Source organism: Anser cygnoides, chromosome Z (genome assembly GCF_040182565.1).
Source record: "Anser cygnoides isolate HZ-2024a breed goose chromosome Z, Taihu_goose_T2T_genome, whole genome shotgun sequence".
NCBI lineage: Eukaryota > Metazoa > Chordata > Aves > Anseriformes > Anatidae > Anser > Anser cygnoides.
The window spans coordinates 23,494,226-23,736,623 of NC_089912.1; the positions used below are offsets into that span (position 1 = coordinate 23,494,226).

The following is a 242,398-nucleotide window of genomic DNA, read 5'->3' on the forward strand; positions in this document are numbered from 1 at the left end:
AGAGCCTGCTTTTTCACCGCAATAGAGCTGTAGCATGCTCCCTCTGTTCTCTGGTCTGTGAGGAGCAGCACACTCTTCCCTTCAGAAACGGGCATGTGGATCTGTGGGTTAGAATAATTAATATATGGGATTTAACAGTCCTGAGTTTTGGTTGGTCGTCAGTGAGAGTTTGACATGTGTTTTGTTATGATTAATCTCAGTAAATCATCATGAATTTCAAAGTCACAAATTCAAGTCTGCTGTATGTTGTTTCCATTCAAGAGATACTAAGAAAAGAGTAGCAGAATAAGCCCAAGAAACATGGGGTGAAAAATCAAACAGCATGTAGGAGAACAAACAAGCAGACCATGACTAACAAGCCAAAGGGATTCTTGAGAAAAATTGTGATGAACATATACATTTGGAATGTGTTGTGTGTGTGTATATGTGTATATTGTGTACTTTATATATCTATTACATGTGTAGTGCCTCTTCAATATTGCCATACAAGCAGAAGGGCCTAATGCCATGTGAATGCTGCCACTGTTTTCACTTCTGTAGTTTTTATCTCCATGTAGACAAGGAGAAATTGTAATTGCAAAGCGCAGTTTTGACGGCTTCTCTTTTCCCTTTAGGAGTGCTCTGTTATTTCAACATACTTGCTTCTCCGTGAATAACTACTCACTGTGTAACGTGGTCTAAGACATAGGTCCATTATATTTGTCTTGTCTCATATTTTTGAGAAAGAATCTTTACAGAAAGTTCTGTGTCTGTGAGCAAAGGAAATGCTCATCTGCATTCAGGCAGCTCTTCACCCAGTTTGGTACTCTAGCACAAGCTCAGGCCAATATTAAATGTAGAAGTATAACAGGAAAATACAACAGATCATTCTGAAAAAAATACATCTAAAACAGTTTTGGACTTTGGTTCAGTCTACATTCTTTTATATGGTAGTTCATGTATATGAACTTATACCTCTTAATAAAAACTACTAGCTATAGATCTTCTTATTAAAGTTAATAACTTGTAAGACTTCTTAAAACCCCTTTTCAGGGTTGGCCTCAGAAATACCTTCTGGCTAAGGCTGACACCAAGCAAATATTCCTCAAATGAGAATTATTTCCTTCTATCACCATATGTCCAAATGCCTACATATTTTTTAATGAGAATCATTAAGAGGCAGCAGAGCTTAATGCTAAAATACACCTGCATATTCAAATACAATTATGCATTCTTATCTTGCCCTCTTCAGAGGTACTTTTACTACGTAGCTGTATTTGCTGTCTTGTTTTTTACTTTGCGGAATATCCTCTCTCTATTGAATTATGAAAAAAATATATCCTTTATGCACTAACTTTGTAAGTGTATTGTGTCAGAGTTGATTACAAAATAGTTACAGTCGTTCTGTGATTTTTTAAAAAGATTTTAGTGGTTAATGTTTTAAGATTTACTTATCTCTTCAAATGTGATGCAAGAATCACTGATGATCTAGCACTAACATACAAGCTCAGGTTACTGAAAGAGCAAAGGATTTATATTTTTCAGTCTCTTTATTAGAAAAATGACATAGTGATACATTTTTGTTTTAGGTATCATAGCGAATTTGTAACCTGATAGGTATTGGCTGTGGTTATTAACAGTCATATTAAAATGAGTTATGTACTTATAAATATTTAAGGCAGTAAGTCTAGTGTGAAATTAGAAATGTTTATTTAAGAAATGACATGGTGAAAATGGTCCTTTGTTGCTTTACTGCACAAAATGGTATACACTCGTAATTCCCTAGAATTTCTACTGCTGATGTGACTTATAGATACATGATTGCCTCCTCCACATTTAAGTTACTGTATTGAGTTTACATGGCAAGGTTGTGGTAGCCTGGAGGGGCTGCAAGGGTGGCCTCTGTGAGCAAGTCCCACCAGCTGCTCCATGTCAGATCAGAGCCAGCTCTAGCTGCTCCAAGAGGGACCAGCCATGGGCCAGAGCCAAGCCAGGGAGTGACGCTGGTTAGGCCCTTGGGAGAGCAGAGTTAAGGAAGGGAAAGAAGTGCTGGGCAACAGCAGCTGGGAGAGGGGGGTGAGACAATGTGAGAGAAGCAGCCCTGCAACCCCCCAGGTGAGTGCAGTAGGAGGGCAGGAGGTGCTCCAGGCAGGCAGCAGCAGTTCCCCTGCGGCCTGTGCAGGGAGAGGCCCCTGGTGGAGCAGGCTGTCCCCCTGCAGCCCATGGGTCCCACACGGAGCAGATCTCCACGCTGCAGCCCCCCCGTGGAGGAGCCCCCGGTGGAGCAGGTGGATGTGGCCTGGAGGAGGCTGTGGCCCATGGAGAGCCCCCGCAGGAGCAGGCCCCGGGCCGGAGCTGCAGCCCGTGGAGAGGAGCCCACGCAGGAGCAGGGGGTCTGGGGGGAGCTGCCGCCCATGGGGGACCCATGCTGGAGCAGTTTGCTCCTGGGGGATGGATGGACCCCGTGGTACGGAGCCATGTGGGAGCAGTGCTTGGCAGGAATTGAAGCCCATGGGAAGGACCCATACTGGAGACTTTTGGGAAGTACAGCATCCCATGGTGGGGACCCCACACTGGAGCAGGGGAAGAGCGTGAGGAGGAAGGAGCAGCAGAGAGAAAGCTTTAGAGACTGACTGCAACACCCATTCCCCTGCACCTCTTGGGCCAGGAGAAGGTAGAAGAAGTGAGAATGAAACTGAAGGTGAGCCTAGGAAGAAGGTGGTAAGGAGAAAGGATTTCTAGTTTGCTTTTAGCTCGTGCTGCCTTATTCTGCTATTAATTGGCAACAAATTAAACTCATCTTCCCCAAGTTGAGTCTTCTTTGCCCATGACAGTACCTGGTGAGTGAGCTCTCCGTCCTTATCACAACCTATGAGTTCTCACATCCTATTTTCTTCCCCCTTCCTTTTGGGAGTAAGAGAGCAGCATGCTGGGCACCTAGTAGCCAGCCGAGGTCAACCCACCACACTTACCCCTTTTACAATGTATAGATACATTTCTCATTCATCTGTCTTTTCTAGTGCCCTTATTCACTTTAAGTTTTTTATTATTATTATTTATTAATTTATTTTTAAATGTAAGGGGAAAAGTCTATTAATCAATTTAATAAATGGTCTATCATTGTGTGTGCAAATAAATATTTACGTGTGCTTCTGTCTGCTCGCAGTCCCTCCTGAAGTAATGTTTGTACCTCCTCACCAGTTTAAACCAGAATTGAAGGAGGGGGTGAAAGTCTCACATTACGAATTCCATAAAGTTTTATGAAGATAGGCAGCAGAGTAAGAGATAGATATCCTATTCATATTCAGCTGAATAGAAAGGATGCATCATGAGCTCAGTCCCTACTAGATAATGGAAGGACTTTCAAAATGTATCAGGTCCAGGAGAAATTTTACTTGGAGTTCATATCTAGTAGACTCTAGAAAATCTAATTAATCACACACCTCTGCTATGGATTCATGGAACCAACTCTTTTATTCATTGCTGCTCTTTTACAGGTTACACTATTTTTTGCTATGCACTCATTCACTGCCAAAATATATCTTTACAAAGGGTTTTAGGACAAGGGTTGTAGGAAACTTCAGAGGCAAGGTAATGTCATTTGGTGACATATAAGTTTGTTGGCCATAGTGTAAAGAAAAAGGCGATGAGCCTTCTGCAGTTTTTGTCCTTGAAAGACACTCCTGCAGCTACTTAAATTTGAGTCTGTAATAGTATGGAATGATTTAGTTCACCTTCTACAAGCACCAAAAGTGTACCTCCATGTCCAAACCACACTGTTGATCTGTACCAAGACCTGGGGACCACAGGAGTTCCAGGAACCCCATCTTTACATGCTCCTTGCTCATCTCTTCTTTCTGAATCATTTGGCTTCAATTATGTTTCATTTAATTTAGGTTACAAGACAGGAATTTGTTTTGGTATATTTTCTGAATAACAGAACAATATGAAAGCAGAAGGTAAAGTTCCACTTTTCTATTGAGTGGAGAGAACTGCTGAGAGCAGGAGTTAACATTGACCTCAGCTGTTACAACTACACAATATGGGAAGCATAGCAAAAAGTTATTATCTTATCACAGAAAGCAGTAGAGTTGCATTACTATGATATCACACTTGAACCATCTCAGGCCATAATGAGATTCAAGGCCATAGTGACACAGTTTATGCTTCCAGAGCCAACGCTCAGTTCCTGTCAGTCAGATTTTTACACACTGAGGGTATACATGGCTCCAGGGCAAAAAAAAAAAAAAAAAAAGGAAACCTTCAGAAACCATCAGAGTCTTTCCACATAGGGAAACAAAGAAAAGGTATACTGATTATGCAATTTGTTTTTAAAATCCTAAGCAAACCACTCTGAACTGTAAGTTACTTCCGTGAGCTTGCAGCAGGCTCTTCTCTCCAGTGAATATGCTGAGCTGTTCATCACTGTTCCAGTTTACAAAGAAACCATATTTTGGAGAGAGGAAATTTCTAAGTTTTTTTTTTTTTTTTTTTCAAATATATTTGTTGTTGCTTGGGAAAAGAGTTGTAAGACTTTGTCACCTGGCAGAGTTCCCCATGTCTTCTGTGACAAGATCAAGTTTGTTGAACAGATTTCACTGCATGAAATGTAATATAGGGCATGGACTTTTCCTTGGATCTTAATCAGTTTTACTTGCTTATTTTGTGCTTCATGAGTCCATTTCAGTATTGTTTCCATTTCATATAATTTCCATTGTCAAATAAGGTACCTGTTAGTACAAAATATAACTCAAGTAACATTCATCACTGATGGGTTTTTTGATGGTGTCTCCTTCAAGAACAGTGCTTAGAAACCAACCTGTAAACCTATTCAGGTGTCATTATTTTTGATTATAAATAGTCTTTCTATAGTAGTGTTGTTGTTTAACTCTGCTGAGCACCACAGAGCCACTCACTCACTCTCCCCAGGTGGGATGGGGGAGAGAATCAGACAGGCAAAAGTGGGAGAACACAGGGGTTGAGATAAAGGCAGTCCACAAGGTAAAGCAAAAGCTGCACACGGAAGTGAAGCAAAGCAAGGAATCCATTCGCTGCTTCCCATCGGCAGGCAGGTGTTCAGCCACTCCCAGGAAAGCAGGGCTCAGCATGCGGAACGATTTCTCAATAGACAAACACCATCGCTCTGAATGTCCGCCCTCTTTCTCCTTCCTTATCCCAGCTTTTATTGCTGACCACAGAACCGCATGGTACGGGACATCCCTCTGGCCAGCCTGGGCCAGCCTGTGCCAGCTGTCCTGGCTGTGTCCCCTCCCAGCTCCTTGTGCACCCCCAGTCTCCTTGCTGGCAGGGCAGCACCAGAAACTGAAATGTCCCTGGCTCTGTGTGAGCACTGCTCTGCAACAACTGACACATCCGTGTGTTATCAGCATTATTTTAATCACAAATCCAAAACACAGCATTGTGTGAGCCTCTGTGGAGAAAAATAACTCCATTCTAACCAAGACCGTGACAATATCCACCCCTTATTCCATATCACTTTCATCATGCTCAGGTCCCACACCTTCCAACACATTCTCATTACCAACAAACAACTTTAAACTCTTCAAAAAAGAAATATTTTACAAGGTGGTTGAGCATTATAAAGGCAAAGATCGAGTAGGAGGCTTCTCAAAAATGGCAGAGAGGCTTCTCAAAAATGACATTGATATCACATCTAAATGAAACTAATTTCACTTATAGATAAAATATCTCAATTTTACTCATCATATTCTGGAGCAAAAGAAAACAACCATAAAAAATTCTCATCAAAATGTTATTTTCCTTTGAAAATTTCCTTTGAATGTTATTTGTCCTTTGAACAAGTTCTGATGAATTTGTTATCCAGCTCTGCTTGATAACACCCCACAGTAAAGGCTGCATGAGGGTAGCATTTCTAGCAGAGGGAAGTCCAATGTCTGTGATGTGAGATGGATCTAAATGAAGTAATGTGAGAAGGGTAATACACTGACTGTAGACATTGAGCTCTTGGTGACAATTTAACTGGCAATTTCTTTGCTAAGCCACGGCTCTGTTGGTGCCAAAAGCACTTTGCTGTATACATGGTTGTTTTAAATAATATTTGTTTAAAAATAATACTTATTTAAATTCACATTATATGTCTGCTCCTTTCAATTTCATTAATGTGAAAACTGATAAACAAAGATAGTCTTTATCTGAAGCCTACTGAAATCAAGGATAATCTCTCCTTTGATACCACCAGGCATTTGTTTCAATTCTTGTCTGTGTCAAAAACTTTCTTCTGAATACCTAAGCAGTTGCAGCAATTCGAACAGCTAAATCCTGGATCTACATAACAGCAGCAAGAGAGATATGCATTTTGAAGTTGACAGAAAAAATGGTTTCTATTAACGTTCCCTAATTAAAATAACTTTTACTTAGGAAAAGAACATTTATTTAGCTGTTATGTAGGTCATTGATAAGCACAGATTTTGCTAAGGTGCATAACTGTGGGCATGCCATCCACATCTTATTAGTGGTATACATGTGCAGAGTCATTTGATGTGGAAGTGACTGGTGACTGCATAACGCACTGTACACGTTGCAGAGACACCTAAACACCTGTACATCAGATTAACAGCCTCCAAATATCATTTTACTGAGTCCGTTTGATGAGGTTACGTCAGAGCCCTGAGGACACGGACAGCCCTGTGTGTCCCTGCCCAGTCCCCCTGGGCCACCCCCCTCCGCAGGCCCGTGCCACCACGTCACCCTGGGGCTCTGAGCCCCTGCCCCAGCAAGGCCTGGGCTCCAGCTCCTCACAGCCCTGCCCAGCCACGGCCCTGCCCAGCCAGGCCGACACCCAGACCTGTGTCCAGGCCTGGCCTTGGCCCAGGTAGTTGCCCTTCATTAATTGCTTTAAAACTGTTTTCTATAATATTTGTAATGTGTTCCTAACACATTACTTTAACCGCTCTCTTGGAGCCTTTTCTTCAGCTGTAAAAAAAAAAACAAAAACAAACAAAAAAAAAAAACCAGCTGTAGCTAAACTTCGAGACGTATACAATGATTTTATTTCTCTGTTGTTCAGTACTTAACCCAAGATAGCCGTGACTTTCAGATAACACAGAAAACTAAAACTCCTGTTGATTTGGTGCAAGTCTTATGAGTCCAGCACGTCTTGAAATCAGGTAGCCCATGCTATTTAAAGATCTCAGACTTTGTGTACAGAAGTATTGTATAATGCAACCAGTACTGGTGCAACCTTCTTACTACTTTTTGCAATGACTGTCAGGTATATTTTTGCATTTGAGTTTGGAAATCAGGGCATTATGGAAAGTTGATTGTAGAAAATAACCTAATATTGAAAAGCTATGGATTCATTTAACTTAAATGAAAAGAAAAACAGAAAAAAAAAAGAAAAAAAAAAAAGACTGACAGATAAGATCCTCTATTTCAAAAAGAGAATCTGCAAACTCTCTTGAGAAATATTGAGCCTATTTTCCAAGAGGGGATAGGGAGCAGTATGGAGGTCTTACTCCTTGCATCCTTCTTTGTTCTCTGTTCATAACTTCCTGAACACCACTCACCCTTTCCACCAGGAACAGTGAGGATCCACTTTAGGAAGAATCCTACCATCTACTACAGATCATGTTCCCTGTTTTAAGCATGGGTTTTGCCATGTGAAATTCACATTCTTGACTGCAGGAGTGGACTGACACATAACTCACAGCAGGCATCAGAAGTCTGGGAGAGGAGGAGCTACAGCTTGGCATGCTGCTTCCCAGCTGATTTAATATGTCTTCCTTTTAAAAGCTAGATTTGGACCATGATACAAACCAGTAAGCTCAGCTGGCTTTACTGTCTTATGTGGCATACCACAGCTATGATAACAGCTGTTCCTATCAGCCAGGAGGAACTGGTGTTACTGACTTTTTGTATGGAAAAACTACTGTACTAGGTTGTCCTGGGGCTTACCTTGAAAATACAAACATTAACTGCAACTTTGACCCCCAGAATGGGAAAAGCTGGCAGAAAAAAACTCAATGGATAAATAACAAAATCAAAAAGGTCATTAGCAGGGAGCAAGAGAGAATATAAGGAATGGATGAATTCCTGACGAGCAAAGAAGGCTACTGCATGAAACACATGGATAAAATAAAACCAAAAGATATAGTGCCAAGTGGGAAATCTGGCTATGTTAGAGAAAATGGGTGGATTAGTTTGAAGAAAGAAAATGGTAATGACTGCATAACTGTAAGGCCTGGCAGATTATCTACTGCTCAAACAGGTAGCGATAGGACAAGGGGGAATGGTTTTAAACTAAAAGAGGGGAGATTAAGACCAGATGTAAGGAGGAAATTCCTCACTCAGAGGGTGGTGAGGCACTGGCACAGGCTGCCCAGAGAAGCTGTGGATGCCCCATCCCTGGAGGTGTTCAAGGCCAGGCTGGATGGGGCCCTGGGCAACCTGATCTAGTGGGTGGCATCCCTGCCTATGGCAGGGGGGTTGGAACTGGATGCTCTTTAAGGTCCCTTCCCACCCAAACCATTCTATGATTCTACAATGGCATCAGTATGGAGGGAGGTCACTGATGGAGATTCTTATTGCTGTGGTTTGGATCTGATCTTGTGTCATTGGTATTGGTGGCTTTGTCAGGAAACACTGTTTCCGGCGTCTAAATGGTTAGGAATTTTAATTCTTATCAGAAGTCTATGCTGTATTTTTAGAATGTGTGCAAGAATTCTTGCTAGTGGGATCTGGCTGAAGAAAATGGTCTTATGACTGCCCAGCCCATGCAATCCTCAATGTAAATCATACAGCTGCAATAAGCAACCAGTCTAACATATAAACAACATCCTACATACGACTGAGAAAGAGCACCTGCTAGGACCAAGAGTGAGATCATTGTAGGTCAGAAGATGGAACAAGACATAAATCTTCAAAGACTGCACCCTACAGTCTGAAGGAATGAGGATACTTGCAATATTCCCTGCTTCCATTCTCCATATGGAAAAGTATGGAAATGTGTTGGACAGAAGCTTGGTCCGGTGCTCTGGTCATCCCGGAAACCCCATGTGGGCAAGAAAAACTGGAAAACTGAAGAGAATGAGAAGATGACAGTGAGTGCATGCATGTTTGTACTTGCAAGTAGTATTAGCTAATAAAAACACCACAGAGACTCTTTGACTTGTAATGGCTTAGTTAAAATACAATAAATAGTAACAATGGAACAACTGCCATCAGCTGTTATACTTGAATGCAGCTGTATAACACAAAGAGTCTGATAACTTTGCTGGCTTTACATATTCACCAGACATTGTCAATGTTATGTGGGAAGAAATGTCTGTCTTCAAAGACTGAAGTAAGAAGAGTAACATATGACAGTGTAGAAAAAAGGTATGCCCTTAAAAACAATTGTTTTTCCATATGCAGAGTAGGAGAAGATTTATCTGACCTAATTGGTAACACAGGATGATGAAGTGAGAAATGTAATGCTACTGTGAAGCAGGCAGATGCTGTTCTGGGCTGTTTCAAAATTTTATTTTCAACAGGGATAAATGATAACATTACTACTGTGTGTGCTGATGGTGCATGGGTTCTTTTCACACCAGTAAGAAAAAAAGGACTGATTAAAACTTAATCAGGCATTGAAAAGGATACTAAAGGAAATGAGGGAATATTAAAGGAAATATTAAATGAATGAATGAATGAATACTAATGAATACTAAATGACAGATTCTAAGGGAAACGCCAAGGATGCTAAAGGAAATGAAGAAGCTATTTTGTATGTGTGAGATTATTATTTTTTTTCTAATTTAGCAACATGACTTCTGTAGAGAAAAAGACTTTAAGTGCAAAGGACGCAGAAAGACAGAGGCAAAAGCAAGGAGTAAGTTTGGAAAATAGGTGTTTTTTAAGAAGCTATGTGATGGTGTGAAGAGCCAACGACCTGCGTTCCCGGTAAGATCTGGTGAGGGGAAAGGGTTTAGCTGTGCCAAAAAGCGCCGGCACGCTCCCACCTGTTCAGCACCCCACCGAAAGCGCTGCGCGTTGCCGCAGCTCGCCTGGCCTCCGCATTTACGGGCCATCCAAAGCCAGCCGAGGCTGGGCCCGCCGCACCCAGCAGCAGGCGAGCAGCAGCGGCCCGCCCGAGCCCTGCCCCGGCCCCTGCCCGCCGCCCGGGCCCGGTGCTGGGGGCGTTGCTGCGGCGCCCCGCTCCCCGCCGCGGGCACGCGCCTGGGCTCGGCGGGGCCGGGGGCGCGCCGCGGGGACGCGCCGCGGGGCTCCCCGCCCCCGTGCCGGCTTTGTGCTGCCGCCCGCCCGGCCGCGGTTGGCAGGCGCGGCGGGGACCGGCGGACCCAGCCGCCCGCGGCTGCCTCCCCTCCTCCTCCTCCTCCTCCTCCTCCTCCTCCTCCTCCTGCTGCTGCTCCTGCTCCGGAGCCGGGCGCATGATGGCGGCAGCCGCCGTAGCGGAGGCGAGCAGCGGCGGGAGTAGCAGTAGCGACACGTCCAGCACGGGCGAGGAGGAGCGGATGAGGCGCCTCTTCCAGACCTGCGACGGCGACGGGGACGGCTTCATCAGCAGGTACCGGCGGCGGACGGCGGCGGGCGCCGCAACTTCTCCCAAGTTTTTGCCGGCAGCGGGGCGGCCGTGCCCCCACCGGGCCGGACCCTCCGCCCCGCTCCGCTCCGCCCGCCGCTGCCGCCCTGACGGCGCCGTGACGGCCGGGGCGGGGCGGGGCGGGGCGGGCGCTCCCCGCGGGACGGCCGTTGGCCCCTGAAGCGAGGCCTGGGGAAGCGCCGGCTGCCCGCGGGGGTCGCCTCGCCTCGAGCCCGTGCGCGTCCTGCGGCCCGGGGCTCCTCGCCAGGAGGCGAACCGGCCGGGGGGCTCGAGGAGGACGTCCCCTCCAGTGGACGTGTTGGGCACAAACCTCGCCGTGCCCGCTCCTGTCAGTCTGGAGAGGTAGGGCTGGCTGCAGTGCTCGCCCTGCTTACATCCAAAGTAGATACAGAGCCTGAAGTATTACAATGTAAGGCAAAACACACAGCGGTCTCCCAGATCACCTGATTTCCTCTCATGTTTTTACCAATATCCATGTTTTACCACCTCATCTAAGTCCCCATACCGCTCCCAAGTTAGTTTCTTGATCATGACCCAAACTGGTAAATTTCTCGGTAAGTGATGAACTTGTACAGTTGCGGTAGTTTGAAGTAACCCACAATGAAGTGTTATGTTGTCTGGAGTTACCAGCAGCGTGTTTTGCTCAGGATTGGGTTTAGTTGGAAGGATATTTCGGGGACTAGTGCTATGGTCTCACACCGAAAGTGTAAAAATATTGAGCTTCTGAACATTAGATTTGTAAGAGATGATGGGAACTAGCATTTTCAAAATCTTCTGTTAGTTGCGGTTAGTGAGTGCCTCTGGAGAGCCAGGTCAGAGTGAGGGAATTTCCAAGTTTGTCACTAACCTGAAACCTGAGAGTATGACCCTGCAGGAAGGCTAAGTAAACTTCAGCCTTCTCTGTCCTCTCTTTGGAACCAGGAAGTTCTTGAAAATCTCTAACAGCTGGCAGTCCCTTAAAAATAAAACTTAGGGGTCATGGTATTTCTTATCTAAACAGCTCCCCAAACACCTTTTTTTTCCCAATCTGGTCATTATTTTGACAATTGTGGTTCTGAAAGGTAAACTTTGAAAATCTATGCTTTTTAACCAGCATGTTAAGATCACTTAGCTTTCCATTTGTTTACTGTTCTCATGGAAATTATTTTGATGTCTGAAAACTTTGTACGTTCGCTTAAAGTGTGCACTGCCTCCTCTGAGCACACTCTCTGATCTGCACTGTGATGCTTTCCTGTAATGTAAACTCTACTGAGTTTTGTATATTTGTATTTTAAAGCACTTACTGAGAGAATGTTGATGCCGTTGTGCTTCGTACAGACAGCTGAGAGATGCTACCGTGACATAAACCACTCACACTTCTGACTGACTTTTCTTACCTTTCCTAAGTTTCATTCCAGCTAGTATTATGTGTATTTCAGAACACGTGTTTCTGAATGCTGCTTGAGCTACCCTGCTGAAAGCTTTGAGGACTAAAGGACATGTCTGAGAAGGGATACTGGATTTCAGTAGCAAACAGAAATACAGCCCAGAGGATAGTTGAATGCCCTTCTGGAGGCAGTGAGTCTGTTGTTCAGAGCTGTTAATACCTTGTTTCATAAGGGAGTTGTGCCTTCAAGGTGAAATTGGTATGGCCTTGGTCAGAACATTGTGTCATAAATTACTGTCTTGCCTTAAATTTCCATATTTGCAAGAAAGTAATGAATGAATATTTAACAAATGATTTTTGACATGAGAGGGAGTAATTTCTTCTTGACTTCATTAGCAAGCCTAGGTAGTCAGTCTTGTAAATGCAATGCGTTCCTTACTTTATGTAGTGTCTCAGTTTCTCTCATGATCTATTTTATGGCAATGGCTTATGCACAAGCAGACTGACTCAGTGTTTTTAAAATATATTTGTAGCATGTGCCACCACAGTCTTGAAGACAGTTCCTTCAGGTTCGGGGGCATGCAGCATCCCTATGGCATAGTGACTTTTTGTCATTGTTTACAGTCTTAGTGTTTGGGTAATTGCATCTTTTTAATGTAGTAAATTAAAATAAAGACAAGAAATGAAATCTACTTTTGCGGGAAACTTAATCTTGCCATTCTGTGCCTACTTTTTGTCTTGCTACTTCTTTTTCTTCTCTGTACAGGCCAATTAATTGATTTTCCTGTTCCCTTTTGCCCTGTTTCCATGGTCTTCCCTTTACTGGTGGAAACACAGGTGTTTCCCATCTTTGAGGGCAATGATACCTTTGTTGCTTTCCATGTAGCCCAGCAGAGATGGTAAGCTGACTTCTGCATGTTACTTGTGCTTTTACAGCAGGTTGAATGTTGCAATAAAAGCCTGGGCATCTGTAGGAGGAGCTGAGAACAAGAAGCTGGCACTGCAAAATTGTGTGCTTCCTTGTGGACTGGAACTGTTTTACAATCTCTTAGTAGTTTGAGCCTCTTCAGAACTTAATTATTTTCAACGCAGTGGGATCAAATTTTGCGGTTTTGCAGCTGTTACTCAACATAAGTTGTCGTATCTTTCAAAATGAGTATCCCTTCTATTCTGCTTACAGGGCTGAAGCTTACTCAGTCATTTGTTTGCACAATGAATGCAGCGGTTTGTTTATAAGGTATCTTTCTCTCCTATTCTAGAGTTGCTATGGGAGGGATTTTTATTCTTGAAGCAAAGGCAGGCATTTTGTATGTGTGTTTATTTAGTTCATATTGCACGAGGAGAAGAGCTGTTTGCATTGCTAATGAAGTTTCATGGTGTCTCAGCTGTGGAAATGCTTTGTTGTGCATCAAACTGTAAACCTTTTAAAATAATAGCAGGGAAATAGAGGCACACAGATAGAGAGGAGGAGCACGTCCTGTGATACTGATTAATTTTCCTGCTCTTACCTGAGATACTGATTATGTCCGAGGTTCTAAATAGTTAGGGTGATATGGAAATGAGAGTGTGATTGTTATGTGTGTATTGGTTGTTGGTGTTCATAACCAAGAACAAGCTGAATGATGGGGCATGAAATGCTTGGCCTGTGTCAGTCTCTGCATGTTGCATTTGACATATGAACATTGAAATTTTGCGACATCTAGCTACAAAAAAGTATTATTAAAACACCAAAGCTCTAACTTGTTGGTTTGTAGTCAAATGTTTTTTGCTCCTTTTGGGAGAAATAGTAATTACTTAATTATTTTAATATCTCGCAAGTGCTTGGTATCTTTCTGATGCCTTAGCAAGAGGTAACTTTACTACTAAAAATACATGCAAAACAGTCCATGATTAAGACTGGATTTTGAACACTTGTTATCAACTGAGTCAGCCTTGCTTGGAGCAGAAGGCGGCCTTCAACTCTTTAGAGCAAAACTTAATTTTTGCAGCCATAGGTGGATTGTGTTGTTATTAACAAAGAGCTGTTAACTGAAAAAACTGTAATTGTATTCGTTGAGCTTCTGTTTACTTTGAGGAGCTTTGGACTCTGATGCTATGGTTATTTAGCTTCAGGGGGTTGGTGCCTTGGGGAGGACATAGGGTGGCGTGGAGTGGAATAGAATATGTGCTGCCATTTTAAAAAAAAGTAACTTTTATTTTAATATTAGCGTATGTGGTCTTGGTGGTTGTCAGTAAGGAAAGTGAGAGCTTGCTCAGTTTTTGCAGGTGTTGGGCTAGGTAAATGCCTTTTTTAGAAACTTAAATGCCTTTATTATATATGAAGGGTACTAAACATCCATTTAGAATAATAAATTTCACCTTTATGGCAGAAGTCACTAACTGAGTTTCCAGGTTATTCTATTGCAACACTGCATGGTGTAAAATTAAGGTAACTTTAAACAGAAGTATTTCCTGCATATTCAAAAAATTGCAGCTATGAGCTATGGAGATAATGAGTGAAGAAAAAAATTAATTTCATAATTAAGTTACAAATATATGCTAATTTTCTGATTCTAACTTTTAAATGCAGAATAATAATTTATAGGGTTATGCAGCAGAAAGGCAAAGCTAGTGTTTAATTCAGAAAGAGAAATTTCATTTTTATATTAAGAATAACAAGGTTCTACTTGTACAGTTTGACAATATTTTAATCTGCATAATTTTTTTATGTTGTGCTCAGTGTCTTAATGAAAATCTCTGGTAAAAGTGGAGTGAGATGTTTAAAAAAAAACCCATAAACCTGCAGACTTATTTTTGAGCTTGTGCAGCCCATTAAAAGCACTTGCTGAAAGAGTGCCTCCTTTGACAGTCCTTTTCAGAAGTAGTTAAAAGAAACTTGTTGGATTTGATCTATTACGTGAATGGTTTTAGTGGTACATAGCTTTGGGAACTAACAAGCTTTCCAGTAACAACCTGATGCTTCCCTTTCTAGTAGGTGCAATTGTTGGGGCATTCCCAATTTTCTTGTTCTCTGAGTATATTTTGTTAACCACTTCAGTCTTTTTCTGCTTCTAGTGGCCACACGCTGTTAGAAACAAACAAACAAAAAGTCTTTTCAGTAAGACTTAGGTTGCCCTCTACTGCCTCAGAGTAGGCTGAGCTTTTTACTGGTTATAGTGTAGTAGCAGAAAATCTGTCCTGTTGAGCTTGTCTTGGTGGGTCTTCAGGAGAGAACATATATAAAATAGAACTATAAAGTAGCAAAGCTGTCAGTGATTTCTTTGTTTAAAAGTAGTATGAAAGTTACTTTTTTTTCCCTGAAACAATCTTCCCCTTTTTACTCTCCACTTTAAAAATAAGTAATTATTGCAAAGTGTTTAGAATGAACATAGATAACGTTTTTCAGGCTTGTACTCTGACTTTACTTATTGCAGCTTATTGAAGGGAATACATCCTACTTTAGGCTATTGCTCCACATGAAGCCACAAATTGCATTCATGCAGAGCATTGTCAGAGATCTTGACAAAGCATCATTTGTTTTAAAATTCATATATAAATTGGAGGGAGTGATCTGAACGTCACAGAATATGAATAAATGGTGAGTTCAGAACTCCACTGCACACCATTATGATAGGGGGAAAAAAAAAAAAAAGAAGCACCTACTGATGTAGGGTAAATCATGACGAACTTCTGAAAGGTCCTGTAAATAACACAGGTAAATGAAATAAGTGTGAAGTATTTAACACCGGTATTTAATGAGAACTAAATGGATAAATGCAGAGTTCCAAATTCTCAGTAGGTTAACTGCTACTGTTTTACTAGAGGTGAAGAAAACTGAGGTTTGGCTTTGTGTTATTGCTGGCACCTCTCTGTTGCTTCTACTTAGTGGACAGAGGTGCACTGTGTTAACAATGTTAAGGTAAAACATGTATTGCTTCCAGGAGAGCTAACTGCAGCATATCAAGGTTATAAGGTACATAAGGAAGGTACATACCTTCTGCATGGCCAGAAAGTTTCCAGACTCCTACTTCCTGCTGTGTATTTCTGATTACAAGATTACCAGTGTTGGTGAGAGTTCTCAAGTACACAGTTCTGTTGACAAGAAAAAAAGTCCTTTTTTCCTCAAAGGTTGTACTTACTAAAGCAGTTTTTACAGTGGTAGTGACCAGAAACCATACAGTAAAGAAAACATAAGCAGACCCTTCCTGTCATTATATTTTCTTTCTTTAACTTCTGGTAATGCTCTCACGTGATTGAACTGTTTTCCCTTCATAGAAGACCTCGGGCAAAGGTGAGCAGAGGCACTTGTATGGTTATAGTAACAGGGACTTGGAGTATAATGTTGAAGTGATGCATCTTCTGAAGCTAGCCTAATATACAGACTTCGTAAAAAGATCTGAACAAAGAGCTGTTTTGTCATTTGCTACATATATACGCAAGTCACTTGTTGGAGACTTAATTTGCAAACGGGTTTGTCAAACATTTTTATCAACTTCTTTTGTTGTTCAGGGCATAATGTTTTATGTATTCTACATGCAGTTCTTCAGCCCCGTGGTCGTAAAACATGATTTTTACCTGTAAGATGATTGTTTCTGAGTCCATGCAAATATAGTCAGTGAGGATCTCTCAAAACTTAATTTGGACATGAGTTAATGCTTTGCATGTAGGTGCTTTCTAGCACCTAGGGAGCAATACAGCCGTCCGTCCTGCAAGCAAGGGGTTTAAAAATAACTCTGTAACTGAAATTACAAAAAAAAAAAAGACTTGTGAGAAAAGGTAATATTACTCTGCTAGTTTAGCCACCTCCATCCGTCTGATTAAAAAGGCAGTATCACGTAGAAACACTCTGCAGATATCATCAGGGACAACGCATTTAGTCCTTGCATTCTTTCTGGCTCTTCTGCATATTGTTGGGTCATTCTTACCATCATGAAGTTTGTAATGTTGTTATACCCCAGTTCAAGATGTTCTTCTCACTTGAGATCTGGACTATTTGCTCTGTGCTTTCTTGAACCACAACATTCTAGGAATTCCCACAAAAATTGCCTGAGCCTTTTTGAAATTTACTTTGCTCTTGCCATGTTATTTTATTTTGTTTTTCCCTGTGTGTCTTGAAAATAGTTTCAGCTCCCAGGTACTGTTCCTAGACTTAATATTATTTTTCATCTATCTCCATTAGGAAGGTGCTGCAGGGACTGTAAAGCAGAGCAGGGGATGGAAGGAGTGCTTTTATACAGTTACAGCACAATACTGTATGTCAAATAAGATGGTGAGTTGGAAGCACTGTGCTGTTTCTTACATAGTTGTACTCTGTTTCTTTTGTAGCTCGCCTTAGTCAGTGATTCCACAGTTATATAGAATTCTGTGGGTTTTTATTCAAAGTTTGTCCTCCATAGCTTCTCTTAGAGCATCATAACTGAAAAAAGGAGTGAGTTATGGGGGAAATCTGAGGGACGGGCATAGACAAAAAGCCAGAGGAACACCCTGCATGCTTAGTTCGGGCTGAAGAAAAATTATCCCTGTGTTAAATATTATGTCTAGCAACCATACCAAGAATTAACGTTCACTAAAGGCTTACACATTTCAAAGTCTGTATTTGTTACCATTAATAAACAGTCAGAGGAATATATTCAAACTTGAGTTTTCTGAACCTTTCATATTTTAGCATTAGTTAGCTGTCCGGTTTTTATGTAAACATCAGACTCATGAAGAAGGGGTATAGTAAGACAATTTAGCTGGAGCTACTCAAGTTTTAAAATTAGTGTGTTTTACACAACTTAATCCATTTTTCTTTCTCATTGGCATTAGTAACTTGCGAAAAGTGACATAAGTATAAATCTCAGGCTTTTTGTTAAGTGGTTTTACTGTATTCTTTTTCTTTGAAGCTTCATGTCCAGGTAGATTGTAATGTTGAAAAACTGAGCAATATGCTCAGTTTGTTGAACTTTTTGATGTCTTTGAATGAATGTTACCATTAAGTTAACTTAAAAGTGCTGAAGCTAGTTCTTACTTTATTCATTTTAATGAGTTTCTTGCTAATACTGTGTTATTGGGGTTATTACCATAACAGAATTGAACCTCTCTTTGAAGTCAATTATTTGTGCCTTTTGTGGCCCTGGAGGGAAAAAAGAAAAAAAAGTAGTAGTTGAGCAACTGTCATCTTTTTATTGTGCTTTGCTGGGTTTCTTGATGGCCATTCTGAAATATGAAAACTTTGCTAATATACTTGTGACTGGTACCCCTCAGCTCCTGACCTCAGTAATATGGTTAGACACACTACACTACACACTATTTTATAAGGGAAATGGCTATTCTCTGTGACCGAGCTGGTCGTGTATCATTCGCCTTTCCCTTCCTCATCAGACCTTGAAGGTCCTTGCACACTTGGCAAACTTCTCCCTCTCCATACCAGCCTCAAGGTTCCTGGGCGCCGGGCTGACTTCCTCAGTTCTTAACCAGCCTTGAAGGTCCCAGGCACATGGCCAGCCAGGTTCTGATGACCCCGTCAGACAACAGGGAAACATAACAGCATACAGAGCACCGTCTATAAAATCAAGCAGCTACAAGTTGTAGGCAGGACTTGGACCAGATCTCCTGCAGGACGGCAAAACCAGTGATCCTCCAGTGTCTGGGGACGTCCCACTGTCGTCTGCTTCCTCAGAGCGTTGAGTGAGTGACTTGTATTCTTTTGTGGGTTTCAAGTCCAGAATATGATTGTTATATTGTGTGCCAGGAGATTTGACCCAATCTGCAGAGGGCCTGGGTGATTAGAACAAACACACTGAGAGACCATAAGCTAAGTTGTGCTATGAATTTTTTGTGGTATGCTACTTGTAAAATTCTGGAATAGAATTGTTTGGTTGGAAGGGACCAACAAAAGATCATCAAGTACAACTGCAAAAATCTGTGCTAGGCTTATTGTGATCATAAAATCCTCTGCTTTGCTGATCAGAAAATTCTGGTAAATAATAAAGCTCTAATTGTAACTACAACTTAGTGCTGTTGTCATTCTGCCCAGGAACCCCAAAACAACTTGTCTGTCCTTACAGCATCGGGTACAATACTCTTCTCTAGGCTCATAGCAAGCAGGTAGCCTTACAAGATGTTTTGGTACCTAGTCCTTCTAGCAAATCCATAGCCCTATGGTTATAGCACAGAGATGAGTGGTGGCTATTTCAGCAGTAGTATTGGGACTTCAGTAAATACTTGAATCGGTCCTATTGATGATTGCATCTTCCTCTGCTCGTGACAGACAGGGTAGTTGGCATCCTTCTTAGCCAGTGTTGATTAGCTCATGCTTCTGTACAAGAAGCGACTTTCTAGATGATTTGAGTGTTAGGTTGCCAAAACCTGTAGTTGAAAAGTAATGGATAAGTCAACTGTTTTGGGAAGCAATTGGATGAGAGAAGACTTCTGCTACTGAGTGGTTGACTCCATTTATTTCTTTATCTCCCGTTTTTGGTGCAGTTTGAGGATACCGTGCACAAATATTTTGCAGGCTATTGTGGATGGATTCTAAAACAACTAAAAAGTCTTTGTCTTGGATTTCTGGGGTAGGGTAATTAGTATCTGAAATTTATTCAAACAGCAGGTTATGCATGTTTTGGCAGGGAGCACGGAGCCTCACAGGATACTTAGGCACAGGGCCTTTTTTGCAAATACATAGCCCTGAGCTAGGTGCTTGCATTCCTTATGAAATCAGTTGCGAGAAGTGGAGGTGTTTTTTTTTTGTATTGTTTTTGTTTTGTTTGTTTGTTTTTTAAGTAAATCTAAGGGCAGGATGCTGCTGAAGGAGTTGTTCCACTGTGTGCAGTCCTGAAGTTTCACTTCTGTCTGCACTAGAATTTGTTCAGTGAGCGAGAGTGAAGAACTGCTCTGGCTGAAGACTAGCCCCATAAAAAAATATTTATTTCTGGGCCAGGTAGTTCGTGGTTGTGGCTTGTCATATGGCTGTGTTGGTATAGGAGAGGGGCCAGAAACACTGGGGTTAGGGTTTAGTTGTGATCCTTCTGGCAATGTCTGCTTGATTGGATTGAACAGTGTTGAAAACAAATACTCTCAACTAAGAAACATCTCTAAAAGTTAATTCATGTCCAGAAAAATGACATGGTTTTAAAAACCACAAAACAGAGCAGAGGTTTTAATTGTAGTCTTGTCACGTCAGCTTGTAAATGAAAGAGATTAACTAGGCTAGTGCTCTGCCTAATTGTATTTTTGGAAGGACGGGCTTGGAATGGCACCTGGAGAAAAACAGTTAAGCTGTGGATTCACAGCTTCAGAAACCCACCTAATTTTTACTGTGAACACTCATGCATCTCTAGAATAAATAGTACTTATGTGGAGTATGTCCTGGCAGAGTGACTATTCCCACATATGAGCTTGTATATTAATTAACTGTAATGATTAGCTGTAATCAGTACATTTAATTTCTTCTTTCTTCTGAGAGTTTTTGTTTTTGCAGCACTACTTTCTGAAATTTAATGGAACAGTATTTATGTAGCACTAGCAGTAATTTATTCAGTGAAATCCCTTACGCTATTTGTATGGGTAGGTAAGGTAACAAAGACCAGACTGCCGGTGAATGAAATCTATGCTCCTGGTAGTTCTTACCCTGTGGTAGAGTCTGTAGGCTGAATTGATACTGTGTTTGTGCAAAATTTGAAACTAGTGAGCAGCACAAAGGAAAGCATAGAGTGGCAGAGGTTCTATTGACAGACTCTGCCTCTGTCGATAAATGGACCCTTGTTTGCCTGCAACAATTCCCTCTTCAGAGGTGACAGCCTTAGCTGAAAATGGACATATTGCTCTCACAGGTTGCAAGATGCAGTTTGTGGTAACAGTTTGAAGTGACTGTTCAGAGTACACCACTTATTTCTAATAAATAGAATGTGCATTTGTTGTTCCTGCTACAAACCAAACATTTCATTTCTGGAACTTCCTGCGAGAGATGGTTGGTCTTGTCCGCATCTAGTCTGAAGTGTAGCAGGGACCATGAAGCGACATACTGACTGTTGGAGAAAGCTTCCCCCTGTAGGAGAAGGAGCGCTGTCATAGGCTGTGCAACGGTGGTGTAGGCTCTGTGGCCAGAATAGTACTGTGAGAGGTTGCCAAGCCAGGGCATAGCTGTGAAGTAAACCTTAGCTGGTTGAGTTATGAATAAAGCTTAAGTAGTTCAGGGGCTGGTTGGCAGTTACCCCTTCCTTCTTCCTGCTACTGCTCAGCATGCTGGAACCGGGTCAGGTTGTTGAGTTTAATTGTGAACTTGTAGAACATACAGTGGAATATGCAAGGCAGAAAACAAAGCTAGCAAGGAGTTTCAAGAGTAACAAAAATTATTCCAGAATATGTAAACAATAAGAGGAAAACCAAGGAAAAGGCGCTCAGGAAAGGGAGGTAGTAAGCTGTTGGTGGCTGATGCTGAAGGGTGTAAGAAATTGTTTTGTTTGTTTCTGACACTGAAAATACTAAATATAGTGAGATGGTTCCTGTAAATAGGACTGATAACTACTACCTTGAAAGGCTAGGGGAATAAAAGTTTGAGGTATTTGGATTTATGTTTTAATTAGCCTTACTTGAAAAAGTCGGTTAAAGTTAAGGTTCTTAAAGACAGCTTCAGAACTATTTTGAGTGTTTTCTTTTTTTCATTCTTGAGATCTTTCAGAAGATAGAAGTAACAGAAAATTGGGAAAGATAAAATATGCTTCTTTTCTTTAAAATCATGTTGAGATGGAGATCAGTCTGTAAACAGTGTTTAACTGGCAGAATATGGAATTGTTAAGAATTGTATCAAACCCATATGATGTATCAGAAATCTATTAGAAGAAGTTAGTGGTAGAAGTGAAACAAGAGATGCCTTCTGTCTTGTGCTTACCAACGCTTTTGATGTTTTATGACACTACTAGCAGAGACAGTTTTTTTTTTTTTTTTTTTAAACCTTTACTTAGATCATTAGATACCAGTAGTTTATTTTACTAGAAGATTGTATCAAATTGAAATTGTAATGGCCCAGGCCAGGTCAGTACTGTTAAGGATTAATGATCTGGATGACATGATAACGAGTAAGCTTAATTAAATTTAGCATGGCACCAAGATAAGATTGCAGATTTGCTGGAGGAGAGGACTGGAATCTAAATTGGTGTTGAGAAAATAGAGATACATCTTGAAAAAAAATCAGGTGAGATGAAGTAAGGATAAGTGCACAATAACACATTTGGTGGTAAAAATACAGGATGTGTAATTGAAGAGACTCTGAGATTTATAGTAGGTTTCAAGTTAAATCTGAATGAGTAAGTGTTGTGGTTTAACCCGGCTGGCAGCTAAACACCACACAGCCGTTCGCTCACCCTCCCCCCTCCCTCTCTGGGATGGGGGAGAGAAACGGGAAAGTGAAGCCTGTGAGTTGAGATAAAGACAGTTTATTAAGACAGGAAAATAATAATAACAATAATAATAATAATAGTGATAATGGTAATAGTATTAACAATAATAATGTGTAAGAAAACAAGTGATGCACAATGCAATTGCTCACCACCCGCTGACCGATGCCCAGCCTATCCCCGAGCAGCCGGCCCCCCACCCCGGCCAGCCACCCCTATATATTGTTTAGCATGACGTCAGATGGTATGGAATACCCCTTTGGCCAGTTTGGGTCAGCTGTCCTGGGTCTGTCCCCTCCCAGCTCCTGCTGCACCCCCAGCCTGCTCGCTGGCAGGACAGAGCGAGAAGCCGAAAAGTCCTTGGCCTGGTGTAAACACTGCTTTGCAACAATTAAAACATCAGCATGTTATCAGCGCTCTTCTCATCCTAATCCAAAACATAGCACCCTACCAGCTACTATGAGCTACTTAACTCTGTTACTTAACTCTGTTTATAGTAGGTTTCAAGTTAAATCTGAATGAGTAAGATAGGAATTCTGCTTTCAGCTTTTCTGCTCATTTTAGTGTGTGCCTTAAGACGATCTCTAGTTTTACATGCCATCATCCATCAAGTTGGTGGATCAGCTAGAGATCAGAGCAGCTCACTGAATATGATCAGAGACACAGAAACTTCTTCATTTCTTTACTCAAGAGAAGATGGGACATCAGGCAATGGGTTTTAAATATATAATGACAGTTTTACCTTAGTTACTGTGATTATAGAAAACAAATTGTTAAAGTCCTTTCTGAAATAATGCTCTAAATTGCAGTTAGGAAGTTTTAGCTTACACAACTTGTAGGAGAGGACATGGAAGCACTAGGACAGGTCATGTATAGAGCTTGTGGAAGCCTTAAGAGCAGGGTAAAAAAACATCTGTCAGGGATGGCATGGGTTTATTTATTCCTATCATTGGTCCAGGGCTGGATAATTTTTCTTTGCAGCCCTTCCCATGGCCTCATCATGTGCTGTATTTCTGTAGGGTGACACTTGAATAACGTAAGGTGTGTTCTGTTGACCTTTACACACCTGAGAGTGGAGTTCTGCACTGTTTCTCTTCATATTTAAAACATCAGCAAAATGTCCTTGCACTCGAAGCTTTTCCTTCATTTCTTCATGCTGTTTCCCAGAATAGAGTCCTGCCTGTTTCCTTCCCTCCAAGCTCTTATGTCTCCTTTTTGTTTGTTTGTTTTCTGAAGCTTCTCTGACTCATATTTTTCCCTTAATTCCGTAAGAGCAGCTACATATCCTGGTACCCTGCTGTCAGCCCAGACTAGGAGAGTAGGTCATGTTTGAGAAAATAGGAGTGGTGGTTCTTTAAAACAGTTTGAAGCAGTATTGTGTTCCTCGTGCATAGGTTAATAAATTCCGTCTTCAAAAAATGCTGGCATGATTTGGTCAGTGCTGTGCTCCTCTGTTCCCTCCTTCCTTGTACAGGCTATTTACTCCCTGCAGATAAGGCAGCGTAGCTTACTTCTGCAGTACTTTTCTTGCCTTCTTTTTTGGCTTTCTTTTTTATCTTTTTCTTTGAGACGTGTTTTCTGCACAATAAGAGCTTCATTGCTTGCCTTCTGCAGTTTATTTGCTGAGTTCTGCAATTTGGCTCTTGTATTTACAGGATAATCCAGCGAATATGTAAGAACCCATATAGTGCCATATAGACTCTAGATAGTGGCACAGAACCCAGTGGCTGTGGAATAAAAGCTTCTTTGCAGTACTGTGGTCTGTTTTGATGATTTTTTTTTTCATTTGCTTTCAACTTTATGTTTATATTTTGCTTTCATCCCGTGAGATTTTGGAAAAAAAAATCCTCTAACCAGCAAATGTAAAACAACAATTTTATGTCTTCCCCAAGTTTTCATGTAGCCTGGAAAAGCATTATCATGAATTCCCTTCCTGCTCACAATGAGATGAAAATGCAAACTTAGGCTTCAGCTTTAACAAGTCCCAGCATCAATGGTATTGCTGCTCGGCATTTTAACAAGTGTGTCCAGCTAATGCCCCAGGTAACATGAGCCTGACTTGTGGTATTTATGACTCACTACAAATGTCAGTTTAGTTGAAAATGTCTCCTTTACAATCTTCCAGCTTGTTCTGATGTAGATTTGATACACTGAAAGGAGAGAGTATTGAGACAGTATAAAGTAAGTGGAACTTGACATCGAAAATGAACAATATGCGTTACTGCATGACATTTATACAATAGTAGAACTGCTCAGGTTGGAAAGGACCTTGAATGATCACCAGGTCCAACCTTTTGTGGGGAAAAAAGGAGCCTAGATGAGATTATCTAGCACCCTGTCCAGTTGCACCTTGAAAACCTCCAGTGACAGGGATTCTATCATATCCCTGGAGAGGTCATTCCATTACTGTAAAGAAATTTCTTTCTTATGTGAAGACAAAACCACTACCAGTGCAGCTGGTACCCATCACCCCTTGTCTCCTTTGTCTTCCTCATGGCCTGCCTTTGGACCCTCTACATTCTGTCCTTGTCACTGTATGGATTGTGGGGACCAGAACTGGACACAATACTTTAGGTGTGGCCTGCGGAGCTCTGAGTGGAGGGATGTGATCACATCTCTATCTCTGTTGGTAATGCGCCTGTGGGTGGAGGCCAGGGTTTGATTTGTCTTGGTTGCTGTAGCAGGACACTGCTGACTCCTGCTCAGCTTGTTGTCTGCCAGGACCCCCAGGTCCCTTTCAGCAAGGCTGATCCACAGTCACACAGATCCTAGCCTGTACTGGGATCTTTGGTTATCTTGTCCTTGCACTTGTCTTTGCTGAGATTCAGATGGTTCTTGTTTGCCTGCTTTTCCAGCCTGTCCAGGTCTCTCTGTGATGTACCTCTCCATTCTGACATGTCCATCTCACCGCCTAGTTTGGTGTCATCAGCAGACTTTGTGTGGGTGCTTTCAATCCCCTTGTCTTAGATCATTTATGAAGGTGCTGAACAGCATAGGGCCCAGGATTGATCCCTGGTGGCCCTCACTTCACAGAATCATGGAATCACAGAATTGTCTAGGTTTGAAGAGACCTCCAAGATCACAAAGTCCAACCTCCAACTTCTGCAGGCTGCCAGCCCAAGTAAAAACCATTGATCTCTGTCCTCTGAGTGACCGCTTGCAGGCCAATTGGTGGAACTGACAGAGTTCAAGAAGTGTTTGGACAATGATCTCAGACATAGGGTCTGGTTTTTGGGTGGTCCTGTGTGGAGCCAGGGGGTGGACTCAGTGATTCTTGTGGGTCCCTTCCAACTCAGGATATTCTGTAATTCTAAGTTTTCAGCTGCTAAAAAGGTTTTATGGTAATTTTTCAAGAAAACATCTGATCTTTGCCTATGCAACCTGCAGTCTAGGTGTACAAATGACGTTGAAGAAGAAAAGTCAAAATTAAAGACAATCCCAAGTTTCCTAGATGCAGACACCACGTGTTTCTAAGCACTGGGTCCAACCTTTCCTTGAACACCCCCAGGGACGGTGACTCCACCACCTCCCTGGGCAACCCATCCCAATGCCTGACTGCTCTTTCTGAGAAGAAATGTCTCCTCATTTCCAACCTGAACCTCTCTTGGCCCAACTTGAGGCCATTCCCTCTAGTCCTATCACTAGTCACCTGTGAGAAGAGGCCGACCCCCATCTCCCCACACCTTCCTTTCAGGTAGTTGTAGAGAGCAATAAGGTCTCCCCTGACCCTCCTCTTCTCCAGACTAAACAACCCCAGTGCCCTCAGCCGCTCCTCACAAGACTTGTGTTCCTGGCCCTGCACCAGCCTCATAGCCCTGCTCTGGACACGTTCCAGGGCCTCGATGTCCTTCTTGTACTCAGGGGCCCAATACTGAACTATGAAGTGTTCAGTAACATCCCCAGGAAATGAAGCAATAAGAAGCGGTCAATATAAAATACATAGTGGAATCACTGCAGTTAGACTACTTTTATATGTGGTAGCAGTGTGTTTAATTTATTTCTCTGGTGTAGACATCAATTTTCAGAGCATCTTTTGCGGGATGTTTACCAGACTGCTGTGTTTCTGGGCCTCACGGAGTGGCCCATCTGTTCTGACTCCCTGTTCATTCAGAGCAAGTCCAATCCCTGACTCATTAAATCATGGAATTACACTGACTCCCTGGTACTGACTTTTCTGTGAGCAAGCACACAACCCTGGAGAAAACTGTTTGTGGGTGGAGATTAGGAAAGCTCTTACCAACTTTCTTCATATTGGTTGTTACACTGGAGGTCAGTGGAAGTTATTTTCTGTAGTGCTAGTAGCCCTCGGTTATTTTAGTAGTTTTTTTATTTAATGTTCTTTGTAATTCATTGCATCTTTTCTAGCGCTTCTATAGGTTGCTTCAGGCAGTGCCTTCAAACTGTAGATGCTATGAATGATACTTAGTTAAGGTTTATATAACAGGAGAGAAAGCTTAGCACCTTTTGACTGTCAGGAGCCAAACATCAATTTGGAGGTGTCCTTTGTGGGCTGTAGTGAGACATGAGTGATGGAGACTTACAGTTGTTGCACAAAGGCACTGTGTAAGGCACTCCCACAGAAGTGTGAGAAAATGCCTTTTCGGAGACTAAGGCAGCTTTGTCCATGAACCCCCTGACAAAGTCTCTCTACACTTCATTTCCTAGTAATAATTTCAAAGATTAGTTCTCCTCTGGGGAGTCTGTCTATCTGCGGTACTGTATCTTGTCACACATGGTGTTAAGTGCACGAGTAGTTCCTTTGTAAATTGCTTTTCGTAATTTTGTTGCTATAGTTGAAGTGGTACCTAAAGTAGTTGCTGTCAATGCCACCGCAGCACTTCTGTTGTTAAAGGCGGGGGATAATTCAGGTTTAACTGTTGGCATCTGAATTCAGGTTAGCTCTGCTTTATATTGTTAATGTAGACATAATTTAGTTGTTTCCCTCATGAAAACTTGAATGTTTTGTCATACTTATTTATTTATTGGCCAGATGAAATGCAAAGAGCAAAACTGACCAAAATTTTAACTGCAAGTATCAATCACTTTAGGGTTGGCACATGTAATTTAATTCTCTTATCTCCGATTAGGTCAAGAAATTATTGTATACATGATAAAATACATGGTAATTATTTATAATAATTATTATTATTATTACACTTCACTCTCACTATTAGAATCTCTGCTAAGAAGTCCATTGTTCTAGAACTTCTGTGTGAAACACTTACCAAGCTCCACCTAGCATACAGCTTTTTTTCTCTAGAATGGATAGACAGGTAGACATGGATTGTGGTACTAAATGCCTTTAGTGAAACACTTTATGCAAGAGCTTCAGATACTTCACTTGACCTTGTAGACACCTTAGAAACCTTCGGAACAATGTTCAGGTATTTGTATTGAAATAATAATACTAAATATGCTATAATTCACATAGTAGTAATTTTATTACACGTTTCCTTTGCCTTCTTCCTATGGAAAGGTCTGCACAACATAAAAATGAGCAGCATTTAAAATAAGCCGTGAAATACTCATACTATTTGTGGTGTGAGTCAGTGTGGTAGTATTAAGCAATCCAAACCAAAAGTTTGAGAAAATTATGGAGGGAAAGAAATAATAAAGGGTAAGACTGCTGAAGTAGCGATAATTTTTTTAACCTTTGAAATTTGAGAGAATGATGCACCAAGAAGATCTTGATAGTGTAGAGCAGCTTTTGATTCAGATCTGAATTGTCACCCACATGTTATTTAAAATATGATTAGTTGTCATTTGACAAATACGTATCTGTCTTCCTTCAGTTGCTGGAAAGGTTGTGTCAAGATTTTGTTTCCTTCTCTTTCTCAATGCCTCTTCATTTCTTTAAGTGAGATAGGGCCAGATTGGAGGGGAATAGCAAGAAAAAAAGTATGAAATAGGGTCTTTTGCTGTCACTTCTTTTGGTGGCTGAGTCTGTCTTTAAGCAGTAGCAGCTTATCAAATTTGTCTCCTGCTGTTTGTGAAAAATGAGCATATGGAAAGGAACAGAGGTGCTGTGTCTGTATGGTCAGGAAGATTATTCATTCTTGGTTTGCAGAGCTGTGTTTGCACAAGAAAGCAGTGGTATTTTTAGTGGGTAACGTTTTGGAAAAAGTCAGTATGACAATCTCTTCAAAAAGAACCTTCCTTTCCTGAGGGTCATTGTTGAAGAATGTCAGATGTTTGTCTAATAGTCCACTTAATCACCATTATTTAGTAATCAACTTCTGATTCATGGTGCATTTTATACAACTGTTGCTGAATTTTTTCAAAAAATGTAATCTTACTACAATTTTAATAAAGGAAAAAGACATTGGGAATAGTGGGGAACAAATGTCTTGAAACGCATTCTGCTGAGAATAATGTCATACCTCAAATTAAGCTGAAGGTGTGTTCCTGAAGTTCTTTTCTTCTTCACACAAAATAGGAAAATAGCATTGGTCATAGTTTTGCTGACTGTTCTTTTTTTTTTCTTTTTTTTTTCCCCTTGGCAGTATATTTACATTTTTTTGCATGCATTTATCCTAAGGTAAATCCACCGTATAAATTTTAAGTGTATCATATGATTTAAGTATCTTCCATGTTGACTTGGTTGCAGCTGTCTTATAGCCACTCACACACAGTGCCAGAGTATTTTTCGTAGTATTGCCCTCCTCACAACTTTGTGAGTTTCATTAAACAGCTGGACCAGTCGAGTTTCTAAAGAGGATTTTGTAGTCACAACGTTTGGAGAAAGGTTTCCAAATGCTGTTTCTCTTTTCTGCTGTTTTCTTTGTCCTTCATATTTGTCCTCTTTAACTTAACTGCTTTTCAGTGGCAGAAGTCCCAAGTGTGGCCTGTCGCAAGTAAAATGGAAATTTAAGTTGCCATTGATCTCATTGGAGCATTAATAGTTTAAATTCTTACTATGTCACTTCTTCAGAAGATACTATGGAGATCAGCAGCAAGATTCAGCTCCCACTTGTGTCTGTCTCCGGTTGTAGAAATGTGGGTAATAGCATGAAAATAGAGGTTAACAAAGAAAAATGTTTCCTGCTTTTCCATGGTCTGTGTTGTAATTTCTTGCCAACATCATGGTTTCTTTGTTGGATTGACAAAAAAAGCAATAGTTGGCTTATTGAGTTTAAATCTATGCATTAATTCATTTCCAGATTAGACAGTCAGTATTTCTTCTAAACTAAATTGTTGTTTTTTCTTCTCCATTCCCATTTCTCCAATCTTTCTTCCACTTTCATCCCTCCCCTGCCCCCATTTTCCCTGTAAAAATATCCTTAGGAATGACTTGCTGATGGTGTGCCGCCAGCTGAATATGGAGGAGTCTGTCGCCGAGATCATGCACCAGCTGGGAGCAGATGAAAATGGAAAAATTTCCTTCCAGGATTTTAGTCAGTGCCGCATGGAACTGGTGCGAGAAATCAGAAAGGAGGAAGTGGAGCTTTCTGTGAAATCGGATGACTCTTGTAAAAAGAAAAAGTTAAGGGATAGAATAGCTTCCTGGCCGACTAGCAGCAATAACAGTTTAGGTAGGTATGACTTTTAAATGTCCTGCTGATGTGGTTTAACAGACAATAAACTCTGGGGTTTTTGTTACCAATTTTTCTGGCATCAGGATTTTCCGTAAAGGGTTTTGTGAATATGCTTTCGCATAATTTTGTCATATATTAGAATGCTGTTAAAACTGATGCAGCCTTTTCGTCTGGTGTGTTAACAAGTATCTGTTGCAGAACATCCTCTTCAAGAAATCCTAGTTAGCCAAGCCAACAAGCTTTCTTGAAAGGACAGGAGCTGTGGAGCTCAGCTGATAACTGTGATAGAGTGAGCGTTTGTTGTCCAGAAAGCCCACAAAGGCAGGTAGTTAGGTAGGAATATAAACAATTAGGAAAGAAATAATCTTTGTATTGCAGATATAGGATACTCTAGGAATGTGGATGTTTCTTGGCTGCTTTAAAAATTGATCCACTTAGTTGGGGATCTGAGTGCTGCATGTGCCAATTGAGAGGATACAGTAATTCTGCTTTCCTTTTGCCCTCACTCTACCCTCTAAAAAAAAAACACAAGGGTAAAAAAAACGTATAATCTCATCTGCAGGAAGACAGGATGTAGGAACAGAAGATTGTCTGTGTCATTGAGTCCAGTCTTCCTTAGCATTTTGATCAATTGGCATCAAATCAGAAATATTTACAACTACAAAATGCTTCCTTTCACCCTATAACAGATACAAGAGATCAGAAGACAGCTGCTGGTCTTTAGACAATAGCATGTGGTCAAAAACCCACCAATGCAAGCTACTGTGGAAACTGCTGAGGAGACTGTTGGCGCTCTAGCTTCCTAGCTTCCTGCAGTAGCTGCATGCTAGCTAAATAAGACTGCTGGGCCATGGTCTGGGTACACCCATGCTTCAGAAGAAATCTCTGATTGTATTTAGTGAGAGATAGATCCCCATACCTTTTGTTTAGACTGTATGACCCTAGATTTTTTTTAAATGCTTTTATAATAAGAGGTCTTCCATTAGCCATCCCAATAGTCTTCCCTTGTATGTGTCCTAATTAAGTTAGGAATGTATTTTTATTTTTACTCTTAGATATATTTCATGCTTCTTCCTGAACAGTTTGCTTGTCTCTGTTCTGATTCCTCATGTTACTGACCTGTCATTCCTTTTCAGTAGTCAGTCTCCTAGAACGTAAAACATGGTGTGTGTTGTTTCTGTTTTTCGTTTGTTTAGCGGGGTTCCTGTTTTTTTGTCTTACAGTAACTCTGTCTGCGTGTATTCTTGGCTTGTCTCAGACATTCAAGTGTTGCTGGCTTGCCTTGGATCCTTGGTGAATTTCCTGTCTTCTTGCTTTTTAGACTGACTGTACTTCTCTCTCACCACCCCATCATCTGATGCTCATTTGCATTTTTCTTGTTGTCTTCTCAACATAGCGAATCTGTTTCACAGTGCTCTTTGTTTTCTGTCTGATCTCTTTTACTATTCTTTATAGTCATACTTTGTTGTAGTTAATATTTCCTCTGTTTATCTTTCTTTGATATATATGCTTGAGGTAAAAGTTGATTAACTGTTTAGTTTTTGTGTCCATTCTCCATCACTGGTTACACTGAATCTTCATAATCCCTGGGCTCAATTGCATTTCCAGACCATGAATCACCTTCAGGAGCTGTATCAGACAACACTTCAAAACCAAGATGACTCCTGAATATCTTCTATATTGGATTAAGAATGGTGTATATTCTGTAGCTCATATGTTCAGTTATCTTCACTGCCTTTGTTATATTGGTTGTTGTTTCAATGCTGCTATTGTTCCATTTTCCTGGAAAATAGAAAACCTCTTCTGCCCTCACACTTCCCTAAAGTTTCCATGTTTGCCGTCCACTATGTGGCTGCTAGAGATTTCTGGCAACTTGGGCTTTAAAATGTTTTTCTTGGACAAATCTGCTTAATAATTATGGTTTATAGTAATTAAAAGAGAGGGCCTAAACTTTACTGGAGAAAGGTCTACATTACAGTCTCAAAATGCATCCCACAAAGAAATCTTGTTAATTGCTGCCCAGAAGTGGTCAGGTGGCAGAACTGTGGTCAAGTGTCATGTACCTATTCAGTCTCTACCTTTTTTTTCCTGTTTTTTAATGTCTGTATTTCTAATGGCTGTATGAGAATAAGGTTATTACAATAGATTTACCCAACAAATGTTTCTACTCCTGTATTTCCAGGCGGCATGCCAGTAAGCTAAAATGGATGACAGTTTTAGTCAAGATACAGGATTCAGGTTTAGTAATACTCAGTCATGAGCATATGAGTATATATGTTCAGCAAGCCAAACCTGCATGTGTCTACTAGCTTGAAATTCAGTAAAGAGAGTAAGATGTAACAGTTTAATCTTTTATTCAAATGCATGAAAAAGGACGCTTTTCAAGTTCCAAGAATGACATTTTTAGCTGCTTGGATATCAGCAAATCAAGGCTATTACAATGTATTCTAGTTCTCACACTGTTAAAGTTAACAGGATCTTTAGTTTGCAAGTACTATTTAGTGCTTTTTCTGTAGATGAAACTGAATGTGAATTTTGTTACTTTAATGTTCTTCTGACATTCTTTAAAATGTATTAAGTATGAATAACTTCTGAAAGTGTTGCTGGAGACTTGCAATGACAGTATGCTAACCTGACTCTTTAGTATATCACTTCGGTAGGATATACGGGAAGAATGTCAGTTGCTGATCAGATCTGTGGGCACTGCTCCAGTTATGGAGACTGAGAACCATGATGGGTATATTAAATCTGTGTGAATGGTGTATCCAGTGATGGAAGTGGATTCCTTGGCAAATGAGCCCTTACAGTACAGAAGAACTACGCTTCTAATGATTTAAGGCAGGAAATGATCTGAACAGCTGTGGCTTCTGTCAGGTTTTTCAGTGCTAATTGTTTTACATGTTCTATGTAAAAGCTAGAATTAGAAGCATTTATATTTTAGGTTCTATAGATTTGTGTGCACTTTCCAGGTAATTAGTAAATTGCTGTTTTTTGTTTTGTGATAAAGATAGCCTGTTTCTAGTACCTGTTGTTTTGTGGATGAATAAGAAATGACGTTTATTAGTGAATTCATTCATTAGACCAAGTGAAGGATTTCCTATCCCACTGAGAGCTGCTTGTACTTACTGGTCTGATTTCATATTCTAGATAAACAGTTATGAATACCGGAGTCCATAAGCGATCTTTAGCTGTCAATTTGTGATAAGTAATCAGTTCATAGCCAACTCCCCTGTTCTCTTTAATGAAAATAAGTCCCATGAAAATTTCATATGCTAATGTATTTACATTATGGATCAAGCATGAGAATAAATCAGAGGAATGATAGAAATTAAGCCTGAAATTTAGCTTATGGGTAAACATGAGAGGCTGGCTGGTTGGAGCTGAAAAATCATTACTTTTACTTTGCATGAATTCCATGTTTGATCTTATTACAAATAAATTGCCCTCAAGAAACTGATGCAGTGACTACATTTATTTATGCTACATTTGATTAAAAGCTTCGGAGCTAACATGATCTCAAAGGTGCACTACAGATTCTTCTTGAGATTTATGAGCAGAATTTCACCCTAGATCTGTTTGACTGAAACAGCCATGACTATGTGTTAGGCTAAACTTAACTACATATGAATTTACATTAACTGTAAATGATTCAGTTTATTATTTTTAAATACTCCTTTGATACTGCTGTCTTTGTGCAGAGCAGCAGACTATATGTAACCTTTTTTTCCCTAGAAACTTAGAGTGCTAAATTCTATGAGTAGCAGAATAAATGAACCTGTTTTTCTGTGGGATTTGTATTTGACAGCTGACTAATCTTATTAAAACTGCAATATATATGTTGTATTTTAAACACCAGCAAATCTAGAAAGGAAGGTATTATATAGAATGGGTGCTCTCATCTTTGATAGGGCACATATGTGTATAAAGGTTTCCTGTGGTTAAAATATGTGTAGAAATTTAAGAACAGCTAAACTGCTTTAGTCTAGAGATTATTCTGAAATTGTATCCTGTCTCTTAGAGCTGTGAGAAGGAAATTCTTAGAGAAGATAATAGGAATAGGGTGAGTATGTAATGATCTTTTCCTATTAAATTTCAGTTCAGGGACATAGAACTAGAGATAATTGCATACATGCCTGTGCACTTGCTCCCTCCCTCTGTGATGGAGTCTTTGAACCTATGCTGGTCTTCAGCATTTGTCATGTCCTGCAGCCAGGAGTTGCACAGCTTAATCAAGGGTGAGCATTGCATCACATTGCATTATTTTTCTCAGCAGGAGTACTGTAGTTCTCATTCTTCTCAGTGCCTTCAGGAATTTAGTATATTTGAGACTGTGACACCACTATCAAATGTCTTTGGAATTATCAAATAGCTTTAAAAGTTGGTGGGAATGGGGAAGAAGGACAAGACTGGTGGGTAGAGTATGCCTATGGTGGAAATACAAGAAGTAAAATACTAGATTCGAGAATGAATTTCTCCCAGAAGCTGTGAGCTGTGTCCAGTGCACATATGAATTATGTTATGTATTAAGTGTCTTAAATGAATGTCTTTAATTAACTAAATGTCACTGCTACCTCATGGAAAATAGCAATCAGACTTCGGATCTCTGCTGTTGAAGACACAAAGGTGAGGTGTAACTGTGTGACCTAGAGACCAGTTGTGCTTGTAGTATCCTTCATTGTCAATTGTCTTTATGTTTGCCATTCAAAAGCCAGACTTATTTGAGAAGCCGATGCAGGGTAATCTTACAATATCACACATTTCCTGATATTATGGATCCTTCAGTGCCCTACCATTTTGGTGGATTGTCTCTTGTACTTTGTGAGCAAAGATGAAATCACAGAATGCCAGGTCCATCAGCATAGTCTGGTAAAGCTATCTTTTATCAAACTAAAAAGCATGTTTGTATGGATAGACTTATAGTCATGAATTATAGTCACCCACTTCTCTGTTGCAGTATGCAAGGCTTCTGCACAGAATGTTAATTGTTAGAAGATGATATGTCATTTACATTCAGATTAGCACAATGAAATGATGCCAGCACCAGAACATGGCCCTCTGTGACATTACCTTTGCAGGAGGTATGGCATCATACCTAATGGATCCCCACTTTCTGATTACTACTGTAAGAGCAAGAGTTGTATGTCAAATGCAACATACATCCTGAATGAATTACCAGCTATAACTGAATTCACAGTTTTGACAACTCCAGAATTTCTCTGCTGAGCTGAGACACCAAAGGTGAATGAGTGAGGAGGACAGCATGTTAGCAGCTGGAGTTTCAGAATCTGTTATATTGGTCAAATTTAGAGATCAGAAATAAATTACTAGAAATACTGAAAATGCCTTTCTCTCTAACAGTCATGCCTCCTTTCATTTTTAGAATGTGTATTTTATACCAGGAGTGCAGACTTGAACATTTAAGAAAACTTGGGTTAAACGTACAGTCACAGTACTGTCATTACAAAACAAACAAACAAAAAAACAAACCAACAATAGTTCCATTTGTGACTGACAGGTGTTTTCTGCGTTGCCTCAGTGTTTTAATGCAATAGCACATAGTGAAGTCTATAAAGGCCACTTGGTTCTTCAACAATGCTGGTATTGTTAATTCAATGAATATGAGAGCTTTTTTGCAGGACAATGTCTTTTAAGTAATAGAAATTGACAGTGCACATACTCTGTTGAATATGTGCCATACTTAGTTCTGTAAAAGCAGGTGTGATACAGCCTGCTGTCAATTTTGTGGCTGTCCCTGTGGAGACAGAATTGTATCCAGTATTCTTGTCTACTCTGGGAGAGGACAGAACTGGTTCTCCATCTCCCCTTGTCTCCTGAGACATCTCTGCTGCTTCAATTCTGTTGGTTGCAGATTTTTCTGCTATACTGTATATTGTAGCCACAAGAGGGCAGAGATGCATAACACTGTACTTAGTAGTCAGTACCCTACACAGGATGTAATATATTTATGCTTTGGATGTTAAACAGCTGGTAGTGGTATCTCAGTTCAACTGTGCTGGACAGGTTGCAGCATGCAGCTAGATTATTCACGGTTGATGCATACTTTTGGTGTAGAAGTAATTTAATTAATCTTTAATAGTTACCTGTATGTGTAATATGAATCATGTTAGTTATGTTAGTATAAAATATAATTCTTTTGTTGTTATTTCTACTTAAATGCTTAAAAACTAGTGTGTTCTCTTTACAGTAAGCCAGGGAAACCATCTCTGGGTTTCTTAAGAGGATTTATCAGGTATAGCTGCTTTACAGGGCTGTTAGGTTGTTGATCTAATGATACAGATTAGTTACTACCTTGTTTCCCTTCTGGATGGTTTTTCATTTGCATGTTTGCCGATTTAACTTTCTTGGGGGAGGGAGTGGGAAGGCACTCTACTAATAGCTCATTATATAGTTTGTTCTTTCTCCCTGGCATTTTACTTAATAAGTGATAAACACTGATTAGTGAACACTCACTTGGAATGCTTATAGTGTTCAGAGAGAGAAATAGCCATAAAGGAAAAACTTTTGAGCCATCATGATGGCATTATAGACAATTACTTACGTTTTGCTGATGGCATGGTGGATATAGATCTTTGCTATAGTTTGCAAATCTAGATTCTGTTCTTTTAACTTAGAATGGGTGTTTGGACAAGTCACTTAATTGTTTTCAGTCTTCATTGTGCTACATATGAAAAACTACAGTGCTGCCCAGGGTTATTAAATAATCTATGGAATATTTTGCCATGCAAAATTTTTAAGCCTAAAATATAAAAAGATTTAAAAAGGATTTAGACTATTGTATATAAAGCAGAAATCCCCAGGGATTAAATAGTTCCTGATAAAATAAGAAAACTGCTTAAAATTTGGTTTAGGGTTTAAACCTGTCTCTGACTGTAAGAAATTGGAAGGATTATGCAAGGAGAAACAGCAACCCTATCTTCCTGCTACAAAAATTTTCCCTGAAGCATTCATTGTCTCTAGCTACATGATTGTAGTGTTGCAATGATTTTTTAATGAAATACCTTGTGACTGATGTTTCTTTGAAACTTGAACTGTAACAGGCAATTCTGAGATAATGAGAAAGTGTTGCTAACATAAAAATGTCATAAACTGTACACCTAGAGAATTCGTATGTTGTGTTGTTACTCACTAAACAAAAAGTTAAGAATTATGGTTTTCCTATTCTGTTCTTTGATTAATGCTGTTTTTTAATCTGACATAGTTACTGACACTTTTTCATTCCATGGTTCTGGTTCATAACTAGTGTAAATTAAACTAGTTATTTTATATCCTTTAGTAAATAATGTATGCAAATGCTCTTCATTTTTTCTTCTGGATCTTGTGATTTGGTAAATGTTCTGTGCATTGAAAATGTTACTACTTCTTTTCTTTCTTTCTGGTATTGTCAGCATATGCAAGATGGGGTATAACAATGGTGGAGCTGTTTGCTTTTTATCGTTCTGGAAAGGCAAGCTGGCTTGTTTCTGTGTTGTTTATACATAGCCCATATTAGAGTGGTTTTCCGTTTCTGCATTTTAGGTGCCTTATCAGGAGCCAGGGAAAGCTGGGAGTATGATTCAGGAGCAAGAGACCTTCAGAGTCCAGACCTCCAGAGTCACTTTACACTACAGAAGGTGTTGGAGAATGGTGGAAGCAGTGGGACTCAGCAGGCTGCTCTGCAGAAGCTTCTGTCTCAGGCCTCGAATTTTAGCAGCTCAGCTGGAGGAAGTTACTTGGAACTTGCCAACACTGTAAGTGCGTTTTGCCTCTGCTTTTAAGTTCTGTAGATTTTTTTTTTGTGTTTTTCTCTGAAGAAGTATATTAATCCATCCTTTGAGCTGTCATGGAAACAATGCCAGGCTGCTGTTGCCTTTCATTTGCAAGGAAGCTAATGTGATTTTAGCAGTTGAAAGGTGCATAATATTTCTAAAGCTTGTATAATTGAGTTCTACCAGAAAGGATAGGAGTTGCTGAGGAACCAAGTTCAAGTTCTTAATTTATACAGTTTAACAAAAGACAAGGTACACGTGAAAACTTCCTATCAAATATTTATTTATTTATTTTTTTAAATCAAGGCATCAAATTGTTTAGAAGTATTGTGCAGAAAAGTTCTTCCAGTGTTATTTCTGTACTAGCCACTAAATTTTTGATATTTGCTTTAAACCCTCTGTTGCAACATTGTGCTCTTTATTTCTGTAATAACTATTCTCCATTGTATAAAAAGTGCAACTGTTGAAGGTATAAGGCATTATTTTTGGCTTCCCCATCAATGTATTGGGATCAAGTTTGTGTTTTAGTTTTAAGTGAGGTTTTAAGTCTGTTTTGTAGCATGTTTCTTATTATGCTGCACAGGGTTTTAAGTGGAGAAATAAAAGATGATAAAATGAAAGTGAAAAGTTTTTTGATTTTTAAAATGATTGCTTATTGTCACATTTGACTTTGAAATTGATACAGGATAATTCTAGCTGTAGGGGTAATTCTAGCTGTAAGGGAGCCTTAGGAGGTTGTCTAGTTCAGCCTCTTGCTCAAGACTTAATGTCTAATGGAAGTGGTTACTGGCAATAGAGTAAAATCAACTTCTTTAAGGTACATTACTCAAAAAGAAAATACCCTGAAAGTGTTTTTAAAAGACTTCTTCTAATATATATATGTTTTAAATTCATGAACAAAATCTGATGTAGGACCGAAGTTTCCAGGTGCAAACTAAAAATATGTAGATATTAAAACATGTTTTATCTAAAGGACAAAAGACCTCAAGGAAGTTGACAGTTCCGTAATCAAACTGTGTCCTCATTTTTTCTAGAAAGCATAGTAAGAATTAACTGTCGTAAATTTTGAGCTCTGATCTTTAAGACTGGACAGAAACATTTGAAAACTGTAAAGAGCAGAAGTGCCAGCACACACATAAAGAAGGCAAGATGGAAAACCTGGGTAATTATAAAACAGTTAGCAGCATTACTTATATCTCCCAGTATTTTTCTGGAGATGTGTGCAATTTTGACTAAGAGAGGACATCTAGATTTATATAAGAACAATCATGTCCAGCCAATCTAAAACCTGTTTTTACAGAACATTAGACTTTGGGTATAGTGGAAGGATAGCAGATGATGTGTGTCTCTGGTAAGGCATTTGACCCTGACTTGAATAACGTTGTCATAATCAAATGCAGAATAGGCTCTAAACTACTAATTAGGTGAATTTGTAATTGATTTTAAAATTGTGAGGTGCTGTGTTTTTAATATCTTTCTGAGCTCTTTTCTGCCCTATTCTCTGGTTTGCATGAAAACACTACCAAACTCAAATCAAACTCTACTGGTAAAATCAGTGCTTATCCACACTGAAAACTGCAGTTGTGGTCATCCATTAAAAAGGTGCAAGTCTAAGTCTAAGGAACATAGTGAATCAGTGTTCAGCTGTACATATTTCCATGACTTTGATTGGTTTGCTTAAAAAAGTATGGATTTGGAAAAATGTGAGCAACTTATTTTAAAGGATGTAGGATGATGCTTAACAGAAGTTTAAGTGGAGCTGTTTAAGACCAATTTAGCTGTGCAAAAAGAGTGGAGTGAATATTTTTATTTCTGGGTTAGGAACTGAGTTGCTGTGTCCTTTTTGACTGGAGTTCATTCTGGTTTCAAGGTGGGTGTGTACTAATACATCGTCTTTCTGTGCTCCTCCTGACTTATGGTGGTTCAGAAGCGGTGGGCTTTAGAAGCTGTTGTACGTTTGCAAATAAGAAGACACAGGTCTGCAGTGTTATTCAAGAATGCATGGTGTGAAAGCTGCTGCGTCGCTCTAATATGTAGATGTCTTAAAAATAAAAATGCTGAAGGCTCATATGAAATAAGATCTCCAGGTATAATGGCTTTCTTTATTTCCATCTCTAAATTCCTTTTATGCTTACTGTTTTGAAAGACACCTGATCTTTGTTTTAACAAGCATCTATCATACTTCTATTTTTAAATATTCAGCGCTCTTTCAAACCATAGGTACAATCAATAGTCTCTCATTTATATGTAGATGAATATAATAGCATCTCCATTTGACTCCTACTTAAGCACTGGTGTCATGAGTCATACACAAATTTTTGCTTTGGCTTTCTTACAATGGAAAGAAGGGGTGAGAGAAAATGGAGAGAGAAATTTACTTTGTTTTTCACTATTTGCATTTATTCCTTTTACACTGTTAATACTGAGGAATGTGCTGTCTAAATTTAGACTTCTAAAGAGACAGGCTTAGAGCTGTGAGTTACTATGGTACTTTATTCTCTTTCTCAAATTGTTTTACCGAACTATATTTGCCACAATGATGAGACTACATGCTCCCTCGTGTTCATTTTCAAAAATCCCAGATCGCTTTCACACTTTTGTGGGCTGAATCCACGGAACTTTGCCATTTGTACACAAGGAGCTGGGCAGACTCCCTTGCACTGTAACTAGGGTTACTTTTAAAAAACAAACAAAACCAAAACAACAACAACAAAGAAACCCCAAAAAACTGATGGATCTTTAATAACTGCATTTCTGCCCTTTTAGAGTAGATTGTTTCTTTTTGTAAAATTGTGTGATAGAAGAGCAAAAATTTTAAAACAAACCATGTGTGGACATTTCCTTCTGGTACATAAATGCTCCTGAAGTTAGCCAGAGTTTTAATCTTCTTCAGAATGATTACGAAAAAGTAGACCAGAGCCCTTCTATGTCATCCTGCTCTTATGAACGGTTCTTGACAGTTGAACATCTCCCATATATATCTATATAGGCCATATGTGGGCATATTCTTGAAAGTAATGTTTTTTACATTTCTTTGTAGGTGTTTAGACTTCAGACTCAGAGCTCTGAAAAAGTATCTATTGTATGGGTGAACATGTGTAACCTGGGTGATTTCTGGTTAGAAGTTGATTCTTTTCTCTCTGAACATATGACTATGCAGTCAGGCTAAAGACATCCCAGTGGGGATTATGTACGACGTATCCTACAGCATAGATTATATTTCTCAGTCGATACAGAGGGTCTTCATGATGCTTTTAAATATTTAAGTACTCAGGAGCATTATCCCTGTTCCTTCAAAAGAGTGATGAAATTAAAAAAAAAAAAAAAACCTGTTTGAAATTTAGCCATGCATGTTCATTGCATGTGTTTCTAGCTTTTCATTTCTTTTCATTTTGCAATATTTTTGTTTATTAGCACATGTTCACATTCAGCTTTTGTTTTACCTGAATAATATATTCTGTAGTCTTTCTATGAGGTATAACTCTTTCAGTGTTTTTCAGATTCATCACTATTACCTACAAATGGTAAGAACACATTTTTCTTTATAGCTTCTCACATTGGTACCAGTATTTATGAGTAACATATTAACCTTTAATGTGACCTGTCACCACTTACTGATGATGTACCTGTTTGTGTCAGTAGGTTATATACTACTACAAATACCTCTGACAGGAACTGTCAATTATGTTCCAAATGTAGTCAGTCTGAGTTCTTCTTTTTTTTTTTTTTTTGTTTAATTGCATTCAGATCTAAACAACTTAAATATGTTTCATGGATAGCAAAGATTTCAACCATTTCAAATGATTTCTGTCAGGAGTGTGCCCGTCTGGCAATTTGCTTTGTATTTGTTCTTGAGTCTGCAAAGATGGATGAGAATCGCTAGTCTGGGTAGTTGTATAACTGTGGAGAAATAACTGATTCATGTAGTGTCGCATCTGCTTGCTTCCCAGGAGGCCATGCAATCTTGATTTGTTCCTGTGGTGCTATCAGGAGGAATTGCACTCTTGTAGAAAATGAAGTGTTGTTGTTCTCTGAAAACTTGACACAAGGCAGCATTTTGATACGATATGCACCTTTCACACTGGAATTCCAGTGAAATTCAAAAAACTGAAGGAATGGGGTTTACATATGTTTAATTTTCTTTTCATACTCTCCTTGCACATGATTGAAATGGAGTAGGTAAACTTGATACTTTATTGAGTAGAACATGTACATATAAATGCTCATGCATGTTTTTGTGCTTACTGTTGGTTTCTGTTGCCTTATTTCGGTGTTGGTAAGATTAATGTATTTGTTGTCACAAGCAGCTATATTTACATAAGTAAAACCAACTGGGATGGTTTGATGATATGTTGATATGATTTCATACCTCTGTTCTGTCAGCTGGAAATAGCTCTGTTTTGTTCAGAAAGTTCCTGCACAAAGATCTTACATTTAAAAACTGTAGCTCAAAGTATGCTGATGTATATTTTTTAACTAGCCAGTCTCTGGACTGCTGTGATCTGGAATCCTTTAATCTCTGATTTTTTCCTTCTAAAGACACTATAACTGTGAATACACCTTCCTTGCTGTAGCTATTCTTGTTGAAAACATTTAGGAAATATTTGATAGCGGTATGGTTGACTTGCAGAGGAGAAAAGTACAGCTTTATTTTTGTGAATAGTCTGTGGTAGGATTCCTTCATGACCACTTGCTTCTAGAAGCCCATGTTGCTGTTTCCTCTTCAAAGCAGTTGTGCAAGTGCCACAGATTTGCATGTTCTTATTAACTTAGAGAGAAGGGCAAATTTACAGCGTTACCTTCATTGCTTCCTTCAGCATCTCATTGTTCTGGCCACTGACTAAGCAGGCATAATCCTATTTTATGTTGAGCAGAGCTGTCAGTGCAAGATGAATGTGTCCAGAGCACTGGTGCAGATTGCTCCACCTGCCAAATCTGCACTCATTTCTCATCTTAAAGGGTGCTGGTTTTGGAGCATCTCCATCAAGAATAAAACAGAAAGCTAATGCAACAAGATTCTTAATGCATTGTCTTGTAACTTCTCTGGAGTATGCTCTGGAGTATGCTCTTCCTCAGCTAATCCTGTTTGGTTTGTATGTATGTGTACCTCATTTGGAGGTATTAGAGACTTTATTGAGTTTGGGACTGGATTGTTTTGATCATGCGGCTCTGTGTGACAGGATGTACGTACAACTGTACGGTGCAATTAAGGTGACTAAAACAGATTTAGTTCTGACTGTGGATCATCTGTGCCAAGTGTAGTTACCATCTCTGCAGGACACACAATTCAAAAGTTTGTGAAGAACAAAGGCATACTGTAAGATTCATAGCAAAGCCATGTAGTAGTTGTATTGACATAAGCTTCTCACCATGATCACTAGCAGATGAGAACCTGATGTGTTTGTTTTAGGGAAGTATCATGTTCTCTGAAAACAGATATTACTGCAGTACCTCTTTGTCAGACTCAGTGGATGTTTGCATTGCTAATTTTTCCTTCTTAAGAGTGTTGAGCTGCAAGTTATGACAGACAGAACCATTGCTTTCGGAAAGCTATTCCTTTTAGTTTTTACTGAGTGATAATACTTCAGAAGTCACAATTTTTTTCAGGGGTAGGTGGCTTTTCCTTTGCCACCTAGAAGATCTGTGCCGTAATCAGGCAAAAATCCTTTGCTATGTGACTAGCAGAAGATGTTTTTGTGTAACTAAAAGTCTTTTCTTATAAAGACTGATACAATCAGATTATCACAGGTAACAGGAGTCTGCTTGTTAGTCTTATAAATAAGTTTTTATTTGGCATAACTCAATGTAGAGTGTTGAGGGAGTAAAAATGACGGTACTGAAAAGCCCATAGCACTCTCCCTCACCCCCCTAAAGCTGTAAACCTTTGTATATGTACTGTAATTTTGTTAAGCTACATTATTGGCACATTTAAACTGAGCTGGTGAACGCAGGTTTTTAGATTGACTCCTTAAGTACAGGAAAGGTTGTCTGGTTGCCAAAGAAAGCAAAAATGCTTTTGTAGGGGAGAGGGAAAACAGGACTTCACAGAGATTTGTGACTGCTGTCAAGAGACTTTTTTATTCAGTCAAGGTATACTCTTAACAGCTATCCTAAGTATGAAACATTTTTTCTGTTGTCTAATTTGTAGCAATCAGCAGTAAATTAAGCATGAATTTTATTGCAATTTCACAGGTATTTCTTTGGGTAAATGTTCTTTTAAATAAAAGTGTCAAGGAAGTTGAAGACAGAACTGCACTTTGAAAGGTAATTCCAGAGCCAGTTTGTAGGTTACTTTTGTTTTGTGTCACAGTTAATGAGACCGTACTGTTAGGCTTCTCATTTCTTTTCTAAAGTTTTTACAGTTCGACAGCTCAGTAAGATGTCCTTTCCTGGTGCCCATTTTTGTTCTTTACCTTCTCTCCAAATTTTCTATTTTTAAATTCAGCCTGCTTGTTCCTCAGTTTGGGAAACTTCACTCCTTCAGCTTCCCCATCCCTTCTCTTAGATGCAGGGAAATTTGGACCCCAGAGCATCAGGTATCCCATGCTCTCATGGAACATTTTTTTGAATGGGAGAGAATAATGCATTTCTAGTCCATTTGCATGAGACTAGTGTTGATAAGAAAACACATGTGTTTCAGGGAATTTACTCAGTGCTATGTCCACACTGTAGGTTAAACCAGAATGCACAGAGTGATTTTTCCCAGGTTATTTTGTTAGGGAATCTGTTCCGTATTCAGCATCTAGTGCATACTATCACAGTAAATCACAGGAGCTGGGTCTCTTCCCTTCCTCCCCTTATCCCCACTTGTTTTCAGTCCTACATGCAACTGTTACTACAATTTCTTTTTATGCCAATAAAAGCTGTTAGCATAAAAATGTAGGCTAATGATTCATTCAGCTGAAACCCTCCTAGGTAGGAAAGGTTGAAGCTTAAGAAGAATTCAGTGGTGTGGACAATGGAGCCAGCATTTCATAAAATATTTGTGCCTAAGATAATCGTGCCTTTTGTGTCTTTTCTTCCAAGCTGGACATATTTCCATTCAACCAGGCTTAAAATAAGATCTGAGAATACCATTGAAGTGAAAACTGATTATGGGAATTCAGGATTCAGGAGGCTTGGCTTGTCAGAAAGCAGTCACAAAAACAGTTTTGTTTGATGGACATTTTTTATGTTTTAACATTATGTTGGAAGCTGTTTGTCGTTGATTTCAAGCCAGCATTGTAATGGCGTTAGTTTGTTGACATCGGCATCGTGTGTAATAGGATAACGCAATGTGTTCATACAATCCTGGCTTCTGTGTCCCTCTACTAATGCTCAGTTACTCATTTTTCTCTTTAAAGTTAAAAATGGAGATTATGGATTAGATCTTCCTGGAATCATCTATGCTATGTAGTTATTGGATCATAACAGACATAGCTGAGCAAAAGGCAGATTATAAATTTTCTTGAAAATTTCTTCTGCTTGCATATTAGCACCATTTTTTCTCCATATTAGATGATAAAGTTATAGTCCCTTTCTAAGGACTCTACGCTGAGGTTCCTTTTTTGTTTTGTTTGAATCCTGTTACTACCTCCATCTGCAGATGATCACAGCCCAATGTGATGGGTTTCAGCACAGGGCACGTTTATTCAGGCAGCCTTTTAATAAATCCTTTTGAAATAGGCTTTTAATTGGATCTTTTATGTGACAGTGGAACAATATCCTGTACAACCACGTAAAGAAGGTAAAGCACACAGAATGATGGTTTTTAACCCAGTTGTAATTGTGTAATTGGAACTGGTACGTGGCAATCAGATACTACAGGAAAAGGAGCTCTTAACCAGTCTGTCTAAATAGATGGTTTGAAGGCCTAGGGACTGTGTTTCAAAACTTCAAATTTAGCTTAGTTGCAAGGACTTTGTACCCTGCACTTCCCCAACTTCTGTACTACAGAGAAACTGTTTATGCATTTCATTTTGTCCACTGTCGTTCATAGAGCTCTGGGTATGATGCACATACTCAGGTCTTTTCATTTTTCCCATTTTTTTTCCCAATTGTCTGCAATGAAGAGCAATTCACGTTGTATACTGGGCTAGCACCAGTGGTGCAGTGGTAAGCTGAGCCTGAGACCTAGGGTTAGTCATCTGAACAACTTTACGTCCTGCATTCCAGTGTGCCAGAAAGATTACCATGTAGCTCTAGTCACGGGAACTTCTGTCTTATCAGATTTTCTACTTGTTTTCTGTTGGCTTGTTGCAGTTGTAGTTGGCTGAGCTTCTATGAACCCTCATTTATTAAACAGTTGAGAAGACTTTTCCTTCTCCCCTTTTATACATATGCTAGACCCTTATGTTTTGATTACATGATATATAGGTATTTTGAAAATGAAGTGAAAATCTTTCCACAGTTTGAAAGTTTGCACAATTGAAAATGGACTCTAAGTGCTTTTCCAGTTCAATGCTAGTTCAGATCAAATGGAGTAATAACCATTGTAATGTCAACCGTGCAAGACAAGGCAGGGTATCCACAGAATTCTATCAGTGTCATGATTAAATTCATCAGGATGTTTCTGCTCTCTGGAATCATTTCTCTGTCACTGGTCAGGTTTGGGATACTGACCTGAGGCAGTGCAAGCTAGTGGCACCATTCAAATTCCCTGATTTTCTTTGTTGTGTTTTTGTAATGAGTGTACAGTTGTCAGCATAGCTGTTCTGGGGAACTATTTTGGTGCCACTGCAGAGAAAATGGGAAGTGAGTACTTCTTCACGTAAATTCTCTAGCACTTACTCTTTCTACATTTTGTGAAGATAGTTTTCAGTATGATTGCTTCATTTTGGGCTACAAAACCATATTGTCACTTCTCAGCTGGGAGACAGATTATGATAATACCTGTTTTGTACTACACTGGTGAACTCCACTTTTCATCATGGGAGAAAGTAATCAAAATAAACTATTTGAATTTCAGGGAGGGTGGTGTCTGTTATATGAAGAGTTGATAATGAAATGAGAACCCTGCTGATGTGCCCAAGCGAGGTTTGTACCCTTAAGCTAAATAGCCATCTCTAATTTTCTACACAGAATTTCCTATTGCTTTACCTACTTGAATTCATAATTTTAGTGAATTGACTGGAGAAAAAGATGTTGAATCTTTCTACCTTATGCATATTTAAAGAGATAGTAAGTGCCTATTATTGGTTAAATCTAATTTTTTGCCTGAGTGTTGATTGTCTGGTATGTATTATAGAAAAGAATGAAAAAAGTTTTTGTTTCTGATAACCCCCCACAAGGATGCCAGGTGTTTCTTTATAATGATAAAATGTCTTGCGCTAGATTTCTAAATCATAATGGCAGAACAAACAAGACTTTTCTAAGGTGGAGTTGTGTATTTGCTGTGGTTTCATTGGTTTAAAGACCATTGTCTGGGTGAGTAAACACTAGAAATATTTAGCAAGACATTTCTGAAATTAATGAAGTAAGGGACTATCTAGGTGTGGCATAAAAGTAAAGAAGATTTTAGCTTTGTAACCATGTTCATAAAAGGTATTTTCATGAACATGAAGAAGTGTAACTGGCTTCAGGAAAGTGTAAACAGGTCTTGGGTTGTAGAACCAAACAGCCTATAAAAAAAAGTCAAAGATAACGTAAATGCTAAAGCAAGATTGCGCCCTGTCCCTCCCAGTGTAAAATTAAACTGTCAGGTACAAAGGGTGAAGCAGCAATGAGGCAGCAGTAAGGCAGTCATGAAGATTATGTTGAGAAACATAAATGTAGAAGCATGTATAGGAAAAAAAGTCACTGGAGAAATTCAAAAGTTAAAAGGCAAAGCAGTTAGAAGAGCAGAAAACTGCGTTTTGTAGACTAGACAGGCAGTTAGAATAGAGAGCTTGGATTTTATGTTTAGCTGTCTGGAGAGAGGAAAAAATAGACCTTTTAGGAAAAACAAAGAAGATTCATATTTAGTAGATCCTGAATGGTAGGGAGTTGAGAAATGATCTGAAGACTAAATTCTTGATCTTCATGAGCAGTCATTAAACTGTGTAGCCAAGGAAGACAGCCAGTAAAATAAACTTCAGATAAGAGCTATAGGAATTCAACTGCAACTGTCTTATATTTGCTGGTGGTAAAATGTATCTGGTTGAAAACTAGGGGTTTTAATTCACCAGAAATTTATATGCATCATTTCAGCTCCAATGATTGTTGAAGTAATTTTTGCTACAATTTCTGCCAGACTGAAAGCTCCCAAGACTTTGCAAGCATTCAGTGAAGTTAATGCTTGTTATTTAAGTGCTCATGAGCACAAAAAAAGTCCCGTAGGCCTTCAAGTTGGCATCTGTCAGATGCTTGCCTTGCATGTTCAGAATTCATCTGATTGAGAATGTTTCAAATGAAAAATTTCAGTCTTGATGAGCCCAAACTTTGTAGTACTTAGACATCTCTATATACGTACATTTATATAGAGGTGTGTGTATACACACACACACATATATATAACTGCATGGGTATGTATATGTATAGTTGTTTATATTATAATATATATAAACATCACACATTGCACATGCATATACATATGTATATATACATGTAGTCATAAAATCTCCAGCAGTTAATCCGTTAAGCAATCTGAAGAGATACTAACCATACATACAGAAATGAGATGTTTGGCTAGGTGGGGAATGAAGACTCAAAGTACAGCTCTGATGTAAACTGATCTCTCAGTCTTTTTGTGTCACTATGAGCACTTACATGATCACAGATCCAGTCCAGGAAGTTGTTTGTTTAATATGCCAGTGGTAGTAGAAGTCAGTGGAAAGAATTGTTACTATGAGAAAAGGTAATTGCAGACTGACCACACGTGGATGTCTTGGAAGAGTTCATGAGTAAAAGAGGTGGCCAGCTAATGAGTTGGAGTACTGAATGTTTACAGATGAGAACGTGGCTGGGGAGTGGGGACTGGAACTGGAAGTAAGAGTGTTTGAAGGAAAAGATACAAATCTCAGAGAGTATAGGAATAAGAGGAGAATGTACATTAGGAATTCTCACTATCAGATGTAGGAAAAAATAGGAGAGGCTTAGAAGCGGGGTCCTGGTAAGCCTTTATAATGTAATTGAGATTTTTTTGAAAGAGATATAGTTGACAGCTTATATACATGAGGGACTGCAAGTTTTGTTAAAGTGGAAGAGGAAATATCTTAAAGGTAGGATTAAGCCATATGCATATTACTTAGAATGGTCTTAGAACAATAAGTATGCAGAACTAACAAGCTATTTCAAGGGAATTTAAATCAGAATGGCTACCAAGCTTATAGACACTAGAAATGAATTGAGTGAAATTACCCTGTACTTATCACAGAATGACAGAATGGTAAAGGTTGGCAGGAGAATCTGGAGGTCGCTGGGTCCAACTCCCTGCTCAGGGAGGGACACCCAGAGCAGGCTGCCCAGGACTACGTCCTCAGAAGATGTCTGAGGAGGGAGACTCCACAACCTCTCTGGGCAGACTGTGCCAGTTGTGCTCAGGCACAAGTAAAGAAGTGCTTTGTGCTATAGAGATGGAGCCTCTTGTGTTTCAGTCTGTGCTCGTTGCCTCTTGTCCTGGCACGTGGACAGGAGGAATGCATGACTGAACTGAGGGAATGCTGGATGATGAAAGGAAGCTCATCAGAAATAAGATGATGTGAATTGTACTTTACAGAATGGCCTCATTTTAAGCAAGGCGCAGATGAATAGTGATGATAATTAGGTGGCTGCAAGATAAAAGCAGTGTAGAAATTGCTGCCATCTTTCCCTGTTGTCCTCTCAGACAAGTCTCAAACATGAATAACAGGCACACATTGATTCCCTGGTCCTTTTACTGTCCTGACCTGATGTTTAAGGCTCAGTGGGGTCAGATGGAATCAAAATGAATGTGATGGCTTTGGATAAAATGACAGCAAATGAGAGCGGCTGGTTGACAAGTTGGTGAGAATCTGCGTGGCGTGAAATACTGGAGAATAGAAAAAGGGATCAAATGTAAACTCCCATGGAGACTTGCCAGGTCAAGGACATGGCTTTTTAAGTGGATTAAGTATTTGGAGAAGGGTGAAGGGGTGAGAGCAGCTGATTGAAGTGCTATTTGGAAATTACATTATTCTAGATGTTTTAGACTAATTGAGATGGTGTGATTGAAGGAAAGAAGATAAGTTTGCCTGTGTTTTTCAGAGAGAGTGCTTCATTCCTGGGTGTAAGGTTACTTGCAATTGTTTCAGATGAATTGGATTTTTTAGATGCATACACTTCACTGACAGTAATGGGAACAGTTTGCATCAAGAAGAACCTACACCCCTTTCAGCCTCTCACTTTTAAATCATAGTGCATTAATGCTATTGAACAAAGGATTGTCTGGAAACATTATCCAAATATTATTCTGAATTTCCACTTTGTCCATTGAAATTCAGACCTTGGTATTGCACCTGTGTGTTTCAAGCCAAAGTGAGAACAAGAACATGTACTCAAGTTGTGTGCAGTTGATTTACAATATATGAAGGTGTAATTTTTTGTGTAAGGATTATATGGAGTACTGCTCTAATTGTAGAGAAGATGTTGAAACAAATTAGCTAAATGCGTAGTGAATTTCAGTTAGTATCATTTTGATTGCAGAGCTAATTAAATGAAACAAACTAAGCTGATCACAATTCTGGGACATATGGTATCAAACCTTCTAGTTATGCATGTTGTGTGCAGAATTAAATTGTTTATCAGAGAATGGTACACTGTGCTGAAAAATGTGATACATGCATATTTAATAGATAGCTGCTTTTATGCTGTTGCTTTCTGACTGCAAGTGTCAAGGATGGAAAATTCATGTGTGGCAATTGTCACACCTGCTCCAATTAATTAAGTTAAGAAACTGAGAGAGATTGTGTGGGAAAGACCTTGTAAAATAACTGCAGTGCTAAGTTTTTCCATATTCTGTGGGATTTTCAAAAGTAAAGGTGAGAAGGGCAGGACTTATCTTGCTCCATAGAATCCTATTACAGATCGTGTAAATCTTGTTAAATGATTATTCAGATACAACAGTAGGCTCCTGAGTAAATCTCTGATACTTATAAATGATTGTTTTAACAAAGGTTTAAAACAGTAACAAATGGAATAGAGTGACCATAGGACTGTTAGATCAACAATCAGCAAACTTGCCACACTAATGGCTGTAACTGGATAATTCTGAAATTATCTTGGGAAGAATCTGTCAGTGCAAATGCACTTACCTACAAGCAGCGTGCATCATGAATGCTTTAGAGGTACAGAAAGCAGTAATTGATCCGAATGCGCTGAGACTGAGTGGAAGGCCAGACCAGTATCTCTTTCTTGACAGAACACTTTTGGTGGAGGCTTTTTCAGTCATCCTCAGTGACAGTTGAGTTTACCCAGCTTATTGTTACCTCCTTCTTGTTTGTGTCATGGTAGCACACACTGAAACATCTGGTACATCATGTGTTCTTGGGCTAAGAAACGTGCATCTACATATTAGGAGATTCTTCTTCCTGTGCTCCCTGCATGTGCATCCATGCATGCACAAGCACACCCTAGCAAGTGTAGATGCTAAAAACGAAGGCAGATTGTGGGCAACAGGGGAACATTGTTATCCTAGGTGAGGAACAGAGACGGGGGAGAGAGAATGAACAGTCAAATGCAGAGGGACTGAATCCCTAGGCACCTCTATCATGCTGGATCACCAGGTGCTCTGTTCACTTTCTGGTAGCATAAAATTTGCATTCTTGAGATTTTCCTTTGTTTTCTTTGAACCCTGCCTGTGGCACAAGTCAATGGGAAAAATACATTTGTTTCAATATTGTTAGTGCCCTGCTGTTGCATTAGATCACTTGCATGTATTTGAAAACAGTGAAACTGTCTGAAGAAAAGTCAGATCTATCTGGGAAATTAATTTTGTGATGTAATGGTTTCATTGAGTTAGTAAATGGACTGACAGAAATGCTAGATAATGTGAAATTTCAGGGGAACAAGTTCTAAATCTTCGGTGTTCAGAAGATGTTCTAGATGTTGTTGAGTATTTAAAAGTTGTGGTATAATTAGTTTAGAAGAATTACTGCATTTGATCTTAGCTAACCCTCCACAATAAAGGAAAGCCTGAACAGTTTGTAGAAGACTTCAAAAGACATTGAAACAGGCAGTGGAGGTACATATGGGTTAGTAAAAGGTAATGATTGATGCTTTTTAACTCAGCAGTGTGTAATCCTGTACCACTCAGTGCAAGCATGCACTGATTGCAGTGGGAGTCCTCTGGAATTAAAGCAAAATCATTTTTTCATCAGTTTGGTTTAACTGTTTCATTAGTTTGCACAAGTTAATTTTAATTTTTCATTTAAAAATGAGTATTGTTCTGAAAGTATCTGCATGTATCTCCTGTGTTCTGGTGTACATCTGAAACTGTAAATTCTGCTGTCACTTCTCAGTCAACGTCTCTATCTCCTTCCGTCGTGTTACTATATGGATTTGGAAAGAGGCAGAAAAAAGTCCCATGGAGCGTACAGGTGCGGTATGATGTGGTGCTAGCTCAGATCCTCACCCTTACGGTTGGGATGCTTCTGTAGTGTCATGTGCTCTCATCTGTTGGATCACTGCTCTGCCAGGAATGGACAGCAATGGTGAGTGGAGAAAGTAAATCGGGACTTTTAATTTCTAAGTGCCTGTTTTTAGTCAGCAAGGAAATATTTTGCATATAGGGAGGTAATGTGGGAAATGCAGTATATTGGAGCCCTAATAAATGTGATCTTACTTTAGTGAAGGAAAACTGTAGAATTTTATTTTTGGATAATCCTGGGGCCATCCCTTTGTTGGTGAACCTTTGATACAGGTGCCAAAATTGGACAAAGATAAGATCAGAAGAGATTCTAAGCATTTGAGAGAAAATATAGAAGTTGTTAGGATACTGATACAAAGTACAAAAAAGTTTGTTACCCTCCCATTTGGGAAGCCATAACTTGGAAAAAATAAAATGTTTTAAAATGTACTGTCAGCTGCAGAAGGTTTTGAACTCAAGTGTTTTTTACTCTTGTATGTGAAATGAGGTAGGACACCTGTTTCTCGATATAAAACACTGTTAATCACATTTTAATGCGCAGGAAATCAGTGCACAAAACTACTCTGGATACACTGTTTCATACTGCAGTCTGGAGGACCCTGCATCTTCCTGGCAGCCTACCCACTGGAGGTGGAATGTGCTGTTTGCCCGATGTCGCACTGTGCTGTGCGTCTCTTGTGGCTGAGACAGCAGCAATCTGCCAGCAGAGAGCAGTGCAGCCCGTTTGTCACTGCTTGAGTGAAGATAAATGGAAACATATGTCAGGAACAAAGCACATAAATAAGGGATACAGAGAAGCACTAAATGCACAGTTAGAACTGAACATAAAGGTGAGGCAGGAAAGATGCTCTCAAGGAGTAAAATAGTGAAGAATGAAGGCAACACTTGGTGAACATAAAAAAAAAAAAAAGAAGGTAAATGTAAAAACAGATTACTAGAAAGCAAACTGGAGAATAAGAAAAATACAGAAAAGAGAAGGAAAGACCTTGAAAACAGACACAGAGATTAAAAGTAAAAATGTAAAGAGAATGAGACATTCCTCTTTACCTTCTGAGCCAAAGTTGCAGTTCCTGATCCTGGGCACTGGGGAAGGATAGGGATACAGAAAATGCTAGTCCATTTTAGTATCACGGATCAATATGTATGTGTTTATCTTGGCCCTACTTCTTAATGCACTTTCGGTATTGTCATTTGGATGAATTATCTGTATGTATGCATGCTGGTATTCATCTGTGATTAATAGAGGATAAAATAAAACTAAAGTCCCAGGCTGACTTTCAAAATCTTACTTTTGGAGAGCATCATTTTACAAGTAAATGTTTTTGCAAAGGTGCAAAGGTTGTACCACAGCTTTTATAGAATTTGTTCCTGTTTCTCATAAATTTTTTTGAACTCTTCTCAGGAATTGACACTGTTATAATACATTGTATTAAGCTGATATGTAAATTTCAGCTGCGGAGTGTGGCATTCCCCAGTTCTAACTCAGAAATGCATCATAATCCAGCATCACAAATTGTGTGGGACTGCCAGTAGATTTTAGGGGACGGAAGGAAGGGGAACCGGAGGTCTTCTGTTCTTGCAATGAGTAGAGCATGTCTTCAAATCCAATTTCTTAAGGATTTTTCTAGGTTATTTGTTGCATGTTGAAAGCAAGTATTTTTTTCCCACCTTCTTCCCATAGTATCTCCCCAAAGTCTTTGTGAAATGTCAGTGTGTTCTGTAAAACCTGCAGCTTTCTAATGGTGCTTTTGGTTTTACTGTGACCTTTTGAGATCATTACAACCCCCATCCCCAGAATCCCCTGGCTTTCCTTACTTAATTGCACATGGGAATGGGGAAATAGGATTCCAACTTGATTGTTATCCAGGTGGCGTTTCCTGTTACTTGCCTAGCTTTATAGTTTTTGGTACAGTAATTAGTATACAGAAAGCTGGAAAGATGCCTGTAATTCCAAAATGAACTCTCTATAGCTCTCTCCCTCCCACTTGCACTCTCCTTTTAGTACCGCCCCTTCCATGCACCCTTTAGCCAGCAGCAAGACAGCTGTGTTTGATCATAAACCACTTAAACTACAGGCTCACTGGAAGGGGAAACTTTAGCGTGAAGTGCAGGATTGGTTTGTCTTGGGGAGGGGAGCTTTCTTTTCTTTTCTTTTCCCTTCTCTCTCCCTGAACATTGAAGACCGTAGCAGCGCTCTCCTTTTATTTTCTCTGTGAACTTGCATGAAGCTTACCAAATCATTACATTAAGCGGCTTTGTGAGATGCTCTTAAACAGAGTTGTGGAAAAGAGCAGCAGAAAACGGACAGCGGAGGTGAAGCACGACTTGCAGATGGACTGAGACAGCCCTGGGATCTGGGCAAGCAGTTCCTTCCCTGCGTTCTCTGAGCACTCCACAGTATCAAAAAATCGCTAACAGCAATGGATTATATGTGAAGTGAAAACCAGTTTGGCTCTTTTAGATTATCTTACGTCATTAATTTTAACTATGAATGTGGAGTAAAAATGGCTGTCTAGAGCAAAATATGCAATACGGGGAAAAATTGCAGAAGAAAGTATTGAATCAGTTAAACAAAGCTTCGAAGCATTAAAATCTGCAGAAATCATCAAGCCCTGAGAAGTCTCATCATGAATTCTGGAGTTGCTTTGAAATATGGAAATGACTCTCCTGCAGAGCTGAGTGAGGTAAGCAGTTTCAGTGCCCTTCTTTATGCTTTAAAAAGAAACGCTCCCCGTTTGGGTTTTCACTCTGCAAGCAATGCAATTAAAAATTAATAGAATGTGTATCTTGCTATAACTTGCTGTGCCAGTGAGGAAATGACCTGAACTTTCTTGCTGCTTTAGACTGGTGAAAAGCAAATGATTGTAATCGTGTAGAGATGCTTTTTCCTGTTTCCCTGCAGCAGAAATTCCCTTACCTCCCAAGAGCTGTGTTTATACCCAAGGTTCATCTTTGCAGTAGGTGAAATATGGAGATCTCAGCTGAGATTAACCAGATGGTGACTAATTTAGGAGGGAGGTGGGGTGAGCAGAAGATGACAAATATTTATTGGTGTGACAACAACATTGGCAAAGTTGTATTTGATTGTATTTTTCCAAGGTGATGTTGTTCCTTTAGGTTAGGTGAATGTTATTTTCCTTGCCTAAAAGATATCAAGCCATGGGAAACTTTCTGCTTTTCCCTTGCAAACCCTACTACGCTGTTATTTCTTAAAGTTGTGGGTATGTCTGTTTTTTGTACAACATGTTTGTGTATGTTTTTAATAAATTAGAAATTAAAGCCATATCAGATGTTATGCAAATACTTAATAAATATTTCAGAAGTGGTGTATTTCTGGCAGTTGCTGAAATGTTTTGGATGCATCATCTTTATGTGTTTACTTGTCCTGAGAACTGCTAATTTGAGTTATGTTCTGAAATCCCAAGCATTTTATTGAGGTCATTTTGTAGAAAATTGAATCTGCATTCCCGGTTTAACTGATATGCTCCTCTTTCTTCTTTGCCTATTTCTTTGATACACCTTACATTGTAACATGTTATTTATTTTATATTTTATTAGAAATAATAGGACGTGTTTAGCAGAATGAGAGAGTTCACGATTTGAGGAGTTAATTGTACAGAGATAGGAGACAATGAGGTATAGCATGGAAAGTTAATCAGAATCAGTAGGTTTGTGAGAGGGGCAGCAGTGTAGGGGAAAGCAAAGTAAATATGAGAGACCTAAGCCAGTGCAGTATCTTGCCATGCAAGATGAGTGGTAGGTTTGTGGCTGGGGAGTTCTACTAAAAGAAATTCTGTATATATTCCTCCTTTAACTACAAAATAGTTCAATTAAATTAACTCTTATGTTACTTTTTCAAATGATTGTTTAGAAATTGTGTACCGGCAACACAGCATAGATTGAGTTCATAACCTCAGTATAAAAGCCTGGGTTATTTTTGTAAAGAGTCTGTCATGGGGTTCCTGGCTACACTTTTCTTGTTGGTCTGTTGTTCACTGCTTTCTATTCCTTCAACGTTTGATTTTCAAGGCTCCAGGGTCACACACAATGTGGAGTGTCACAAAAATCTGATACTTGCTTAGCTATTTGGAGCAGGCAGTGACACTTCTACCTTGAAACATTACCTGTTCAAGTTTACTTTACCCATCACAAAATAAGACTTTTGTTGTAAGTATGTTCTGCATCCAATGTTTTAACATGAGAAATATCAAAAGAAGTCTGTGTCCATGCACCATGGAACGTTTTGTTTGTTTGTTTATTCCAATGAGCTTACTTTAATACTTGATTTACATCTGTAGTCTGGTGCCACAGATGAGTTAGAAGTAGGCCCCTTTCTGACTGCAAACATACCAGTGAAGATGTTACGCTCCTGAGTTTCCCCAGCTGCTAATCATCGTTTCTTTGCTGCTGGTTATCATCTCTGTGATTTGAGCTGCTTGTGTAAGCATGCTTTAGTCTGTTTCACTCAAAGGGCCAGGTCAGCCTCAGTATTGGTCTTCAAATAAAAAAGCACGTTCTGAATGAAACATGGAGGGCTTACAGAAATAAGCCCTACATGGGAGAATACGCATAAGTACTCAGAGATGCAGTTAGTTACTTGCTTACCTTTAATTATTCAGCCAACTGTTTTCTCCATGTAATTTGCATGCTTCCATTATGCCTTTTCCTACTGTTGATTTGAACTGCTGTATTTGTTGTTATTGAAGACAGGAAGCCTTTGGGAAAGTCTTTCTGTGTTTCTCACATCTTTGTCATGCGTTTCCCTTTTCCTTCCTTTCTGATTATACCTTCTGTATGCCATATTTATTTTTGATCAATCGAAGACAGAGGCACTGTGTTCAATGGGAGAAGTTGAAACTGTCTACAAGAGGAAATTAGTGCAGTCCTACTCTGTTTTCACTTGAAACTCTGACTCTACTGTCAGCTCATATTTTCCTGTTGCAGTGGTTGTTACCACTGTGTATGTCTACATGGCAAAAGAATGACAGACCAAGAAAGTCTACAATGCACAGTGGATTTTATTGTAGGTGCGTGCTTTTGTCTCTTTGTTTTAGTATGTGAAGTTCTAGGCATGAAACTACTATTATTAAAATAAATAGGAAAACTACAAAGCCCTGGAGGTATAGTAAATGTGTTCTTGAATGGATGCATTAGACAAAATAGAAAATGAAATTATTGCAACTCATTCCATTTGTATTGAAACTTTCTTTGCTTGAGATTTAGATCTCTCTTTGGGAAATGGGCAAAATATAAGCTACATAATTTTTTCAAGACACAGCTGTAATTGTAGAAATTTTTGTGTGGTTGATGTTTGCTCTTCCTATACTCTTGTCCAGGTAAACAGAAATCTTGATAGTCTTTATTTGCTTCTCCCTGTTCCATTCCAAAGGTCATGCAGAAATTAAATAAAAATAGAAAATAATCAGATTTCTATCACAGGTCAGTCTGACTTGTACAAAACTCATACTTTGTGGTTTCTAGCTTTAGAGTTCAAACTGTTGCTTATTGATCCGTATATCAGTATGTTACCTTATTTTCTCTGCTTTTCTTCCCCTTCAATCTTATTTTCGTTCTGTTCAAAGAAAGATTGGCCAATGTGCTGTTTGCATGGGAGATTCAGTGTGTTGTAACTAAATACAGTGGTAGAAAAAACATTGTTCTTGTGTTGCAAGGCTTTCTGTGGTGGTGCTAGTGTTTGTTTTTGTTTGTTTGTTTTCAGTAAGTGATACATTAAGAGAGGCAAATTTAAAAAAAAAAAATCTGAATTTTGCAGATGACTCTTTCTGTACTCCATGGGAATGCAGTACAGGCTTTGATACCTTTTAAGTAAATAGTGATATCCAACTATGTGGGCTTTCACCTGCCAATCAATATTATGCCTTTAACATTATTTGTGGAGTTTGCTTTTTAAGGCTTCATTAAGTATGGATGTGATGTGTATACAATACATAACACACAAATTAGGCATGTGCTCTTTGGATTCCTTCTTTTTTTTTTTTAGTCATGCAGTACTGTAAACCTTAAGAGTACACTATGTGATTATACTTAAAGCCAGCATCATGAGTGTCTCTGAAAACATGTACAAGTCAGTAGTTCAGTGCACAGAAAATGCAATTATACTGTTTCTGTGTTGTTTTTTTTTTAAATGTAGTTAAAATGAAACTGTATCAGAATTCATATGCTTTGTATATATTCACTTGGTAATTTTGCAGAAAGAGGTGTTTGTACGGAAGAAGCTGGATGGTCTAACCTGTACTTTCTTCTTCCAAATTCAAAGACTCTACCTCAGGAAGTCCGTGAACTTCAGTTTGCTAAAGCTGAAGTAGCCTTCCAGGGAGGTGCTACTACATGCTAGGCTTGTTCTTGTACCCTTCCCTAGCTATCCACTGATACGGGTGTGCTGAGGTAGGGAGATCTGTGGTCTGACCTAGTACAGCTGTCACGCTAAATAAGGTCAGCAGTCATGCACATGCCTAATCTGAGACAGTTCAAATGAGTAATGTAGGAACATTAAGGGAATAAATTGCTGAGCTTTGTGATGTCCTTCTCAGTTGTATACTTAAGGGCTAAATTATATCCTTGGATCAAGAGCCAAATTACATCCTTGGATACAATTTTCACTAGAGGGAGGCTAGTGAACTTGGTGCTGCTAAGACAACGTCAAAGAGATTTTGTTGTGGGCTAAGTGTTGGTGTTATAGTATTGCAATATATTCAGCAGTTTAGATGCAAATGTTTTGTTTAATGTTACCGTTTATGTTCTTTTTATCATTCAGTATATAAGCTGATGGTATGTAATTTCTAAAAAAAGGATATATTTTCTGCACAGCAAAATTAAAAGGTACTGTGCTGATTTAGGTGCATACTTTATACCTTCTGCTTCTTTCTTTGTGCTTGGGAGTTAGGTTTTTGCAAGCCAAAATGTTCACTTCCTAGCCTTAGACAGAGAGCAAGTGAGTCTGAGAGGAGTTGCGGGATGAGGTGCAGGACACTGGGCTGAGCCCCTCTGGGAAGGGGAAAGTTCAGCAGCAGCAGTCCCCACCCTGAGGTACTTTCCCATGTGTTTCTCTGCTCTTCTAGAACAAGCATCAGCTTGTGCTCATACCGTACATGCATGTGAGGAAATAGCACTGATGGAATAGGGAACAGGTTTTGTATGCATTGAAGGCTGGGATTAAATCTCAAACACTTGTTCTGTCTTCTGGGTTTGGCAGTCCTATTAAGACAGTCAGTGAGCAAATGTCACGCCGCATCTGCTTCCTGAATGGTCTTTGGCTGTGCAACAGGCCTGCAAGTGCACTCTCAGTACTTCTTGTGAACAGATTAGCACCATCTCCCATTGGAAGCCTGTTTCTGCTGCTGGACGTGGCTTTGGCCTTCAGTGTGAAAGGTGTATGGAACCTGTAATAAAAAAGCATGTACAGCATCTGCCCACCAGAGAGGGTGTATGTTTTTCGCCAAGCAGATGATGATGTTCTGGGAGTTGTGGTATTGTCACAATCCTTTGAAACATTGCGGTCTTGCAACAGAGCTGAGTGAAATGTGATTATCCAATACTAAACATGGCATCTTTTTAAATTACTTGATTTCAGTAGATAAACTGAAAAGGTGAACAGTGTTTGTGAACTGCTGAGCAACGGCTGACACTACACATAAGTCTTGGAAGAATGAACAAAGCAACCCAGTATGCTTAAATCAAAGTGTCATAAGGAGAAACTTTCTTAAATGGATTCCAGTGGAGATCTGGATAAAACTCTACTGGTAGCAATATCTGTAGTCTTAGAAGGGTGTTCTTGGTTTCATTGCTACAGAGGTGGTGAGGGACAGTTTGCTGTACCTTTTTAAAAGTCTTTTTTAGGTGAACTCTGCCCATTGCTTGTCCTTTTTCTTGATTTGAATGGCATATGTGACAACTTCAGAAATATGACATTTTAACATATTGTTGTCTTGAGGGGTGTTGAGATAGTGAATGTGAAATATAATTAAAAAATTTAAAGAGTTGCTGTGCATTTCAGTTACACTGATGTAGCTATCTAATTTACAGAAGAGACTTTAATGGGAAACTTTATTGATTGTGTTCCAGGATAGTAACTATAGAGTCTGAATGCAGGTTCTAGATTGCATTCACTGCTCTTCTGTTCCACAAATCTATGGATTATTCATCTCTTTGAAAAATCTAATTTATTTTTATAGCTTATTTTGAAACTTTAAAAACTTATTTTTGAAACTTTTGAAACTATATTGTATAGGTGGAACCATTCTTTGAAAGGGGAAAGCCAGCTTTTCCTGCATCATTTGGACATACATCCACAGTTTATTAACAGACAAGTTTGCTCTTATGTTATCAGTGAACTGTGCTGCTGATTTTAGAAACATGGGTTGAAACATGAGATTGAATCCATAGTCTAGCTGCGGGGGTTCTATTTCTGGCATGATCAACGTATGTAATTTACGGTGTGACTGATGCCTGGTATTTCCGGTGTAAAAAATACAGTGACTTCAAAGAATGTTTACCTTCTGGATTTGTATGAGCTGCTTATCAGGCACAGAGTGTGTTCCAAGCTTGGATGTTATTAAATTGAAGCACTATAAAAAGATTACTCAAAATGCCCAGACACTGTCAGCACAGATAATGCTCTTCTGCAGCCTTCTAATGAAAAAAAGACAGATTATGTAACTTATCTGCCTGATATTTTAATATTCCTTGATCCTAGAAAAACGTATTTGAAAAATGCCTTACAGGCTGAGAAATTAATAAAGACAAATGTGTGCTGTGAAAGTAACGTTACCAATGTATTGGGTCCTCTAAATGTTTATAGAGACTTCCTGTTTTTATTCTTACATTAAAAAGCCAAAATTCACTCCCAGGAGATTTTTGGAGATAAAGGTCAACTCGACCTTCCTTTTCTATTCTTACAATCTGTGTTGGAGAATAAAAACGTGTTTTTGCCTATGTACAGTCTTGGACGTACCAAGACTTGACCACGTGTGGGAACAGTTGTGAGACTCCTTCTTGTTTTGCAAGGGTTTTTGGGTTTGTCTTACTCTGCCATCTATGGATCTGCAGTCTGTAAAGGAACACATAAATGAAACTTTCTGCAGGAAGAATCCATAGATTGCAGAATCACTGTTTCCAAAGGCAAAAGTGACTATGCTGTATGTATGTGTGGAGAGAGAGCACAGGGAAAGGCTTTGTAGTGAAACTGGGCAGCTGTGGTAGGATATAATGAGATATTTTGTACTGGAGCCCTTAGTAGCTTGATACAAGATTGAAAAGGAAATGTGTTGTTGCCACTCCTTTTTTCTTTTTTTCTTTTTTTTTCCCTCATGTTTAGGTTTTATAGTCTTTTTGACTTGCATAGTGTTTAAAGTTGCAGATTTTACTTCTGCTTCTAGAACGCATGGAAAAGCCTCCTTAAATTATTCTGTTGCATGTAGTAGTAATATATCGGCCAATGTACTCTGCAGGGAAATGTGGTGATCTCTGAATTCAAAGATTTTTTGTGATGAAACAAGGTGTGGGGAGTGTGATCTGGTGCTGGTAATAAGAATTTTTTGATGCTGTTGGTAGTCTGCATTAGTGCTGTGTCAGAATTTGCTATATAAATGAACCTTCTGTGTGAATGATATATATTTTCAGAAGATCTAGATTTCTGCCATCTATAATGAACAGAGATATTCATTAAAACTCTGGAAATTGGGTTCTGTATTCTAACTAAGTCGATGTAATCATACATGTAAATTTATAACTTAAATGAAACTATTAATTAACATCTTTTCAGTCCCACCAAATTTAAAAAGATAATGCATAAATAATAATGATTAGGGTCACTTAAAGATCCCAAGATACTTGTAATAAAAAGTGAGTCGTTAACAAAGAGTTGTGACAGAATTCAAAATCTGACATTACAGTTGAGTTTTGAGAGCTTGGAAGCAATCAGGGTAACAGGTAAAGGTTTCCACGGTGTCATTAAGTCATCGACAGAGTAATTCTCCCTTTCATGTTCTGAAGTTTTGCTTGGAGTGCTCTGTGCTGTTGACTGCTGCTTTGACATGCACATTGAAAAGCTAATTCTCTCAATGCAAGCTGATATTACACAAAATGTTTAAAAACAGTATTTATGTAAATATTTAGACTTAGGAGGTGAACCTGAAATTGAAGCTTGTGGTATTTAAATTTGTATTTACTTTTAAACATGACTTAACTATGTTCAAATGTTTCTTTCTCTAGTATCCAGATGTCTCTGTCTTAACTATTTCTAAATGCAGATAAAAATGTGATCAATGAAGAATTTCTGGCTTTACTTAATATCTTAAGAACTTTTTAGTTTGTGTTATTTCTGATTTCTGCTTTTGTTGCTCTGTTATTCTCAGCTAAATGCAAAGGTATTGACAAGAATAGTGAGTTTTATTAGTGGCTACTACTGTAACAACACAATTCTTGTTATTAAAGTATAGAACATTGAAAAAGTAAGGCAGGAAGAGACTGCCCCTTTTAAAATACTAAGTTTGTATGTTAAATATTTATAGTAATTAGAGAAATTCTAAAATTTTGGTCAGCCTTGCCTTTATAATATAGCTCTTTTTAAAATTGGAATTGTAATGCAATGAAAGAGTTAATATCTTTAGGTGGGACTGATAATGCCATGGTTAAGGCTGCTTCCTAATGTAAACTCCTGTTACATTCTAGCTTTGCAAAAAGTTGACTGTTCAAATTGAAGTCCATCCCTAAGTTGAATTTATTGGGAAAATTATTAAACAATGTTACATTTGTTTCCACAAATAAAGCCAGTGAAGCAGGTAAAACTTTCTCCTGTTAGAAATACAAGAACTTCTGCTGATTCTGCTGTCACCAGGGTTTGAAACAGAACTTGAAATTTGCTAGGGCGTTACCATTTACATATCTTTTCCTTTAACTGACCTTGTGAAGGTAATCAGGGAGGGGGAAGGGCAAGAATGTTTGCAAGTGACTAGTTTAAGACTTGTCTAGATCATTGCAGTTAAAGTTTCTGCAGTGAAGATCTAACTAAATTTGCTTAATTTCAGAGGTTGGTGGAAATCTTCCACTGTTGTATCGCTGAGCTTTGGGTTATGCTGGAGTCACTGTGACATGGTGTGAAGATGTCAGCTCCTTTCTGGCCTCAGACAATTCCCAACTTTACCCATCCAGTCAAGTCTTACCACTTGCTGAGGATCTTGTTTTCTGATTAAAAGTTAAGGACAAGAGCTGGGCTTGGAAATCAGGAAAAGGCACAAAGGAGGGGTAGGCTCTCACTGGCAGGTGCAAAGGAGGCTGGAAACAGAAACTAGGACTTGAAGTAATGAGTTGACATAGAAGGATGGGGCAGTGGAGGTCACCAGGAATACTGCTTCGACAGCAAGCTGGATATGTTGCAAGACGTCTTTGCTGGAAGGTGAGAATGGGGACCTGTGAAGCGGGGGGGAGAAGTCAGCTGCGAAGGGTATGGATGAGACCTGGATACGGGCTCTGTAACAAATAGTTGGAGACAGAGTAATCTGGAAAAGAAGCCCATAAAGGAGAGACTAGAGCTGAATATGTGTGGGTACAGGATACATATTCAAGTTTCCCATCTGTGCAGCAGAAAAACATTATGCGGTTGTAGTATCCATTTTAATACATTAGTGTAAAGTCTTTGAATTATGTTTACATTAGCATTTCAAGTCAGGCACTTTCAAGTTCCAGCTGCTGGATTTTGAACCATTATAGTGCTTCTTTTTTAAAATACTTGTTGGTTGTGTTATTATTGATTGCAGGCTAAACTTTGTAGATTACAATTACTAGCCATTGTAGAATTTTGGAAATGTTTCAGTGGATGCTTGCTGGATTTTTTTTACCAGGATTTTTTACCAGGATTTCACTAGGATATGGTACATCACAAAGTAGAAATTTCCATCAGGCTTATGGAAAATGGCCATCTGATGATAACTGAAGTGAGATAGTGTTCTTAAGATAGGCCATTTACATGCTAAAAAATGTGAGGATGTTTCAGTGTTCACTACAGACACAACAGTACCTCAGTACTGTTGCAACTTTTTGAAATATGTCCAGAAGACTAAATTATATGGTTGCAATGTTGACAATCAGAATTCCACAATAGAACGATGATATATGATTGTGATGACATAGAAATATAAGATCATTACTGTGCACTATGGTAAGGCCAAAATTATTTCATTGACAGCTCAGTGCCCTTCTGAACCATGTTTCCAAAGGTGTGGATGAAGCTGATGTTCCCACAAAACTGAGCATGGGTGACGGTCTTAGTAAGTCTATCTTTTGCAACCTGCAAGTCCCAGTGTATCATTTGTTTGCAAAGGCCTTAAATTAACTGATATTTGCTTGCAATAGGCTATGATGACTCTACCCTGAACTGCTTATACTTGAGATCTGTTTTGTAGCCAGTGTCCAGGTACCCATTTATGAACAGTGTGCTGAGGACTGTCCTTTGCTGCTGCTAAATCTGCATGAGATAATTTCATCTTTCTGCTCCTTCTTCTCTTTCCCTTTTTGCTTGTATAATATATTAAAGTGTATGTTTTGCTGGTTATGGATGTTGCTGTTGTTTGATTTGCAGACTTACTTGGTTCTTTTTATTTAAATTTAAGATGGTCTACCTGTTTATCAGCTGGTTCTTTCTCTTTATGTATGGCAGTCTGATTCCTATAGGAACAAATGATTCTCCTGTGATGCTTGGTATACCAGAAGCCAGTGCTCAGACAGGTATAACTAACACAGTAGAAGGATTGGCCTGTGCTAAGTAAATATACTGTTCTTTTTAGTAAGATCAGTAAATCAGTTTTGTGGAAAAATATATCTCTGCTATAGCATGATACGTCACTTAAATGCTGTGAATGGTACCAGTATGACAGCAATATCACGGTGACTGCTGTATGTAAAGGACGAAATTTGTTATGATACTTCCTTTCTTTTGAAAGGAATGACTTTTCTTATGTCTTATGAGAAGCTGGTATTAAGAACAGATAGAATCTCTTCATTTCATCTGCTCTGCTGAGAGATGCCTTCCCTGTGGTGCAAAGATTTCTTTTTTAAAAAAAAAAGTGTGTTGACTCATAACAGTTAAACACTGTCTGGCATAGAGATCTGTATGGATTTAGTTACTCTGATATATCTCTGCAAAACAAGAACTTTTTTCATGCTTTTAAAAATGTACAGATTCTCTCATGTCCTGCAGGGCTGAATACTTCTGTATACCCATAATTATCTTTCTTTGTGAAAGTCAACGCAGTTGAATTTCAATACCTACCCCTTCTGCAATATGCTAATTTAATGGATGAGGTTTTCTTCTTTCCTGTGAACATTTCTTTAACTTCCTGTATTTCCATGTTATGTGTATTATGCTGAATCTCTTTTTATGTGTCATTTAAACATTTTAGAACCTAATAATTGATTCCAATTAGGTATAGGTAGCTGCCATATCTCATTTGGAATGTTATATAATAATATTCTGCAGTAATAAGATTTCAGTTTCCATCACAGAGTGACGGAGTAGTTGAGGTCGGAAGTAAACTTTGGAGATCGTCTGGTCCAGGAATGCTGTTTAAGCAGGGCCACAAAGTGTAGGTTGCCCATGATCAGATAGCTTTTGATTAACTCCAAAGGTAAATACTCCACAACCACCATGAGCAACCTATGCCAGTGCTTAGTAACACTCACAGGGAAAAAGTGTCTTGTGATGTTCAGAGGGAACATGCTGCGTCTCAGTTGTGCCCATTGCCTCTTGTCCTGTCACTGGGCACCACTGAAAAGAGGCTGGCCCCATCCTCTTTGCCTTCTCCCTTCAGGTGTTTATATACACTGATGAGATTCCCCCTGAACTTCCTCTTCTCCTGGCTGAACAGTCCCAGATATCTCAGCTGTTCCTCACAGAAGGAACAAGTTTCTTCATCATCTTCATGGCCCTTCATTGGATTCTCTCCAGCAGCTCCATGTCTGTCTTGTACTGGGGAGCCAGGAACTGGACCCAGTACTCCCGGCATGGCCTCACCAGTGCCAAGAAAAGGGGAAAGAAAGATCACCAGGCTGGTGACACTCCTCCTAATGCAGCCCAGGATATTGTTAGTCCTAGTTGCAAGGGCAGATTTCTGTCTGACGTTCGATTTGGTGCCCACCAGGACCCCCAGCACCTTTTCTGCAGAGCTGCTTTCCAGCTGGGTGGCCCCAGCACATCCTGGTGCCTGGGGCTGTTCCTCCCCAGGTGCAGGACTTTGCCCTTCCCCTTGCTGATCTGCATGAGGCTCTTATTGACCCAGCCTGTTGAGGTCCCTCTGAATGGCAGCACAACATCCTGGTGTATCCACCACTACCCCCACTTCTGTTTCATCTGTAAGCTTGCTGAAGGCACACTGCCCCGTCATCCAGCTCATTAATGAAGATGTGAAACAGGATCAAATCCAGTACTGACGCATGGTATACCACTAATTATTAGCCTCCAACTAGACTTTGTGCCTCTGATCACCACGCTCTGGGCCCAGCTGTTCAGCCATTTTTCTGTCCAGCTTGCCATCTGTTTATCCAGCCTATGCTTCAACAACGTTTCTGTAAGGATCATATAGGAAACAGTGTCAAAGGTCTTACTGAAGTACAGGTAGACAGTACTGACTGCTCTCCCCTCATCTACCAAACCACTCATTTCATTGCAGAGGTTTCTCAAGCTTGTCAAGTGTGTCTTCAACCTGATGAATCCATGCTGACTACTCCTAATCATTTTCTTGTCCTTTGTATGCTTTGAAATGGTTTCCATATTTAGGTGCTCCATCACCTTTGCAGGGATCGAGGTGAGGCTGCCCAGCCTGTAGTTCTGTGGGCCCTCCTTCTTGCCCTTCTATAAGATTACAGTGTCGTTTGCTTTCCTCCAGTCCTCAGGCATTTCTCCCAAATGCCTTGATCCTTCAAAGATTATCAAGAGTGGGCTTGCAATGCTCTCTGCCAGCTTCCTCAGCACTTGTGAGTGCATTGGCTTGCATATATCCAGTATACGTAAGTATTCCCTGACCTGATCCCCTTCTACCAAAGTTGTATCATCCTTGCTCTAGTATTTCCCAGGTCTCTGGGACCTGGGATTCCTGCTGACTAGTCTTGCTTGTGAAGACTGGCAAAGAAGGCATCCAGTACCTCATTTTTTCCATGCCCTATGTCATCAGATTCCCCACCCCTTTCTGCAGTGGGCCCACATTTTCCTTAAGTCATCCTTTTGTCACTTGTGTGCTCACAGAAGCCCTTTTTGCCTTTTACATCCCTTGCCAGGTTCAATTCCAGCTGGGCTTTGGCATTCCTAACTTCAGTCCTGCATGCTCAGATGATGTCTCTGTGTTCCCCCCAGGTTACCCACTCTCTGTTTGCTTCCTTTTTGTGCTTGAGTTTTGGCAGGAGCGTTCATGTAGTAGCAAGGGATGCTTTAAAAACAAAAACCTTTCTGCTATTCCTCTTTGTGCCCTCTCTGCTAATCTTTATAGTAAGTTGCAGTGGCTTTTTATGGAAGAAGTTTTCCCTCAAAGAGATCAAAGGAAGATTTTTGCAGTTTTAGTTCTTACTGGATGTTGAAAGCACGTATGTTCTACCACATGCATTGCTAAGAATCTCAGAAAAACAGTACTATATATATTACAGTAGGGAAGTTTAAATTTAGGTTTTGTTTCTGAAATGCAGCCATTTGGGGTTTTCTAGTGATAGCGCATTCTCTGTTGATCCAGAATGTAATAGATTAGATATTAGAAAGAAATTCTTCACCATGAGGGTGGTGAGGCACTGGCACAGGCTGCCCAGAGAAGCTGTGGATGCCCCATCCCTGGAGGTGTTCAAGGCCAGGCTGGATGGGGCTTTGGGCAACCAGGTCTGGTGGGAGGTGTCCCTGCCCATGGCAGGGGGTTGGAACTGGGTGGTCTTGAAGGTCCCTTCCAACCTAACCCATGCTATGATTCCTTGATTCTGGACACTGCAGTGTGGGGAAAAAAAGAACAGGAATTAGCATTCACTGGGTGAGGGGAAGGAAGGAGAGGAAAGAAGATGGCTGGAAGAAATAAATCTCAAATTTATTGTAGAAAACTAAATTAATTTAACTTTTGTGAACATTTTCCACTATTGCTGATTCATGACACCTTTTAAGGGGTGTCAGAACACTGTTCTGACAACTGAGTTAGTGTTCGTGTTACAAATGTAACAGTAGAGAACTTTTTTCCTACCTGTTGACTGTTTAAATGAGATGTGTGCTCTTACATTCATTTTTCTTTTTCATATGTCATGAGCTTAATGGCTCTTAATGTTAAAAAAAATAATAATTGCAAATGCATAATTTAATAAAACTTGGCAAGCAATATCTTTGGGATATTAAGTTACTGCAGAACAATGCCATATGTATGGTAAAACATTATATATATATATATATATAAGAAATCATGATAATATAAAATATATAAACTTTAAAAATTCCTATTTAGCAGAAATGTAGATAAAGGCATAGAGGACACTGAAGAATTCTAGAACTGTTTTTTAAAATTTTTCTTTAGCTATTTTTTGCGTGTTTTTATTTTTCAACTGAAAATACATGATCAAAAACATTTGCAATTGGGATACTGAAAAATTCATGTGATTAATTTTAGTGGTCTTTTGGACTCGATGAAGTCATTCACAGTCCTGTTATAGTTCCATTTTTCACTGCTTTCTAGATTGTTTTCTTCCCATCCAGCTGGGCTAGGACTAAAGCTGCACTTTTTGTTTGGCTGAATAGGAATTGTGATCAGTTGGTAACACTAAATTTTCTGACTTAGTATCCTAGAATAGTTAAAGGACCAAGTTGCCATGGTTTACTGGGTATTGTTTATAGGCCAGAGTATAAGTAATGTAAGTAAAGATCCTTTCCTTTGTTCAGAACATATTAATAGGACAACTGATAGAGAGTAAACCTTGTGTTAAATTTGAAATGCCAGTAATGTCCAGTAGCACTGCAGCGATACTTTGTACTTCATAGCGCATTTCATTTGAGGAGCTGAAATAAGCTGTAAACCATTATTGATGCAATTCTGTCATTGTGTATGAGAACTTATGTTTCAATTTGTTAATTACATTATGTTACATGCTTTATCAGAAATCTTATTAGTCAAACTGATAACTCAATTCTTGTTGCCTGGCTTGGTCTTGCAGAGAGGAGTGTGTCTTATCGCGGCATGGTTATGAAATTATACTTAAAAAGACCATTTTACAGAAAAGGATTTTAGAGGATTTTAATGGTAGGTTGAGTTGGGACAATTCTACCCTTTTAAGAATGACATTGTTGCAGACTTTAAGTAGATTTGATGGCATTGCATGAGGAGATATTGTAATTTAGTAATTTCGAGAGAATAGATTAAAAAAAAATAAGGTAACCATGACACACAGGATTTTTAAGTCACGATGCCTCCTATTTGTACGCTTAAAGATGAATTGTTAGCAAAACCATTGGCAATCTTCTACCACCACGTAGTAGTTGTATTTAAACCCTAGAGGCTCAATCAGCAGATGTTTATTGAATTTTATGGGTTGCCTTTGGGGAGGCTTTTCTGCTTCTCAGTTGTCTGTGTCTGCTGTTCATTCTCTTGTGTCTTTTCTCACAGCTTTACTGGATGCTGTGTGTACTCTCAGCTTTCATTAGCCCTTCATTTAGGTCCTCTTGCAGTTGGTAATTTATTGTTACTGCCCTTTATCCCTTTGCTTTTGTATGTGCCCAGCCCCTTCTTCTCTGTCTTTTTATTTATGTTTTGCTCCACAGTTCTGCACAGTGCTTCAGAGTTCATTCTAATAGCCTTCATTAAAGGACAAGGGAATTATACCTCTTACAGAGTTGACCGTATGAGGCTGCAAGTGCTTTGAGCAGGGGGCCAGTTCTGTTGCGGTGAAGGCATGTACCTGCCATGTGATTAATTAGCATGATGTACAAAATGAACGGTCACAGTTAAATCAGCGTAAAAGAGGTTAGCATGTCTTGGTCAGGGTGATCTGTGGTGTCAGTCCAGCTGTAATGCAGGGCTTTGCTTTGATGGGAAACCATTCCTTGTTTTGTAACCACAGATTTAGAGTTCTCGGGGATTGTGCAGTACTTCAAATCCTAATCTTAAAAGTAAGGTTTCTGGAGAACTTACGGTTAAGAGAGAGCTCTCCTGTAGTCTCCTGAAATACCCTCATCTTCAGTAACTTTTTACTGTTGAGGCATTTTAGAGTTGTCTGAAGGTAGTTCTTGGCACTCTGAGCTGGATTCTCAGTAGTAATATGCAGCTGCCTTAGGTCTGGTAGATCCCTGTCCCCAGTGCCACTACTCTTTCTTGTCCTTGCCCACAGCCATGGTCTTAGGGAAGCTTAAAAGGGAAAACAAAGTAATGTAAACAGTGAAAAAGCCTTATCTTTATCTTTGATGTTATTCTAGAAAATACCTTTTTCTTTATAAGAGAATAAAATGGATTTAAGGTTTAACTTTGTTCTCTTTAGCTTTCTACTGACTTATCTTTGGCATATTAATAGAAATTATGGAAAACGATTGACCCAGACAAACTGAGACCTTTGTGACCAGAGTGAAGTCACTGACATTTTGGCACTGCTACACTCATTAGTGGTACTAACCCAAGTGTTTTGCTTTCAGCACTGCTGCATTTCATGCATAAAATTTTATACGCAGGAAGATAAAGACCTTACAACCTCCTAATTAGCAAATCTAATAAGCAGTACACAATTTATGGTTATGCACCAGCTACATTGATTATGATTATGAAGTCATTGCAATATAGTAATGTAATTTGTCAATATAAATCACAATCCTTCTCATTTAGTCAAAATTTTAGAAGCCACAGGAAAACGTTGTTTCTCGTAGGCTAAAATAAAATGAATGCTGAAGTAAAAACAGAATAAAAAGGACAGAGAGTACAGTTCTTTTGTAGGCTAGATTCCAAAATGTATTTTTGCAAGCCTGGCAATATGTTCAATTTTTAATTTATAATTTGGCAAACATGAAAATAATATCCTCTTTTTTTATTCACTTTTTTGGTGAATCTATTTTTGTCAAAGTGCTTTAAAAAAAAAAAAAGTGCCATCCTGAAAAAATGTGCAGTTTCCATATTACTGCTAAGATAGTTCTGTTTGGTTTTGGACAGAATACTTTATCCAAGACTGGGTCACATGAAAAAAGTAATTTGTTGATGTTGTTACATGATCAATAATTGCTGGTTAAAAAAAAATATATTGACTTAGTAGAAGATTAATAAAGATCACATGATTTTACGTCACTTACTAGATGGGGATTTATGTTTTTTCTCCTGAAACAATTTTTTCTTTGCTTCTTTATTATTCCCTTTCCTTTGAATTCTTAAGCTTTTTCTGTCTTCATGTGTGTATGCTCGAAAAGCTATTTCTTGTTTATCTGTGCCTTAGTCTTAAACCTGTGTTTTTGTAACCAAACAAGACACTGTAGAGACCGGCATTTTTTAAGTTGTCATACTAATGTAGCCTGCAAAGTAAGTTTTCAGAGCCACCAGAACAATAACACTTATGGTGTTTCTAGTTTGTTGGTAAACACTGTGCACTTGCAAAGCTGCTATAGCAATTAGGCTCCCTAAGAGGAAATGGCTGAATTTGAGTATTGCAGTGCATATTTAGATGGGTCTTAGATTCAACATGTCACCGAACTGCAGTCCTAGGAGGTAAGAAGCCCTATAGCAGAGCACAGAGAGGAAGGGATAAAGGACTCAGAAAATGGAGGGAGAAAAAGAGGGAAAGGAAGGAAAAGGAAGGAAAAAGTTGCACTCACTGTTTGGAGTTGTTCAAAATATTTTGACACGTTACCTTCTTAACAGCAGGCTTCATGGCAGGTCAGGTATTGCCTGCCTGAAGTACGTTACTTTTACACCTGATTATCTGTTGTCTGTCCTCCAATAGCCAGCATAAAGGTACAAGCTGGTATAAATGCTGTTATAATTACTTCTGAATTATTCAGTAGAAATACAGACATGTGGCTTTGCCCCATACAGATGGAATTTGTTTTGCTATGAGGTCTGGCAGTGTTGAGATATGATATCAATAATCGTGGAACTACAGTCTAAGTAAGTAGTAGCTTTCAGACATTTATGAGGTACAAAGATAGAAAGAGGCATAGAGATGCTTGAGCTCAGTAATCATTTTCCACTGTTGTGCTGCTGTCAAGGCAAAGCATGGAGGGAGATGAAAATCAGAGTAGGAGGAGTTCTACCTGCTAATAAAATGGAAGAAGGTTTTGTTATTCTTTCACAAGAGACTGAAGGGTAGAACTAGATGAAGAAGGGTAGAACTAGATGCTGAAGGCAAACTTCAAAGAGAAGTAATAACAAACAGTAGTTTTTTGTTTAAAAAAAAAAAACTGGGACATGTTAAAATAGTAAAATGCTAAGGCACACTGAAATCTGAGGGCATTATTAATCTTGCACCTGATCTGTGTTTGTTGAGGTAGGCCTACATATGATCTTAGTGAGTATTTACATGAAAGATGAAGTTACCGGTATGAAAGTAATCCCTGTTTATGTAGAAAAAAAGTTCAATGCATGTTTTAGTACAGTGTTTTCTAAGTGTTCTGTGTCTGAATGGGAACTGGATTGGTGTCCTGTGATTCTATCAAAAAGTTTTTATGTGGGTGTTGGGAAACACTGTAGAGTCATAGTGTGTATCCAATCTTTTTAACTGTTCCAGAACACAGATTTTGTTTATAATTTGGGGAAAAAAAAAGGGCCATTTTTCACTTCTTTAAAGCTTGTGATTCCACTGGCAATGGGTGGAATTCATACACAGGGAAAAAAAGCTATGTATATTTTGAATTTCTTCAGGAAGAAGCAAATTAGTTTATTGCAGCTAAACACAAATGAAAGATAAAGTCCTTTCCTTTTGGATCCCAGATGACAATGTAGGTTATCTATTACAGAGCTTTATGGTGGGGTAGCTGCAGGTCATGAGCAAATACACGTAAGTATTTAATATCCTTGACCTGTCTAAAGCTGCAATCCAGTCAAGGGCTGTTTATGGCATATAGCTTTCACAAAGTACAGCAGGATTATTTGGACTTTTTTAGTGTGTAAGATTCTTGGCATGGTTTCCAGTCTAGGTGGAGCAGAAAGCCATTAGAGACAGCACAGATTCCAAATGTCTAATTGTTTTAAAAGGAAGAGTAGTAAGTGCATGTACAGTTTTTGTCCCAGGGCAAGGGGAAACTTAGTGATCCCTCCCTTCCCATGCTTTATTTAATCAGAAAAGAAATTACTCTTATTTTTATCTATTTATCTACAATTAGAGGGTTGTTCTGAACATTAGTTAGTATTTGTATAGTGTTTTGAAAACATGAAATACTGTGTATCTATGATATATTATTTGTGCCCCTTTAAAATATCAGTTATATCAGAAAAAGATGGCTTTTTAAAATTTAATTTAGGACAAGGTCCTCTGTGGGAAAAGGATTTGCTGATGGAAAAAAAGACGACATTGTTTGGAATTATATTTTTTAAGCTAAATTACTTGCAGAATCATGTCTTGGGAGATGAGACTGACACTTTCTGCTTTGCAAATATCTGGATTTCATTTTTTTTCCTTCTTTGCACAGTTGATTTGAACCTCACAAGAGGCTGGCCATTTGTTTTCTCTTGAACTGGGGGGTCAGTAGTATTCTAGCTTTGTCCTCACCTTGTTGTCGTCTAAATGGACTGCTGTACCATTTTTTGGCTCTTGGAAAATTTTATTTTAGGGCATTATCAGCCTCCTTAAAATGTTGCCTTCCCACCACTACCTACTGTTTCAAATCTATGAAAAATCCAAGCTTTTTGAGAAATGGCATGCACTTTTTCTGTTGCTGTTGAACTGATATATTTTCCTTTGTTAACAGGGTGATATGAAATATGCTTTTTTCCCATGTTTTCCTTCATGTTTTCCTATTCCTTTGAGCCGTGCTTTCTCTGGCAGTGTTCCAGAGCAAAGGATGTTGTTTCCCCGAAGGATTACTTAATATATGTATATAATTTAAAACCCGACAATCTCAAGGTCTTTTTCTTTTTATCAAAATACTGGTCTCTGGTAGACCTGAGGACATGAGAGAGCATGTCTGAGAGAACGTCTGAAGTCTCACAGTCACCATTAAAGTAGGTAGGATCAATTTCTTTAAAAATACTGCTCTTTGCTTTCTACCACTTCTTATCGTGACTAGTTTTGGGTCCTTTTTAAAGACATATCATTTGATTTATTAAATGAATATGCTGTTTTACTGTAGTAGTAGTATTAATCCAAAAACAATTACCTGTGCAGCTGTCTGAAAGACTCTGGTATTTTGAAAACCATATCTGCTATGAATCACAGAGCAGACTTAGCTGTTATTGAAAATCCAGACTGCCCAGTGTTCCAAAGTAATGTTCTGTCTGACATTTACTGAATAGGGCATAGTTATCAAAGAAACTGGAGAGATTGCAGTAATTACACTGAATCTTTATCTCTGCTCTGATATGTAGCTGACAATAAAGGATGTGGAAAATAAATGTATTCATTTTAATGCATCCATTTATGCAGTGTTTCTTAAGAGCAGGTGGCAGTACAGGAGAGTTTTCACATCTTAGATAGCAGTTTTAAAGAATTAGCTCTTTCATAAACTCAGTGCTTCCACGTTTCTCTGTGATTTAAACTATATCATTTGATAATCATATACATCTGTGACTTTGGCTGAGGTTCTTGGGAGGAGAGGGTACTTGTCTAACATTTCTCCTTCACACTTGTTTCTCTTGAAAAAGTTTGTTATATGAATGCCTGTTTAATCTCAATAAATTAAGAATTTGTTTTTGTATTGAATTTTGTCGACATATCCATATATCATGGTTAGATCATGCTTTCCTGACTACAGCAAGTTTGCTATCTTGATGTATCAATGTTTTAAGAGAGCTACTCTCACTTGGTGACTCATCTCCTAAAGACTAACAAAAGGGCTTGACATGGGAATAAATTATTCTTCAACAGAGAGTGTTTGGTCTTGTTGGAGATGAAAATACTAGATGAAATAAAACAAGAATGTCAAGATCATTTCATAAGAACTATCCTGGTATAATCATCAAGGTTTTCAAGAGTCATAGCAATTTGTACAAACCATGTCTTTTTTGTCTTAGTGACTGTGTTTTGTCTTTAGAGCCATAGTTATGCAATGTAATTAACCATCAAGGGAATTCGGGTTTTTGCTAAATATTGCCATTCCAACAGATGCCTGTGTTTTAACTCAGGCGTAAAGCCTGGCTGCTTTTAGCTTAAATGCTCCTTCATTAGAAATATTGCCCTTCCTTGAGCAACAAGTGAAATTCAGGTAGGATATCCAGAAGTGTTTGGACTCACCACTGTTGGGAATGCTTGTTCTGCTGTTAAATGTCTGAGAAATGAGTTTCCTATGGCAATGTGATTTCCTTATTGACAATGTTATGATTTCTGTTCGTGTGTATATCTGGTCTGGCTCGTCTATCTTAAACTCCCAGCTGACTCTTAGACTCTTGTTCTTTCCAAAGTGATTTTCAGGTTGTATGTCATCCGTGTTCTCTTTTCTTACAGATTGGCAGATAGGCTATAACCCATGCTTCTGCTCTCCTTTACTTTTTTTCTTCTTTCCAGCCCAGTATGCATCCTCCAATATCTGCGTTCAGCTCATTGTTTTCCTTTAGTGCCTGGTAGCCATATATGCTATGGATGCATGAATGTACAGACGCACTGGTTGTTCCCATTGATCTGCTCTAAGCCCTGGCTGTGTTTGGCAGACACAACTCAGCTGCTGTGAGCTGTTGCCAGGCTGCACAATGCACTCTTCATTTGGAAAGTGTAGCCACTGATGTGTAAGTTAGCGGCTGCCTGAGGCCAGAGGCTGACTCTTGTGTTCTTTGTTTTAAAGAACAGGATCCTACCACTGTAACTGCTCTGAGCCTGGGAGCAAGCTGTCCCTGCAGGATGGAACAAACTTTCACTAACATTTTCTAAGCATCACTACTGCAGTTGATATTGATGAGAAATTGATTGAATAAAAGACGTTATCATAAATATATCTGCTATATTACTCAGTACCTGTGAAAGCACTTTAAATATGTCTTCGTAAAAGAAAAGAAAAAATCCCAGAAACAATCTCTGGATTTTTTGAAGACATACATTTTGAATATTTGTATGTGTTTCTGTGTCTGTAAGTGTATTTGTAAATAGTTGCAGCTGAGACATTAAACAGTACTTCTGTGTATTGTTTGATTATTGTTTCGATGATTGGATCTTGCAGTATTCCTAAGAACTGTATTGTGTAGGTATTTCTTGTTGTGAACTTGTGTCATGAGAAATATCTGTTTCTTTCCTCTGCTAAGTACCTATTTGATGAGCTGTTCTAATAGTAATTTTCCAGGGGTCAGTGGTATAATGGTGATTTAGTCTGGCAGTCAGAGATAGGGCAGCTGAACACTGTCCAAATTTAGAGGAATCGTAGCATCCATATCTGTTTACTGGTCACAGTTTGTGTGTTGCTCCAAGGCTCCACAAGCTGTTCCACAGACTTTTGTAACCATACGAAAATAAAATGTTCTGTTCTGTCAGCTATTGGTGGTTTTGGCAAGACAAGATGTTACAAATTTACTCGAATACACTTACAGATGTGATAATCTGAAAGTGAAATCATATTTGTATTTCCTACTTACTGTACTAATGTACTGATCTGATACTTCCAGGACGTGGCATTGTGACAAATATTGCCAGCATTTTCTGAAGTTAAAGTTTACCTTAAGTCTTGGTGTTTTGATCAGTCCATCATCTCCTGCCTGCTGTAATGAGATGAATATGTGCTAACAACACTTTAGAATAAAACCTATCAATGGCGTTGAGTACAGATAAACAGGAGGTTGTGTAAGGCACCGTGCTTTGTCAGGAAGCCACTGAGCAGTGTCTTCTGCTGCCTCTGCTGTAAGAATGGCAACTTGTGGCCAGGGAGACAGCTGGAGAGCAGTACCTTTGTAAATTGCTTCCATGACACTTGCTAAATCTTGCTTTAGTGCTATGAAGTTCAACACTAATGTCTGTCGTCAGTTGTGTTGCTCATAATTGTGTAAATGCCATGCTGAGGGACTGGATATGTGGTTTATGTGTGGGGATACCGTAGTTAGTGACACAAGTGAAGTGCTTTCAGGTAAAGTTTTCTATCTTTTACTTCTGTTATTAAAAGCTTGATCCTAATAGGCATGCATCCTTTTCTTGGATCTCTGTGTATTTAAATGTAATTGCTGACTTTGATTGAGTGTGCTATCCATACCAGGTATCCAGAATAATTATTCTTTGCCTTCTTGCCAATATAACTGACGCTACATTAAATTTTTTGTCAGCTCAGTAAGAATAGCTGAAGTCATGTATTCTTTTTGTTGTTGGCTAGTGTAGGTGTGCTATCAAAACTCTAGAAGTGTAGATCAGATGCAGAATTCCTGGTTTTTTTCTATGGGGAACTGCCCTACCTGAGTGTGGAATGCAAAGTTTTGCTTTGACTATATTTTATTTGACAGTGCAGACAAACTACACAAGTAATATTCATACCAGATGAAGAACCCTCTCATAGAAGCATCAATCACTTTCTGCCACAAAATTACTTTTTTTTAAATTATTATTATTATTTTTTCTTCCTCTCTTCTCACCCCTTCCCTCCCCATGTAAATTGTGCTGGGTTTTCTGGAACTAGTTTCATGTGGAGATTGGATATTCTGTGAAAGTTTAGTCTGTGCCAAATTCAGATTTATTTTTGCTTTTTGAAGTTTTATGTTTACAGTACCTCTCAGCACCTAGAAAGGTATGTGAAGGAAGCTTGATAATATGATTGAGGAGGTTGATTGCAAACAGACTACTAAAATAGCAAAGGCTTAGGTGCTTTTTACCTCTGTCTTTCATACATACTGGCATACGCAGTACCTTAGCATGAGAACAGAAATCTTTCTTTAAATGATGAAAGATTATGATACCTTAGGGAGAGTTATGAAAAATGCCTAAAAAAAAACCACAAACTGAGTGTGCATAAAGGAAAAGTTCTTACAGAAAATTTGAATTGATACCTTAGGTAAAGAAGTAACTACAGTAATTTAGAGCCTGGTAAATAAAAATGTAATTTTGCCCTGCAGGGTAGCATCCCTGGTATACTGGCAACTTTTAGTACGTTGCTTTTTTTTTCTTTTTTTTCCCCTATGTGACTTTGTCACTTGTTTTAGAATTCAGCTGAATTCTAGAATACATGTGACATGAATTCTTTTATTACAGTTTCCATAAATCAGAATAGAAACTTTTCTGGTTCACTTCAATTGGTATTTTTCCAGCCAACATCTCTGGATAGCAGAAGAAACAGCAGTGTAGTTTTCACTGCGTTTTGAGAGTCCATCTGAGAACCACATCCCTTGTACCAAAAGGCATCCATGCAGCACCAGGTGGAGAGAGACTGTGAATGAGACTATGCATCAGACCAGATAGCATATGAGTCATGGTATTCATACTCTGAAAAATAAAACCCTCTTCAGATCTTTCTGTGCAGAGTTAAGTGTTGACCCAGCATCATGATTTCAAATGTACTTAATCGTTCAGTGCAAGCAAGCTCTATTTCAGATGTAAATCCTCAAACTCATCTCTGGGATCTTTCAACCAGGTAGATCTTTTGCCTCCATGTTATCTTATGGCTTTTTTCTTGTACCATTTTACCCTTGCCAGAAATGTCTTAGATCTATTTAAATAACATAGAAAAATTATCAAGCTTACATTATTAAATAAAATAGGTAATAGAGCACCCAAAATTATTGTAGAGAAACACACGAACCCATCTGCTTTAAATAAGCTGTTTTCTACATGGGATAGCTTCATTATACCAACATTTAATAAATCATGATGTTGTACTTCTTTCAACACAGCAGTGGTTTCAGTTATTTAGTTATATTTCAGCTGAAGTTAAGTCTATAGCTTTTATTTCATACTTTTAAAAGTCCAGACATTCCCTTTGAAAGTATGCAGCATTACTGAAAATAAGTTCTTCTAGACTCCAACAGACTTACTTCAGACTACTCTGATGTGGTTATAACATCTGCCAGTCAGAAGCGGGGTGCTTATTGCTCTAAACTAATCCCTGTCTACAACAGATTCCTGAGGCTTAGATGTTAATGGAATGAATAACTTAATTCTTTTCAGGGTAGCGTTAATATTTTAGCTTTCTAAAGGTAGCAGGGACATTGATAACTCATTGCAGTGAAACATTATTTTGAGACTGTTATACTCTATGACATTATTCTGTAGCTTGCCCTTTTGGAAACAATGTTAGATATATATGTTTGGGGGTGGGGGGGGGAGTGTGTTTTTTCTCTCAGTTGTTTTGCCACAAAATCATGGTGAAGGTCATGAGATTTTCTGAAGGATTCTAGTCACCTTGGAAATATCCTCATAAGAGTTCAATACTATCCTGTTCGTACACTTAGGGTACCCTGCCCAATATAGTCATGTCACCTACTTTTGGGCACTTCTCTGAGTCATTTCTTCCTTAAATTAACTTCTAAATGTTTCCAGTTATTGTACAGATTCAAATATATGTGTAATTGTTTATTCTTGTATAGCAATTTCCAGCTGTCCCACTTTACAGTTCAGTTAAAAGATGGCTACAATGTGCATGTTTCAATAGTTGCTGCCCTGAGTTGATAATAAGGTCTGGGATTGTACAGTGCACTGCACATAGGAACAGTCTTAATTTTCCTCTGTTTTAAGGAGTTTGTAATACAAAAAGGAAACCAAAAGTGCAACAGAAACACATGATAAAAATAGTACTGTCAACATATTTACCCATTTGCATTTTAATTTTAAAATAAATATTAGGACTTAATGCCTTGCCTTAGAGGGGTGGGAGTTGAAGTTGCATATTTATATCCCTAAAGTGATTTGTTTAGTCTTAGAACTAATTTATCTAAATAAAAACAACACTATTTTATGCATCATAAAATCTAATTTTACAAACTATGAGTATGTATTTCAGTCTTGGATAAAGCCTGAGGAATTTACCTGTTTTGCAAATACTGAAACTGGGCTATAAGATGTCAAATATAAAACTGTTCTTACTCCTTCTAATTTTTGCTACTGTGAAGTTAAACACTGCTGCCAGTGATACGCCATTGCCTAGTTCTTACCACAGTGTTGCCATTGATTCTGTAAATAGTTTTAGTCAAATTGCTTAATTTTTGCTGCTGAATTCTCTCTTTTTTCATAGACATAGTATTTATGACAGTTGGTATTTTTCAGGAGATGCTTACTGTTTATGTTTAAGTGCAAGCATCCAGGTGTGATTTTAAAGACAAACAAACAAAAAAACCCACCTTGACTTAAAAAGCCAGAGCAGGGCACATCTTAGAAACAGTGAAGTATAGAATTAATATTAAAATATTCCCTGCATTTAAGTATGTGCTGTTCTCTGTTTTTGTTTTGTTTTCCTACAAGTAAAATGTTATGGAATATACAGAGTGGATGTGGATATAGGAGAAGACACCACCACAAACTCCCAATTGTGAATGAGAATGTACCTCATGTTTACAACACACAAGCGTAACAACAATGGGGAAAAGGCGTTCCCATTAAAAGTGTGCTCATAGAAGGCACGCTGACAAAACCTACAATGACAAAACCGTACAGCCTCATCTACAGAGCATATCCTTGCATTGGCTGTTCCTGTACATCATACTTTATTACTTGGGCTTGGACAAGAGCTATGCTGCGTGTCAAGCTTTCTTACTTCTAATGCATGGTTCTGCTACCCCTGCCATGTAGATTTCAGTTACAAAATCAGGCAGACACACAGACACCCTCACTTTTGTCTCTGCACCACTCTTACCCCACCCCCATCACTCACCTTCATACCCCTTCTAAAGAGCTCCCACCATCACATCAGTGCTGGTTTGCTACTGTGGCTCTCAGATATGGTCATGGCATTCATTGTGAATCCCTTGGGAATACCTGTACCTCATCTGTAAACTCTGCTTCACATGCCAAGAAGCACTGGCAGGGGTTATCCAGAAAGGAGTCTTTGGATGCTGTAGTAGCCCCTATTGTCATAAGAAATAAACATGGTGTTCCTTTGAAAGACTACATCTGAGTTTTTGAAATGACTCCATGGAAGCCGAATACCTAAATCCCAGGGAAATAAGTTTGGACTCTGAAATTCTTTGACTGCTTTGAAAACTCTGAGCTACATTTCTGGATGCAGATTCCAAGGTTCTCTCTCTAATATATGCAAGACTGTAATCTTAGTTCAAATGAGCTTTCTACATCCATATCTTTTCAATTCAGAAAAGTTTGCTAAGTTTCCTTGAGATATTTAAGGAAAGTACTAATACAGTCCAATATTAGCTTCCATAGATAAACAACGGGGAAATGTATTGGTGAGTGTTTGATCTACTTTTCTTCATGTAGCAATTTATATCTACTGCTACATAAATAGCTATGGTGCTAGTCTGGAGGCCTAAAATCTCTAAAGTTAGTTGGATAAATACTCTTCTAATGTATGCCTTTCAATAAAGTCACTAAAGACAGTAAATCAAGTCAGCTTCCCTCCTTTTCTTTATTTACCTCTCCAAAAAACAGCCTATCCCAGCAGTCAGCAGGGGAGGTGTTTATGTTGGGTTTCCATATTCTTTCATGAATTATTCAGTTCACAAATCTGTTTTAACGTGTGAGGTTTTGATGGTTCAAAATGGTGCTGTTTCACATCTGAGGTGACCATCCTTACATTGGTCCAAGTTTTCATCTTCTTACAGAAGCAGTAGTGGTAGATGTAACCAAGTGTTGGAAGTTTTTTTTTTTTTAAACCTCCTGTAGATTCCCTCAACATTGCATTTCCCTTTTTTTCATAGCCTCTCATGTATGCATCAAGTTCACTGGTTACCTGTTGTGTGACATCCCAGACACCTGGGAGAGCTGGGAATGTTCCAGAAGCAGCAGCAGCAATTTCAGTTCTGTTTAGTGCCAGGTCATTATTTTTTTTTTTTAAATGATCCTTCCAGATGATTTAGGTGAGCAACAACTTCAATAATATTTCCAGGCAAGACACATCCTGCCCTAAGCTAAGGGGATAGCTATTATATTGTGGAACTCCTAAAGACAGTAATTTTTGGAGGAGAGCTTAAGAAAACAGTCCAATCTGAAAAAAAAAAGGTGAGGTTTAATGTTCATATGAAAAGAATACATGTTCTATTATCTAGAGTATTGTAATTAATTAACACTGTTGTAATGAAAGGAAGTAGTTATTCCCACATTATACACGAGCAAACAGTAAGGGCTTGTCTACACAGGGATGTTTTGCAGTTGTGCTGTTAGCCAGTGCACTACTATATTTAAACAGCTGTAATTATGGTGGTAGAATTCCCTGAGTGAGACTCTACTTTGACTAAAAGCATGCCCTTTTCTGGCTTAAGGTATATTACTTTGGAAGCAATTTGAAATGAGCCAAAAAAAGGAAAACAAAATAAAAAAAGCTTTTGGTTCAATATAAAATAAGAGCAAATACACAGTAAGTTATACTATCCTATATCGCTTTCCTGGCTAGACAAGCCCTGGAAGGTCAGTAATGTATGTGCTTGTGTCACCATTCAACCTGCGTATTAATACAATATTACTCTCCTTGTATCTGCTCTCTTCTTCCTGTATCATAACTATTTATTGTCTCCATAACTGTAAGTCTCGTGCTTAGTCTAGAGGGGTGCTTTTGCAGAATAGTTCATATGTACAACAGTAATGCGAAAGGAGTAGAGAAGAGATTAGATCTCAGGACGGTATTCTGAGCTGTATTATTTTTATGACAGGATGGATAATATTTATTTGTATTAATGTTGGTTGTTAAATATATTCCTATTAGCGTTTAGTTGAAATGAAAGATACGTATGAGGAAAGCTCTGCAGCTCAAAGTCCAACCTGTTAGATCATACACATTCTCAGGAAGCTCTAAAGTCCACTGCAGACTAAGCTATTTTTTCTGATCAATTAGAACTGTAGAAAAAGTATAGGAAAAAAGACAATTAAATGAAGTGGGAATTGCCTTTGGGTATTTTGGTCATAAGGGTAGATGAAGTAATTTCAAGTGTTCTTTTCAAACTGTATATATGACTTTTTTATTGTTTTGTTTAGAAGATGCAGATAATTTTTGATGTTGTATTGATGATATTTGAAATTATGTCAACTGAAAATCTATACAAGTCACAGAAAATCAATACAAGTTACAGATAGAAAGGTCCATGAAATTGTGTACTCCGTATCTGTGTCAACGTAAGAATGCTTCCCAAAGTGTATTTGTTATCCAGTGTATGTTTTCTTCCCAAGCTGTATGCTTCCCAAGTCAAGGGATATTTAACACTTCCATTGGGAAACCATTATATAACTCTTCTAAATTTTATTTTCAGGAACCCCTGTTTGGAAAGTATGTGTAGATGTTCTTAGTTTCACTCCTCACATCTACCATTCCAGCTGCATTTTTTTATTTTTAAGTTCACTTTCTACGTTTCTGTATTTTCATGTGCGTAAGAGATTTGTGATTTTTCTCACTCAACAGACTGTGGCGAATGTGAGTGTACTAGACAAGTTTTCAAGTTAATGATGGTCAGCTTCCAAGTCGTTCCTCCTGGACAACGATTCATTCACAGACTTTAAACTATTTTGTTCCTTTCTTTCTTTCTTTTCTTCTTTCCACCCTTGATATGTTTAAATTGCATGATTGCTTACATAGGTTCATACACCCAGTAACACCTCATAATAGTTGATTAGTGTTAATTCAAATACTGTTCAGCGAAGTAACCTTTGTATCTCAAAATCATAATTGTTTTCTTGTACTTCAGTAAGATTTCCCATTGTTCATATATGTTCATGGCCATAGGATCACAGAATCATAGCATGATTTGGGTTGGAAGAGACCTTCAAGACCACCCAGTTCCAACCCCCTGCCATGGGCAGGGACACCTCCCATCAGACCAGGTTGCCCAAAGCCCCATCCAGCCTGGCCTTGAACACCTCCAGGGATGAGGCATCCACAGCTTCTCTGGGCAACCTGTGCCAGTGCCTCACCACCCTCTGAGTGAAGAATTTCCTCCTTACATCTAATCTAAACCTACCCTCTTTTAGTTTAAAGCCATTCCCCCTTGTCCTATCACCACACCCCCTGACTAGGAGTCCCTCCCCAGCTTTCCTGTACACCCCCTTTAGGTACTGGAAGGCCACTGTAAGGTCTCCCTGGAGCCTTCTCTTCTGCAGGCTGAACAACCCCAGCTCTCCCAGTCTGTCTTCATATGTCATATTTTTATTCATTTGCATGTTCCTACACATCATAAATGAATTAGCACAAGCCCCTAACTCACAGAAAAATGAACAAAGTAGTCCCTTCTCCTGGTGAAAGGAGGAAAGTAGAAGTTACTTCTTTCAACTCTTAGGAAAGACGTACCTCGTAGATTTAAACTTCATAGGGAAAGGAAGGCCAATGTAAATGATGCCATTGCCTCCAAAGAGGCCAAAGGATTCGAAGAAAGAAAAGGAACTGGACACAGGGATTCTTTTTGAGGATCTCCTGAATCCTCAAAATTTCTTTCACAAAATAAATCCTGGGTTTTTATGTCATTATGTGTCCATCAGCTATTTTTTCTCTTTCACACGGCAAAACAAGTGATCTTTTTTCCTTTATCTGCATGTGGCTCTGTAAATCTTCAGGTTTACATCTGAATGCTGTTGGAGAACTCTTCAGTAGCCTTGCAGTCACGCTGTAAGAAGGTAAGAGAAGTCATTAGACCAGAAGTCTTTCTTACAAACATAACTTACAACTGTTGAATTACATAGAGTGTAATTTCACAGGGGCAGAGTTGTTCCAGTATACAGGCCTGAGAGTATATCATCTTTTGCTATTTATTCTGTATTTCAGTTCCCTTTTTTTTTTTTAATTTGGAATGTTGTCTAGTGCCTGTCTTATCCTGGACGTACTAATTGGTACAAACTTTCGCTTGTGATCATTTTCGTGCGGCATTTTTTACCCCGTTGTGTGAAAAAGGTGTTGGCATGTTGAAAGGAGAGAGGATAGAAAGATATATGTGGGGAAATCTGCTTGTTAACTTGTGGTTAGAAGAGTCAGGATTTTTGTGTGTGTGTTTCATTCAGTTTTGTTTTATTTTTCAAAAGCAGTGAAATAAAATCTGCATTAGCAGCCAGCACTTGTCTTGTTACTACTTTGCCAGTTTCTTGGCTCGTGTTTCTGGCCCATTGGTGAATATTTCCAGCCTCAGACTGGACAGAGTAGTTGAATATTGCTGGACCTTTCAAGAAAAGTTTTCACCACCACTGCAGATACAAGAGAAAAGATGCCAAATCTTTGTTGGAGAATTGCCTAAGCAAGCAGTTCTCATTGGAAAAAGCATTTGGGTATCTTCTCATCTCACCACACCAGTTACACCCCATAATCCCACCCTGACCCAGATGGGACTTTCAGACTAAAGATTAGGGCAGCAGGGTTGTCTGGTAGGTTGCACTTTCATCAGTGTTTGTGTAATCTTCCAATTATGTGAAAGTGCAAACACTTTAATTTTTGAAACTCATTAGTGGGTAGCGCTTGTTTGAAGTGTTGCTTGTTTGAAGGATAGAACTGTTCGCTAAATGGTTGATAACTGATAACATTAACTTTGTAAATCAAACTACAGTTTCTTCACAATGTTGTTGAGAACAGTGACTGAAATACATTTTTGATTTGTTTACATTTGTTTGAGGGAGGTCTTTAACCAAGTTGATTATAGTTCATCTTCCAATTTTAACTTTCAAATACTTCACATTCTATTACAAAGCATAATGTATGGGAGAAAAGGAGGAACGTTCAATTTCAAGCACTTGACGTGCATAAAATTAGATTTAGTCCTAATGTGATGAGCATTGGTACATATCATTAATTTTGCTTATTTAATTTTGTAGATGCTAATTTCATGTTTCAAAAGTGAGGGTATTTTCTTATTTTTGCTCTCATGTCCAAGTTCTGACCTTTTAGACGAAGCTGAACCTTTCATTATCATTAATTTCTACTGTGCCTACTACTCCTTTAAAAAGCTCTGCTAGAGAGTCATAACACTGGAGCTGAAGACACTCATTCTGAGAAAATTTTCTGGAATGAGAGAACGTAAGCTACTACTACTACCTGTGGGTAAACTACCTTTGTTTGAGATAGCATAGTTTACTTTATCTCTTCTTTATTTTTTATGTCATTGTTAAAATGCAAAATTCTGGATGTCATTAATATAATGAACAATTTTTGTGTTTGGTTCTCATCTCTCAGGGAGCACAGACACATATGTTGCCTTGACTCAAGTAATCCTATGCAGTGATTTCAACAGAACTTTTCTTTCTTGAAGTCTGATATTAATCAAGCCAGAAATAGTTCAATGCTGATTATAGTCAAAAGGAAGAACAGGAAATACTGGAAGAAACTTTTATTAGTTCATTTGATTTTGATGCTGGTGCTGAGGAACGTAATTCACACAATTATTTCAGAACCGCAGGACAACTGCAATAAGATTTCCATTTCATTTAACATGGTCAGAATTTTTCAGGTTTTTCTTTACCCCCAGACAAATGTGGCACTTGCCATATATATATATATATTTTTTTTTCTGCTTCCATCTGTATCTTTTCTTTTGTTTGCCTAAATCAACTAAATAAACTTCATGAGAAGGGAGAGGGCAGGGAGAGAAAATCATGGTTTTCTTAAATTACATATTGCTCACATGTGGCTGTGTTTGTATATATACATGTTGTATTTTGGACATAGGAATCTTTGTGCTGTTGCTCTGTCTCAATGACAGGTCTGTATCTATATCGTTTTATTCAATTTCTGATTCCTATTTGAGATTGTAGTCCTGAGTGATATAAATCTAATGCTGCCATATATATATAGATCTTAAAATCAGTTTGTTCTTTTCCATTAACCCAGGGACCTAAAGGCATTTCACTATGACAGAGATCCTATTCTTTCCTCTCCTTTTGTTCTGGCTTTCTTGAGTGAAGCATAGAAACTCTCCTTTTCTGAAAGACAAAAAAAAAAAAATCTACCACAACCCATTTTAATTGTTTTACAACAGTGGGAGCAGTAAATAAAACTTACTCTGGCAACCCATAAATGTTGGGGGCTGTGTAATAAAATCTATCTATGCAAATACGACTATTGAAAAGCATTTCTCAAGGGTTAGTTCAGCTGTTCACAGTGATAAAATATATTATGCTTGGCAGAAGATAATGCTTGGCAGTTAAACAGCTGCAGAGTAAGTGACAAATGCTCTTCTAGAATTTTGTGAAGATGCAACATCAGCCACCACCAGTAGTGGGTCAGATGTGTGGTAGGAAGAGAAGCTGCACACGCATGGAACTGCTCGGGACTTGGTCCACTGGCACGGTTTCCCTGAGACCTGTATAGCGATCTGTTGCGGCCCAACCAACTCCAGCAAATAACTGGGCCAAGGATGCACCAGTGCCTCTGTATGGGAACCAGAATACAGATAATTGGGACTGCGAGAGTACTGGCCTTGTGCTCAGGCCATGTTCAGATTTCAGTCTGCAGTGTTTTCAGCTGTGGCCTCTGCTTGAGGTTTCATAGGCGATCACGAATCCAGCCTGAGCTGAGGTTGGAAGTGGCTTCTGTTTATCCCACTCTTCCAAACAGGACAAAACAAAAAAAAATCACTGTTCTTTTCCACTCCTCTGCATGACTCAGGATTTTAGTTCTTCATTGAACAATGAAGAGATAAGTGGATATTTTCAGTTTTTGTTCTACAACTGGGACAGTGTTCCCTTTCTTTAGAGGGAACTGCTATAGTGGCTATGCTGTTTTCATTGTAGGTAAACAAGGGTCAAAAAGCAAAATTCTTTGAAGTCAAGTAAATGATGATAAACCTTTTAAGGTTATAGATACAAACTAATTTTAATGGTGTTTTAACACTGAGCCTGTGATAACTGGCGTTTTTTCTCCAACTAAATTCTGCTATGTTTGCTTTCATAGAGCAGAAATTTGGTTTCAGAATTCAAGCTGGAGTGACCTCAGGATAACTGTAAACCAACCTCTTTCCCACAGCACAGTAAACACTGAATTCAGACCAGTCTACTCAAAGCTTTATTCAGTCAGGTCTGGAAGCCTATAAGGATGGAGACTGCACAGCATCTCTGGGCAGCCCTTTCTTCTGCTTCATTGTCAGTTGAAAGGTTGTTCTACACATCCAGTTGGAACTTGCTTTTTTTCCCGTTTATTTCCATTCTCTCTTTTACTCCTGTGGTGTACCTCAGTAGTGAGCCTGTCTCTGTCTTATTGATAACCTCTTCACACCTACTGTCAGGCTGGTATTCAGCAAACATACCTCTTAAAATTGAGCAGAGGACATAATACTTGACGTTGTATACTGTAGTGGGTGAGCCTTGCTTGGCAGCCCAGGGTCACCCCAGCTGCTCACTCGCTCGCTCTGCCCTCAGTGTGGAAGAGTAGGAATGGGACAGCTAATGAGTCAAGGTAGAGACAGGGAGATTGTTTAACAGTTGCTGTGCTGGGTAAAACAGGCTCAATTTGGGAAAATGAAACTGAAAACACATGAGGAAAGCACCTTTACCGCTCCCTTTCCCAGGCTGAGGTCTGCTCCAGACTTCTTTCTCCAAGCCTTGCCGCAGGCTGCACTCCATCCCCTCAGCACAGTGACCGGCTGCCCAAGGCAGCGGCGGGTGGGCTGGGCAGTGCGCTGTGGTTCCTCCCTGCTCCTCCTCTCTCCACACACTTTTCCTCTGCTCTATCACAGGTTCTCCACAGGCTGTGGTTCCTTCAGGGAAGTTCTGCTCCAGAGAGAGCTCTCCACAGGCTGTGGTGGATATCTGCTCCCCCATGAAGCACCTTTTCCACGACCTCATCCTCCTCCAACCTCAGTGTTTCTTGTGCTGTTTCTGACTCTTTTTTCCTCCCCCTCTCTGTGGTGGTGTTCTTTTGTGCTTTCTTAGATACGTTTTCCCAGAGGTGCCATGACCTTGGTAGTGGTGTGTGTTATGTTGGGACTGCTGGAGTCAGCTGGCATGGGACAGCCACTGGCCTCTTCACACAGAGGCTTCCTCACTCCTGCAGTCCTCACTGCTAGCACCTTGACAAGGACACCCAATACCACGTGTGGAATTTGAGTAGTGACTGGGTTTTGGTTCCCTTCAAACAACCTTTAATAGCTACAAGTGACACGTTTAGTCATGTAGCTTAGAAAGAAAATAGGTCAAGAATGGATGAACTAGAGAATCTTCAAGCGAGCTGCCTGTTAAAATCCCTTGGAGGTTGGTTTGTTTGTTTTTTATTTCTATCTGTTTTGGGACCTGCCATTTTAATCCTTGCTGCTAAGAGAAGATGTGGTTTGGCTGAAGTACGTAGGTACTTAATCATTGTCAGATAGCTTCTATGTTATCGCTGAACATTTCTTGCTGTTGGCTTCTGTCAGTGACTTGTTCTGTTTTTAACCTTCAGTTAATATACGTAAAGTGTACTGCTGTGTAGGAGGAATTTAGTGGGGGGTTCCTAAACTATTCATGGAATGGGCTGGAAGATAAGCTTAGTTTAAACTCCAAATATTGTATGTATTTATGTGTATATCTGTCACCAAAGCTTTACTTAATGTCTGCTTTCCTCGTCTGAAAAAGGAGTTCACAAAATGTAATGAGAAACTGAGAGAAGAAGAAAGAATGAAAAAAATCTTTGATGGGCTTCATAAAGCTTCTAGAGAAATGTCCCTTATTGGTACTAAATGCCAAACTATATTGTCAGGGATACAGGACTTAGTTACAAAGTACCGTGAAGTGTATTTTCAGGCCACTTCTGTGGAGTCAAAGATCTGATAACCTTTATAGATAATGGGAAATATTTCTGGGAATACTTATTCTAAAAAGGAGCCAGTTGTGCTGAAGAAAACCTGTGATTAAAATAATAATAATAAAAAAATAAAAAAAATCTTTTATGCATGTAGCCTGGATGTTTATAAAGATTTCTAAGGAAAAAAAAAAAAGTATACTTATATGAAAACCTTGTTACGAGTAAAGTACTGAAGGTATTGTTCAAGTATAGTTTCAAATAATTCCAAAAAGTAAAGAAATGCTGTGAAGATAAAAGTTGGTAATTGTGCTCAGTGAGTGCCTGAGTTATATCAAAGTTACCGATACATATTTAAGCAGGGGGAGGTGGTTAGGAGCCCTTTGTTGTTGCTGGTAATTCAGAAGGGCTTTTAAAAATCTTTGATTTTATTCATCTTTTTAATGTAAAACTTACTTCCTCTTCTTATGTGGTACATACCCCTTCCACATTTTACATTGTTGTATTTTGCTCATTTTTGTGATCCCTTCTGTGAAACTCACAGGAGCTGAGTTCTCTCATGCAGGGAATGAGTTGCTGGTGCGGTGGGGTTCAGTTTTGTATAGAGTCCAGAGGTGTGTTGTATGATTTTTTTTGTTACCTTCTGTAATGAATCTTTTTCATTCCTGATTAAATTCCAGTAAAACTTTTGATTTCATTATAAGTTCTCATTTTGACATCATAGCATAGCATTAATTGGTTGTATGGCACACTGCCTTGATTAATTGGCTTTACAATGGCTTGCTTAGCTCTTATTTAAGTTTTCACTCCTATAGAAATATGACTGTGGGAATTAGCAAGTTAATGCCTCAGTGGAAAGTACTGTATAAATTGTAAATGTTGTATAGTTGGCTGCTCTTAATAAATAATAAAGAATGTTTTATTCAAATGGGAAGGGAATCTTTTGGTTTGGGGAATTTCCAGTGAAACAGAAAACTGCTTTTACTGGAACTGCTGTCTTAACTTTCTTGGTCTTTGGTGACCACTCTAAATCGGTCATGGTACAGTACCTATTTTCCAGATACTATTTTTAACTTTGATTGGAAGGTGCAGAGTGCAGAAATTATTTTCAGAAAGTGGTACATGAAATGCCTTTTGCAGAATAAAACGGCTTGGGTCAACTGAATTTACCAAATTAAACCTGAAATGATACTTAAAGATTTTGCCCAAATAAATAAATCATTCCAGCTTTTCTGAGACGCACTATTTTATGCTTTTGAGTAGGTTGATTATAGAAGTATTAATGAATACATAGGGAACAACTAAATTAAAAAAACCACCTGATGGCAGGAGTTGGATACATGATCCAATTAAAAACCGTGTTGTTGGTGTTTTTTTGTTTTTTTTTAATATCAAGAAAAGAAATACTAAAATTGAACCTCACTGAAAAGAAAGGCTACTTGGGTGTTGTTTGAAACAGGATGATTGGATGTTTTAGCACTATTGCAATTCAAGCAATGCTAATTTTATCTCTGATTAGGAACTGATTTTGAAACTCTTCTAGTCATCTGGAATTTGCCAGAGTAATCGAATAATTGGATGCAGTATTTGTTGATGTGAAGGAGAACATGGCAGAATGCTGAAGTTTGGCTGTATCTTTTCAAGTCTAGATGCCTTTTAAAGTTTTGTCAGTTTTAGAGGACATAGTAAGATTTTTCTCTGTGATCTATATGTCAGAAGAGGAGGAAGGGTTTTGTTTTCTGAAGAATGCAGGATGCTGAAAATTGCATGTGGTTTCTGATCCTAACAGTGAATATAAAACATCCAGACAACTCTATCTTCTTAAGCCACTGAACATGAATAAAGAGATCACCTCTTTAAGTTTCAAGTTTGTACCAGCTTTGCAAAATATAATACCAGTTAATAAGTGGGTCATCACAGAAAAGACTGAACATTAGCGCAGATAGAGTTGACCTGTATCGCAGTCAGTTGTAGCTTGAACATTTTTAAGGTATGCTGAACAGGTTAAATAATCTCAAAGCAAATTTAAAACGTATACTAAGACGTGCCTGATTACTAATAAAACTCTACTTCAAAATCACAACCTCTCAATCCATTCCTTTCAGAGTTACTGACAAGTTGGCAAGAATAGACTGTGCTATACTGTTAAAAGTTTCACAGCTGTCAAGAAAATTTGCCTGAATTTGAATAGGATTTCCTTCTGGAAATCAGACTAACAAGGAAGTAGCAAAAGTGGTTAAATGATGTTTCATAACAGATTTAGCTGCACAGAAGGAATGTAACAGGTAAAAGGTCATATCCTGTAAATGAAGCTCTCATTTCTCACTTGCCAGTAATTTATGAATTGTAACCAGATACAGCGTGTGATGTGGTTGAGTTTGGGATTTCAAGAGAAGATTTCAGTGGATTAATTGAATTCTGTAATGCTTACACAAAAACATTTAGGAGTCTTGGACTAGAGTAGGGAGGAAGGAAGACTTCATCTCATAATTAGAAAAAGAGTGCTTGCCTTGATTATAGCACATAGTTTAAGTATAAACATGGGCAGATCTATTTTTTGTTTCTTAAACTGTCAGAAAATAAGGTTGGAAATAAGCCAATATTAGAACTGAATTTTAAAAGAGGAAATACTTTACTGGTGGACGCTTTCATATCCTGAATACATCCAGATGGATGCATCTAATACAAATTTGCACAGCGTAGAGAATAAACCTTTTTATTTTTTAACTTATTCTTTTCTCATAACATGGAGATACTGTGGAACCCTATGGCATTTAGTTCTATGTGTTTGTGTCACTGCTGACAAACGGCATAGGCAATGGAAAAAAGTCAGCCTGCTTATTTGTTAGTTCCCCATAGTCCCTCAGACCACAGTCAGGCTGAATGCTTGAAATCTCCCGTGGTTAGAAGACCCAGCCAAGCCCCTGTCTCCCAGGAAGGAAGAGGTGACTGGCTGCCCTGACCTTTGTGAGTGCTAGCAGTTGCTACGCTGATGCCTTTTCATTGGATGGGGGATTTCAGGGGACTGCTGGATAGACTAGTTTCTGTGAAATGAAGTCTCTTTGCCTATAAAAATCCTGCACGTAAAATCTAAAGGATTATAAAGCAAACAGCAACCGTCTCTAAGGAAAGCAGGGTTTATGAAGGAAGAAGTATGCTTTTGGATTAAAAATGTGTTTTATGTTTTTTTGAGAATCCTTCTGTTGTCACTTAATATTTGTAGTCTGTATACATATGTTTCTGTTACCATTGTTGGTTTTTTTTCTTCTCTTGGCTCTTGTGAGAAAGTTGTTTCAGAAATTATTTAAAATTGAGTAGGATTCTTTGGACTAGAACTGAAGCAAGCTATGGAGGCCATCCTCTTGCGGGCATGGTCTTGAATACACTCACCAGAACAATATTGCTCATCAGTAACACAAGAACAGAATAAGATATCAATACGCTTCTAAATGAGACCCACAGAATAAGCTTTCTAAAATAAACATCTCCAAAAAGAGAATTTTCTTAAGCAAAATGGGTAAGTGTGCTCCCTTGGGTCACTTTATGCTCCATCCATTTCAGTGAAACTTTAAAAAAAAAAAAAAAAAAGGTAAAACAGAAATGGACTCCTTCCATTTCAAAACGAGAATAAAAATAAAAGCCATTGTCTGATACTGCTTGCTTTCTGCTGCACTGGTCAACTGGCATCCCAAGTGTACCAGGAAGACTGCTTATCATCCCCAATTAAATAAGCAATGCAGGAGTTAATGATTCACACTGTACAATTACTACTGTCGCTAGCACCTAAGCTGCTTCCTGTCAGAGATCAGTTGTTCATATCTTGAAAACTTGATCTTGTCAGTCTCCAGACTTGCCTCTTCATCACGTTCCCATCACGTTTTGCAGTTTTCACTGTGATAGTGACAGCTGAAGACCAGTTATTATTTCTTAAATTTGCAATGTAGAGGAGAAAAAGCAGCTTTGCAAAGGGGCTGATATCGCATTGGAGCTCACCATACCAGTTTTTGAGTGTTCATTCTCCTTTGCAGGAGTAACATCTCAAAGTTGTATTTCCTGGGTAGAGGTTGAGTGAAAGATCAGAGTCCCTAAGATAGCAGGTTTATTTCCAAACCTCCCATACTGATAGAATTGCAATTTAGACATTACTTAATGTGTTACCTACTGTAGAGGAAGTACTAGTGAAGGTGTCAGTTGCTACACTACGGAACTGGTAAGGCGAAGGCACAGAGAGTACGAGCTGATACCAGTGGGCTGTGAATCTTTTTGTAACAGGTTAAATAGATAGGGTTCAGAATAGCACAGAAGGAAAGACAGAAGTGAGCTGAAGAATGGAAAACGGGGACTAGCCTTCCTTTGCACTCTCTCAACACAGTGTGAAATGTTTTTGCTATTCAAAGTCCAGGAAAACACTCACCAGGAAAAGACGGGTGGATATATGCTCATTTTAGAAAAGAGCCAATTGCACACATAGAGCACTGCATCTGTTAAACACCGACAGGAGAACCTTACAAATTACCCCATGTGTATGTGCATGAATGCAAATGAGACTCCTCAGAGAACACTTCGTTATCATAGAGGTGTGGCAGACTTCAGATTTGAATTTACTAACGGAACGATACTAATGGCATCCTCTTTTGAGTCACCACCCCTGGAAGTCTTCAAGGAACATGTAGATTTAGAAATTAGTAGCATGGTTTAGTGGCGGATTTTGTGCTAGGTTCGGGGTTGGACTAGATGGTCTTGGAGGTCCTTTCCAACCTGAATGTTTCTCTGGTTTTAGTTGGGACTTTTTTTTTTTAAAAAATATACTGCTAGTACATCTCTTAACAATAAAGACTATACAAACAGAAGGAATATCTCTATCAAAAACATGGCAATGCCCTTCAAATACATGCACAACCAACCCTCTCTCCTAATGTTAGCCAAATTCACATAGGTGCTGTTTCCACAGAATGTTTCAGTGCTGGGATAGGGGCAGAAATTAGTACTGAAAATCATTCTTCTGTTGCTCAGTATGTTCTGTGATCTGCATGTGAACTGCCCCCTCCTTGTGAGTGACTGAAATGTAGACCTCCCGGTCACTGAACAACTGTACGTCTCGGTGTTGATGAGGAGAGGTGTTACAGGCCTTAGGGAATTTTTGGGTGAGTTACCCCCACCAGAATGGGAGTCTTGCTTTGCTACCAGCTCACATTTAAATGCCTCCTGAGGGAGGAATGGCAGCTAGTAGCAGGCTGTGTGCATTGTCCTTGTGTGAGAATCATTTCTGATGGTGGGAGGTCAGGAGATCTAGGTGGGTGCACCAAAACCTCTTGTGAGCTGTTTGATTTATGTGGGTATACCCAGACAGGCGGTGTTGGGTATTGCCAGTGCCCTGGCAGTGTATGGTTTCAGAACAGCTTTCTAGGAGTCAAAGTTTCTCTCCACTGAGGTGAGATGGCTCTTAATGGGTATTGCCCTCTGTTTATGTAGTCACAGGGAGTAAGTACCATGCTCCTGAACACTCTGAGAAACCTCAAAGTGATGTGTTTCTCTTTGGTAAGGGAAAAATCATGATAGTTGCACTTGAAGTAAGTTCTTTTCAGATACGTGCTCAAATGTGTCATTTGTCTGCTGGCATCTCAATGCACAGATGATAAAATCTGATACTCAAAATCCTTTTGGAGTACTTATTATATTAAAGCTCATGAACAAGTATGTCTGTGATCTCGAGTTAACATGTGAGAACATCAGCAAAAAACTCTTTTTTTCTTTTTTTTTTCCCTAGAGCTTTAAGGACTGTAGTTATTACCTCCTTTTGAAACATGGCTTGAAACAGACTTCTTTGTTTCTGTTTGAAAACCTGCTTACCAACAGAGGATTCTGTCAGCGTGTCTGGTTCAATCCTTCTCCGTATTTTAAACGTTCCTGAATAAAAGTTGGTAGCTTATTGTCTTCCTTGCTTCATTTATATGTCATTTATATCATCTTTTTTATTCTCACTTTGGTACTGCTGTTTGGCATTAGTGAACACTGGTGCTGTCACAGACTGGCAGCTCTTCCAATGATACCGTGTTTGCGTGGTGGTTAAACTTCTGCTGACACAGTGTGCTAAACACATGAAGAAAACTTAATACTTTTGGTAAACAGAAATCACCTCGGTCTGGTGTGTTTAATGGAATTGAGATTTAGCTTTCAGTTAATCCACCTGGGGCTGAATTTTGGCAGGGGGATTCACAGTGCTGTTGCATAGCTTGCTGGTCTTCTTGACACAGTCTGTGTTAATCACGTCTCACGTCTCCCTGTGTTCCAGGACTACTAGCAGTACTAATCTTGTCAAAGAACGACTTAGAGTAGGAATGACTAAAATATTCCCGATAGCAGCCGTGGTGGTCTCAGGGGCCTGGTTCATTAATTGGAACTTCAGGGAATTTGAGAAAGGTGTAAAACTATCCCTTCCACACCTATTAACAGGTCTTTTATCTGTGTTTGTGCTGCTGAGCTGCACTGGAAAAAGCCCCGTGCAGAATCTGTTCTTTATCTCTGTGGATTAGATTCTCCCTTGCAGCCCTGGCTCTTATCCTGGCTGTGGTAAGAAGCTGCACCATTCTTGGCACTCCAGTGAAAATCTTCCTTCTGTAGGCACAAGTCTCCCTCCCCTGTAATGTTCACCAGGTGGTTTCATTTGATATTGTCACTGAATTGGTAGCTGAGGCTGCAGCTGAACGGAAATAGCTCTTGTGCGCATCTCTCTCCTTTTTTTTTTTTTCTTTTTTCTTCTGTAAGATTCTCTGCTCTCTCTCAAACATGTATTTTTAAAACCAAGCTGTCCCTTCTCCTTTCACACACTGCATGCCTGGCTGACTTGATATATGAAACCTGTACGATGATGTGTTCCCAGCTTCAAGGATTTTTGAACTCTTCCAAAATCCCGGATCTTTTCCTCTGTGCTTTGCTGTGACTGCTACCAGATGTAGATTGCATTCTCTCAAAAGAAAATACTCTATATAAAACTACTTTTCTTTCTCATTCCTTCAGTGTTTACTGCTGAACCTCTGTGCTGTTTACCTATCTAAATCCTAGTGATACCGTGGTAAAACCTTGGTGTGAATGCTTTAAGTACTCCTTTTCACTTTGCTGATTGATCTCATCACCTGCTTCTTCTGCTGTACTGTGTTCAAGTTGCGTTCCCGTTCCTCAGCTTCAAACTCCTGAAGGGCTTTTCTTCTGTTTTCTTCTTCTCTTCCTCTTCCTCTTTGTGCTCTTGCAGATTTTTTTCCTTTTCAGTCAATATACCCCTGGAGTTTGTTTATCTTATTGAAAACAAGCAGCACTTAATTTGAGGGGAAATGGCGTGAAAGAAATTGTTCTTGCCCACTCAGGCAGCAGCCAAGCAAGCTGGCATACAAGCCAAGCAATTTGGCATGTGTGAGGAGGTGGAATGCTCTAGGCAGAAAGTAGGAGAGGGGCTGGCACTTCCCTCTCTGAGAGGAGAATTTCTGTTTCGCTGGTGGCAGTTCTGCTGCTGGAGGCTTATGCTCTTGTGTCCATAACGCGCTGCTTCCATCTGGGCTCAATCAGCCCAAAGTGAGGGTCTGGAAACATCCTTGTGAGAGTGGGATCCAGCAGAGGGACGTTGAAATGGAAAATCTTTGATTAGAAAAATGAGCTTTTGGGGCTTGTAGAAATGTAAATTGATAAATGAAAAGGCAATTACTTAACCCGCACTGAAGGGCCATCAGACTGCATCAGACCAGAAAGCCAGCTACGCCAGCATCTGATTTTAGATGGTGGCTGAAAACAAGTGCTTGTCCAGAAGTGAGACACCGTAAAACGCTGCTACCCCCTGCCAGCCATGTGCATTAGGAGACTTTCTGAGCTAGAGCTTTTCTGGGAGTAGGCAGTTCTGCTTGATAGTTCTTGGAGGATTTTTCATGCGTTAGTAGAACCGTAAATTCTTTGAATTCATGTAAACTTCCAAGATCAACAGCATTTCAGGGCAGTTGTCCCAAAGCTTGATGGCATATTGTGTGAGGGTTGCTATTTGTTTTTGTAGAGCCTGGCATCTGATCATTTCCAGTGTTACAACTTTATTTTTGCATTGTGAGACAACGAAGACTCAATCCTCAATTTTCTTTTCCTTAACAGTTTGTACTTTAAAAACCTTGTCTTTATTTCATGGCTCAACCATCACTCTTTTCATACTCTTTACAGTTTGTTAAATTATTTTTCTTGCGAAGACCTTGGATTGTTCCTGATGTCCATCCTGTTTTATTTTTAGCTCTCTAATGTCTTTGCATACCTGGGTTAGGTGTCACTTAATAGCTTCACTCTCAAATTAGCATATTCTTTGCATTCATTCAATTATTTTCACAGAAACATTTTTAAAAGATTTTCCTAACATTCTCTCCTTATTTTATTTTACACTTACAGATATTTTTTCTTGTTTTAACATGTGATTGTTTGCTGTAGTTTTTCATCCTATAGACGTTTTCTAGTTTAATAAAATGTTTTCAGTTCCCACTCCTTGAGGAACAGACCGTATCTGTGCTTTGACTCAACAGATGCAGGTGAAAAATGGGGTGTGGGTTGGACTTTGCTGTTACTTTTGCTAAAACAGAACGAAAAGACAGATTGTAGTTAAAAAAACCACCAAAGATTAAAAACAATGAAAAATGACTAATGTATCTGCTGTAATGTAAGGTGATAGCCAAAAGCCTCTAACGAGAAACCAGTTATCAACTTCTGAGTTTCTAATTTTAATTGCTTGTGTTGTAGGAAGCTATGGTATTACTGAGACACAGCTTTGTAACATTGCATGTCCATAGTTCACTGGAGATCATACTGAATCATCTTAATGTTCTTCATAACAGCTTTGGAACAAACTGGGCACAGGAGGCTCCCTCTGAACACCAGGAGCGCCGCTTTGCTGTGCAGGTTACCGAGCACTGGCACAGGCTGCCCAGAGGCTGTGGCGTCTCCCTCCTTGGGGATCTTCAAAAGCCCCCTGGACGTGGTGCTGGGCACCCTGCTCTGGGTGGCCCTGATGGAGCAGGGGTTGGAGCAGTGCTCCCAGAGGTCCACGCCAGCCTAAGCCCTGCTGTGATTATTTTTTTTTTCAAAGGGCTAATGTTATGATGAAATATTAACATGGTTGCATATTAATCTGGGGAGCTGCTTATACCATTAATAAAGATTATACCAGGCACTGCTGGGAATGGTGTAACTGAGAACTATTTAGCAATGGAAGGAAAGAGCAATAGGGGTTAATTATGTCAAAGAGCTTTAGAAAAATCATTTACTTTTTAAAGATGTAAGGTTGTTATCTCAGATGAATAACATTGATAGGAGGGGAACTTGGTTTCTTTAAATAATTTTATTAAAATATTCTGAAGTAAGGTTAATGTGGCTGCTGATTGGAGGAAATATGTTCAGGAGCCAGGGTGCATATAAGTTTTAAATCTAGTGCATATGCAGACAAATCTGGTTTACATTCATGGAAATACTGAAGTAATTCTGGAAAAAGTTTTGAGACAACGTAAGAGGAAAATCAGTGGGGAGATATCTCTGGAATGGTAACTGTATACTCATGCAAAACTGTAAAAGGGGGAATAGCTTTGTGACATCAGTGAGAAATTGACTCTAAAATGGGGCTGTTTGTAAGGGGAAAATATTTTTGCAATGATAATTTTGGGCAACAAATTTGAGAAATTGTATATAGTGCTTCTGGCCTTGATTTAGGTTTAGGTTTAGACTAGAATCCTTTTCCTCAGTGTTGCTTATATAATTGAAATATAACTGAACTGAAAAGGTACAGAAGCTGTAAGGATCTCAGCTTTCAATAACTGTAGTAAGGAGCATAAGAAAAAAAAAGATACCAAAAATGCAAGTGTAGAATTTACTCAATTACCATCTTAATACTTTACACCTGAGTAGACCATGTGATATGCTCTTAGTAGATACAGTGGATATATGTCTACATGTAGAGTATGCCAGCCTCTTGGGCTGCAAGTTGAAAGCATTTATAAGAGATTGTTTTAAGCTCTCAGTTGCGCTGTCAGGCAGAGCAAGTTTTTACGTCTGAGGCTGTCCATCCATCACTGAGGCTGTTGCTGTCTGTAGGGAGACCTGGCTCAGCTGGACGTGAGCAGGGCTTCTCAGCCTCCTTGTTTGCATGGCTGTGTGTTGGTAGAGCCAGAAGCTGGGAATGATTCATAGGCAGCAGTGGTGGCTGAGGAGCAGGCAGGTATGTATTCCTGAGGTAACCAGAGAGGTCATGCCAGGAAAGAGCTGCTTCAGCTGCACCTCCTGGCTCTTCCTGGCAGCGTGAGTCAGAGCTGGGAGCCCAGCCTCCTGCTCTCCTTCCACTGCACAGAAAGCAGACAGCCCTAGTTTTCGATATGACAGGATGTGCTTTCGTGTTTCATTATAAATTCCTAATGGAGAGGAGACAAGGCTGTTTCCACAACAGCTGAAGTAATTCCCTGCAGTCATCTACCTTACCTGGTTTATCCCATGATGACTGAAGCCTTCATCGCCATCATCTGTGAAAAAGCTTATATGCCAAGATATCTGAACTCCAAAATGCGTCCTTTTTGTGGTTAAGATGGTGAAAAAACAGCCTTGTTTTTCAATCATTCATCTATTTAAGACTGTTTTCCCATCTGAAATGCGGGAAACAGTGTGATATCATGGAAATATGGAGTTGGTGTGACTTAATAGGATTAAAAAAATATGAGAAGCTGTAAGATAACTTGGATAACTTTTTGTAATTAAGTCAGTGGCCTGTGATAACAGCATTCTGCTGGAAACTCCTCCCTCAAACCATATTGCCTGTTGGCCCAAAAAAACACATCCTGGTTTGCTTAAGGATTACATGCTCTCTCATGTGCTCTCTCTATGTATATTTTAAAATAAAAATTATAAGCATGAAAATAGTATTTCTGCATAAAAAGCGTTATGCTGACTCTTGTTTACTAAAGGATTACTGTATTTATAAAAGAACAAACACAGCCGTTGTCTTCAGTTTATACACTTGTGAATTGATGATGTCTCTGATAAATGCTGAAAAAATTCTTCAAAAGGCTGAGTGCAATGTTGAACAGGGGTTAGGCAGAAGTGTCTCTAGAATACAGACTACAGGGACCTGAAGTGCTGTGTCCTTCAGCATGATGGGTATCACATTAGAAGCTGCCAAAAAAACGTATCTGAACATCAGCAAAGTAGGAAAAAGCCCTTGTGTTTAGTTAAGGATTTTATCATTGTTTTGGTATCTGTATTAATTATCTAGACCATCTGTGTAACTCAGAAAGAAAACTTGGAATGTAAAAGGCAGATTGTGGTTTTGTTCAAAATCTTGCAGAAACACTTTTGGTTTTAAAACTTGACGGGCAGTGGTGGTAGTGATAGATGAAGCAGAATTGAATATAGCTTCCTCGTTAGTTCATATAGCACGAGAAGAAAGAAAGCAGAAAAAAACCTTCTCTTTAACAACAACGTTAAGTTGTTGTCACCTGAGGATGCAGAGAGAAAACAATGCACCAAGTTAGAAGGTGCAGTTGCAACATTGTTGGTTTTCCAACTCCAATCACACTGTAGTTCTTTTGACTTCACTTTCCAAGCAATTTGCTGCCGTTCTTCCAGAAAGTTTTTATTGCATGAAGTGATTTGGCAGACAGGTACAGTACACAAAAACTTTGTCTAATGCTTGCTCTGCTGATTACTGCTACACCTGAAAGGGCAGGAGAGAGTTAACCTGAAGGTAGATTTCTGAGGCAGACCACTTCGATTACTTTCTTTGGTTTTGATTTATGATAAACACGGAAGGGGAGCATCATGAACAGAGTATGTGTGTAGGTTGCAGCCATAAAGCTAATATATTTCTGGGATAAATTTTCTCATTATGTCAGTACTTGTGGGTAGAGATTAGGTATATACAGAACCTAATTTGGTGAAGAATATGAACACTTGAAATAATTTGTTCTTGTCAAGCCAATTGGTTTTGTCTCTGTGACACAAACAATATGTTTATTCTTACAAAATATATCTGCAACATAAGTCTTACTAAAATGTTTGTGTTGAAACGGTAGGTGTCTGCTCGTATATCCGAATAATTTATTTACCTATGTCAAAAACAATCAGAAGTTAAATGAATGTTGGTCTTGGGTTATTTCACTTACGTGTTAGGGCTTTGAACACCTTGACTTGAGAAAGCAGTTGGAAACCCACAGCAGCCATGCTGGAGAGCTGCTTTGGATCATCCATGGGGTGTAATGGTGACACAGGGTACAAATCTGACTGAGGAGCAGCACCCATTGTCCGTTCTGACGCAGGGAGAGAGAGCTGCTGGCATTATGGTTGCAACTATTGCCATTATCTGACCTGCAACACCCTGCTAATGCCCAGGTGTTACATTGGGTACCTGCACTTCACGGGGCACCAGACAGATATCTGCTCTGCTGGAGAGGGAACTAATTTGGCTGCGCTGAGCAGTTTAACAAGGGACTGCTCTGTCAGCACAGCTGTGGGCTGGTAGAATGTGTAGCAATAATGTCTGGATCTGGAAGAGGATGTCGCTCCACACTCTGAGAAGTGTGCTTGGGAGGTGCAAAGCCTACCTGATGCAGCATGCTTTGAATTAGCATTGTAGGTGAATGTTTCAAAATGGATCTGGCAAAACCAGTGCTGATGAGTTACCGTATCAAACTTGTCACAAAGGCAACTAATTGCTAGGTGGGGTTACGTAGCTTGTGTTGTGCAGGAGGTCAGATTAGATCATCACAATTTCTTCTGGTTTTAAATTCTGTGACTCTAAAGCAAGCAGTTGTTCCATGCAATCACTGTCCATACTTGTTTATCACTGGCACACCCAAATCAGCTTGCATCCTTGAGTGGCTCACAGTATAATAGAACTGCCTGTTTTCCAGGGCGTAAAGTGCTTTCACACAGGTCAGTGTGGCAAGCAAACTGAAACTTAGCTCCATGTCATGCAAGTATATAGTTTTTAATCTGGGGGGAGAGAGGAGACTGAAAATTACAAAATTTCGAATTACAAATTCAGCCGTTCTTGACTAACTTAAGCTAAATCAGTTGAACCTGTTGTAAACTGAGGTTGTGCTTCGCTTAGATAGGTTGAGAAAGAGGTGTAGTAGAAAGACACACTCAATTTAAACCAGATTTGGATTGTAATCATAAATCTATGCATAGAACTGTAATATACAACATACTGCATCAGTTGCTAGATTTCTCTGGTTTTCACTTCCACCTTAAGTCTTACTGCAGATCTTTTTTTCCAGGTAATGCACTGAGAGTATATCAGTCACAGACAGGCTTTGCTGAGAGTATGTAATGGCAGAATTTTGCCCATAGATCCTGGAATAGGAATGTGTTGAGATTTTTCACACACGTTTAACTAGATATCTTTGTGTATATATAATGCAACTAATTCTGTGTAATTGCTTAAAAATGGTGATATTTTATTAGAACATGTCAATATCATTCCATTTATTAACACTAGGAATTTGTTAAGAAAGGAAAATATTGTTTCCTTGAACTTAAATGTTTTGTCTCTTATCAACAAAAATGTCAGCAATTGAAGTTTCTGATCAATTTGCAGAAGTGTGTCTGTTCTGTTTATGTCATTTATGTGTGTTTTGCAGAAGAATGAACTACGCAGAAAATAGCTTGCTTAGACATTGATCAGATTTTTGAACTGCCATTTCAGGATGGATAATGCTTTTAACTTGTCTTCACCCATTGTCTGAACAAGATGTAGAACCAGTTTAAGTAATTATGAATGGATAGGGCTTGGGAATGGGGTGTACAATATTTGCTTCCACTTAAAGCTTTCCTGAGTTTGCACTACTTTGAGACTTTGCATCAGTGTTTGACGTCTGTGTTTACGTAGTAGTTCTTTTCACGTAGATGAGGAGCTGACACTGATGCTCAATTGCATGAACTTTATCAATGGGCAGAGTTACCTTCTTAAGTGTCCCCTCAGCCCCTTCAGAAAGAAAGGAGAAAGAGAAAAATAAAAAGCCTACATGCCCAACTTATCATGCATGTTTGATTGACGGGCATATAGCTGAAGTAACACAAAACTAGCGACAAAACAGAATGGCCAACTTCCAATAAACTGTTGCTGCGTGAAAGCTTTTTGTATTACATTGGCCATGTTCAAATGAACGTTTAGTCTGTCTCCATTATTGGGCGTTCAGAGTACAGGTCAGAATTGGCCAAAAGATAGGTTCAATCACGTGTATTTGGAATCCTTGAAAATAATGCCTTTTTTTGCAGTTGAGATGTGTGTAAGCAGCCCTATACTTGTGCTGGTAAATCCTCAGCTCTCCCTTTGTTTTCACACGCACTGGTTACAGGCATGGATTTTGCTGTGCATGCAACTTCAGGCTAAATCTGAAGGGACGAGTAGCGGAATACTAACTTTTGTTTGTATGAGAATTAGTGAGAGAAAGTTAAAAGACTAGGTTTCAGACAGTTTGTATGCATGGAATATATAGAAGCTATTAATTAAATGTAGGTATATAAAAATACAAAGGAAGACATTAATTATTGAAGAAGTTGATTTGTTTTTTTAGCCTACGTGAGTTAATTTTTAGTTCTGCAGATGGAATCTATTGGTCATATTTAGTGTGCCTGGTTAGTGTTACTGCAATGCTGTCTACTGTATTTGTGAGATGTGAGGCTCTCCACGCCTTGAGTTCACTGCTTCCTGGAAATAGTTGTTTCGCCAAGCACATTGCTTTGTGAGGAAGGGACGGGAAGGCGTGATTTTCAAAGCAGGACAGGATTGGAATGCGTGTCAGAGCACTGCCCACATTTTAATAAGGTCTGAGTCAGCACCACTCCAAGCTCTTAGCGCCCTGACTCAATTTATCTGTCTTAAGGTACTTATTTTTATTTGATGCAGTTCAAGTAGATTCACAAAAACAGGTAAAGTAGATGTGGGTAGAGTGATTGTCATGTAATATTAGTTAGTATGCTGACAACTGTACTGTAGATTTCTCTCCTTTCTTTGCAAGGTCTGGGATAGGATGATAAGTCTGAGTGTTTTCCTCAGTCAAACAAATACTTCATTTGAGATGGTATATAAATTCTACTCAACAGAGGTCATTAGAAAGTTACTAAGGAGGCTTATTTTTAATGGAAAAATGTATAAATACTGAACTCAGTGTTATCTTTGATATGTTCCAAACATTTTTAAATGTCTTTCCGACAGATGGTCTGCATAGCTCTTCTCTGGAAACAGCTATGCCATTAAAAGCAGGAACATAAATAGGTCAGATGAAGCTGCTAAGTGTTGTAATGTATCAGAGCACCCGGCATAACACAGGCTTTTGGTGCAACGCCACATCTTTTTTATTATTGTCTGAGGAATATGTTGCAGCTTATCCAAAGGAAAAATTGTTTATAGAGATGTTGAGCTGTTGCTTATGTTGTATTTTTCTCTGACACCCCTCACTGTTTTTGCTTATATGGTTTGGATGGATATTTGCTGTGGTTTGGCTGCATATTGATTTAGTTTCTCTGAAACAAAAATACAGATTTAAAAAGTAATGATTAAAAAAACCACACTCTTTAAAATCCAGTTTGCCTTTAGAAGAACAGGGTGAAGTTTTAAAGTCTGAAAATAATAAAAAATAAATAAATTGCTACATAATTTATTTTTGAGGTTGCCATTTCTGCAAGGTGCCCAGGGATTACTCTGGCATTACTATTTTACATATTTGTTAGCTGTAAACAGATATATTTTGGGTGAGTGGGGAGGTGGTTATAGCTACTTACAGCTTTTAGGGTTATCATTACTGGTTGGCAGGATGCCTGGCTGTGTCTTCTATCAAGTATTTTCCAACTGTCTGTGCTTCAGAGGCTCATCCGCCATAACCCCCACACTTGTGTGCTCATTTACTTTTGCTGTTATGTTGTACAATAAACGTGAGGTTTTTACCATTTTCCTTCACAAGCTCTTTCTAATAGTAAGGGAACTGGTTGCTTCTGGTGGCATAGGCTACCACCAGGAGCACCCACCTCTGGTCTAATTCTTTAAAAGCGGTTTTATTAAAAGTGCTTTAATGATGTCAAGATGCTGATCGGAAACTTGAGTCTTTGAGGGTACGTTTAAATATGAAGATATCAGAGTTTTTCACTTAACTAACCAGGAGGCAATTTAGGCAACTTTATTCAGCTGTTTTCAGTTAGTTTGTTATTTATTTTTAGCATAAAAGGCAAAGAAAGAAAAAATAAATAAAAAAGGAGGCTTTTGAGCATGCAAGTGTCAGAATTAAATAAATCCTGAGAACTTGCACATCATCTAAACCACCGTTCTTTTAAAAAACATCGCAATTTGCTGATGAACCCAGAGCAGCTCCCTGGGGTTAGAGAGGCATGCTGTTATCCATTATGAGGAATGGAATGGGAAGCACAGCTTCATGTGAACCACAAGTGCACAGCTCAGCGGTGGGTACGGCACTTGGGGCAGAAGCAGAGTCTGAAATAGCCTCGAACAGAGCAATTACAGCAAAATTACGCAGAGATATCTGTGCCCTTAATATTGCCATAGTAGAACAGCAGAAGGACTATGTGGTTAACATTGTATGTATTAGACATAATCATAATAATAATAATGTAATGCCAAAAGCTTGCAAGGCAGGACTGTTGTAGAATGTATATGGAGACAGTGACTTGGAGTTAAACCTGTGATTTCCATTCTCTGGGGAGCTGAGGGCAAGAGCTCTGAAAACAGTATGTCCGCGGAAGCTCCATGTCACTCAAGATAACTAACAGACATTTTTTGTGAGAGTGTTGTCAAATAATTCATTTTTTAATATGCTTCTATTCTTAAAGGAATGAACAAAATTTAATGTTCTTTACCATATTCAATCCAATTCCCAGTTTACTTGCTTATAAAAGGAACTTATATCTACACAAAAGTATTCATACATTCCAGGGTTTAACTCCATAGCCATAAGCGTATGAACTTAGTGAATACAGTTGTGAGTAAAGTAGCTCAAAACTGAAATTTGTCATTCATCTGCAAACCAAACTTAATCAAATTTATCATCTAGCCAAGTGTTGCCAATTAACACAGTTTTTCTACGAGGATTTGTGCAAGAGATGGGCATTCTCTTGTAAATGATTGACTTTTCTAGAGTGGCTTCCTTCCGTAAGAAAGCACTTAGAAAGAAGAAAGCTTTTGTACTAATCCATAGGGAAAGAGACGAAAATATTAGTCTGACCAGGAGATATTTGCCTTTGTAGGAAGGGTTGCAGGCAGAAGCAACAAATAGCATTTTCTAACAGAAAGCATCATGTGTGAACAGTTACACAACAGTCTACATTGCAACATCCTAAAGATGGTTTTGCTGTTAGGGTCTGGAACCCAGGATTTTATTTGGAATAGATTTTAGAGTGATTGCATTTGTGGGCTGAGTATTGATAATGATGTTTTATTGGTCTTCTGCTGAGCTTTGGTATCAGCATACATCCTGTATTTGTCACGTTTTCTTTTTTAATTAGTGATTAATGATATTTATTAATAGGTATAATTTTTTAAGAGCTCAAAATACTTCCCAGAAAAAAACAGAATGTCTTCCTGTGTGCTTTTGCACTTCTTAGCATGTGTTGGATGCCCCTTGGTTGATACAATCATATGATTGAATTTGCTTTGTTAAATAACATAGTACTATTTTGTCAAAGTGCTATTTAGTACTGTGAAAATAGATGGATATACATTAATAACCTGTTTACAACCTGAGACTTTTGTGAGCTGTAGACTGCTTTGTCCTGTGTTATACTGCATATTTATTACTGTAGGTTTGGTTCTTGGGAATTTACTACAAATGTAAGTACCTGAAAATAAACCTTTTGCCAAGCTGGAAGTGCGATAAGCAAAGGGAACACTCCAGCCTCCGGAGATGGTCTGTGAAGTACCATTGAGACGTAAAGTAATCTGTGGTTTGGGTCGTCCTGAAAGCTCTTACTGGTATGAGGTTAGTCTCAATGGAGATGTCCGGCTGTCATACGATCACCGTGTGCTGCCGGAGAGCAGGGAGGGTGACTCAGTTGTGCTGGAGGGAGGGAAGGCAGAAGCTGAGGTACGTCCTATACCACAGGCACTGAGGGTGTGAAAGGAGCTGATGTTCATTAAGCGGGACTGATTAAACAGTTGCAGAGTTTGTTAGGCACAAGATGCCCTGTTCACTGCTCACGGAACAAGTAAGCAGTGCATTAAGGTAAGGGCATGGCTCTTCAGAGACAGATGTTGAAGCTGTGTCGGCTGTGCATGTGGTGTGGTGTTTTTAAGTGCAGCCCGCTGCTTCGCTGCTGGGAAGAAATTGGCTGCCCTGTAACACGGCATTGTCAGAGGAGCAACTGGAATGCAGAAATGCCTTTGAACTCAGGATGCGTTTGTTTTTGCTTCCCAGGCAGTCAGCATCAGTGTTTTTGAACAAAAGGGAGGAGGCCGGTTACCGCAAGGTTTCCTGTTCGTGCGGATAAGAAGCCCTCGCGCAGAAGCAGGAAAGCAGGAATTCTCGCAAATAGGCAGCGCCGGGCTGCAGGCGGTGTCGGCGGGGCGGCAGGTACCGGGACGTGCCCTCGGCGAGGCAGCCAGGGCCCGGGGGCAGCCGCCGAGGGGCCGCGGGGCCGCGGCGGGACGAGGCCGAGCGGGCGCAGGGGGACGAGGCGGCGGAGCCCCGCTGCCCGGCAGCCCTTCCGGCGGGGCGGGGCGGCGGCAGGCCCCGGGGGCCGCCTGTCCGTCCGTCCTGGTGCCTGCCCGGCCGGCCGGCCGCCGTCCCGCCGCGGCGAGGTGAGGGAGGTGGCGGCAGGGCCTCCTCCCGCCTCTGCACCAGGCTAGGAGCGAGTGGTCGGGTCGGCCCGCACCGCCGCAGGACCGGGAGCAGGCTTGTAAACCGTGAATGCTTTGTCTCGCTCGTGTTTGCCGGCTTGTGTTCCAGAGGTCAGCAGCGTAGGTAACGCGGAGAGGAAGTTTTAGCGCCGCTGGCGGCGCTGGGTGGTGATTTAAGTGGCCTGGATGTATAGATTTCAGAGCTGCGAGATGCTGGACGTGGGAGCTGCAGCAAAAGAAGTGAAGGAGATCCAATATTGGACATGCAGGTGAGAGGACTTACGTAGCTGAGCTGACCGTAGAAACCTTGGAAATGGGGAAGAACTTTGACTTACAGGGATGGTTAAATCGATCAAGGGCCTAGAGTGTGTACAAGGAAACTTTTTGCTCTCAACAGAGTAAACCAAACAAAACCTCACCTCGTAGCAAATCCGTTCTTTCCTTTGAACTGGAGGCTTTTCTGTAGCTTTCAATCACCTCCATCCAGATAACTAGAGAGAATAATAAATAAAAAATAAAACAGGAACAATAACAAGCTAATTTTATATAAAACATTGAGAAAAATTTTACTGCATTTTTGTAGTGGAAGGAGGTACAGGATCTTGAATTCCTGTAAAATGCCGGTTTCTTGCAAGTAACTGTGTAACAAAGTCTGTCTGCACTGTGTTACAGTACCATTTGAAGTGAATGTGGTGTTGACAGCATTTTAAGATGGCTTACTTTTACCTGAATATAAAAAGTTTATACCATTAGATTTTGATCAGTGTTATAGGTGTATTGCTAAGTTGAGACACAGCAGAGGTCAGTGGCAAGAACAGGCCTGTTTTCAATTATCGGTCCTTTTAATTCACATCACTGCTTTTATTGTACTGCCAAGTACAGATTGCTTGTAAATAGCATTTTGATATGAGCCTACCTGGCAGTACTACAGAAGAGCTAGAGACAAATAAATAAGAGACCATACCTAATTGCAGTAACCATTAGCATTTAGATGATACATCTGATTGCATTGGATTTGGGGGAAACTTAATGTCTTCATGTTCTTACCTAGAGTATAAGCTTTTCTGGACCAGGCTGTGTAGGTGTTTTCAGTGCATGGCAGGGTCTATGCATAGTGGTCTGTTGCAACAGATAATGGTAATAAAGGCTTCTGATAAAAACATAGATTATTTTTTTTCAGTAAGCATTCTGCTTTTAATCTCAACTAATGTGTACAAACTGTTGTTAAAACCTTAACCTGTTTCCACATTGTTTGTATACATTAGATTCTTTTATTAGAAAACAAAGCAAACTTTGGCATTCAGTTCTTGAGCCGGGTAGTAGAAGTGAGCTCCAGCAGCCTGTAATGCATTTGCTTTATTTACACATTATAAGAAAGGCTGCATAGGAGAATGGTTAAAAAGTTTTCAAGACTCCTGGAACCCTCTCCATTTGAACCCTCTCTATTTCATCGCAGATATGACAGCCACAGAGCTCATGAGAATTGGAGCAGGAGTAGGAAGGGGGTGGGGATGGTACGTGATGTGCTAAAACAGCAGTTCTTGCTAACAAGTGTCGAATAAAGAAAGTAGAAAAGAGGGTTCATTGCACCCTCTCCTTCCATCTGTGTGTTAGGGTTAATGTGTCTGCGCTACATCCAGCATTTCTTGTAAACTTCATTTTTCACTTTGAGTTGGGCAGCCCTTCTGCAGAACGATTCAGACAGGACCTCTGCTTTGCTAAGTAGCTGTCAGTTGCTTTGGGAGGCTCAGGCAAGGCAGAAAGGATTTGCAGTGCAGGATCCTCTTCTCCATTTACTTCTCTTTGGCATAGCTCCTTTCCTGTTGCCGAGGAATTTGGGGGGGAGCTGTGTTCAAAAACATGCTCTTGGGAAATCTACTCCTTTCTTTTCTGAAGGTACCCATATTTTAAAAATTAATAATCGTAAATAAAATCTTTTTTCCGGCCTGGTTCTCGAGTTTGAAGGCCTTTCAACAAGTATGATATGAGAAAGACGTATAGCAGCCTTCCCCTTTCACTGTATATTTCTCTGACATCATCTAAGTAACATTAAAAATGGTTCTTTTCTTATACCTAGCTTACTGCTTTGTTTGTGCAGTCCTTTCAAACTACCTGACATGTTTTATTTGTTCTCTTTTTTCCACTTCTTTTAGCTTTTGGAGGTGCTTGGGCTGCTTTATGTTAGCACTGTATCCATCCTATATGAATCACTATACACTAAAACTTATCAATACCTGTGGTATGAAAGCCATGCCTGGTTTTAACCAAACTAGCTGTCTTTTTGCTGTGTTCCTTTTCTTCCTGTTAATGGAAGGTCTTTCCCAACTTTGAGCAAAAATGGGAGGCATGATGAGTACAGCACTTCTGCTGCTCTAGAGATGTCACACTCCCTATTTATCATTTTACTAATAAGTCTGTTCTCCACCATGCATCAGCAGTGACAGAAGTTCAAACCCATTATTGACTTTGCTCATTGCTGTCACAAGGGCAGCTCTTGTGTAGACAGGACTCAGGTGTTCTTATTTTTAACAGTACGTTGACCAGTCCTGCTCACTATTGGAAGATGACATGTTTCAGATTACCTCAGCCCAAATACAGCAGGGAATAAGGAACAATTTTAATCCTCCATGCAGAGCATTTTATTGACTGTGTGTTGTCCTTACTTCCTCTGAAATTTAGAATTTTAGTCGATAATAAAGACAACACCTCAGATAGGTTGTTTTTCTTATTCAGTGTGGCAAATCCTCCATTTCCAGCCCAAATACACACATTATTGTTGCTATTAGAGAGCTCCTTTCCCTTTGTCATTGTGTAACACTATATCACGGTGAATAATGAGAGCTAGCGTGTGTGATCTAACACTTCAGCCATGTCCATGGCCCTTCCTCTTGTGCATTCTCCCGTTTCCGTCTTTGCACTCACTGAGTGTTTTCCAGCTGTCTCCAGGACACTTGTCTGACCGGAGTAGCAGCCATGCACATCTTGAGACCCTGGCTTGCTCACATGCTCTGTCTTCCATGAACTCCCTTAACCTAGTTCACACAGTCTCTCATTGGGAGACGAGATAAAATTTCACCTCCCCATAGTCTGGATGCTCTGGGCAGCATAAGCATCTAGAGGCTAGAAGCGTGAGATCACAGCCCAGTAGCACGTTGGCTCATTTCTCACGAGGGCCACCATTCTGCTTTACAAAATACGGATAGACTATGCTTACTTTTACACCATGAAGTTCCAGAACTAAATTTGGGGAAGTCTGTCACAGTCCTGCTTATGTGACAGCTTTTTTTCTCTTCTGGGGGATGCATTTAGTAATTCAAAAAAGAGGGAAAAGCAAGCCATTCCCCATGCAACACCTGAATAAAACACCTGTGAAGACAGAATCAAAAAATTACCACAGCAACAATAGAGATGTTTTAAGCTGAGTGGTGGTGCTTGCTAGAATATGAAGACAACAGTGTTACTCCATGATGTTTTAGATATCCTAGGGGGATGTGGCAACAGTCAAAATGACCAAAGCACAACGCAGGTATTTAACAGAAAGATGTGCTGGGGAGGAACAAGTGGCAAGCTTCAGGAAGAATCTCGTTCTGAAACAAGCAGAATTAACCCATTGAGAGTGGCCAAACTATGGGTTTTTCCCACTCCAGTGGAGATCAGGCGAAGAGAGAGATTGCTGATAGGTTTCTGACTAGTGATGTGAACCAGCATGAAGAGAAGGCACAAAGTAGCACAGTGAGGTGTGTCAGCAACTCCAAACCCAGTGCAGGCAGGAAATAGCAGGATAGACCAGTGGGATTACATGAGGTGCAGGTACACACCAAAGGGAAGGTGATAGATAACAAGGAACTCAGCTTAATCTGTGACCCAGTGAGATTCCATGTGACTCAAGAAGGACAGTCAGCAGGACAGTGAAAATGCTCATCTCCTTGAAGTGCCTCAGCTGAGAGAGCCTCTGAAGAAGCCTTTCAGAAGGGTTTCTCTGATGATGGAGACAGCATTTTTCCCCTGCATCTTTGTGTTGGGGCTTTGTGACTGTTGCATGTTAGTTCCATGCTCCTGACTGAGAGCCACAGTTCTTGGTCATAGAATCTCCTGGGCTTGTTTCCTAAACAGTGTTTGCTTGGCTTTCTCTGTGATTTCACAGTTAGCTTTGCTACCATTTTTTGTCTGGTTGTTTCTTCTGTTAGAGCTTCTGTAAGAGCAGAGGTTTAATTGTAAGGATCTGAAAGAAGCTTTATGGCCGTGGCCCCTTTTTTCTCCAATAGAAGACACCTTTTGGATATGGCAAAACTCATTTTGTGTGAGTTCTGAAAAGCTGCAGTGGACGTGACCTCTATGTGCTATGCCCGTAAGTCATTTTATGTTCTGGCCGTTGCAGAATAAGGAACAGATTGGTATTTGATGATTTTCCAAGTTGCTTCTCTCTGAAATTAGTTGTGCATTAGTCAGACCTGCAGAGGCAAACCTCATTCTTGCTGAGTTGGATTACAGCCAGCATGAAAGCAGGAAAGTCAAAATCACTCATTTAGAAGTGAACTCCCTCGTTTTTTTAAAGCTATTTTTAGGCGATTGTAGAAGTCTCCTCTGCTGGCACAGTGCATTTTCCTGTAGTTCAGTGAGTTATATAACATCTCGTGTTTTGGAAAGTTCATTTTAACAAGCTTCTTAGCACATCTTTTCAGTTTATTTAGGTAGAGTTAAAAAAAAAAAATTGCTAGACTTGCTTCCTGCTTTTTACTAATTCATCTGCCTTCTTTGCCATTCTTGTTTTAATCATTCATTGAACTGAATTTAGCCTTTAGAGTGGTAGAGTGGTTTGTAAGAAGAGAGAGGATCAAGATGCTGTAAATGGTATGGATTCTTTCACCTGGGAACACATGGGATTGCTGAATGCAGTTGAGCACAGTGGTGGGTTGACCCTCTGGCGGCTGAGGCCCCATCTCATCGCTTGCTTGCTGGCCCCCAGCACCGTGGGGGAAGGAATCAGAAAGGCGTGCATTTTCAGGGTGTCTTCTGTGACAAGCCAGAAGTAACATCAACCTAAGGCAAAATCAGAAGAATGCCAATCAGAACTACACTTGGCTTTGGGGTGAATGGGTTTACATGCTTTCTTGCAGCATTACTCATTTAAGACAAGTATGACTGTTCTGAGGAATTCAGACACAATTGTTTTGTGCTTACTGGATGTCTTTTTTAAGAGAAGTTATTAGTGTATGCATGAGAGGTCATAATACAGTAATAATGATCTTCTGGTACAAATCTAGTTGTGCTGTTACATCTTTATTTTAGTTATAAATTGTTTGTTGTTGTTTTTTAAGGATTTAGATAAAAATAATTCCATACCTTCATTTTCTTTTGGGCTTTTCTTTTTTTCTTTATATATATATATATTTATGTTCTGAACTTAAGAGATCTGGAGGATTAAATGCAAGGACAGTTTTTTAAGATACCCTAGAAATATGCAACACTGGCTGTGGCAAAAGGCCTCAGTGATGATTTCCCTGCCTGTGCAGGATTACTCTTTACAGTATCTTTTAGAACCTTTTCCAACTCTTCAGCATGTTTTAAGTAATGGAAATTCAAATAATGGTAATTCGAAAATGTCTCCAGAGATTGTTAAAGCAGAAAAAAATCTTATAGTCAGAAAAAAGTCACAATACACATTCCTTTCTTACTCTTCCCCACCTGAGACCTTGTGGGCCAAAGTGCATTTCCTCACTGGGTCCCTACCCTGGAATTAGCTGCCCGTGTTCACTATCATTAACCTAGATTATGCACCTCAGCCTCATGTGTGCCTCACAGATGTACACGTCCTGTTGTGATGGGCAGGTAGGCAGACACACAAAGCAATCATTGGCTTTATGATTTTCATTGGTTTGTTGTTGTTTTCTGAATTTCCCACAGTACATCAGTCTTGGCTTAGTATTGAGTTATTCAGGACTGGATGGATTATTCCAGATGGCTTCTTACCTGAGCTGCACTAACAAGAGGTGTCACCTTCTTGACTCGCTAACAGTACCCCTCCCCTAAACTGCTCAAGGTGCACTTCTTTTTCCTGCTTCTTCACTTCTCACTTTCTTCACTTCTCTGTGCTTCCTTCAGGGTGCTCCTATATGCTAACTTACTCTTTGTTTAGTATTCTTCCATTTTATATTACCTGGCCTTTTTTCAAATTCATCTTAATTTCCAAACCGTCTTTGTAAATCTTCTGTATTGTTCCTCATCAAACTGTTTCCAGCACCACCCAGTTTACTCTTATTTGCAGATGTCATTAGTTCATTGTTAGTCCCCTTTTATAAATGTTTGCATAAGTTAGTTAAGATGGGGACTGGTCACTTAATACCCCTGCACAGCTTAGTATCTTGTTTGTTTCCTGTATTGTGGCACTGTTTTTGTGCAAGAACAAGTTAATCACATTTGAAATGAAGTATTCATGAGACACTGACATAATTTCTAGTAAAATTGAATGCATTTTACCTACTGTGGCTGCAAAATCTAGGGCTTTTCTGTTTGTTTGGTTTGTTGTTGCTGTAATAAAGCAGTGGTGGCAGAACGGAACTGAAGCCACTTCCTACTGTAGTCTTGTTCCATTTGTATCAAGGTACTTGGGAAAACTTTTTCACGACTACTTCATTTTTTTTTCCCTTCTGTCATCTAGGCATTATTGGTGAAGCTGTTTAGCTAATATATAAAAAGCCAATGTTTTTAAATCCATTGTGCCTTGTACTGTACACCTGTTACTTGCTATGCCTGTTATGGCTATATCTGCAGCTTGGAGCCTCTCAGTACAACAGAGATGAGTGGGCCCAGGGGAGGGCTGCCAAGATGATCAGGGGCTGGAGCACTTGCCCTGGGAGGAGAAGCTTGCTCTGTCTAGGGAAGGAATGTCTTCAGGCTGATATACAAGAAGCCCCCGAGGCCACAGGGGGTTATTGTGAAGATGGAATCAGGCTCTTACTGAGGTGCATGGAGAGAGGGAGCATAGACATAAAGTGAAATGGGACGTAACTGAATATATGGAAATTGTTTTCCCTGTGAAGGCGGTTGAGCAGGCGAGCTGGTTTCTTGGAGTTTGTTCACTCTTCATCCAAGGAGGTTTTCAAGACCCAGCTGCACAAATACTCCTGGTCAACCTTGATGCTGCAGTGAGTGGTAGACTGGACTAGAGACCTCCCGTCCAACCTGAGAGGTCCTACTGTTCTGTATGATTCATCAGCCTGTACCACTGCTGATCTATCAGACCACTTGTGCCACAGTATTTGCTTCCCAGTTTACATAAAAGTACACTGAATGAACTCTAGTTTCGTAGGTCATCTAAACTCGCAAGTTGCATTTCCAAACATGTCTTACATACACTGGCGGATGTATTTTTATCTACTGATAGGTGCTTTGTAAGGAACTAATTTCCTTTTATTTTAAAATGAGCGTAGGAATTCTTTTTGTCAGCCGTTCCTGTATTTCCGTGATGTCTGACAACAGAGCACGTTACCATGATTAATTTGTAATAGAAAACAGGGTGTTCTGAAACAACTGCAGGGCTTGCATGAAACATGAACAAGTTGGAACTAACGTAAGCTATATCTATTATTTCAATTCCCCTCTGATGTTCTGCTTTCTTAACTATAAATAATGTACAGCCCCTTTACATCCTTTGTTCTGAACACAATTCAGTGTTCTGTGCTTTGTTCTGTGCTCCGTGTAACTTGCATGTATCTTGTTTCTATTTTAAATTCTCCTCTGCATTATAGCTACTGCATTGAAGTATATTAGGGTATAGGGGGATGATGTGTAGTCTTTTTGTTTGTTTGTTTCTGGTACACAGAGGCTGCATAAAGTCTTGTTTCTCTGTTCAGCACAGACAGAATAAAATATCTTAACTACAGTACCTACCGGAGAATTTCCAAAAAAGTGTTATCAAATTTTAAGGTCTACAATGGAAAAAAAAACACTAATTTCCATATTCATTGTAGTAAACAATAAAAGCTTTTCTTTCATTCTCATTTTTACTTTGGACAGATACAATCAGTGGTGCCTTTGTGATTTGATGTGAATTAAATGTATTTTCTCAACTACTATTGCAAGGTAGACTTGCTTGTTCTTATTTTCCTAACCTAAAAATCCATTATTTGTCACCAAAAAATGGCAATGTCACCTCACTTTTCACTAAAAAAAGTGTATTAACTTCAGAGTTTTATCAGTTTGTAAGAACTAATCATTTTTACGTCAATACCGTAGTGCATAATTCATGCACAGTAGAATAAGATAGTAGGCAATGTTAGCACACTATGTTGTGCTTGCCAAAATAAATTCATGAAGTACATTGGGGGCCAAGATGGATGAGTGATTAGAGCACTGGTCTGGGAAATGAAACACCTGGCTTCTAGTGCCAGGTCTGCCATTCCCTGTCTGGTGTTTGCAGAAGAAAACCAATCTGATTTATTCTTGTCTGTGAAGAGAAATACCACTACCCACTTCTACAGTAATAATACCATATAAATACTTAGAAGTGTTTTTACCTTTCGCTCAAAGATTTCTAAGTATTATAAATTTTATTTTCTGACTTAGTCTAGGAGGACCAAGGATGAATAACATATGCATAGCATATGGTGTGTGCAGGCTTTAATTCAGAAATGTGATCTGTAATGAGCTCCTCAACTCCTTGCTTAAATCGGGTACAGCAGTTTCTGGGTGTAGTGTTATTGTTTGTCAATGTTACTTGGAAGGTCAGGTTAAGTGATTTTGCCTCCAAGACTATGAAATGGTCTACTTGTTGGTTTTGGAGGTGGGGTGGTTTTTTTTGGTTTGGTTGCGTGTTACTTTTTTTTTTTAATGTAACATGGAATCTGCCTCAGTTAAATGCTACAGTGCTATTTTGGTTTATCTACCTATCTGAGGGACTTAGTGAAGGGTGATCAAGATCTTTCTCTTAAAAGCTCTGCCCATGTGATCATTTAAAAATATATATATCTTTCACAGATGATAGTGTACTTCCGTCACCCTGGGCGTGGAAGTCTCTCCTTGGCCTGCAGGGAGTGTGGAGGAGGAGGATGTAATAGTTTAAAAGTGGATGATTCAGGCTGGTGGGAGAAACAGCTCTATCCTGTGTGTAGGGACTAGAAACCCAAAATCAGCTCAAATATAAATTAAGCTACAATGTGTAAGGCTTGCTGGGATTTCAGGGGGCTGGGTCGTTCCCATCTGTGTTCATTCTGCCTCTGGCTGAGGAGTGGGCTGAGCAGACAGAGCAATTGATTCTCGCAGCTTCCATAATTTTGTTGGCAGTTCAAATCTGCCCATTGATAGTCATATAGCTGGGCATGTAAAACAAGACCTAATTTTCCATTGGGTGATTCTGCTGCAGTTGTATCTCTTGCAGTATATAGTCACAGTCCTGGGTTATGGGATAATGCTGGAACTGTTAAGTCAGTAACACTGGAAAAATGTGCCTGAGTTGTGCAGAAAGATGTTTATATTTAAATGCAATGTTCTTGCCTAGAGCCATCTGGTTTATACTGTCCTCGAATTCTTTTCCAGATCTCTGTCTTAGTTTCTGATTTTGTACTGTAATGGAACATTTGCTATTAATTAGAAGAGAAAAACCCTTAATGTCCCTAGTCAGGAAAAGCAGCTAACTTAAATCTCAGGAAACTGAAGTATATTAATTCAGAGCAGGGTGGTCTAATTCACAGCACAGTTTACAGACCAAGTCCGTGCAGTCTGCCATCATAACCTTTGGGAAGAGGGGGAGTGACTGCAGGGTCAGCATATGTCAGTGGTGCAGCTGAGTGTCTCCTTGTGCACAGCCAGGTAAGGAAGCTGTGAGCTGCTGTTGCTGCATCCTCATGCAAAAAGAAACTGAGAGCTCCAGGGTATGGCTGGTGGGTGGCACTGAGTTAAGCAGGAGGGACATAAAATAGGTGTTATGAACTCTGTCACCATTGCAGTGTTTGGACCATTGTGACTCAAAAACGGCTCTGTTAGCCACAATGCGTACATGTTCCTGCTCTGTTTTCTAACAGCAGCCCGAACTGGCATTTATTATCCGAATGTAGAAAAGGGGGGAGGGGGGAGGAAATAAGGGTTCCTGTGGTATCCCACACATTGCATTCCTCAGTCTCTTGTTTGCCGGATAGTTGGACCTGACCTCAGGAATAAGTTTTAACCAGGTTAATCTGAATCCAGTTTTGACCCAAAGCACCTTGAGGAGGCTGTGTGCTGTTCCGCTGGTGCAGGCGGAGCTGTTTCAGCCTTGTAGTGAATATATAAATGGATCTTCAGTGGAGCTTTTGAGTGTGTATGGTCTGTGCATGATCATAGCTCAGACATGAAGATTATAAATTTCTGTGGTTCTGTGCTTTTGAGGCTGGACAAATGCAAAGTCCCAGTAACAAGGTTTAAGAGCGCTACAAATTACGTTTACAGAAATACTCTTCTGGAGTTATTTGGAGTTATTTGAGAATCTCAAATCGTTGGTGGACACAAACTGAGGAAATATTTCTTCCCCTCCTGCAGCTCCCACTTGCCTCCCTTCAAGAAATACCTGCACTTAAGTTTGACTGGATGCAAATGTATTTTACGAACATGCAAAATTGCATTAAAACTTAAATATCCTTGCTAGCTAAACCCCTCTGTACATGCAGTTACACTTCTGTGATGATCTTGTCTCTGAAGTGGAGAGGGAACAGTAGTACCGAGGCTTTTTTTAATCTCTGCTATGGAAGTTTGGTGAAATATGTTTATAATAAATTTTCTGTCTCAGTCCAGACCTTAGATATAGTTGTTTCAAAGTGCATTCCAATAGAAGTTGAAACGTTTTTACTCTAGCAGTATAGGGTATGTATCAGCAGCTTTTTATTTAGAGTGACACAGACTTTCAAATACAGTCTGGTGCTGAGACCTTAGAGCAAGAGGAAAAAAAAAATACTTCCCCCTTTTTCTGTGTTGAATTCAGTTTTATTTTTTCCTCTTTGTTGTAGTGGACATACGGATTCATGCTGTTTAACTTGCCTTACAGTGATGTTAGGGGAGGAGGTATGTCTTTTTTTGGCTCAAATGATGCTTAGTGACTGAAATTGAACTGTGTCTTCTCTGGAGCATTAGTTTGAGGTCCCACGGTATGCCTTCAGAAAGAAACTCTTAACTTGCTTTCATTTTTTCCCCAGTCTTTCCCAACCAGAAATTTCAACATATGAAGAAGAAAGAGTCGCAGATAGTCTCAGGCACACGTAGGGAAACGGAGCAACCAGCTAAAGCATATGTTTCGGGACCAGTCATGGGATGCCTCAGGTTTGCTCTGTGAGTCCCAGATTCTGTAGAGAGGTTTCCTCCAACGTGAAAATGGCAGGGCCTCTGGTGGGATTAGAGAAAGAGTAAAAGATGCTGTGATGGTGACAGTCTGCTGCTACAGTGGAGAGCCTTACACCAAGCAGGTGTCCCCAGGAGCAGGGGGCAGACTGGGAGTGGAGATGTTTGCATTTGGCTGGTCAGTGTTGGCTTTGAATTGGTGGGGCTTCTACCTGCGTACTCACTTCGAGCATTGCTGCTCGTGTTTCAAGCAAGAGTGAATTGTTTCAAGCATGGCTATTTTTTAGTACTATTTTTGTGTAAAATTCACTGGGTCTATTGAACGACAAACTTTAGAGAATCAGATGAGACACCTGAGGCACAGCTATGTAAGAAAGGTTGCTGACTGCCTTCTTGTGTGGGTTATAAGAACAGAAAAAATGCTTTTAGAGAACTTGAAAATGGACTCAGCAAGATGTTTTGGGGGAGCGCGGTGGTGTTAGAGAAGGGATGAGCACCATCTTATTGCGGAGTAAGAACATCTTTGTGAAGAATTAATGTCAGCTTAATTGGTTTTCCCCAACTATAACTTTGTTTTGATGTCTCAACGGTTTGTTTCTAGTCCTCTTCAGAGAAGTGGGAATCAGAAAAAAAAAAAAAAAGAAAAAAAAAAGGTTTCTATGTTCCAAAATACTCTGGCACATGATTTAGCAGTTGAGTTTATTTCAGCTAAGTTGAATAATGAAGCAGTCCACAATTTTAACCAGGTTCAAAAAACTGAAATGATGGGGTACGTTTTAACATTGCTGCTCTTTTCCATCAGTAGCATATTTTAGGCTTGGTCCTTAGTGTTTTAAATCTGATCCTTATCACACAGTTTTCACAAATTTTATATATATATATATATATTTAAATACCTCTTTGTTAATTTTAATTTCTAGAAAGAGACTTTAGGAAATCAGGCTGCTGGTGCACTGCTTCTACAGCATGCTCAGTATTACAGCAGAAATAGACAAAAACGATGCTTGCAAACTGAGACAATATTAATTGCTCCCTGCAATTAGGTAAATAGCTGCATCAGTGTGTAGCAGCAGGAGAGAGAGGGTCAATGAGGGGCTAATTCCCTCCTCAGAGGGACCACAGAGCAGTCTGGAAACAGCTGCTGTACTCCAGGGCTCGGGCTGAGCAGCGTGGCAGGCAGGAGGCTGCTGTGGTGAGCCTTGCAGTTTGGTGAAGAGAAGACTCGGGAAAAGACTGCTGAGTAGGGAAGAGAGGGAACAATCCAGAAATGGAAGGGTACAGATAAGTGTCCTGGGTCTGGAGCCCCAGGAGAGGAGAATCGTAACCGAGGCAGGGTGGGATGCAGGCGGTTCAGGCTGGAAGTGCACGTCCAAGGAGGGGGTGCAGCCATCTGAATGCCCTTGCCCTTTCTGAGTGAACACCATGGCTTGCAGTTAAGTCAGTAATATGCAAAATAAGCCAGCTATATCCAGTATAGCTTGCATAATAAAACAGCACAGCTGTGTTAATGGGATGCTCACCTAAGCTAGCTGGCTCAGTTACAAAACAGGGGAATGTTACTCAGGAGGGATGCAGCGTATATATGGCTGTGTTTATCCAGAACGGAGCTATTTGTCCAGAACTGTGCATTTCTGATGGCACCTAGATGAGACATGAGGAGGAAATTCTTCACTCAGAGGGTGGTGAGGCACTGGCACAGGCTGCCCAGAGAAGCTGTGGATGCCCCATCCCTGGAGGTGTTCAAGGCCAGGCTGGATGGGGCTTTGAGCAACCTGGTCTGGTGGGAGGTGTCCCTGCTCATGGCAGGGGGGTTGAAACCAGGTCTTTAAGGTCCCTTCTATGCTTTGATTTTGTGATTTGTCCAAATATGAGTGATGTTAGCAGTTTGGTTCACTGATGTCTGAAACGAAGAATTAAAATTATCCAGAGTTGTATAGGATATGAATAATTCGGATAGTTGTCACCTCTGATAAGTCACACAGTATTGTTACATGCAGGTAGCATCTTTCTGTGCCTGTCACATGCATAGAAATGTCTTGTGTTCCTACTTACACACTAGGAGTTGTTACTGTTATTCATACACAAAACCTTTCTGCAGACACCTCCTTGTGTTTTTAACCAGTGCTTGCTTGTGTGGATGGGGACACTTACTAAGATAAAGCATTCTGGGAGCCTTGAGTTGGAGCCTACCCACTTCATAAAGATGAAGCTGCTAATGCCTTTTCCACTGCGTTCTCCTGAAGACAAACGTTTTTCCCTGCAGTTGATACAGTCAGTTGGGGAGGGAGAGAACAGCCTGGGACTTCTCAGGACGAAGAACCATGGAATATACCCTGGGGTATACTTCAGAATACAGAATGCTTATATATAGAATGCTTACAGAATACTTCAGAATGCTTATGTACAGGCTAGATTAACCCAAATGTTAATACAGCAGAGGCCAGTGATGTATTGTATGTGTAGATTTAGGTTGCTGATAGCAGAAAATGGTTAGCCATGTCAGCTGTGCTGCCATGCACTGTCCCACAGGGCTGCAAAGTATCGAGCACCAGAAGTGTAAAACCAGAACTCTCCAAAGAAAGACAAAAGGAGGGATCAAAAGTGCAAGAGCAGCTTCTGTTAAATACATTAGTGCACGTCAGTCTGAGATGATAAGGGGGGAAAATGGCTATATATTTTGAGAGGGCGTTGTAAATTCATGAGTGGTATGAAGATCAAAAGGGAAAGTTACCCGTGAGCTGCAGAACGTGGAATGCAATACCAGGGAAGCATTACAGATGTGTACCCAGGTCTCATACTTCTGCTTTAGCTTCTGTTAATGACCACTCCCAGAGGCAGGATACTGGACTGTCAGCCTGTGGTCTAGCCTGATACAGCACTTCTGAAGTCTGCTGCTTGATCCAGGATATTGCTTAAAGGTGGGGAAAATGTAGTCTTTTTTTTTTTTTGACTGACATTTCTTCATTTAGATTGGAATGGCTACTGTTTTGTTACTAGAATTATATTAAAGGTAATACTTCTAGTACGTCTATATTTTAGAACCTACAGAAAGTAATTTTGAGAATGTGAATTAAAATGAAAATAATGCACCAATATAGTGCTTCACATGAACTGTGAAGTATTATGTTGCACAAATGTTGAAGCCGTGAACTACCAAAAAAAATAAACTTCCACTTTCCTTCTACGAAGTTACATGAGCGAGATATAAGCCATGTGCTATAAAAAGCTACAAATGAGAATGCTCTCTCTGTGAGTGAGGAACTTGCCCTATGAAGAATTACCACAGAGTATCTGTAGCTCTGGTGTAAGCAAGCATTTGGGCCTATGTAGTGTACAAGAGTGAAAAATAAGCCACGTGTTAAATGGATTAATGCAGTGTTGATCCTTTTCTGTCAGGACAATTAACATGAGTAAAATATTTGCCCTACTTTAAACAGATAAGGAGGTACTGTATTGTGTTCTTCTTAAGATTGATGTTCCTGTATGGGTAGCAGAGAGCACAAGATTTATTTCCTGAACATTATGTAGATTTATGGCTGTGCCAGTTACTGCTTGAAAGCTCTTTATGAGCCATGTTCACAGCAAGTCTTTTTTGTGTACGTTAGAGAAAGTGGTCATATGAAAGAGGCAGACATTTTGAAGTGTTAAATGGTTTGTGTGACATGTACAATGCCTTTAAAATACATATTTTGACTTGTTGTGACCTCTGTTTTTTTAGTATGTGTACATATGTTTGCATGTATTTGTATTATATAAACATAAAAATTTATTTTATTAAATGCTTTAGAAATAACTTCCTTTGCTGTCCTGACTTCCTTAGAGAATTAGTAATGTTTTTTTCTATTGTTGTTGGTTTTGGTTTGGTTTGGTTTTTTTTGTGTTACTATTTTATGATTTAAACCAAAGAAAATTACACTCAAGGAGAGAATTACAATCTCGTGGGATATATGCACTTCACTTGCAACTGTGCCCTGGACTCATAAATATCTATGCAAATCCTGTTTATTTAATAGAATTGCATGGGTGAAATATGGGGTAAAATTTGGCATTCAGAATCCAGGATAAGGAATAAACCTGCCTTAGACTGGGTGGAGACAGGCACGTAAAGGTGGAAATACTATGTAAACAAATCTCAAAATGTTATAGCAGTTTTTATTCTTAATTTTTGTTTTACTAAACCTTTTGGCTTTGCTAATTGCAAGTGTCTGACATTTTATTATTAATAGCAGTTAAATTTTAAATGTGTATGTGTACCAGTTGCAGTGAAGATAAATTGTCTGCTAAACAGTAAAAATACTTTAAACTTAAGTTTTATTCTTCTTCTGAGAAATAGCCTGGAAAAGATCATGTAAAATGGGTAGTCTTAACCAAAATATTGGTAGTCTGTCATAGAGCTGGTTAGAAGATGGCTTAGATAATTTAAAACAATGTTTATGCATTTCTTTTTGTGATGAACAAGGGATTTTTTGACGTCAATTGAAAAGAAAAAGGCATCCTTGCTGGAAGAATAACTATATCTCATCTGTCAAGTCACTGCATCTCAGCTTACAATACAAAAGAACAAAAATGAGCTCATTGTTGGAGGAGAGGTTATGAGAAACAGATTTCATCTTGTACTAGGGTTTACTAGACACCTTTTCCCACCCATGAGTTGTGCAGAGCTGTGAACCATACTTAATTCTACTCATTACATTTGTTGGGATTGGATTAGCTTCAGGTTTGTCATTACTGGCTACTTGTGCCTTGGAATTACTTCTGATCCTATCTTTACAAATTACTGTCACCTGTTGACTCAGCTATTACAATTTTGTCATGCGATAGAGATTTGGTTCCCTACAAATTTTACAGCTACTTTCATGTCTGTTCAGGAGAGCGTACAACATAAATAGCTGAGAAAATATGAAGCTACTTGAGCAAGATACTGTGCTAACACCACAGACAAAGATACATGTTGGATTATTAGTGTAGTGCACAACAAAAGAAAACATTTCTTTTGAATGGAATAATATATCCAGGTGTTACTGAAATACCACAAAGCCTATTTACATAAATTCCTATTCAGTAAGCAAATTGAGGTATGCCAGCTGTGCAACCTTGCCTGTGCTACTGCAATTGGTAATAAAAATTTATTATTGTTTATTTTGACCTTTTCAGTTTTTTGTGCAATGGAGGTTCCATTCCTTAGAGTATCAGCATTATAGTGACTCAAAAAGATAAACACATGGATGTAATTGAATTTCTTTCAGAAAGTCTGGTTCATAAATGCTCTTTGCTGTCTGCTTCTTTATGAGCATAGATGACATGAAGAAGGAGCTTGAGGCATCATGCAGAAATCTTGCATAAGTTTTTCTTGTACTTAGCTCCAGATATGAACATGCAAATAACCAGTAATAATTGGAGTAATGCAAAGTGTTGGAGGCCATATTCTGTTTTTCAATCCTTCAACTCACTGCTTTGGCAGAAAAGCCAGTGGTTTAAACTAATGAAATTTTTACCCATGTGGTTTTTTTCTTTTTTTTTTTCTTTTTTTTTTCTTTTTTTTTCTTTTTTTTTCTTTTTTTTTCTCCAGAAATAAGAATAGTTTTAACTGGAGCTCTTCAACAAAAGATTTGTTTCAAATGAGTTATACCATAGAGATCAAAAATTTACTTGGATAGACCTATGGACTGTTTTTTAGACAGAAGAAAGTTTGTTAGGATAGAACATAATATGTGTGCTTGGTTTTGTTTTGTGGGGTTTTTTTTGTTTGTTTTTTAATTTAAGATGCTTTCTTCAAGAAAATCATCATCATCTTTAAATATTAAAAAAATAAAATAAAAAAGAAATGACTGATTGACTAGAACCCAGCCAAACAGATTTTCTTTTTTCCTGTTGTAGGCAAGCTCCTCTAAGAGTCTTGTAGTAACTTGTAGTAACTCACATTTTGAGCCTTAGTAACATATTGGTTTCTCAAAGTGACAGATGATCATAGAGTGTTGTCAGGGCTGTATTTTTTAACAGTAGTTACTTTATATCCAATTTGTTAAAGTTGTGGTTTCACTAATAACATCCAGTGCAATACAAAATGCAACGGGATGTAACTAGAAGTCTCACCCAGTTACCCACCTAATGGCAAAGCTTTCAGTAAAATCAGTTAGCTTTTCCCTTGTGTATTAACCTGGTAATAAGAAAGAGGAGACGTTGAAAGATGCAGCACTGGAGAAGTCTAGAAATGCTGAAATGTGCTGGATGTTGTTTATGCATGAAGTGCTCAAAAATAACTTTTTACAAAGGTTTATTGTGTGTATCTAGAGGAAAAATGGGGTAGCTTCCTGCAGAAACTGAAGTTATAGTAGCACGGGTAGTTTTCCTGCCTGAGGATTTTTGCATTAAGTTTGAAAAAGTTAATTCTGCATCAAGGTTTGAACTGGTTGGCTGGTGAGGATTGCAAGGCAAAAGAGCCAAGATCTGCCTAAAATGACGACTGACCACAGGAATGCCACTTGTACTGAGAACTGACCTGGACGATGTGGTGGTTTTGCCCAGCTGGGCAGCCAAGCTCCCCAACAACTGCTCTCTCACTCCCCGTCCTCAAAGGGAAAGGGGGAGAAAAAAAGATGAAAAGGGATCAATGGTTGAGATAAGGACAGGAAGATCACTCAACAGTTATCGTGACGGGCAAAACAGACTCAGAGTAGGGAGGTAATGAAATTTATTACCTATTACTAACAAGCTAGAGCAGTGAGAAACCAAACAAAACAAAAAAATAAACACCTTCCCCCCATCCACCCTTTTCCACCTCCTCCCCCCGAGCGGCACCAGGAGAACAGGGAATGGGGGCTGCGGTCAGTCCCTGATGCTTCATCTCCGCCGTTCCTTCACGGTCACTCTGCCCCTGCTCCCCGTGGGGTCCCTCCCACGGGATGCCTCCTTCCCGAACTGAGCCTGCGGGGGCTGCCCACAGGCAGCAGCTCTTCAAGAGCTGCTCCCACACGGCTCCGTACCACGGGGTCCATCCATCCCCCAGGAGCAAACTGCTCCAGCACGGGTCCCCCACGGGCCCGTGTTCCTAAAACGAAAGGTGGAGGATACTTGGTAAACAGTATACAAGTTGAGTGTTGTTTATAGTATGCTATCTTTCAAAAAAAAAAAAACCATTAAGAAACCAAACACTGCTGTCTTGCAATCTGGGTGCAATCCGTCACCCTGGAGAATGTGTAACTGGGGGAATTACAGGTGCAGTTGTGGGAAGAATTGCCACCACAGGTCCTGTGAGGAAGGAATGGCCGTGGCCTGAGATGAAAGCAGCAGGGAGGGCCATGTGGATGTTCCAGAGGTGCCGATAACCTCTCAACAATGAGGTAGTTAAGAACTGAACCATGTATATTTTGCTAAACAAGCACTTGCTCATCCAGGGAATTTTGCTGCCACAGCTGGGGGCTGTGTTTAGCCAGGTTTAAGAAGAATTGCTTTAGAGTTGTAGTTCGAAGCTACATGATGGGCGTTCTGATAAAGCGCTTTAGTGCATGAGGTGATTAAGAAAAGTTGTAATGAAGCTTTCTCTCTGTGAACAATTGAAAACATATGTTACAGGGTGTTTAGCTGATGGGTTTGGCGTTTTGTTTTCTTTGGTTTTTGTTCTTACTGCAGCATCAAATTTTGGCTTATGGCAGAAGAAGAGTATTGCATTTGGTAGATCACTGATTTGACCTGGCGTGACAAATTTTCTCTCTCTAAATTTGTGGTGACAGCAGATCATATGGGCCTTTGTTGAGATGAGGATCCATGTGTCACTGTAAACACAGCTCTGTTGCAAGTCCACAGTCCTATCTTGGGAAATCAGAAATTATTTTCTGGTTGAGAAGTTTTGGAAAGATTATGAGAACCATGGGATGCTTTTTATTTATTTATTTTTTTATTACTAAATTAGCACAATAAGTAATACTTATTTTTGAGTGGCTCTCAAGTGGCAGTCTCTACTTCAAAAGATCTAGTTTGTTCTCAGAAAAGACTGAAGGTGAACGAGCAATGTAATGTGATATAAAAAAAGGTGGGGCTGCTAGAAAACAAGTTGATGTAAATGAACTTACACCCCATCTGTGGTATTTGTTGTATCCAGCAGTAGAATGTGGGCCACCATAATGCTAAATGCAGAGGATTGAGTGGGTTGCCTTCTTGGGATTAGTTCTCTACTTCTTTCTTCCCCGAGGGGAGAATGGTATGCCTGCCACCTCTGAGTGCTCCTTGCAAACTGGAAAGGAACAGAGAAAAGGCTGAACCTTCCTGTTCATCTCCCTTCCTGATTCAGTTTCTTCAGTTGTGTTGGGCCAAAGGAGAGGATAGAAAGAAAGGTCTTTTTCCTCTTTCCATCAATACAAAGTGACACAAACAAAGAGATAATGTATCTTAATTGAATTATATTGATAGTCCTTCTGCCAGTAATTGTAAGGATGCTAAATAAATTGACTGAGGTGGGATCAAATCTTGCTTAATATAGACATTTCAAGCTCCTCCTAGCTTATAATGGTATTCTAATACCAATTTTTAAATTTTGAATTAAAGAAAGGCAACCCTGTGATTACAGATAGTGTGTCTATACTGAGGTGAAATGAAGACAGTATTTTGTCCTAAGTAGGATCTCTCCACTGCCCCGTTTCCATCCGCTGCATTACTGTTATGTTGCTCCCCACAAACAACTGGGAGCACAAGTGGCAGTGGTTTCCCCCTTTGGAGGGCTAAAGCAAGGCTGAGCCTTTAAATGTAGCACAAAAGCCGCGTGAGAGGGTATCACCGTGGACACATGGGCTGCCTTGCAATGGGACAATTAATACTGTTAAGAATCCCGACAGAGTAAACTTTGCAAGGTGTGGTTGTTCTGTGTGATCTTCAGATTCAGATGTTTGCCTCTCTGGTTACTTTTGGACCACGTGTTTAGGCTTTTCTTCTCTTGTCACCTAAAAATTTCTTTCCCATGAAGGTGTGAACATCTGTTGTAATAGGAGTAGACCCACTAATCTATCCCTCAGGTGGACTCATGAAGTACAAATTAGCACATGCTCTGTTCATCAAGTGCAAATTGTCTGAGTAATTTTTCAAATAAGGATGTATTTTCCATGATTATGTCTTTTTTTAATGATGTTCTAAAACTGATCATACTCAGTGGGATAGCACCAAATTATCTGTTCCATTACACTTTTGAACAATCCTGTAGTGTATTTTCTTTATCAGATACTTTTCACTGATTAAGGCAGGAATTCACTGTGATTTTTAATGTTTTTGTTTGTTTGTTTGTTTTTAAGAAATAGTTTGAAATATACACAAGCATATGAAGTGCCTGGAAATGTTAATTTCCAATTAAAAAAAAAAAATCTCAGTTAAAATTGTTCATAAGTAACATGAACAGATTGAGCACATCTTCTGCAGACTTTTCAAATTAAAACAAAGTATGCCTTACGAACGTTTGTCTTTGTTTTTCTAGAATTTGGATGGTTCCTTCATGGCTTGTTTTGGCACATTATTTGTTTGGTATTGCACAAATGTATGATGTAACTGTCTAATGTCTAATATGGCAATAATTGGTTCAGCAGGATAGTCACAAAATGTCCATTTTGTAAGTCATTTAAAAAAATCTTAGCTTTTTTTTATTAGCATGTAATGATTGTTTGAAACCTTCAGTTTTAGGGCATGTTGGTAGACACATCGAACAGTTCAGTGATACTGTTTTTTTAGTCATTTTGACTTTGCTGTAGGTATTTACATAAAGGGCAGTTGGCAGTGGTATTTCAGGGTTAAGCTCTAGAGATCACAAAGCTGAAATTGTCTGGAGAATATTGAACTGTCCTGTCACTACTTCTGGGAGTTGGCTGTTCTTTTACGTTTTTCAGTTTCACCTTGTCAGTACATTCACAGAAATGGGCTTTGATTATATTTATTTCATCACTTGTACAGTAACAATGCACCTTTCATGGAGCCTGAGTGAGAAAAGGAGGCATGAAAAACATGTAGGACTGGGAAGAAAAACAGTTTAGAGTATCTACACATTTACGTAGCAGTTGCTTTAAGTGTATTATTTGCACATAACACCCTGTCTGTGCTACTGATAAACCATAAGCTTACCAACACCATCATTATGTACAGCAATTGCCTGTAACACAAGTTTCATATCTTTAGCTCCTCTCAGATGAAAGTTTGTTTTCAGTTTTGTTTGCTTTTGTCTCGATGTTTTTTAAAGATGTGAACCCATGCTGTAATTTTTCATGCTATTTTTTTTCCTTGTACATTTCTCCTCTTTTACCTTTGTTATGTAAGTTCTAAGTACACATGCCACATGTTAGTGTGACAGGTTCCCTTTCATCTCAGCCGCTGACATCCAGCCTTGTCCAAGCTTTTCCTGGGCTAACCATGACATTGTTCTTGGCTGACATTAAGGAGAGTTGTGCATCTCTGAAACTCCTCAATTCAAAATCCAGATAAAGTTTTTTCTGTCTTAAAATGTGTTTCTCATTATAAACTTACGTTACTGACTCTTCTTATTTCCTTGACAGCAATTGTATGGTTTAACCGTATTTTCCTCACCTTGAAGATGGGTGTCAGAAAATACAGTACATAGGCACTTGTTGTTTTGCCCTGTAAGTTTTAAGTGAGATTCTGACTGCATTTTGCATGCTGTACTTGAAATCTCCCATCTCTCATATTACAAAGCCACTTTGTAATAACATTTGATAAGAAAAATTTGGTAGGTTTTCACAGATGAGGCAGCATTTTGAATATTTGATCAGGCGTGCTTGTGTATACAGCCTGCCATTAAAAAGAGTCGTAAGAAAACAAAGAAAAAAGTAGGTGTTGTGTGTTATTTGCACTAAACCATGCAAAATACAAATGGAAAATAGAGGAAAGGGTGTCAGAGTCCAATATGTTGTGAACAGATTCTTTTAGATATTACTTGTCTGGAGGGTGCAATGTTTACTATTAAATGCACTTATTTGAAAGTAGGTGATATTACACAGTTTTTGAGTTATAATAGTGACAGAAATATGCTGAAAATACAACACAAATGTGAGTTACACTTAGGATACATAGCAATTACATTACACAGTTCAATCTCTATACCAATATAAGCTCTGTTACTGGTCTCTGTAATGCTCTCACTTGTCACAATGCTGAGAATCCCCAGTCCCACCAGGAAGGCATGCCTGGGTTGCCCAGCTCTCCTGCTGGCTCATTCCTCTCTTCAATGGTTGTTTAGTTTTTAAAGTCTGTGTTGGGCTGAACCATGTCTACATCTCCCCAGTGCTGGTTGTACTTTTTTAATGATCTCAGGGAGGAACATCTAGGCCACTAGTTCATCCACTCAGCTGACATAGCTGTTTATTTGAAATGATGGCCACCCTCCAGTCCCATTTGTGTGGAGATAAAATCAGCTTTTTTGCAGCAGCTGTGGTCAGTCACACCCTTCATTATTCCCTGAGCTTCGTGGGGGCATTGCCTGGCCCATCTCCACTGGGCCTTCTTCCAGTACAGGGGTTTATTGGCCAGTTGCAGAAGACACAAGTAGAGCAAATAAATGGGTCGCTTGGTGTTTGGCTACTTCGTCTTGGTTAATGGGTTTATAACTCCTTGCCACGATCTCGATGCTGTTATGGCTCACTTATGTCAGAAGTTATGTTTCTGAACACCAGTTCCCAAGCTGATGTGCAGCGTGTGATAGGTGATGAAAGCAGGAAATTAGGAAAAAGGAAAGGCTGGTTCCTTAATTTCAGAAGGAGAAGGTTGTCCTTTTTGTGAGTGTTCTGTTGAAAACAGAAAAAGCATACCGTGAGTATGGTTTTAGCAATCGAATTTAACTAGGCTATTTTCAGGAGGAAGGAAAGAAAAAAGAGGATCAGACTTAGTGATGAGGTTAATTGTAACCTGTCATTTTTTTCAGCACTGTCCTTCATTGCTCTTTGCATCTTTCTCTTGTTTTGGTCTTGGCATCAGAACACTTCCAGCGGTATGTACTACAGATATTTTAGTAGTATCTTGCTTCCTTGTCATTCAGTTCATATTACTATCCCATCTGCTTTTGCACTCTTCTCCCCCAAAAATTCTTGAGACACCTGACTGCCAACAAATACTGATTCTAATTGTACCTGCACAGAATGTGTCACAGAGCCCAGCACCAAAAGTGGCTTTTAAGGCACTATACAAACAGTACATCGTTGAATCATGTCTGCCATACGTGTGTGAGGTGTTGTAGAAGCAGGTAAGATAGGGAAGCGAGGTCAGGAGCTTGGTTTCCCTAAGCTTGTGATGACTTTTTTTTTTTTGAATTACTGTATCTTTCAAAACGTATCAGTACAGTGGTTTTCACTTTAAAGGCAGCATGCTATGCACAGATTGCTATTTGTTTTACATATGTTTTTTATATTACATATATAAAAATATATATGTATTATTAAAAAGTGACAGGATAGTATTGGGTATAAAATGTGGTTTATTTATGTTTCGGTGAACAACCTGCAGTTGCCATTGCATAAAATTTTGTAGAAATTATAACTTCTGAGTTAAGATAGGTGGTGCATTTTTTTAACAATCACGTGCATCTACTTTCTTGACTGAAAGAATTCTTAATTCTTTGGCTGATGGTAGAGAAACAAGTTAGTTTGCCTGTCTGATCCCTTCTTTCTTGATATTGCTTTCATTTGTGTTGACCTTGCCTGTCCTGTTGGACAGTTTGGGTGCATTGGCATCGTATAGTATTTTCCTTTTTTTTCCTGTGAAATGTGAGAATTCATTACGTCCTATATTGGATCAATATAAAGTGTATGAACAATGCTGGCTTTGTCAATGAACTGTTTTCCCTGTACTCAAGTAGCTCTTCTTGGGAGCTGTTGTTTAAAGGTTCAGACCAATATGTTGTGCAAACAGTAGTCTTGGTGGTATATAACCTAATTGTTGCAAACTAACGAGTTTATAATTTGTTTCATGGTGCAGCCCTCCTTGAGTTATACATGTCTGATATCAGTGTTGGCGATAGTCAGTCTGCCTTGTCTGTTGTTTGCTGAAGGGGGAAAAAAAGTTGTGTGCCGTCTGCCTACTTCCATTCTCCTCTTTTTCTCAGCTCTCATATCAAGAAATGGTTCAGTACTGCAGAATTGCAGTTTTGACAATCACAGAATCACAGAATTGAAGGGGTTGAAAGGGACATCGAATGATCATCCGGTCCAACCCCCCTGCCAAAGCAGGTTCCTTAGAGCAGGCTGCCCAGGTAGGCGTCCAGATGGGCCTTGAATATCTCCAGAGAAGGAGACTCCACAACCTCCCTGGGCAGCCTTTTCCAGTGCTCCGTCACCCTCACTGTGAAGAAGTTCTTTCTCATGTTGGTGCGGAACTTTCTGTGCTCCATCTTGTGGCCATTGCCCCTTGTCCTGTCCCCACAAACCACTGAAAAGAGGTTGGCCAAATCCCTCTGTCTCCCACACCTCAAGTATTTATAAACGTTGATGAGATCCCCTCTCAGTCTTCTTTTCTCCAGGCTGAACAGACCCAGGACTGTCAGCCTTTCCTCATAGGGAAGATGCTCCAGGCCCCATATCATTACCTTCTAGATGAGATTTTTAAATGGAGTCTTTCCATCTTTAATAGTTCAGATTATTCATTTGAATTCTAAATAAGGGCTTTTTTTTGCAGGGCATTTTTTTTGTTTGTGGTAGCTCTTTGTTCAGATGTTTCCTTATTTCCTTAAGGAAAGATGCAGCAATACTTCCTAATAACTTTTCTTTTTTTTTTTTTTTTTTCTACAGCCAAGGTCAGACAGCTACCCTACCTTTGCTAACCTTATTTTTTATCACAGTAGTAGCTGGAGGCACCACTCACATATTACTTACTGCTGTTTGCAGTGGGTTCACCAAAAGAGCACACTGAAACTGAAGAGTATCCCAAGCAGCATTCCTCTCTGTATGATAACTTAATGTTGTCTAGTCTGATGTTTCAGTTATGCTTTTTTTTTTTATTATTTTATTAGCATGTAGAAACTGACCTGATTCAAATTATGAAAGGAAAAGATCATTTTGGGTAGCAAAAGTTGCAACAAACTTTTTGTAATTAAAAAAGCAGCTCTGGTTATTTGGAGAAGAGAGACCCTATGGTGAAGGGGAGGCAGGTGTAGCTCGCCCATTGTATACCCTCATTTGGCAGGGGCTGTCAGGCCGGGCAGCAGCGTTGTTGTCAGGCTGGACACATTCATGCTGCTTCTTACCTCATTTGGGGTGTGCTAGGGGGCATGAAGAAGAGCTGAGCGGGTCTTAGCGTGGGAAGGATCAAAGACAAATCCACAGGAAGTCAGCTTCATCAGTTCCACTGTTCAGAGAACAAGTTGGTTTTCATTGAGATTTTTAAATTAATGGTGTCCTTTTACAGCTCCATGTGTATGAACATGTAAGTCTGGTACTTAATTAAAACCACAGCTAGTGGACATTTAATTACAGTGTGCAAAAGGGAATGATACTTACTTGACTACACACCATTTTTTTGTATTCAATTCAGAGGATTATAGCCATTTTTTCACATATGTTTTGAAAGCTGTGATAAAGGATGCAAGATCTGATGAACAAGCTGGTGAGCTTCATTGCAGCACTTCTCTGTTAAGGCAAAAAACAGTGACTTCTAAGTTCACCAGCTTTCCTGAAGATTGCAAGTCAGTTATGAACAGATTGGTGCCATTAGGCTGGTTCTTGTTTCTCCACACTGTAAAACCAGTGCATGGTTTCCTGTGGTAGGAAGGAAAGCCTTATTCCAAAGGCCAACAATACTTGAAGATCTGGGGAGTTTCTGGACCTAAGACATTTCAGAACACATATTTGAAAGAAACTGTATAGCATATGCCCATAGCAGGCCTGAACTGCTGTTTTTTTCGCTTGAAAAATTAGGGTCAAGAATCTTAAACATACTGCAACATAAAATTGCATATGTGTATGTTTATCCTGAAATGAACAACTGCATGCGTGTAACACATTTTTGTAGCTGCCATAATAAAAGTGTTTTAGGCTGAGCTGACAAATGAGCACGTCCAGAGCTTTTAGTGTAACTAGTTACACTGCAGTTAAAACTACAGAATTCATATTTGAAATTTTTGTGCAATCAAGTCTCCTGTGCTGAAGCCAGAAGTGGCCTTTTCTACAGCAACAGGAATACTGTATGTGAAGGAGTTATCACTAAATGACCGAGTCTCTCTTCTGTATTATGACTACTTTCACACATCAGTACGTGAAAACACATACAGTTTTGCCAGCTTTTGGTATTGTGAAAGTAAACTGATACAAAAATGGGACTCATTAGCAGATTGGCTGGAAGTGGAAGAAGAAAAATAACTTAAAAGAGACCCACCCAATAAAATGTCAGACTAAGTGATAGAAGAAGGGTTTGTCTTTCAGTCCAAGTCTTTGCAGCAGAGCAGTGTTTGCTGTGTTACTTGGTTCAGTGTGAAAGGTCACTTTAGTTTTCACACCCAGTATGACTTGGAGTTGTTTCTTTAGTGCTACAAATAAAGGCTTCAGAGTTATTGGCTAGTATTCCTCCTGGGCTTTTCTGTTGTGGTTGTCAATACAGAATGTTGAATTCTAGCTGCTACTTGTGCTGTAATAATGAAAGGGTTATATTGAGGATAAAAGAGAACGTGAATGCATTGTAACTGTTGAGTTTTTAATAAGAATTGTTCTTGATTTCTAAGTTAGGTAGCTAACATAACTTAACTGTGTTGTTTATCTTAGTTTCCTATCTATTTCCAAATGCTATCAGTTAAATATAGAATCATAGAACCATAGCATATCCTGAGTAGGAAGCGACCCACAAGGATCATTGAGTCCAGCTCCTGGCTCCACCCAGGACCACCCAACAACCAGACCACAAGTCTGAGAGCACTGTCCAAATGCTTCTTGAACTCCATCAGGCTCAGTGCTGTGACCGCTTCCCTGGGCAGCCTGTCCCAGTGCCCGACCACCTCTGGGTCCAGAACCTTTCCCTAACCCCCAGCCTGACCCTCCCCTGTCCCAGCTCCATGCCTTTCCCTCGGGTCCTGTCGCTGTCCCCAGAGAGCAAAGATCAGCATAGATAGATATCTTTCATCAAAATAATATATTGCAGAATGAAAATCGGTTCACATTCTTATCGTTTGGCTTCAGTAGATCAGAATCATTGCAGCTCACTGAGGTGAGGTTGAGGAAAACAACAATAAAGCAGTAGCTCAGAGTTGAATAAGCAGTAGTTGCAAATTTAAATTGAATCCTGTGCATGGAGTTGTTCCCTTTGCCACACTGATAACCTCTTTATCTCTGAAGACATCAAAACACAGAACACCTTCTTTTATATTACAAATCTGGGTTGACATTAAATATGAGGTTTTATAACACAAAGCTTGAGATACTTCCTATTAAACTCACGCTAGAACTGAGGTGCACATTTCCAGCTGAATTACTTTGCATTGTGTTTTATCCTTATAATGTGTTTTCTGATGAAGGAATGTGTGAACTATCACAAGAGTACAATTGCATGTTAAGAGAGTTTAGTTGTATGTACTTTGCTTTTTGACTTCCATTATTCTAACTTCCTATTAACTACTTAGAAATCTGCAGATGTTGTAGCTGCTGTGTAATACTGTATCTTTCAAATTGTACTGCTGTATGGCTTGTGACTTGGTTAATTTGTTTCTTTCCCTTTTGTCTTGTAGCTTCATTTAGCAGCCCTGGCATCCTTGAAGGGAGACATAGTGGAGCTTAATAAACGTCTACAACAAACAGAAAGAGAACGTGACCTGCTAGAAAAGAAATTGGCAAAAGCACAGGTGAGCTAATAGTTCAAGATTTTGAAGATGGTCCTTGGTTTTGTGTTGTTCTTGTTCCACAGGGAGGAATATAGTGTATGGGGAAAGGATGAAATAATGTCATGTGTGAAAAGAATTTTAGGACTTTAAGAAACATAGCTGCCAGGGGTTTTAAGTTCTATGTGCTGATGACATTCTTTTAAAAAATACCAAGAGAGAATTAGATTGATTTTGTTTTGAAGCCAACATAAACAACCTCTTTTAACGGTGAGTGCTTCAAAGCATTTTAGAAAATAAAAGTTGCAATTCTCAGTGGATTAGGTAACTGATTACAGAGTCTTGGGTCATGTTCAAATAGCACAAATTAACACTGATCAAAAGCTATTGCCAATTTGCAGTGCTTTGGTGGTATGTGAGAAGAGATTAGTGATCTCAGTCTAGCTTCTACTAAGCCAGTTTGTATGTATCTGTTATGGAAAATACAGTCAGTGGAAAGTCAAGAGATTAAATAGGAGTAAGATCCAGGTTCTAATGCCTTCCCAGCTCTTAGAAAAAAGATCAGATTAGGATAAACGTAGAGAGCCAGATGTAAACAGAGAAAACAACAACAATAATACTTCTACAAACAAAACACTTGTTTTCAGGTATTGCCATTCTGTCAAATACCTTCTGTAAGTACTTTACAATTCAAAACTAAAGCAAAATATATACTAATTTACACTAGCAGAGAGCCAGACAAAGCATTTTGTCCTGTAAATTATCCTGTCTTATTTGTTGCCCAGAGAAGCTGCAGAATCCCCATCCCTGGAAGTACTCACAAGCCATCTGGAGGTCTCGGGCAGCCTGCTGTGAGTGACCCTCCATGAGTGGATGGGGTTGGAGAGGTGACCTCCAGAGGTCCCTGTCAACCTCAGTCATTCTGAGTTTCTGCAAGTTTAGCATTCAGTATTCAGGGCATTTTGGTAGGGGCTTATATCTATGTGTTACTTAAACTCCAGCCAACTTTATAATGGTTCAAGCAGTCTGAATTTTAAGGCTTTTACTTCAGTTCTTCAAACACAGAATCACAGAATCATTAAGGTTGGAAGAGACTTCCAAGATCATCTGGTCCAACCATCCCCCTACCACCAATGTCACCCACTAAACCACATCCCTAAGCACTACGTCCAACGTTTCCTTGAATACCCCCAGGGACGGTGACTCCACCACTCCCCTGGGCAACCCATTCCAGTGTAGACCCTTGTCTGCATTCCCTGATTATTTTTTTCAGCTACTTTCAAGGCCTTTAGGCTTGTAAACAAGACCCTTATTTCATCCCATCAATGCAACATACACAAGTAAAAAACAGTCATCACCTTTATTCCTTTTGATCTATGAGCCAGAGTCACACACACCGTTTATCAGCTATTATCTTGAGATCCTTTTCTAACTTCAACTGCTCTCTGAGGTAGAGTCCTCTTTTTGAGGTACAGTGTGACATGATGCTGCATTTGGCAGTCATTAAGCAGTCAGATGGGTCCACCTTACCTAAGCAATCTTTATTGTTCTGAGTGGCTACACTGACTTTGTTGTTATTTATATCTCTACAGAGTCTTGTGCTAGGTAGAGTTTTGTTAGGTTCGGGTCTTTATGAAAAAATGTGTATAAAAATGTCAACAAATGAAGAGTACCTTGTAGGTACCCTCCTCCACTCAGAGCGTGGTGAGGCCCTGCCACAGGTTGCCCAGAGAAGCTGTGGATGCCTCATCCCTGGAGGTGTTCAAGGCCAAGTTAGATGAGGCCCTGAGCAACCTGATCTAGTGGGTGGTGTCCCTGCCCATGGCAGGGGGGTTGGAACTAGATGATCCGTGAGGTCCCCTCCAACTCGAGCCATGCTATGATTCTAGGTGCTTCCATGCAATGATTAATCCACATTGATGGTTAACTGTGCTCTGTTAGCATGAGATTGTTTAGACTTTTCCTTTGATTGGTTACTAACTGTGCATGCATGTAGTGACAAATTTGTAATGCCAAAGGTTTTTTCCATCATCTTGGGCTGTGTGGTTGTAAACACAGCAATAGGGATGACTGCCACCTGAACTATGGATATCATTAAATCACAATATCTGGCCTTTCAGAAGTCTAGTGTGCTTCTGCTGCACCTTTCTCCATGCTGAAATAAATACTTCTGTGTTCTCACCTAAAAGGAAAACTGTAAAGCTGTGGGAGTGGGGCTGAAGAGGAATGCTGATGGGAATAGAGAAATTTAAGGGGAATGGATGACTGAGCTCACTGGTTGTACGGTGGTGATTATCTGTTGGCTACAGAAATGACAAGGACATCTGGAATGTCTAAAAGGTGCTCTGTAATGCTACATTTGTGGCTGCTGACAGACTTTGTCACAGTTGTGTTTTGGAAAAAAACACTTTTAAATAATTTTTATATAGTTTTAAATGTTTTAGCATTTCACTTCTACCCACTTGAGGGCTTTAAAAAAAATTGAAGCGTGGCAAAGTTTGAAATGTTCATTTCTTACATAGTCATTTTAAACAGTTGTTTAAATAGTCTTTAAAGGCATTCATCAAGGGCAGGTTATATGTTCAATAAGTTGGCTATGTCTAGGTGCTGAGAGACTCTGATGGCCCACTTTACCTTTTCTTCTTTTTCTAACTGCATCACTTTTTCAAGTAGTTGCTTTACATAACCTATTTTTTTTTGCTCTTATCCTCCTAATCCACAGAGATTTCTCCATGTTCATATCATATCATATGTGTCATTTTATCCCCTATAACCTCTGGCTGATGCATTTCTTCCTCACTGATATGAATTAGAGGTTCAGAAGGCATAAATTAGGTAAGAAGTGTTTGAGGTTCTGCATAACTGTTTTCAGGAGCTAGCTGTGCTAGCATTAAAATCTCACTTCTGCACCTGGGCTATACTTATGAAAGCAGAGCATTTTATTTCAGCTGGCATGCTAAATGCATGCTAAGTGATACAAACACTTCCTGAACCACGTTTTTAGTAACATCTTTCCCATCGTTTCATGAGACATATGAAATGCTTTGGAAGAAGGATTAATGATTTGCAGAAGGGAGGTGATTTGGGGAGCCACAATTCATGTAACAGAGATGAGTAAGGGTTAAGAAAGATAGTTGGATAGCTTGTGCTTAAAATTTTTATAAAGGATGTAACTGATTAATGGTTGTTATATGTATATGTATGTATATGTATATGTTATGTGTTGTATATGTTATATGTATGGTAGAGCTCATTTCCAAAACTGCAGTCTGTGGAGACCCTGCTAGAGCATTTGTCTACACCCTTGTATTATTTCCACAAGACAACAGACCTCCTTGCATCTGTATTTGTATTGGTGTACAATTTGGTACCAGATTGATCTTTTGGATGAAATTTGCTGTAAAGTGGTGGTCAACCACAGCTAATGTCATCTTCCCAGATCTTTCTGTGGTTATGAGAATAAAAGCAGTGCTTTCTGCTAGTGCTGTCTGTCCTGGTGTCCTGACTCTGATAGAGACAGATAGTAGATGTCTGAAGGGAGAGAGCAAGAAATACATGTAGAGTTGCTGTTCTTTATATGTCCCTCCCTACCTTTCCACCATCAACAATGTGTGAACTTCCTGAGGAAGAGGCTGCATCACACTTAATAGTCCACTTCACCTTCACTTACTGAGCAATTTGTATCTTAATCTACAAGTTTTCTTCCTTTTGCTCTTCCTTTTCTCCTTCCCTGTCCCACCGTGATTATTTGGTGCCTCGTTACATACCACAGTTGATCTCTAACAGCTCTACTGTTTTATGGTAGAAGTTTGGAATTGAGAAACACACTGACAGTTTCAGTAAATACAGCAACAACAAACAGTTCACTTACTACACCTCACTTATCCTTTCATCTTCTTTCACAAGGTAATTCTGTTCTCTTCACTCATTCCTAGTAATTTCAGAGTTTCATAAGAGCTTTAAAAAGAGAGTAACAAATACTCTGCTGCAACATTCTGGATCCTTTGTCAGAGGAGCAGTCGGTTCCATGACTGCAATTGTAATTCTTTGCCATTCTTCCAGTTATTCACAATATAGGATGGACAGCAGAATTTCAGTATGCGAATAAAACTAACATTCTGTAGGCATGCACACTTCATGGGAAAAAAACAGTTCCTCAAAAAACTGATTCTGTTGTGTGATGTCTTCATCGCACGCAGATTAGCTCTGTTTTCTTGTATTCTTTTTCCACCTTAAGTATACACTGAATAAACCACAAGATAATTAATTCTGACCATGTATGTATTCATGATTGAGGCTTTGGCACAGTGGACTTGTGTTTATACTTTAAATCAGATGAATTGATAGCCACTTTAATATCTGCCACTCCTCTTAAATTAAAATGCTGTATTACTTGAGTAAAGATTTTTAGTTCCTGTGAGCCTGTTAGACAGGTTTGTCATTGTGGCTAATTCAGGTGATGACTTGCATTCTTCCTGAATAATGCCGTAGCCAGCGTTTGTGTCTGTGCAGGGCCGGAGGCACTCAGGGATCTGTTAGCCTAGCACCACTGCTGGTGCTTCTTTTCCTTTTTCTTTTTTTTTTTTTTTTTGTCCTCTGACTGAGCACTGCAAATTTAACACAACGGTCTGCACTGTGTCTTGGGTTTGAAATTTGTGTACATTAGTGGGCAGTAGCATCGTGTTGCAACACTATCCTTGGATTTAAATATTTTCTCTTGTTACCCTTTTCTTGCATGCTCTTCTCGCTTTTGTGGTTGTTTCCCAGCATCAGGAGGTCAGACAAAGGTCTTTCCAGGCATCGTTAATTTATTCCATAATTGAAATAACCTTTTTTGTCTGTACCAAAAACCAGACAAAGGTCACCTATGTAGAAAAGTGTGCTGGAAACTTTTCTCCTGACCTCACCTATCACTCATCTTTTGCAGCCTTTTAGCAGATTATCCCTGTATTTGCGTTCTCAGAGAATTAGAGCCTTTAATGTTTTGGTCAGAACTTAAGTATGAGACTGGAAGAGGGATGAGGAAAAGAGTGTAAGGTATTTGTTTTTAAAAGTTTGTGATTGACATATGCAAATAAATCATAATCTAAAAGAAATAGGAACTGGTGTGAGATCATTGTTCTGATACTCAAAAGACACAGAAACTAAAGAGTGATGAACAGGCTGAGTATCACAGGAAAAAAAAAAGAAAAGAAAGAAAGAAAAAAAAACTTTAGTAACGGATACCAAGAGATGCATTTGTTTCTTTTCCCTTTCAAGCCTTGTGATAAATGTGCAATAATAAGGAGCAATACTGTATAACCATAAGAATTTTGCATTGCTGCATTTTGGGATTCATACTGAATTGTATTTCCATTATGTGGATGGAAACCCATTATCAGTTGAGACTTGTCATGACTGACCACAATCTATTATATGTGACCCTGTACCCTCCTCCAAGACACAGTGGTCCTTCTTAGCATCGTGTCCAATCTCCCCCAGAGGTTTCTTTCTGCCTTTTCAAGTTACTTTTGCCCAAGATAATCCACGAGGCCTTTTAAAAAAATCAGATCTGAAACTGCTGTCTTTATATTGCCAGACTGCTGGTTGTTCACAATGTATGTCATGTCACTAAATTACGGTTATCCTGAAAAATGGTGACTTTGAAATGGCTGGAAAAAACAGAAAGCAAGTCTGGTAATGTGGCTGAGGTCCATTAGCAGGAGTCCATATATCTTCAGTCAAGATAAACAAATTCTGCTTTTCAGTGCAGAGCTTAAAAAGATAAAAAATGTTGTGATAAGCATTTTATTTATTGTCTGAAAATAATTATTACACACTCCATCCAAAACATCCTTTGGTTTAAAAGAAAAAAACTGATTCAGTGTTCTGGAAAATGCCTAACTAGTGTTTGTGGACCTCAGCATTTATCATGAAATGTAGATTTAGAAAGGAAAAACAAGCAACTCTTTATTGTACTTAAAAGTTCTAATTTTTTTGGTTAAACATTTTCTCTGTTACTGTTGCACTTTGAAAGCAGTTTTAGTAATTCAGCCAGATACAGTGTTACAATATGGAAACCTGAGAAATAAATTCTTGAATGATCCTACAATAAGAGTTACAATGATATACATGTCAGTTGTCAACATGAAGTCTTAAAAGCCTAGTGAACATTACCAGTCTTCTAAAATTTAACCCTTGCTTTCCTCTTCAGTGTGAAGGCAGACGTACTCTGTCCTGATGAAATTGCTTTTCATTCAAGATTCACAAAGAAACTAACATTTTCTTGTAGTCTGTGGAAGGGCTCTAATGTCTGGAACTACAACCTTGCAATGTGCATATTCCTGAAAGTTAAAAAATATTGAAAGAAAGTTATTAATGACTGTAAAGAAAAATGTTATTGAAATTTGATTTGAAAAAATAAGTTTTGGTGCAATGATGTTAGAGGTCCTCATACACTACTATGAATTGTAGCCTTTAGAATTGCTTTTAGAACCATCTATTTCAGCTCTTCAATTAACAAATATGTTTTTTATACTATCTGTTTGTGAGTTTTTCTCTTGTTTGCAGCACAGTACATACCATTGTGCTGTTTCCTGCAGGGGGTCAGAAGCAAAAGGTTAGAAGTATTGCTCTTTCCAGCCACTACAAAGCATAACTTCAATCAACATGCATTACTGAGAGGCTGTAATTGCAGTAGAGTGTCTGCTGGCAAGAAGAGTAAGCCAGAGAGGCTGGAAATAATACTCAGTTGGAAAGAAAATGTAGTATTCATGATACATTTAAAAAAAAAAAAACAAAACAGAAGTACAGCCACTTAATTGTTTATAATAAGCATTTTATTATAGGGGATTTTAATAAGGAAAATGTGCAAAGGTACCTTAAAGGGTAATAAAAACAAATATTCTTACGGGAGAAGTCATAACCTTGAAGTGTGGTTGCTCTTCTTTGTCATAATGTGGTTTCTGCCTTAGGATTTTTTCTAATTCACATATTCAGTGTTGGGAAGGCCTCTGAGGTTTCGTGATGCATCGTGAATCGCATGGATTCAAAGCTGATATATTGGTAGCTGTTTTGAGTTAAAAACGATGGGTTTTGTTCAAGCTAGAAGGGCAACTGTTCAATGTTTAGAAAAAAATAATAATGAAAGTACACTGCGTAGTTTTCCATTTCCTAAAAATTTGCTAATTACATACCTTTATGTACTTGTCAATATTTTGCTTCTGTCCTTTTTTCTTGCTATGTGGTTTTGTTTTGATGGGTAAGAAGACCATATAATGCTGTGCACTTCTGCCTTACATTTGATCTCTATGCAGCTAGTCCTAAGACCCTTTCTGTTTTCTGCTTCTCTGCTTTAGTGTGAACAATCCCACCTAATGAGAGAGCACGAAGATGTGCAGGAGCGAACAACGCTACGCTATGAGGAGCGAATCACAGAGCTGCACAGTATCATTGCTGAATTAAATAAGAAGATTGATCGACTGCAGGGAACAACAATAAGGTAGGGAAAGTCCCTGGAAACTCTGGACCACGTGCAAGAATGATGGAAAGCATAGTGTGAATTACGCTGTAAATATAAGTTGATCATGACTTTGAGGTAGCTCAGCATGTTACGACTGGTGCTAAATAGCTGCCCATAATTAAGGTGTGTAGAGTATCATCCAAGGCTGAAAAGTGCTGCATTCTCACTGGCAAAGTCACGCTCTGCTCAGCCTAATGAGCACTGCGAAGAACTGCACTGTGCCATCTAAATATTCATTCAGCTAAATATATATACCAAGAGACAAGATAAGTGGATAAAGGAAGATGTAGCCAACCAATCTGCAGCTCAGCTTTCGACTTTCTTCTGTGGCATCCTATAGATAACATAAGCCAAATCACTTGTGATGAGACATATGTCTCAAATGGAATTCAGTAGTTTTGTATTTACTTGTACTAGTAGTTGTGACAAAACACAGAATAATCATAGAATCATAGAATATCTCAAGATGGAATGGACCCACGAGGATCATCGAGTCCAACTCCTACAGATCATACTGTTGGCTGTTCTTCAAGCAGCAAAGCTTGGTCATTACTTGTTACTGTTTTAAAATAAATCTTACATTTGACTACAGGAGAAAGGTTATTTTTCCTCATTTGGACTAAAGGAATGAAGGAGCTTGTTAAAAGATGAGCTTACGGGGGGATGCAGGTAGACCACTAGAATCTATGGATTTTCTAGAGAATATCCAATAACAGTTGACACCTTTGTAGGTAAAGCTTACATGATTTTCTAAACTGATGGTATGTCTCTGAAAAAAAATCCTATTGACTCCCTTGTTCATACACACTTGATACCTCTGCATGCAAAATTTCCATTCATCTTGTTTCGCATTTGCTTTTTAGCATGGGACTGGCTGCCCACTTCATCTTCCTCTCTGGTAAAACTTTACCAATTGCAAAGGCTGATTGAAAAATGAAATCTGAGAAGTATGAGAGCTGAATTGGCCTTTTTTTTTTTTCTTGAATAGCAGGAAAAGCTCTGTGAGAATTAAGAAAAATCATACATAGAAGCCATAAGAGTTTTTTGATTGGAGTCTCTGTGGTAAGCTAAATGCCAAATTAGATATTGATTGCAAAGTATTGGGACTGGGTGGATACTGTGAGTGTTTATCAGTGGCATAAACAAGGGAGCTATGGCATGCACAGGGAAGTGAGGCATAGGAACTGTGTTTGATACAAAGTGCAGGCTGCTTCTCCTGAGAAGTGCAGTTGCTGCCCCTCTGGGGAGCAGACATTTGAAGGCATCAGAAAAATACTGCTGCAGCAAATATCAAAGCACTGTCATGCCCCACCTGTTTGGTCTCACCATATGAAAGCTCTTTTGTTCAGACAACTAGGAGGCCACCTGTTTTGATTTTTTTTTTTCTTGTTTTACTAGCAAGAATAAATGTATTTATGAAGTTAGTGTTTTTTATTAATTTTAAAGATTGGAGTGCCTTGTTTTCCTTGGCTGGCCAGTAGCTTAGTGTTTGGGGAACAGAGGAGGAATATTTCTCCTAAAATGGCAAGCAGAGGTAGAGTTGGAGAGACGTCATACAGTTTGTAACAACAGCTGAAAGGAGTAAAACTAACACTTCCTGCTGTGACTTTCTGTAAATTCACCGTGGGATCTTCCTTGCATCACCCTTTAGAAGCTGTTCCATCCCACAGAGCAAGGGTGGTGTAATTGCCGTCGCTGCTGGGACAGGTGTGACTCACAGCACTCCACCCTTGGCCCTCGGTAGTGTGAGCCCCAGAGCTGGAACAACATGGCTGTTCCTGGGCCTTGGCACTTACACTCTCTTGCTAAATCAGAATGCAGGAGTGATTTTAGTTCTGAGATCTTCATATAACACTAGGATGCCTGCAGGTACAACTGAGAGGAGGCTTTGGTTGTGATATCACAAGATTTAGGGTTTCTAAAAGCAGTTTCTTGAGTTAACCTTAGCTGCAGAACAATGCACATAAATGTCTCTCCCATGCTAACACAGAGATTGTTCAGTATTTCCCTGTATTGTTTTTTAGGATGCAAATATAAACTTACATGTAGCTTGGTGTACTGCTGCTTCATGACATTCTTAATGGTTCTTTTCAATAAACAAAAGTATTCTGGAACTGATCAGAAGATAGCAGAGTTTCATGGAGAGTATTGAACTATCCTCCTGAAGCTCTGGTATTTACAAATTTGTATTTGCTGTTCTGAATGTGAATAATACTCTCAGAAAGTAGGTAGAAGATAAACAGAAAGGAGTGTTTTAAGTCTGAACGAGGTATTGCAACAGCCTCAGGACTGCTGTCATGCTGTATAAAATGGTTAGCCCCACTCATTTTTTTCCCTTTTCAATGTCTGGGCGTTTCACTTAGCTTGTAGTTTGATGGCTCTTGCTCACATGGTTTAAAAGCTTAAGGTGCCTGTGCATCTTCCGGGGTGTATTTGATGTGCTGATCTTAGTGACAATAACCTAGGTTTGTTAGCCATTTTTTGGAACAGTGCGTTCCATGTGTGTGGTCAATTTAAACTAGTTGCTGCTTTTGCACTACATTCTTCCAGCATTCCTAACAAAAATGAGGTCACCGTGGTTGTGGGAACAAGCCAACATTCATCTGCAGTTGTCTCATCTCCCTGCTGCTGCTCTGGGCAGCTCAGCTGTCTTGGAAGCCCAGCCTCATTTAAAAAAAAATAAGAATAAAATAAAAGTTGTTTCACAGCTGTAACTGATTTCGTATTAAAGCTAAAAGAGAGGTGACTATACTTACTGTGCGTGTAGAAAAAGTTCTTGCTTGCCTGGTTCCCAGTGTCTGACACTGCAGAATTTACCCACTATCTGCTCAAGAAGCTGGGGGCAAAAGAACTGTAAAGAAGTGGTCAACTGGCATGAGCATGCTTCTTTGTTTGAGCAGTCCCTAGACCTAGACCTTAAGTCTGTTTGTTCTTGGAAAATTATAACTGGGTGACAGTGTCTCACTGTTCTTGTCTACATTATTAGGAAGAGAGTAGGAGGATGTGGCTAGTATATTGTTTAAGATTGTTTTCAATCTTAAGTCACAGGCTTTGGTAGGACTCAGATCAAGACTGCTGCATGGAAGAGTTTGTGCAGGGAAGGTGCCAAGCATGTTTAGTCAGCTTCTTTCAAGGTCAGTGTCTTTCACTGAGTGGTGCTAGGTTGGAACTTCTGATAGAGGTCTGCTGGGTGCACATAGCCATGTTACCCCTACTTCTGCTGTTTCAATTTGTACGAGAATGTTTTTACATTCATCGTTTTTCTGTCCCTTAACAAGGTGTATGCTTACTTCCTTTTTCTCTCAAAGTGTCTACAACTTACAAGATAGCAAAGACAATCAAATGAGTCTTTCCAGTTTCTGAGTCATATTTTAAATGTTGGGATATAAAGGATACATCCTGATAACTCTGAAGCAATAAAAGGATTTACAAATTATGCAGTAGTGTACTAATATGGAATTAAGTTTACATTAAAGGTGAATATTTCCTGACTTCACAAGTTTTGAGTATAGCCTTATATTTATTCAAACTCATCTCTTTTTTCCTTAATCCTGAATTTGACTGGGAAAACCATCTGTAATCCAGTTATGCAGAACTAATGTTGGCCTATGACTGACAGTCTTCCTTAGGCGTCACCTTGAAGGTCAGAAAAAAGAAGAAAGTGCAGAGATCAAATTGCTTTTAGTTCTAAGCTAGTGACTGTTTGGATTCATCTGTGCAACTCTTAAACATAATAGTCTGTATGAAACAGACAAATACTGCTTGGTTTATTGGTGCCTGCTAAAGGTTATTTGAAACAATCTTTAAGAAGTTTGTAACCCATTGCTGGAAAACCATTCATTCAGGCTATAGCTTTTAATCCGAAATAAAACATATTCAAAAAGTAGTTTGTCATGGAGTTAATGAGGAAGGAGAATGAGTGTTCTACAGTGTCACAGGAAATAACACAAGGCACTCAGTCATATCTACACAATGACCTAGAGGTGTAATTCTTGCTTCTAAAATGTGCTAGGTGGAAGCTACTGAGACTCAATTCAAATTGAATCATAGAACCACAGGATTGTAGCATGGTTTGGGTTTCAAGGGAGCTTAAAGACCACCCAGTTCCAACCCCCTGCCATGGTCAGGGACACCTCCCACCAGACCAGGCTGCCCAAGGCCCCATCCAGCCTGGCCTTGAACACCTCCAGGGATGGGGCATCCACAGCTTCTCTGGGCAGCCTGTGTCAGTGCCTCACCACCCTCTGAGTGAAGAATTTCTTTCTTATATCTAATCTAAATCTCCCCTCTTTTAGTTTAAAACCATTACCCCTTGTACTATCACTACACCCCCTGGCACAGAGTCCTTCCCCAGCTTTCCTGTAGGCCCCCTTTAGGTACTGTGAGGCCGCCGTAAGATCTCCCTGGAGCCCTCTCTTCTCCAGGCTGAAGTAGCAATGCGTGTATGATAGCCCCAGCCCCACCTGCCTTGAGTGATTGACTCCCACATTGTCTCAAGTGTCTTGCTCTTTGTTTACATGTGAACTAGTTCAGACAGACCTCAAGTGTATAAACACAGGGAGCAGCCAATCTCTGGGTTGCAGTGCTCATACACCTGTAGTATTTTCTATGTGAGGGTCTTAGAATGCTTTAAAAATATTTGTTCAGTAAAATGATTGTAAAAAAACCTGCTGGCTCCTGAAGTGTGAAACTGTCCAGTGTTTGCAGCTGTGACAAGAATGTGCACCTTACCAGGGCTGTGGCAGAATTCTGCAGTGGTGTGAAAAGATGCTGAAAATATGCTTTTTCACACATTTGATATTTGTTCAAGTTTTTCTCTACAGCTGTCTAGTAGTTGTGATCCTTGGTTTCACCTAATATGAGGAAAGAAGTAAGTTAAGATGTACCGGTAAAAGACACCTTTTTGTTCCAGCATTGAACCCAGGCTGCTCTGTGCTCAGGACAGCTTGGTCTGGTCTTAATTGTCTCCAGCTCACCATGGCATTTCAGCAGCAGAGCACCTTCAAGGCAGACAACAAATATCTGCTTATTCCAGCCAGGCCCTAGCGGATGGCAGCAGGAAAAGAAGCAAGAAGGTTCCCATGAAAACTCCACCTCTTATGGGTGGTAGTGCAGGAGCTCAGTGGGTAGTCAGCGACTGTAAAAAGCCTGGTATTTCCAATGCCTGTTCTGGAGGAAGGGGAATCTCAAACAGCATCTTCTGTTACTGACTACTTCAGTTTTAAACACAGAATTTCTGTTTGTGGTACTTCTTTGTCCTCAAATTCCCCCTTGCATTTTTAGCCCTCAGTCAGCAGTATGCAAGGCTGGTGGTGGAGACACCAATTGACCTTGCTGTTGCTTTACCAGAGATGGACTTCTGATCTTGCTGGTGAGGTCTTAGAGGCATTAATTCATTAAAAAACTGGCTTCTGACTTGTGTCCTCAGAAGGGTGTGCGTCCTGCCACATGACATACTTCTCAAGTGCCCCAAGATACTGAGGGTGTTTTAAACTGGGAAAAAGGAAAAAAAAAAAAAAAAAAAAAGGAAGAAAAAAAAAAAACACCACTAGGGCTAGCTAGACAAAGCTATGTTGGATTTTAAACAGGAAGTCTAAGCAATGAGAGCTAAAACGAGCGTGGTGAGAAATTATTATTGTTCTTGTACAGCAGGCATTGCTTTATGATCAGTACAGCCTTTTATCTATTTATAGAGGTAATTCAGGTTTTAAAATGTAGGAATAATTGTAGAGAAGGCTGACATAAGTGAAAAAATGACTTATGTTCAAATCAAAAAAAAATCAACTGTTTGAGTATGTGGTAATTGGTTTTTGTCTAAAGCTAGTTATTGTTGGCCTCTGCTTTGGCTAATAATAAACTTATTCATGGAACATTAACTCACACTTATGTATCTTCATTACACTGTTTTAATTCCTGCTATTCATGATTTAGTTTTCACACTTTCTTAATCATGTATTGCGTAGTACCTAAAAGACCTTTCTTTGATCTAAATCTTAACTTTAACCAGCTGACCTGCATTTTTGTTTAATAAGTACTTCTGATAACGTCTGATTTTTTTTTTTGAACTGAAGCAAATGTAAGAGGTAGAAGAGCATACTCACTGCTGTAATAATTACATCTCAGTACCTTAGAAAACACTGCTTGGCAAGCAAGCTGAAATGCGTTTTTTGAGTTGGCCTGATTCATAAATTGTCATCTTTGCTACTTTGAGAGCAGACCTTTTTTTCTGTTAGTGTTCCATGTATTCATGGGCTGTCTTCTCTGCTATTCTCCCTGGCAAATCCTGACAAACCTCCAGGGGAAATCCTGCAATATTTCTGCATCAAACACTCATCACCGTGTAGCATATACACAGAAATCTTACAGAACAGATGCCCCTCCCAGATGCAGATCCTGAGATAGCTCTTTGGATTTGGAACCAGAAAGAAATAGCAGACAGTTCTATTCTCATGCTGTGTTTCTTATCCACTGTTTTGCTCAAACTGCAGCAGAATAAATCTCTGCATTTGATTTAAAGGGTAACAAAATGGTGGCTCTTCGCCTACTTGTCATAGGGGCTCTGCATTAGGATAAACTGGTGTTTGTCTCATGTTTAAACTATACACTTTAATGTCAAAACAATCACTATGGAAATTTTTTTAGTCCAATCAGCAAGTGGATCAAAAGAAAAAATGTTCACAAATGTTCTCAGGCAAAGCTATTATTCATTTACTTATCTTCTTTCCCAGTGCTTTGAACTCTTCATGTGGAGACAGGAGGGAAAAGACCTAATTTTTAAGGTCATTAGCTTTAGCTAAAGTCTTCTGTGTCCTAAATGATTTTGGCAGAACCAGCTTGACAAATAACTTAAAACCTAGGTAACTGAGGCTTTTTGTTTTCCAGCAACTCCAGCAGTTCAGTTTTGTACTCACTTATCTGTTCTCTTCCTTTTGAGAAGAGAAAATAAAAACCTACCTGTCCCCATGAGAATTCAGCACACATATTCAGGTATGTGCATGTATACTCTTGCTTTGCATATAAGCTGATGGCATCCTCAAACGGAGGAAGAGACCAGAATCAGTTATTGCCAGTCCACTTTGGGATCAAAAAGCCACTTGTACTCATTAAAAATGGTCAGCTGGTAAGTTGTGGCAGAGCAGTCTGAGTCCTTGCACATGTTCTGGGCACCACAGTATAAAAAGGACATGAAACTGTTGGAGAGTGTACAGAGGAGGGCTACAAAGATGGTGAAAGGCCTGGAGGGGAAGACGTACGAGGAACGGCTGAGGTCACTGGGCCTGTTCAGCCTGGAGAAGAGGAGGCTGAGGGGAGACCTCATCACAGTCTACAACTTCCTCGTAAGGGGGTGTCGAGAGGCAGGAGACCTTTTCTCCATTAACACCAGTGACAGGACCCGCGGGAACGGGGTTAAGCTGAGGCAGGGGAAATTTAGGCTCGACATCAGGAGGGGGTTCTTCACAGAGAGGGTGGTTGCACACTGGAACAGGCTCCCCAGGGAAGTGGTCACTGCACCGAGCCTGTCTGAATTTAAGAAGAGATTGGACTGTGCACTTAGTCACATGGTCTGAACTTTTGGGTAGACCTGTGCGGTATCAAGAGTTGGACTTGATGATCCTTAAGGGTCCCTTCCAACTCAGGATATTCTATGATTCTATGATTCTATGATTCTATGTTCTTATTTGCACTCAGTTCCACTCCTTGTTTCATTGTATGGTGTTCTGGAGTAATAAAGAAGAGGGGAGTAAAGAAATGGAAACTAGATGTTAGCTTCTACAAGCTTGCGTTACGGGTACAGCACGGTGTAAGCTGCTTTGCAGGTATAAACCTTTCACTAATGGCTGGACAAAATGCCATTAAATTTGTGTGGATTGTATCCTGTGGCTCAGTTTACAGGTCTAAAATAAGTGTCACAGAGTTGCGTATCTCCTCAGAGGATTTTATTTCTGCCTTTGCTCTCTCATGCAGGGAGGAAGATGAGTATTCAGAGATGCGGTCAGAGCTCAGCCAAAGCCAACATGAAGTTAACGAAGACTCACGCAGCATGGACCAGAATTCTGTTTCTGTACCGGAGAATCAGTCCACCATGGTCACTGCAGACATGGGTGAGTGATGCTTCTTAAGAAACACAGAATCACAGAACCATACAAGATCCTGAGTTAGAAGGGTTCCACAAGGATCATCTAGTCCAACTCCTGGCTCCACACAGCACCACGCAAAAACTCAAACCCATATTTCTGACAGCGTTGTCCAAATGTTTCACTGAACTCCAGCAGGCTCAGTGCCATGACCACTGCCCTGGGGAGCCTGTCCCAGTGTCTGACCACCCTCTGGGTGAGGGATCTTTCTCTAACCCCCAGCCTGACCCTCCCCTGTCCCAGCTCCATGCCGTTCCCTGGGGTCCTGTCACTGTCCCCAGAGAGCAGAGCTCGGCGCCTGCCCCTCTGCTCCCCTCGTGAGGGAGCTGCAGGCCGCCATGAGGCCTCCCCTCAGCCTGCTCTGCTCTGGGCTGAACAAACCGAGGGACCTCAGCCGCTCCTCATAGGTCTTCCCCTCTAGGCCCTTCACCATCTTCATAGTCCTCCTTTGGACACGCTGTAATAGTTTTATATCCTTCTTATACCCCAAACTGCACACAGTGCTCGAGGTGAGGCCGCACCAGCATAGAGGAGAGTGGGACAATCCTTTCCCTTGACCGGCTAGCCATGCCAGTCACTGTTGACTCATGTTCAACATGCGTGTCTACCAGAAACCCGAGATCCCTTTCCACAGGGCTGCTCTCCAGCCTCTTGTTCCCCGGTCTGTATGTGTACATACAGCCAGGGTTGTCCCAACACAGCTGCAGAATGTGGCGCTTGCTCTTGTTGAACTTTATGCAGTTGGTAACTGTCCAGTCCTCTAGTTTGTCAAGATCTCAGTGGTGCCTTCTCATAGCAGAAAGACATCCTTGTAGGAGAAGTACATCATAGCCTGTGAAATGCCAGTCAAAACATTTGTTGAGGAAATAAATAAATCAATTCTGTGTTAATCAAAGCAAATGCTGGAACTTCTCCATGACTATGAGCTTATATAACTATGTGACTATGAAACAGCCTCTGTGCCTTTATGTAGACTAGCTACAATTCTCAAATTGGATTCTCAAATTCTCAAATGGAGCAGTCTGTTCATGAGAGCTTATGGCTCTTAGGAAAGAAGAGGAAAAATCTTCCTTTTTTTCCCTGGGTAAACCATATTGGTGCATGAGAGCTTCAGTGGGTGACAGTGTACACAAGCAGTATTTTAGGAAATAATTGAAAACAGCAGTTTTAAGCCTTGTTGCAGAACTTGGTGAACCTTAAATATCAAGCTATTAATGCTACAAAGGGCTTTGTTATCATGTAACATACAATATTTTGCTTCAATACATAGGACACTGTAGTAGAAGAGTTTCCAATTGTTTGGAGCAGAGCAATTTATTAATGAGAACTTTAGTACCTTTTAGAAGAATTGACATGAGAACAGACTGACTTTTGGGCACACTATTTATTGCCCTCAAGTGGAGGTTAATAACATGTTGATATTGTAAGCAACCACACGCAAGAGATTTTCTGTATGACTTCTTAAATTGTACTGAATACACCAGCTCCTGAACTGTACTTGTTCATAAATGCAAGACCTGCCACAGCACATTTGTATTGCAGTGTCTTGAATTTCTAGAAACATTTCTTTTACTTTTTTGAACCACAAATTTCAAACTAATTTAGTACTCAGCATTTATATTGCTGAAGTATTTCGGTGAGAGCTTTGGTTTTGTTCCTCATGGGAAGAAACTGAAGTTGTACATTAATGGCAAGTTGTCTTTTTAAGTTTCTGCTAACAGTGGGAAATAATGGAAATAAAATGAAATACAGCAGTGCACAAAATAAGAACATTCACTAGGAATTCCTGCATTTTTCCATGTTATCCCTCTGTGCAAAGATTTTGTGCTTTCTGGGTTTTGTTTCACTATTCCTTTGAAAATAAATCCTTTTTGTGTGTGCATGCATGCAAATATATATATATATTATCCTTATATTTTAGAATCATAGAATCATAACTAATAACTGTGCATAGCCCTGCTTACTGACCTAACAGAATGAGCATCAACGACTTAATAAAAAAGGTAATATGTCATGATACACTAATGTATTTGGATATGTTGCTCAGTTGCTACAGGCAATCAAACAGCGAGAGCTGGAACTATGAATGCTCCTCAGTATGTCTTGCAGAGCTTGTGATCAGGTTGTTCTGATTTCCTGGGTAATGGATGTCTCTCATTATTGTAAGCCGTTGTTTTCTGGGGAAAAAATGTTACTGTAGGAGCAAAACTGAGCATACAAGGCCTTTTGTGAACGTTGTTTGTAGAAATGACAAAGTATGTTATATAATATGTAAGGGAAACAAAGGAATTCAAGAAAATAAAATAGATATTTTTACAATTAAACATCCTGTGTGGTATATGCCACTCATAAATATGTGTTACGATAGGGATTTTTGGTATTCTTAAAACAGACAGGTGGCTGTTAGTCTGAAACTACTTCTTCAGGACTTCAGGAGTGGAATTTTGCTTACATGTTGTCCGTTCCTATTTATTGTATGATACTGTGATGAATTCATTATACACTCTTTTCTATTGGTCAGGAGTAGGTTCATGTTTATATGCATTATGCTATGAATGTATATTTTTTGTAATGAGTTTACAGTTTTTTAATTTCACCTCGTCCTTTCATCTGACCTCTTAGTCTTCTCTTGTATGAAGAGTTTTTAAGGCAGTCTAAAATAATCTGATATCTCCAGTCGGTTAAAGTTCAGATACAGTCCAGTATCAGACTCCTTTATGCCCCATTAAGTACCCCATCCACGAGGCTCAAATTAGGAGATTCTGACTGTGGCAGAATGCTTGGAGCAGTAGTGTAGAAATAACACCCTGCAGCAAGAGTGCCACTGTTTTTAATAAGGTATAGGAACTGATGATGCACTGCTGTCACATGGTGCACTACTCGTTATTGCAAGGTCTTAACTAGTAAGGCAGAAATACCAACAGTCATGTCTGAGAGAGCCTAAGAGTGAATTCCACTGTGTCTGCCATAGAAACTACTGCTATCTATCACCAGAATGTGAGCATCATAATGTCATTGAATGTACCAGGCAGAAGACTTGTTGAATTCACGGAGAAAAACCTTAGAGGGTAATCAAATCAGGACAGTAGGTCATGAATAGCAAAAAGAACAGAAGTGGTGTAACATAACATTTAAGATTAAATTTTAAAATTGTAATTATTAATTTAGATTTTAAATTGTAAATCTTAACATTTTGTCCTCTGAAAAAATGTTTTTGAACTGTGAGTGAACACTGTGGATAAGTAGGGGGAGTGTTACTTGTAAGATTGAAGGTAATTCATGATTTCAATTGATGTAGTTATAGTATTTAAGCTGATCAATTGGTGGGGAAAAAAAATGTCAGATTATCAGGACATACTTTTAACAAAAGGAGCCTTAGCTGTTCTGCACTTCATGGGCAAGAGTTTGTTCTTTAATTGAGTCACTTATTGTTGCAACGTAACATGCTTGTTTTGTTTTGTTTTGTTCTAGATAACTGTAGTGACTTGAATTCAGAACTGCAAAGAGTGCTGACAGGTCTGGAAAATGTTGTCTGTGGGAGGAAGAAGAGCAGCTGCAGTTTATCGGTGGCAGAGGTGGACAGACACATTGAACAGCTCACTACTGCCAGTGAACATTGTGATTTAGCCATTAAGGTAACAGTAACATTAGGCTCTAAATGTGTTGTGCGTATTGCATGAGACATGGTAATATTCTGTAGAAGTAGCACTTCTCAAATCAAAGTGCATCACAGAAATCAACTGTAGTTCATTTTATGTGTTGGATAGGTAGTAGTACACCTGTTTTACACTAAATTATCTGAGGCACAGGCACTGAGCTACTAATAGACTTTTGGTCTCTAAACAGTAAAGTATCTGTCTTATACTCATTTCAGAGATAAGAGAAATTAGGACACTCATCAGTTAATTTACTTTCTGAAGGTTAATCCTGAAAGTAAGTTGTCACTTTCCCAAGGTCGCACAGATAGTTAATGACTGGTAACTGAAAGCACAGTATGTAATACTTGCTGAAACTTGAAAGTAAAATGCCATAAACGGTACGTAAGTTGTGACTTATCTTGAGTGTCATCTATCTTGAGTGTCATCACGCGGCACTTGCAGGGCAACCAAGCGATCAGGCCCAGTCAGCATGGGTTTATGAAAGGTAGGTCCTGCTTGACGAACCTGATCTCCTTCTATGACCAAGTGACGCACTTGGTGGATGAGGGGAAGGCTGTGGATGTGATCTACCTTGACTTCAGTAAGGCTTTTGACACCGTTTCCCACAGCATTCTCCTCAAGAAACTGGCTGCTTGTGGCTTGGACTGGCGTACGCTTTGTTGGGTTAAAAACTGGCTGGATGGCCGGGCCCAAAGAGTTGTGGTGAATGGAGCCAAATCCAGTTGGAGGCCGGTTACTAGTGGTGTCCCCCAGGGCTCAGTGCTGGGGCCGGTCCTCTTTAATATCTTTATCGATGACCTGGATGAGGGGATCGAGTGCACCCTCAGTAAGTTTGCAGATGACACCAAGTTAGGTGCGTGCGTCGACCTGCTTGAGGGTAGGAAGGCTCTGCAGGAGGATCTGGATAGGCTGGAGCGATGGGCTGAGGTCAACTGCATGAAGTTCAACAAGGCCAAGTGCCGGGTCCTGCATCTGGGGCGTAACAACCCCAAGCAGCGCTACAGGCTGGGAGATGAGTGGTTGGAAAGCTGCCTGGCCGAGAAGGACCTGGGAGTATTGGTTGATAGGCAGCTGAATACGAGTCAGCAGTGTGCTCAGGTGGCCAAGAAGGCCAACAGTATCCTGGCTTGCATAAGAAGCAGTGTGGCCAGCAGGTCTAGGGAGGTGATTGTCCCCCTGTACTCGGCTCTGGTGAGGCCGCACCTCGAGTACTGTGTTCAGTTTTGGGCCCCTCACTACAAGAAGGACATGGACGTGCTTGAGAGAGTCCAGAGAAGGGCAACGAAGCTGGTGAGGGGTCTGGAGAACAAGTCTTATGAGGAGCGGCTGAGGGAGCTGGGGTTGTTTAGCCTGGAGAAGAGGAGGCTCAGGGGCGACCTTATCGCTCTCTACAGGTACCTTAAAGGAGGCTGTAGCGAGGTGGGGGTTGGTCTATTCTCCCACGTGCCTGGTGACAGGACGAGGGGGAATGGGCTAAAGTTGCGCCAGGGGAGGTTTAGGTTGGATGTTAGGAAGAATGTCTTTACTGAAAGGGTTGTTAGGCATTGGAATGGACTGCCCAGGGAGGTGGTTGAGTCACCATCCCTGGAGGTCTTTAAAAGACGTTTAGATGTAGCCCTTAGTGATATGGTTTAGTGTAGGACTTGTTAGTGTTAGGGCTGAGGTTGGACTAGATGATCTTGGAGGTCTCTTCCAACCTAGACGATTCTGTGACTTCGCTGCCTTAAAATATAAAACTAATATTTAAAACAAAACATGTTGTGGTATATTAATTTTAATGGGGAACAGATAGTTCAACTGATACTTGCATGTCTTGTTTTCATTATGCATATAACAGAATAATAAAAAGGAATGCCTGGTAGGACACGTATTAGAGTACTTGCTGCATATGGAGGAAGAGGTGAACAAGTTTATTGTGTCAGGTGGAAAAGATCAGCGACTCAGTTATATAAGAACAATTGTATTGACACTTTGCTCTTGAAGTGGGGAGATCTGTGACCACTCTGAACTGCTGAGGGCCTTTGGTGTGCTACTGGGAAAAGTCTCCTCTGCTCCTGGTGGTGCCTGAGGAATATAATTGCCCATAAAGAAATCAATGCTGAGTAGCAGTTTGGAGAATGGGTATGTATGAGAGAGACAGACTGACTCCTGGATCTCTTGGGAATGGTCTTAAAGCAGCTTATTTGAGTATCTCAGAAGATTAGGATCAATACTTTGAATGTTACACAGCATTTTCTGGAGTTTTAGGATTAAGTGTTCTCAGAAGTCAGTACTCAGAAAGAGAGAGATTGTGGATCTTGGAGAACAGGTAGAGATTGGTCCATGATACCCAGAGGTATCCGAAGTAAGAGGAGATGAGAACTGTCTCAGGAAGAGGATTCAGTTAAAAAGCCAAAATAGCTGCTATAAGTGTTCCTCTCAAGCTTTTTGTTTTAGGCACATTATTCACTGTTGATTCAAATTAACTGCAATGAAACTTTTATTGTTCTGAGTAACTGTTCACAGCTTCTTCCTGGTACAAAATACAGTCTTTCTCTTTTCACATAATCTCATAGCCATTTTTGGGCCGTGGAAGGGGAATGCTTTTCCCCACTGCCTGTGCTGCAGAGCCTGCAATTGTTTGTGTTAGACAAGTGATAGCATGCAAAGGATGTTAACCTTTCAAGAAGATAAAACTCTCTGTCATGCTCAGATTGTGAGCTAGGGAAGCGTGTCACTACTGTTCTTAATGTAGCAACACCAACATGTAGAGCCCCTGTCTGCAGCTCCATCCATGGCTGCAGGTTGTTTCTCCTTTCCTGCTTTCTCAGATAGAGAACTGAGGGACTTTTAAAACAGATGGAATCATGAATGCAAAACTAGAACATTCTGTCATGTGCTTTGACTCTTGGCTCTTCTCTTCACTGGTGGGCTGTTGCCTTTAAATGTTTTGGATCCTTTTGCTTTAATGGTTAGATTTCATTGTTGTTTGGTTGTTTTTTTTTTAATGCTGTTCCTGGTAAATTTTCTTGTTTATTTATGCAAGTCATGTGACCCTTGCTAATCCACATGTTTCTGCCCCACAAAGAACAAGAAGACCTTGAAATGAGCAGATCATCTGATAAACTGGACAGTTACACATCTATCATTTGTTTTAGAAAATTTCCACAGAATATGCTGGTTAATGCTTCAGATGTTTTGAAGAGTAAATTACTATCAGACCCAGAAGCAGATACCAACTACTAACAAACCAGTGATTCAAAACATTGTAGATATTTCTAAACATTATCTACTTAAAACATGAAAACAGCTATCTGGATTGAACCAAAAATCCATCTGTCTGGCAGGAGATGTTAATGGAAAAACTGCATCAAACAGGACATTCATAGTATGTCCTTATCCTCCTTCCTTCATCGATGCTTCCACCAAGTGCAGTTAGGAACATCTTGAGCCAGAGATGTTGTCTTTAAGTTTAATAGTCTTGAGTGTAATTTTCCTCTATGGTTGTTTCTGATGGTTTTTGGACCGATCTAAATTATTGTCCTCCATAAATTCTGGTAGAAATAAGTTTTACCATTGAGTTAGGCCTTGTGAAAAAATGCTGCTTTTCTGCATCTTTTAAACCTGATACTTGCTGGCTGATTCATCTAACGTCATGTGCATAACACAACACCTCTTGTAAGAATACTGATACAGACAGTACTGATGACAGTGTCAGAGACAACACTGGAATTACCATGATATGACTTCCTGCCCTGTGCTCAAAACATCACGCGTAATGCGGTCTGTGAAACCAGTCTGTAATTCAATCTGTAAAGTTAGACGTGAATTTATCTGCTGTGCAGCAGCATGCCTGTTAAAACTGCTCTGAAATATTGCTTTGGAAAAAAAGAAAAAAAAAAACACGTAGTAGTTTAGGGAGTTATATCCATGTACAATAGGTATGTTTTATTTATGTGGAGGAGGTAGTGTGCTGGTCATCAAACCAGAGAACAGTGGCGGTATTTCAGTCATCAAAAGGATACTGGTCAGAGCAAAGCGAGGCAGCACAGAAGCAAGCAGAAAGGTCCCTCTGCTTTGTTAAGGACTGTTGGGCAGCCCTTAGTATGACAGTTGTGCCCATGCTGATGCTATCACTGCCTGAAGTTTGTAGTTGTGCAGGCAGCAGTGGAGGGTGTGGGGAAACAGCAGCAGCAGCCTCTCTGTCTGATGATACCTCCATGGTCATGAGCCATTGCTGCTTCATCTTTCAGTGTTGTTCTGTGCTTATCACCCACAATGGTGCTCTGAGGAGGAGCAGAGGCTCAGAAAACGAAGGGGTTCTCTAAGAGCATGGGGAATAAGGAAGAAGGAGACAGCAGCTGAACTTGGCATTAGTGGGTTGAGGGAACAACAGGGGAAGTGCATGAAAGAGGAGAGAAGGTTTGGGGGTGAAAGGGAGTGGAGAAGACAGCAACAAAGAGGCACTCTTGAAAATAAAGATGGCATCATAAAAAGAGAATGCTCCTGCCATTACAAAGCTTTTCTTCATGTTGTAAGATTAATTACCCAGTGCTTATTTAGAACTTGAACTCCTCATCATGTGCTGAAACAGTTTTACCTTGTTTGAGACCTGTAGGTGCAAGTGGAATTAATATAAGGAAGGATTGTGGCATCTTTTGTCTTACAGAGATAACGCAACACATTGTTCTGTAGAAAATAAATTGAAGCTTACTACTAAATATGTAAATAGAATTATGATTTAGATACTCTGTCAACTGGATTTTATATTTATGACTCTAAATGTACAGCAGTTTTACGGGGGAGAGATTAAATATGATTTAAAAAAATAAACTGAACCTGACTGCAAAAATTTTGTCCCTACTTTTTCCACAGAGGCTTATGGTCTAATCTTGAATTGGTTGATGGAAGTAGTTTGTTTTTTTCCTCTTCTATGAGTGTTTTTTCACTACCGCTAAGGAATTTCACTATACCCAAAAAGTATTTAACATTAATGGATTGAAAACAATAAATGACCATCTTTTCATTATTATGGACAAATAATGATATGTGACTAATATGTCACCTTAGTTTCACACTGCTGAAAATGCTGGGAGTATTTCTTGCAGAAAAAAACAGTGCTGTTTTCAACTTGGCTTGTCCTTTTCAGCTGTACTCTAGTTGGACCTTTTATTCCCTCCCTAGTTAAGGACATAAACTTTTAGTCATTTTTGTTATATATAAAAATCAAATTCTTTTTGTATAAAACAATGGGCTATTTTTACCTTGGTATACGACTTATTTATCTTACATATTACACTTAAAAGTACAGGTTTTAGTTGTGACATATTATTGGAATGTCCAATGAAATGAAATTTCTAGGTTGCTTCTAATGTCATATGTTCATTTATTTTCGAAGTCCCTTGTTACCATGTAACACAGATTGATTTAAAAGAGATTCAAAAGCTCATAAGGAACATCTGGAGGTTTTTTGATTTTTGCAAAGGTCCTGGATAAGTTAATAAATTTAATGCAAGTATAACATATGTTAACTGCATAATAGTGTAAGAACTGCTTAGAAGTAGTTACCTGAGTGTTAAGCAATTTTAAGACACTGAATGATCAGTCTGAAGACTAAAAGTTTATGCATGGCAGTGTTGACTTGCTAGTGGTGTGTGCATGTAGGTCAGTTCCAGCCAGTGGAACTTGCTCCATCTCTTCTGTGTTGAATGTTGCCTACAAGCCATAGCTGTGAATGAGGGAATGGCATGGAACATCCTAAAAGGCATTAAGTCCCACAGTAACCCAGCCTATTTTAGACAGCAGGAGGGCTGTAAAGTCTTTGGGTACTGTGTAAGCCTAGCCAATGTCTGTTTTATTTCTCTGTCCCCTCCAGGAGAGAATATGCTCAGGGACATGGGAAAAAAAGAGTCCTCTGCTCTGTACTCTGTTCCTTGCCCTTTGTGTGGAGTTGGTCTGGTGTTAAGAAAGGCCCTGTGCCCTTCACATGCAACCACAGGGTATGGACAGGCTGCTGCTTTCTGCCTGTTAACCAGGCAGGGAAGCAACAAGTGCAGTGCTTACCTATAGCAAGTAGTCATTAATTTGTTTTAAAATGTTTTGAGATGAAATTAACAGGGACTGCTGTCATTTGTGGGTATTACAAAAGTAATAGAGCCTATTTGCACCTAAAACATCCCTTGGCTTTGGTGTTGGTCAATACAAAATATTTTAATAAAATGATTGTTCCTAATACCAAACAAGAGAAGCAAACTAATGGTGTTGTGGGACTGGGTATGTGCACATAATTATATAGTTGTTTGTTACACACTTCTGTGCTGTGTATCATTAGTCTTGTTCAATCATATTTGCTTCTTTCTCTTTTATGATGACTGTATTTTTTGCAGACAGTAGAAGAGATCGAGGGTGTACTGGGACGTGACCTTTATCCAAATCTGTCTGAAGAGAGATCTCGATGGGAAAAGGAGCTTGCTGGCTTGCGGGAAGAGAATGAGAGCCTCACTGCCATGCTGTGCAGCAAAGAGGAGGAGCTGAACAGGACCAAGGCCACCATGAACGCTATTCGTGAAGAGAGAGACAGATTGCGTAGAAGGGTAAGACCTTATGACTATCTGAACACTGCATAGATGATCACTTCTTCTTACAGGGGAAAACTACTCTGTGCAATGTTGTCATTAGAGCAAGTGTCCCTTCCGTCGTGCTTCCAGTACTGATTTAAGTGTTTTCTGTTTTTAAAGCTGAGATATATAAATGACAGAGCTAAGACAAACCTGAACATTACTGAAAAAGAGTATGTGATGAATAGCCAAGGTGTACAACAACCTGAAGTCAGAAAGCATGTGCTAGCAGGAATTCTGATATTCATCTCCAGGGGAGCATATGTAACTCGTCGATAGAGAAAGCAGATGTTCATTTAGTGAATTTTCCTGTGAGGCATGTTTTTTCCTGTAAACAACAAATATTGCTTTTTTTTTTGATGGGAATTCAATTTGTGATTAGGAGAAAGAAAAAGAACAGGACTCCTGTCACTGAGTGATAATTCTCTGAACAGAACAATGTGTAGCCCCAGCCATGTTCTGTTTCCCTGTCTAAGTTTTATGGTGCTGCTGTTTCAGATAACAGCTTTGTGCTTTGTGTGAAGTCTTAAGTAAGAAAACTGGAAGTTTGTTTACAGAAAAGAAAGATCAAGATAACATGACCATAACATGTTACTTTTATAATAAGTTAACTTTGTCCCTGTTATATCTGCAGAGTTTTAGTGAGATATCAAATAATTTTGTTATTAAAATATGGCTGTTTAAAATTCATGCTTGGTAACAATTTAGACCACTGTACCTTGTCAAAATTACAGGAAGTGTTGCCCTTTACCTAGTGGCAGCAAAGCAACCCGTTATGCAAATACCGTGTTTCTGAAACAACATTGTTCTGTAGTGACTGTATCATTTTAGCATGAAGCTGCATTGTGTGAGACTTCAAATTTTCAGATACCAAGACACAAATTACCTTTGCAAAACTCTCTAGCCTCTCTTAATACTAAGTTACATAAAGCAAGACCATTTCCAGCTTTTTTGTAAAATGCATTTCTATTATATACCATAAGTGTAAGTAGTTTTCAGTCCTGACATTTTTGGACTGATTTTAGACAGACACTTCTTTTCAAATAGAGGCAGTACCACCTTGAGCTATGGAAGTAGTATTTATGCACATTGTAGGAGTTTTGCAGGGAGTGGGGAGAAAAGAACAGAAGTGTGTGCTTGTGAAATTTACTTAGAGAAATGCAGATACTGGCACTAGAGGTGATGTAGATCAGTATTGGGATATCATACAAGAAAAGAATAGATGCCTCTGAGGATAGAATTAATAGAAAAAGGATTACATTTTGAGAAGTATGGAGTAGAAGTTCATGGGTTTAAAAGATTGATAATGAATTTATAATGACAACCAGGAGCTCCTCAGTTAAAATAAATTTAAAAGGGGGGTGGGGAGGGGGTACAGAATTGATGTTTGTACCCTCAAGGATCAGCATGTGAATAAGCCATTGATAGATGAAGGAAAATGCAAACCTATGATGTACCAGATTAGATATTTCCGGTAGAGAATGGAAAGACTGCTGTACTTTGTGTGAAGAGTGGTGAGATCCGATTGTAATATTTTATGTAGTTCTTATCTCTTACGCTCAGTTTAAATTGATAAACAGATGTAGAAGATGGTCTTAAAAATGGTCAGCTTATTTGTAGAAGTGACTAAAAGATTGTGTTGTTTAACCTGGCTAAGCAAAATCTGAATTTGATTTCTCTTTTCAAGTGCTGGAGAAAGCAAGTAACAATGGGAGCTAATGCCTGTTCAAGTTTAGGGACAGAAATGGAGCAAGCAAAAATGAATATAAACTATCCACAACTATGTTAGGCTACTAGGTAGAAATTAGACTATGAAGTGTCTAACAGACAAGAGGATTGTGGTTCTGAAGAAAGGGTAAGGAGAGAGTAAGTAATTTGAAAATGGAGTTTGAAAATATTAAATATATGTTTGTATGATGAAACATATCACTGTATAGATACCTGTCAAAGCCAGGACATTAGGAAGGTATCAAAAGAAAAACAAAGCAGGAAAAAATGCTTTTAATTCACCTGGTTAATACAGCTGCTTTAATTCTAGTGTTAGGTTTAGTATCTCTGCACAAAACTGTAGTATTTTGTCTGTTTGCCATCAATAGCAGAGGACTGGATTAGATGAGGAAGAAAATGCTGTCTAGTTCTGTGTATGTGGATAGTACTTGAATTGGTCAGACTCTGCTAGAATTCCCAGTGACCCAAGCATGTGTGGAACTACACAACTGCTGGCTATATTATGAAATTCGTGCACAATTTCTGTTGTAAAGGCAGTGACTCGGAATGAAAAGGTGGTGTGTTAATAGTGTTGATCTGGTAGTTGTTGGCCTGTCTTTTTGAGCTGTTAGCATGGATGCTGCATGCGTTACTAATGTGTGTCTGCTATGGAAGCATCTCTGGTGGACACAGAATTGAGACATCAACTTGCTTCATGTAATTGGCTAGCACAGTTGTCAGATGGTACCAGCAGGGTGACAGTACTGATCTGAATTGTGTTTGGACCACTGACCATGGAGATAGTAAGTCTTAAGTTGCTCCTTAAAAATTGTGAGCTGTGTAGAGTATAGAACAAGTTGGTATAAAAGTTGGTTCTTTTTTAATTAAGGAAATTCTTCTTGGATAGGTTGGATAGATACCTTGCAGTAAGCTTTCGGTAGGTAAAGAATTAATGTTGGATTGGCACGTGCATAATAAAATCAAACAAACTGTATTCAGGCCCAGCTGGCAAGGTTTTTTTCAGTTGTTTTCACTTAGTTTGCACCTACAGAGGACTTTATTGAAATATGCTTTTTAATATCACCCTGAACTTGCAGAGCAACTGGTTTATTGCCCCCACTGGAGAAGTCTATGACATAAGACTGGCAGCAACACTATGCGACTGTTGTACTGGAAACCATATTTGCATTTGTAATATAACTCTGTGTCCGTAGTTGCAACAAAATAAATGTTTTCTTTGACCTATTGAATATTTTCTGTATGTTACCTGAACTCAGAGTCACTTCAGATTATTTCCCTGGAGAGTAGAAAAGGAGATCCAACTAAAATTTAGTTATTGTTCTTCTCAAATTAAATCGGATGAAGCGAATAAGCTGAAGTTGGCCAGATCAATAGGTCTGTTACTTTAGACCAATGTCTGTAATCAGGCAGAGTGCTTTCAATACATTGTTCTCAGGCTTGTTGGAGATTTAATTTAATTACGTATTTAATGTGCTCAGTTAACAGATTGTGTTGCTTTCTAGAGCAGTAGCTATGGAACAACATACATAAAGAGTTTGTTTCTCACAGGTCATTAGTAAATGAGGTAATTGCTTATTTCTGTAGGGTGCCTGCAGTGTAGCTAATTTCATAATACAGAGTTTTATTTTACCTCTGCGTGATATTGCCATATTAAAAATAAAATTTATTTAGATCTGGGCTGGTCTGTGCCCTGGAAGCTGCTTGCTGGCACAAAATTTATCAAAGTTCTGAATCCAGTAATACAAATAAGATGCTGGGGAACTTCTGTACCAGCTCCTGGGATTAATATTAGAATAAAATTAGAATCAGAGTAGTGCTATTTACAACTGCTACATATAGTAGCATATAGTGGCATATAGTAACAGGCTTAAGCAGTAGTAGAAGTAGTATTTGTGTTCGCAGGCAAAATCCCTTGTATCCACCAGCCAAGTCAGATGAGCAATATATATAGTGTGTATAGCATATAACCTGTGTCATGACTGCAGAATAGAAGTTTAGTTTTCTTTTTAATGAGAAATAAGTAAATAAAGTTGACAAATTAGTAGTGCCATGGTTCGGTACCCTGCAGTGTGTTGGCATAAGAAGTGATAAGCATGGGCAATGTTCAAGCTTCCCTGAGGCTGTGAAGAACTAAGTCTAAAATGAGGAGGCAGTTTCAGCTCTGGATGTCTGTTAAGTCTATTCTCTGCATAAACCATATGTCACCATTACAATTTAGAGTGCAGTTAATCAAATGCTTTCAGTTATCATGTATGTTTGTTTGTTTTTATCTGCTCCAAATTCACCAAACTAACCAGAAAAAAAAAACAGACTTAATATTTTAGCTATCTTTGACTTAAGACCTTAATGAAAATATAACCCACAGTAGTATAGAAAATCGCAGTTTTAGTGCGTAATCTCTCCAGCTGCCCAGACTGCTCCAGCTCCAAGAAACTGTTTTAATATGAGGGCTCTCCCAAGATACTTCATTCTTGCAAGCAGTTGAAACCTACCCAGACCACAGAAAGAGTGAGATTCTTGGCCATGCAGGCATTCTTGAGCCCACACTGTTCTTAGATGACACAAAGCTGGCATGAGCAGCTCAACTCTCCTTCTTTTGGCATCGCTTACGTTGGGATCAGAAGGCATTGCTCCAGATTGCTAAAGAACGCCGATATGTTGTGGGCTTTTAGAGGTTATTATAAGCTTGCACAGCTTAAAGTGATCCTTGAGCTGTTGGGTCGCCTTGAGTCTCGCCAGAAACCTGCAGTAGCATCAGAAACGTATTTCCAGTTCTCCACCTCCTTCAGTTGCATGGTATTTGTTTACACAGCAAGATCTCAGCTATTAAAGTAGAACACAAGCTGTTCTTCTTTTTCCAAGCTTGTATGGAAAAGCTCAATGAATAATCTAAAATTAAATGAGGAAAAGAGATAGGTGTACTGCTCTCACTTGTGCTTGTTCCCACTGTATGCTAGCCCGGGTCAGAACTCTCCAGTTTGTGCCTGGAACTTTCAGGATCCAGCCTTTGCACCCAGTGTCACATCCTTGTATTTCCATGCTTCGCATCCCTCAAAGAGGTGCAGCACCCAGATCCTTCCCATGGATCAGCATGGAGCACAGTGTGAGGGACTCCTGTAGAGCACCCGGTAACATGTATGGAGCACTGTAAATTCTCCTGATACTTAAAAATCCTGTGTGTATGAACCGTGACAGCGTACTTACTCTCCCATAGACGATTATGTGTCTGTGTGTTGTTCCCTTCCTCTGCTCCTCAAAATAATTTTTCAAATTGTGGATTGATTTTCAGTGCTGCCAGAGGAGTAGAGGTTCCAGTGAGTTAAATCCTTATGTATTTTTTAAATTACATCTCTTTGTAGAGGAGAGAGATTCTGTAGATGCTTCATCTGAACTGATTCAGCTCCAGAGAATTCATTGAGAAGGCTCCCCTAAATACAAGGAAATACATTTGTACGATGCAGGCTTACAGCAATTCAAGACTACTATATTCAGTCAACCAAAACAGACAATTTGTAGGAAATCAGGCCTTGTTAGGCCTGTTGGTGATGGTTGTTCAAACATTTATGAGAAGCTATGTCTGACTGAAAACAATTGCCCTAGGCATGAGTGAATGTTTCTGGGGTGCCCAAGGTGGGGAAGGCCCTCACCACTCAGAGCAGCTTGAGTCATCACATGAGTATTGCATTTTCCACCTTCTCCTCCATAGATTTGCAGTATGCATTAAATAAAATGGAAAGTGGGAGAGATACTCACTTCCTGTGGTTTGTTGTACTTTATGTTCCTCCTGTTTATAACAGGAAAAAAATGATGTGGTATTAAAATGCTAGAAAACAAACAATTATGTTACATAAAGGGTTCAAAGATACTGAATCAGGTCCCAAGTAGAGTAGAAAGAAAAGAATCTCAGGCATGCCTCTTATTTGGTTTAGGAACAAAAGCAGCAGGTGTCCTTTGAATGCAGAAATGAGTAAAAATGGATAATTTCTGTTTTTTACTTAGGGTATGGCAAAAAGTCATGTAGTTGTGAGTATGCATGTGTAAAACACAAAGAGTAAAATATGTTTCTTAGACTTACGGTTATAGACAATGAGCAGGTTCCACTAAAGTAGTTTCTATAACCTATTTTTCATTTCTGCAAACAAGTCCCTGATGCTTCTTAATCAATTCTGAAGTCTTTTGTAAGTCCAACATCACTGTAGCATGTCACCCCCCTTTTTTCTTCTGTCTTTGCTGTCTTTTTATTTAGTCCTTAAGGTACACAAATTACGCTTTTTCTCCGTATTTCCTTCTCCAGTTCTCAGCTTTCTAAGAAAACAGAAATAGAAATGCAACTGAGCAATTGCTAAATACCAAATTAATAAATAAAATGTAAAGTCATGTAAGTTTATACTAATTACCTGAGAACATCTGTTTGCACTTGACTTAACATTGGTAACTAGGCTATCTATTGCTTTGAAGTCTAATGACTCTGTTGCCCTGTGTCTCACTTAATGCTCCTTCTGCTGATGTTTCCAAGGTTCTACCACTTCTTTACTTCTATAATTCTTTTGGCTTTCTCAAGCTGTTGAGATCTCTCCCCCTCCCCTCTTTTTTTTTTTTCAGTTGTGGTTTTCGCAGGTGCTTCCTTGGATTTCTCCTTTTTTTAACCTCTGTCTCTCCTCAGCCTGTTTTTTCTGATCATATGATTAGATCTACTTGCCTGCCACTTTCCACCTCAATTTAGAATTTTAGGACTTTATAGCAATTTTGATAATCCTTCTGGATGTTCCCATCTTTAAACTAAATATGATGCAATGACATAAGAAATCTGTGTTTAAATCCTTCCACATTATTCCTCCCCAACTCACAAATCCACTTTTTCCTGTCTTTTAGCAGAACTTTTTTTTTTTGCCTAATCTGTCTTAACCCATTGGATTTTTCCAACTTTGTCATTCATTTCCTGTAAGATCTGCCCTTCTTCTCTCACCTGTTTCCAAGTGTTTATTGTGTCCCATGTGCAGTACTGCAATTACTTTCTATCTACTAAACAAAGTAATCCTTCAGAATAATTTATATCATGATGGTGACAAGACTCAAGATGGTAGATGAGGTGGTCAGACAATTTTTAGTCAAGGCTGTTAAACCTGTCCTTTCATAACTCATGCATTCACCAATCCAATGAAGATACCCCTTTTAAACTCTTTTTTTTCTTGATTCCTGTTCTTTGGTGTTCCATTAAAATTATTACTACTAGCTTGGAAAAGTACCTTCTGAGGAGATTCTACATACTGCTCTATTTACAGAGAAGGTTTTGGTGACCAGAAATAGTTATCCAAGCTGTCTCTGGGCAGACTGGGGGAGGGGCAGGAGGGGAGGGCAATCCTTTATGAGATTCTGACTCATTGAATGTATGAACTGTGAAATCAGTGATTTTGCAGGTAAGACAAAATTGTTCTGTTATCCTTTAGAGAATTACCATCCAGTACTCAGTGTTGCTAAAGTTAGTGCAGTTATTTATAGCAGTTAATTCAGTATGTAATTTCTCAGATGAAAGCCTGGATCAGTAAATATATCAAGAAAGCAGACAGCTTAATCATGCTTTTTTAAGTTGTGGTTGCTTATATGATATGGTATTAAAGCAAAGACTTGCACAAATTCATAACTGTGCTGTGCTCTGTGTTTTCTTTTATAAATGTTCTCTTGAGCAAAGCTTAGCCTGACTACAGTCTCAGTTGTGTTCATTTTTCTTTCTTCTATGAATATTGTTTTAGATATTCATAAAGAATAACTGCCTTTGTAATTGTGGCCAATAATTGCTTCTCACTAATATAATAAATAATTAAACATAAACTATAAGAAACCTATTTACATTAGTTTTATGTAATTTTGTCCTTACATCAGGTAGCTTTAAATTTTGGTGTAACTGATTATGTAGTATTTTAATCAACTTCAATACTGTGCTTCCTGGTTGCTGTTACATTTAGAATGTTACTCATGTTTGGACTGAAATCTTCCAGGGCTAGCTTCTAGGCATAGGTAAATATTTTAACAATTTTTAAGTTGGACATCAAGACAGGGATTTGATTTTAAGAAGAATGCATTCCTACTGATTTTCCAGTTTGTATGCTTATAAGCAATACTTTAACTTAAGCACTTGGGAATTTAGTTTGGAATAGCGTGGCTTTAAAGAAATAATAATAAATGTGATTTTGATTTAATGAAATTTTGGGGTTGCTTTTTTTTTTCCCAGTGAGCATTAATGCCACAGTACAAATCCTGTCTGCACTGGCATGCCACATCTGCAAGTATAAACATACATACATGGTTTATTTCAGTTTTATGCATATCAGCAGGCTTAAAATGATCAGTTTGAATCAGTACAGCACTTCTGTCCTTAAGGTTTGCATTAGTACAGCCATACCCATGTTAAAATTATATATGTCTGTATGAACAATGGAGGCCCTAGCTGAGAATATGTAGAAGATAGATGCTCTGAATGTGCACTTTATACACTTCGCTGTTAACTTTATGATGTCCCAGAGTTTTATATCTTAAGTCTAATTACAAATGCCCACATCAGTTTTTCAGTAAATTTCCTTCACTGGGGATTTCCTTTGGAGGTATTGTATACTTCACTTTTTTCTTTTTTTTTTTTTTTTAATTTTTTACCAGAGAGATCACAGGAGCTATTTGGCTTCACCTTGTTTAAGGTGTAGCACTCCTCCATGGCTGAACAGTGAAGTTATGAGTGCAGTTAGCTTTTATGTGCTCTTATTGTTGCCCCCTACAGCCGTTTATTAGGAACATGCAATTGTTCTACTCTGCTATGTAAAGAATCTGTGATTGTTTTTTCTGTTTGTTTGTTTGTTTTTCCTCCTCATGATTTGCACCTACCTAAAAATTCTGTCATTTTTGTAGGAAGTCCTCAGACTATCTGACCTTCAGTTTGCATAAATTCTGAGGCAGAGGGAATGGGACTCTTCAGGAAAGTAGAAGCAGACTATGGGGGATTGTAGGAGATGTAAGATACTACTAGTTTGGTGACTGGAGAGAGTTCCAGCTTGAATTCTTTCCTCTCTGTAGTAGCTTGAAGGGATCTGTACATGCGCAGAGAGGGTGCTGACTGCCACTACTTCAGAGACTGCTGAAGCACTGACAGTGCACTTAGTGAACCTATAGCTGAAGAAGACCCAAAGCTTTAATGCAACTTTGATGTTTTCTGACAAAGGTTTGCTTTGTCAGCTTGCTTAATCTGTTCTTTGTGTGAAAGTATTATATACAGTTGGATATCCCACCGTTTTTATAGAATAGGTATCAGAGCTGCATTTCATGCTTCATGGGTTATCAAATAGACTGAACTCATTCACTGGCCTTTTGGTAAATTTTCACAAGTTCTGTTTTGCAGGTGGACTGTTTTAACACAATGCATGTAGAAACCTGCATGTTAAAGTAAACAGGCTACATTCAGGGAAATTTCCTTTTTATGTTTCCACCCCCTTCTCTTGTCTCACACTCTTTGTTTCCAACCGGGATGCTTATTCTGTGGGAAGAATGAGCTCTGTCACATTACCTTGTGGCATAATTGTTGTGTTAAGCAGACTGTTTATTCTTTGTTAAGAATTATTCCAAGGTAAACACTATAATCTTTTGCTCAGCAGTACAGCTTGGCTCCTGCAGGTCCTCCTCTTGCAGGTCCTGAAACTCTTTTGATGTCAGTTGTTCAAGTATCTGATGTGTTATGAGGGCTGAACAGTGTTTTGCAGAGAGCTTCTGCAAACTGTTGGTTGGGCACTTTGCTCATATTTTCTTCTCTGTACATTGCTCACTGTATGATAGCTTTACTTAGATATAGTTCTGAAAGCATGATTAACATTTGAATTTTTTTGACCTTTAAATGTGACAAAAGTCATCCTGTGATATATTTATGTCAAGAGTTTCTTCAACACTGGAGCTTTCCATTAACAACATGACCTTTGTTTTTTGTTTAGACATCATAATCTAAGGCTAGAGTATTAGCTTCACACCGGAGAGAATAATTTCATTATTTATAGTACTGCTACACTGAAGGGGTTGTATGAAACAAGATGAAACATAAAGTAATTACCGTATTACATTTGCATATTGCACATGGCAGATAGTTTTTAAAAACTTGACAACAATGAAGTTTTAAAATAATGTCCGGGCATCTGCTCCCACATGAAAACTTGGCAGCCACCACAGGACAAAATACAACGTCTGTGTTCAAGCCAAGGTTTGGCTAGAATGATGAGAAATTGCCTGAACTATTTAAACCATAAGACTGGTAAAATGGAACTTTGTTTTGTTCTTAGGTTCGGGAACTGCAGACGCGTTTGCAAAGTGTGCAGGCAACAGGCCCATCCAGCCCAAGTCGTCTCACTTCTGCAAATCGACCCATTAACCCCAGCACGGGCGAACTGAGCACAAGCAGCAGTAGCAATGACATTCCCATAGCCAAGGTGAGCTATTGTGTGTTTCAGTTGTGCTTCACATCATCTGTGAGAAGCAGGCTTCCTTTAGCTGCTGTGCAGGGGTATAATTAACTGGGAAATATGTAGAATCCCTTGAGAAATTTCTGGGGTCCTAAGCAGGCCCATGAACTTCAGCAGCAGGAAGAAATAAAGTGCCAATGGTTGTAATTCTCTGTTACAACACAGGTGTCAATTCTACAGTAGTTTACTTCAGGTTTGTAAATATGGCTAGTGAACAAATGCATTTTGTATAATGTTCATGGGTCCTGTGTAAGTTGTACAGCATTCTGACTTCTAGATTGCTGAAAGAGTGAAGTTGTCAAAGACAAGATCAGAGTCTTCATCATCTGACAGACCTGTCTTAGGATCAGAAATCAGCAGCATAGGGGTAAGGACCAATAATTATGTGCATGCATGAAATCTTCTAAAGATGAATTGTGTTCTATTAGCACTGTTTTCTTACTAAATTAAAATATGAGCTAACTGAAGAAAGTGTAAAAGTTATATTGAGAAAGATATTTCAATGGAGAGGATTTCACCTGATGTCAATATCTCATTTTCTCATGACTGTTGGCTAGAAATCATTCCCCAAGTAACGTTAAGAGGATAATTTTGGAGTCAGTTAGTCCAAAATGTAACTCCTCAAGAAAAGACTAGTTGCATTCCACAACTTCCAAACCAACAGAGAACTAGATTCTGCTTTGTAATGCCAATGTAAATCCACAATGCTGTTGCTACTGTGTGTTAATATTTGTTTCACTGAAGAGCTTGGCTCAGACATTTTGCTAAGCTTTCAAGAAAGTAAATAGCTTGCTGTTCAGGCTTTTTAAATCTATCATTAAATAATGGCCTTCACCCTTTGATTGGTAGACTTTCAAATAAAAATAGCTTCTTAGAGTAGAAATTTGTAAATATTCTACTGAATGTAAAATTCATAGTAAAAAATGAATAATGAATATCTTGAGGTGAGCAAAGAAGCCAAGCTCTCAATTCAGACTGCCTCTGAGAGGAATCTGGTTGCTTGCTATTCACAATAATCTATTAACTACCCTGTGCAGGTGTCTAGTACTGTGGCTGAACATTTGGCACATTCCCTCCAAGACTGCTCAAATATCCAGGAAATATTCCAGACTCTTTATTCACATGGATCTGCTATCTCTGAAAGTAAAATCCGAGAGTTTGAAGTGGAGACAGAGAGATTAAATAGGTAAGGTGAAAAGTTAGATGTGCTCAGTTGTGTTATCCACTGTTAGCTCTGTTGAAGTTGCGATTTTTTTCTCTTTTTGAATATTTCACAGTTCAGTCCAAGCTCAACTGTGGCAGCTGCAGATAAGCATGAAATGTAGTTGATGAGGAGAAGAATGAATCATATGCTAAGGACTCTTCCCATGAGTATGACAATTTTGTCGTCTATTATTAGAGCAGCACAGTGCCTTCATCTATGCTAGTTTGCACTGTAGAGTGTCCTTCACTATGGCCAACCAAGTAGATATAGCATCCTTTTCCATAAAACACATCAATGCTATAAATTCCCGTTACTTACTGTCCATCATTCTGGAAATAGCTTGCTTTGCTTTGTCCTGAAGAAGCAGAATTATATCATTATCATATCAATAGATGTACTGATACGTGATGGTGTGGCATGTATACCATTAAATAGACTTCTGACTGCAGAAGAAATATTGCAGTGTTCTTGTTGCAGTGTTGCAGTTAAAATACTGCCGATATCCTTCAGTAAGCTCTATCAAAACCAATGCTTCAATGACCTGTTTGGAACATAAGATCAAAAACTGCGAATGAGGAACATGAGAATCATGTTTCAGAGTTCTTCAAAGTTCTTTGTTCCCCACAGCTATCTCAAATTTATTCCCCACAGCTATCTCAAATTCAGTCTGATCAGTACAATATCTCTGTTACTCGTAGTTCCTGTTTCAATAGTACTACACTCTTTTTAATCCTTTTTTTTATTCTCTGCACAAATTTTGCATTGACATTGTGTCATTACAGGAGGTGTCAGAGAAGAAATAGGAGGTGAAGCAACTGGAAGGTCTAGCAACTGGGAAAGTCAGGGCTTCATTCTGATCACTGAGGAAATAGTATCCTAGCCCTTCTCTTTCTTGTGTTTGTTAAGAAATCAGTGATTTCAGTGTTGATGATGGCATTGATTTCTTCATTAGCTACCCATCTAAACTTTGAAATCATTTACTTGTCTGTTCACAGTATATGTCCAACTCTTCTGATTAGACGTAATAATTCATGTGTGTTGTTGTTAGCAGCAGTGAGAATAATCAATAATACTAATATTCTGAAGCCTTCTTTTCAGATTCAGAGTTTAATTCACTTAGAAGAATATTATAATTAAGTTCTGATACAAGCTGACCAATGATTTGAACATTGCCAAGTTTGTGGAGATTTCATTGTGTCATTGAAACTCAGTTCATATTTTGGAAGTTACCTCTTTAATCATGGCTTAAACTGTACTGTAAATGAAACAGTTATTCTGAACAGTCCAAAGAAAAGGGACATTTATGTAGCTGTATGATCCCCACACACACCCACACATTGCATTAATGAATACAGCACTTAAAACAAGAAGCAAATGTGGTAACAAGAAGTGAGGAATAGAGGCAGAAAGATTAAGGAAAAGGTTAATAAAGTAATTATCCTTTGCGGTCTTGTGGCTACAAAATAAGGGTACAGCTTTCTGCTTGCCGCTGTTTCACAGGGTTATGTTTTACTTAGTAAATTTTACAGGAAAGAGACAAGAAGAGGCTGTCCAAAGAGAAACAGATACCCTCTTGGCTCTTGCTATGGGACACAGAACTGATAGGTTTTGCTGTCATCATTGGTCTACTGCTGTCAATAGACCAAATGGTCTTGTTCTTTTAAATGGTCTTGTTGTTTTAAATTACAATTGTTTTAGAGTTTTCAGGACAGCACCTGCAAGCTAAGCAAATTAATTCCTTTTCAACAGCCGTATTGAGCACTTGAAGTCCCAGAATGACTTGTTGACAATAACATTGGAAGAGTGCAAGAGCAATGCTGAGAGGATGAGCATGCTTGTGGGAAAGTACGAGTCCAACGCCACAGCTCTCAGGCTTGCGTTGCAATACAGGTATGTACCTATGCAGAGGGTGGCTTAGCCAGAGAAAGGGGGAGCAGAGGAGACTTGATAGAATTCTCTGAGAGTGAAATTGTTGGTGTGTCATAGTAATGCTCTTAACTTTTGATTCCTCCCTGAAAAAAGTGCTGTTGGTTAAACTACATGACAAACTACATAACTGAACTTATTGATACAAGTGTATCTCAGCCCTAGTTCAGCATCAGCAAACTCAGTCTACTAGTTATATATGGATTTACCTTTTCATTTTCAAATACTGAATTAACATTTGAGATTGGGAAAATTTATTTATCTTTTGTACCTTTGTGCACACCTAGAACTGCTATGATAGTTATATCTGGGAGGTGGGTGAGTGAAAAATTCAGATACTTGCTAGGAACTCATACTTGATAAACATTGCTAGCACTTCTTGTCATACAGCAGGAGAAGGACTGTATCATGATCCTCTAAGTTGCATAACGTATGTTATGCACTGCACTAAGTGCAGTGTCTCCATTGCCCAGATACCATCATGAGTAGCTTCAGACATTTCCTCTGAAAGCAGAGCATTTCCTAAGCAAAAATACTGAAAACCTCTCCGATGAAAGCAGAAGTGTTCCATTCCTTTCAGTTATATGTAGGTGTGGGCTATGTCTGCTGTTTCTGGTCTTAAGGCACAGAACAAGGGGGAATGGGCTGAAGTTGCGCCAGGGGAGGTTTAGGTTGGATATTAGGAAGAAATTCTTTACTGAAAGGGTTGTTAGGCATTGGAATGGGCTGCCCAGGAAAGTGGTTGAGTCACCATCCCTGGAGGTCTTTAAGAGACGTTTAGATGTTGAACTTAGTGATATGGTTTAGTGGAGGACTTGTTTGTGTTAGGTCAGAGGTTGGACTAGGTGATCTTGGAGGTCTCTTCCAACCTAGATGATTCTGTGATTCCGTGTGATTCTATTAGTCTGTATTTCTGTATTAGTCTGGCACCTTTCACAAGAACAGTGGACCAAGGAGTTTTACTGTACTCCATGTAATTTAGAATGACTTTAGAGTCACTCCAAGTAATTCAGAGTGACTTTCCAAAATCAGTAAGAATTTTGGGTGAATTGCTTGGTATTTCATTACAAGTATCTAAATTTACTTTAAACTGTATATAAAAAGATGGTCTTACTCAGCTCCGACTGCAACTAATTTGGAACAGGCACTTCTGGTCCTAGTAGAAATTGTGTACCTTTTAAAGAATGCATTCTGTTACTCTCAGCCTTGGGCAAATTATAAGGAAATGTTAATTGCAGATAGGTATAGTGATGTATCTGTTCTCAAAAGCATTAAAATACAACAGGAATGAGTGGCTCATAACTCTACATAGTATCTTTTGACTTGTATGGAGGAAAATCTTACAGCCAGGAAACAAGTGTTTTTCTTACATTTTCTTCTTACTATACTTTGTGTAGAATTGTTCTATAATATAGTATTGTTATATAGTATAGTATAGAATACTACATTTTATGTAGTAGGAAGGCCTGAAAAGAGTTTCTCAAAGGAATAATCTCAACCATCAGTCATGTTACTAACTGTTTCAAACATGCTTCTGGAGATCTCCTCACATCAGGTTATTATCTTCCATTTTAACTTGTTAAATTACTTGAGGCCAGCCTGGGACCATCAGAAGGCAGGAGAGGCTGTTGAGTGTTTGTGATAGAAGCCATGTATGTTATGTCTTTTAATATCTCTGCTGCTAGACTCAGGGTGGGGAATCATGAAGTTCATCACATACCTCTCTTTTGTTGCTGATCACAGGTATTTTTCCCTTCCAAATTATAGATATGTTTTGTGTGATTTGTTTTCCTGTTGTTTGCTTTCTCTTTCAGTGAACAGTGCATAGAAGCATATGAACTGCTGTTGGCACTGGCAGAAAGTGAGCAGAGTCTCATTCTTGGGCAGTTCAGAGCTGCAGGAGTTGGTTCTGTTGGTAAGATTTCAATGAGTCACTTTATTTATTGTATTTTTTTCCACGTTCATTAGCGTTAGAGTTAGTTACAATAGCATGTCAACTCATGACCTGACACTTAAGAAGGCTTTCTGCACTTTTCTTGTTTTTGACTGAGTAAATAATTTTACACACGTAAAGAAGAGGGGAAAATTAAGAGAGAGCCTGGAATGAAATCATAAAATTCACCAGCGATTTAAATTAACCTGCGTGTGCTATCACAGGGAGGTGCCTATTCTGGCAGTGGTGAGGCAGCTACAGTCATGCAACTGTACAGAGTGGAATAATTAAGTGATACTCGTGAGCACATGTGGCTTAGGACCATACTACTATGGTAACTGCAAATACAGATTTTGTTTCAACCAGCAACATTGACACCCCCTCCCCAAAGCTGAGTATAGTCTAATTTAAAAATGGAGTAAATAAAATACAAAAGTAACATTTAGCAGTTAGGAGAAGAAAAAAAAAATCTCTAGTTTTTCACTCTACATTTCACCTTTGCTCTGAAATTGTTTAATTTTATACCTTATTTTACTGTATTGTCTGGGATACTAGTCTATGTTCTTTGTTTTACTTATTTTGTTGATATAATTTTGTGGCTAGAGTCTTGTTTGGCTTTTTTTGTTTGTTTGTTTTCAAATATACAATTCTCTAATTAATAGAGTGAACCACTTTCATGGGTACTGTTCAGAAGTGTTTTGAATTTAACATTACTGCTGTCTCTCCTTTACTAATAGAAAGAAGCATTTACACAAAGAATCTTAATCTGCATTTTAGTCTCATTTCTCTTACTGTTAGGAGAAGGTAGTCGTAGTAGTCTTCAAGTAGGAAGAGGGGAAGCCCTCAGAGAGAGAAGAATAGCTTTGCATGCTCAGCTGAGGCATAGTAACTGCACAGTTGAGACACTAATTTACAGCTCTAACTTCTCAGGAATCACTGAAATGTAAACTAAAAGCTTTTAGGAGCGAAGAGACCATCTGGCTTTAGAGCCACAAGACTGATGGGTACAGACTGTAGTTTCAGAAGGCTGAATGCACTCATCCCACAGTTGCTGTACTGTTAACCATTCAGCTTATTTTGTGTCTCCTCTAGTACTACAAGCAGGCCTTTGTGCAGCTGACTTTGCCTGTACAATGTACGTCATGCAAAAAACAGCAGAGTGGATGTCTGGTGTTTTCACCCACATTTCTTCCAGAGTCTGGTCATTCCTCTTCACAACGTGGTTTTCCTGCAGAAAGTGACCAGGGGCCACATAGGTGACAGAAATCCTAGAAAGGAGAAATATTTTAGTTTTGAGTAGGGCATCATCTTACATGCATTTTATGAAAGAAAAGGTGTTTTTTATATAGGTGTTTTTATATAGGTGTCTGTTGACAACTATTAATTATTGCATTATCAGTTACAGCCCTGTGATAGGAATAGTGCCAATTTCATGCTACATAACACAGTTTTGGAGGAGGTTGTGTTTGGTTTATGTACCTTTACTATCTGTGAAATTTGATTAAAAACCATTTTGATGAAATAGCAGATTCTTTGTCTGAAGAGCAGACACGTTTTATACCAACATCCGTGAGTGGAAATGCATGGAAGGTGCTTCTGCATCACTTAGAGCTGTGCACATACAGCTGCTCCTAACAGAGCATTACAGTTATTTCTACTGCATGCACTTCACTTAGCAAGTGTGAAGTATGGGTAATTAGTCTTTGACTCAAATAAGGATGAAATGAAAGTCTGACATAGAGCAAGCTGTTGTTTGTTTATATTCTATGACATCTTTGCATTGCATTTGTTAAAGTTTGAATATATTGTGTGTTCAGACTTTCAGTTTAGCCACAAGGTTGCTTTTCTTTACAGATTTGACCACAAGGTTGTCTTTCTTTACAGATTTGACTCCAGCTGCAGTTAGGACTACAAGAGTAGTGACTGTGGTGATTTCTGTCCTGCCACTGCTGAAGGGATGGCTTAGCCGCTGCATGGTCACTAGAAATTATAGCAAATCAATAAACAACAATGCTAGTTTTCTTTTGGTTTGGTATGCGTGTTTGTAAACTCTGAAAGGCTGCTTGTACACCGTAAAGCGATCCTTCCAGGTGGAAAAGGCTTGAGATAAAAGCATTTTGAGAAAGGGCACTAGAAATGACTGTGCTGTGAAACAGCAGTGAACTGCTTGGAGTAAGAGTTGTAATTTAGCCTGGTGGTTTTCCATTGCGTTATTAACTTGAGACTCTTAACTTAACCCTTATGTGCAAGGCATGCCCTTACAAACTGATGAGCTCACTAAGGTCACTTAAGACAAGTACCTGGAGTTTATGGAGAGGAAGGAGATTCATTCAGGCCAGAAACCCAGTTATCACTGATGCTCACACAGAAGTGAAGTTGCTTTTACATCACAGATTTGTAATTCATTATCATTATCTTGGTATAGACTGAGAATGCATGGAAACATCTCTACTATTGCTGTAATTTTTATCACTCTCCTCAAAGCTCTGAAACTGTTTGTTTGAAAACTAGGGGACCAGACAGGTGATGAAAACATCACCCAGATGCTTAAGAGAGCTCACGACTGCAGGAAAACAGCTGAGAATGCAGCAAAAGCCTTGCTGATGAAACTAGATGGGAGCTGCGGGGGAGCCTATGCAATCACTGGCTGTAGCGTGCAGCCCTGGGAAAGCCTCTCATCCAACAGCCACACAAGGTAACTGCAACTCATCTGCTCTCCTAATCCCCAAGCATTTGATTTCAGGCCAAAAGTTATGTTTTATTGTATTTGTTCAGCTACCTTCTTCACCTCAGTTTACTGAGTTCATTGCTTTGTGTTTTTTTTAAGTTGTCATGGCTCAGTGGTCTAATTGTCTTTAGACTTTGAGCAACTGCAGCCAGAAGGTTTTGTTGCAAATGGGTGATTTGAAACTTTGATCTTCCTCATAAAGGGCAAAACCGTTACATTTGTTTTACTTCAGTGACTTTCTTGCTGTTTTATTGAAACTTGGATTGTGTAATTCTTGTTCATATCTATTGTATAGAGATAGCATGTATGTACAGAGAAACAGAGATCAGAAGTATGCTCCCACTGGGTTTTTTGAATGTTCAAGAGTTGTTTCCTAAATGTTGTAAATCCAGCCATTTCATTTTGAAACACCTCCTCTCACTTCTCATTTCCCTTTAACACCCTAAAAATTCTTACTTCCAGTGCTGTTCCTCTGCATGTTAAATAGCAAATGAGCACTGTGAGCAACAGAGCAGATTCTTCCAGAAAAGGGATGGATATTGCAGTTTTTCTGAAGACCTGTAAAACAATGAAACGTAAATGAGCTATTACTGCAGCAATGTTCTAGTTCAAATACATCTGCTAGCAGATTCATTTTGAGTCATTGCCTGCCTGCAGTGTAATTGTACTATGTGCAGTGAATATGTGTGCATGTGTATGGATACAAAATTGGCAAGCATCCTGGATAAATATAGATGAACATTTGTCTTTTTAAAAGTTATTTTGGTTTCTCAGATCCACTCTAAAAATTTATTTTAATTCAATTTCAGAGCCAGTTCTTTATTCAAATGTTGTCATTTTTTGTCACTTTTAGAAATTTTAGTACTATATAATTTCCTGTTCTTGCTGATGTCGCCTCCAAAGGATCTTATTTTCTGCCATGTGACTAGCATAGAATAGCTAAAAAATCAGCAAAAAGGTCCAAATCTGAGATAAACTTTAACGTTTTATTTCAAGAAGTCTTATGATGATCTATCAGTCCCAGAAAGCTGTATCTTTTTTGAGAAATTAATATTGGCAGCATCTGTGCTTGTAACACATTGATCACTCTTCGTGCAAAAAGTATTGATCCACTTTAGAAAGAGGTTACAAAAGGCTGTTTCAAGTATTTGACTTGCCTTACTCTGTGTGCACTTATGCCCTATCTACAGCTACATTTGAGCATGTTGCAAGTGGCCACATGTGCAATATCTCTACCCAAGCTGATCCTCTTTACCACTCTAATGTTTAAAAGGGTCATTTTCACTGGTTCATAACTACCTCAGTGTTTTTCTTCCTTGTGAGATGTCTAGTATGTAGTTGAGGCATAGGTGTTTTGGTTTTGTTTTTGTTTTTCATGGGGTTTTTTGTTTAGTTGGGTGGGTGGGTTGTGGTGGTTTTTTTTTGGTTTTGTTTGTTTTTGTTTTGCTTTTTAAACAATTTGTAGTTCCCAGTATAGAAGGTGGAAACTGTTGAGGGCGTGAAGGGGTGCTGTTTTTGTGTTTGTTCTCTTAGCTTTTTGCTGGTGGCATTTTGTAAGTATATAGCGTTTTCAGTCCTTGCTTTGTTGAACATCACTTTTATTTTGTTGAGGGGGAGGATGATTGAAATGTGTATGTGTTTGGTAATGAAAACCATCCCTCATGCTCTTTGTTTGCAGTGAACTTTTAGAGGTCAGCTGGCACTATGTGTATGTGTGCATATAACGTTTTGGTTCAATCAATGAAGTTTCAGCAGAGTGTGCTTAAAATGGCATAAGATTTCAAATTTCATCAGTATAAACTGTGGAATGAAATGTAAAAGTGCAAATGTAAATGTTTTTTCTTGCAAGGGGGGTATCTTGTAGCTTGAGTCATTATCATTGTAGGATAAATTTTTCTGGTTTGAAGCAAGATATTGTACTGAATAAGATAACAATTACTGTCTGCTTTGATATGTGTGGAACCTGGGAAAAGAAAACTTCTTTCATTCAGCCAAGGGGCACAGAGCAAGTCAGGAATTTTTCATATGGACATCTTGATCTGATCAGCACTTAGATATTTCTGCCCCTCCCACTTCCCTCTGCTCTCAGTGTGATTTTTCTTTTTCTAAACACAAAGTTTACTGAAAACATTTCTGAAATTCTAGCTCTTGCATGAAATACAAATCATCCTCTCTCCTTCTGTTGTGTTCAAATGATACGACAGAGGTGTTTTCAGATTTCTCACTCCTGTGGATCTTGTCTCAGAAGAGAAGCATTCCCTCTTCAGCTTACAGACACCTGACACCTTTGCGGCAACCCACAAATGGAAAATCTGTATTGGTTCAAAGGGCACATGCTTTCTATATTTATGTCAGTGAATGTGCTATCTCAGTTTTAAAGAATTTAAGATTTTCTCTTTAAATCTCCTCTCCCTGTCATTCTGGATCCTTTTTTCTCTTCTCTCCAGTACCCTTCTTGTGTTTTTTGGTGTTACCCTGCCTATATTGCCAGCTCTCTCAATCCATGCATATGTGCTTCCTTGTCACTTGGCTCCCTGCTGCTCTAGCCAGACATCCTATCGGCACAGACTTTCAGCCCTCTGTGATTCTTCTGTACTGATGGTTTCCATTTCCTTTTCTTTTCCACTGCAATAGCAATCAAGACAAAGATAGGAGGACACACTCTGGATTTCTAACTGTTCCTGCAGGCTTAACATTTTTTATTTGTCTTAAAGAACTTGTCAGTCTATAAAACTGGGGAGTCGAGCAAGCCCACATTACTAGTGAGTGCTGTGTGAACCAACATTTGGGGACCACTGCACTTAAATGAAAACACTTTTACATCATGTGGTGCAAATGTACTCTGAATCTGCAACACTGATCTTTTGCTGTAACTGCTGTAGTGTTGCAGGCTTCTAGTTGCAAATACGCATTGCTACCTTTTCCCTTTGTAACCAAGTGAGTAGAGGGGGATGAGATGATGAAAACCCTCCTTCACTGAGAACTGTGACAAGTGAATAATTCTCCCTGCTGTTTGAAATCCTGTAGAATAGGGACTTATAATGGAAGTGTTGACCCATCTTTAGCTTTGGCATTTCAAATGTGATTCTGAATGTCAAATCGCTGAACACATTACTGAGAAAAAATGCTTGGTGAGCCACCAGTGACAAGTGTTTAAAGACTGTAAAAGGGAGCAACTGAAATGAAATGAAAGGGCATTGCAGAGGTTGTTACTGGTGAAGTGAATAAAAATAATAGCAAGCATCTCAATTCATTTGACTGGCAGCAGGACAACAATGTTGCCAATTAATTTTTGAAAATAGAAATAGGTCTGTGGTGTAGTTTGAAGTCATAATTACTTTAATGGACAGAAAGTAACTGTGGAACATACATTGCCAACAAGACTTGACAGATTGCACCTTAAAAAAAAAAGAGGGAAACAAAGGAAAAGAATAGCAAATGTGATACCAAATTAAAATGATGGGGTTTATTCCCTGCATTGCTAGTGACCCTGACCTTACATCTGGATTCAGAGCAGGCAAAATCTTCTCTCTTATATGCAAAGGGAATCCTTGTCAGTATTACGTAGTGTCACAGAATACCTGGACACAGCCAAACAGACTCTACCCCTCATCAGAATCACCTGGGATTTCAGATAAGAAATCTTAAAAATTTCAGATTATTATCTCGTCTAAAATGTGGAAATAAGTTACTTACAAATATCCTAACAGATATCTTAGTGTTATCTATGTAACATCTATCTGTCTATCTAAGTCAGTCCTTCAGAAGGAGTGAGGGTGGATTCACCAAGGGTTCAGATTTTAGCCTTATGTACTGTTGTTTGTATTTTGACTGGTTGTAGTATTTTTCAGTTTTTCTGAAAGTTACTGTTTTTCGGCATTGTGCTGTTTCAGATCTCAAGCCACAGGATTCACCTAGAAGATGCTGGCTTATGTATTCTTTGTACCCATCAAGTTTATTCTTTAAAGTGTAAGGTTATGTGTAGACATTCAAGCAAGTATTGCGGATTCAATACTGACAGCATTATTTTAGTTCTGTCAGCTTTGTATTATCTGCACTATTGCTGAATTGCAAATTTATTTATTAACTTGATTATTAATATATTAACTAAATGTTTTAGGGACAAAATTCTGTAGTATAAAAAAGTTATTCTCTCAGTGACACTTCGGGGAGAAGACTTGTTTATATCGGTGTACTGCATTTCTATACACACACATGCACATGAACAGATACATACACACATAAGCCAGCAAATAAAACTGCACATTGTACCATACCAGCCTGCATTCTGTTGGTCTGATTTCCTTCGTCCTGACTGCCATTAGAAGGGAAAGCAGTATCTGAAATTCAGGATCATGTGCTCACCAGCTGTGGACCCTTCAACAGAGCAGCAATGGACTAACATTACGTCTGTGGAGAGACGTATGGTAGGGCTTTTAGGGGAACACACCCAGGCAGAGCTGTGCTGTGGGAGTTCAGAAACACTGCAGTGCTGTTGCAGTTGCTCATGACGTAGTCCTGATTTCACAACTGTTCAAAATGGACTTTGCACCCTGCCTCTCTGCTACCCATTCTGCTTCCTTGCCTCTGGGCAGGGGCTTGCTGCTAAATGCAGGGGTAGAAGGAAGGTTCTTGTCCCTCATTGTGCTGGCTGAGACAACTTCCCCATTAAACTCCCTTCACCTTATTAAAAAAAAAAAAAAAAAAGAAGAAGAAGAAGAAGAAGACCTTGCTAGCAATTCACTGGAGGAGCCAGCTCAGCTGCAGACAGGCAGGCAGGCAGGCAGCCAAGGCTGAAGTAAAAGCAGCCTGAGTATCACTGGCAGCAACCCAGACTGTCCTCCTTAGTTTGGACTGTTCTCCCCTAAGATATACTTACACAGCCGTGCAAGGGCCAAAATCTGTGACTGTCCAGTATGATTTTCAACCCAACACAACAGTAGACTTGTCAACATTTTTGCTTATGTTTCATTCCCAGCAGGAGAGGTAGATTTTCTTTCCTTTACAAGTGAAAAAAAAAACTAAGAGGAGCTATCTGTGTCCAAGATTTGAAGCCTGTGTAGACTTTCAAAACTGTCCTTTCTCCAGCAACAGCTGTTTTACATTTAATCCTGAAAAGCTGTGCAATTTTTGTCTTTGGGTGCGGAGGAAACTTGCAACATGACTTCAGCATAGAACTAAATGTTTCTCACATTGTCTACCCCCATGATTTTTACATCAGTATCTACTTCTGAGGGGTACCAGTGGATTTAGCAAAGCAAGGCTTATGAAGTGTTTCAAGATTCTCTAATAAAGAGTACATATGACCAAAAAAAAAAAAGTTTCAAACTGAAAGAGTTTCTGTGCAGCACAGGTACTGGGTGTTTTGTGTTTCATGGTAGATGAAAATCAATGAAAACAAAAGCAAAGACCAGTTTACCAGTATTGTGGTAAATGTGGCACCTGTAAGGGAAAAGAAAAAAAAAAAGGAATAAAAGGAATAATGGGAAATTGTTAGAGGACTGTAGAAAAGAAGTGTAATGCAATATTTCATGACGGGGAAAGATTTTGAGAAATCCTTGTAGACCTGCCAACTCTCCATCTCCTCCAAGATTGTGCTTGGAATGTGTGGAAAGATTAACAATTATTTCAGGCACTTAAAAATCACTGCAGCTTTAGCTGAAGTAGAACTGAAAGAAAAGAGAAAAATCAAGCCTATCTTCATAGTCTTTCCATTTTTCACATGCATAAGATATTTTAGGACATCATCCTGACTCTCACAGCATGTAGTGGGTGGGGCTTTTTTTCTTCCTGCAAAAATGTTGAACAGCAGTGCAATTTGATACAGAAAGTGATTTATTCCCCTGCTGATAACTAAGATCATCTAGCATTCCAGACAAACACAGTTAATGGATGACTTATCCCTCACCCGGCAGCTGATTACAGGACCTCAGGAGACAGCAGGCAGCTTTGAGTGAGGTTATAGAAACAACACAGCATTTTATTTTCCTTTTAGTGTTATTGCAACTGTATTGAGCCCTGGAATGCTACAACTGTATCGGTCTTGGCTCCCTACAGCATTGGCAAGCTTGTTGGTGAGGAGGCAGCACTGAGACACCTTTGCTCTTACCAAGACCTTAGTTATCCCCTTCTGTAATCTCTTTGTAAACATTTGTGGGGTAGGCTAATGGGCAGTCATTTGTTTGAAACCATGCTCATGGAAAAGTTCTGGCAAGTCTGATGATGACTTTTTATTTAAAATCCTGCTGAATTATGACTCTAAGCCTCTCTGGACCTAAAAATATGTCAGTATACTGTGGAATCTACCTTAACATGGATAGAAAGACGTTAGCACCTGGTATCTGCCAGTGGATTTTTTCTTAGATTGATTCCTATAACTGTCTCTTAAGAAATACGTGACATGGTAACTGGTATTGCCATCAGCAGATAAAAATGAGGAGAGGGCTGATTCTCTTTTCTCATCAGATGCTTCTTCCCAAAGAATACGAATACTCAGTGGCTGAGCAGCAGAGAGAAACTTGCTCTGCTAACGTATTGCTAAGAAATCTTAAAAGACTCATTTCAGAAGACACCGTTCTATAAAAAGTAATTCAGTTACATCTCACTAGATATCTGACTTTTCAGAGAAGTTGTCACATGATCTGATTCTTTCATGCAGCTTAGAGAATTAATTTCTTTTCTGAATTTAGCACACCCCTCTGCATCTTCTGAGTATTGCATCATCCAGTCCACACTACATGTCCTTTCCGTGAACTTTTAAGTAAAACTCACATGTTCCTGAAGTATTGGGAGAGTGATATAAAAATACAAATTTTGTTCCTAATTTTTAATACTGTTTTTTTCTCTTTCTAGTACTACAAGCTCAACTGCAAGCAGTTGTGATACAGAGTTTACAAAGGAGGATGAGCAGCGGTTGAAGGATTACATCCAACAGTTGAAAAATGACAGGGCAGCAGTGAAACTAACAATGTTGGAGCTGGAGAGTATCCACATTGACCCCCTTAGTTATGACGTTAAACCTCGTGGAGACAGCCAGAGGCTAGACCTGGAAAATGCAGTCTTGATGCAGGAACTTATGGCAATGAAGGTAATTTAATTATGTGCACCAGGCTAACTGCATTGCTGACAATGCCCCTGTGCTACAAAACAAGCTAAGAATGTCACACACATGGGCGGCACTTACAGGGATTGCTGGGTAACAAGGGGTTACTTTGTTGAAGCGAACAATCAGGGCTGAAAATCCAGGAGTCAGAAAGTGACAGAAGGCAGTGCATTAGCAATGACGAGATATGGGTGTTTTGAATTAGGCGAAGACTTCATCCGTGGCTCTGAACTTGGAATGTTCTCCTTGACAAACCAGATGCTCTCTCTAAGAGATATGGCAGTTGAATTGCTTGAGGGTGACCAAAAGCATGATACAGCATTTCCCAAGAGACTGTTCATTATTTCACTTACTTGCATGCAAATGTGCATCTTAAATATTTGTGAACTGAAGCAAAACAAATTCCCTCCTTTTAATATTGCTGTGGGAGGAAGAATGGTCTGTCAAGAAGCTATCATCCGTAGTGCTTTAAGCAGTCACAACTCCAGAGCTGTTCTAGACAGCGTGTTGCAATTAGTAGCTCTGGTTGCAGCTGGAGCAAAGAGTGGAAGTTGTAATGACTAACAGGAACAGAGGTTTTAGGAGAAAACTCCAGTCCTTTTGGCCTGGTTTGCATGCCCAGTTGTAAAGGTGGGATCTAGACAAACTGGTCTTTACTCACCAGGTACACAACTTATAGCACTTTAAACCTGATTTCTATATTGACTTTGTAAATTGAGAGGTGAACTAAAACATAGCATCATATTAAAAGGAGTGTAACCTCATGTCTGCATTTGGAAGTTGTCTGGTTTTGGTTCGGTTCAAGTAAGTTTAATTTCTGCTTGTTGGCAAGTCATATTTTAGTCAACTACTGGCAGTCAACTACTGTGTCAGTTAAGAGTGTCATCTGGGGCAGCAAATCCTAATAGCTTTATAAGTTTCTAAAGCTATAGATTTTTGTTCAGGTCTCTTAGTGCTGGCTTACTGGTGGCATAGTAATGACAATTATATTCTTAGTGGCACTGCCCTTCCATCTACTGACAACATAGTTTTGCAATAATACCTGTGGTATTTGTAGTCAAGAAAAATAGAAACTACCTGATACTAGTCAGAAGTTTTAAAAATCAACAGTGTGAATATATTATGGCCAACAGGAATATATTCCCCATAATGAAAGTTATATGAGTTGTACTGAAAGACATTTGTAGATTATTAGATGTACATTTCAGGCATCACACTTCCTTCTCTTCTTTTGCCTCCAGATCTTCACTGAAACCTCTTGTACACTGTTGTTGCCTCTATTTTTAAACCAATTAGTAAGGGCAGACTGCAAAGTTATCCCTTGTGATTACTGCCCATGCATTCCCCTAACTTGACGAGAACACCCACAGTTCCATATTAATTCTGGCACAGTTTTGAGTGATGGTAATCCTTTAATTCTCTAAACAATCATCTAACTTGCATTTGACGTAAGGTGTCCACCCATAACTTTTGGCTGCACCTAGCACACTGTGTTTTCAATGCAGGAATTTTTTCCAGGAGAAGTCATCTTTCTTCTTGATTGTTTCTGTGCAGTGCATACTGGAATAGATGCACATCTTACACATGTGGCTAGCATCACCTTCAGTCCTTTCAGGCACAGAGAAAATGACAGTAGTGTTCATTGGTTATCATTTGCTGTACTTTGCTGGAATTCACAACTGCAGAAAAATTCTAGATTTCTGAAAAGGATATGGTAAAAACTCAATCTCGTCAAAACTTGAAAAGGAATTGTTAGTAAGTGCTCTCCTTCTACAGAAATTGAAAACTCCCATCTTTCTTCAGCATGTTAAACATTACAAAAAGCATGGAGTCAGAGCTACATTTTGCATGCTTTGGTCCCAAGAGAATGTGTGACCTTATTACCATCCATGGTTGTTGCTTAGGTCTGTGTTACACCTTGCTCATCTCTGTGCCAAGCTGTAGCATAGCTAAATCTATGGGCAGGACTCACAAACTTGTTGGCTTTCAGAGTGTAGTATTTTATCTATTATTTGGAACATGCAGTTTATACAGAATAGTATATGTCTGCTTTCTTCTTTAAGTTGAAGCAGATGTACCCATCTGTGCTTCATCATGTAGCATCTCTTTATCTGTTTCCTTCCTTCCACATTCTTAGCAAAGATGATACAGCTTGATTGAGCTGCTCAAGGATTTGCTGCATTGTTGAGTCTTACGACCTTCTTTGTTCTTGAAGCTTGCATTTGCTTAGCATCTCTGCTGCACCTTCTGTCACCTTCCATTTACAACTCACAGTAAAAACTGATTGCTGCATCAGTTATATTGCTTCATGCATCTATGCTAATGAAGTTCTGATAATGCTTTTACACCAATTGTTCTTTATTACTGATGAAGCAGATCCACAAATGGATAGGTTGGAGCTGGTATCTGGAAGCCTCATATTTTGTTCTGTTCTTCTGTTGCCTCGTTTATTTTTTTAACTGATCCAGAGTCTTAAGACCTAGTGGTCCACTAGTGCTTGTGTAAAATCCAAATCTTTGCTTCAAGCAATAATTAACCATGTTTCCAAATATATTCCTGTATGTGGTTTGTTGTCATTCTGTGGGTCTTATATTGAGGTCAGTTGTTGTTACGCTCCATTTAGCAAGGAGATTACTTCTGATGGGTGTAAATAATTCTTGGTTTGTAGGCTTTCTGCATTTCAAAGTACATATAACCTTTTTAAGAAGACTCAGCTTTCTACACAGATAATTTTTCCTCTTTTGTATACAGGTGATGGTAATATTGCTTTGAGACGACAGTCTACTGTTTGCTGAGAACGTTAAAAATACTTTTGTCCACCTTTGTTACAACATTTAGCACTCTTAGACATGTTTAGAGTAAAATACACTTAACCAGAACACCACTTTTATCAACTCCAATACTTGTTTTTCTTCTGAAAGATTCCACCTTGTGTACAGTGATCCACTTGGCATCCCTGTTCATGAATTCTAGAACTTTTTGCCACATAAGGGCCCTCACAGTTTTATTCTTTTGATGTGACCACATCCAACACAAATTTTAATTTGGAGGATGATGTGGTGTTTCTGATTGTATTGAGTTGGGATGTTTCCTTCTCATTCTAGTTTTCACCCAAATTCAAAACAAGTACAAAATATGCCTAATTCAACGAATTAGTTCTGAAGTGAGTGATTTGTCACTAGAAGCTTGTGAAGTTGCATGGGTTACCCAAGTCATCTTCAATCAACTGGGAGAGTAACAGCTGTCTACCTCCTCCTTCAGTGTTTCATTTTGTACAGGCAACTTTTGCTTCAGGTCCATGCTATGAAGAAGCTGCTATGTTAAACTACACAATAATTCACTAACATCCTGTAATTAAAAACAAAACAAAGCAGGATAGTAGATATGCAAAGGCTATATTGTCATAGAAATGAAATGTTATCTTAGAAAACATATTTTCATAGAACAATTATTATGTATGTAAAGACTAATTAACTCTATAAGTAAACTTGAGTTACTTAAATTTTTCCACATGGAATCTTACAAGTTGCCACCCTGTCTCACAGATTTCAAGTGTCAATACCAGAATCTTCAAGTGTAGTTTTAGTTTTCGATTTCAGCCTTACCATTGCATCCATTTCTGTTCCTTTCAATTCTTCCGCTTTACCCTTTCTTTCTCTTCGCATCTCTTCTTCAAAGTCCCATTGCCTTGAAAGGAGAAAACTAGCAGATGGCGGGTGTTTTGGGAGTTCATATTTCTCTTGTGGCACGATACAAATCTGTGAACTCAGAGTGACTGTGTGATGATCTAAGCTTACTGTCTTCATAAAAGAAGTAGTTAACCCACCATTTGTTCTCAAACTTGTTCTGAGCTAAGATATGTAGTACAAACAAACATCCAGTCTTTAAATAAAAACTCAAATGATGAATAAAATAAGTTCCATAGATCCATTGTTCCAGAGGTTAAATTTTCCTTCTTTCAGAACACTGATGTCCCTTTTTGCTAGGCTGAATTTGCCTAGCTTCAGGTTCTAGTCTTGGAAGACTGTGTCATGTCCCTCCCATGTAGATTGACTGTACCCCTCTGTCAAGAATATTTTCTGCTCACATAAGTGCCAAAATTCTCTGCTTAAATTACTTCTCAGCATTCACTGAACAGGCTAAGTAGATTAATGGCTTTAGAAACAGAGGATTAAGAAGCTAAATGTATATGCTTTAAGTATACCAGACAATCCAGTTAAGTTGCTATAACTAAGTTGCTTCATCATTATTTACATTTTTACTGTTCACAAGGGAAATTAACGTTAAGTTTGCCTAACATTTAAATTTCTGTAAACCACATAGAATGAAAGAGATTGTGTTTCTAACTTTCAATCCACAAACAAGTAGATGAAAAAATGAATGATTTTAAAGCTCATAAAACCTTTCTAAGCCTGAGGGTTTTTAGGATGTCGATCTTATTTTTGCATGGATGGTATTTCTGAACAAGGCAGTGATTACCTTGGCTACAGTATGCTCTCTGTAACTGTACTACACATGTATGCACTGTCTACATTTAAACCAGACAATGAATTTTTGTTAGGAACACGTTTTCTTCTACAGAGAAAATCTATATAGGTCTTGACATTGTTTATATAATCTTCTTTAATAACAGTTATCTTACAAAGAGCATTATTTTTGAAGAATGTGATAAGGCACCTGAGATATTTTTGTGACTAGAATATGTATTTCGTTTTTCAAAAAAAAAAAAGTAGTGATTTGTTTTTAGGCTGGGCATCCAACAAGGAACTTCCTTCTTTCAGAGAACTACAAAGTGAACAAGTTTGTTCTGAGCTGTGTTACTGTATGAAATCAGCATTAACATGTGGGATGGACTAGAGCTTGCCATGACCTGATAATGAGAATGTGATTCTGGCTTTTTTGTTGTTGTTATTTTAAGGGTCTTTTGTATATTTGATAGTGCACTTCATTTATTTATTTATTTAATATAATCTACGTTACATTTTAGGGCTATTTCTCTAAAGGCTTTGTGGAGCTGGGTTTTCATGTGTTCAGAATAACTAGGCGTTCTGTGGAAGAAACTTCTCTGAAGAGTCCTTAAACACAAAGGGCCTTCTTATTCAGAAAGCCTGTTTGTCGCAATTCATGGGAGGTTGGGAGCAAGTGCTGAAAGAAGGGTCACCTCACTCATGCCTTGTTCTTATGCTTTTGCCCAGTCACTGTCAGAGTAGGTGTTAGAGTAGAAGACTCTCCCCGCATAGCAGTTGTGTTATAATGTCAAAAATATCAGAATGGTAGATCGATTGCACACAAGAACTAGCTTTCAGGTTTGAGTTTCCTTTTGTGAGGTACCAGTATCCATTTTCTGTGGATAATATTTATGGAAGAATAATAAAGAGTGCAGTTTTGTGACCATCCAGTTGTATATAGTTGGGATTCTGGCCATCTAGAGAAGGAATATTAAAAATAGATATCTGATGATGATATACTCAGTTGCCCTTTTTAACTAACTTGTTCTAATGCAGACGCTAGTAGTGTGAGGCAGGAATACATGATCTGTGTTTGCTGTCCTAGTCCCTCAAACATATTCCATTGTAATGAGATAAACCAACTCTAATTCTTATGTATCAGTAAAAAACTGGATTCTGTGATTTAGGGAGCTGTTTGATGAGCAGATCAGACACTCCTGTTTTTAGGCAGCATGAAGGGCAAGATAGAACGAAAGAAACTTCAGCAGCTGTGGCAACCCTCTCAGATCCCCGATACTCTAATTCAGGCATCATGTTATATCTGAGACAGACGGAGGAATGAGCTCAGGGTACTCGCTCTTAAAACATAGTGGCCTTCTGACAAATAGGGTGTGCAGTCATAAAAAGCCTTCTGGATGCTGATAGTGTTCTTCACGGAAAAAACACTCAAGTAGGGGAAGTGGAAGAATGCTTTGTTTGATCTTATCTTCTTTTATGTATTTAGTCTCATGAAACATCATGCTGTTTATGTTTTTTCATCAGGAGGAGATGGCAGAGCTCAAGGCGCAGCTTTACCTACTGGAAAAAGAGAAGAAGGCATTGGAATTGAAACTGAGCACTCGAGAGGCCCAAGAACAGGCTTACCTTGTTCACATCGAACACTTGAAGTCTGAAGTGGAAGAACAAAAAGAACAGAGAATGAGGTCTCTCAGCTCAACCAGCAGTGGAAGCAAAGACAAATTGGGCAAGGTCAGGAGTCAAAATAAGTTTCTAAAATCAGCATAAACAAAATTTATTGTGTCCCCCACCTCTCTACAGCAGTCTTTAAGCACGTTAATCATTCTCTTCTGTCTGTATGTTCATGTCTTTTCTCTGTTCTCTGGTAGTTGGTTGTTTTTTTCCATCCTGTGACTTTTGAGAATTACTGTTAAGCCTGGGCTAAAATAAGGTTGTCATTCCGGGGAGGAGTACAACAAAGCCACTGTTGTCAAACTACTGTGGCTAAACGTGTTATGTCTTGCCTGTTGCCACTCACTGGAAACAGATAGTGAAAGAGAGTCTAAATAAAACATGATTACGTCCAAGCCCCAAACATGAAAAATTACAGCACATTTCTATGAAGCAATTAAAGCATTGTAAAGACAGTCTCTTTTTGCAAATCACTGTGTAATGATTCGAGAACTAAAACTTTTTTCCCCTTAGTATAATAAAAAATAAACAGATTTCTGCATTTGCATTAATCACAGAATCACAGAATCGTCTAGGTTGGAAGAGACCTCCAAGATCATCTAGTCCAACCTCTGACCTAACACAAACAAGTCCTCCACTAAACCATATCACTAAGTTCAACATCTAAACATCTCTTAAAGACCTCCAGGGATAGTGACTCAACCACTTCCCTGGGCAGCCCATTCCAATGCCTAACAACCCTTTCAGTAAAGAAGTTCTTCCTAACATCCAACCTAAACCTCCCCTGGCACAACTTTAGCCCATTCCCCCTCGTCCTGTCACCAGGCACATGGGAGAATAGACCAACCCCTACCTCACTAGAGCCTCCTTTAAGGTACCTGTAGAGAGCGATAAGGTCGCCCCTGAGCCTCCTCTTCTCCAGGCTGAACAATCCCAGCTCCCTCAGCCGCTCCTCATAAGACTTGTTCTCCAGACCCCTCACCAGCTTCGTTGCCCTTCTCTGGACTCTCTCGAGCACCTCCATGTCCTTCTTGTAGCGAGGGGCCCAAAACTGAACACAGTACTCGAGGTGCGGCCTCACCAGAGCCGAGTACAGGGGGACAATCACTTCCCTAGCCCTGCTGGCCACACTGCTTCTTATACAAGCCAGGATGCTGTTGGCCTTCTTGGCCACCTGAGCACACTGCTGACTCATATTCAGCCGGCTATCAACCAGCTCCTTCTCTGCCAGGCAGCTTTCCAACCACTCATCTCCCAGCCTGTAGCTCTGCTTGGGGTTGTTGCACCCCAGGTGCAGGACCCGGCACTTGGCCTTGTTGAACTTCATACAGTTGACCTCAGCCCATCGCTCCAGCCTATCCAGATCCTCCTGCAGAGCCTTCCTACCCTCAAGCAGGTCGACGCACGCACCTAACTTGGTGTCATCTGCAAACTTACTGAGGGTGCACTCGATCCCCTCATCCAGATCATCGATAAAGATATTAAAGAGGACCGGCCCCAGCACTGAGCCCTGGGGGACACCACTAGTAACCGGCCTCCAACTGGATTTGGCTCCATTCACCACAACTCTTTGGGCCCGGCTATCCAGCCAGTTTTTAACCCAACAAAGCGTACGCCAGTCCAAGCCATGAGCAGCAAGTTTCTTGAGGAGAATGGTGTGGGAAACGGTATCAAAAGCCTTACCGAAGTCAAGGTAGACCACATCCACAGCCTTTCCCTCATCCACTAAGCGTGTCACTTTGTCATAGAAGGAGATCAGGTTCGTCAAGCAGGACCTACCTTTCATAAACCCATGCTGACTGGGCCTGATCGCCTGGTTGCCCTGCAAGTGCCACGTGATGACACTCAAGATAATCTGCTCCATGAGCTTCCCTGGCACTGAGGTCAAACTAACAGGCCTATAGTTCCCCGGGTATACCCTCCGGCCTTTCTTGTAGATGGGCGTCACATTTGCTAGCCACCAGTCGACTGGGACCTCCCCTGATAGCCAGGACTGCCGATAAATGATGGAAAGCGGCTCAGCCAGCTCCTCCGCCAGTTCTCTCAGTACCCTCGGGTGGATCCCACCCAGCCCTATCAACTTGCGTACAGCCAAGTGCTGTAGCAGGTCACCAACCATTTCCTCGTGGATAGTGAGGGCCACATCCTCCTCCCCATCTCCTTCCACCAGCTCAGGGTACTGGGTATCCAGAGAACAGCTGGTTTTGCCGCTGAAAACTGAGGCAAAGGCGGCATTAAGCACCTCAGCCTTTTCCTCATCCTTTGTAACTAAGTTTCCCCCGCATCCAGTAAAGGATGGAGATTCTCCTTAGTCCTCCTTTTTGTGTTGATGTATTTGTAAAAACATTTTTTGTTATCTGTAACAGCAATAGCCAGATTGAGCTCCAGATGAGCTTTGGCCTTTCTAATTTTGTCCCTGCACAGCCTTGCAACATCCTTATAGTCCTCCTGAGTGGCCTGCCCCCTTTTCCAAAGATCATAAACCCTCTTTTTTCTCCTAAGCTCGAGCCACAACTCTCTGTTCAGCCAGGCCGGTCTTCTTCCATGCCGGCTTGTCTTTGGGCACGTGGGGACAGACCACTCCTGAGCCATTAAGATTTCCTTCTTGAGGAGTGCCCAGCCTTCCTGGACTCCTCTGCCCTTCAGAACCACCTCCCAAGGGACTCTGCCAACCAGTGTCCTGAGCAGCTCAAAGTCAGCCCTCCGGAAGTCCAATACAGTGGTTTTACTGGTCCCCTTCCTGACTTCGCCAAGAATAGAGAACTCAACCATTTCGTGGTCACTCTGCCCAAGACATCTCCCGACCACCACATCTCCCACCAGTCTGTCACTGTTTGTGAGCAGAAAGTCTAGCGGGGCACCTCTCCTGGTAGGCTCTCTAACTAGCTGCGTCAGGAAGCTATCTTCCACGCTCTCCAGAAACCTCCTAGACTGCTTTCTCTGGGCTGTGTTGTGCTTCCAGGATATGTCTGGGAAGTTGAAGTCCCCCACGAGAACGAGCGCTGACAATTTCGCAACTTCTGCCAGCTGCCTGTAGAACTCCTCATCCATCTCCTCATCCTGGTTCGGCATTCTATAACAGACCCCCACCAGGATGCTTGCCTTGTTGGCCTTCCTGCTGATCCTAACCCATAGGGACTCAACCTTATCATTCCCAGCCTCAAGTTCCACAACATCAAAACACTCTCCAATACAGAGAGCCACACCACCACCCCTTCTGTGCTGTCTGTCCCTTCTGAAGAGCCTATAGCCAGACATCGCAGCACTCCAGTCATGAGAGTGGTCCCACCACGTTTCCGTGATGGCAACCAAGTCATAGCCTGCCTGCTGCACGATGGCTTCCAGCTCCTCTTGTTTGTTACCCATGCTGCGTGCATTAGTGCAGATGCACTTCAGTCGGGCCATTGCCTTCTCCCCCAGCCTTGCCATTGTTCCCCCTGGCACAGCTCCAACAAGCCTTATTTCAGCCCCATCCGCCTTCTTACCTAGTTTAAAGCGCTCTCAGTGAGCCCTGCTAGCTCCTGGGCTGGGATCCGTTTTCCCCTTAGAGATAGGGACCCGTCTGCGGCCATCAGGCCGGGTGCTGAGTAAAGCGCCCCATGGTCAAAAAAAAACCAAAATTTCTGTGTTGGCACCAGCCTCTGAGCCACGTGTTAATCAGGTGGGCTTTCCTTGTCCTCTCTGTATCCCTCCCTGCCACTGTAGGGATAGATGAAAACACCACCTGTACTCCTGCTCCATCCACTAACCGTCCCAGTGATAATAATTTGCATGAAGAAGTAGTGATATCTAGAAAAACTTTAATCCTGTTCTTCTAGTGCTTCTAAGTGTGTTTAAAATCCGGAACTAGTGTATAATTGTGCCCTTACTTAACTGTTTCTGGCAAAGCATCATCTACATTCTTTGATTGAAGTGTGCAGTCAAGAGCAATGCGAGGCACCAGTTTATGCACACTATAGCAAAATTTTGCAAATAAGTGAACTGTGGTAGTTTAGGAAACATTAGAAGGATTTGTACAGTGTTAATTTGCTAGTCCATTTCTTGTTATATTGATGTGCTGCTGTATTTTTTTGACACTGATTTTTATTTCACCTCCATTTCAAAAGTAGCTGCGTACATAGAGCTTTATAAGAGTTTCTCCATTAAGATGGTAAGTAAATTCAATGGAGATGATCTTGCCTCATTTCTCAGGAATGCAGCGATGGCACCGCAACACCGTTAACACTAGCTGAGCTGAGACCATACAACGAGAGTGAACTGACTGCTGAACTCACAAATGCACTCAGGCGGTAAGCGTCTTCCCTTACCAGAGACATGACTTGTTCTGCGGGTCTAGGGTGAGATTTCTAGTTCCAAGCCCATACTCTTACCCTCAAGTGTTTCTTAAGATTGATCACAGATTTTTCATGTGAGATGGAAAAGGATCAAAGTTCTTCTAATCTTCCCCTCTCTTTTGCTCTTGTTCTTAACTTGATAAAAGTCCTTCCATGGTGCTCCACTCCATTCCTCTTAAAGTTCTTTAAAATTCAGGTGAGCTTTATCCTTAAGAAACCCTTGAAATAACAGGAAGTTTGTTCCATATTCAGGCAAGAATATGGACACAAACCAGTGACATGACTTGCTTGAAGGCATGCAGAAAACCTTTAATAAAGGTGGAATTTGAATTCTGATCTTTGGCTAAGAAGGTTGTTTGCAGGTTAGAACTTGGGAAGGAGTTACAGGAGTGGGAATTAACAGTGATTTTGATGACTCAGATGCTGCATTTGCCTCCTGAGTATGTAAGGGGAGCCACAATTCAATTACAGAGAACATTGTTGCAAGAAACATTAGCTTTCCAATGAGAGAGAAAATTGATGTCTTGACGAACTGCTGTTATCAATAGCCAGGTTTTAGCCAAAGCTTTCAGTACAGTTACACATTAACTAGATGTTTGTTTGTGCAGCAGTTTTCACTGGACCAACTCTGGTAAACTTCATGACTAATACATTCACTGTTTCAATTGTTGTTTCTGTTACTTCTTCCACCTTATGTAAGACATGGCTATGTAATGTCTAATCAGGTTATTGTATTTTGAACCTGTCCAAAGTGCTATCAAGAATTTTGGCTGGGAAGAGTGTATTTTGCTTTTCTGATGTTTGCTCCCTCTCTGATGGTACAATATTCTCTCAGGCAGCTCTGGTGTTTCAGTCCTGAAGTGCTTTTTTCATAAGTGCAACTTCCAGTGTGCCTCAGGGACACTTAAGCCTGAAAGGCATTACGTAAAAATGTAAGGATCATTACCACTGCAAAATCAATATATCTCATACCATTGGCTTAATAGTCTGGCAGTCACTGAATACTTAGTTTGCTTGATGCAGGAAACAAAATTCTGTGGTTAAAATAATTAAAACTGTCATTTTTGTGTGGGTGGATAAAAACCATCAACAAAGTTACTCGCATAAACATTATTCAGAGCCATGGCCTCCCCCACATCCCCCACACTCCAGTCCAGTCCAGTGGGCAGTTCCACTGGCATTTTCTGTCTTCACACAAACTGTAGCTTTTTCCTGGTCTTGTTATTTCTTCCTGGATTTTGAGAAGATGCCAGTGACCTTAGTAGAAACTCGAGTAAAGTCATGAAATGTGGTTTGCTGACAACACAGAGGAAAAAAATTGCTTTTTCTACTATGCCTTAAGTTGATTAGCATGGATTTCCAGCCAGGGGCCTAGCAAGTACAGTTTGTCAGGCAGAAATGGGGAAGAAAAATAATCGGATTAAACTGTACATAAATTTTGGAGTGAAGGCTCTCTGTGTAATGGAAATATGACTGTACTAAATGTGATTGCTACTGCCAGTGGGGCTCAAGCACAGTTTCCGTGAGCTGTATGGACAGGGTATTTTTCTCCCTAATCAGTGTGCCAGCCAAGACAGCCTGAATGCTTAGTCTCCTTATCCTGAAGTCTTCTGCCTGGAAATGGTTAGAAAGTCTGTCTAGCACGTTAGAAAAACATACTGGAACTTGTTTAGCAACGGCTATGCTAAAAAATACCAGTAATTCCTAACTGTGGTACTGGCATTAAATGGGAGCCTCAGATGCAATGAAATTTATACCCTCGTGGATTCACAGAAGAGTTTTCAAAGTAATTGAAATATATTTTCTTCTGTGCTACAACAACACAAAACGGCCTGAGGTGAGTGGAATCTGTAGGGAGAGGTGGATTTAACTCTTTGCCAGTTCCTCAGTGCCCTTCTTGCCTGCATGGGAAAACACGTGCTGACACTGCTTGTGAACCAGGAGGTCCTGTTGGCTCCCCCTTGGACCCTCCCACCACCAAAGAACTAGGACCAGAATTAAAAATGAAAAAAATACGTTGCACAGTGACTGTGTTTTGGTGGGTGGCAGGAGGAAGATGTGAAACAAGTGAATACTTGCACACTGAGTCTGCAGTCTAGAGGCAACATTTAAATGCAAATGGAGTATTTCGGTACTGGTTGTAATTAGTGGACGAAACCAGCCATTGAGCCTATCTGCTGTTCCCGCAGGCAGCAGACACTGGTGCAGGGGACAGCCAGCAGCTGCAAGGTGAGGAGACTTGGACTTGGCGATTCAAAAATCCATTTGCTTTTGATTCTGTCTCTCTGAGAGGGAATGTGATATCAATCAGCAGCCCTGCTTGCTACCCCTCTCCCCATCCTGTCCTCACAGAGACAACAGCTCTGGCAGCCCCCCCCCCCACTGCTGCTTTCCCATTCTGTCCTTCTGTTGCTGCAGAGCTGTCAGGTTCTTCTGAGTTAATTGAAATAGAGTGAAACCCAAATAAAACAGCAGGATTCAGTTATGGTTTGGATTTTAGTGTAGTTGGGAAGCATTTGTACGTTTGTAGTCTGCAAACAGCTTTGCAGCAGAACAGTTTTGTCTGCAGAAGTAGCCTATCTTCTCTCTGCAGACCTGGACTTTCTCTTAAATCTGGAATCCAACAATGTGTCTTGAAACTCCCTGAGTTTCCACTGGTCGTGCCCATCAGCAGAAATTCAAGGCAGGAGCACTTCTTCCTTTATTGTTTCCTAACGCATTTGTTGCAGTAGGACTCAGGATTTCCCAGAGCAGTGTTTAGCATCAAAACCCATCCTATGGGCTTTCCACAGAAATGGCTTTTGTTATCCATGACCACCATGTTAACTAGTAGAAATCCAAGTTACCTGCAAGTTCCTTATTGTAAAAGTTACATCTGGGTGACCAAGGCAGTGGCATCGCAGGCTTGGTCCGCTAGTTTAGAGACAGGGTCTGTTCCAGCCAAGAGTAAATACTTTCTGCCAGACTTTAGCAATTTTGTTTTTCCTCCTCTCCTTTCTTGGTGGAATGATGGAATGTGTCAATGGACATGAAGCCTCTAAATACCATTCTCTTGAGCTTAACACATCCATAAACAAGCTTGTTGGCAGGAAATACTTTATTCTTGGGAAAGCTAAGTGTATTCCCAGCAGCCTTATGGCCTGGCATTGATGCACAAGTGATTGTGCCAGAGGCCAGTTTTATGAGAGAGGATCTGGTCTGAGTGCCCCAAAGACAGTCTCTGAGGAAGACCCTAAAATTACATGTTCCTCGCTGGCGTGTTCTGCTCTGCTGCAGGAGGGGAAAGGAGCACTGAGGATTACTTGTGTGAGCTGTTAACTTAGTGAGCACATACATGGTTGTAAATGCGTTAGATACGGCAGGAAGGAGGCAGTAAGAAAATTTCCAGAAGGGAAATTGCTTTAGCAGGGCGATAACAATGGTGAGGCAACTAATTTTTTTTTCTTTTCCAAACTAAGTTTGCTCATTCTGTGAAAAATGGCCAAGCTGGCAAGACTGAAACTTCTCCCTCTCCCCAAGCCTTGGTAGGAATGCTGTAGCTGTTGAAGTCCTCCTGCAGCCTCACATTGCGTTGCCAGTTTCTGATAGCTTTTCTTTCTGCACAGGGTTGTATTTTCTGTATGTATTTAAAGATTTATAGGATATTTGGGCAGGAAGGGTGGTGACGATCATGGCAGACAAAACACACTATAGCCAGTGTGACTGTTCAGACCCCAGCTGAGTAATCAGTGGGCACAAAATGATGATCTCAGGGCTGTGCACGGTTACACGAATTATCTCAGTCTAGATGTGATTCAGTATCTACCTCGCAAAAGGGTGACTTTCCATTTGGCAACACAACAAGCAGTACATTTACCATCCCTTGAGGACTTGTGAACACAGAGAAGCTGTTAAGTGATGCTGTTAATTGGAAAGTCACCATGTAGAGGGAAAGGGGGAGCAATCAGTAGGACTGGCAAACAGTTTTCTCTCCCTTCCTCTCTCCCCCTTCCTCCCCCCATAGAACTGTTGCACTGCCTCTCTGGAACTGGAAACTGTAGGTATTTCCAGTAGGACATAGAAAATTTGTCTTACTGCAGTAGCTTCTGTGTGGTCTACCATGACACAGTGGTGTTCCTAGTAGTCTTAGGGCCTTATGTCTGTACAAAGACCCCAGCCCAGTGTTGCACCAACCTTCTTGTTTTGGGAGAGCAAACATTTCAACAGCAAGCTGCGCCAAAGCATTGCAGTGACTGTGTCCTGGCATGGTGTCTGTCAGAGTTTTCAGGGGACACCCTTATTTTCATGACAGCAGGGTCCAGTAGTAGGTGGAAGCGTCTCTGAAATTCAGGCTCATCTTGACCATCAGTGAGTCTAGCTCTTGGAAATGAAAAGAGGAACACCTAAAACACATCCTATTGTAATAATTCAGATTGAAAACGACTCTTAACAGTTGAGGCAGTAAAATCCTCTTTCTTCCTTGCCAAAATACAGCGTGAGCCTACAGTGGATAAAAGGGAAGGGATGGGGGGGTCTATGCAGGAGCTACTGATAAGTTTTTCCAGTGCATCACCTGCTGCTTTTTTTTAATATATATATATATATATATTTGCTTATTCCTAGGCTTGCATTGCATGCCCACTAAATTGGGAGATGCGGAACTGTGAAATGTTTGAAAGCCAGACACTGGCATGGATTGCAGTCACTGCAAATTTCAAGGATCTCTGTCTGTTTTATGACTGTGCAGTCTCCTGTTGTGGTTTCCCTTGGCTGCCTGAAGGGCTCAGGGGGCACTGCATGCCTGTGGAAATTCCCCCAGAGAACCCCACTGGGAGGGCTCTTGCAAGAAGAGAAATGACTCACGGTGATAGAAGAGAGACTCCTCTGAAGCACCCTGGGTAGCTATTATTCCTGCGTGCATCACAGATAACTGTCATTTTTCTTTTTCTGTGTTATTGACATGGAATAAGTAGTTCTCCTTACCACTGAGTGGTTATCTGAGCTGCTGTGCACTCCAATACCATTGTCACAGGGAGCTCCAAATACTTCCAGGCCTGGAAAGCCTCCAGGCTGGGCTGGCAGAGACAGTGAGGCTGGAGCACGGAGCACGGCAGGCACACTGCTGCCTCCCCCAGGCCCGTCCTCCCTTTTTGCTGCTGCTCTGTTTTTTTCCAGCATTGCACCTGGCCTGGTACCCACTGGCTCCTGAGACCCACTCTAAGCGCCTGGCAAAAAAAAAAATAAAAAAAGCCGTGCAGTGTCTTGCACCAGCAAAGTATGTTTTAAAGCATCCACCGTCTTCTGGGTGGTCAGAGCAGCGTACTTCACGGGCAGCAGGCAGCACGGGCGTTCTCAGGTCTGCCAGTGCCCGGGGGGTGAGGCAGGAAGGCACAGCATGTGAAGAGGGCAATTTTAACACTCTTCTGGCATCTGTGCAGTGTTGTTTTGTTGCTTCTTAAAGAACACAAAAAATGTGTTATATATTAGTTGCTTTCCTTAGCAGGCCAACCCAAACCAGAGAGAGAAGCGTGCTTTCGAATTGGCTTGAGGGTTCTGCATGCAAGTCTGACATAAGATGTTAGTTTAAACTAACATCTGAGGAAAACTAACTGGTGATGAAAGGAGAGGAATTTATCTGCATTCCTTTTGAATGTCCAGCTGTGATCTCCTGAGAAAAGAGGAGCCAAATGCCTAGAAAAAATAATTACGTGTCACCCTGTTCAGCTGGAACGGGAAAAGGCAGAGGGGGAAGTGAGGGAGCATGCCAGGTTTTAAACCGCAAGAGGAGGGTGTTGGGAAAGGGCTAGGAGCGAAGCGAGGGGCCGGGCGGTGCGTGCCTGCCCTTCGGTGTGGGCTCCTGGCCAGGGGTCATGCTGAAGGTGCTCCCCCTGACAGGGGCTGGGGGGCTGTGCTTGTCACAGGCAATGCTTCCTGTGGGGGAAAGGATGCTCCTAGGGATGTTGAGAGGTAGGATCATCGGCCCCGAATGCCCCTGACTCCTCTGCCCCGTTCTTACCTCCTGATACAGGGAGAGCTTGTTATTCCTCTTTTGCTCCGGGTTTGGCAAGAGCTATAGGTGCTCTTGATGCCAGGGCAGAGGGGTGATAGCTTGTGCGTTCACCAGGAGGGGAGTTAGCTGGGTATACTCCAAGCGAAGGGCAGGAAAATCATCTTTCTGCACGCCAGGGGAGAGCAGCTTCCTATTTGCAACATCGGGGAATTCTGGATGAGATGAGCAAGGGCAGGAAAATCTGCCTGGGAAGGTTTCTGGCATGTAAAACCCGAACATGTCTCGAAAAGCCCAGACAGGAGGGAAAACACAGGGTACTCAAGACCTTGCTTACATTTTGCTGGTCCGTACATGGTGTCATTGTATGGGGGCCAAACTGACAGAAATGTGCCCTGTGTTATATAATTTCCTGCATGGCTCTGGCAGGGTTCCACCTTCTGTGCAGTGGTAGCCTTGAAACCAGAGAAAATGCTAGGCCCTGTCAGCTCGCCTTTCTATTAAAACCGTCCCCTAAGCCTGAAACAAAAACCCCTTGAAAACTGTTTAACAACTGTCCACTGAATGTTTTGATTGTGAAAATGTAAAACAAAAGTCTTTGTTACCAGAATGTTACACATTTACTGAGCATACTGGTTGTAGTGGATGTCAGAGTAGGCTCTAGGCCTCCGAAGACATTTATTCTGAGTTTTTCCTTGGAAACTGTAGTCAGGGATTTCCCTCGCTGACTTCTTGAGTGCCCTGCAGCAGAGTCCTTCTGCTGGAGGTGAAGCAAACCGTACTCTCGGATCACGAGTCTGTTCCCTCTTCTGGGAACCCGTGCTCGTCTTCTCTGTGCACGAGGTGCTGAGGCTGTGCTTCCTGCACCTCCCGTTGCAGCAGCCCGTTGGAAGAGGAGCTGGTGAGAGAAAGCAAGGCTGACTTCTGCAGTCCAGTTGACTTGTGAGTTGGGAGATCACATAGCAATAGTGTTCTCCTAAAAATATTTGCCTCTCCTCTCCTCTCATTAAAATACACCCAGGATCCGTCCTTTTCTGTTTACAGCCCAGGGGCGTGAAAGCAGCGTGAGGTATGAGTTTGACATGCAGGCTGCTTCACTGCTTTGCTCCCCAGACTGGCAGGCTGTCTGCCTGTGGTCGCACCAAATGCAGCTCCTTCCCTGGTTCACAGGTTTGACACTGCCTCATCCTGGAAAGATGCTGCCTATGACTAAGACTATTGTTTTAAAATATGCTGTTTTATTAAGCCCGTGGAGGCTGATTCCTCATATCCTACTGATTTACAATAGCAATCAGGACAGTGAAGTGGTGCTAGAAATCCCATGAAGATAGCTAACTGTAATGCATTAAAGGAATACAAAAGAGCACCTCAGGATTCATTATCGCTAGCTTTTGCTGCCAGACTAGAGAATCAGCTCTAGAAAGACACAATTAAGGACAATTCTCTGTCCAAACAGAACTAATTAGTGTTAGAAATGAAGTGAGAAGAGTTAGCATTATGAGGCATAGATTTTTATGAAGGACAGGGCATTTGCAGACCCACTAGAGAGGTACAGCTCTGAGGTCTCTAATCTGCTACTAAAATAGAAGGCACAGCCCTGTGGGAAAAAACCTTAAGTGTTTATGCAAGTAATAGCCATTAAGCAGGTATATAGGCATCCCCATTTTCCAGGCTAAAACAAATTATTTACTGCTCCTTTGCTGTTGCTGCTGTGTCTCTCTACCGAGGTGATACTTCTGCTGTGAAATGACACTTTAAGTAAAAATATTTGGACAGTCATGTTTTAAATCAGGAACAGTAAGCATAGCAGTAAATCCCTATGTCTTGTTTGTGCAAGATTTTGGGGCATTTCAGTGCACGCAACCAAGCTGCCCATTGCTTTCGTGTGAGCTAGTGCTCTTCCCACTGACCTCAAGAGAAGGCAGCAGATCTGTCTGGATCCTGTCACTGCACGTCAGGGAATACACGTGTCCTGGTGGTGTAAATCTGTGTTTGAGGCACCCAGGTTTGAAGCACTGCCCTCTGTTACTATTTAGGTGGATGGTTCAGACCCGGCCTCTGAATGTTGTAGAACCAGCCCAATGAGTTCGGGCTGAGCACAACTGGCTGGGAGGCAGGGGTGCAGGAACAGGCAGAGGCTTATGTCATGCCTCTATCAGGCAGCAGTCACCTTAGCAGCCAAACTTCATCATGCGTGAAAAGCTCCTCCAGGTCTTTCCACTGTGTTCATTTTCCAGGCAGCTTTTGTTACAGAAGGTGTGTTGCGGACCTGAGCTACAATAAATACACTGTGGCTCTGCAGGGTTGTTTCCCACGGGACTGCGCACGGTGTTTTCACAGCTATGCCTTTCTCACACACTGTGTTGCATCGACTAACAACAATTTTTAGTTTCCTTCTCTCCCCATCCAAGTACGTTTTTTCCATTGCTGCACACACTAGGTCGCAGTGCAAGGCACCAGCGCCCCTGGCTGCAAGTCCTTTGGAGCAGACAAGCACCAAACCTACATCACGCTTATCCACGTGTTACCATGTGCCACACACACATGAGCTAGCAGCTCTGACCTCTGGTGGGTCTGATCTTATTTGTCTTCTACTGCAAGTAAAGGCTGGATTTTTTTAGTTTCTGTTTTCTTTGCAGAGCGTAAATTTCCAGTGTAGACAGTGCTGAGTCAATCTATCAGCTGAGATAGAACGTAAAGACATGAAATTTATACTTGAGGTGGGAGGTGGTGAGCTTTTAACCCCCGAGGAAAAAGATGGAGTAATTTGAAAATTGCGCGTGTTACTTCGGGGAAAGGACGTGTAAAGAATATTGATGGTTCTTCACCAACAAGGCCTCTCTTTAATTCGCCCGGTAAGGCAGCGTCTGCAGTGCGCCGGGATATTTCCCCGGCTTTCTGTGTCAAAGCCCCTCTGTTGCTGGAGCGGAGGCGGTGAAATGTGCCTCACCTCGTGCTCTGCCTGTGTCTCCTGGTGAAAGGCTGCCACGGCACGGCCAGCCTCGGCACTGCGGGCTGCCGAGCAGGGACCCGGGCTTGCCGTGCTCCGGGGCAGCTAGCACGGGAGGGAGGGTTGTGAACTCCTGCCCAGCGCTGGGACATGCTCCAGCAGTGAGGTGTCCGCAAGCCAGAGCGCTCCCCAGCAGCGTCCCGACGAGCCTCCTGGGTTTTCAAAGCGACCACCATCGGTGCAGTGCCTTGGTGTTGCAATTTTCCACCCCGTTCCCACAAGACTCATGATGCTCATGCGGGAGCTTGTGGTCACCGTGTTACTGAGATGAAATCCAGTTTACTCATTGAGCAACAGTGCAACAAAAACAGGAGGGAAAAGCAAATCACTGCAAAGCGTTCAGGGCAGTAAAGCACAGATGGATGTCTCCATACATGCAAAGTTCCCAAGTGTAAGGTTTGGCATTACAAAATCTAGCTTTTCTCCCAGTTTACCCCAGCTCTCTGTCACTCGTCACTGTTGTTCCCCTCCCGTGCCCCTCTCCCCCCACACTTTTTTTTCCCCTTTTAATCCGAGCTTTTCTCTGGGCTGCCTACACCCTGAGGACAAGTTTCAGAGAAAGGCTCCTTGGTCTCTGCACCAGCACCTGGGAGAAGAGGTGGGGAGGCCCCAGGTCTGTGCAGAAGCGCATGTGGGCAGCCAGACCTCAGCTCTGCTTCAGGGAGCTCCGCAGGAGGAAGCTCCTGCCTCATCCTGCCTGCGCTGGGAAGTTTTTACAGCCAGCTCAAACCCCACGCTCCCACACTGACCCCTGTCTAGAACTTCTGTGTTGTTCACATGGTTTTTTTGCTTGTAGAGGTAGGATATTTTATATTTTACTTCCATTTTGGCACAATTCTTATAATTAGTTTTCAGTTGTAATTTGTAGGTATTTTAAGTGATGGTAATTAATTATATTGTATTGGTATTTTAAACGTTGCTACTGTAGTTTAGAAGACACCTGTGCTCTTTGTTTTGTATTTCTTGTGGTTGCCCTTTTCTGTCTATTCTTCCCTCTCTTGTTCTCATCTTTCTCTGTTTCCTACTGCCATATGGACTGGACTTGTTGGATCCTGAAGAACCCAGTGATCTACTGTAATATGGAGTGTAGTTTAGATTTCTTGGGTAAATTGGAGATTGTGACTGAAATCAATGGGATTGCTCTCCACCTATAGTAGTTTCTAAATGAAAAGAGATTCAGTAAATTACATTTAAGAGTAATTCTTCTAATTTTTATTACAACTCCTATGTGATTACCACCATGCTTGATTTCTCTTCATAGTTTCCTTTGTTACCTAATTCAAGATATAGAAGGTGGCATGTTCCAGATATACTTAAATAAAAATATATCTTTGTGATTATTTGTTAGGGCGATTTGGTACATAGAGGGACATGATCCAACAGAGAGTTTGTTTTCTATTTTGTCTGCTGCACCTCTGAGCCCTATATTCTAAAATGGTGAATTGTATAAAATCAGTCTTTGGAAAAGTTTAACAGAAGAACTACCTCCTGCATTGTCCAGGTAGTATTAAAGAAAATATTTTCAGCCTGTAAATACAACATAGGAGGAAACTTGATTACCACTCCTGCTTTTGTAAGCTGAAGTGTTATTTCTGTTTTGAAAATAGTTTTCTCTCTCTTTTTCTCCTGATTCAGGGAGAAGAAACTGAAAGCTAGAGTGCAAGACCTAGTGAGTGCTTTGGAGAGACTCACAAAGAGCAGTGAAATCAGACATCAGCAGTCTGCAGAATTCGTTAATGACCTGAAGAGGGCAAACAGGTAAAAGGATCTACCAGCAGATGGATGCACCATTGATTTTTTTTGCCATGTTCTCATAACACACTGTACTCTTCCCCCTGCCATAATGCCCAGTTTCTAGATGCTTGCATTCACACAAGTTGAATCCTAAAGGATAGACATGAGGGAGATATAAACCTCCCTTGTAGGATGCTGAAAACTACATAGCTAAAAGCAGGGTGGGGAAAATAAATAGGTTAATCTTAACTGAGTTACTAGTAAATTTATTATTATCAAAACAAACAAAAACCTAAATCCTTCCATTTAGTCAGATTTATTAATTTGTTATTTTGTTTAAATTTGCTCCTTTTTCTCTGGTTCTGGCCTCCTTATTAATAAACTGGCTTCAATAGTCACACTTACACAGCTTAGTCAGCAGGTCTGGATGAACTGAGAATATGATGGACTGTACCTGCCTTTCCTGCAAGTTCACAGTGTAATTTTCATTAGTAAATTACACTTAGTAGAGAAGGCCCTTGTGGTAAGAAAGAGCACCCATCGCAAGCTTCCCTGCTGAATCAAGGTGGAGGCATACAAGATACTTAGCAGCTGACAAATTAGCACAAGATGCCATAGACATAATGTTAGTTTTTAAATGCGCCTGTTTACTCGGTGCTGGGTTTTTGTAAGCAGGTTCTGGCCACAAGAGAATCCTTCTGTAAAGCATTACATGTTTAATGTGAAGCACACACTGAGTCTCAAACAGTGCTCTGCGTGGTCATCACAAGCAACCGTTAGCCAGCACTTTGAACCATGTTTAAGGATGTTTTCAGTAACTGGTAAGAGTGTGTGCTTGACCAAAAACAATACAGAGGTTAGCAGATCCAGATCTATCCAGATCTGGATCAGTGAGGTTTGAATCAAATGAGTTTTAAGGCTACATCACTTTTAGGAAGAGGATCAGTATCAAATCCTGTAGTTCCCTGAAGGTGGTAGGGTGGTTTTTTTTAGGTTAGGTTTTGTTTTGTTTTCACTTGCTGTGAGCAAGCTTTTTTGAATAACCTTGTATTTTATTTCTAACAGCAACTTGGTAGCAGCTTATGAAAAAGCAAAGAAAAAGCATCAAAATAAGCTGAAGAAACTGGAATCGCAAATGATGGCCATGGTGGAGAGACATGAAACACAAGTAAGGATGCTGAAACAAAGAATAGCTTTACTAGAAGAAGAGAACTCGAGACCACACACCAATGAAACTTCACTTTAAGTGCATCTTTTTCAAAGATGCGTAGTGCCATTACAAATTTCTCTTTTGGAGGCTGGCTTTTAGGTTGCTTGTATGCTAGAATATCTGACTGTCAACACAGTTTAGCACCATCTCTTAGATCTCAGCTGTCCAGCCAGGAGTTATGGGGATAATCTAAACATTAACTAATGACTGTTTAATAATGTAAAATGGCAGTGCCTGAATTATCGTGCTATGATTATGTACATTGTCTGTCATTATGTCTATACTTATACATGTTCTTCTCCATTTTATGTCCTACGGATGACAGTGTCACATAACAAAATACTTCGTTAATAGATTTTAGTTTGAGCAGGTCAGAGATAATTTGAGTTTTCCTGATTCCTGAGTCCCTCCGCACAGAGCTGTGTATTGCATCCTCTGAACACACTGCTGTGGATAATGACCCGGACAGGCAGCTGCAGAGCAAGGAGCCAGCAGGCCGGTTTGCTCTTTGCACCATGGCTGCAGTACTGTTGCTCCCAGTGCAGATCAGGTAGGAAAACTGCTGTTGATTTGGGGAGGGAAAACAAAAAAAAACTAATCAACTAATGGCATCTCTTCAAAGGATGGTACAGTTCCTAGGAGTCATCTGCGAGAGGACTAAAGGCTGTAAGTTTTACCATGCCAGGTAGACAGTCTATGCCCAAGGGTGGTTAAGAAATCACAAGCCATCTCCTGGTATTTATATTGCATGGTGTTTGCGGTTATTTTGTGAAAATTGAGTTACCTTGTCAGTACATTATAGCCAAGGTTTTCTTTAAGAGGCTGGGCCATCTCTGTTACCTATAGAGCCTTTAGTACATCCTTCTACAATCACAAAGTAGAATGTCATCTTTTTATACTTGTGACCAAAAAAGGTACTTACTAGGAATGTACCTGTTTAGTATTGAATAAATATGCACAAAACTATAAATGTGTAGGTGTGTGGATATACAGCCACAAGCAGAATGTGAATGATGTCTTCATACAGCTTTGTAAGGTTAACTTTTGTTTTACTGTTGTTTTGTTTAAGTCACATCATGCTAATGCGTTATCAAAGTGAATGAATGGAAAAATACTGGCCTATTCTGGCAATGAATGTTAAGTGAAGCATGGGGATCAGGTTGATTTCTCTAGGGAGCAGATGGAGACTGCCCTAGTACCTGTTTCAGACAGACATTAGTTCTTCTTGACTGAGTGCATAAAACAGTTTCCATGTTTAAGTCTGGTTCTAGTTTAGCCAAACTGGACTCCGTTAACTTTGTTAGCCTGTTGCTGTTACTCCTCGATTTTGCATTTTTCAAGCTGTGTTCTCTCCAGTGACTCCGACTTGAGGAGCTGTCTATCATTTTTGCTTTACCTGCTGAGTTGCATCTCAAGTTTTATTATAGTGTATTTAGAATTATAACATCTCTCATTTAGTCCTACAATTTCTAGTACAAGCAAAATATTTTTAGAGGACTTGAACTGGTTTTGTCTAGTAGAGGTTAAGGCCCGGCAGCCAAAACAGTTGTGAGACTTTGCGTTCAGAATATGGCACTGTTGTCAGCGGTTGGTTACAACTGGCCCTGAAGCAGTTTGTGTTCATGACTTCTCGATTTTATTGCTGACATTTTATTTCACTTACTGACACGTAAGACCAGGAAATTCCGAAAGCATGTTGAAGAAAAGTTCTGTTCTACCGTTGCTGCCGTTTTCTTCTTTCCTTAGGGTACTAGTTATTTCATACTTTTCTAGAGTCTGATGCATCAGCTACAAAGCCAGCATCATATGTGATTGTTTGCAATAGCACATTAAAACAATGCTGATTTCAAAATTAAGTTGGTGGCGATGCCTTGGGATTGATTTTGGTCGGTCTTCTTTGTCAAGTGATTTGTACTTAATTTATAATGCAAATGGAAATTTTTGAGACCCTACTGTTGAGGGAATAAATACATTGATTTCGTATTGTCACTGGTTTTGCTAAATGTCCATGGTGTTTCTCTTCTTGGTCAACAAGTTTCTCACCGACAGGAATGTGAGTTTTTGCCGTGTTTCAGTGGTAGCTGATCACGCTTATTTCTGAAGAAGCATTCTGAAGAGCAGTGGATCTTTTCATGTGGCAGAAGTGCACTTACACTTCTGTCTTCTTGTATCTAAAGCACCCATCTAACCTGAGGTCATCTCACACTGTCACTGTGAAATAACTGTCACTTAAGATAGCTGGAAACCGCTCTTACACCGCCTTTCCTCAGGCTCCATTTTTTTCTATTCCATAGTACCTGAAGAAGCTGTTAAGTTCACAGAACACAATAAAACTTAAAGCATTTGAACTGAAACCTCTCTTTATAGAGAAGGTGTGCATTAGGAAAGCATAAAATGCCCCTTGGTTAGAAGCACAGGAAGTTGCAGTGCCCCTCTGTGTCTTTCTAAGGCCTCATGATTTGCTGGTTCTGCACAACTGAATGTTTCTTTACTACATTCTCCATGTATGTCCCATGCCCACTGTGCTCTAAAAGTGTTCTAGAATAATTTATAAACAATAACCACATGTAAGTCACTTTCCCTTTCTTCCCATAGGACTCACAGAAAAAGAGACTGGTGTCATACAGCCCCAACAGTAGCTATTATTTGCCAAAACACGTTACTTTGCCTGAGCAAGCAGCTACCGCTTTTATTGGTTGGCATGCTGGAAAAGGCCAATGGGGGAAGTGGCAGAAGTGCTACTGGTGTAGCGGGAACTGTTTCATATCACCATTGGCTGTAGTTCCAGTGTACTGGCTGAAATATCACCAATCCTGAGACTAAATACCAAAACACAAATTCCTGTTACATACCTGTTTGAAACACAAGTACACCAGCCTAGAGCCAGACGTGTATTACCTGTACGCCACTGATGCAAATTACCTTGAGTCACAGCAACTTCACTCAACTGTTGCAGAAGTAATAACTGTGCATAGCAAGAAAAACAGATTCTCTTGGCAAGAACCACAGAAGTTGTTCACTCAATTAATTAATCTTAGGGTATCTTTTTTACTTTCTAAATTGCTAGAGTGCATGAAATTTTGTATTTCAGTGTGTTCACAAAGTAGTACTTTTTTTTCCTAATTAAACATATAAATCTTCACCAGCTTGACTGCACTGTTAGCTATTGCAAAGCACATGTAAGTTTGCATTAATGTCAGTATTGTTCTCCTGTTTCTATTAGGACTTTCTCATTTGAAACCTCATTTAATACTGTACCATACATTGTAATTTTAGATCCTTCTCACCTTACTGAATTAGCTTTAAATGCGTTGGTTTTTAGTCTCCTAGCTGCTGTAAAATAGCTATTTTGTGTTTATTTGATATAGAATTGTAAAAACTGCATTTATTTATACAGAGACATTTATAATACTTATTTTACAAATGTTCTTATATTCTGAATAAATTTCTAATGCTGTTTCTTTTCCTTGGGGGTTGCTTTACCATACTGTGTCACCTTGCTGTTCAGGGGCTCTGCGAGGAGGTACCGTAGTCACCTTCCCTGAGAGAAGGCGACTGAGGGAGATGGTATGACATGGTCAGGAGTGTTCCCATAACGGGGATGTGAAAAGTTTGAAAGAGCTCACCGGAGATCTGATCGTACTTGCCAAAAGCTTCCTACGTCAAGGAACACTTTACAGAAATGGAAGGGCACATATGAAACCTTTTCTACACATCCAGTCCTTTTAATGACAAATTATATGAACCAAAAAATATGCTACTTCATAAATACTTTAAAAGCAGTGATTGAAATTCGTGTACTTCCTTTCTTCAGTACATCTAACACTTCAAAAAACATTTTTGCTACCCCTTGTGTTTGATATGCCCCTCATCCACCTTTAGAAATAGTTCTAGAAATGATAATGCTTTTAACTGGCACATAGAAATGGTCATTGCTGCTAATTCGTTTAAGGCAATATTAGTTTAAACATTCTACAGTGAAGGAATAAACAGGACAGATTTTACAATTCACACTAATCAGTAACGCTCATATTCATACTTAAGTTTATACATAAAATCATTTAATTTTAGAGAAAAATTACATTATAGAAGAAACTGTCAACTTAGTCATAGCCTTTTAACTGGTGTGCTTCAGTTTCCAAATCATTGAATAACAATTAAATCACAATCATCAATACAACATTTGTTACAGGTAGTTACAGATTTTATTTGCTAAAATTGAAGAGCTGACCGATACAAACAAACCCTCTTCAAGACAACATAGTGGAAATTGAATAAAATCTGTAACTTTACATAGGTTCAACTCACAACTAGCTGTAAGTACTTTACACTTAGCACTGATATGCCACTTACATACCAGTGAGGAAAACAGATTAAGTTTTTGAGCTTAGAACAAACAGGAGGAAGACATAACCCATCATGCATGAGCCATATAATAAAACACTGGCTCCCTGTTTTTCTGCAAGGCATGCAATGCTGCACAGAAAAGTTTTCTTTGGGCAGCAATTCCTGAGTCAGCCTAGGTCCTAGAACATGTACAAGGAATTCAGCATTATGCCAAAATTAACGAACAAAACCCCACCTAGCTTTGTGGGGTCTGTTTTGTTTGTTTTTCATGTTAAAGTGCCTTGCAAACCCAGCTAGACTGCTCCTCACAGTTGAAGTACTGCTTCCACATACTGCAACGCCATGCAGACATGGTAAAGTTACTTAAGGATCCTGTTTGAAGTATAGGCTTGAGAAGTTATTTGCTGAGAGCTAATCATGCAATTTTACAAACCTTTCCTGCATAACCAAAATACATACCCAACAGTAAGAATAAATGGTTCATCTCCTTAGTTTAAAAATTTTACTCAGACATGCTTAAAAAACCTTGCAAAGTAAATTTTTCTCAGTAAGAGGTGTGTAATAGAGAATTGAGTCTACAGGATCTGTATTCTTAAAAAGCTATCAATGCCTTGTTTTACAATGATTTACACCCCATGGGATGTAATCACTTTCTTCAGGGCACTGAACAAATCAAAAGCTAGTTCTTCTGCTAAACAATGTAAATGCTTAAGAATGATAAAATACTCATTGGTATTTTCCATAAATTTCAGGGTGGACCTTTTCAATTTTAAGCATTCTGTACCCTGAAAATTCCTGACGATTACAGAAAAACATGCTTCCCCCCACCCCCCAGAGTACTGAAGGATGAATTGAAGACTCTTACACTTCCTTCCCAGTATTCCACAGCTGAGAGCTGTTTGAAGATAGGTGTTCCTGTAACGTGGAACCTGTACAGTTGGTCTAGTTTAACCTAACACTTTCAATGAAAAGACACGTTACAACCCAAGCATTTATTTTTAATGTACTCTGACTAATCCAGGACATTTTTTATCTTGTATGATTTTGAATATGGTCAACGTAATTGCTACATAAGTTGTCTTGCTTGTAAGTTCACAACCTACTTTAAACAGTGAAATGCACACACAGCACAAGTACTACTGTATCTATCAGTGCTTATGTACAGTATGAAGAACAGTGCAATTACAAGCATTTAGCCTACTTCTTTCATTCTTGAACCAGACTATTGCTATAAATGCGTAAGGACAGAAACCTACTATGCAAGAGTAGTGACATTGCCAAGCCTAATTTACTGTTAAAGCACCTTCATTTAGTAGAAATTTACCACATCTTAAATAATTTTGGTTGCTTCAAAAGCTGACATATTGTAATAACAAAAGCAATCTGAAATTAGTATGAAGTCATGTATAAGCACCAGACTCTTTAACAGTAACAGTGCAAGCTCAAATTCCTGTAAATAAACTGCTTTTAAATCAACAAGAGAGGCTATTCTACCAGCTCTCAATAGTCTTGAGCTTCCAGATAAGTTTACAGTTTAACTTCATAATTTAAAAGATGAAGGCACCTGACTTTACCTCTGGGGAAAAGAAAAAAAAAAAAGAAAAAGAAAAAAAAGTTCTGTTGCTCAGAATTTGTAAAAAATAAACAGAAAACAGGTAGCTGAGAATTAAATGGCTCACTGACCCAACGACTGGAAAGCCAGTCACCCGTGGAGCAGGAAGACCATTTTGTACCACAGGGTATTGGAGCTTGGATTCTTAATGTAGACTCTTGCTCTTTACACCAGAATGACACGAGCGCTGCTATATACTGCAAATCGTTAAAAGCAAACCTACTACAGTAATTAAGGGTTGGAAAAAATAATTTCCAATCTGAGAGCAAGTCTGTTAGGAACAGCCAGACCCGAATCCTGCTTTGTTTTTAAAAGTAACTGTTCCATAAATTACAGCTGCAAGTAGGTGAAGGAAAAAACACAGTAAGCATTGTTCTCAATTCACTAAATCAAATCAGGAAGGTTGGAGCACAGCACAGAAGCCTGAAACAATGACTAGGCCCAAAACTCTATTACGAACTATTTATGCAAGTTTGGTCTAAGAAATTTACATTGTATAAAAAAGAAATACTTTGATTGTGCAGTAAATAAAGCTATTTACCCTCTTCTCAACACTGCTATTTCCTGACTTCAAACTACACAAGACACAGGTACTTTAAAAAGCATGCATGTGCATCAAGGAGTTGAAGTTAGTATTTCAGCATAGAACACAATTAATTCAATTAGGCAGATCACTCTTTCTTCAAAGTTCAAACCACTCTGCAAAGGAGAGATGGTAGAAATTCCACAACAAACATGAAATTTATGTTGTACTAGAAACTGCAAACTAGTACTAGATTCATTCCCAGTACCCAAACATTTATGGTTTTTTTTTTGGTTGTTTTTTTTTTTTCCGAAAAGTTTGGTTAATTCCGTGTCTTCTTTAATTTCAAGAACACTGAGTGACCAATCATACTCGGAATAACCCCTTCTAGGCAAGCATTCTGAATTGCTTTAGCCCTAAGCTAAAGTTGAGTAATGTTTAATTTTCAAGTATCTTGACATGAGCTTGAGTCTGACATGCAAACAGTTACTCATTTTTCTGTGTCTAGTTCCCAGGAAATAAAAACTCACTGAAATCTATACCTCACTTGTAATTTCTTCACTGTCTTACAGAAACTAATGTAAACTGTATACTTCTAAACTTGAAAATATACTTAATTATAAAATGATGGCGAAATAAGAACATGAACTAGTAATAGTAAACAATTCAAAGTGTTCACAGTGCGGGGCATGATGGAAACCATAGGGTAGGTCACATGCTGCCACACTCTTGTTGTTTTAGCAACCTTACTGAGGAAGCAGAAAAGCAATGCTGCTACAAGGAACAGTACCCTTATACAAGGAAGTAAAAGTTATTGCATATTTATCACATTTATCCGCAACTCACATTAAGGCTAGATTTACTAAGATCATGACATGAATAAGCCCCACTTTGGGCTGCTTAACAAAGCAACCAGCTTCTCTTACACTGCACCAAGCTTTCACTAAGACAAAAATGACCCAGTGAACACAGAGGGCAGTCAGCATCTCCTGCTCGTAGGACATGCTTGCTTCATTTTAAAGACTTCCCTCTGTCTGTGACAACAGAAGTTCACTGTTTCATCAGCATTCCCCTTATTTCACAGAGCACTAGATGAAATAACTGATTTTTTTTTCTTTTTAATATATATATATTTTAAGTCAACCTACTTATTAAAGATTCCCACAGCCTGATAGTGAATCATGCCTTAGGAGAGTCTTGCTAACTCCACAGGCAGTAGCAGCCTCATGATATGAATACAAACTTCTGCCTCACTGTGAGTAAAGGCACTTTTGCTGGGAAATCAACTATTTGCACTAGAAAAGTAACTAAAGGTTATTTTTCACCTGAAGCTGAGTAACATAACATCCTCCAGCATTATCCCACCTTCTCAATTACTGCTATTTACCCATTTACTGTTTTCTACAGCCTTTGGATTTATTTTTTTTTAAACTAGGTGAGACAAAGCTAGATTGAGTTATTTCATGATTTGGTCTTGAAAGACAAGGCCCTCAGGACTCTTGTCCTCCAGAAGGAGGAAATGCTGCAGTCTGTTTCTCCTGTTAACTCATACAGAAGTCCAGGGTTCCTACTGCCGAAAGCATTACAGCATTAGAGTCCCAAATCACCTGGTGTCAGGCAGGTAAACAAACCAGAAGATAGTTCTAAAGCTATTTCTGAGGAAAACCACTAGGTAATAGATGAAGTAGGGAAGTTGAAGGAAGACCAGGATTGTGTTTTTGGATGCCACATGAGTTGCATAAAGACTCAGTGCACGAGCATACACTCTGAACGAGAGAGGAAGGCCTAGTTCATTCAACTAGGAAGTTACCAATTGCTCACCTTTATTTTAGAGAAGAATCAATTCTTAAATCTGGGACAAATATGCTTGGCACCACAAGCTGCTGTAACAAGTGAGTTCAGTGCATTTCTCTCAACTGCAAAGCTTGTGTTCGAAACACCCTAACTTGAATCATGACGGTGATGTAACAGTTAACAGTTCATCACCTCCACTGTTATGGTTTTATTTTTCTTCAGATCTTTGATATTTTTACTAAGAAAGCATTGTAGCTCCAAAAGACTGAGGCTACATCATTTAAATGCTAACTGCAAGTGCAATTCAAGACAACTATATACAGAGCATACACTACACAAGAGAACTGAGGACAACAGCACAGAATACAATACTGGACATCCTTAGAATAGTTATTGCAAGCCTGATTAAGCCTTTTAGTGTCACATGATTCTATTATCCATGCACCTGCTTTCTTCCTGGCAAGATCTACAGAGGCTTATTTACATTCAGCGTAAATTCTACATGAGTAACTTCCCACAAACGAAGTTTGAGCTTTTCTTTTTGAAAGCAGCTACAACTGGGATAACATGAAACTTTTCAACTTCTTTTTACCCAGCTGGGGACAGTGCATGAGTTGAAGCTAGACACTTTGAAAGGCTAAGTTCTACCCAGTTTGTGTATCCTTACAGGAAACAGAGGCAGAGTAGGTACAGAAGAAGTCATGCTATAAATTTGACTCAAGTATTACTGATTGCCAGCCAACAGAAATTGACTTTCAGTGCGAGGGAAAATATCGTGGGCAAGCCACCAGGAAAAAGAAAGGATAACAGGCTGAGGCTAGGTTTGAAATGTGCAACTTATGGTTTCAAAATTACTGGGACAGAGAGAGGAGTCCTCTGAGAATCAGCTTCATTGCCACTGTCGTAATATTGCAATGTACTATAAAATAATGACTAACAAGTCCAATAATTTATATCAGAGCAGTTAAAAGTTTAGCAAGCTGATATACTCCAACAGTACAAAAACGTCAATGTCAATGACAATCTAAAAAACACACAGCAAGTTAAAAAAAAATGAGGAAAAAAGAATGCCCTCTAATGCACAGCTAGGAACAAGTTAACTGAACACTGGAAAGGTACTTTTGTGGACAAAGGCTATACTGCATTTAAAGTGCAACAGTTGACTATGCCACTCCCGTACTGCAAAGAGAACAAACCCTTCCAAACCACCAGTCAGTCCCTGCATTGCATTTAAAAACAAATAACCAAATAAAGAAAAAAAAAAAAAGACAACAAAAAAACTCCTGAGAAAGAGTAAGGCTGGATAAGAAACCCCCCGCAATTGCTATAGGCAAATCTGATCTTTGTTCATAATAGATTTGCTGTCAGGGGTCAAAACATTTCATTATGGCATCATGGTCAAACTTGAAACTCAGGAAAGCTCTTGATGAAAAAGCAAATTTGTTATTGCCATTGCATGCCACAGAGTGCCCCTCTACATTTTCTACCACCGGGTCTTCACTGGAACAACACATCTCATATGGTGCATCTGTTTAAAGAGGAAAAAAAAACATGGAACAAATTTTAGATGTCTAGTTATCAGTGAAAGGATCAATGATAATACAAAGCCATACCTGAAATGCACATTTAATTAATATTTATGAAAGAGTCTGTTTCCACGGTCACAAATAGAAAAAGGTAAATCAAACAGCCATACTTACAAGTCATCTAGTGGGTAGAACAAATCTTAAAGTCACAGCAATTTGGGGGCACTTTCAATTGACAGTTTTACCCACAGGTTACTGCTTTGCAATTTATATCATGATGAGAAGGAAAGAAATGTGGCCCTATTTTCTGAGCAGGAAGTAAAGCACTGTGTAAGCACTCCAGAGTAGCCCTGTATTGACTGCAGCTTATTGTTAGCAGGACAGAAAGCCTTCAACCAACACATAATTAACAGCATTCTGTCAACTGAGATGCTACTTTCCTAAACCAGCCTTTAGGTACTTTTCACCCAGCAACACAGTGTAATCTGGGAATTTTCACAATTAATTAGAAGAATTTTAAAACCAACATGATTGCATCACATTAAATTAACCAGATAGAGGAACTCAGACTTCCTTAAAAAAGGACGACTTTATAGCACTTGGTAGATTGACATACAAGGAAGGAACCGCAACCATCATTAGTCAGGTGCTTTCAGCTTTTAATACATGACTTCGGTGCATAAATCTGCACTGGAACAGGCTGCCCAGGGAGGTTGTGGTGTCTCCTTCTCTGAAGATATTCAAGGCCCATCTGGACGCCTACCTGGGCAACCTGCTCTAGGGAACCTGCTTTGGCAGGAGGGTTGGACCCCATGATATCTTAAGGTCCCTTCCAACCCCTACAATTCTGTGATTCTGTGATCTCTGGAGGTATTTAAGAGGCCTGGATGTGGTGCTTAAGGTCACGGTTTAGTGGTAGACTTGTCAGTGTCTGGTCATGGTTGGATGTAATGATCTTAAGGGTCTGCACGTGTCTTTTCCACACTAAAATGGCTCTATGATTCTATGACTTCGGATGGAAATTCAGAGTATACTTGCCTGTTTCAAAGTTATCTTGAAGTCTTCTTGGATTAAGCCTTTTTTCACATTTCTGGTTAAGAGAAAAAACACGTATTACGCTTAATTAAAAAAAAAAAAACAACATTCCCTTTCTTGGGAGTGTAGCTTAAGTGTCAGCTAAGACGTGTGACTGTTATATTTGATTTGATACACCTCCCGTGTGAATTGTTTTACTTACAATTCAGGATGAATTTATTACTTTAGTATGCATCAAATCCACAAGTCTTTCAGAAGCACTGCAATCTTGTAGCAAGTGACCAATCATTCTTAAAATGCAAGCTTTTAAGAAAAAAAATTGACTGTTTTCTAAATACTGTAAGCCCGAAAGGTCTTGCAGCATGATGGTATGGACTCAAAATTGCATATGCATAAGCCTGTTCTTCAAAATCTGCTCTTCTCAAAACACAAGGGGTGTGTATTTGCAAGCAGGCAGCTACCGCCACTTAGATTAGCATGTATTAGAGATGCAAAATTAGAATTCTCCAGTGAAAAGAATTAGCCTTAGGTATGCTGCTCTACGAACACAAATACAGAGAAAAGTATTGCCCTTTGCACTATGCAAATTAAGCAAATTAATCCCAAGCCTCCAAACGGCATTAAAATGTTATCACTGGGACATGAAGTGTTTAAACTTCAAAGGACTAACAATCATGAAAATGCAAATGAAACACCACAGAAGTGGCAAAGTCTGTAAAGAACCTGCACAGTAGAGTATTAACAGTTCCATTTGTTTCCATCAAGATCCTACAGATTTCCATTATTTCACGTTTTTCTACACAGCCAAATTTCTGGCCAGTCATTTCCTTGGCTTTTCATTCTTCTACTTGCAGACCTAAAAGCAGTTAACCGTTTCTTGCTACGAAAAGAATTTTACAGGACGGAAGTAGTTACATTTTCTGCACTTTTACATGAAAAACAGAAAGAAGGTAGTAACTGCAAGCCAGAATGAGAAGAATCTAGCTTAAAGCCAGTAATCTAGAAAAATTAAAACAAGCTGAGCTGCATGGAGAACAGTGCATGCAGCTCAATGCTGCACAAAAGCCAACAATACAGACTGAGAGAGCCATAAAGAATACTGGAGAAAAAAATCAAAATGTTGTTGTAAAACAGGTATCTCAGTGAACCTTCTCCCAGCCAGCAAAACTTTGGGGACAAGGATATTTAGTTAGTGCAAGGAAAAGGTAATAAACCAAGAATGCCATGCTGCAATTTACAAAGTGTAATTCCACTATTTAATTAAAAATTATGAGATCAAGGCAAGTCTGTATCCCATTGTTTTTGCTGTTGAGGAGGGAGATAATAAACATTAACACATGAGCATTAACACTTTGTATCTAATTGTTGTACAACAACACTCTGTTTACAAAACATAAACATGTCAGACATGTCCTATGTTGACTTATTATGGCATCCTTATTATGGCTGGAACCTGGAAAGCTGCAGAAGACTGTCTGCCGACATGGCTGCTATTTTCAACAGCTACAATAAGCCCTGGTTCCAAAAGGCAAACTTTAGAGGAAGGATGCATTGTCTATAGATCTGCATGCTGTAAGGTAAGAAATGTCGTACTCCTACAGACACGTGCCAAGTATATTGTTAAAATATACTTTGAAGCAATAAGCACTTTCTCTCAGCAGGACATCTGCCTGTAAATTCCTTAAGCACTACTGGAACTTGTTAATGAGATAGCTACTAGGTTTTTCTTACCAAGGTGTGGTTTTGCTTTGCTGGTTGACTGTGGACTCCATTTGTTTTTTTCTTTTGGGTGGGAGTGTCTTGATACTGCTTTTTGCCGTTGCCCCTCGAGTTCTGACTCTGTTATTATGTCCAAAAGATAGTAGAAGGAAGAGTTTAAATGGCAGCATCAAAAATCATTTGTTGACAATCCCTATTTATCAGCTAAAACTGACGTAACACAACTACCACCTGATACCCACCACCTCTAATGTCAGTACCAAGCAAACAATCTGAGAAACCCCCTGGAATTTTATTTTAATGTTCTGATTTTGCATGCTATAAATAAAAATCAGTATTTCATTATTAGGTGATAAAATTCAGTATTTCAGTTCCAGGGAGGAACACTTACGAACAAAGACATTGGTCTTAAATAGTCCAGACACATACGTTTGCCTAAGAAACAACCTACCTTTATTTTTAACGCTTCAGACATCTCAGGATGATTGTATGGCTTTTGTGTTTGTTTTGGCTTCATCCACTGCTCTCCTGAAAAGCCATCTGTGACCACCTGCTGACTACTGCGAAGTTTGGATCTAGTACACGAAACAGAGTTTACAAAACAACTTAAAAGCTATTGATAGCAGAACTGAAATAAAGAACTTTCTGCATTTTCAGAATAATCTCAAGACAAGTTTAAGTAACCTAGTGTGCTAACTGTAACAAAGATCACTGCATTCATACAACTTTGTTTTGACTGCTGGTAGGAAGTTTATGTTCAGCACAGACAGCAAGCTAGTCCCACGTTATCATTTTTAACAAGTGTTGGTGCTAACCTGATCTGAATTACTGGAGCAAAGCCTTCTTTTTGTGAGTCCAGGTTTTAAAATTTGCTCTATCACTTCTAGCTTAGCTGAATCAAAAACCCATACCAGCATATAACTTGAAACATTCAAAGGTATCCACTTTTTTTTTTTTTTTTTTGGGGGGGGGTGGTCCATCACACTGAAGAATTTTCCAAAAAGCACATCATGATGCTAATTACTAAGTTTTCATCCTGTTTACAGGCCTGTAAGATACACCTCTAATTATTTATTTATAATTAGCCTACTCTATTACTAGAATAGAAATATTCAGAGAAAGGACAATTGGCTTCATATGACCAACATTTTACAGAAAGGATATAGAGATGTTAAACTGACCTGGTTCTTACCTAGCTTTTTCCAAGTTGGGCTTAGAGGGTGTGCTTGCTGTAGGTGAAAAACCATTGTCACTCTCTGAGGAATCTCCATTCCTTCGGGAAATCCATTCCCTCAATGGCCTGGTAAGCAAGCAGAAGTTCAATATGATCTATTTACTAAAACAAATCTAAAGAAATAAAAGTTTTCTAAATGCACCAGCCTAGCATTTGGTTCATCTTGAACATACCTGATGAAAGGAATGGCCATAAAAAATTTGTTAGGTGCCAGACCTAGCTTGGACTTGGGGGTCATGTCATTCCTGTGGCATGGCAATTTGTCAATGGAAAACCACTCAATATTCTAGAAAAACGAAAAATAAAATCAAAATAACCCACTGCTGTTGCTGCAAAAAATACATTACAAACACATTTCAAACTTACTATGCTTAATTAAAAAATTACAATGAAAGGCTTATTATTATACTGCAAGTTTTTTTCTACAAATCGTTAACTAACGATGAGGTTGTTCTTCTGACAGCAAGTACAGATAACGGATGGTACACCTCACACACATTCCAAGATGTAACTAAAACATGAAATGTATTATCCAGCAACTAAATTCTGAATATGGATTTCAGAAAACAAGCAAACAAAAAACCCACTGCACACTGAATGCAGTAAATAATGGCAGCAGCTTCAAATAATTTTCCAAGCCACTAGTATTCTTGCTGCTTTTATTTAAAAACAAAACCAGATTACCAATACTAGCTCAAAAATTATCAGAAACAAGGGAATGAAGTTTGCTGCACAAGTTTCAGGTTTTGTTATAGAATAATAACAATTAAAAAAAAGGTAGGAATAACACGATATGATTAGCACACAGACTACCTAAGAAAGAAGATGGGGGGGAATTCCAGTTTGACTGCATGTACTAATGTTGTTTTCGTGACAAATGGAGATGCCAGAGATTGTTAAGAATCAGTCTTTCCATTAGAGTTGCAACAACATGACAAAACTCTACAGTGACAAAACACTATTTGTAATTAGTATTTGAGGTATTCACCATGTTTGTTAGTTCTTTTATTTCGCAGGCTATTAGCTTTAAAACCCAACCTCCACAATAATGTAACCGCAAAACTAAACAATTTAACATACCCGAATTTCCCTCCTGGTTTTAGGGTTGAATTTTGTGTTCTTGGGAACTCCTGGAATGATGTAGAGCCGTGCTAACTGATCATTAATTCGCAGCTCAATGTATTCTTCTTTACAGATATAATCTTTTATGTCAAACCCCGTTTCTTCAAACACCTGAAAAACATAAACGATATCAATGCATATATTTAAATTTTTCCCTTTAGGACCTATCATCACAAGGCAAGACAAATAGTTTTCAGACCTACTCATGAGAGCAGGCAACTGAAGAGGAGCACCACAGGTATATGAAATGGAAAAGGCTATTAAGCCCCATTGCCAGTAATCCAGAGGTAGGACTCCTCGGTTAAATTTTTAAAGACCAGATTTAGAACTAAACAGTAGGACAGCATCTTCAGTAAAGCCTCTTCTATTAAATTGTGAAGTTTAAAGCTCCAAAGCTGTGCACTGCTCCTTTACATTAACTTAGCTGTTTCCTGAAACAGTGAGTGTTGACTAGAAACTACACAGCTTGTGGTCCTGCCTGTGAATATGTAAAACAAAAAAATAAAACTGAATAACTACCTGAAGTAGCTACAGCAGGTAATACTTAAAATATCTTGTGGTCAACTGCATATATCAATATCAGCAAAATGGTTTCAAGTTCAATTTTTCACAACGTAGAGGAAATTAAGCACAAATATTAAAAAAGACTCAAGTTCTTAATACAAAGCAAATAACTAACACTCAGTCTTCAAATTAGTACTAAAAACCCTTACGTAAAGATCAAAAGCAAACCAAGCAAATCTTAATGTCTAAGTGCATTAGGAACAGCAGAGTTCAAAAGATAACAAGCATAATGTCCTGATTCTTCCTGATTCTTAAAGATGATTTAAATGAATTCACCATAGAAACTCGTTTTGCCTAAACAGTTAACGATATAGTATGGTTATTCGTTCTGAAATAACAACTGAACTGTCTAGGCACTGCCCAGAGAAGACCTCTTCAATTAGACCACATGCAGGTGCAGTTCAAAGTTTTAGACCTGTGCTGACTCCAGAAAAAAACAAATAAAAGATTTACACACACATTTTACAGACATTACAACATTTGGCAATGTGTTAGCTTTGAAAAATTTGCAAGTTCATCCACAGTGGCAATTTACCTTCATGGAAACAGATCACAACAACAGTGTTGTTCACTAGCGTATTATAATACATTCTCCAAATTAAAAACATCAAAATACTTTTCCCTGTATAACTGTGCGCACTTTAAATGCTATGTACACTGTTTGTGGTCCATATATTTTTCTTTTCTCCTTTCCCTTCAACTGTAACCCTTCAGACACCCCCCCCCCCCCCCCAAAAAAAAAAAGGAAAAAAACCACACCACACACCACAAAAGCAACTGCCTAGCAAAATTTTAATCTTTTAATCAAAGAATCTATTTATGGTGAGGTTGGGGATTGTTAAGACATGCATTCAATAATTAGTTTAACCTTATTAAGTCTCTGCTCATCCCTTGAGCTGTGCAGTGACAGCCCACTGCATCTACTGTTCAAGTATTTCACTTGGCAAGCCATCCAATACTATATAAATAACACTATACACTGAAAAATAAGGAAGTACTAACATGAAAGGAATTCTCATGCATGCCTGTTGCATAAAAGCATAGTGTTAAGATCTAACACTTTATTTTGCTTTTCCAAGTCAATCCTAAATATCTTAGGGGTATGGAAACCACCCTCAACAAATCAGAAATGCTGAATTTTACGTTCTTGCATCTTCAAGAGGCATATTTAAGAAAAGTCCACAACTCCTCAGCTACTAATTCAGTCCATCCATGAAGAAAATTAAAGCATCTTGCTATTTTCCCTCACCTTAGTTTTCCTTGTCAGAAAGTCCAGATGCATTATGTTAGAGGAGCATTGCGTTTATATCTGTTCTATCTGTATTGTTCTTTCACAGACTATTTTCAACATGAAGCTCTACTATCTGCTGCAGCAATAAACCTCACAGATTGTTTTCTTTAGCGCTTAATTGCCATATATCAATATTGTTGCTTGTTCCTGTATCACCGAATAAAAGTTCTTCACAATTTTTCCATAATCTTCTACAACCTCCAGCTCATCTCTTCAGTCTGTTTATACAGCCCAGCTCTCATACAAGTTAAACTCCCATTCTTCTATCACCTTGTATGTGCAGTGGCCTCTCAATATTCAAAAAGCCATGGAGTATCTCAGATCTTCCAAGCACCAAAAGTAATACTTAGAAATCAATTAATAGTTCAGAACTGAACTTTAAAAATAGCATTCATTTAACGTAGCATGTTAGTACAAAACAATGAAAAACATCAAACACTGATTATAAACTACTTAATCACACCCTTGGTGATCACTCAGAAAAGCACTAAAAGCTACGGCAGAAGACTCCAACAAGAACAGACAATTTACTTACCTGATTTCAATAAAAGACATACCTAAGTAAAATGTCTTGTCATCTAGCACATATATCCTGCCCTCAGCAAAACTTCATGTATTTAACTTTAAAAAAAAAAAAAAAAGTTTGGTTCCCTTAAGCTGATTTTTAACTTACCTCTCTAGCAGCACAGTCATGAGGAGCCTCCTCTTTATTTACTTTCCCTTTTGGAAATCCCCAACCAGACTTTGCTAAATAGCCCTGAACCAAAAGAACCTGCAAAATACAGTAAAGACATCTGTCAACACCAACTGTTCTAATTTATTTCTATTAATTCTCTTCCCTTCACTGTCCTCTGCTTCTGACCCCCCAAAACAGGGACTTCAGCCTGGAGTAGGAACCCATTAGGTTTTCTGTGTTCTAGCAAAAACTGCTTTTTTTTTTTTAATGAGATCACGTAACTCAGAATAAAGAAGCAAAACTGAATAGGAAAGCAAGCAAAAGAGTATTTACTGTCTCCCATGTTTTATTCCCATATTCTATTTTTGTACACACTCAGTGTCAAATATGTCAGGTTTTTGTGAATCTGAAGTGTGCACTTTTTTTTTTAAACCAGACAACAAATGTAAACTACAAAATTACAAAATGTAAACTACAAAGATTACTTTTGCCAGCACACGCCATCCTCCCCCCTAGCTCTTCACAACTATTTTCATACTTACATTTTCAAGTGTCTCATCAAGAATAATTGCACCATAGGTTGGCACTCCCATTTTATATTCCTTCCACTCGTCTAAAACCTTTTGTACATCTTCACCTTGAGGCAGTAAAAAAGGGCAGTGACTGAAGAGTACAGCAGCACGTCAAGGAAGCTAAACTTGAGTAACCAATCACTTGCAGTCATACAAAAGATAGCCATTTCAGTGTTTACAATAACCACACACTATCCTCCTAGTACTTTCAAAATGCAATCTCTTGGAAGTTAAAAGTATCATGGATAATCCATTACCAAATTCTAAAGATAAAAAGGCATTAATTAAGTAATTTGGCAATTCTAGTGCAACCTAATTAAAAGATGAAAAAAAGATGGTGCTTGTTTGAAAGTGTCTTCTAATTTTGAAGATATCCATGTAACTGATGTTTTATATGTGTTAGTCTTAAAAATTTTTACATTTTGAAACTAAACGGGACAGACAAAAATACTCTCTCTTGCTTAAAGTGGAGAATTTTTTTGCACAATCATTTGTTAGCCTACTGTGCAGAAACCCTTCTTAAGCATTTCCTATTTAAAAAACTATTTTTAATGGCATCATGTTACAGAAATCTAAATTTAATACACTTTATCAAAACTCACCACAGAGAAAATAAGAACAGAACTTTCATAACTCTAAAATTTCAAAGGGAATCTCCACATGCTTTAAAAAAAATGAGAAAGTTACTATATTATACACAAAATTATACTACCAATAAGAAACATTCAAACATTCATTAGCAGTGTACATAACATAAGACACTGCAGCAGAACTAACATTTTTTAGCAAATGTAAGCCAGGGAGGGAAAGATATAATGAATGAATATTATCTGTCTTAATGTATTTTTCCTGCACAGCCTACAATTGCCAGAGAAATTATGCTGATCTGAAAACTGTTATAATCTAAAAAAAATACTTAAAAATAATCACATAAGGTCAAAAAACAGATCACATTTCTACAGTTCGCTGTTAAAGTAGAAATTCATTACCAAACTAACAAGGAATATTTTGGGTAGTGAAACCAGAGATATCATGCAAGTTAGAAGCAGCACTCGGTCCTACATCAACGAGAAAAGCTTACCAATAAAACAATTACTGGATGCTGGCATGAAATTTACTTCATGAGCTTTTCCCCAGTGAGGACTACATTGTCTAAGTTTTATCAGGCCTTTTGAGCAAAAAAAAAAAAAAACGGAAGTTAACTATATGAATTTAGTAGTCATGCGTCCTTTCTCCTGCCAACAGAACTGTTTCTAGCAGCATCTATGCATGACACAAATACATACAGCTACCCATCAGGGAACACATACCATTTTCAGCTTAACATTTACATCAGCATTTCCTTGGAAAGAAATTAAATTAAGGAGAGAAAACGCCATGAAGAGCTCCAGCACCTCTGAAGCCCACCTACCCTGTCAAACTGCAGCCACAAGGAAAAATTCTCAGAGAAATTACCTGTTGTCCATAGTCTTAAGCCAAATGAGAAACAACTCTTCTATGGATGCCACAAAATTATGAAAGCAATGAAGAGATAAAAATCACATATCTAGCAATAGTAATTTTGAATCATTAACACATGAACTGTCATTTTCCTGCTGCAAGTATAAAGTTTTGTTAACAATATTCAGTTTATACTTCGACCACTGAGACAGAAAGCAATCACAGTAATAAAAAGGATATCAGCTTTCGCAAAATCTCTTATCCCACACTGAGGTAATCCTGGTGTGTTTTGCATGTAGAAATCCAAGTAAAACCAATGGGCAAGTTCAATCTGAAAGCATACTCTGATTGCATTGTCTCTCTCTTCGCTTGGAATGTGCAAAATAAATCGGCTGCCAAGAAATAAAAAAAAAAGGCATGATTAGCCAAGTCTATTGATTTAAACAAATCTGAAAACAAAAATGCATTACAGCAGTGGAATTCCTGATCCATTAACAAAGAGCAACAGATCTTCCTGGGGGTCTGGACAGCAAAAGTTTTTTCTTATGAAAATAAATCTTTAAAAGTCAAGAAAGAAAATGGATCATGATGTTCTTCTACAAAAATCAATTACAAGGAACTAAGTAAATTAAGTATTGTGAAAACAGGGAGGGGAAGGACAGCCTATGTAAACAGCTACAAGAATGAAAACATTTTTAAATGTCCAGTAAAGAACATCTGCAAACTCTTGATAACAAGTCTACACATTTCTTCTGGATACAAGTTAAACACAGACGTCTATTTTCACTGAAAAACACGGTAAACTATTAATTCACACAAATTTTAAAACTCAGTATGGTCCCATTAGTTTTCGCAATCTGGAACAGAAAGTGGACAGTTGGTTTATTTTTCAAGTCTGCTTTATGTTTCAGCTCAGATACTGGCACACACAGTTCCACAGATGTACAGACAAGTAGCAATACTCTGTGATAGCTCATTTTATTTACACAGAAACTTTATTTACCAATTGTAAGATCAAGAATAAAATAATTTTCCTTTTGGATATTTATGGCCACCCACCCGATTGAACTTAAACCATTTGACAGAGCTGTTTTAAACCCAATTCCTGAGGTACACCAGGTAAAATCCAAAGGCCTGTAATATCTTTGCCAGAACTGACAGCACTTCAGACATCTTTACTTAAAATTTACAAGTGTGAGTGAGTCATTAAGGAATGCCAAGAGCAGCCTCCTCCTCCTCCACCAGCTGTGGCCAAGGATGCCCTCCTGCCCAGCCCAGACCCCAGGGCCTCAGCTGTCCTTTCCTGTTCACAGGCTCAGCCAGTAGTGAGGCCAAGCACCCGTCCCAGAGACCACGAGATGGCCAGCCACACAGGCAGCCCCAGACAGCACACCTGCAACAGGACCCTGTCCCTGAGGGACAGGACTCCGTCCCTGAGAGGCACAGCACCATCTCCTCCTGCCCTGGGGCTGGCAGAGCCAGCAGGCCCTGGTGCAGCACGCAGGCGACGTCCTCAGGCCAGCAGGACACACACATTGCACATCCACCTCCCACAGCCTTGACACAGCCCCTCTGCCCACCTGGCACCCATGCCCCTTGCCCGCCTGCTGCTCCCATGTGAAGTTTGCTAGTGAACGCACATACACATCACTTTTGGGGAAGATACAGATGCTCGCCCCCCACCCCAGTTCTGCTTTTGGGGAGACGTGCTGCTCCAGCCCCAGTGGCTGGCAGCAGGGACCCCAGCCGCTGACACCCAGCCTTCTCATGCCCAGCGGCCACGCTCCAGTCCCACAGCCTGAAGGGCACTCTAGAGGTCCAGACAGCGATGGGCCCTCCTGATACTGATGCCAGGACCCTCGCTCCCTCTCCCCACCTCACCAGTGGCTGGCACTTGCAGCACACCCACCCATGGCACAGTGAGAGCGTGCAGACTGTGAAGGAAAGACTGAGTGAGACACAAGAAGACAGGACAGAATGTGGTGATAGGGTGCAGGGCTCTGCCAGACAAGCGTACTGATGGCCCTGTTTCACACCCCCCTTCTGCCCACCCACACTTCGCACGTCCCCCCATGGGTCTGTACGGCTCCATCAGCCTTATCAGCCGTGAGGTCCAGGCTGATCTTCTTGGAAGCAGGGCCTGTAGTTTCTCAACAGCCCGTCAGCCACTGCAACCAAGGGGTTTGTTTCTTGTCACCATCTCCATTTTTCTTTTCCTAGAAAGAGAGTCCGTGTCTCTGTATATTTTTGTTCTTGGTTTCCCCCTTCTCCCCTTCTTTCCTGACTGAGAAGGTTCCCAGTCAGACAACCTCACTGGAATAAACGTTCTCACTTTCTCATGCCCTCATCAGTTAGTGAGGCTGATCAGGTTTGGTTCTCATCACTGCCCCTCTTATCACTTGTCTGTCTGGTTTGTGTCCCAATATGCTTTATTTATGGATTCCTCCTTTGCTCATTATCCTTTGCATTGAAAAAGGTCCTTGACCAGATACTCTTACATAAATAGCCTTATTCACTTCAACAAGAATATTTTCCTCCTTGGCAATTTTCGCTTTGTAAGTAACACCCACACTGCTCCCTTCTTGAAGGCTCTATTACTGCTGAAAACATTCCTTACGTATAAAGCTGTGGTAGCTCAAAGGTTTTTATTTTTTTTAAGCCTATTTTATATTATAACTATATATAAACATTCCTTACATATAAAGCTGTGGTAGCTCAAAGTTGTTGGTTTTTTTTTAAGCTTATTTTACGTTATAACTAGTAGATGCTTTCTTACCCCTACACTGCAGCTAACATTAATCTGAAGATACAATACACAGAAGTAGTACCCAAAAGGAATTAAGAACATGTCAGCCCTAGCAATAAAAGCAAAAACAATAATACTACTTACAAATCAAAAAGCTAACTTTTCTAGAGTAAGTGACGTCTAACAACCTGCACTTCTAAGTGTCACGGGGCACTGCCCCATGCCAGACACAGCCAGTTACAGACAGCTCCAGCGGCCTCACCGCAGGGCACGGCCGGGCCCTGCAGCCGCAATGACGGCGCCCCGGGAAAACGGGTTTAACAAAGGGGGGAAAATGCTGGACAGACAGAGGAGTGGAGGAGAAAACAAGTCTGAAAGAGCTGCACAAGTACAGGTTCAGAGTGCAGGGATAGAGTACAGGGCAGGTGCCCGCACTGCAGCCCGCTAGTAGAGCGGCAGGATGCTTCCTCAGGGGCTGCATCCTGCAGGAAGGACCCACAGCAGAGGTGGACGGAGCAGCAGAGAGGAACTGGGATGGACTGGCCTCAAGCCCCATTCCCCATCCCTGTGCATTGCTCGGGGTGGGGAGAGGAGGCACAAATGCAGGAGTGCTTATAGGAAAGAAAGCATCAAGCCCCGGACCCTACATGAAGACACTGTACCTCCTTACTCAGTAAAGTACAACTCAGCAGCACAAGGCAGCATGGTAAAGAATAATGTGGACACCTGTGACATATTAAAAGAACAGGTCAGAACAGTCCTATTATCTAAGTATAAACACACATTAAACTTACCAGAACTAGAATAAGTTGTAACCTAGCATTCTGTAATTCCAAAACAGCCTGAGAACTCAACAAAGGCTTGAAGACACTATGTACCTGGCTTTAGCTTTCAACTTGTCTCCACATGCTGCCAAATAACACGTAACGCTCTGAACAAGAATTAACTTTTTTAGCTTAGTTTAGTAGCAGGAAAAAGCTGTTACATAGCTTGAGAAGAAATGTTCAGGGCAAATGCATTAGACTACTGTTGTCAATCTTATTTTGTTACCCTTAGGAGAATAGTTTTGCAAGGAAAGCATTTAACAATAATCATCACCACCATTATCACCTATACTCAATCCTCAAACAGCCCCCTGAAGCTGAATTTGGAAGCCTAATTGTTATTTTCAACTGCTGGAAAAACTTGTGGCTTTTTGTTGTAGTTGTTGGGGTTTATTTTTTGATGACTATTACAGTTGCTACTAAACTGCCAAACTTTACCCTCACCAAAATACACCACTGCACAAACACTGCAAGCCAAACTTTTTGAACAGACTAGCAAGTTAGTAACATTGTCACAAATCCTACCTAAGAACATAATACAGACATATCTCAAAGTTTACCCATCTCAAAACTGAGTTACTTAAGTGACTGCAGACGACTGAAATGCAGATACTTAGCCCAATTAACCGTACAATTGAATAGTATTTGGCAGTAAGATCAGAACTGGTTACTGCAAGAAATCCCATCATCCTGCTCATTACATAAGAACTGGGAAGCTTTAAACCACAACGGCAAAAATAAAATAATTCATATGGCAAAGGTTACCCAGCAGTACCTCTTTTTTTTTTCCCAAACTATCTAGCAAACTAATTAACACACCACACCCTCACCTCAAGTCATACAAAATGAAGATACCAGGTGAGACACCTTTGTATGCCTTTGGAGCCAGGAACAGTCAAGAGGCTTACCTGCAGGGATTAAAATAGCTGTAGCTGCTCTGAATTACTGAATCTGCTGAATTACTACTTAGACTAATTGGCTGAACTAGGTGGAACAGCTGAAAGTGATCTGCGGACCTAGCAGGAACCTCTCTGAGTAGCCTCAAAGGAAAATCCAAACATATTTTAATTCATCGCTTTGTATGTTAATTGCATTAACTCCAGCTCACAATGGTCCTTCTGTCATAAAGAAATGTGTTAAACGTCAAGCAGGTTAAATAGCAGATACGGTCAGAAGTATCTGATGATTGTGTCTCCTGTGTACACAAACATTTAACAAACAGAGTTAACAAATCAGAGGATCCAGACTTTTTTCCCAGCAAAATTAATAATAATAATAATCCTGTCCAAAACTGAAGTGTTAAAGTCTAAAAGATTCTCTAATACTCTCAAGACACAAAAAGACAATAGTTCTGTTCCGTGGACATCTAAGTTTCAACTTAGTTTTTTGGTTTTCAAACTTAAAAAAAAAAAAAAACACTAAACCCTCAACTACTAGGCAAGCATGACTTGGAAGCCTGTTTTTTGTCACATTATTCTTACTAAGCTAAAAAGTGCATGCCATCTCCTAAAAGTTCACCAACAGTTACTTATATTTGCTGTTTACACTGCTACAGTTCATGTAAAAATGTAATAGATAGGTCCTATTGGCCCTGTGAGTTTCCAAACCTGTTATAATGAAATTACCACAATTACTTAAGTAGCAAAGTGTCATTTGCTGATAGAATTAAAGAAGTTATACAGTACAAGAATAAACTATACGGTACAGGGCATAGGTTGGGCTAGAAATTTTCTTCTTCTCTGTAAGTACTCTTCTCAATAAGCCTAGTAACTGAGTACAAAAATTTGCTCTTTCAGAATTTCTGTCAATATCATGTGTAGATAGAAGAATGTAGGAAGCAATACATATTTGAATAACCCATTTATAGCCAACCACCTGAAGCACAGCACCACTGACTGATCTTCCACTTATTTAAAATTTAACCTCCCTTGAGCCAAGGCCCATCAGGCCCTGTCATTTCTTTTTGTGCATAGCAAAATTCTCTTTCCCACAGACTCAAAGCCTGACTCCTCTGCTCCTTTCAGTTGTTCTGTCCATGCCCCACACATGGCAATGTATTTGAGGGCTGATCCATTGGCACTAATGCAAGTCAACAAACCATGAGGAAAAGATGAAGAACAGGACAGATGGTAACTGCAAGTCTACTATTCTGAGGCTTAAAAAAATAATAAAAATAATTAAATAAAACCACTTTACTAAATTCATACAATTACAAGGCAAGACACCATTTCAAATACAGAAGATGAGAGCAGCGTGGAACAAGGTAAGAGAGTGTAGCTAACCCTGTAACAATGTAAGACCTGATTACTTCTGTGACCTTCTACTAGTCATCCCACAGGACTTGTACTAATAGGCTGCCTATTTCAGTTCTGTATTTTAATTCTCCTCCTGACTTTCTGAAAAAGCCTTAAACCCTTCTTCATGTGTGAGCAGACAACTAAAAGAGCCCCAGCACTGTGTAGGGAGCTCAGAGCAGACACATGGAAGTATAACAAGCTTCAAAAGCCGAAACTAAAGAACTGAAAGTTTACTAGTGTATTGCGTGCTCTGACCCTCACGTTAGATAGGTGGTGGGGTGAGCAGAGCAGTTCCAGCTTCCTGCGGTGCTGCTACTCCTCAGCATTTTCACTCACTCGAGAACACTAATTCCGGGCAAGCAGACTACGCTTTGTCTCTAGCAATCTTTTCCTATTGCACGTACGCAGTTCAGACTTTTGGGGCGGCAGAACAGGAGGGCCGTTTTTTAGTCACGAAGCATCACAGCCACTTTCAGGCACCACATCCTGAGGATGGCCCCGTGACTTTAACAGCCCTCAGACGACCGCAAGCTGAGATCACGAGGAAAATAAAAAATAAATACAAAATAAATAAAAAATAAATAAAAAAGCTCCCCGCCCGCCCCAAAGAGAGCCCCCACGGGCTCCGAACGCCCTCACCGTGACGGGACTGCCCCCCCCGACCGCTTGGGCCGGGACCGCTCCGTCAGCGGCCGCCCCGCCCCCCCCTCCCCGCCCAACGGCTGGGCCGCGCGCCCGCCCCCGCAACGGCCGCCGCGCGCCCGCAGCACCACGGGACGGCGGGGGGGCGAGGCTGGCGCCCTGCCGGCGGGCCCCCCACCTGCACAGGTCGTCCAGGACGCTGCTGGGGATCTCGGCCCGTTTGGTCTCCATGGCGGAGCGCGGCTCATCCCGGCGCGGCAGGGCCCGGACGCAGCTCGGCGGCGGCGGCGGCGGCGGCGGCGGCGGCGGCGGGGGGGGGCGGGGCTGCTGGCCGCCCGCCCGGCGGACGGCGAGGGGCGGGGCCGGCGGTGAGCGGCGGCTCCCTCCGCCAATCGGCGATGCGCAGCGGCGCGGGCGGCCAATGGGAGGGAGCGGCCCTGCGCAGAGCGCGGCCCTCGGGTGATCGCGGGGAGCGGCCAATGGGGCGCCGCTGACGGGACGGGGCGGCCGCCGCCATCTTGGGGGCGGGGGGCGACGGTCTCTGTGCACGGCTAACGGCCCGCCTCCGTGTGAGGCGCTGGGACCGAGGACGATCTGAGTGCCTGGAGGCCGTAATGAGGCACCGAACGCGTGTAAAGGGCTCTCTGCGGCGGCTGCAGCCGCCGGGAGGCGCCCGCTGCTCGTCCCGCCGCGGGTTTCAGTCAGAGGTGGGAGCGTGTTTGGCACCGCCGAGGTGCCAGGGCTCCCTCAGACCGCAATCTAACCGTCAGGTTGCTGCAGTCCCATCGTTCTCTGCACTGAAACACTGGGGACAAAACAGGTGGAAAACTTACAGTATAAAACGGTGAATAGCTTTCTGCTCTAGCTACTTGGATGAGCAGGATCAGCTATGTCGCTATCCGTGGAGGAGAGAGGTTAAGAATGTGTGAGTGTGAGGCTGATGGGATGATAATTGCACCAGCCTCGAGTAGGTTAATTGGAATGAATTTACCCAATGTAACTTGCTGAAAGCTTTAGTGGGACTAAGTCCCGTTTCATGCTTCCCCCTGCTGTTCTATCTCTGGCATGTCAGCAGATCTTGTACTGAGCACGTTCAACTCCCCGGTTCAAATTTCAATCTTAGAAGACAGCTAGCCAAGCAAAGAAACAAAAACTTACAGAAAAATGCCATGATTTTTGGCTCTGGCTGTGCTATGCAATTAAACACTTCAATATGAACTCAACATGCTTACAGGCGCATTTGAATAAACAAAGGCACTAATAAAGACACCAGGTCAGTGATGTCCTGAAGACTCAAGAAGCATATTCGCAACTCGTTTTTCAACTGTTAGGGAAGGAAAGTGATAAATATATAATCTGCCTCCTTGCTAAAGTTAAGGAATAAAGACACTGGTGGCTCTGGAAGTGACATGAATTATAAGAAACTGTTGGAGCACAATCTTGGTAGAAGCAGTAGATTTACATATACTGGTGCCTCTCTTCGGCAAACTCTGCACAGTGGTATTTGACAATGACATTTGCCACAGTACCTTTTTTGTTGTGATATTTGAGATGATGGCATCAATCTTCACACATGGAAGTAGTTTGAATGAGGAAGGGATGGCTCTTGATATGGCTAGACAGAGACAGGTGGAAGGCTCTGAGTGCAAACTAGTAAATCCCATTGCTCAGGGTTCCAGTGAGTTCTGTTTCTACCAGAAGGGGTAGATATACAGGGTCTATAAAGATACATGACCTGTATCACTTTCAGGGTACCGACTTCCCCGGGTACTTGCTTTTGCTAATTGATAAATGCAAAATATTGTCCGTAAGTTGGTGAGCAAAGGCCTCAACCATACTTCCAAGCAAGCAGCATTTATCTGGAACGAAAGTAACTCATCACCCATCAGAAAGAAATTACTTGATGGTGCTAATTCCATCATTCCTACCAGCCAGTGAGAGAACTATGATATCAAGATGCCAAAATTGCGCAGCTCACAATCACTCTGCAAGAATCCATTTCCTTGTCCCTGCCTTTCTCTTCTCTTCTTTGCCCATATTTTCCTTCTTTATTACTTGTCATTGCTGGAGACATATATAATACCAAAATTTAAAGTCTAAAGCTTTTCCTGCAGAAATCTTTGCACTTACAAGTGGTTTTTATGTGCAGAAGGCTGCAACTCGAGATCAGTTTCCCTGGAGGGCTAAGAAGCAATCTCTTTTCCTGAAACCCCCACATCCTGAAGGGTAGAAGGGAAATATCCAGTCAGTTTCTAGGAGGCATCTGTTGTGAAGCAGGGATCAGAGAAAATCTTCCTGCTAGTGTTTCTCTCTGCTCTGCTAGATTTTCTTTTTTTTCTTTTTTTTTTTTCTTCTTTTTTCTCCCATGCCGATGTGGTACCAAGAACCCCGTCAACTGATACAGAGAGAGAAAAGTGTTCTAGAAAACGGACGTTGACACCTTATGTCAGCTAAGCCATTATTAGCCCATTCACAGCTGGGGGGGGGGGGGAGGTGATACAATGATACACTAAATGTATGTAATGTTACAGACCTTATGAAACACCCTTAGATAATTAATTGCTTAATGCATGAGAAACTGAAGAACATAATGAAAGCTTAGACACTATGCTGCCAAGCCCCCAGGACAGGAGAGCAGGAGAGAGACATTTGCAGAGTTCTTGCTGCACTTTTGAAATGTTACTGAAAGACGCTAAGTTAGCCATAACAGAAACTTAAGAATAAAACTCTTGTTATGTGGGATTTGGAACTGCAAATCATTTTTTTCCTCATTTAGAGGAAATTCATGGCTCAACCTTTTCTTTGCTAAAATAGCATGTACTCCTTTCTCCCATAAGCAAGTTTAGTTAAAGCTGACACATTACACATTCAGGTTATAGTATTTCCCCAAAGATAAGTCTACATATCGACACGTCCTGGGAAGGTGCACACAGAGACGTATTGAGGGCAGAGTTGACAATGCCTCTTGTCAAGCTGCAAGCACAATTAGGATACAAGGATGGCGACACATAGCATGAAGAACTTTTCCCTAGTACGCACAGCACCAACCAACCTGTACAATCATCAAGTAATGTAGTCAAACGGGTTTTTATTATTTGCTTATCAGACAGCCCTGGCACTCAGTCAGAAAGGCAACAATAAAAAGTTTGGAAATTAATGTTAGTTGTCTGTTTGCAGTGGGACAACGAAAGAAGGTAACAAAATAAAAAAAAGGTCCACACTTTGTGCTGTCAGAAAGAAGTCTTATAAAAAGATCTAGACTGCAGAGGAAAAGCAACAGCCGAGGGTAGAGAAAGTCTTGTTTGGAGAAGCTGACCGAGGTGGACAACAGAATTGTGTTTAATAGGAGGAAGCTCAGAAGCTAAGAGCCAGTCAAACCCAGAGCTCCGTAGCATGCATTTGCAGCTCATTAATTAGAATGAAGACAGAGGCAGCGTGTGGAGAGTCTGCAAACAAATGACCAGGGCTGAGGCTTGCCCAGGTCATCAGAAAGAGGAGTTCTTTCCACTCAGCCCTTCAATAAATGCTTGGTTCCTATAATAAAATCTCCAACAAAGGACGGCAAACAGAGGTAGCAGGGGGGCTGAAAAGCAGTGACATAGTCCTTGTAAGAAATGTGAGCTTACATGAGCTCAGCACTGCCAGCTGATGTAAGTTCATATTTTGGGTTGAATTTGCATAAAAATTACACAGAGACAATTCAAGCGCTACTTCCCTGTTCTGCTCAGTTATCACAGAATAGTTTGGGTTGGAAGGGACCTTCAAGACCATCCAGTTCCAACCCCTTGCCATGGGCAGGGACATCTTCCACTAAACTAGGTTGCTCAAAGCCCCTGTTGCCCCCTGGCCTTGAATACTTCCAGGGATGGGGCATCCACAGCTTCTCTGGGCAACCTGTTCCTGTGCCTTATCACCCTCTGAGTGAAGAAGTTCCTAAATTAGTTAGTGTGTTACAAGGGAAATGAGCTGAGAGAGAGAGCACGCACAGGCATCCAACTCAGATGGGTGATAGAAATCAGCCAGTGCTTTATAAACCATAGTGAGAAAGAAACATAAATACTTAAAGAATTTGAAGATGAATTTACATATAGCAAATCGCCCACCCAAAGTTAGTGAAAATTTAAGCCTGAATTCATGTATGTCTCAGTTCCCTGTTTAAGGAAAGTTAACCACAAATATCTTCAGGAAATAATATGGCACATTTTCTGTTTTTTTGTTGCTGTTGTTGCTGGTTAAGGAGACGCACTATAGGAAAGACCACACATGTAGTGAAGCACAAGAAATTATAATAAGATGCATTCGGTAGAAGATTTGAATGAAGTATAGTAACTAAGCACTGGTGGAATTCTCTGAATGCTGCAGAGGAAGTAGGCAGTCTGTGGAAAAAGAAAAGTCTGTGATCACATGGTTACAGTATGTATGAAGAGCTGTGGTAAGGCCGCACAGAAAATCTGCATTTAGGCTTTTGCTAACATTATGGTATTTTACTTGAGTAATTTCCTGGTTTGTGAGTTTGCAGGTAATAATTAATTTAATGGCAATAATATGGACATTGTTATACAGAGAAAACAAGGCTGCAGTGAAGCACAGCATATGCTACAGGGCATGCCTTACTTAAGGCAACAGTGAACTCAAACAGGCTTACCCAGCTGATCCACATAACAATTTACACATCCCTTGGGCATGATAATCCCCTCAAAATCCAATTTAGGCAGATTGTTAGATGAAGTATGCACCTGTGCTAAAGCCAGAGCTTAACCTTTAACTGTGGATGAATGACAGGAGTGGACCACAGTTCAGGATGAGGAACCACGTAGATGGGAAAGCAGATAAAGAATCAGTGAGCACATCTGGGTCATTCTGATCCTCAAATCAGACTTAATAACTAAAACACCAAACTGGAGAAGTAAAGACATTGATTTGTACTAATGGGGAAGTAAAGGTAGAAAAAAAATAGTATGCAAAAAAAAAAATGAAGAATGGAGGAGAACAATAGAACAGAAATAACCCCGCTACATGCCATTCTTATTCACTTCCTCTTAAAATGCAACCCTCACAGGGACAGAATATGCAGCCTGCCTGCCTGGATTAGGCTTAGGTGGGCAAATCCTTGCCCAGCTCTGCTGTGTCCTGTAGCCTGTGACTCTAGATGCCTGTCTACCATTACCATGTCATGGTAATTACAGCTAGAGGCACAGTAGCCTGTAAAAACAGGCTACTACTGCATGTGTTTTGGTTCTGTCTGAGGACACATCTTGCACACTATCACTTTCAAAACTTGCAGGGTAGGAAAGCACTTGTTTTTTGGACCTCCACAGGATTGTCCTGCTGCATTTGTGTTTCTCCAGCAGAAGCTCCTTGGACAGGTCATTCAATCCTCCTTCTTCTCTAGGCTTGCTCCTTCATGTTGCAGTATTCTTCCTCTTAGTTTCAGGCTTTCCTAGGAACAAAAAAGAATACTACCCAATATTCTCTATTCTCCATGTTGTGTTGGAAGAGCATTGGCACAGTGCTCTATCTTTATTTATATTTGTCTTTCCAGCCTGCTTCTTCTAGCCACCCATTTTGCTCTTGCTCCATAACAATTAACCCATCATAAACAAAACAGTTAAGCACATAACCATTAAAAGGAATTTCCTCACCACATTGTAGTGCATTGACAATGCTTGTCTAACATAGGTCCCCTACATTCTCTATAAAAGTCCAGACAATCAGATGGATAATGCAGACAGGAAAGGATGGGGTGGCAGTGGGGGGGTGGCAGTGGGGGAACTGGGACACATGGCATAGGAGGAGAGGCTCAGAATCTGGGACTGTTGTGCTAGTTCTCAGAAGTGAAGGCTACATGGGGATATCTAATGGCTATCATCAGCTGTCTGTCTGGAGGGTAAGAAGAACAAGACCCTCCTCAGATTTCCTCTTCCAGGGGACCAGGACAAAGGACAAGATGAAGCAGTCACAAGTGACATCAAGGGAAATTTCAGTTTCAACCGTATGGAAAAAAGTCTTTTTTTGTGAGTGCAGTCAAACACAGCAACAGCCTGGCCAAGGAAGCTGCAGAATTTCTATCCTTGAAGA

The 242,398-nt window shown here is 39.8% G+C and overlaps 2 protein-coding genes across 15 annotated transcripts; one reads left to right on the plus strand and one right to left on the minus strand.

Moving 5' to 3' along the window:
* The first annotated feature begins 10,268 nt into the window (after positions 1-10,268).
* Positions 10,269-212,345, plus strand: MCC (MCC regulator of WNT signaling pathway). Of its 10 annotated transcripts, none has more exons than XM_066988300.1 (19): positions 10,270-10,525; positions 29,567-29,814; positions 37,354-37,565; positions 136,855-136,968; positions 144,282-144,424; positions 152,411-152,547; positions 156,052-156,215; positions 162,605-162,811; positions 172,873-173,019; positions 173,330-173,419; positions 174,090-174,238; positions 176,006-176,146; positions 177,997-178,097; positions 180,627-180,810; positions 187,696-187,930; positions 193,936-194,142; positions 198,274-198,371; positions 209,048-209,170; positions 210,212-212,345. In XM_066988300.1, the coding sequence occupies exons 1-19, from the start codon at positions 10,389-10,391 to the stop codon at positions 210,390-210,392; spliced, it is 3,018 nt and encodes a 1,005-aa protein (XP_066844401.1). In that variant the 5' UTR covers positions 10,270-10,388; the 3' UTR covers positions 210,393-212,345. The 10 variants fall into 10 exon arrangements, with proteins under 10 accessions (XP_066844402.1, XP_066844401.1, XP_066844406.1 ...); XM_066988305.1 differs by lacking the exon at positions 10,270-10,525 and adding an exon at positions 13,017-13,164; XM_066988304.1 differs by lacking the exon at positions 10,270-10,525 and adding an exon at positions 17,157-17,175.
* A 2,609-nt stretch (positions 212,346-214,954) lies between these two features.
* DCP2 (decapping mRNA 2) lies at positions 214,955-238,667 on the minus strand. 5 transcript variants are annotated; one of them, XM_013197617.3, is made up of 11 exons: positions 238,451-238,667; positions 230,052-230,203; positions 228,342-228,469; positions 227,797-227,895; positions 225,227-225,379; positions 224,320-224,432; positions 224,105-224,212; positions 223,364-223,487; positions 222,925-223,032; positions 221,197-221,248; positions 214,955-220,160 (listed from the first exon to the last, which is right to left on the minus strand). In XM_013197617.3, the coding sequence occupies exons 2-11, from the start codon at positions 230,104-230,106 to the stop codon at positions 219,997-219,999; spliced, it is 1,104 nt and encodes a 367-aa protein (XP_013053071.1). In that variant the 5' UTR covers positions 230,107-230,203; positions 238,451-238,667; the 3' UTR covers positions 214,955-219,996. The 5 variants fall into 5 exon arrangements, with proteins under 5 accessions (XP_013053071.1, XP_013053069.1, XP_066844411.1 ...); XM_013197615.3 differs by lacking the exon at positions 238,451-238,667 and adding an exon at positions 237,850-237,896; XM_066988310.1 differs by lacking the exon at positions 238,451-238,667 and adding an exon at positions 236,499-236,644.
* Between the last annotated feature and the right edge of the window lie 3,731 nt (positions 238,668-242,398).

Coding starts and splice junctions, on each gene's coding strand:
- DCP2 (XM_066988310.1), bottom strand. CDS start 236,551: ATGGAGACCAAACGGGCCGAGATCCCCAGCAGCGTCCTGGACGACCTG. Junction 225,380..227,796: donor ATGACTGTGCTGCTAGAGAG/GTAAGTTAAAAA, acceptor TATGTTTTTCAG/GTGTTTGAAGAAACGGGGTT. Junction 224,433..225,226: donor AAACCAGGAGGGAAATTCGG/GTATGTTAAATT, acceptor TCGTTTTTCTAG/AATATTGAGTGGTTTTCCAT.
- MCC (XM_066988300.1), top strand. CDS start 10,389: ATGATGGCGGCAGCCGCCGTAGCGGAGGCGAGCAGCGGCGGGAGTAGC. Junction 173,020..173,329: donor ATGACATTCCCATAGCCAAG/GTGAGCTATTGT, acceptor TCTGACTTCTAG/ATTGCTGAAAGAGTGAAGTT. Junction 178,098..180,626: donor TGCAGGAGTTGGTTCTGTTG/GTAAGATTTCAA, acceptor TTTGAAAACTAG/GGGACCAGACAGGTGATGAA.